We start from the raw sequence: 288,358 nt of genomic DNA on the forward strand, positions 1-288,358 counted from the left end.
AAAAGAATTGCAATTTAGTAGAAAAACAGCGATGTCGCCAGTAAATTTTGGGTACACGGCACGGCAGACCTAGGGTTGTCAGATGTCCCGGTTTTCTGTGAGAACTGTCCCGAAAAAGGCTTTCGGGACGCCTGTTTGTCCCGGTTTTCCTTCAGATTAAAAAAAAATCAATCTGCAAGAACTAGTATGTCTCACCTACTTTTCGGGAGATTTGTGTTGCCAATTAATTATACTAAACAAACAACAGGGAGTTTGAAATCACATATTTTCTCTTGTCCTATGGGTTGTTTAGCTTCCAAAGGGGAAAAAATATTTTAAAAAATATTCAAAAGGGGGCATATTTCAATAGAAAAGAACGTATTTTTCCCTGTGACGGGCTTTAACTACTAGTTATTTTATACTTCAATCGGCAGCGCAGAACTGCTTCATTCTGTGAACTTTAATTAACATTGGTAATAACGCTCTTACTCTCTGTATGGTAACTGCATTTAAACTGCCGTCTTCTTTTGCACATTTTTTTCTGAGAACAATTGTCTTTTATATGTTTTCCCATATGTGGATAAATATTTCTGTACACGCATTTAGTAATTTTGGATTTATATTTTGCCTTTATCTGATAACATTTTCAGTAATTTTCAGGCTGAAATTCCGTAACAATTTACACAAGAAGTGACAGTTACACACATTAGGCCTTATGCAGAATCGTTTTGACATATGATTAGCGTCCTACTGAAGGCCTGACTACTACAGGAAAAATATGTTAGTCGAACTCTTTAGTATTGCACTAATCACGAGTCAGAATGACTGCACAAGGCCCATTAACTCTTTCGTTGCCACCTTGATTTCAGTATCCCAACCCAATGTACCACCTACACTTTTGCAACAAACTAGCTACATCTAGCGAAAACCAAGCACACTAAGAAAATGACCAGGTCAATATTGTGTGCCACCAGAGTATAAAAGCTCTATACTTTCTAGAGGTCTGCACGGGCCGGAATTTTTAGCCCGGCCCGTGAATTTAATTATGTGAGGCCCGATTCGAGTCCGAAATGTGTTTTAGCATTTAGGCCCGAGCTCGACCTGAGGTGTGATAATCAAATGAGCCCGAAATAAGCCCGAATTGCAGAAATTTAATCATTGATGCAAAATTGTATTTATATTTACAGCAATTACAAGTTGAATTTTGGGTTGTGCTTTAAAGTTCTCCAGAAAGAGCGGTCCAATAAATATCGTTGTACAGTATATTTACAAAGTTAAGCCCGAAAAGACCCCGAGAAATATGGTTGTATATTTAAAAATTTACAGCCCGGCCCGGGCCAGAAGTGATGCATGCTTTGTAGGCTCGAGTCCGGCCCGCGGGCCGGATCGGCCTTAGGCCCGAGGGCTAGGACCCAGCCCGTGCAGACCTCTAATACCTGCGTGCCATTTTACAGAGAATGTCTAGCAGTAGCGGCTCGTAGTCAGTACAAGCACCGGTTGCAATGTTGTAATATCAAAGGTATGTAGGTACGCGCAAGTGTTCCCCTCCTCCAGCATTCTTGAGTCATATCCAAGAAATATTCAGGAAATATGAAGAGTAGTCTTTTAAGCTCAATTTGTATATTATTGATTAAATTATTTCTCTAATATTAATTTAATATATAAGCTATTTCCTTTTTTTCAAACAACCACTATCAATGTATGTTTATACACTATTTATATACAAAATCTCTACACTCATGTTATTAAACACGAGATAAATAGAATATATAGTGTGTGCTGTAAGCCATGAATGATGGCGTTAATCCGAAAAGCAGAAAAAAAAGCAAGAAAATTGCATGCACGCAGTTAAACAAAATTATTTAATTATATAAACTATGCATTATTTTAGAATGGAAGGTCTTTCTTCGATCTTTCGGGCTTCAAATTTTTCTATGACCTTATTGAAATCTGAAATGCTGCTCGCCAAGTTTCTCTGAATAGAAAGCATCGCTACCGCAAATATTTTCCGCTTTATTTTCTTTAGGGTCTAGAAACACCTCTCTCCTTCGACAATATGCATTTTGTTAGCATTTTTTTTTTTGTATAAATATACGGAACAAAAAGTCCATTTTCAGGAACCACGTATTTTTTTGTCTGTAAAGAAGCATGAAATCTAAGATGTTTTCCTTTGAAAATGAAAAAAAATAGTTTAAGATTCCAGCAAATTAGGCTAAAGAAGACAGATGAGTATTGGAAGTGAATGATTTGATATTAATTTATGCTCTCCGCCGGAAATCGAACACGGAATCATGTGCACGAAAGACACAGAGCTAGGAATTAGATCAGTAGTAAGACATTTTCTTCTTGAAGACTCAATTGGACCCCCGCCCCCCAGAATAGGATTTTTTTAAAAAAAAATCTTATCCCAAGAATTTTCACCTTTGTATTATAAATGTTAAATAAAATCTATTGACTTCGAACGACCGCCCCCCAAACTTTCAGCCTGGATCCGTCCCTGCTACTACCAGACTTAATATTTGTTCCTTGCGAGTTTATGTTTTGTGAATAACTTATTTCTTCCACGCATCTGTATCTTCCTCACCCTATCAATTGAGTCAAGCGCTGCTAAGCGGAGGAATTCGTAACTATTACAGAAGCTGACCAGTTGCGGCAGAAATTGCAACCGCAAGGGACCAATACGGGAAGATAGGAGCGTTGCAAGAATAAATCCACTTTCCCATGTTAAGAGATAGGAGCTCCCTGCCATATGCTCAATGTTACTGCTTCCAGTGGCAACGTTCGCTGCCACTGGAAAGGTAAATCTCTCTCTTTCTTTCCGTTTTTTTAATTGACTTTTTTCAGACATGCATCAATACTGTTTTGCGTTCAAGAGCAAAGGTTTATTTTTTACTGATACACTACTTTAACACTTAAAAATATCTTTAGTATTAAACAAAATATCCGGTTGCACAACCATGCAACATATAGTACCAGCCGCCACTGATGTCTAGTATGAGAACTACCTCTTGACGCCAAATGGAGTTAATGGCACACAGCAATAGGTATGAATGACGCCATATTGCGTCAAGTGGCAGCGAACGAGTTAAGGTATGTGTCTTGTTTAATTTTGATACTGGATTTTGTTTTCTGATAAACTTTTGGAGAGCCCGGGTTAATCTTTCAAGAGCTCTACTTTTTGGTTATCGCTCTGAATTTAGTATAAATGTATTTTTTCTTGCTAAATGCTAAATTTGTATTTCTATTAGAGTAGATTCTGACTCATGTGATGACGCAACGAAGAAAAAAAGTATCTCTTCAATCATAAATGGGACGGTGTGTCGTAATTGGCGCAATAATTAGAATCTGTTAAACACAACAAATCGGAATTCGGAATAAAAAACCTTTTCACATTCTTTATACATTTCTTGTGGGGCCTCATTTGTGTTAACTATAGAATGAACTGGAAAATTGTGAGTAGTAACCGGGAAAAGACAAGTAATTAACTGACTCTGATCAAATGAGTAGGAATCCTGACCTTACATACGGTCTGAGATTGGTGTCCTGGTTTTTCGTTTATAAAATCTGGCAACCCTAGGCACACCCGTAGTCAGATTATTTAAGACATGAAATAGGGGGACAGATAATTTTTAGGGGGATAGCTTGAGTTCATCTCATATTCATAGTTCCTTATTACTTAACCGATATTATGAAATATGATTTTCCTTAATTAGCTGCGTAGAGAAAAAAATACGGATTTAAAATGCATTCAACAATTAGTAGCCTAATGCAATTTTCAGAGCTTCTGAAATTTGAAAATTGATTACAAAATGAATACGTACTATAATTCCAGTGGCTTATTTGGGATTCTGTTTCGGGGCGGGGAACTATGCACAACACGTGAATAACCACTTATATTCAATGAATATTAATGAAGTTTTTCCTTCAATATTTGTATAATGACATTTCCAGGTAAGAGGAATGAAAACATTGAGTGAGAGTGAGGAGGGGGCAGAAATAACTGAAAGGTAAGATAATACCTCATTTATCAAGAAGAAAATGCGCAAGGGGAGGTATGAAATTCGATTGCGGCACATTTTAGAAAAATAAGTAATTTATCGTTTAAAATTAAATACAGATCCGCGATAAGGAAAAGAAATATGTCATTTAACCCTTTTAGGATTTGTGGTAACTTTTGTTACCATGGCGTAGTATCGTCTTTGACGGCTTATTTAGGTTCTATAACAGGCATTTAAGCCGTTTTTTTTTTTTTTTTTTTTTTTTTTGGTCAAGTCAAGGATAAACCAAAGAACACTCTAGATGAGTTTGGGAATCGGATGGTCAACTTGGCAGCGCCAAGTGGGGATGGGGGCGTAACTTTTTTATTTTTCTTAAGGCAAATTTAAAAAAAAAAATCCACGCCTTTAGTTTTCAAGATATCAGATTGAAACTTTGCGTACAAATTGTGTGTACCATGAGTATTTCTAAATTTTTTTGAGATCCCTACGCGAAACTGGGGCCGGGCCTGAGGGGTGAAAGTGTTTCGAGGGGGTGATTTTTTTTCAGAAAAAATTCTGGTTTTTCCCGATTTCTGCGATTAAGGTCTATGATACGGACATGCAAGTGGTACCGTCCGAAAGGGCTTGTTATACTGAAGAAAATATTTAAATCATGAGGAGACCAAATAGTAATGACACAGTAAATTTTTATAATTGTATATATATATATATATATATATATGGTCTACATTCAGAGTTTTAACAATTTTTCCGCTCATTTTCAAGATACAAGATTGAAATTTGGCACACGTATTATGTATATACATAACAACGTATGTTTTAAAACTTCAGATCCCTACGTAAACCCAGGCCCGGGCCAGAGGAGCAAAGTGTTTTCCGGGAATTTTGAAAAAATTGGGGTTTTCACGAATTTTTCCGGTTCAGGTGTATGATTACGGACATGCGAGTAGTACCGTTAGAAAGGGCTCGTTATACTGAAGAAAATGACGTTTGAACCATGACTCTAGGTCAAATAGTAATGACGCAGTACATTTTTAAAGTATTCTTATATTTATACAGGGTGTTAATGAACTATACTGACAAACTGTAAGAGCTGATTCCTCGTATCAAAATAAGAGAAAAAGTTCAGCTGGACCTATGGCGAAAAGTGCATAGTTTCAGAGATAGGGCTGTCCAAAATCGCGAAAAAGCCAAATTCAACAGGCCCTATTTCGAATTCCAGAAACTATGAATGGTGCTCCTTATCATTATAAAGGAAGCCACGCATACACAAACCAAAAGTGCATACTTCGTAAATTTTTAACAGGTATACAGGGCATTCTCTACAAGGTTTAATTCTCAGATATGCTCTCAATAGAATCTACAGATATACCCTGATTTCAAGGAAGATCGAAAGTAAACAGGAGATAAGCCTTGAAAACAATGGACATCCAATGCTTCCGAGGGAAGTCGGAAGTGTTAGGAACGGGCAGCTCCATGTTCTTTGTGTTCGGAATAACGTGTGATGCGATGTATTTTCTCATTGTATATTTCACGTTTTCATAATTTATAAACGTGAAAGAAAGCATTGCAGCATGCGTTTTCTCGAGTACGAGAGACCGTGCTGCTGCTGATCATTAATACTTCCGACATCATGCAAAAGCATTCCGTGTTCACTGCGATCAAGGCTTATCGTTTGCCTACTTTGGATCAATCATAAAGTCAGAGCACATCTCAAAATTCGGTTGATGGCATTTCTGAAAATTTCGCCCTACAAGGAATACTCTGTAGTATTGAACATTAATGAAATGTGCATTTTTGGACTGCGTATGAATGATTTCCTTTACACTGAAAAGGACCACCATCCACAGTTTTTCGAATTCGAAATAGGCCCTCTTGAAATTTGACTTTTTCCCAATTTTGGACATCCCTAGCTCTGAAACTATGCACTTTTCCCCACAGGTCCATATGAACCTTTTCTCTTATTTTGATGTAAAGAATTACCTCTTACAGCTTGTCGGTATAGTTCATTAACATCCTGTATATATAATATGAAAAAATGGATCACCTTCACACTTTCAAAAACTTCTCCCGCTCTTAGTTTTCAAGATACAAGATTGAAATTTTGCACACGTATTATGTACTTAACGTCGTATTTTTTTTTTTAAATCAGATCCCTGCTTGAACCCAGACCCGGCCCAGAAGGGTGCACAAATTTAGATTTTTTTTTTTCGAAAAATCTCCCGATTTTTCCATTTCTGGTGTATAATACGGTGGTTCCGTACAAGCGAGTGGTTCCGTTAGAAATTTGCTCTATCCTGAAAAAAAAAAAAAAAAAAGGAATGAGGTATGAACCATGATCCTACAATAAATAGTAAGAAAGCTGCAGCTGTTTGAGTGAAAGTCTAAAATTTACGTCAAAAAGTGGAAATTCTAAAAGAGTTAAGGAAAAGACGAAATTTGAGTGAAATAATAATCAAAGTATAAAACAGTTATGAACAATAGAAGGATAATAATGTTATCAGTGGCGGCTGGTACTATATGTTGCATGGTTGTGCAACCAGATATTTTGTTAATACTAAAGATATTTTTAGGTATTAAAGTAGTGTATCGGTAAAAAATAAACCTTTGCTCTTGAGCGCAAGACAGTATTGATGCATATCTAAAAAATTGAATTAAAAAAACTGAAAGAAAGAAAGAGATTTACATTTCCAGTTGCAGCGAGCGTTGCCACTGGAAGCAGTAACTTTGAGCATATAGCGGCGAGCGCCTATCTCTTAACATGGGGTGCCTGTTTGCAGTTGCAACTCGTTCCGCAACTGGTGTATCGTCAGCTTCTGTAATAGTTACAAATTCCTCCGCTTGGCAGCGCTTGACTCAATTGATAGGGTAACATACAGACGCTTGGAAGAAAGAAGTTATTCACAAAACAAACTCGCAAAGAAGAAATACGCGTCTGGTGGTTTCTTTCTTTCTTAATATCGGGGGAGTTTTGCCCTCCCAAAGTTGGGTGGCTGTGGTTCTAAATATTCATTATGATTAAAACAGAGGAATTATCAAGATATAAAATAATTCTGTATTTTAATTTTGTGCTCGTATCGGTGCAGTTTTTAAGAATGTTTACTCCTCAAGAACTGTCCCTATCGGTTCTCTTTCAAGCAAGATGTTTTCCTTTTTCCCGGGGGTGGGGTGGGGGTATTATCATATAACCAGCCATAAAATCAAGAGATTCCAACATGGAACACCAAGAAGTATGTCTAAATATGTCTAATAAAAAACTGGAGTATAAATGTAGTCAACGGGACTTAATACTGTATTTATGATATTTCTTTCCACTCCACCCAGTTAAGTAATTTGTAATTAATTTCTCATCAATACTTTTTGTGGCCATATGCTAAAGAAGATGATGAGAATGAATGAAATGTTGGAATGAAGAAAGTGGGAGGAAACACACGTACACGGTGTTCGCCCAACACGAAGCCCACTTGACGCGACCTGGGATCGAACCAGGGGCCGCAAGTAATTTAGAATATAGGAAATAATTTGTGACACTGAAAGAATAATAATCTTACTATGCACAGAAGTATACATATTATTTTTGTGTTTAAGAGGTTGCTTGATTTTGTTTTCACAAAATTTCTCCAATTTAAAACACCGTTACTTAAGAACTGAAATAAAGAAGACTCAATAGTCAAACATACATCTAATATGATGTACAGAATGAATAGTAAACCAAATTAAATCAAATGAACATTGATAATAGCAGAAATATCTAGTCCTTGCAATCGCAGTTCGTTCTTTTTTTTTTTTCTACTTTGAGGTATATACCTACCATTCCCAAAAGAGAAATTCCTATATTCAAGATATTTTCAACATCAAATTCAGTGATTTCGAATTCACGGTTAATTCCCATCGATTGAAAACTAACAAATCATTCCAAATATTAATATTTAGTAAATCATGTCTCGAAGGAGAAAAAGTCCTACCACTGGTCTAATTCCTAACTCTGTGTCTTTCGTGCACATGATCCCGTTTTCGATTTCCGGCAAAAAGCATAAAAAATAATCTCAAATCATTTACTTTCAATAATCATCTGTCTTCTTTAGCCTAATTTGTGGGAATGTTAAACTATTTTTTATTATTATTTTCGAAGGAAAACATAGATTTCATGCTTCTTTATAGTAGAACAGCAGACAAAAATACGTGGTTACTGAAAATGGACTTTTTGTACCTTATATTCATACAAAGAAATGCTAACAAAATTCATATTGTCTGAGAAGAGACGTGTTTCTGTATCCTAAAGAGAATAAAGCGGAAAATATTTGCGGTAGCGATGCTTTTTATTCAGAAAATTGGCGGACAGCATTTCAGATTTCAATGAAGTCATAGAAAATTTTGAATCTCGAAAAGATCGAAGAAAAACCTTTTATTTTAAAACAATGCATAGTTTATTTAATTAAATAATTTTTGTTTAACTGCTTGCTTGAATATATGCAATTTCCTTGCTTTTTTCTTCTTTTGGGGTTAACGCCATCATTCATGGCTTACAGCACATACTATATATTCGATTTATCTCTTGTTCAATAACACGAGTATAGAAGTTTTGTACCTGGGTATACAAGTAGTTTATGAACGTACATTGATAGTGGTTGTTTCAAATAAAGAAAATAGCTTGCATATTAAATCAATATTAGAGAATACACTTTAATCAATAAATATGCAAATAGAGCTTAAAACGGCGTGACAAACATCTTAGCATTTGGAGGCGGCGCTCCAAGTTCCCTTTAAATGCTGCTAGCAAATGACAGGCCAGCGGTATTGCCACACTTATTTTGTACATAACCACATCTATCCCGTGCCACCTGATCGCGCTGTAGTTTGTCTGCTTAGCCATAGCCACACCCCTTTACCACTTGGCAATGTCGCGCCAGAGCTTGCGTTTTATTCGTTTAGCTGAAATGCCAAGATGTTTGTCACAGGCTTTAGTTAAATTAAGATGGGGAAACTTCTTGTCCACGAGCTTTGACATCGAGAATGGCCTGAAACAAAAGATGCGTTGTCGTCATTATTATTCAACTTTGTTCTGGAGTACGCTATAAAGAATATCATCAAAGATAGTAAACAGGGCCTTGAGCTGGATGGTATTCACCAGGTATGCTAGTGATGTAAATTCTTGAAGATGCGGGAAGGTAAGTGGCAGGCGTCCCCTTCTGGTGGAATCGTCCGCCCCAGACATGTTGAATTATAATATAGGGCAAGTAATATAAAATCATTATTTTCGGCATACCCCCCCCCCAAAAAAAAGCTACTCTCCAAAAATATGTCTGCTCCTCCGCTTACCCCTTCCTGTGCCTCAAAAAAAGTATAGCTGACGTCGTCAAAGTATTACTTGAAGCTTGACAGTATCGTAAATTCCTTGAGATCTTCAATGTTATCAGTAGATTTAGTAGGCCCTGTGTATAATTTAATGATCGGCATAGTTGAAGATCGGTTATCACAAAGTCTATATTGCCCACTCGCACTGCCAACCGTATTTTTGCTTTTCTAGTAAAGATTACGTTGACAATCGAGTTTTTAGGCAATATGGCTAATTGCAACGTAGAGCCATGCTGACAGTTTGCTAGACTACCGTTTCCAATCGCCCTTACTGCTAGGGAAGGTAGACATTACAGGACTCGTATCATCAAGAAAGTAAAGGGCAACAAACCTTACTTTCTTCATTTTTTATAATAATGTCAATGACTTATGGCAATATTTAAGCCTATTGTCTTGCGTGCCTCATTGCTGCGCACAGTTTTTGATTATCACTAACGCATTTAGTTTCTTACAATTGATTTATCCTGTAAAGTTTCATCAAAGATACAATGCAAACAATAGAAACAGTTGTTGAGCAAAATGTCCTTTTTTTGTATCGAATAGTACTTCGAAAGGACACACATCATGCATGCGACTGGCCCAGAAGTCCGTCACGCATAGTACAGATAAGCCAATCAATATATATAACATTTTTCATATGTGGATACATTCTGTCTATGTTTGTTAGAGGAAGTATTCGTATACGTAACATACAAACTGTGTCATATATCGATCGTTTAAGAATTTGTTATAGGAAGTCACGCTTACTCACTATTTGTCTATATTCTTGTAGAAAGAGTCAAAATTTGTACTATGATTATATTTCGTTTATTGTACTTTTCAGAGTACTTGAGCCACTAGGAATTTTATTTTGGGCTACGGTGCTTGAAGAAATAACTTAGGAATATATACTAAATTAAAAGACCTTTTGTTTTACAGATCATTGAAAAAACTGAAAAGAATAGCTATTATATTGCTTACTAGTTTTGTTCCATGTTCATGTGCAGTATGTCATTTGTTGTAAAAGGCATTTGGCACTGATAAATTTAGATTTCTGAACCTACTGTCATGAATAATATGTTTGGTGTTCAGTGATTCTGCTAATCGTATTGCAGGGTTTTGAAATAGGTAACTTAGGATTGGCGAGATCAAAATAAGAAGAAATATAAATAGGATGTTCTAAAGGTCTATACCAGACCACTTAATTGAAAAATTGTAAACAATATGGATTGTTCTGAAGCGAAACTCATTAATATAAGTTGAAAGAAAATATCATGAGCAGTAATTCCACCGAGTTCGGACCTTTCCTTTCAAATTTTCTTACTCTACATACATTTGTACAGTACACGTTTAAAAAACTATATTTCTTTAGCAGAGAAATTATTCATGTAGCCTAAATTAAATGAAATGTTTAAGTTTTACGTCCCACTGTTGTGCCAGGTAGGCTAAAGGAGGCGGTGATGATGAAAAATTGAATGAAATCGTGGAATGAATAAAGTGGGAGGAAACGGGAGAACTCCTAGAAAATCCATTCACACGATGTTTGTCTACCACAAAGCTCACTTGGCCCGAGCTGGGATCGAACCAAGGACCCCATGAACCAGACGTGTACGCTCTACCACGGAACCAGATGTAGCCTAAAGATCTGATCTTACACTTTATCTGTAATCTTTTTTTCTATATAAAAGCGATCTATCATTTTTAACCCTTATCCGGGCAAGCGGGGCCTCCCAGGCCCAGTAGCTTCATATTTTTTTTTGAATTTCTCAATAACCGTAAATATTTCGATGACATAAATTTCTGAATTACTCTATCTTTAGTCGAAGTTAAAGTCATGAACATATCGAGTTGGTGAGGCCCCAGTTGCCGTTTACGTTACAAAAATAGCATGCCCGAACAAGGGTTAAATGAGAATATGGATGGAAGTACTTACCAGTTTCTTATCGTCTTTTCAGGTGCAGAATAAAACTAATTCAATACTACTTAGACGTAGTGTCTTGTAATACGGTCCTACATCATATTGTACCTATGCATCTTTCTAAAATACAAAACCATAAAATATGATATATCAAGTACATAAACATGACCATTTACATCTTAATTAAGATAGCCGTTTGTACCACACCAGGCATGTACTCACGGGTATCTGTTACCAATTCTTTAGTTGATGAATAATTTAGATATTCCTTAAGGAGGCAGACTACTAAATATTTTTGAAAAACTAATAATTTTTCTTTTGCCCATTTTTCGTAAGTGGAAAGAGGTAATAAAATGTAACTTACCACAATAATAAATAATGTTATTCTACACCCGAAAATATGAATCGGAAGAATTTTCAGTGTGGTCATCCATAGAAATTACAGTGTGACCAAAATTTGAATTACTCAAAAATCTAGGTAAAAGCAGCGACTAGAAAAATGAACTCAACGGTAATTGATGACTTGTCATGCTGTCTATGTTCCTTGTTTACTACTTTTTAAATAATGTTTCTATTTATTTTGTAATGACTTATTTATTTTGTAATAATTTGTGTAAGGTTTATAAAATAAATAGAAATATTATTTAAAAAGTAGTAAACAAGGAACATAGACAGCATGACAAGTCATCAATTACCGTTGAGTTCGTTTTTCTAGTCGCTGTCTTAATCTAGATTTTTGAGTAATTCAAATTCTGGTTACACTGTAATTTCTATGGCAACACTGAAAATTCTTCAGATTCGTATTTTCGGGTCTAAAATAACATTATCTATTATTGTGGTAGGTTACATTTTATTACCTCTTTCCACTTACGAAAAACGGGCAAAAGAAAAAATATTAGTTTTTCAAAAATGTTTAATAGTCTGCAGCCTTAATAGTATAATAGCACTTTATAGAAGTAGGTTAAATAACTTCTTACGAAAAACGGAAACATTAGTCATATTTTCAAGTACATAGGAAGTTTATTATACAATATCACACAATTATTATATACGTTTTTGCTTATATTAGCATTTTTTGGTGTATCATAAATATGTCGCTACCTTGTCTTGTATTATGGCTATGAACACTTTTGTTAAAGATAAAAAGATGCCTGTCTTTCACAGTAAAAAGAGTAGATTTATAAATGTTATAAATTGGGAAGTGTTAAAAGTTTTGGTTTTATGGAAACCTTTTTACATGTCTATTTTGTCCGTAATCCAGAAATTATTCTAATCGCTTTCTTTTGTAATCGGAAACTGCTTAAACTATTTTCCCCAGTTCCCCAGTGCATTACGCCGAAACTAATTAATGAATTAAACTTGTAGTAGTAAAAGCTAAAAAGTTCTTCTCTTGACACAGTACCTTGAAGTTTATATAAGGCAAAACACACGCTATTTAGTTTCTTGCTTAAAGTGGAGGTATGAGCAGACCATGAAAGATCGTCACTTATGGTTACACCTAAAAGCTTGGTCATGCAAGAATATTGGAGTAAGTGAGAAGATATTTTTATTCTAGGTGACACCATGGCGGCCGGTGGATTGTGGTTTCGGGTGGTGCAGTACGAGCGATAAGAGACAGAAGATATAAAGTTGACTCATTGACTAATCAGCATAACTTTAGATGCAAATGCTATGTGACATGTGAAATTAAATAAAATTCTGTTTTAAAAAAAAAATGCAGAACATTTTATCCGATTAATCACCTTAATTAATTAGTAAGTTCATTCTCCTCTCTTTGATTGGAGCAAATCTGTCTAATACATGCTGGTTGAACTCTGGTATTCTTATTGTCAGGTCTTTTTCGATGGAAAGCATAACCAATGGCGATAACCTTTCTTGGGACATTCAAATCCTTGAAAGTGTCAATTCTTTCTCATGTGGAAAAAAACTATTCGTCTTTTGCTGACGCTATAGGTACTGTTAATATTAATTTCAAAGCTTTGTAGATTTACTAAATATTTTTCTAGATTATTGCGAACGATTCATTCTAGGAAACTCAGTCCTTGACAGTGATCCGAATTCCTCTTCAGCGTTGACTGAAGAGAGTTCGTAGCGGAGATTAATGTTATAAAAAAAAAAAATGTACATTGAACACACTTTATTCACAGTTTATCCAGGAAAATTTAAAATAAATTGAGGAAATGTATCTGGTGCAAACAACACTACTGCATAAGATATCTGTAAATTTAAACTGGATTTTTTTTTCGAACACTCTCCTGAATTGCCCTTTACTTGTTTTGTCTAAGCCTTAATTGCAAATTTTTCCTCAATTGAAAGCTGGTCAATGTTTTTTGTAAGTTATTTACAGAAGTCATGGTATACAATTCATTCAGAATTTGTAGGTTATTTACAGAATTAAAGCACACACAATAAAATTAAACCTAATAATTAAAAACCAAAACAGCTGATACAAAATGGGCACTGGTATATGAATTCCGAATGTCACATATTCATACATCAACACACACACATGGGCGTAAAAGAAAAAACTACATTCCAAATCATCCGTCTTGCTTGTTACGCAATGCACGATGAACACAATATACTTCCACATGAGGCGAAACAATGCCTACCAATGTGATATGTTCTGGAAAGGAAACCTCGAAACCCGCCAGATGAAGGATCAGCATGTAACAGAAGCCAAAAAAATCAAAGAACATCAAAACAAACATCACTGCCAGTTCTACACCCAGAAATGTTAACTGGGAGGGGTCCAAAGTATTTGAGGGAGGTGCAATACGTCTACATAATATGGAACCTGTCTTACACTGCACCCGAAAAGATGATAAGTAATTCTTTGTTACTGTCACCTATATTTTTAGAAAAAAATGATAGAACGATTATTTTTGTAAGAAAAGAAGAGTACATGATGAGGCGTAAAATAAAATATTTAACCTACATCAATCGTTTCTGTGTTAGAAAAGTATAGTTTATTAAGAAAGTCTACAAATGTTAGTCAAGTTTCGAAATTTTTGGGAGGTCCGGACCCGGTGGACCCCCTCGTGGCTGCGCCCCTGAGCATTGCTAATTAGTCCCAAATTCAATGTGGCGTTCCCCATCATACAGTTTTATGTGGAAATTACCAAGAGTATAAAATATACTTATTTTATAAAAGAAATATGTTTATACTAAAATACTATCCACAGTGGGGGAGGTGATTCTACATACTGACTTATTAATATTTGATTCACAAATTACTGTAGAAGAAGCCTTCATTACACTAGTTAACAAATTTAAACTTTTTGTTTGTTACATGAGAAAAATCACCTGATCTTAAAGGAACTTTTTGCGCTGAATTCGAATATGCACTCGGTTTCTCTCCATCACGTACAGTTTTCCCGTAACAGAGGGATTTTCGGGAAATTCCCTCAAAAATTCCCTTTTTCAGATATTTTATTCCCCTAGCTCCTGTCCCCTTACATATAGTAACATAGAAATTATACCTAAGTATACCTTGATTTATATTTAATAAACCCTAAAAGTTTCGTAAAAATCGTTTTGTTCTTTCTAGAGAAATAAATATATTTGTATGTATACTGTGTGCACTGTTTATTGCACCTGATAGTAATGCTTTCAGATCTCCTGAGTTGGGGTAAAAACGATTTGCTTTATTACTACAAACACAGGCATAAAAATGAATATTTACAATAGTCAACAACACACTTGTATTGCTCTCTGTAAATTAGAAACGTGTATAAAAATAGAATGTACTTCCAACGTATATTTTTTTTAAACGTACAGTATATGTATATCTTAATACATATATATACAATTCTCCAAGTTTTTTCGTTTTGTTCATGAAATGGTTATCAATATTTGTTATCAAATGTAACAGAATGCAAAAGAAAGAAAGAATGGAATACAGACTCATTGTTGACAATAATGAACTAATGCAGTCTAAATTTTCCACTACGGTATCGTTTCCCCCCTCTCCCCGCGCATTTCTTTCTTTCTTGTGTTCTTGACACCTGGTGAGGGAGTTTTGTACATTTTTATATTGACGTGTGGTTTAACACTACTTCACTTTCAAAGTTGTCTTTGCTGCTAAGAGTGCTTTAATGTTTGATCTTAACGGCATTATACCCAACTAAGACCAGAAATTTAGTTTGTGATCAGTACAATGGCGTCAAGAGGACGGCGTTCGTGTGTTAACTCACCAAATAGTTTTTGTTATGTGTGTGGCCAGTTTGTAGCTAAAGGACAGTGTAGATCCATTACGCCATCGGTGAAACTAGCATATTATATATATTTCGGATGTCGTGTGGGAGATCAGGACAAAACTTGGGCACCCAACATAATTTGTGCGTCGTGCTACGTCACTTTACTTGCATGGGCCAAAGGGAAACGAAGGTTCATGAAATTTGCTGTACCAATGGTGTGGAGAGAACCCACCAACCATCTGGATGATTGTTATTTTTGTCTCATAGTAGTTAAGGGACATTCTAAAAAAAGCAAATACACAATACGTTATCCCAACGTTAAATCCGCAATTAGACCTATTCCGCACGGGGATGAACTTCCACTTCCCGAGCCCCCTATCAACTGGGAAGAGATATGGCCAAAAGACTCTGATGATGATCATGACCTTGATGAACCATCGACATCAACATGTACATCCAAGGATCCAACGTTCATCCCTGACTGTGTTCGCAAGCCACATTTCATCCGGCAATGTGAACTTAATGACCTAGTTCGTGATTTGCACCTGACAAAACAAGAGGCGGAACTTCTGGGATCAAGGCTCCAGCAGTGGAACTTATTGGATGCAGAAACGAACATATCAGTGTACAGGAAAAGGCATGTTCAATTTTCAAGCTATTTCTCAATGCAAGATAATGTGTGCGTATGTACGGATATAAATGGGTTGATGGCGGAGCTAGGAATTCCTTACGTTCCAGAAGAATGGAGGTTATTTATCGACGCGTCAAAGGTCAGCCTTAAAGCTGTCCTTTTACATAATGGAAATAAAAAACCTTCTATACCACTTGCGCACTCAGTGAAGATTAAGGAATCCTATGACACCATGTCAACTTTGCTAAATCTTATAAATTACAAGGACCATTGTTGGCAAATATGTTGTGATCTCAAGGTAGTTGGTATTTTATTAGGACTGCAGTGCGGTTACACGAAGTACCAATGTTTTTTATGTTTATGGGATAGCCGAGCTGATGACAAACATTATGAAGTGAAGGAATGGGAACCTAGAGTGAATTACGTACCTGGAGAATGCAACGTCAAATACGCTCCTTTGGTAGATCCTAATAAGATATTACTACCGCCACTTCATATCAAGTTAGGACTTATGAAAAACTTTGTCAAAGCCATGGACACATCTGGTGAAGGTTTCAAGTATTTGCGAGATAAGTTCCCTAACCTGAGTGATGCTAAGATTTCAGCGGGAGTGTTTATTGGTCCCCAAATTAGGAAATTAATGCTTGATGATAGCTTTGACAGCAAGTTAAACAGTGCTGAGCTAGCTGCCTGGACAGCATTTAAGTGTGTTGTGCGCAACTTTCTGGGCAATAACAAAGCTGAGAGTTACACAGAAATCGTACAGGACATGATACAGAAATACAAAGAGTTGGGTTGTAGGATGTCTTTAAAAATGCACTTTTTGCACTCTCACCTCAGCTTCTTTCCTGCTAACCTAGGTGCTCTCAGCGACGAACAGGGGGAAAGATTCCACCAAGATATAATGGCAATGGAGAAAAGGTACCAGGGACGATGGGATCCTTCAATGATGGGGGACTATTGTTGGGGTCTTGTTAGAGAATGCAACATTTCTTACAAAAGAAGGAAGTAGTGTACGTTTTTGTAACCCAATGGAAGTTTCATATATTGTGATAGTTTTGATTGTCTTTTCATGACCTTTTGGTACATTTGTATTATTGTTTATTGTAAATTGTCACACTTGTAAATTATATTGTATTATATTTTATATATGTGTTTGTGGTAATAAAGCAAAACGTTTTACCTCAACTTAAGAGATCTGAAAGTATTACTATAAGGTGCAATAAACAGTACACACAGTATACATACAAACATCTTTATTTCTCTAGAAAGAATAAAGCGATTATTACGAAACTAGGAGGGTTTGTTAAATATGAATCAAAGTATACTTAGGTATAATTTCTATGTTAGTATATGCAAGGGGACAAGATCTTGGGGTGTAAAATAAACGAAAAGGGAAATTTTGAGTGATTTTCCCGAAAATCCCTCTGTTACGGGAAAATCGTACGTGATGGAGAAAAACCGAGTGCATATTCGAATTTAGCGCAAAAAGTTCCTTTAAGAACAGGTATTTCCTTTTATGTAACAAAACCTTTGTTAACTAGTGTTATCAATATAAGCTAAGAATTAACTTGTAAATGTGGGTCTACTTTCATTTGTTTTCTCCTCTACTAGATATTTTCTTTCTTATTTTGTAATTTTGCTATCACTTTTTTAAATTGTCATTATATTGATTTGCTTCAGTATGGTCCCGTAATTTAAAAATATGAATGCATAAAAACATATTCCATTTGTTAATTGCTAGTGAAAGAAAATTCAGAAATCTTATTTAGCGTGAAAAACCTTCTCGTCACTGGAAATCGTGCTGTGTTGCAGAAGCACTGCAACGACCAGTCCCTTAAACTTCTGAGATAGGGGAAAGGAGACTTAACATTTGCTCCAATTCCCGCGCTGAAGGAATCTGGTCGTTGTGTGCTCGCTGCAACACAATGTAAATTAGAGACCCTGTGACGGATTATTTTTCGCTTTTTAAAATGGATTAACGGAACGGACAGTTACAGAAGTAAAAAATATGCTACTTAAAGTGTATATATGCAAGTATTAAAAAGTATTTTTTCTGTTCTTTACTACTATTGATAATAATATTTTTTTCTTGAAATACTTTAGTCGTTGCGCAACGCTGCAACACTAACATTAGCCGCCACTGGGTGACATACGTGGTTTGCCTGGAGAATGAAAATGTAAGAGAATCGATTTATCATGATCTATAATTAATTTGTTCGCTTTTGACCACTTTACTAATTTGACCGTAAAAATGGCAGATTTCCTCTACTTCTATTGATTTTCCTGATATAATCATACTGATGTAATCAGCATATAGAATACTTTTTGCTTGATACAGATATTTTAGCAAGTCATTTATATATATATATTAGGAAGAGAATAGTACCCAAATTGGAACCTTGGGGAACACCTCTAATTGCAGTTGGTAAGGATGAAAATGTTCGAATCCCATCTGCAGCTAATTTTGATATTTGTATGCTTGTTGTCTACTGGATAAATAAGAGAGAGACCAGTTGTGAGCTACACCTCTAATATCATACGCACAGGGGTAAAAGTGCGGGGGAACGCGGGGAGACGCCGTCCTCCCACTCCAAAAAATATGTACGGTATCCCCCAGTTCCTAAAAAATTACAATGGGCAAAGATAGGCAGGGGGTGGCGTGACGTCATACCGCTATCTACCGTCCCTCTGTCCCTCTACCTTTTCAGACGCACTTTTACCCCTGCATAAGCATACAGTACAACTTGCTTAAAAGAACAGCAAGTTCAATGGTATCAAAAGCTTCGGATATATCGATAAATAGGCCAACAACATACTTACTGTTTTTTAATTCAAGAACCATATTAAACATGTAATCAAACAAGGCTGTTTCAATACTTTTCTTATTTTGGAAGCCATGTTGTGATGGTGATAGTAAGTTCAAAAAATCACAGTCGTGACTTCATCACATAGTCAAAAGTTTTTGAAGACGTAGAGAGAATGGAGACTGGACAATAATTTCTTATATCATGCATACTGCCCTTTTTATGGAGAGGAATTACTTCTGCCATTTCTAACGTTGATTGAAAATATCCTTTATCAAGAGATAGATTTACTAAATAACAGAGATGATTCACAATGAAAGGAAAACAAAATTTAATAACAGTTACCGGAACGTTATCAAAACCTGAAGATCCCGAATTAGACATCCTATTCAATATTTTCCACAACTCCTCTACTGTCGCTGAAATTAAAAAGAAAACATGTGAGCGTATTGAAATGTTCATTGAGTTATCACGACTCGTTTGTGTGGTGTTAGGTAATGGCACACTGTCTAGAAAATAATTGCTGAAGACATCTGCAATCCGTTTGGGTTTTTTAATAATTTCGTCCCCAATTTTAACATGCTCAAAATCGCTCTTTTTGTTGGTTATTTCACCATTAAGATTTTCCACATAGTTTTAACTTTATTAATAGGCTTAAGTATAGTGGAACTATTAGATAATAATTTAGCGGTTTTAATTACTCTTCTGTGTGTTTTCCTATACTTAAAAATATAATTGCGAACCCTGTTAGGAAGTGATGTATTTACTTTGAGTATATCTAAATGGGTTACTTTTAGAAATTTTAATACCTTTAGTTAATCACAGTTTAGAGGACGACATTCGAATTTTACGAGTAACTTTGGAAAAGCTATATTAAAATGGTGTAAGAAAGTTTCGAAGAAGTTTATAAACTTATATTCAGTGTTAGACGTGTTATATATGCCATTCCAAGATTCGTGAGAAAGCAAGGAAAAAATTCTCTTCGTAACTGTATATACTTTAGACGTGAGCACAGTGGTATTGTTTAAAGTGATTTTTAAAATAATCCCATCGTGATCAGAGAACCCTAGATCAAGTACTTCGAGGTTATAGACAAATTGGCTTTTTATTATTATTATTATTAATGATGAACTGATCTAGAGCGCTTTAATTATGACGCGTCGGTACATTTACTAGCGCTTGGAGATTGTACACATTCAATAAATCGCATATATAGGATTTTTTTTTTTTTGCTTCCACTAATCAATTTACATTAATATCAACACAGATGACCATGTTTTGAAAGTCTTTTCTTATGAAATCCAAGATACTTTTGAGCTGTTGGACTTTTCGATGCCGAATGGCGACCTATAAACGCATATAATACAAAAATTAACACTTGGCAAATTAATGGCTGCAGCTTCAAAGTCAAATTTACAAGTGATTTTCCTAATATCTATTTCTTTTAAACTATTTTCAACAAAGATGCATATATATATATATATATATATATATATATATATATATATATATATATATACGAGGGTTGGGGCAAAAGTCATGGCAACTATTTTTTTCTTGAAGATACCAGTCCGGTTGGAAACTCTGACATATAGAGACGAAAGGACAACATCTTAACTACGTGTGTGGACAATGAGTACCAGTGACATATCGTAACACACTAAATTATTACGGTAGTATACAGAGCAATATGCCCTTCACGGTGCAAAAGTATGACAACACAGTACGCATACAGTTGACATGACAAATCTGGGCCTAAAGACGCTTAAAGTAGTCCCTTGCTACTTACACCACACGCTGCCAACGATGTGAGAGACGTTGAATACCATCCGCTTCAGCATTTGCCGCACGATGCATGAATCGGGTCACCTGTTCGCGCACAGCATTAGCAATGTCCTCGCTTGTTGCAAACCGCCTACCACGTAGTGGTTCCTTAACCTTTCGAATGAGATCAAAATCATATCGCGATATATCAGGAGAGTACGGTGAGTGCTCCAAATCTTCCCATCCCCAATGTCGCAGCAGCTGCATACACACTCTGCTTTATGTGGTTTTGCATTGTCGCGCAGGATTATTGCACTGTCCACAAGATCCGGACGTTTCTCCCGAATGCCATGTCGTACCTGTCGCACCAGGAAGTCCCTGTAATACTGTGCAGTCACTGTTCTGCCAGGTGGAACAAAGTGACAAACAACGACACCCCTGACGTCAAACGCGATGATCACCATCAATTTGACTGGGGAAGAATTCTGACGGAACTCTCCTTGGTGATCCAGCATGTCACCACTCTGCGGACTGACGTTTCAGTTCTGGTTCGTATGCCACATCCCAAAATTCACCGATGGCGATTATTCGTGACAAGAATTGATCGCCGTCTTGTTGCCAGCGTGAAAAGTGGTCGGAGCATATTGCATAGCAAATCCACCTTTGAACTTTCGTGAGTGCATGCGGTACCCACAGCGATGCGATTTTGCGTAGTTGCAGCTCATTGCGCAACATCCTTTGGATGGTGCGTTTCTTGATGCCACTTGCCTCCGCTAACTCCAGTAACGTCCATCGTCTGTCTTCATCCAGGAGCTGCTCGATGACGGCACGTGCCACGTCGGTCCGCACACTGACAGGTCGTCCCGAACGTTGCTCATCACTGTTTGACACACGTCCTTGCTGAAACTTTGCTACAAAACATGCTACTGTCCAGTATGGTAGGCCATTATTTCCAAGGGCTTCCACTAATTCACTGTGACATTCCATCGCATTTCAGCCTCGGAGAACGGCTATTTTGATGTAAGCGCGATGCTCAACACGGGTTAATTCCATCTCGCACGACACTCACCAACTGACTGATTTCACAGGGCTCGCTGTGCTACTACCAGCTATCACAGAACCATCTGTTGTTCTGCATACACACTATGCCTGCAGAACTTTCACACGACACATAGAAGTTTGTGGTCCGCTCACATATCTGCAAGAAAAAAAAATAGTTGCCATGACTTTTGCCCCAACCCTCGTATATATATATATATATATATATATTAGTGATGAGATTAAAATTTACAAAATTTACCTCCTATCATTTAGCCAATGTTCTTCAAAATAAATAATCATACATTCTTCTAAATCATCAGCTAAAAGTACCGATACATTATAATATTCGAATTTATTCTGGATCTCTTGTACATTCTGATGAAAAATACTTATTGTATTAGCTATCTTGGGTTCAAATTTTTCGTTTCGTGCTAAAAAAAAAAAAAAAATCTATTTTCAACTTTATTTTGTCTGGCTACATGTGATACTGTAACACAGGGTTTCTCATCATGGAGGTCGACCCCTAGGCAGATCGCGAAGGTAAGCGTAAGAGATAAATATGATTAGAATCTAATATCGGAAAAATATTTTTAAATATTTTTTTTGAATAATTAGAAAAGTGTGCATTTATTTCAGTGATTGTTTAATTTTTAAACATTATTTTAAATGTTGTTCTGATAGGGACATTTTTGTTTTTATACATACTACAACACACAATAGTTCTAATTAACGTTTTTAACAGGCGCAAAGTTGTTTAAAAATCAATTTAAATGAACGAGGTACGATATGAAACTAATGAGAACTGCATATTGAAATACCAGAAAAATACAAATGCAACAAACCCTGCATATCGAAATACAATTAAAATTGAAAGCTAATGAGGTACCTGAGCATGGTGATATTTCATTGGTGCGGCAATGACCGGTTCAATCTTTGTGATGCACATTATCAAGTCATTTTCAAATGATATGCGATGTATTGTCTTTGTTTTAATGTTTAGCATGGAAGAAAAAAAAAACTTTCGCACAGGTACGATATAGCAAATGGTAATTATTACTTTTAAAGCAGCAAATACCAGACCAGGTTATTCTTCTCTCCTCTTCAGCCAAAACTTGTCCAAGTCTTCGTTACAGAAAACCACTTGCAAGGACTTGTGGCACGATAATTCTATTAGCTAATCGCTTTACTTTTTACCATATGACCCAAAATTAAGGGAGTCGAATTATGAAGGTTTACAATTATCAAACGGCCTCCATTTTGAAACAGTATGACGGATTGGATTCGATATTTGTAATATGAATGAACTGACCAAATTTGGTTTTAAATCCATTCGCTTTTAGGGAAGTTACTGTATCCACTATATATAAGAAATGGATTCTACTATTATAGAAATAGATGGATATCGTGAGATCTCCGCAATAGGTATATTAAAAATCTCACACAAGCTTATTACAAACCAGAAATTATTGCAGCCAGCTTATTACAGGGGTCGCTGGCAAGGGATATGATAAAATGGGGGTCATGATAGGAATTGGGTTGAGAACCACTGCTGTAACATTTTCATTGTGAGAACATGCGACGGGGAAAATGAGAGAAATGGGATCCCTATTCCTGTTCTGCGCTTTAATCATATTGCTTAAATTTGCACATACACGCTTTCCTAAGTTATTTAAATGCAAACCTTGGCAGATATGAACGTAAACTCATTTGTCTCTATTTTTATTTGAAAAAAGAAAATAGTAAAGGTTAAAATTTAAAATGGTACGGTATAACAATGAATTTGTTCATTTTTAGGAAGAAACAGAAAAACAAACGTCCGTATTGACATTGCACTCTAATGAAAAAGAAAAGAAAAAGAAAAAAAGAAAGAAAGAAATGATTGCACTCACGCTTCAAGTCATATATGTATGTGTAAGTATTCATTGACTTCTGTAATTCTCAAATGTGGTACTTGCACTATGTAATCATATTAAAAGGCTTAGCTACAAATCATTGAAATACTGCAAAAGACCCTCTCGCTCCAGAGCTAGCAATTATCGTACTCTGAACCTAAAGAACTCTTCAACACGAGAAGTAAACTAGTTTACAAGTTGTTACAAACATCAAGCTAACATAAAGGATCGATTTGTCCATAATAGTTGCAGGACGCAGCATTAGATTAGATGTCCTTTGCTATCTTGAAAGGAAAGAGAAAAACATGGACAATTTACGTAACAAACATACAGCTGAGAGTGTTTACCTATTGGACTCCTTGTTGTACTGTATAGTGTGAATTTTCTTTGACAGTTGCTGTGAAGAGAATCATTACGTCATCCAACGTGAGATATTTTTTTAAAAAAAAAAAAAATACAAAATTAAAAACACGTTCTGAAGGTCATGGGGTAAATAAAGACTTGTTGATTCCGGCTTTGTTGATAGTTTTTTTTTTTTTCGTGTAAGAAATACAGACTTTTAAGAAAATGATAATAATATAACAATAAATCAAAAACCAATGTTGTGTGAAAACTAACATAATTTGTTTGAGGAAAAACAGTAAATATTAGGTTTAATAGGATAGAGTACAATAAAGAAACTCTCTTTACCACATCGTTTAATTTCTTGAAATTCATCTCAGTATCAAATGCATATTTATCGGGGAAAACTATTTCTTCCTTTTTAAGAACCTTTTTCCAAATTATGTTAGAAAACTTGAGGAAGGATTGTGAAGAATATGGGGTGAAAATAAATGTTAGAGACAGAAGCCTTGGTGATTGGAACGAGGGGTCGGTATTAGAATGATGGGGGAAAAAATAACAATTGTAGATGTTATTAAGAAGATGGACTGGTTGGGACATTGACTAAGACGGAACTTATAATGAGGACCATGCCAGAGGGTGTGGTGGTAGGAAAGAGAGGGAGTGGGCGAAGCAGACTACAATTAATGGACGATATCCAAACAGAGAAATCGTACGCGATGACTTAGAAGTTAGCGGAAGACCATGAAACAGAAGCTTCCCAGTTGCATCAAGTGACCTGCCATAATGGCAGAATATCTTATCTATGATTGATGATTTTCCAAATAAATTCTGTGAACAGCTTTGCTAGACGCGGGGAAATGTATTTAGCCGTATAGACGTGTCAGTGTGTTATTTACATTAAGTATGATTCGTTCTTTTGTGTATATTTACGGTACACAATGAATTCACAGTGTCAGTACAATTTTCAAGTTAGTTTATTTTTCGTACTACCGAATTCTGTCACTGCGATTTTGTCAATCAAAGAAGATTAATCTCATCGAAAACATGGCCAGTTTAATCTCCAGATCTGAAAACCTTGGCTTCTGTCATTCTGGAGCAGCTTCAAAATTGGATTACCGCGACACCACTATTGATAATCGACTTTTTTTTTTATTCTTTTTCAGCGAGGTTGGGAAGAATAACTACAAATTAGTTATTTAACCAATGAACAATCCCAGTCGCTAGATTCGTAATCAAGATAGATTTAGAACACTCAAACTTCCCTTCAAATACTTGTGAATAAGTAAATATCCGAAGCAAGAGCTTAATTTGGGGAGGACATGGGCAATTACCCCCTCTGCGTTTAAGAAATATATGCGTTTTGATAAATTGTATACTAATATACTAATAAAAATCATGAAACTCGTATGTCGGTGCAGGCACACAACTAGAGGGGGCTAGGGGTGCCTGGCCTCTCCTAAACTTTTCGTGGCCCCCCAGACCTCAATACAAATTTCTAATATTAATTCAAAAAACACAATTTAGATATTTGTAAGATAATTTTTGGCGACTTGCCCCCCCTCCGTAACATATTCATGCCCCTCCAAACCTCTGTGGCTGGTTGCGGACCTGTGTCGGTGTACAATTGCCCTCCCCCCATCCCTTGCAAAATCTGAAATGGCGCTGCTGATTCAAAAGTTCAAATGAAATTATTAAAAACAATATATAACTACACTATCATAAAGTTTAGTATTATTTCTAACGGATGAAAATTCCCGGAAATACCACTTGACAGGGGTCCCGCAAAGTGAATCATGACGCAGAGCACAGCATAGCAAATTTTTGGGAATACAAGGAATAGTATATTGAAAGCAATTGACGATTGACAATTTGTGCTGTACAGAAATCGTCAATTTCCATTAAAAAAAAAAAAAAAAAAAACTACACTTTTATTCTAGAGGGTTGGGTGGGGGGTATTTTAAATCAGAAGCATTGAGAAAGTTAACAAGTACACAGCAAAAAAATGATCGTGTTAAAACAACCCATTCTGCCTACCACTGTTAGGGTATTATCTATTTCAAAACCAAAATTATCTCTTTCTTAGCATTCGAGTAATGTCTAGTACGCGTACACAAATTAACTTCGCGCTGAGCTTAACTATATGCACTGGGAGCAGTGGCGGATCTACCCCGGGGTCGAGAGATGCTAGGCCTCCCAGTTTATTGAGTGACAAAAATAATTTAAGCTATTATTTATATATTTTTGGAAGTTTATAATAAACTCCTGATATACCTATCAGTCTGAGTTCTGGTTGCCCCTCCCCAATTTTTACATTCTGGATCCGCCTCTAACTGAGAGTTGACGAAATCTCGATTTGAGGTGAAGCCATGACGTGTCGGTAGAATAGCACAAGGAAGATACGTAAGTGGTGATGTAAGTACTGTTGTAGGAAAAAAAACTAGAAAATAAGCTTCTCTTTGTTTTAATTCATACTTGTCTAAAATAAATTTTGATTAGAAAAGAAAATAAACTACTTCTAAGAACAAATGACTAGAAATTGGCAATTATGAAACGCAGAATTAGTCAAAATTATAGCTGATTTCTAAACCACATTTTTACTAGCTAATCAGTATATTGAAATGGCTAGATTTAGCCATATTGTATTATTATTTTTTGTTATGAACAAAGCTTTAAGCAGTATATTTGATATGGGTATCAAATAACGGACAACGAAATATTTTTCCTGTAATCCTTTACCAAAATCGTTTCGTGCGTATGAATTTTTTGGCAACATTTAAATGAGTAGAAGTCCTGCCATCTGTTGTTCTGTGCAGCATGTTCCTATTGGTATTTAGAATTTTCATTTAAAGTAATTAGTTAAAGATTTGTTTAATCCATTGGTATATTCATTAGGAAGAGCGGTTCCTCCTGAAGGGAAAATGTAATTTTTTTTTCGTTATTTCAACGTAACGAGACGACAAAAGTATTTATTTTGATTAATATATTATACTAATAATTTGCTATCAATTTATTTTCGGTACAAAGTAGCTCATATTCTCAAGTGTTACAGCAGGTAATGTTTTGCAACTCCTCCAAACTTATCATCCTTTTCTGTAAGAAGAAGGGATATAAATCTTCTGAGACCATTGAAAAAAATATAAGAATTATTCGAGACGATTACCCGTTATTCCTTGCATCAAAATGAATATAAATCTTTACAGACTGGCCAGAGGTACAAACTCGAAAAAATAAAAATAAAAATAAAAAGTGAACTTGAATTATATGGAGGTTTTCAACAAGCTATAGAACATGCCTAAAGAACACTCCCAGCATACAGCTTTTAAAAAAAAAGTTTTCTTAAAGAAAATTTTGAAAAGGGGAAAAATCAAAATGTGAGGGGGCTGAACTGGGACACTAGTTGCTAAATGACATATCCTGCACAGAAGTGGCATGTAATAACAATTTAATTTACCTTACAGATCGTTTAGATTTCGAGATATGGTCATCTTATTTTAATGATTGCAGTCCTGACTCTTTTTTTCATCCTGAATTTTTCTTTCCTTGTAGAGGAAATATCAAAAAAGGTAGAAAGATGTCTTTAATTATTTTAAATGAAAGATCTAAATATCAAATTTTCTTGTCTCTAACTTTGATGAATTTCGAAACATGGTCATCCAACTATAACAACTTATTGTAACCCTACTCTTTTTTCTTCCATTCTAGGGAAAGTATCAAAAAATGGTGAAACATTTATCTAATTATTTTAAATGAAGAGTCCATATATGAAATAACGTCTTATAGATTCAGAGATGTGCACATTTTAAGATAGTAATGGCCACCCTTCTTTTCCCCGTTACCGTCAATTCAAAAATCCTTCCTTAGTCGGATCTTACATTACAAATCGTATGCCCTGTCCAAATTTCAAGTTTCTAGCTTAAGCGGTTTGGCCTGGGCATTGATCAATCAGTTAGCCAATCAGGATGTCTTCTCTATTTATCTATCTATCTGTCTGTCTATCTATTTATGAATCCCAAAGTACAGTCCAAGTAGGAAAATTCTTGTCCACGAGCTTCCACGTTGAGAATGGCCGGAAACCAGGAGATGCGTTGTCGACATTATTATTCAACTTTGTTCTGGAGTACGCTATAAGAATAATCAAAGATAGCAACCAGGGCCTTGAGCTGAATGGTATTTACCAAGTTATGGCGTATGCTTATGATGTAAATTTGGAAGGGGATGATAGAGGAACAATAGGAAGAAATGCAGAGGTCTTATTAAACGCTTGCAGGGATATGAGTAGAAGTAAATGCAGATAAAACTAAATACATGGAAGTTCATTGGGTTCGTAATACTGCAAATTATGGATGTGTTAAAACATCAAATAATATTTTCGATAAAGTGGATACTTCCAGATATGTGGGACCAATATTAATAGACCAAAATCATATCCACGAAAGAAATTAAATGTCGACACGAATATTCTGTCGAGTTATTTGAAACTTAAAATATATAAAACGATAATCATGCCTGTTGTGTTGTATGTTTGCGAAACATGGTCGCTTACTCTGAGGGAAGAACGTAGACTGAAAGTATTTTAGAATAAAATATTGAGAGGAATATTCAGACCCGAGAAGAACGGGACTGGGGAATGGTGGAAACTTTATAACGAGAAATTGCGAAATTTATACCATTTGCCAAACATTGTTAGGGTCATCAAGTGTAGGAGGCTCAGGCGGACAGGTCATATGAACAGAATGGAAGAAAGTAGGAACGGTTTCAAAAGTTTGACTGGAAATCAAATTTGAAAACGTCCATTAGGAAGACCTAGGAGCAGAATTGAGGACAATATTATGATGTTATCTCACAGAAATAGGAATACAAAGTAGAAAATGGATTCAGTTGGCTAAGGATAGAAGTCAGTGAAGAGTTTTTGTGAACGCGGCATTGAACCTTCGGGTTTCATAGGCCATAGAACTTACTGTTATTTTTTCTCTAGCGCTAACGAATACGAGGTTATTACTGTTTAGTGTGAGGGTTATCTGTCATGATTTGTATAGTTTATTAACACCCTCAATTGTATACTCGTGTATATGAAGTATGACTCTCAAACTTTTAGTGACACCATAAAAAAAATCCTAAGTACGCTACTCGATGATGACAGCTACTTGATGTTAATTTAAGTTTCTTCGTAAAAGGTCCTGAAAGCAACAACTACTTCATTTAGTAACATTTTGTGTGTCTTAAGTGACTTACTTCCCAAAATCTCATATCGTTTATTAGAATCACGCTAGTGGTCCTTATAAGATTGTAATGTTATTAGAATTACTCTAGTGAGCCTTATAAGATTGTAATGTTATTAGGATCACGCTTGTAAGCCTTATAAGATTGTAATGTTATTAGAATTACTCTAGTGAGCCTTATAAGATTGTAATGTTATTAGAATCACGCTAGTGGTCCTTATAAGATTGTAATGTTATTAGAATCGCTCTAGTGAGCCTTATAAGATTGTAATGTTATTAGAATCACGCTAGTGGTCCTTATAAGATTGTAATGTTATTAGAATCGCTCTAATGAGCCTTATAAGATTGTAATGTTATTAGAATCACGCTAGTGGTCCTTATAAGATTGTAATGTTATTAGGATTACGCTAGTGGACCTTATAAGATTGTAATGTTATTAGAATCGCTCTAGTGAGCCTTATAAGATTGTAATGTTATTAGAATCACGATAGTGTTCCCTATAAGACTAATGTTACTAGAATCACACTAGTGGTCCTTATAAGATTGTAATGTTATTAGAATTACTCTAGTGAGCCGTATAAGATTGTAATGTTATTAGAATCACGATAGTGTTCCCTATAAGACTAATGTTATTAGAATCACACTAGTGGGCTTTATAAGATTGTAATGTTAGTCCGTCCGTTACTTCACACGATAACTTTTGAAGAAAAGCGATTAGACAGCTAGAGCGATTATCTCGGCCGAATTCGTGAATGGAATAAATTCGTTAACATTTTCACAAGTAACGGTGACTAACGGTGGCTCTCCATATCCCATATATAGAATACTGACCCGGGGACCGCGGTGGCTCTGTGATAGAGCGTTCATCTCTGGTGTGTGGATCCCCTTGTTCAATCCCAGCTCACTCCAAATGTGCTTTTGTAATAGATAAACACTGTGTGCATGGATTTTCTCGGGTTCTCTCGTTTCCTCCCATTTTCTTCATTATACCATTTCATTCCTTTTCACTATCACCGTCTTCTTTAGTCTACTCGGCATAAGCATGGAACATGAAACACGATTTCAATTTTCACTTCAACTGCTTTAACTATAAGCAAAGATTAACTATAAATGTAAGTTTTCGCGTGATCCTTTTCACTGTGTTTTAGCAGAGTTCATTATTGCTTAAATATTTATGAAACCTTAAAAAAAAGCTACAGAGAGCGAATTAACCACCCTAAATAGTAGGGTGGCCATAATTTCAACAGCTAAAACTGGACACCTAAAAACAAAACAAAGAAAAAACAAAAAAGGAGCAAAAGCTTATTTGCAATAGATTAATACAGTAATTTCTCAGTAAAACTAGCTACAGTATTGAAGTGAGGTTTAATACGTGCTGAATCGGGAAATAGCGGTCTCAGTCTCGATCTGGTGTCAAGTAGAATAGGGTTCGTTTCGTTCTCTCTCGTGCCTAAGCGGTTAGTATACGCGCCTTTGACGTGAGAGAGACCCGGTTCGATTCCCAGCTAGAGCTTTTGTGGTTCAGATTCCACTTTTATTTAAGCTGTTGGTCCACGTCCCATATAGCATCGCTGCTGAAAGGGACGCTAAACTCAAAATCAAATCAAACCAAATCGCTTCGATCAATATACATTTGCCTCGATCTCACAAGGAACGGTCATCCGAACCAAACATAGTTCATTCGATAAACATAACAAAGAAACGTTCATGCACAAAAAAAATTTGTGCCATGGAAAAAAGAGTTTGTCTGTAGGGCCTATTAGTCCTGTTAGTATAAACAAAATCGTAGACTTGCAGTGAAATAGCTATTGCATCATCACTGTTCATTGGAAAGTCATGGATTATAGTTCATTCTTCTTCTTCCTTCATTCCACCATTTCACTCATTTCTCATCATCATCGTCTCCTTTAGCTTAGCCGGTATAACCACGGGACGTAAAACTCAAAGATTTCATTTTTCCATTTTTTCTTCAAGTGGTAAAACTTGATTTCAAAATTGCAGTACATAATTTAATTTTTAGTACAAGATAAACCAAACTAATTAGTATTTGATTGCCAAATAATCTGAGAGTAGCATGCTTGACATATTCTTACAGTCTTTATCATAATAACTGCAAATCACAATGTTTTTGGAAATATATCAGGATGTGCATATGTGTAGAATAAATCAACAATCTGTTGCTTTAGAATAAAATATTTAATTACGACAAACAGTCAAGCTGTTGTCTCAAGTATTATACTGGGACACTTTGCAAGCCTCTTCAATCGATGTAACTTAAATGAAAACACAAACAGCTGGAATTGAAATTTAACTTTTCGGGCTCTTTTAGCTGCAAAGGTTTTCACAATGTCCTCAAAGTATAGCTTTGAAGCTAACTTACGCTCTATGGATATGATTCTATGTTTGGTGAGACGTTGTTGTCCTGTTAAGTTTCTGAGGTAATTTTTAAATGATATTTTGTTTGCTAAAACTCCTTCTCTTGCCTTCTAATGAAAATAAATATTTGTCTAATTTTGTGCTCTCCCCAAATCCGGCGTCCGGGGCACAAGCTCCGTTTATTCCCCCCTTAGTTACGTCACTGGTCTGGGTATTATTTGTTGTATACAACAGTTTGGAAATTAGGAAGTTTTCTCCTTTTAGTTTGAAGCCGGAAACAATTTAATTTCTACCAGTGTGATGCCCTTCATTATGATGCAATCAATAAAAATATATTATAGAACGCACATGGATTTAAGAGTGTATAATAGAAGACAACTGCAAGCATACGGCAATATTTTCCTATTAAAAAGTCCAAACTTCTTGTTTTTTTTAGTTTTGTTTTATTTATAAGGAGCTCTAGCGTAATAAACACCGCAAGAACTCGTGGTGTTTTCCTATTGGTTGGGCTGGTCGTTAGTTGCTATAGATACACATTATTAAACGTTATTACCGGGTGGTATAGACTATCACGTGTTACGAAAGATGAAATCGCTTATACGGGACTTCAGTAGCTTTTAGTGCTAGTAAGTAATCTAGCGTTACCTGTAAATAGCAACGCGACTTGGATAGTATAGTCACACCGATGTGTGCTGTTGACGACTCTTTTCCTTCCCGTCGCGTCGGATCCATGTGATTCGATATTTCGCTAATAGATGGCAGAAGGTGCAACCTGTAGCTTGGTGGAAAACAAGCGAGGGAATCCTCTGCAAGTGGTCGTCCCAATACTTGACGTTACCACAGCACAGGGGAACGAAGTAGAGATAGTTATGGCTGGTGGAGTTGTGTAGGAAGGAAAGCATGGCAGAAAGATTGAAGATGTGGAAAGTGTTTATTCTTCTATTTAAATTATTCTGGGGTTCATTTGCTTCTACTCATTGGGTAGTAACAGAAAATGGTCGCATACAGGCACAGGTAAGCCCTTTAATTAAGAAAGTTGCTATGAATGAAACATGCTTTCTTGTAAACATTGTTTATTTTTGCTCTTGTTTACAATATTTTTATTGCGGTCCTTACACACGTACAATCTATATTTAGACACACAACAGAAATTAAACAAACTGTGTAAATAGCAATAATAATACATGTGTATTATCTAAATTAAGATTAAAACAGAATTGAATATTTATTATTCAGCTGTAAATTATTGTACTTGATCAAGTTAGTAATTTATAAACTAGACATAAATATTAGAGCATGGTATTTAAATATGCATTTATATGAGAAATTATGTGCAGTTCCACAGTTAGAAAGATAAACTGTACACTATAAACTCTTGGTACCGTTTAACTGAATGCCGAGAATGTACAGAATAATGTTAATATTTTGTGTAAAATACAATACTACCTCCAGCTATTTTAGTTATGTATTTAAAGAAAATGTAATTAAATTTATAAAAGAGCTGTATACACTCTTATACAAAAAGAAATTGATAGTTAAATTGTGTGACATTACGGCCATGGTTTTAATCCACGATACTTCATAGTTCTGTGATTTTCTTCTGTACCGTATTGAATTATTTTCGAATCTATTCTACATTTAACCAGATATTTAGAGATATTAAGAGAGTTTCATTGCTCAGTTTCAAAATTTTACTTCCTGCTCGCAGAAAAGTAAATTTTCTGTAATCATTGATTACAGAGGTTGCATTTACCACTTTCTTCTTTTTCTTGTTGAATGCATTATTCAGTGCAACCTGGAATTATGACATATTCAACATTAAAAACGCAATGACCAGGATTGTGTTACTCATAAAATATTGGTATTGTTATTAGGATTTAGACTAGCCCAGAGTTGTATTATGTCAGGGATAGTTGTAAGACCTATATACTTGGGGTTCGAAAGAGACATGTTTTGTAGCATACAGTATTTAAGCTATTTCCTTCGATGCTGTGGAAGTCTGTCAGTTTGACTCACTGTTTCATGAAATAAAAACTGAAGTACTACATTATTTGTATTCCGCATAACTTAGTTACCAAATTCCTCCGTGCTGCCACTGGGATATTAGTGTAAAGGTTAGAATAGGGCTACCAGACATTCATGCCGGAATCCAGGACGTACGAAAGAACACATCGAGGATGCCAGAACCAATACTCTAATAAGATTATCAAAACACTTGCATATAATGGTGTACGATGCTGTTATAACGATTACTGCAAAATACCTCCCTTTTTTCCATATGTATAAATATTTGACACCGATGAAATTTAATTTTAATTGTGCGATTTGGTACGAGGTTCTTGGCTTCCCCTATTAAATTGGTGTAGCAGCTGAGCCCCTTTTGGGCTCTCCTTGAATTCAGCCCTGTTATTGTAGGACAGTTAGTATAAGAAGAAAAAGCAATGACGAAACAGCAGAAATGTGATAGTTGAAAAAGAAGAAATAGCCTAGAGTAAATAATTAGGAAAATATTGTTGATTTGTTTTTAAGTCGAAAATGAATTGGTAATCTGAAAGTAAGTAATCTACAATTATATTTGGGAGAAATTATAGTTTATGGCACAAACGATTCAATGTTCCGACTTACTGCTCCGATTACAAGTAGCTAGTTTGAGCAGCGAAGAATCATGTATATAAATCACAGTAATTGGATCAGTAAATGGAAACAGTATCTAATCGACAGTTTACTACTAGCCAATAAATTTATAAAATATATGTATCCTCCAGACTCAGAGTGGATTGATTTTAAATCAAGATTTAAATCACTTGATTTTTTAAATGAGTTGATTTAAATCAAATTTCGAAATAAATTAATTTAAAGAGAAATAGGTAAAATCCCGTTTTTGTTCTGTTATTTCGATTATGGAAAATAATAATCATAATAGGCTACAATGAGACTCAAATGATGTGCAGTACAGTATGAAAACGAGTGTCATGCAGAGAATGACGAGGGAAAATCCCGTTTTAAACGGGTAACGGAGGAATCCTGCTTTCTTCTCTTCGTTACATAGGGTTTTTAAATCGTTAACTATTTCAACGGTGAAATCACCATGGACATTTGACGAAAGTTCTTTTGTGTGCACGTTTATTTGTTCCCAGATAATAGGGGCGTATTTAGAGGGGTCCAATCCCCTCTCCGAAACTTGAATTTTTTTTTTAGATTTTATAACTTTAGGCGAAATTTATTTTTTATATGTATTTCGTGCCGGAAGTTAGTTCAGATTTTTTCTTAAAAAATATGCCTCTGTCAAATATCACTAACTTTTGTGAAAAAAAGTGTCATGTTGTTTAATGTTGATGTACTTTCTCCTTAATGCTTGAGAGACATTGTGTGGGATTGAATTAGGGTAACGACTGGAAATTAATTCAAAATTCAACCGCAGTACTTTCACTTAAATGGCATAATTAACATTTGCATCATAGGAGGAGAAAGATTTGATTTAAATAAAAAATTCAATGAAAATAAAAAATCAACAAAAATTATTTTTTTAAAATCTGATTTTTTGCACTTTCTCCAGAGTGTTTGGCTTTTGGGACAGTATAACCAAACCAAAGAAAGAATAAAAATCTTTAGACAGACCAATATAATTTACAAAAAGCTGATGCAAGTTTGAGCAGTTGTCTGTACTCCCTGTATAGATGACATTTTTCTAAAAACTTGTAGCGACAATTTTTACGGCCTCACAAAGACGACGTTGCCTGGTAAAAGAGGGTGTCTGTTTTTTTCTTTTTATTCATCACATCAGGAATGATGTTCCGAGCCGGATGGAACCTTTCAGTCGCACCGCGTCTGGACCGTGGGGGGTAATTTTCCTATCGCTGATATAGGTTATATGGAAAACAATGTAACCCAATCTAAACCTAAGATTAATATTGAAATCTAATATTCTGAAGTTATTTGTATGCTTATACGATAAGCCATATTGTAAAACAACCTAATTCATCTGAATAAACTTACTCCAACGAGAACAAGGCTATAATAATTCTTTTGCCAATTCAAAATAAAAAAATAAGTATTATATCTTTACCGTACTAAAAATTCGAATTGATCATTTAAAATATTTAATTACGACGCAACTTTAATCTAACAGTTATTATTTATTTCACACGTTGCCGTAGGAACACAATAAAAATTACAATGGTATTTCAGTAAAAAAGAATCTACACAGATATGGGGCAAGTGAGCTCATTAACGAATTATAAAAGAACTTATATGGTAACTAGAACCGGAACTGTTTGAGTCCAAAAAGAACTGCGAGAGAATGTCATTATTTCTGAATTGGTATTCGCAGTTCCGGGGAAGAATCGCCATTAAGTCTTTGAAGGTAGAATCAATAGGTATGAAATTGGTTGGGGATCTAAGTTGTAGAAATAACGGGACCTTACTGAGGTTGAAGTTGTTGCTAGTCAGTGAGCTAGTATTGGATTGACAATTTACCCTAAAGCATAATTATAAGCCCAGAAAATTCTTCCACTTTGAGGTCTACTCAAAGATCTGATTCCCTTTGTATTCCTCCACTTTGAAGTCTACTCAAAGATCTTATTCCTGTTATATTCTTCCACTTCGAAGTTTACTCAAAGATCTCTTTCCTTTCAGAGAAGCTTTCTAGTGAGGCTATATTAGAAATGTATGTGACTTTTCGGATCTGTTTTAGATCTCTCTTTTTCTCTCTCTTTTCTAAATCATGTCTTAAAATCTTGTTTTCGACCAGAGCATTGTCAACAAACGTCCACAATATACGGTATGACAAGGAGATTTATGATTTTATCGACTTTTCCTCTTAACATTCACAAGCCTTACGCAAATAAAACTGAAATCTGACCAAAGTAAAGAAGTTTTAAGAATATTTATTGTAATTTCGGCAATGTATCATTGCCTTCATCAAATGACTTATGTTTGATGAAGGCAGTGATGTGTTGCCGAAACTATAACATGAATTATTAATGTTAGTAATTGCTTGGTCAGATGATGTTTTATTTAAATTGTACGTAGTTCTAAAGCTAGAGGAGTATGAGGAGCATTTACAAGACATCAAGACTCAAGATAAAAACACAGGGAGAGTGTAGTTCAAATATAAATTTGGGATTCACTAATTTAAAGTTTAATTGATGTGCATGAAATGCCAAAAATGTCGTAGTGAAACTACTTCAACTAAAGATTTTCTGACAATTTTCATTTTATCTAGTATCTCACGTCACGATTCTTACGTAAGTCTGGAACACCGACTAAGTTTCACAGGAGATTATGTATAAATCCAGATTCTGAGCATGAGTCAGCGCCAGCGCTCTCGGGCAATTTCTGAAATCACCAGTAACTTTGTGCATTTGAGTGATTCTCTGTTGTCTCACCCGTCTCTTATGTATATACATATTCTGTACCTAGGTATCGTCTTCTTGTTCACCTCAACCATAGGTTGGTGGGCAACATGGAAATTTTAAAACTTTTCTCTCGCTTGGGAGAGCTGTTCTATACTTTGATACTGACTTTTTTGCGTAACTGCATCTAGATATTCTATCCTTGGTCTTCCTCTTCCTGGTTTTCCTTCTGCTTTTCCATCTATCAGCACATTGATCCAATCGGGGTGCCGAATAAGATGGCCAAGCATGCTGTTTCTTCTTTTTCCTATTATCAACATGATCTGTCGTCCTTCATTTGCTTCCTTTAGTACGTCTTCATCCCTCTTCCTTTTGGTCCATGATATGCGCAGCATTATGCGCCAACACTACATTTCAAATGTTTCCAGCTTGGATATTTCAGCTTTTCTCAATGTCAACGTCTCTGATCCGTACAGTACCACGTTCCATACTAGTGTCTTAATAAATCGTTTACAAACGTTCAACGACACGTTTCTTGATGTTATTAGTCCTCTTAGTTTCTTTATTTTGATGACTTTTAAGATAAGTTTCATTCTCATAAACATCGTGTTCATGCTTTCTGCTTTCGACTTCAGGCATGAAATCAAGTTTTAAACTTTAGGATGGAGTGTACCAAACAGTTCATTTATTTTATTATTTTATCCTTCTACCTCATTATTAGACTTTCTTCCCTGGAGGTAGTGGGTCCAGTTATCCACAGAAATATCTTAGTTTTCCAGCCATTATCGTAAAAAATAATTCAAGAAATTTTCTAAATTCTTATTAGCAGGAGCTTCATAGTTGATGAATAACCAGTTTTCATCCTGATTATTCATATTCGGGATTCTTTTGTTTCATTCTTGGTGCTCTCGAAGTCAGTATGAATAATATAAACTTGTGTAAATTGCTTATTGCTGCTTTTAAATGGATTGCAAACCGTTTGACAGTCCTGTTGGTCACTGATTGACAATTTCAAGATGAAGTCATTCAATTTTTTAAGCACAACACAATAAATATTGTGCTCTCTCATATTTTTCTTAGTTATATATAGCAAATAGTCTTTTTACCTTTGTGTGAGTAATTTTCTCACTCAACTCTCTTCGGCTGCTTTCTAGCTTCAATATCAAATATTAACACTAAATTTCATGTACAAACTTATTTTAAGAACGTGGTCGCAATTATCACAGCTCATATTTTTCTAATGATCCTCAAAAAGTGGTAGCCGCATTTTTTTTTTTATTTAAATATATTCGTTTCAGTGGCTTTGAAATTTCTTCTTCTAAGAGGGAAAAGAGCCATTTTCTGTGGAATGGAAATTTCCTTTTATTTCTTTACTAAGTTCCGAATATGACGATTCATTAAGGTGGAGATTGGAAATTCGGTATCTAACTCTTAAATAAAAATATAGGAATATTTATTTCAGCGTCTGGTAATATTCTAAAGAGGGACAATTTCTATAATACGAGGGTGACTAGAAAAGTTTTGAGATACAGCCGAACGGGACACTGAAGTAATAAAATTTTGCTTGCATCCGAATCTCCTCTCCTTTGTAAATGAACTCGCCCAGTCTCGCGAAGATCATACCTATGACTTGGTGAGCAATGTGGCCATGTAGATGGAGTTTGAAAGATGGGATTTTCAAGCCATGATTCTGTACGACTTTGAATGCGGAGTTACTCAAAAAGTTACACGAGCCTTTGGAGTAGGGATGGTACCGAGACCGAGACGGACTTTTATATACCGAGACGAGACCGAGACCGAGACGGACTTTTAAATACCGAGACGAGACCGAGACAGACCTCTATAAATCGAGACGAGACCGAGACGAGACTTAGGTCAGTCTCGAAAGTCTCGGTCTCGTCTCGAATATTGATATTGGTATATACTAAAATTGCCTTCACTCAAAATTTGTTTCGTTGCTGTATTAGGTAATATGCGAACGGTTGACTGATGTACAGTGGCGTATTTAGGGGGTGGTTATCAGGCTTAAACCCCTCCCGAAATAAATTTGTGATCTTTTTTACATTGCACGTAGAACGCAAATGTTTCTTACTTATTCCTCAAGCCTTTCCCGAAACAAAATCCACTGCTGATGCAAATAGAATTCTCTCTCTCTCTCTCCCTATATATATATATATATATATATATATATATATATATATATATATATATATATATATATATATATATATATATATATGGTCTCGGTGCCACCCAGGGCCGCCCTGCATGGGTTCCCGGGGCCCAACTTTAATTTAAATGGAAGCAAGGGTGAGTGGTACCTCGTTCGATATATCTTTAAAAACTAAAAAGCGTTCTGGCAAAAGATCTCTCATATCGGGCATTGTATTCAAAATGGTAGCCAAGACATGTTGCCTCTACCAGATACAGTAAAACGTGCAGTACCACTAATATTGAAACGGTTGAACATAAATGAACCGAACAACAACTCAAGCAGAAAATGTTATGTGGCACATCGATTGATATTGTCGCGGAGGCTCCCAGGACCACCCTTCATGGGGGCCCAGACCGCAACTTGAAAATTGTAAATGGAAACATGGGGTGAGTGATACCTCGTCCGATATATCTTTAAAAACTAAAGAGTGCTGTTGCAAAAGATTATTCATATGGGTCACCGTTTTCAAAATGACCACCAAGACATGGTACCTGCATCAGATAAAACGCAAAGTATCACTAATATGAAAACACCAGAACAAATATTCGAATAGGAAATCACAGAGGGTATTTATCATTCTATATCTCGGGAATGTTGCAACAGTGAAAGGATGATTAGAGTGAAAGTACCATAATGGAAAGGAAGAAATCTAACTCCTAGAAAATTATTGTTCCAACCTCACTCTGTGAGTGAAGCGGAAAGGATCGGTGGAATTGCAGATGAGAGCCTTAGTTTTTGCAAATTGTATCTACGAAACAAAGTTATTTGAAATATGTTTTTATAAGATAAATGTGTCTGTAATGGGATAAAGTATGTAAAATTCTTGTTAAATGATACCTTCCATTTTGATTGCAGGTAATGGTTTGATGCGAAAATGAATCAACTGAAATGCAAAACAAATTTGTAGGACAATGCAATTTTAAAACATATTTACAAACGTTGGTTTTGTTCAACAGTCGTCTGCATGATATTGGTTCGCTTCTTTTCCTTCTGTCTTTTTGCATGTGATAGAATATAAGTTTCACTGAGATGTTGTCCACAGTTACATTCCGAATAACTTGGTAATTTCAGTTGTGATCCTTAGTAACGAAACGGTACATACTGATGCAGATATGTCCCAAAAATCTTGCACGCATTGCGTTAAATTATCAGGGGCGGGCAAAATGTTGTTAAACTTGAATTTTATCTTATTTTTATTCACCTTATTTCACTTTATTTTTATTCATTATAGTACCAGTCATTTGTACACACAAGTGTTTCAGACAAACCATATCTATTGCAAATAAAAGTGAGGTTCTCATTTGAGATTTTACCATTCATTCCCGCTTCACCTACTTACGGACAGAGATCGGAAAGATAATTTTCTATCATTTCATCTTTTGCATCATGTCAATTATACTTTAATAATCTTTTTCTCCGTTGCATTTAACTTGAATGATAAATACCCTTTGTGCTTTCCGATACGGTTTCAAATTTCTAAGTTTGAAAGGCAGCCCTGGGAGCACTGCGAGAACATTAGTAGACGCGCCCCATGCCTTTCTGTTTCAGTTTTTGACTATTCGTTTATCTCCAACTGCTTTCATATTAGTGGTACTGGACGTTTTATCAGATACAGGCACCATGTCTTGCGGCCATCTTGAATACGGTGACCGATATGAAAAATCTTTTGCCCCAACGCTTTTTACTTTTTAAAGATCTATGGAACGAGGTATTACTCGCCCCATGTTTCCATTTAAAATTTTAAAGTTTGGTCCTGAAACCCCATGAAGGGCGGCCCCGCTAGGCACCGCGACAACACCGTTCGGTGTGCCCCATGGCATTTCCTATTTCAGTTTTTGTTCGGATCATTTATGTTCAATCGTTTTCGAGATATCTTCGTGGAAAGATTAAAATGGGCAATCCTCTCTCTCTCTCTCTCTCTCTCTCTCTCTCTCTCTCTCTCTCTCTCTATATATATATATATATATATATATATATATATATATATATATATATATATATATATATATATATTAAAAATGCTGAAATTTTGTACCAAGTTGGAAAATTCTTCTTCTAGATACTCTGCAATACCACTAGATAAACAAGCAAAATAAAGTTGTATTTTCTCAAATTGCGCTACGTAAAGTATTACATATTTCTAATTTAGTTATTTAATAAATTAAGATGGATCTCGCAGAGATAGTAATACAAAGTAGAAACTGGATCCAATTAGCTAAGGATAGAAGTCAGTGGAGAGCTTTTGTGAACGCGGCACTGAACCTCCGGGTTCCATAGGCCATAGAGTTAGTTAGTTAGTTATTTATTTAATAAAACCACAATAGCCCATACATTATTTAGTGTAACAAAGGACAGTATCACTAACATCAACATTTTGGAGATCTCTAATAACTCAAATGGCATGGACGGTGCAATGAGCATCAACTGTATCTTAGCGTCAAATACTATGATCATGGTATAGTATATTTCGAATGAATGAAGGAAAAAAATTTATAAGAAATGGAAAATTTAAATGTTTCTAAAGACTTTACTTCGAAAACGCCCTGATATATCACGTCTCATGATGTAGATGCTTCCAAAAGACTTAAATGCTTATAACGCCATTTACAACAATTGTTATTTCAAATCGTTTCAGAGATACCAAACACATTGGTAGTGATTGTTATACTGCTTAAAATGACGTAATTGTATTAAATTTTTATAATGATTATTGCTTTCCTTTGCTTCTATAACATTACAACAATAGTTTTTGGTGGTTTTAATTACAAGTACCAGTTACATTATTTTAAGCAGCGTTGCCCACTTAAACAAATTGCTAAATATTATTCTAAATGTGTGCAAATAACGTAGATAAACTGCAAAATATTTTTAAATTATTCGTAATTTGTTTTATGCTGCAAGAATGCTTTCAAGAGACGACGTTTTTCATAGTCTTTGGGCTACTTATAATGTTAATGTTTAAGTCTTCGTTCCAGCAATACATGTAAATGCAAATTGTAACTGAAATTAAATGTAACTGATACATTTTCAGTAACACTAGTTGTTCCCCCTAAGCCTTAGGCCTGGTGTACACTTTAGATTAAGACCGTGCTTAATTAAAAGTTCTAATTACACCCTAATTACATTTCACTTGCTATAGTTTGACCACCGACCACCTCAGACTCGATCCATTCCATATAGCTATATGCAATTATTCAAGGACTTACAGTTAGTAATACACAGTGTTCATTTTTGTTTTGTTTTATTTCACTTGAAGTCCCACAGTTATGCTAGGGCGGCTAAAGGAGACGTGGGATATAGTGGAATCCGAACCACTTCGGTCGTTCAACATTACCCCTACCGGAAATCGAACTCGGGACTCAGCGAACCGAAATCAAGCGTGCTATCCGGTAGACCAAATGGGGTAACTCACATTGTGTTGATTTAAATCATTCAGTCATGTTGATTAAAAGTAGCGTGTCTGTACTCCGAAAGTAGCGAATTCGAACTATTTGTAGTCCAAATATGTAGAAATGAATACTGATGGTGCTAATGAAATAATTTAATATGAGCTGGAAAATGTGCTGGACGTATTGCAAGAAGAAATTATGATCGACGGATGAAAACAATCCTAGACTGGATACCACGAGACAAAACCAGCCTAGGAAACCTCCGCATACAAGAAGGTGTGTCGAAATCAAGAACCACTGAGGAGTAACCTGGAAAAGAATTGTCCAAGTTAGATAGTTGTGGAGATGACTTGGAAAGACCTTCATCCAGCAGTGGATGATTATGATGATGGTAATGATTTTATTATATCTGGACGTCAGAAGTAAACTAAATCAAGTCATAATTTAGTAATTTTACAGAAGCGAAAAATCGGTTCCTCAACTAAGACCTAGTACTGTTTTTCAAACTTACCAACTAGTTACAAAGTAGTAGGATGCTTTCAAACTTACGTTATTACACCACTAGAAAGAACATAGTCTATTAAAAAAAAAAAGCATTCTTAACTCAATTTCGACCAAAAAGTTACTTAGCATAGTGTACCTCTAAATATATATATATATATATATATATATATATATATATATGTGTGTGTGTGTGTGTGTGTGTGTGTGTGAACTTTTACTAGGTAAGGTAGGGTAAAAATGGATCCAAGATTTAATGAAAGTCGTAGAGCGAAAATACATTTTTGACTATTCAATCCATCATGTTGCAGCAAAACTACGAAAATTAATACAAAATAAAACTAGAAAGTTAAGAATCACTTGTTTTGGCGAGTGAGAATAAAAATAGATACAGATAACTCGAATTACCTATATACTTATATAATATGTATGTCCATGTTTCGCAAGTAATTTTCAATCAATATAAAATTTCAACGTATTGAACACACGATTAGTTTTCTCGAATAAAGATTGCATGCACCGCTGAGAGCTCAGGAATAAGATTAATCTATGTTACGGCACTGGATATGTGCTTATGTATTGCATTACGGCCTTATGAACTTGTATAAGAAACAGAATGCACTTAAAATGAGACGCGAACTATGCGAAACATCGGACTTTGAATCTAGCTTGTTTTGTGAACCAACTCGAGACCTCACATAGCAAAGATGAGTGTAGTAGCTCCCACCGCAAGGTTCAGGACGCTCGTGTTATAAAGTGTCAATTAAACACGAAGATGTGAAACGGTAATAAAGCATTTCATCAATTTGAAACAAAATACGTATATTGTAGTAATAATTTACCCTATTTGTTAAGATAATGAATATGATATTCTGTTTTGAAAATGACAGTCAAAGCAGAATGTATTGAATAATAGATGAGAAATCGTAAGTTTCAATTTCGGCACGATTAAATACATTCGTGCTGGTATATGTTGCGTTATCCGTTACGAGGTATTGAACAATTCTGATTCAAAGAAGGAAATAAACTACTGTATAGTACTGGAGTTAATTTAATAGAGTTTAATTGTATAGGCAGTACTGAGGCTATATGAGACAAAGTCTATTGCTGAAAGTGAAATATGGGTTACTATTAGGGTTTTAGGGTGATATACCCACTGATCATTGAACCTAGAATACACGCATGGAAAACATTAACACTAGCAAATTAGGTATGAAGAGGTACACCATACCATAATTCTAAGTCATAAATGAAAGGAAAAAATAAGCGGAAACAACAGACTGTACGAGAATAATACTTTCGATATTTTAATATCACACTATTTATTTCGAGACTTTCGAGACGAGACCGAGACTTGGTACTCGAGACCGAGACCGAGATCGAGACAAGCATCTGTTGACCGAGACGAGACCGAGACCGAGACGATGATTTTTTACTCGAGACGAGACCGAGACCGTTATTTATCAACCGAGACGAGACCGAGACTGTACAAAGTCTCGTCTCGTCTCGTCTCGATACCATCCCTACTTTGGAGAGAATGCACCATTGCGTGCAACAGTGTTCCGTTGGCTTTCGGAATTTAAACGGTGTCGAACCTCTTTAGAAGACGAGTGGCACAGTGGAAGGCCAGCAGCAGCAGTGACAGAGGTCCGTGGAGCAGATGATTAGGGACGATCCGCAATTGACATACAGTGACATAGAGTGTGTCATTGGGATTCTTGTGCCAAGTGTTAAACACTTGCATGTGAGAAAGGTTTCATCTCGGTGGGTACTACACAACTTGACTGAAAATCAAAAGCAGACATTAGTGGAATGGTGTCAAGGCATGCCTCAGAAATTTCAAAGTGGGGGCTCTAGGAGGATTTCAGACATTGTGATGGGTGATAAAGCTTGAATTTACCAGTTTGGCTCGGAGACAAAGCCCCAGTCATCTGTGTGGGTGTTTCCTTATGAAACACCACCAATGAAAGTCAAGAGACCACGCACCGTGTAGGGAAGAAAATGGTAACCGCATTCTTTTCAAAAAAATGGACATATGGCTACGATTACTCTAGATCAATGCCAAGTGACACACAAGAATTTGTCTACCCGAAGTGCTCAACAGAATCAGGGAGAAGCGACCAAGGGTTGGTTTGCAAGGAATTCTGTTGAGCCATGACAGTGCTTGAGCTCATTCTACCAACCAAATGGTTGATTTCATTGACCAGACGCGTGTTTAACTTTTATCCCATCCTCCAACAGCCCCGATCTGACACCGTGTGACTTTTTTGTTTTCCCTGTGTTGAAGCATATACTTCGTAGATATCGGTTTTCCAGTCCTAAAGATGCTGTGAATCTGTGAATATCTACAAAGAACAGTTAGCTGTAGTGATTGAAACCCAGTGGCATCAGTGCTTTTAGGATTGGTTTAGGAGGATGAAATGTTGTATTGAATGTCGGAGAGAGTGCTTTGAAAAAATATAATAGTTGAAATAAAGATGTGTATCCAGAGCGGCATATTTCAATTTTTTCTAGTCACCCTCATATTAAGATTTCACACTATTTATTCAGAAAAGTCTTAACGTAAGGATTAGCCTAAGTTGGAGGTATGATATTCGTTTTATAAACTCTTAATTAAGAATAGTTAATTCGAAAATTCTGCTTCTGAAAAGAGAAAGGGGATAATCTGAGCTGTTAAATGAGAGTGAAAGTGATTCATACTCAGGCCGTACTAATATATCTAGAAGCTTCAGATTTGGATAGAAAACTCCTTTTGTTACGAGAACAATTAGTAAGAAAGTATTTTAAAAAATAAATAAAATTATGTTACACAACGTAAAGTGGATCCAAATGTTTAGCCCAGATTAAAGTACAGCAAGAATCCCTTAAGTTTGGGAGGTGAAACTCGATATATGAATTCCTTCATTAAAAGTAAGCGGATAAGTAACCAACGTTTTTGAAAATTCTCGTTTTATTAGAAAAGGGACATTTTCTATATAAATATTCTTTCTCCACATTGACAGCAACGTTATTTATATTACTGGAAAAGGCTGAAAGCTGAAATGAATTTTGGGATATACTTAGTATTTCCCAGGCCGGTAGCCAGCCCATAAATGTAGGGGGGGGGGGCGATCCAATCATATAGTTCATCACCATATTATAGTTCATTGCAAGCCTCCCGTGAAAATTTTAGGGGGACGGCCTCCCTAGACTCCCCTGGATACGGGCCTGGTACTTCCCTCGAGTTAGGTTTTAGTTGTTATTTTGATTAAAAAGCGTATCGGGCGTTAAGTACCCGGCTATTTGAGGCGATCGCAAAGCGTATTTATTGCTCATGCGTACTCTTGGAATACGCTGACCATGTATTTAAATGTAGATGGCTAATCATAAACGCGAAAGCAATAAAGTCGCTGAGAAAACGTCAGCTCGAGCGTATTTGGTGCGGGTCGGAACAATAGACCGCCTGCTGTTTAAGATTTCAAAAGGAAGGAAAAAAAGGAAAGACGTATTGCCAGGCAAAGGGATTGTAACAAGAAACAGCTGATTGGAAGATGGTTTCTGCAAAGTATTGGAACTCTGCTATTACACATCTGGACCTGGCAAAAAGACCCGGAAACCCTGACTGGCTCACAGTATGATTTACACATCTGGTGAAAGTAAAATTACTGAATAGCCACTTACTCAAATAGCCTAAGACTAAGATTCAATGCGAAAAATAGAGTAACTATCGAGCCCCTTAACCATGTCGGTCTAGGCGTCCCCCACGGGGGGCATAAAATATGATGACATTGCTTTACAACTTTAAAATCCGACTGGCAACATTGAAAACTGTTTACAAGGGAAGATCCATCTATGATTATCCCCTGTAAACAGTTTTCAATGTTGCCAGTCTGATTTTAAAGTTGTAAAACAATAATAATGCCATATTTTACATCCCCTGTCGGGGACGCCGGAACCGACATGGTTAAGTTAGGAAGATGGAACGCGATGTATGAACTTATCAGCGAACAGATGATCCAACATTTTTCAAAATTCCAATTTTAAGGGAAGAAAAGTTGTATTTCTTCGGTTTTTTTTTTCCCCTGCCACATTGAAATAGACGTTGACTGTTGTATGTGATCGCATCGTAGAAAACGGTTTACCCATTTGGAATGAATTATGGGACATGGTATACAATGTTTTTTTTTTGTTTTTTTTTATCGTGTCACATTGATTAAAGCACGTGTCCTAAGGAAGATAGAGGAATTCAAAATGTGTCCCCGTTTAGCGTAGTCGCTAACGCTCTCGTCTTTCGTGCGAGGGGTCCCGGATTCGATTCCCGGTGGGAACACTCGGTCGAAACGGTGTAACAGCATTTTCAGGCCAGCCATCATCATTGAGGTTTTTCTGGATTATCCTCATTCACACCAGGCAAATGCTGTCATGGTACCTAACATATAAGTTCCAGGCTGCTTCCTTCCCTTTCCTCGGAGAGTGTGATCGCCGAGGGACATCATCCCTCCCACGTGACGGGCTAACATGGCCGTAGATGCCGAAAGACCAGAAATCTAAATCCTAGCTTAAAATTTAGGCCAAAACTAGAGTACCTTTTAGGTTTTTATAATTACACTTCCATTGAAATGTGTATACTAATAGGGGTAAAGGAGTTCAGCTATTTTCTGTAAACCTACTCTCCCCGTGCGAAGAACGGTCAGCCAGTAAATAAATAGTTAAATAACACTGGGCCAGTAGAACAATCTATGTCACAAATATATTTATCTGATTCTTGTCTTTCTTCCTATAAATGTATCACATTATTATTATTATTATTATTATTATTATTATTATTATTATTATTATTAAGCTAGAGAATAGGTGAGCTCAATTCTATCTGCTTGGCGTGGGAGACCCGGGTTCGATTCCCGGCGGGGGCTCATGTGGTTCGGATTCCACGTTAATCAGTAGGTCCACGTCTCATATAGCCTCGCTGCTGAACGCGACGTTAAACTCAAAATCAACTCAATTCTATCTGCTATTTGCGTATAGGTCACTGATTGTATGTTTTGTTATTATTGTTTTTAAGTATATTAATTTCATTTATTAACACACTTTCTTCTGATTTATGATGTTTCGGGTGGGAAATACGAAAGCTATCAGCAGTAGCAGCACCCACTTATATAACCTGTTTGAAAACTGAAATCTATTATTCTGTATCTTATCTCGCCTTGTCTATTCAATATTCGTAAATTGCCCCGTAGGCGCTGTCGTATTCACGTCCCAAATTCAAGTACTATCAAGGTTTTCATTAATTCCCTTTGGAATTTGGTATTGACCGTGGGCAGACTATAATATGGTAGATAAAAGTCATATCAGATCGCAGGAGAGAAATGATTTGCGTGTGGGAGCGTTGGATGTATTTTTCGCAGCGTGTCACCAATCACCAGAGCGATAAATATACACTATATCATATTTGACCTCAGGTATATTGTTTACGTGATAGGGCAGCTATTGATTGTATATTTTTTTCTGATTAAACATAAATATTTGGTAGAGATCTAATATGCCAATACAAAAAGATTAGCGAAAAGAGTAATAATGGGAATTCTTAAGCGCCTGCCTTACTAAAAATAATACAAAATTTACCATTTTTCTTTTGCTTGTTTATTCATCAGTGAAAGGAGATAATGAAATACAAGTTACCACAATCATAGATAATGCTATTCTACAACAGAAAATATGAATCTGAAGAATGTTCAGTGTTACCATCCATAGAAATTACAGTGTTGCCAGAAAAACAATTTCCCTAAAATCTAAGTTAAGGCAGCGAGTAGAGGAATGAACTCAACTGCATTTGGTTAAGTATCATATTGATTTGGTTTCCTGTGAACTACTTTTTAAATAATAGTTGTATTTAGTTTATAATAAACAAAATGGTTTTAACATACAGTTATTAAAACTAAATAATAATGTTAATTAAAAAGTAGTTCACAAGAAACCAAAACAACATGATACTTAACCAAATGCAGTTGAGTTCATTCCTCTACTCGCTGTTTTAACTTAGATTTTAGGGAAATTGTTTTTCTGGCAACACTGTAATTTCTATGGATTGCAACACTGAACACTCTTCAGGTTCATATTTTCTGTTGTAGAATAGCATTATCTATGATTGTGGTAACTTGCATTTCATTATCTCCTTTTACTGATGAATGAACAAGCAAAAGAAAATGGTAAATTTTGTATTATTTTTAGTAAGGCAGGCTCTTAAGTGAAACGAATTACTGAAGATTGAGTTCCCTCCGTCATTTTCATTTTTTGTAGCTGAGAAACATTTATATAAAGACGTAGATTTAAATTTAAAAGGAATCGGTATTGAAGAGCTTTAATAAAGATTGTTCGAATTTCTACACTAGTTCAAATTTATTAGAGCAGGAAGGATTGGGTTGAGTTCAGTTAATTTTGAGTTTAACAACCCTTTCAGCAGCGAGGCTATCTGAGACGGGACCTACTGATTGACGTGGATTCCGAACCACATGAACTCGCGCCGGGAATCGAACCCAAGTCTTCCATTCCAAAGGCGCGCTTGCTAATCGCTTAGCCACGAAGGAACTCTAGGGAATCTTTTAGAGGCAGAAATTCACCGTACGTCATAATGACTACGTCTATAGCCCTACTATTTGTAAAATTTTGAAAATTGTGTGTGAATCTAGGACTGGGGTGCCCATAGAGATTTTTCTTTTTTGTCTCTCGGTGTTTCCTTCTGACGTAGTGTTAGTAGATTCAGGGAATTTTCCTGATCTAGGGAAATTTTGTATCAAAATTTAGCAAATAGGAGAAAAAGGACATTTTATGAGGTAAAATAATGAAATCAAGGGGAAAAGGAGAAATTTTCATGTCGTTAGTGGGAAATTTATCGAATTAAATACGTAAACTCTTTCTTGTGCTGAGGACTGTTACAGGCAAAGCCGTAATTAATAAGGTTCAGGTCCAAATATAGTGTTGAGAAATTAAGAGGTGTTCCAGTGCTTAAGTGAATCGTTTTCCATTTATAATTGAGACATGGAGAAAAAAAAATATTATTTGTTTGTATCAACATGCGGATATGTACTACAAAAACCAAGGGGAATATAGTCTCGTTGCTTTTTGTTTCATATTACAGTTAAACACCGTTACAGATATTCGAACGAGCCACAAACACATTTTAAAGCCAATTCTGAAATTAGGCGTGTACGAAGAGGAAAAACAATTGAAGAAATTAATTATAAGCATATACCGCCTTATGCAGAGTCGTTTTGACGTATGATTAGCGTCATACTAAAGGCCTGACTACTACAGAAAACGTATGTTATAGTAGTCGAACTCTTTAGTATGATACTAATAACGCTACATAACGATTCTGTATAAGGCCTATTAAGTTTATCATTGCAATCCAGGTTTTGAAGTATATTTTTTTAAGTGGTTTTCACTGTGTTTTTTATGCGTGCTTTACCTCCCCCAAAATGAGTTATTTTTTACTTGAAGAGAATTCCAGCACCCATGCTTTTTTAACGATACCTTTTGAGAGGAGACAGGCTCAACTCTTGCCTTGTATGCCAATCCTAATGTCGCTAGGGGATGATTTTTCGCAAGTTTGTGAGATTCCACCCGGGGCTGGAGTAGTTTTGAAAAGGAAAGGGCTACCATATTCTTGAATGGTTATTGACTGAATGTGAGATAAAAGCAAGGGTAGGCATGGCGAAAGAAGCCTTTAGGAAGTATTTTGTGGGACCGTGAATAATGGGTTGAGAAAAAGACTCGTTAAAATGCTTCGTGTGGAGTATCGTACTGTATAATGAAGAAACATGAACATTACGCAAAAATTATGAAAAGCGATTGGAAGCTTTCGAAGTGTGAGTGTGAAGAAGAAAGGAGAGAATCAACTGAATCGAGCGGAAACAGAATGAGAGGATGTGGGAAATGGTGGAGGAGAGAGAAATAATTTTAGATATTATTAAGAAGAGAAAGATGAAGTGATTGGGATATTGGCTAAGAAGAAACTGTATCGTGAGGGATGTGCTAGAAGGTGTGGTGGCATGTAAAAGAGGGAGGAGCGAAAGAGGCTACAATTATTGAACGATATAAAAGCAGAAGAATGGTATGTAAAGACGAAGAGGTTAGCGGAAGATCGTGGAACATGGAAGCTTCTCAGTTGCAGCAAGTGACCGGCCAATATTGGCAGAATACTGATGATGGTAATATTTATCTAGAAATTAACTGAGTTTCAGGAGGGCTGAAGGTGTTTCCAAGGGGCAGACTCTACTGGCCTGCTTACCATGCATTCATGTTCTCCGTTAAGCTAAGCTAAGCTCGTCACGGTGACGAAGTAACTACCTCCTTACTTTCGAGTAACGGTAGAAGGGAAGAAAGTAAAATATTCGTTTTAAAAAAAGTCTAATTCTAATTTCAACGTGGATACGTTTCATAGCCTTCACATGCCCGAGAAAGTGACTTTTGGATGTCTTTTCGATCTATATCCGCCCCTGGTGTAGTCTTGAATAAAGATTACTTTTAGCAATACTTCTGACCTCAAAGCAATAAAAATAAAAACTCTATCTCACTTTTCCTTTCTCCAGAAATATTTGTCATACCTTTGTAGTTGTTAGTACATGAACACTTTTCCTGTTCCGAAGAGTAATAAAAAGTCGGTGTACATACCATTGATGTTTATTTTACTGTTCACTTTATTGCTTCTTATCAATGAATGCTGTGTCTAGTAATATGTCCTTGTGTGTAGACGTAATGGCATCATTCTTCTTAGCGTTTAGGTGTAATTATTATAAATTAACGAAGCTATTAATTCGATATATTATATACGGACAATGATAATTAGTATCATCTTTTTCATAGATTATTTTCTTATCCAATTACTTGCAATTTCTTATCTAATTCGTATCGGAAAGACAATTACAAACATTTAGTTGTGTAGAACAATTAAGAACTAGCAACAGAAAAGCAGAGGCTGAGGTTGTCATTTGAAAACTAATATTGCTTGGTGAAATTCATGGTTGATAACGGTATCGGAACGTATAGGTTTTCTGGGCTCCGGTTCCGAAACTGGAATCAGCTTTCCCGAAACGAGACCGGACACGGAACCTGGACAGATTTTCTGATAAAACCGGTTTCTCAGTCTATACTGAAATCAAAATTTCAAGGAAATCTTTTGGTACTAGAACCCAAAGCGATATTGAAAGTAGAAGGGAAAATAGAAATAGATTTTGTAACAAAACTGTTGCACTTATAGATGGCTCCTTTGAGTAACTATTTCACAGTTGGTTACAAGGTTTTAAGTTGTAACGATACTTGGAAATGATAGTACCAAAATGTATTTCGGTTATCTTTTGGGAATACACCGAATTAAAACGTGCATTATATCTTTGTTCCTATTTCTTCGAAATTTGTGATATCGTGACTATAGTGTTAGACACTGAAGACTTTGGATGTGCATTGCCCCATGCACCTTTTTGCGTTGTTACTGCAATAGAGACAACCAAAATGTGGATATTTGTGATGCTGGAGCGTCCTTTGTTTGCTAACACCGAATAATAAAAGTGATATTTAAGTTTTCTTTTAATATACACATTTCAAAATGTAATAACTTGACTTAGTGGGATTTGAAAAAGTATAACTTTATGATGGATTGGCAGCACTGTTAATCTGTTGATATCAAGTAGCCAGTGTCCCCCTGCCGATATTTGGATGATACAAAATTTCAGCGTTTTTTGTCCATTAGTTTAAATTTGCAAGGTCGTTTATTGTGTATGTATATATATGACTTGGCCTTCTTCGGAGACGGGGGACGCTGCATGAAACTTCGGTTGGATTCTGGTATAGTAATGGTGGACCCAGGTCTCATCTACTGTTACGAATCGAATGCAAAAGGCATCTGGATTTGTCCGGAAGAGACGGAACATTGTCTCGTGAAATGTTGCGTGTTTTGAGCTTTTGATCAAGTGTCAAAAGTTCTGGCACCTATCTCGTGGAAACCGTGCTCATTCGCAGATGCTGGGTGATAATTCGGTCAACGCTTCCAGTAGATAGATCTACTGTCTCAGCAATCTACCTCGTTCTCCTGAGTTAGTGCTTTCATGGGTCTTCCTGATCAAGTGTTATCTTCATTGGAGGTTTTTCCCTTCTTAAATTCGGCTGCCCAATGCCCATTTCTTCACTGTGGCGTATGAAGGGGCACTATCATGTGAAGTAGCAATAATGTCGTTGCGAATCTCCTTCGGGTTTAAACCTTTCTTGTGGGGATATTCAATAACAACTCTCGCCTTCAGTTTCTCCATTTGGCCACACTTTGCTCACTTTTCTTTCTGAACATGTAACAACAGATTTGAAGTCGATATTAAAACTGAATTTGGTGTGATATCATAGGAAAGTTCAATAAATACGGCCTGAAAACATTACATTTCTAATTCTAATATTTCTTGGTTAGACAGAATTTATGTAAAAATCTGGACCATTTAGCCTTGTCTCATTGTAACTTTTAAACTAATGAATGAGTCACGTAGTTACGTTACTTCCGCTGTCAACCTAAGTGCAAGGATCCAAAGCTCACATTTTCGGTTCCGAAACCATAGGTCAGTGTGTCGCTTTGTTTTCCTCTAAATACGTTCCCTGCCGTTCTTGTCTTTGATTCATTTGTTCTTTAAAGGCTCCTTCTTTCGGAACTTTAAATAAAAATTGCAATTCTCCCTTTCGTTGTAACATTTATAAGTCGATGCAAAACATGACCATTGAACGTTCTATAAGTAGTTCATGTGTTTGGAACCCTCCGGAACCGATGCCGGAAGCACTGACAGAAATACATCATGCTTAACATATCCATATCGTCAGGCGCGAATCCAAGAGGAGGGCTATAGGGGCCATAGCTTCCCCCCCCCTTGACGCTCAGGTATACACAGGATAAAATGGGTTTTAATCTTACTTTCTTTATACTGAATAAGACCCACTATAAGTATGGTTTAGCTTCTTCCTTGATCATATCCTGGATCCGAGGCTGCATATCACTTATTGGCAGATCACTTGCTGCAACTGAGAAGTTTCCACACTTTACAGTCTTCCGCTATCCTCTTTGCCTTCACGTCCGAATTTTCTGTTTCGACATCGTCCATTAATTATAGTATCCTTCGCCCTATTCCTCTCTTTCCTGTTTCCATGCCCTCTAACATGTCCCTGATGATACATAGTCCCTTCTTAACAAATGTATCAGCCACTTTTCTTCCTTTTATTGATAACATTTAAAGTTCTTCTTTTCCCCCTTGCCATTTCTAACACCTTCTCTTTTGTTTTCCGTTTGACCCCAGCTAATTCTCTCCATTCTTCTCCACAACCACATTTCGAAAGCTTCCGGTCGTTCCTCAACATTTTTGAGTAATGTCCATCTTTCTGACCCATACAGTACAATACTCCACACAGAAACACTGAGTCTTTTTCTGAACTCTTTATTCAAGCTCCCACAAAATATTATTTTCTTCCTCCTGAATGCCTCTTTCACCATTCCTATCCTTGGTTTTATTTCACGTTAACACTTCTTATAATCACTAATAATACTACCCAGTTATCGAAGACCAGTCACCTGTTCTATTGTCTCCCCTCCTACTTCTATATGTGATATTGGCCTCCTCGTTCCAATTCCAATATCCATGGCTAGGTAATATATATATATAAGGTAAGAAACAAATATCAACAGAGAAAGGTGAAGTTTTCATTCCGTTGTACGTATGATCATTCCTAATGTGCGATATCATGACCATAGTATTCGACACTAAAAGTACTTTAGATGCAGATTGTCTCAGCCATCTCATTTGCGTTATTAGTGTTCTAGAGGCGTCGGAAGATTGAATGTTAGTGATAATATAACGTCCTTAATTAACAACAGTGAACAGTAAATGTGATGTTTTTGTTTATCGTACGAGAAAGGATAGGAAACTAAGATTACAAGACCGATATTTCTGGAGTTTAATCTGTTATAGAGGAATGAGAAGTATGCCGTAATTTTAATACATGGGGTTGGCAACTGTAGAGAGTTTCAGCCATCCACCACCTATTTCGCGGTAGCTGTAGGTAAATACAAATGGCGACTTGTTTGGAAAACTGGTCTCGCGAAGAAGTCCACTCAGTTATTCGATTTCTGTGGACGAAACATGTAACCGCGGCTAAAATTCACCGGCAGCTGGTAGAAGTTTACAGTGAGACTGCAATGTCTCGTCAGCATGTAGCATTATGGTGTCGAAAGTTTCCGGCTATTAGAGGAAACGCTCGTATACAGCTCAGAGGACCACCACACTGTTTGAAGCAGTTTCGCTGGGATATCGACAACCCTCCCTAGAGCCCTGACTCACTACGATTCAAGCGATTTGAACCAGTTCCTGCTCTTGAAGGAGCACTTATGAGGCAGTCGCTTTGCTTCAGGCGGGGAGGTGAAACACTTGGTGGTGACAACGTGTCTGAACAAGCAAGGACAGGATTTTTACCAGGAGGAAATCTTCAAACTCATCTTACGATGCAACAAGTACGTCAACCGATGTGGGGACTATGTTGGAAAATAGCCTAATGTATGCACTGTCTGTTGGCTGTAATGGTTATATGAAATAATTTACATACTTCACTGCAGGTTGTGTTACCTTACTTTCTGATCATTCCTTGCAATAAATTTGAAATGAGATGATTTTTGGCGTATGTAATTTATAATATATATATATATATATATATATATATATATATATATATATATATAACTTTATGGTTATCAGTATTACCACCAGATGACAGATTTAAAAGGCAGATGGATTAATGGCATCAGTATTAATCTGATGGTAGTGCAGTGTATGCCAATCGATTTTCCCCCTTCTGATTTTTTACTTTGTACAGAATTTATGTATTCTTTATCTATTAGTTTAGAAGTTAGATGGGCACGTCAATATAAATAATCCAACCTATTTATAATGTATTTAAATCAAATCTAGTTAAATTGACATATTATTACTACTCGTAGTCAACCGAAGTGCATTACAGTTCAACCCATCAACTTCACTTGTATTTGCGTAAAGAGAAAATTGGTTTTAGTACGAGTTTCTTTGTTCTTATGGCTGACAGTTATATAAATGGCATTTTGTGTTTACTTTCCTCATATTTAGAAAAAGAAGTTTTTCCTTTTCACTCAGAAAGTTATAAAGAACAAAATAGTTATTTTTCCTCTTACGTCACTTTTATATATAACAGGCTAATCTTTTGAGGGTAACTATGAAAGAATTTAGTTCCTCGAACTTGACCTTCGTTAACTTGATCGAGTCTAAAAATAGATGCTGTGGATTTTTTTTTTTTAAAAATAGTCTTATTGTCTATTATTTATTAACTATGTATAGTGTATTAAAATTATATATACGACCATATTCAAATCATAGATTTCAGTCATAATATTAGGATTTATATACGAATGTATTTGGTCCTTATATACGAAGAGCAGCTAACCTTCTACGCCATTTTGTTTGTAAATTCAAGTTACATCTATAATAGTATAGTCAAATTAGGCATATATGGAGGCAAACTCAGACCTTTAAAATAACAAAACGAAATTCACACGTATATGTTCAACTACTTACGTTGTACTTCTTTTTTTTTTTTTTTTAAATGTTTTTCGACCTGTGACATCAATATGGCTGCCGTCAAAATTCATAATGAAATATTTTAATGCGTGTGACTTTTCACATAATGAAACCAAAAAGTTCGTTTTGATGGTAAAATGAAGATAATAGATCATACATTTTGTAAAATAAATTACAACATGTAAATACGCCTGGATTGTTTCTTTTTAAATATTTCTACAAAAACTGTAAAAAATCACTTTTTTTTTGAAGACGTGATTTAAAAAAGTTTATACGTAAATATAATCTTGACTATAGAGTACCACTAAGTGTTCACTCGTTAATATTATGGACCATTTTAGTAACTTTAAAAGGCAAATACTTTACTTTTCTATCATAAAAGAGAGCTATTTGATTTAATGTTGTGGTGGATACGGTCCACAATGTGTATGTGAAGGATGATATATCGTTCTCTACTGGTTTTGGTTTGAAGATCAACATCCTTTTAACACTTGTTACAACTGTTTCGAATAACGCTGAACATCATTCGAATGTTTCAAATGACATCGAACTGTTTCAAACAGCATCATTTAAATTATTATTATTATTATTATTATTATTATTATTATTATTATTATTATTATTATTATTATTATTTTAGTTTAGCATCCCACGTTAGGCATAGAGGCTAGTGGAGACAGTAATGATGAGATGAATGATAATGGAATGACGAAAGTGGAAGAGGTCGAGAAAACCTCACGCACACGGTGTTTGTTCACCACAAAGCTCACGTGGTGAGAACTGGGGACTCCACGCGCCAGAGGTGAGCGCTCTACCACTGAGCCACCGAGTGCCGACTGAACCGTTTGAAATTGATTTTTGGACAATTTGATCGAGTTAAAATTTTAAAATTTTACTTTAATAGAAATAGTATCCTAACGGAGAGGGGACTCCTTACATACTAAGGTCAGTTAAGCGAGTATATATTATTGATGTAACTTTACAGTTGACTACGCTGTAATAGGGATTTTTTCATTTAAAAAGTAAAGGTAACGGATATTATCAAAATGAGTTTCATAGCATTATAGTAGTGTGGACATTGTTCTTGAGATATTGTTTATTGTCGCCTAATTACTATGTACCACTACGATATCACCATGTTTATGTATTGGAACTAATGAAATCTTTAAGTTTTATGTAACACGGTTATGCCGGCTAGGCTAAAGGAGACAGTGATTATGAGAAATGAAGGAAATGGTGGAAAGAAGAAAGTAGGAGGAAACGGGAGAACCCCGAGGAATCCACGCACACGGTGTTTGTCTACCACAAAGCCCACTTGGTGCGAACTGGGATCGAACCAGAGACCCCCATGCACCACAGATGAACGCTCTACCACTGAACCACCGCGGCCCAATAGAAAGATACATTTTCCGAGGCATTACTTTCATAATACACTTTCGAGACGAGATAGCCTTAATTATTGTCTCATGGGTGGGCACTATTTGCGAATTTGGAAAAGGGAAATTTGAAAGGAATAACTCGTTTGCGATCTGCTTTTTAAGAATAATAGTTACACTGCACTACCATAATTTGACACGAATCTCAATCTGAATAATCTGAAGACGCAGTCATGCTCTATTTTCCCTGGAAAAGAGGCGTATGCTGACGTTTAGTTGGGCGTGTTCATAAAAAGAAGGGTTGTTGTAGCTTGTGGAGGGTGTGTGGTTAGCTACATAGTGGAACTTGAAAAAAAAATGCAATTTTATTTACACAGGGTGTGTAGTAATGAGATTTGTTGCCTGACGTCAAGGAGCATCGATTTACGATAATTACGGTCGTTGACATTGCGATTATGTCTAACTGAAGGAAAATCCGTAAGGTCTTTACTCCAACAGATCTTACCAATTGAGTTTTCATTTATTTATTTACTATTTGTCGTTCTTTATGGGAAGGGACAGGGGAAAAGGAGACATGCATGGCTTCCTGTTAGCCGCTTTCTAAAGGCACAATTTAAGAACACATAATTTATAATAAAAGTACAATATTTCCAAGATAAGACGATAAGAAAGCATACTCCCGTTTCGCTTTACAACACTCGATTTAATGTTGAAGAATATTACATTATGCGAGGGAAATTTGACGACGAAAATATAGGTACAGTCGTCAGCAAAAGTGCACACAACCTCCTTCCGAGTAATGCATTTTTGTCAAAATATAGACAAAATAGAATTTTAATATATAACGTTTAAACGCTCATTGACTCAACTGCTGCGTCGGGGATTTAAATTTCAATAGCTCAGCCCTTAATTAAGATAGAAAGATGATTTTAGTACGAATGTATTCCTGAAGGATGCAGCTTTCCACTGGTGTGGGTTTTGTATGTGTCAGGGGTACCACGGCGGAGTGAAGATTGTAAAGGCCATGTTTTTTGTTTTTCTCAACAGTTTTTAATTTTTGGGGCCCATTTCCATGTGAAGCAATGAAGTAGGCTACTACATGGTAATATCCTGTATTTATACTTCTTGCTTATATGGGGGGAGTAGGGAGGAGGCAAAACTAGCTAATTTTTTGAGTTGTAGTTTTTAACGTAAATTAAATTTTTGTAATTACATGAATTTTGTGTTTCTTCTTCTGCGAATATGGCGGGAATTGCACGAATGTTACGTTGTTGGAATCTATGGTCTATAAGCTTTCCAATGGTGTATGAATCATGACTCCATGATAATTAGGGGGGTCATCAGGGCCCACAACGTAAGAGTCTACGACTTTGTTAAAATCCCTGACAAGCGTCTAAAATTTTATAACTTTTTTTATTCACTGATATGTTTATTTTTGTGTAGAAAAAAATATTCATTATTCGGAATAGCCATGCACTTTCTTCGGTGGCTATACAATTTTCGGCGTTAGTATTACAGTTAATTTTGATGTAGCATTTACTTACATTTCCTCGAGTTATAGAAGGGTAAGTTCGATGTACAGAAAACTTTCTATGTTAATACGAGACTTTTATTCTCTTTACAGTTTGTGCATAAATAAAACAAACTTTTCTCCACAAAGATTGTGACAATGACAAGTTTCTTTCTAATAGTGTAGTAATTGACCGACTCCTTGACAGTTCTCGCGCGGCCACCAAGGGTGCTGATCCTGGTGGGGCCGAGGGGGCCCGGCACCCCCAAAGCTCATGTGGGCCCCCTGTTGTATTTACGAGTATACAATATTTGGCATAATTTGAGCGCAATTTGTCTTAAAATCTTCATATATATATATATATATATATATATATATATATATATATATATATATATATATATATATATATATATATATATATATATATACATACCTTCTGCATCTGAATGCCCCCCCCCCCAAAAAAAAATACAGAGAAATCTGCACCCTTGGCGGCCACTAATGCTCTTCTAAATTTTACTGCTGGTCAGAAAAGTTAGTTTAGTTTCTAATTTCATTATAAACAAATTGTTTCAATATCGAATAAGATTTTCCTTCATTCAATATGTAGTTGTCTCTTTGGTAGTGGTTTATAGGTATCAGGAAATTTTATAAGGATCACGGACAGTTACCAGTATATCTATATTCTACACATAGTATTCAAGGTGTTTATAATTTCTCGCTGGATTTGAAACTCTTATAAATTCCAAACGGAGAATCACAAGACATACCAAAGGAGAGATCTAATTGAGTTGAACGAAGTGGTGGGATGAAAATCTTCATATATATATATATATATATATATATATATATATATATATACACTAGCTTTTGGGATTTCGAGATATGGCTATCCAATTATAACTTACTCTTTTTCTTCCTGCCTTTTCCTCTTCCTATCTAGAGCAAATCTATGTATACAAACATAACTGAAACATGTGTTATTATTTTAAATAAGAAGTGCAAATACCGAAATTTGTCTCCAACCCTAAGAAATTCCGAACAGGGCTGTAACTTGCGGGGGCAAGAGGGGCAACTGCCCCCCAGGAAAGCTCCCTGCCGTTCGAGGGGGGCCCATTTTAAGACTAAATTTTGTTACTCCATATACGATACGAACATGAACTTGTAAATGAATATCAAATAGGTTCACTACATTACATAAACAAGGCAATGCACAAACAATGCAATAAAACAAAAATGAGTCTTGGACCCATTTCAGTAAAATATGTTTACTATTAGGGGCCCTAGAAATAATATTTATTCGTGTGGCTTTGAGATTTGTCAATATTGTCTCTTTAATATAATTTGTAATGTATGAAAAGGGCCCAGGGGCATAACTAAAGGCCTCGCAGACCTTGCCGTACGGGAGAGCCCACAGGCCCTGGGGGCCCATAAAGAGTAAGAGAAAGATGGAAAGAGGCGACCCAAGAATTGAAAAAACAACTTTTCTAGGAGGCCCAAATACGCGTATTAATGCTTCCCCCCCAGAAAAATCTAAGTTACGGAAAATTTATATCCAGTTATAACATGTGGAACCCCACCTTTTTCTTCCTGTCTTTTTTCTCCCTTTCTAGGGTAAATATCGAAATACGGTGAAACACAAGTAATTATTTTAAACGAGAAGTCCGAATACCGAATTTCATGCCTATAATCTTAACAGATTCCGAGTTATGAACATCTTATTATAATAATTGTAATTCCCACCCCTTATTCTTCTCTTCTTGGTTAAATATTATATATATATATATATATAAAAACTGAAAGACCTGTCTAATTATTTTAAATGAGAAGTCTATAAATGAGGAGGCTGGAGTCATGTTTCTAACATTAAGAAGTTCCGAGATAAGGACATTTAAGATAATAATTGCCACCCCTCTCTCCCTCCTTTCCCGACGAATTTCCAAAGATCTTTCTTATGGAATATTACATTACAAATCCTATGCTTTGTCCAAATTTCAAGTTTCTATTCTTAAGAAGTTTGATCTGGGCATTGATCAACCCGTCATTCAGTGAGTCAGGATTTCTTCCTAATACAAATATATTTAAACCTAAAGATTGATGCTATTAAAATAAAACTGACAACAAATTATGGCTCCTTCGAGATATTCATTATGACACTAGCAAGACGACCACAGTATGGTTACAATGTCAAATTATGGTAGTTTGTTCCTCTAGCCGCCTTAAAACGAATTTTCTAAATTTGATCATCCTAATCCAGTATTTTTTTTTTATCTGTTCGTAGAAGATATAAGTTACTTTTATTGTATCCTAGTACTCTTAGACATAGGGACTGTAACCGTCTCACATATACGCATATGTAGTAGCTATGTATACACTTGTGTTGTTCACTACAAGTCTTTCTGAAGCTGGTCTTAAAAGAATATTGTTCCACATTTCGTTCCTTCAGTGGAAGAGCAGATAATCTTTCATAACAGATGATGGACTGAATTATAATTACGTGGGAATTTTACACATCTATATACGTATTCCTGTACAACTTCAACAAAAATAAAAGAGCGAATAATGTTGTATTTGATGCTGTTAATAACTTGTAATTATTTAGTTTTAACACTAAACTAGAATAAAATATTCTTCCAGGAGGTTTTATATATATATATATATATATATATATATATATATATATATATATATATATATATATATATATATATATAATGAATAAAGCTATAAAATAAAAGTTTCATGTGAAAGCGTGCGTGTTAAGAAATAGCAATTCAAATTAAGGCAAAAATAAAAGAAAAAAAGTGGCTTACTATAATTTGTAGCGGTGTACTGGTTTCATCCAAGGTTAACGAGTAGCTATATAGGTGCACACATTGCGCCTGTGTATATATAATGTAATATATCGCGGAAAGATAGACGAACATATGTAGAGCAATGTTTTTAAGGTCTTATACTGATAAAAGGAAAGGGTACAGCATATATGGTTCATTTCATATGTGCAACCGTAGACTCTATTATAATATATAAGTTAATTTCAAATATATATGTGTGTAATATATATTTGATTTACAGGCAAGCGATATAGTTATCGTCTTCTGTACAGTTTGAATACAAGTTTGGTAGGTCTTAAGAAGTCATACTTACTAATATATGTTACACAACATTAGGCTGCGACCTCAATACATATTATACCACAAGCGGACCAAGTTATTTAGTTTTCAATATCATACTGTAATAGGTTACCCAACGGACAATTGAAATTTGATGCCAGTGGTACATGAAATAAATCTTTGCTGAAGTCATTATTACTTACGAAAAAAATCATTTTAAAAATAAAGAATTCTATACAGTTTTTCAAAATAGCGTTTAACGAAAAGAAAAGTCTAAAAGTGAGGCACATTCGAATCAATATATCTTACAGAACTAAGTGAAATGGTATTTTTATTGAGTATTCTGCCTGTTGGCAAGTCCTAGGACATTTTTTTTTTTTAAACTTAATTTTATGGTTTAAGTTTCAAAATGTTTCTTCCACGTTTCTCGATCTTCAGCTTCCTCTTTCAATTCCCAGTATTTTCTTCCATTTTTCAAATTATCGATCAGCTGTGTTCTTCTTCCTATTCCTCGCTTTCCTTCCATCTTTCCTTCGATAGCTGTATGAAGGAGACAATTTCTTCGCAAGATGTGTCAAATCCAATTGGCTTTTCTACGAAAGATGCTGGCTAAAAGTGTCTTCTTCTCTCCTATCCGTTTTAAAACATCTTCGTTTATTACTCTTTCTGTTCATTTTACCTTCTCTATCTTTCCTCCAGCACCACATTTTGAAGTTCTCTATTTTTTCTTTTTTTTGTAACTCCCGTAATGTCCAAATCTCTGAACCATACCGTCCAATAATGATCCATATGTAGCAGTTGACCAACGTCTTTCTTAGACCAATATTAAGCCTACTAGTTAAGAGTGACTTTCCCTCAGAAAAAAAATGTTTCGTGGAGGAAGGGGGGCACAATTAGTATTCAGAGGGGCACATATTTTCACACGATACTATTCAATTTATTATTATTATATTATAGACATATTATTTTGGTCTCCTCCGGGGAACAGGGGAACTCTGAGTTCCAGGAGGCAGTGCGTCCTCAAAAACATGCCAGGAAGGAAGAAACGCTGAAGAGGATCTTTTCTTGTTGAATGCTTCTTTGGCTATGGCAATTCCTGACCTCCTCTTTCGTGCAGTAAGCGTCTCTGTCCAAATGATATGAATGAATGTAAACCTACATACATACTTTTCGAGAAAGTGATAAAACTGAATTTTTTGTAAACCTAAAAATTAACGCGACTAACAAAAGATGAAGCTGATACTGATGTAGACCTATATGTACTCTTACCAAATTTTCCTATTAAGACAGTAGCAAAACAACAGTAAGCAACATGGTCAATGGGATATAACTGAAAATTATGATTAACGCTTACTTTTTTTAAAGAACTCATATTATTGTCGAAAGATATTGTCCATCACTGTTCGAAATGGTTATACGTGTTATAAAGGTGCGTACTGTATGCTTTTTGAACATCTTGTATAACATATTTGATATGGGATGTCCCACGGTTGCTTTGCGTACCAGCTACCATTACCTTTTTATGTACAAACGTTGCAGACTTAATATTGGACTAACGAAGAAGTTCGTCAACTTCTATATATGGATCATCATTGGACTGTATGGTTCAGCGACTTGGACATTAAGGAGGTTAAAGAAGAAATATTTAAAGAGCTTCAAAATGTGGTGTTGGAGGAAGATGGAGAAGATAAAATGGACAGAGAGAGTAACAAATGAAGATGTCTTGAAAGGGATAGGAGAGAAGAGGACGCTTCTAGCCACCATCCTTCGTAGAAAAGCCAATTGGATTGGACACATCTTGCGGAGAAATTGTCTTCTTCATACTGCCATTGAAGGGAAAATGGAAGGAAAGCGTGGAATAGGAAGAAGAACACAAGTTATCGATTATTTATAAAATAGAAGAAAATATTTGGAGAGGAAGCTGAAGATCGAAAAACGTGGAAGAAACATTTCCAGCCCCAAATCTAAGATTAAAAAAAAAAAAAAAGTCCCAGGACCTGCCAAAAGGCAGAATACTTAATAATAGTACCAACTTTGGGCCGAATCCATAAATTTATATTGAGTGTTCTTAAATGCGTTTCCACCAGTATATACATAGCTGGAAAGCAACAGCCAAGTAATTTTAATTCCCTCTTACATTCTTCTCTTATTCTTTGTTGTTTTTGAAGCTGTGGTCCTTCCATTCCATGTCGGCCTTGTTTAGCAGAGAAAGAAAGTTACATAAAAGCTCTTAAAAAAATATGGTTATTAGTATTTATACAAAAGAAAATGCATTATTCATTGTATATTGATGTGCCGTTGTTTGATGCAAATACCTAATCACTTTAATTGACTGTTTTAGCTAATTGATGTACATTTTAAACAGCTGGATGAACAATAATGTGTAATGCTTAGCTGAGCGATTATGCGAGAGCATAATCTAATTAGCATAGTCTTATCGCTTTGATTCCATAGATGTGATTTATATTTGTGATTGAAGTAGTTAATATTTATTTTCTAATTTTGAGTTGTGTTAGCTTTGGCATTGTATGAACTGTGCATGAAGCAGATGTATTAATTGTGTACTTTTGCGGGTGTGGGCCTTAGATTAATTAACATACTTAATTACATTAATAATTATTATTCTGTTAGTAGGATTATTTCTGTTTCGGGACGTATTCTTACAGATGTATTCTTGTATAGCTGAATGATTAGTTCGCATGGCTTCGTTGTGTGTGGTAACTGGTTCGATTGCCTTGCCTCTGGTTTAGTGGCTAGCGCGTGTTTCTTTCCAAACATTAAACGCACCTATATTGATGCCACTTTAAAATGTAAATTTCGTTCTACAAATACATATATAGGCTTAGTGCTGACTAAGAACGTAAATAGAAATCAAACAACTGGGTTCGATTGTCGGTGGGGTATCGGATTTTTTTGGTTTTCCGCTAGTTTCGCGAGACAATTGAAAAACAGCCTCAATTAAAAAAAAAAAAAAAACTAACAAAACCTGTTCTCTAAAACCAAAAGTAATAGCGCTGGAAAGAATGTGCTGACCACAGCATCATCTGGCCAGAGATACCCCCCTAATCCATAAGTTGAGGCGGAAAGAAGTTTGAATTTCGGTTGTGGTAGTTATATGATGACTAAAGGGACTTGGTTTCATTGCAAGGAAATCATTCATCGATCTTTAGTTGACTCAATCGCTGTATATTTCAAATGTGAACTACATACAATAATTTTAAGAAATTATGGCGTAGGAGACCCCTGTTCGATTCACTGAGGGAGTTTGTCATTGAGATTCAGTGTTAAACTGTATGTCCAGATCTCGTATAGTCTCGGTGCTAAAAGGGACTCTAAATTCCAAATCAACCAGCCAGCCGATTTTATTTTAAGAAATAGGAACAAAATTTACGATACGGTGAAATCGAAAGTATGATAAATGAATGTCCACAAACACGTGCTTCTACTACATACAAAATTGTTTACTGTCGCCACTGCTGGGATAGCCCACGAAAAATGAAATTACTTTTATTTTTTTATTTTTACGTCGCATAATTCTGCCGTGTAAGCTAAAGGAGACGGTGATGATGAGAAATGAATGAAATGGTGGAATTAGGATAGTGGCAGGAAACGGGATAACCCGAAAAAACGCTATGCACAAGATGTTTGTCCACCACAAAGCCAGCTGGCGTGAGCTGCGATCGACCAAGGGATAACATGCACGAGAGGTGAACTCTCTACTAGAGAGCCACAGTGGCCACTAGGATAACCAGCGAGACGTAAAGAGACAGATCTCTTCCAATAGAAACAAACTTTCATAAACGAGACATCATTTTCACGATACGGTTTTCGAGACGAGACGGCCTCAACTCTTTGTCTCGTACGCAAGGCTGTTTTTCGATTTTCCGAAACTGGTGGTTGCCCTCCCATCCCAAATCGAGAAATTTTGTATCACCTACTGGCGTTATTTATAACAGTGTTCACAAGTTCTACGTAATTATATAAATGCGTTTATATTGACTTTTCATAATAGATTGGTATGAATGAAATGCCCATTTTGACGTCTAGTGGAAAACTCACCTCATCTCATCTCAGTAGCACAACACAGGGATGGATTAAGGTCATGAGCCTAACGTCGCTAATTATGTATACGTTCGGAAAAAAAAAAAAAAAAAACTAAAACTGCGATATTCAGTCAGGGGTTAGTGGATTGTTGAACAGCGTGGTATGAAATTGTACCAGGAGAACATGTGATTACGAATGATTTTCCTTCGCGAGTTCAAACTGGGACACTGTAGGGGTGGACGGTTCCTGAAAATGTAAACCGCGTTTTCGGTTTGCCACTTAAACCGGTTTGGAACGGTTAACCGAAACCGAACCGAACCGATCCCAAACCGAACCGAACTGATCCCAAACCGAACCGAACCGAACCGATCCCAAACCGAACCGAACTGATCCCAAACCGAACCGAACCGAACCGATCCCAAACCGAACCGAACCGAACCGTTCACAAACCGAACCGAATCGAATCGTACCGTTCAGAACTGTCCGTAGAACTTTGACAAACTAAACTGTCATACGACCATTTAGCAGATTTGTGTATAATAAGAGAATAAAATAGCAAAGAGCCTGAAAGTTCTCATTGCAGTATATATATATATATAATGTTTGTATATCTTTTGTATGTATCTAGATAGATAAAAAATATCACATAGCTAGATACCACGTATGCACAAAAAAATCCTGGCAATACAAGTATTTGATGGATAAATGATCCCAATAAATTCCTTCAAATTAGAAGCATTTCATTTGTCAACGGAACAAAAAACCATCACTGGTAGTGATCAGTCTTTGAAAAAGATGAAATTCGTTGGGTTAAATTATGTTCGACTACTGCGATTCAATATATGGTAGCTGTCTCTCCACTCAAAATACTAGGGCAATTCAGAAAATATAAAATTACTCTTTACGCTTCTCTCTCAATTACAGAAAGTCTTAGCATATTCTGCCGGTACTTAATGAAAACAATATCCTAACCATGTCCCGAAGACGATATCTCCGATACTGTTGTTTACTATACAAAATAAATTTACATAAAACACCACCTTATTTGCATCATAAATTAACATGTAGATCAGAAATTCACCGTTACAGTGCCCGAGGAAGTAATAAACTGAATATGCCCCGGCATTCTTGAAACATAACAGAGAAGGCATTTTCAATTTCGGCAGTAAGAATCTGGAACTCCCTACCACAGTCAATCACTGACAAACCATACAATTCATTTAAATCATCACTCCAAATATTATTATTTAGAGATCAGAGACAAAGCATTGGCACACATGAAAGGTTTACTACAGTATGAAATTGGACTGAAATTGGTACGAAATTGGACTAACAGTATGTTTTTTTTTGTTTTTTTTACATTTACATTTACTGAGTGGTTTGTTTATCCTTAGTATTATTGAATGTACCATGTTATGTTGTTATTTGTATCTTGTATCTTATTTGTGTCTTTGTTTTTTTCTTTCTTTTCTTTGTAATGATGACAAGAGTTAGGTGGCAGAGCTGCCTCCGCCTGAACCTCGCCCGCTGAAATAAAGATCAATTCAATTCAATTCAATTCAAATTGGCAGACATTGATCTGGCATACGGGAAAGCGGACGGTAATGGCCGTGTGGCGCAGCGGTGTACAGACAACTGTTTCCTAATCTTAGAATTCTACACCATGCAACGTTTTCAGGTGTAGATCGAAGATTACAAGAAACGTATTGCTGGAAGCACACATGCCCAATGCTGGACGAAACAGAACCGTATGGACTGTGGCTTTTGAGGAGGAAATTCTTGCTTGAGATCAGAGAAAACCGTCCACCAGCACACGAGTAGCAACTGCTGATATTAACACCCATCATCGGCAGGTTTGGAACATGCTTCACGAAAATCAAATGTACTCTTTCCATGTCCAAAGGGTGCATGCATTACACGCCATCCACGTAGGCGGGAGTTTGTCCAGTGGTTACGCGAACCATGCTAATATATCCCGCTTTATGTCTCGTATTCTCTTCAAAGATAAAGCTATGTTTTCCCATAATGGGGTGATGAACACTCACACTCAACATTTGTGGTCTGAGGCAAACCCATATGGAATGCCAACTCGTGCCCATCAGGAACGGTGTTCTGTGAATGTGTGGGCATGAATCGTTGATAATTCTCATCAGACCGTACCTACAACCACAATGCCTAACCGGGTGGGAGTATTGGATATTTTTTAAAGAGATTCTGTCTGAACTACTAGAGACTCTGCCACTGGCTGTTCATTGAAATATGTGGTTTATGCACAACGGTGCTCCAGCACATTTGCTGTGGAGGTGCGAAATTGTCGCAACGCATCCTTTCCGAACAAATGGACGGCAGAGAAGGGCCGGTATCTTGGCCACCTCGCTCATCCGATCTTAACCACTTAAATTTCTTTTTCTGGAGCCATATGAAACAACTGATCTACGCGACGCCTATGCAATCAGAGGAGGATTTGGTTGCTCGAATTGTTGCTGCAGCGTGGAGCATTCAGGAAACGGCAGGAGTGTTTCAACGCGTTCACAGCGTCTTTCCCTTCGACGCCGCTGTAACCTTTGCATTGAAATGGTGGGTTGAAACTTTGAACACCTTTTGCAGTGTCCGTTCTGACAACCATCCTCTTTCCATGTAAACAAAGACTCCCCTCTGTACCTTGCTCCCTACAACTACCTTCTGTATGCAGTCCCGTTATACGATTTGGATCCAGAAATATCGGCCCCTGTTACAGTACGTACAAATATCGTGAATGGAAGGAATATTGTGTTTCACACCCGCCAGTTTACAACTGATTGAAAAAAACGTACCTTGGTTTAAACCAGCTGTTTTTTTTTCCAAAAAAAAAAAAAAAAACTGGTTTAAACCAAAAAACGAAAAATGTTTGTAAAAGTGTAACTATTCGTAAAATTTTGATGAACACAAATTTTTGGGTTATCACGTTTCACTCCCATATATTATTCGTACTATATTCAGACCTAAATTCCCCATTCTTTACTCAAAGAGATTATATTACAAAAGCAACCTTTTTAATGTAACTTTATGGATGTTTCTTTTGTGATTTTTTTATAGTTTATTATTATTGTTATGGAACCAAAGGAAAATTCTAAACATTGTTTCGTTTTAATAATGTTTACTATTGATAAAATACATCGAAATGCCGTACTTTTTTGGGGAGGGGGGCCATACAAACACCACGAGAGACAATTATTGAAAATAACAAGAATCTTTGGTAACTATTTATGTATAAATGGGTCAGAGCCAAAGTGGACTCAAATAATTCGTATCTTTAATCACTTTTCTTACTGATATGCAAAGTAAGTCGTTATATTTCTTTAAATTGGACTAATAAAAGTCGTAGTGAACTGACTTGGACTAAATTAGTTCTGTACTCTGCAGTACTTTGAAATTTTGCAATTGTTTATCTTTTTGTCCTTCTGTCCTAATAACTCTTGACGATTATATTAACAAATATGTAAAGATCAGTCAACGTATTTTAATCAGGAGTCCTTCGTGAGTGAGTCGGCAGACGTATCGCATTTGTGGCCAATTAGTCTCGGTTTCTAGTTCAAATGGAGGACAATTTCTCTTGGATGTAAGCCGAGAAGCAGTTTGGATTCCGCTTTAAGCTTATGTGACTCCTTTCAGCATAACCCAGTTGTTGCATACTAACACCAAGGCAAAACAAGCTTATTTCTGTCCATATGTGATATAAATACATAGAGCAAATAATTTAAACAAAAAAAAAAAAAAAAAACTGGTTTAAACCAAAAAAAACGAGTTTAAACCAAAAAACCTGTTTTTAAAAATAAAAACCATGGTTTTTGCCAACCCTGCTAAAACAGTTATGTGTATTATTATTATTATTATTATTATTATTATTATATTATTATTATTATTATTATTATTATTATTATTATTATTACGCGTTCTTTATTTGTCTATAGTTCTTGTTCAATTACTGTAGTTGTAAAGGTAGATGCGCTCTCAAAATCGTTGCAATATCATTAATATGAGCAGATCAGCAACTGGAATTTCTTTATTTTCTGTTACCTATCGGCTTGTGCCGTACGTATTTTTACATTCTAGAAACGTAAAGGTTTCCAGTGAGTTCTTGTACAACGACTTTACTAGTACTTTTTGAGGAGGTATGCAACCACACACAGTAATTTTTACTTCCGCCATCTTTTATCTTCGTGTATGAGTACTGACTGCCACGTAGTATTATTTCCAGGCAATGAAATGTCCTTTACATGTTGTTGTACACTCAATTTACGTCATGAAATATCAGGAAATTCCCTGTGCCGCCGTTGCACAAATCTGAAAACTGCAAATTTGGATAGAGCAGGTTAGGATATTTTGTCGATATCATGCCACATCCCGTCTACAATCAGTAGTTTGTGCAATATTTAACTCTAAAGTTTGTTTTCCCACGGTTTCGGCAGCCTATAACACGTAAACGACACGCTTTTCGTCCTATGTGTACTGGAACTTTTTTTTTCTCAGGAATCACCCCTCTGTTTCTGAACAACGAATTTAGCGCCATACTGTGTAGCGTCATCAGAATCAATTTGACTACACTAACTCGACAAAAGTAACTCTCAAAAACAGCATAAATTTTCTTGGTTACCTGATAATATTACACCACGATATATTCCACATACAGGTAAATCATGCCCTCCCCCCTAGTCATTTGAAGACGAATTTAATGTTTCATTCTAAACGTAGCTTCTCCTGGAATAGCATCCACCCTTCAAGTAACTGCCACCCCTACCACGGTATCTCCTAAATCCGCCCCTGCCGTAAAGTTGTCTTCCAACTGATATTAAGGGTTTTATTCCAAAATCCAAAGTATCAGTAAAAGTACCCACACAAGTACGACCCCTAAATTGTTTCAGTAATATCGAAATAATTTTAATCTGAATAAAGTTATACCGAAAAACGTAACATTCAGCATTATTATAATGTCTGGGTGGACGGTTGCTAATAATACAAACTGCATTTCTGTCGATTTCAAATATTGAACTGAAACCGAACAAAACAGTCCTCAAAAAGGGCCCAACAGTTCTCAAAACGAACCGAACCATTGTACAAACCGAACCGAAATCTTTACAAACCGAACCGTTTCCAAACCGAACCATTTCCAAACCGAACCGAACCATACCCAAACCGAACCGAACCTTTCCCAAACCGAACCGAACCGAACCGTTCCCAAACCGAACCGAACCGTTCCCAAACCGTACCGAACCGAACCGGACCGGTTTGAAGTCCAAACCGATTGATTCGGTTTAGACTACAAACCGAACCGAAACCGGTTAACCGGTTCTTTGAACACCCCTAGGACACTGCACGGTAAGAAAGAAAGAAAGAAAGAAAAAAAAAAGCGAATAAACACCATTTGCCGCTGCTTTGTCAAATTTTATTTCGGTGACACAGCGTTGCAAAATGAGCCCCGTGGCACCAACCAGTATATTTGCATGCGTATATTTATCAGAAACACCGTGGAAGCAAACCCTCGGAAAGTTGGTGTCATAGCAGATGATTTAGATATACAACATACCACTGTCATTTAGTAGCTCCGTGCAGTTGTTAAGGTAAAAAAAGTCGAACTTATAGATACCATGTGTAGTTGAAAGCAACTCTCCGTGAGTTGCAGTGTGAAACATTTCCTTACCCACCGTGTTTCCCCAATCTCTCTTCCATTGACTAGCGCCTCTTCCAGCGTCTCCGTCACCTCCTGGAAGGAAGACCTTCCCTGAGTTACAGGACCGCACAGGCCGGAATTTTTAGCCCGGACACGGCCCAGTCCGTGAATTTAAATTGTTAGGCCCGAGCCGATGTGATAATCAAATTAACCCGAAGTAAGCCCAAATTACAAAAACTTAATAAATAACAAAACTGTATTTTTTTATTAACTAATTAGAGAATTTATTTTGCAGTTTAAAATCTTACATTATTTAGAGAGAATGAAATAAAAGTTATCGTTTACACTTACTAACTATATGAATTCTCTGAAGAAAACTGTCATTTTTATAAATTCCATCTCCCTTAGCCTCTGTTCATAATCGTGGGACTTTAAATTAAATATTTAATTTCTTTAAATATAAATTCTCATGAAATGGAAACATGAATACACTAAATATTTAAAACAGAATGTCAATATTTGTAAGTTCTTATGCAAATGGATGTGTACGGAACTCACTCAGATAGTCCTCAAAGCAGGTTTCCCTTTTCCCCATGCTTACCAAATCATCAATTTTCCTTTTTCTTCAACTGTTGAATTGGGAAATAAGTGCAATTGTAGCTATTGAGTTTCGGCAACGTTTGATTCCTCTTTTTAGAATTGAAAATGGGAATGGTATATTTTTTTGTGGAGAATATGTGGAAGAAATGCTTCTCATATCACCAAAAGAAACAAGTAATAATAATGTAAAAAAAAAAAAAAAAAAAAAAAAAAAAAACTAAAGTTAAAATATAAACTGATCATCTTGAAGAAAGAAAACAACCAAGCCAACTTGTTCTGAATGCTTTTGTTCCTTTAATTCATTGTAAGAAACTACTTTCACTCCTAGGAGTCTCAAGTTAAACATTTAGATGTGCTTGTAAAGTTCTCTAGAAGGAATGATCTAATAAACATCGTTGTACAGTTTATTTACAAAGTTAAAGCCCGATAAATATGGTTATATATTTAAATATTTACGACCCGAGCCTATGCAGACCTCTACGCTGAGTATTGGTTGATGTACTGTGTGGTTCGCATCACAGACTCCACATTTCTTTACTCACGGAATCGAATCGTCTGAGCGATGGAAAAATCTGTTGCAGACTATTTTGATTTACCAGGTATTGTAGTTTTCTTTTAATATATATATACATACTTTGAAACGCACCTGAAGCGGATATTTAATTGGTGCCAACCTAATATTTTGCTTTATATTTCACCAAACATATTATTATTGAATCTGATTCCGTATTTGAGATCTTTATATAAGTACGGTAAAAGAAATCTTTAACGTAATCGCATATTTTAGTTCTTTGAACACGCATGCTTTAATTGAGAAACACCCATGGCATTAGTTTTTACATGTTCATATTAAAGTAAAGTAAACAGTTTATAATGAAGATAATAAGTTCCCGCCGAATACACGGAAGGTAATACATAGATTTCACATTATTTTCAATATATTTGTGTGGGATATATTATGGAGTTTTTCTACCTTCTCCATTCTTCCATTTCATTGTTTAATTTGCTATGAACAATTTGTTCAAGACTTTGTTTTGGAACATTCTAAGCCAATGTTCAATGAAGCAAATTAGTCCCTTTTTCTGTGACTTAATTGTGTTTCTGTGTTCTAGCAAGATTGATTTTAAAGCTGTGTTAGAATATATAAATGGCTTAAGGTAGGGTTGTTTTGACTTATATAAAAATTCGGTTACTTCACTGTATTGGGAATTGAACTGTGTTGTAACCGGAAGACACAATAATTTTTGAACGAAGAGAACTATGTTTTTGACTTAACTAGTTCTTGGATGTCAGATTGGAGTACCGTTTGTTGGAATCAAATGGCTCTTAACGATCTACATTCATATTCAAGCATAGACGCCCATAGCGGGGACATGGGAGGGGAAATTGCCCTCTGTTCTTCCCTGGATTTTCGAAAAGATGTTCCGTTCTTTGGATAGTCGCCCACTACCGTATTTTTACTTCAATGACATGCGTATTTTCAAAGGATGTTCAATTCTTCGAAATATATGTCAAAACATGCTTATTTGCTCTCTCCTATAATACTTAATTGAAATACTATAGTACTACAGTCTGTTTACTGTAGTTGATAAAGGTATGTAGTATATGATGGTTTAAGTTCACGCGTTCATCAATGTATATTCGCGACTGTGCTTGTGTTCGGATCTTTTGCCCCCTCTTGAAATCAACCTTTTGCTCTCCCTTGGATAAATTCCTGCCGGCGTCCCTGGTTATATGCAAATTGCGTGAATAATAAATAAATAAATAAGTAAATATTTTACACAAGTATTATGTGCTGGCGACTTCGGTTGTGTGTCTTAGCCCGCTTGGAAAAAGTCATACGAGTATTCAGTTTTCCAAAAAATGTGGTTTAATCACCGTCTACAATCGAGGGAAACAAATTATTCGTTGGTTCCATGCATGCACTTCGCCTTTCTCATATTTACTTACAGACAGATATCATTACACACAACCTTTAGCAGAAATCTAGTGTATAAACTATCTTAAACCCTTGAAGGCCTCTGTCCTTGAATAACTTACTGAAACAGAACTCCCTTAAAAATGCCTGACTGCTTTTAGAATTACCTTTGGAGGCAAGAAAAAAAAATCACGTGTTTTTACAAATTAGCAATTTAGTTTCAACAGTTTTATAATTCGAAAACAGTAGTTAATATGTGATAGTTTTATGAATGTAACGATCTGTAAAGGTTGGTTATTTATCGTTTCTTTTTTTTTTAAATACCAAGTTGATAACAATATTATGGATAAACCTGTTTACCTGGTAGACCGTGCACTATATTTAAGGAAGTGAGGAATTGGAATTGTGCAAGGTCAAATCCATAAGGAATACATTATACCATATGTTAGGAGCTGGTACAACTATATATATATATATAATATAAAAGTGAAAGTTGAAAATATAACGTTCAAAAAACCATATAGGGAATCATTTAATCTGACATTCAGAGAAAGTCATATTCTGTGATATTTAATTTTTCATTTTTTAAAGAAGAAAACAATTATCTTAATGGATGTATTTTACTTATCAATACCTCTGTACGTACATTTAATTTATTTATTTATCAACGCACCAAATACATATACAATTTAATATAATGAATGATAGTAATGGCTATAAAGAATTTTCACCTGCGAGAGTTTATTTGTAAGATTTTCATTCCCCCGGGTAGGAAATTCATCCTTCTTTCAGTTTAACTCCCACGCAGGGGTAAAAGTGGATCTGAAAAGGTGGGGGAACGGTAAGTAGCGGTATGACGGCACGCAGTTCCTCCTGTGTATCTTTGCCCATTGTATTTTTTTAGGAACTGGAGGACGCCGTCTATATATTTTCGAGGTGGGGGGACGGCGTCCTCCAGCGTTCTCCCGCACTTTCACCCCCTGGTCCCACGATTATGTCTCTGAGGTTAAGATAGACGGATGGTTGAGGCAAGTGAATAATGATGGAAGACTTGATGGAATGAGAATGTGAGATTAAACGAGTGTGTCCCGAAAAAAAACACAAACACTATGTTGTCTACCACAAACTTACTTGGCCGCGGATCGAACCAGCGGCACCATACACCACAGGTAATTGCTTTAGCATTGAGCCACCGTTTCTCAGCATTGAAGCTAGAAGTGGTAGTAAAGAGTGCGGCCTAATTTAGCGCCAATTTCATTTCCTCATGAGTTCGCCCGAACGTGATTGCAATCGATAGCTTTCGATGCGTAGAACACGCCTGTAAAGGAACGAGAGTGGTCAGATGTAAAGTTCCTGAGATATCACGTTCCAAAGATGTGGGATGCCAAGAGGTGGCCAGTATTGAGGTTAAGATTGATGCAGCACTTTAGTTTATGAAACTCAGTCAGAAACATCGGAAGCATTTTCAATGTGGAGAGAAGCGTTGGACAATCGATGACTAGGCATAACAAACTCATGGTTGCCGTAAGAGAAGTACGAAATAATGGTGGCCATATGTGAACAACATCCCACTGTACGTACTCCAGACTCGCACGTATAGTAGTAGGCAATCATTGCTGCTCTACCTGCCTTCACCTTGTCTGTCAGCACAAATATGTAGTGCTCGGTTCGATTGCGACAATCAGAATGGGCTCCGCAACATCGAAGTCGCTGGAATCAATATGAACGCCAAACCAGGAAACGAGAAAAGATAGAAACAACGAGGTTGATCAACAAATTTAATACAATATGGGGTTAAATCTGACCACTATAACGTGTTAGCTTCACACTTTATACAAATACCCTCGGGGCGTGAAGAGGCGATCTCGCAGCTGCGTCTCGATACAGGTATCATCTCACGGTATCCCATACCTTTGGAACACGATATCGCAGGAACGGTGCATCTGACCACTCTGGTTCCTTCACAGCTGTGTTCTACGCATCGAAAGCTATCGCTTGTACTCAAGTTCGGGGAAATTCGTGGAGAGATGAAATTGGGGCTGCAGGCTAGTGCTTTGTTGGCCGCACTCTTTCTGCCACTTCCAGTTTAATAGAGAAGTTAGAGTGGAGATGGAATATATATTATTGGGATTCTTAGTTGTTTGCAGGATATGGCTTTTCGCTATCTATTACCGTTTTTAGTGTAGTGATTCAGTTATAGCCGAAAGTGGTTGGTTTCTGCCACTCCCAGTTAGAATAAATTTTAAGAGAGATGGTGTCTCTTTTTAGAGCGGGGGGGGGGGCGGTGGCTCAGTGGTAGAGCGTTCACCTCTGGTGCTTGGGGTCTCGGGTTCGATCCCAGCTCCGCCAAGTAAACTTTGTGGTGGACAAACACCGTGTGCGTGGGTTTTCTCGGGGTTCTGTTTCCCCCCACTTTCTTCATTCCACCATTTCATTCATTACTCATCATCACCGTCTCCTTTAGCCTAACCGGCATGACAGTGGGACCTAAAACTCAAATATTTCATTTCATTTTAGAGCGCTAAATCAAAAAAAAAAGCATTTTTCATTATCTCTGGTCTTTTTTTCTCTATTTATGTCAACATTAAATGAACCGAAGGGTATACTGTTTTTTTTTTTTTTTTTTTGTCACTTCCGGTTTTAGTTGAGAGTAAAGAATGGAGATGAAATGTAATCTTTGGACGCTTCGCGATATCTGTTACCGTTTTTGTTCTATTGTGATCAATAGAGACAGGATTTCCATGCACAAACCAACCTCGAGATATGCATGCAAATATGCGCGAAAAAAATCAAAAATATGCACTAAAGTACGTATTAAACATTCAACATATGCGCTGAAATATACACTAAGAAAATAAAATCTCAGTTTGGTACAAAAATATCTTGATGACATCTGTTGCAATTAACTATGAACGCCATCTGTTTTCTTCTGTAAACCTCTGCGTCTGTCAGTAAGAAACGTTTCGAAGATCGAAAAGTTTCTTTCTACAGCAGCAGAAGTCATCAAATGTCTTCGTGTGTAAGATCCTCCTCCAAATCCTGGGTTTCAAGATTAAATACATTTTCAATGTCACAGATTATTTTCTATCCGGGATTTTTGCCTAATATTTGACGAAGTTTATCTGGTGCTATTTTCGCAATACCGTGAGTTTCACTGGGCAAAGTTTGCGATAATTGGCCCAACAAGGAGAGTGAGTGCTGAAAACGTTGTTACGGAATTCCAACTGCCTGATAATTTCAGGTATTCTCGAGAAGTGGTTGTGTTGCCCTTGTAGAGAAACATTTTTGCGACAATAAATAGGGGCTGTATCATCAGTATTAAGTGAATGTACATCTGTCTTCACCTGATTTAAGTTACTTGCATAATACGACACAGTTTCTAGCCACGAGCCCCGGGTTAAAACTAGTAGCTATGTACGGTAGCGGAAAATTTTTCGCAACTTCGCGAAAGATAGGTACACGCAATGGAGCTTTCACAAATACTTTCTTTACATTTGATACAAGCGCACCTACTTCTGGATATTGGCATCTGATTGTTTCTGCTACGCGATGAAGAGCGTGTGCGACACAAATCAGGTGGACCAATTTAGGATATAACATTTTATTCTACATCTGCGTTTACAAAGATATTCAGTTTACTTTAAATACAACCTACTTTCTTGTGATAGATTCTCAAATATGCTGGTATGCAGCAATAAAATTCGGAAATATGCAGTATTCTGCAAATTTTACGAAATTTGCATGCACATGGAAATTCACTCAAAATATGCACTTATATGCACTATCATGTACGTCTTAAACGAATCACTTTCCATACGTTTCTACATGTTACTATGAACATGCATTTTGCATATAAATCCGGGCTCTAATGATCAACATTAAAACCGGAAATAGTTCATTTCTACCACTTCCGATTTAAATATCAGCTTCTTCAAAGAACTCGATTCATAACTGTAAACCCTCTTTATTTCTGGCCAGTATTAATGGTGATCCATAAAGTAGTGTTTGAGAGTGTTTTTGTCAGGGTTTGAAAAAACCCGGGTATTTTTGAAAAAGCCCAACCCACCTGGACCCATATGGGTTTTTTCGGGTATTTTCGGGTTTAATTGGGTTTTTTGGGGTTTAATTGGGTTTTTTGGGGTTTAATTGGGTTTTTTCGAAATATTTCAATGTCTTTGGGGTAAAAGTGTTAAAATTTTATTTGTATTTCAAGATTGTCATTGTCGCAACTTGCAACAATATTCTGTTCACTACTGTTTTGAAAAACTGGGCGCCATTTTGAAATTTTACGTTGGATGGCCGCCAAAATATATATACAGCTAATTTAGAGTGTCTCGTGCTTCTACTCTGAAAATTTATATTCAAAAGACCCAAAATTGCGCCTTGTAGTGTGGATACCCGCTATTTTGAAAACAAAATTGCCGACATTTTTGAAATTTTACATTGGTATACCGCCAAAATCTATACAGGAAATTTAATGTGTCTCGTGCTTGTACCCTGAAAATTTAAGACCCAAAGTTGTACCCTGTAATGTGTGTGTGTGGTACAGGCAGACAAACGAACAAGTGTAGATCAAGTCATCCCATGAGCCTTAGTAACGTTCGCCAAATATGAATATCAAATATATTAAAACAAAGATATCATTCATGGCAAATATTTTACAGCGTAAAATAAATGGTTTTGTTTTTGAAGTTCACTTTCGATACTTTGCGCGTTTAATTACGGGAATTTCCCTAGTACTAGCAAGACGGTTCTTTCCTGAAAATGAATTTAAACAATTAACACAGAGATAATTCACATTTTATAAAGTAAGTGTTTCAAACTGCCTTAAATGAAATTAAATATCTTCCAGCTTAAAATAAATAGTTTTATTGTTGAAGTATTCAGTTTCGATGCTTTGTGCATTCAGTTGCGGGAATTTCCCGAGCACTTCTTTCACGACGTGTTTTTCCCGTAAATGTAGCTTTCTTTACATCGACACTTCCACTAGTACGGAAGTTTGAATTCAGCACTTGAAATAGTAGGGCTACATTGTCTTCGGAACTCCGAGCATTAAGCTTCATAAATCTGACAAGAATTTTTTACGCTATTGCTGGTGTTGATTCTACAGAATGCTTATTTGAAGAGTAGCAAGTAATGACGGTACTACACTACAGTTGTTGGAAAACAAAATTTTACGTAAGAATACTTGTGTTACCATCAAATGTATGAAATAATACAAATTATTTGCATATTTACTGCTGGTACAGGCACCTATGGCCTTAAACTTGTCAAATGTATGGGGGATAACCTCCCCGGCGCGGCGTCGCCGAGTTGGCAAGCACACTATTCAACGGAAAGTATTTTCTAAAATATAAAATTGCATATTTTACTTCAAGTAGGCTATAAACACAATCCATACATTAATTTGTTCTGTAATTATCTCAAGCTAAAGTAAGATTTTTTTATCCGTTCAATGCATTCAGAACTTTATATAGGTATAACGTTGAATGTTTTTGTATACTTTAACATGAAAGCATCTAATTCGCCTAGTGATGAGCGCAAATGTCTTGGTCTTGCAGTTTTTGCAAGAGTCTTGCATGCAAGACCAAGACCAAGACCAGGAATCCCGATGCAAGACCAAGACCAAGACCACACCTGCAAGACTAAGACTCTTACGCAAGAGTCTTGCACAAGTACTGATACTACTTACTTTTTTAGATAGATGTAAAACGGAAGGTAAAAAATCATTACTTGAATTTTTTGGCTTCAGTAAAAATTTTGCTAGAGTGAATGTGTTCCCAGTAGCAATCCTATCCATGTGAGTAGAGCTGCCCCTGTAGTATATAGGTCCGGTATGTTTTTTTCTGAATTAGTTGTTCCCGTTTTCTGTAGTTATTACTCGTTATCAAACTACACAGGTGTCATTCTAATCAAAGCTTGTTGCACGCAAAGAAATATATCATTGGTGCTCAGTTACGATGCATTCCTGCGTTTAGAAGATGACCGGGAGCATAATATGAATTGTTACAACGTATAAGAACTTCAGTGTCTGATTTACTGTGGTCATCATTTGATTCATTTACGGCAGCCCATGATTGGATTTTGGGAAATCATACGAAGAATAGTTGTGTCCATAAGAAGCGGATAAGCAAAAAGTAAACTAAAAAATGTTATGGCCGCAGCGGGTCAGAGTAGAGCGTTTACAAGAGTAGAGCGTTTGCCTCTTGCGTACGGGGTCCCTTGTTCGATCCCATATTGCGCCATGTCAGCTTTTTGGTGGACAAACACTGTGCACGTGGGTTTTCTCAAGTTCTCCCGTTTCATCCTACTTTCTTCATTCCACCATTTTATTCATTTCTCATAATCACCGTCTCCCTTAGCCTCGGTGCAAAATCGTGGGACTTTAAACTAAACGGCGTGACAAACATCTTGGCATTTGAAGGCGGCGCTCCAAGTTCTCTTTAAATGCTGCTAACAAATGAGAGGCCAGCGGTATTGCCACGTTTATTTCGTACACATCCACGTCTATCCTCTGCCACCTGATCGCGCTGTAGTTCGTCTGCATAGCCATAGCTACACCTCTTAGCACTCGGCAACGTCGAGTCAAAGCTTGCGTTTTGTTCGTTTAGCTGAAATGCCAAGATGTTTGTCACAGGCTTTAGATATATTGTTTCATTTCAAAACACGTTCGTGGTGTTCCTCTTCCAAAACTATAGAGAAATGTAGTATTGAACATCAGTAATTCCGTACAACACAGGTGCCGACTACATGAGTATGGCCTTGGCTCCGAGGCTTAAGCATACGTAGGAAATTTTTAATGTGTGCTCATATCGAATTGTGCTTAATATCGAAATAACATTTTCATGACATTGACAAAAACTTAGTGCATGTGACCACAAGTTTGATTTCATAGTCGGATGCTTATACGTTGAATAATGGTTTATCAGTATAACGTTTAGCCTCCTTAGGTATACGGCACATCGAGGATTGAGCGATATAACATTATACAACAATAAATAACCCATATTCACAAGTGAGAGTGATTTTGTACAATTACTTCAAATAATTTGGAGTTTGATGCCGTTATTTTGTATTTCTAATATAGGTCAAAAGTATTGCTATAAATTGAGTTTACACAAAAGACAGACAGTTGAGTCGTTTTCAGGTCTCACTCAAATTATTCTAAAATATTAAGACGTTTGATTAATAATCATTGTTATTTTAATTTTCTCTCTCTCTTTTTTGGCCAATATTTCTAAAAAATATCATCATCATAGCTATTCTGCCATTATTGGCAGGTTACTTGCTGGAACTGAAAAGCTTCGATGTATGGTGGCATTAAACTAGTCTCTTCGTCTTGATGGTAACAATTTTCTGTTTTACTATCTTTCTCCAAATACAGTCTCCACCTCTCCCTCTTTCCTTCCACCATACATTCTAGCACGTCTCCCATAATACAGTTCCTCCTCAGCAAATGTCCCAACCAGTTCCTTTTCCACCTCTTAATTACAACTAAAATCCTTCTTTTCTCTCCTACTTTTACTATTTCTAATACCTTCTCATTCGTTTTCCCTTCAACCCAGTTAATTCTCTCCTTTTTTCTTCATGTACATGTTTCAAAAACCTCCATAGAGTACATATTAGAATCAATAAAACAATTGGAAATTTGTTCAATACAAAGATTAACTAATCGTGGTTGGAAAGAAAATATCTGACTCCTTTAGAGTATAAAAATAATTTTGCAATTCACGGTATTTCACTAATCTGTTCCGTCTTGATTCTCTTTTATGCGTCTCAGGGGTGGCCTCCCCAGTTTGGGAACCTGTGGAGTGTTTCATCTGTTAAAAAAATATAAAAATATTCGAAACATTGTGATTTGTCTTATAAGTAATGAAGCGTGGGCATCCATTGAAAAAAAGTAAAGGTCGTCACCTATGTTGTACACTGTCATCATACTTACTAGAAGGTAAACTACATTATATTTAGAAACAAACGTTGTATTTCCGTTACTATTGGCACATTATAGAATTTATTATCTCTTATACCCAGAGTATAACTTGCCTTTGAAAAGCATAAGATTTGTTAAAAGCAAGACTTGCAAGACTCTTGCAAGCAAGACCAAGACCAAGACTGGGTGTGCAAGACTAAGACCAAGACCACCCCGGTCTTGGTCTTGCATTTGCTCATCACTAAATTCACCCAAGGAAAGTCCAAGATCTGATAAAAATCAATTTCAATGTGATCCCCTTAGTTGTACCAATAATATACTAACAAAAAGGTCAAAAACCCAGGTGGGTTTTAAAGTGGTTTTTTTCAGGTGGGTCCAACCCGAAAAAACCCGCCGGGTTTTTTCGGGCTGGGCCCACTTGGGCAAACCCTGGTTTTTGTCTCCCATATGAACACACGAACAGAACAGGTTAAATATATAAAAGAGCTTTAAGTCAAGCTCCTTAAAAGTTATCGTAGAGCAATGCTTTAACTCTGCTCGTATTGAACATAAAATATTGAAACGAAAAATGACATTAAGTGACATATGCCAGATTTGATAATGATCTGTTAAAACTTTCAAAAGCCATCGGAAATGGTCTTTGTAAGTCGGAAGTAGTATTTTTCAAGTGAAGAGAGTTGGAAATGTGCTCAAGAGAATAGGTAGTCTTAAGCTAGATTGCCATGCTTCAAGAATCTGGTAGCTGTCATTGAAAAAACCTTGCAACCCTACAATATTTCTTCATGTACACAGTCTTGAAAGGGACATGCAACTTTTTTTTTTTTTTTTCATATTGCAAGCAGTCAACCATATTCAACTTTCTGGGTCGTCTTGCTTGCTACCTACTATCGCCTAAAGAAAAAAGACAGTTTCACTGCTTCCGAAACGACGGATTCTTTTGTACGGAGAGGGGAAGCACGCCAAAATACACTTTTTAGTGAGGAGGTTCACTATTTTTCCACTAGAGGCTGTGCTGCATGGGTGGAAATATCTTTCTTGCTTTTAGAAAGTTGCACTGCGTGCGTAAACAGTAAATAGAAAGATGGGGTGGCAAGATTTTTAAATGACAGCTACAAGATTCTTGCAGCATGGCAACCTAGCTTTAGGGTGACTAACAACAATCTTCTAGTTTAGTGGTCCCGAACCGGTTCTGTTCCACAGTTCTATAAGGTGTATTGTGAAATTGTAGGATTTTTAAAACATGAAGGAGGGGTGTAAATGGAATCATTGCTAGATATAGTCTGATCTGGCTACGTCACGAGAATAGAAGCCCCAAGGGAGGGGACCACAAGGAAATTTTTATAGGCGACGACTAAAGCGCTAACGTTCGATGCAGAACAAACAGTAACCAAACAAAATCAAGACCACTGATTACTACAATATCTGAAATATTCTTTAATGAGTACGTTAAAAAATTTAATATTAGTGATTCAAACTTAATATTACTTCCGGTTTCAATATTGATTTCCATAGAGCAACAACGGTAAGAGATATCGAGATGTGTTCTTTTGCAATTGATTCAGCTTTCCAAGAATAGGTTCCACCTTTTCCATTAGTCCTATATTCAAACCGGAAGTGAAGCTTCTTCGTGACTAAGCGGTCAGTGTACGCGCCTTGGCGTGGGAGATCCGGGTTCAATTCCCGGTGGGAGCTCATGTGGTACGGATTCCGTGTTAATCAGCAGGCCTTGTCCCATATAGCCTTGCTGCTGGAAGAGACGTTAAACGCAAACTCAACTCAAACCGGAAGTGGTTCAAATTAACCATTTTCGGTTACAATTATCGCCATAGAACAAGAATGATAGTAAATAGCGAAAAACTTTTTTTATTTTATTTTATTTATTTATTTATTTTTTTGCAAACGAATTAGTTTTAGTATCTTTATGTAACTCGTATCATGACCATCCGTAACATTCTACCAAAATCGGAAGTGAGAAATATACTACTACTTCCGGTTTCAATGCTGATTTTCATAGAAATGGTAAGAGGTATCGAGATGTGATTTCATGCAATTGATTTAGTGTCCCAACAATAGGATCCAATTTTCCCGTTAACCTTCTATTCGAATTAGAAGTGATTCAAATTACCCATTTAAGATTTCAACATTTATCACCATAGAACAAAAATGATAATAAATAGCGACAAGCTGTTTTCTGCAACGGAACCAGGGTTTCAAGAGTACATACCATCACAACTCGCAACACCCTACCAAAATGAGAAAAAAGTTGAAATTTATTAAAACTTCCGTTTTCAATATTGATCTCCGTAAAACTATAATGGTGAGCTTGCTTTTTGCAATCGATTCAGCTTCCGAAGAGTAGCTTCTGTCTCTTATCGTAACCATCTATTGAATCCGGAATTGGTTCAAGTTAACAATTTCCGGTTTCAGCCTTTATCGGCATAGAACGAAAACGGTATGCCATAGCGGGTAATGTTTTTTTTTTTTGGTACGGATTCAGCATGCGAGGACTAGGTTCTGTCTTCAATCCTATTAATCTGTGAATAGTTATAGATGTACTACTTCAAGTTTGAGTATTGAGTTCCCATAGTTTGTGAAAGTCTAATGTAGTTTTACACTGTGAAACCGAAACTCACTTCTTTAGTTTACCTCGAAAACTACGCATAATATTTTACTCATGCATATAATTTTGTTTAGCTTAATAACTGTCAGTTGGTATATGTCTCATCTTTGGATATTTTTACCCCGATAAACTCTAATACCTATTTACCGAGCGAAGTAGCTAAAGTGGTAGAGTGTTGGCTTCGCATTCGGGAGGTCGTGGGTTCGATTCCTGCTGCCGACCTTGCTGACTGGGGTTTTCTAGGGTTTCCCGCAGTCCTACCAGGCAAATGCCGGGATGGTACCTACTAAAAAACCTGGCCCTGGCCGATACCTTCCCAAATCCTTTCCATTGTTGTTGTTGTTGTTGCTGCTGGATATCCAGTATAAAACGGCCTCTGAGCTTTATCTGGTGATTGTTAAATAAATAAATAATAATATTGTGGACTTTTCTTTAAGTGCTTCCTTTGTAGGGCTGCTTGCGAGTTAAGAATTGAGACCGTTTCATCTCGGAAAGGTTGTGAAAGTGGTATTCCTGTTGAAAGAACTGTGTCTCGTCTCTCGTATCCAGAGATGGAGTGGGTCAGTGCATTGTAGACAGCATTTTCTGCACACTGGTGAATTTGTCTACATTTTAGTTTCAAGGCCTCAATTTTTCTCGCTTTTTCATTCGTTTCTATTTACTTACCTGAGATGAGTATACCTAAATGAAAAAGAACTGCAGACACTTTTAGATATTGATGTTTGTAATTATAATAATAGCAATACAACTTACTACATGGCTTTCGAGGCACAGTCGAAATTTATACTTTTTTCCTTTGGGTTGACCTACTTTACTTTGATGTGAAACTTTCAAATTTCACCCTATTTTGCACTGAAAAGTATCTGTAATTCAACAAAGAAATTATTATATATAATAATTAAGTTGAAATTCATCGTAATATGGTCAATTTACAAACACTTTACCATTTTATATCCTAAAGGTCAGATCCACCGATATTGTAACAGAGTGGTGCTTGAGCGATTGACTGTAGAAATTTAAACTCCAATTAGTGATAATTACACAGCCTTGTTGTATTACAAGTGTAAACTCTTTAGTCAGTGAAGAGGAGGGTGTGGATCGTGGGTCAGAGTTGAAGACCATGGGTTTTGGTGAGTGATGCATCAGAGTGGGTCATGGATGGTGGGTCAGAGTGTGTTACGATGGGTGGTGGGTCAAGTTTTCCTTGACCCACGATATTTCTGCTCGTATCTCGTCACGAATAAAGAATGTACTGGGGCAATGACATTAATACATACACCATTCATTCACTTTTAAAAAGTTTTAGATTTGTGAATTTTCTTAAAATATTAAACACCATGTTAAGTAAGTCCTCACTTCTCTATTAGATGATGAAATTTTCAAAGCTAGTGACTGAGAATTGCAAAATTAACAATGTTAGAAATAGACAGGTTTGTTTTTGATTATACTACTTATATTTTATTGTATTTTAAAATCTACTTTTATCAACATAAGTAAACTTTTCTACTTAAGATACGCGAGGATAGCAAAAATAAGTCTTACAATATGTATTTAGAGATAGCCGAGCCTTTTACAGCTGGTTCTTATCTTCATCCGAGCTGACTCAGGAAAAATCTATGATGTAATTTTAACCACTTCCTTCCTCGATAGAAATCAGAATTCTTGACGTGTATTCATCGTGCATTTTTACTGTTATCTCTTTACCCTTTAATATGAATATGGAAACAAGCATCAGAATCTTTTAAATTAGGACCTCAAGGCCAAAAACAAAGTAGATTTCCAACCATTTTTTTTTCTAATTATGGACTATTTCAAAAATAACTGTAGTACAAAATACGTATATAGGTTTTTTCCAGTAGGAAATGTCTCATTTACCCTCAAGATAATATGAAAAAATGTAAGAAAGAAAAATAAGCAGAATACGTAGGCACCGCCTTTTATGAACCATTTTGAATTCGATGAACGTGAATTTTGTTAATGTGTTAAATTCATGAGATTCTGGATACTCTATTAAATAGTGAAGTTTTCAAAGCCAGTGACCGAACGTTTTGGCTATTAAAAAACAAAAGATGTTAGAAATAGATTTGTTTTCGAACATACAACTCCTATTTTTGTTGTATATGAAATTCCACTGTTATCCACATAAGTAAACATAAGTAATTATTAACAATCGATGGGACACGGTGCAACTTGAGACGTACTGCCAATTATACGGTGTCCAACGTATTTATATGTGCTTAATAGTTGAGAAATTGGGTTAATTTCCCAGTATTTAGGCCTATACTGATCTTATCTGTAGATATCTGTGCTAAGGCCGGCAACGGAATAGAAGATAAGAATAATTTCTGGGGAATGTAGTTCCAGAGATATTACAGAGGAACAACAGATGACACACATCCAGTATCCACAGCTTGGTCGTGTACATGGCAGTGTGGAAGACAGGGGTGTAATGGGCGATCAAACGTGTCAATGAGAAGGCAGCGGTGAACGCTTCTAGCATCGTTTGTGAAGAGTCTGTCACCGTCGCATTTGCGCTGGAGCAAATGTGAGGGTGCATTTTACCTTGGTTGCGCAGATGGCGCGTGGAGTGGTGGTGGGGTTTCTATTTTTTTTTTTTTTTTAATGATAATCAAGATTTTTAAATGTTTCCTATATATTTTACAAAATTGTCTACAGATGACGGATACAGACTATACAGGTACAAAAAGGAAGGTTGAATATTTATCGTGAGATCCAGCCGCCGTTGCACTTCACACATATAGTTTCCATTAAATACTGAATCTAGTGTTCTTGGTGCACTCATTGTTTCACTCTCTTCCATGCGATGCTTCAGCTACTTCTAGCGTGGCCTCCGGTGCGGGTTCTGCTTCTGCTGCTGTTGCCGCTATTGCTGCTGTCCTCGTTGCTCCAACGTGAAGGCGGCGGCTCTCTTCTTGTCTTAAATGTATATAGCCAGTGATGCTAGGTCCTCAAGTTAAAATTTCCCTCAAAAATACTCAAAAATTCCCTTTTTAAGATAAAATTTCCCTAATTTTAGTATAGAGAGTATTACTGCGAATCTATGGATTATTATACTGTGCACACATCTCCATAACATACATTTGTGCTTTCGATCCTCTGTTATTACTTCTGTTAGCACTACTCGACAAGTAATTTGAAATCGCTAGAAGGAGCTCTGCTGGTGATCTCGGAAATTTTGAACATGACTTGCTCGCAGCTAATGCTACAGAATGGCAAATACACTTCATTAACAAAACCTTTTTGAACATACTCTTAATGCTTAGTGAAAAAATATATTTTGTCCCTTTCATTACATTAACTCCATTACTTCTAATGCCTAATATACCACATATTATTCAGAGGAATGTCTTTGGATTTTAGGCATTCTTTGAAGGCTTTGTATAAAACTTCTGCAGAAAAATCAGCTGCGCGTAAAGGGATCAATTCTAAAAGTCCCGTCCTGACGCGTCCATTAAGGGCAGAAACGTATCTCAACAAAACACTCACACATTTTTCTGAACATACGTCCGTACTCTCGTCGGCAAGAATAGAGTATTTAGTGTTTTTAATAATTTGTACCGTTTCGTTTCCTTCTACCTTGACAACATTGTTCAATAACGCGACACATTTCTGCCAAAGAATAAGTTTGTCACTTTGTGTGTGGGATTCTCAAAAGAATGCAACCATCTTTCGTCATATTGCCGCAGTGCTTAGTAACATAACATTTGTTGAAAAGCTAAATTTCCTACATTTTATCTCAGATTCGTAAAACCACCCTTTTTCCCTTAAAAAAATTGCTAAATCTGCCTACGCCGCGCCGCGGGAAATTTTCCTGAAACTAGCATCACTGCCGGACCCTGTGCTGTCACCTGCCGGGGAACTATCCAAAGATGTTGCAGAAAGCATGAGGCGATGTGGTGGCGCTGCCTACCACAAGTCCTACTCGCATTACTCGTCCTGTTTAAATGGGGAGGTCTGGTGGAATAATTGTCGGTACTGTTGTGACAGAAACTCGATCCGAGTAACATAGTTCTGCAAATGGAGTGATATAGTGCGACATATGGGACACTCACACCATTGACTCAGTTTTCATTGATACTACCTTAACAATGCAACAATACCTGACTCTTTGCAGGAACATGTGTTTTCTTCCCTTTTGAACCCAGACGTCAATTATTGACCTTATTTCCAATACGATGGAGCCTCTCCTGACTATGTCGGTGTCATCTGAATGACAGTCAAATTTTGGGATAGTGCATCTGGTCAGATGAGAGAAAAATAAACTTATTTGGCTCAGAGGCATCACAAGAGTGTGGAGAAAAGCCACAGACGTATCATTCAGATACTACTTAGCAAACTCACGTCTAAGAGCACGATTTTATTTGCTAACATATGGCCTTTTCCTTACTCTTCCATCATGGTAGCAGTTTTTCCACAGCACTCTACGGATTGTCTAATTGGGCACTACTTTCCCACGCGCACTTTCTACTGCTGAAAGAAATTGTGGTACACTAATTTTAGGATTTCGTTTCATTTCATTCACAATAATTCACTCATCTCTCTCATTTAGTTTCTTTTCTGACTTCCCGCGCCGTAAATTTCTGGTTGAGCCGTTGTATTTAAATTTGTTCACAATGTACTGAATAGTTGAATTGGATTTGTTCACAATTTTTCCTATATTTCTAGGCGATTTACCTTTTAGGGCAAGGTTTACAATCACTTTCTTCAAATCACTACTTAACTCTTTTCGACGCCCCGTTCTCTTCAAAGCAGATTCACAGCGTAAACTACCGTACACTCGTCTTTCGTAATGCACCCTGTGCCTCTCGAGGGCGACTACGTAGCAAGCTTAAAGAGACCAAGAAAAGGTGTCGCCCTTCTGAAAACGTAGTTGTTGTAAGATAGGGTGACCAACCGTCCCGTAAAAACGGGATTGTCCCGTTTTTCACTACCATTCCCAGTGTCCCGAAAAATTTTCCCGGAACACCAAAATGTCCCGTACTTACGTACATTGGGTACGAAAAACTTTCCAGTCTAAAATTTCTTAATTTATATTATTATTTTCTAAGCTTCGTATTTGATTATATTGGAATAAGTCTAATTACTGAGCAACATCATTACGATGTTTGCGATATTGGATGTGGTGGCTGCGCTGTTTTCCCTCCTAGGCCTCCCACTCCGCAGGCGACAGTGTAAGGGGTTGAAAGAAAGCCTTTATGAAAAACAAACTGTTTTTACTCTCTGTTTCGGGCGGTGGAAGACTGTGGCGCTGTCATCAGTACAGTACAGTATAGTGTTTCCGTGATTTGACTAAGACGTAACGTACTTTCATTTAAGAAAGAAGAAGAAAAGTATAGAATTTTAAAAGTGAAAGTGAAAAGAAAACTAGTTGTAAGTGAAATAATGTTAAAAAAAAAAAAAAAGCAAATAAAGGGAGTTGGAATCCGATGCAGAGAGTAGTTCGTTATAAATTCTGCCGATGGCAGATTTTGTTAATTGACAGACATTGTTGAAAGTTTCATATGTTTTCAAAATTTCAATTTTTGTTAGTTGCTGATAGTTACTTGTTATTTAATTGAATCCACAACCTTTTTAATAGGTTTTAAAGCGAAAAAGTGTAAATTTGCCCTTTTTTGTGAGAGAGAGAGAGAGAGAGAGAGAGAGAGAGAGAGAGAGAGAGAACGAAAGGCAAAACTAAGCCAGAAAGGCAAGGCTAAGGAGATACTTAGGAGAACAACCTATCCAAGAGTAAAAAGTTGTCCCGTTTTTTCTAGTTGACGATTTGGTCACCCTAGTGTACGAACAAGCGTGTTGCACGAGAAAAAAATAGCTTTTTGTTCTTTTCACTATTTTTAGGGTTTGCATGTTACATTTGGTTCGTGGTTTTCATATATTGGTGGTTATGATGTTTCCTTACAACAAACTAAAACAAAGCTAGTACATGAAGTTCACTTTTTGACGGTTACAAAACAATTTTTCCAGTATATTCACACTGTACGAACAAGTGCGTTACATACTGTATAACTGGTTCAAGACTGTATGCTCACCCTGTCAGATATTCACTGCAAAGACCTATCAATGTATTGGATATTTTCACATATTTACAAGTATTTCGAGATTTATGTAATTCAAAAACCATAATAATAAAAATAAACACCTTTATTTATACTTTTATTGGAACGATTTTACTCTGCCATTTATGTTTATTTTATACATTTTAAAAAGAAACAAATTGACCGAAACATTTCGAACAAGAGAAAAAAAAGCAACAAAAGCCACGCACACTTTTGAAGCACATTTCCGCGATAATGCTTCCAGTGACGTGACGAGTAAAGAGCATTGTGTGATCTATCCATTATATATTGATTGCGGATTGAAGTGAAGTTGCCCTTCTAAGTGCGTAATAGTCGCATGGCGGACAACATCAATAATTCACTAGCATTAAGTTATGTGTCAATAAATGAGAAAAAGAAGACTTCTTTTTTAGCATTGAGAAAACTCAACAGCTTAACTTGGCAATAAAAGCAACGAAAACTAACTTTAATTTTTTTCTTATTTACTTTCCTTGTATGTAATTTTCTTATGGAACTTTTGTTTGGTTATAGCTATTTTGTCTCTTGTTATATTTGATTTTTGTTGTTTGTTTAAAATTCTTTTTGAAAGAAGTTATTGAAGATTTGTTCGGTGATAAGTGAAAATTTATTTTCTCTTTTTTTAACCGAAGAAAAGCATGAATGTTTAATGGTATCGTCTTTGAAGACAGAAAGTGCACTAATTTGTTCCCGAAGTTCGTTAAAAGAAGTCGAGATAATTATTAAATTAGTCCTTTATTTCCAACACATTTTAAATACGGTTTGTGTATTAAATACGAGGGGCAGTCAAAAAGTTCACGGAATTCTGTTGTAGTTACTACCACAATATAAGGACACGTTTCCGTAATCACCTTCGAAGTTGGCACCTTCTAAACACACACACATACACAGTTGTTCCACCTTTCCTGCGATTGGTGGAAACATCAACGAAAGGCGCTTTTTTTTTTTTTTTTTTTGGTATCTTCCAAAGTTCAACTGTCGCGTTGATCTTTTCTATGGTGCCGAAACGGGTACCTTTTGAAACCTATTTTTAGCTTGGGGAGACCCAAACACCTGATGGTGCTAAACTGTTTTGAAGGTTATCAAAGTCTCTGAAGCAAATTTTCCCCAATTTACACATGAACTTGATGTTTGCGCGTTGCTCGAACTGCGGCATTGTGCCAACTGTGATCACCACGCACTCCTCAGTTCAGCTACACTACTCGTGTATCCGGACCTTAAAGGCAGAGGGGAGTAAGTCATTTTTTTTCTTTCTGAAAATGAGTTATTGCCAGATTTGAAACGCGTGTTCTGATATCTCTTATTCTTAGAAAGCTTGTAGTTGTATTATGAATACTTTATCAAATAGCAACAGTAAAATTGGATATAAGTCCGAAGGCACTTAAAGGCAAAAAGAAGTAAGTCACTGTTTTCTGTCTCTCCGGAAAATTTAATAAAAATGACTTACTCCCCTCTGCCTTTAAGGTGGATCACCACCCGGAAGTCAGTACATATATTAGCTAATTCCCTTAACTACTACGTAATAAAATGTTACATATTATAAATATTGTACTACAAAATAACGTTATGTTTCAGCTACAATACAAGATACCGATTCATTTGATTGTGTCTTCTGATATCGAAAAAGGTAACAAATAAAAGAAAATATTTGAGTCGTTTTACAATGAGCACACAAGATGGCACTTGCTGTTAGATCTTACTAGAAGTGCTCAGTTTTATGAAATGTTTATTTGTACCAGGGTTTGAAAAAACCCGGGCTTTTTTGAAAAAGCCCAACCCACCTGGGCCCATATGGGTTTTTTCGGGTATTTTCGGGTTTAATTGGTTTTTTTCGGGTTTAATCGGGTTTTTTCGAAATATTTCAATGTCTTTGGGGTAAAAGTGTTAAAATGTGATTTATATTTCAAGATTGTCATTGTCACAACTTGAAACAATTTTCTACTTACTGCTGTTTTGAAAAAAATGGCCGCCATTTTGAAATTTTACATTCGATTGCCGAGAAAATCTATACAGCAAATTTAGCATATCTCGTGCTTCCACAGTCAAAATTTCAACTTAAAAGACTGAAAATTGCGCTTCGTAGCGTGAATACTCGCTGTTCTGAAAAAAATGGCCACCATTTCGATATTTTACATTGATATGCAATCTACTTTCAATATTTTTCGAGCGTTTAGCAATATTTAATTACATGGCTGTATCTGCTAAAATTACGTTCGTCAGTTTAATCTGATGAAAAGTTGATTTTTCTCCTTGTGTCGTGTGTAATTGTCAGGACTAGATTACATTTTTCTTGGACCAAAGCACAATTCTGTGCCCCTAGCCTCTGAAAAAGATTATAATTCTTGTTAGCGTATCTAATGTGTTGCTGAAGAAAAGGTTAGTCATCTTCCCTGTGTTTGTAAATGTAGAAACACTCAAAGCCATCTTTTGTTTGTTTGTTCCGGAGAGTATCCGGTTTCCATCAAGTGCAATGGAAAAAGTAGCATTGCAAATTTCGCTCGCTATTAAGTCGAACAGGGTGCTATTATAACTTCCTCGAAACTGTTACATGCAACAGCGTACTGTTCATTCACTAATTACAGGATTCCCAGCCAATGTCAGAATTTTTTTTGCTTTTCATTTCGAATAAGCTGATATTGATAGGTGAAATGGAACGGAGTTAAAATACGGGACATTTCCCTGTCCCGACTAAATTTACGGGGACGCGGGCCCTTGGGCCCAAAAACGGAGCACTCCCGTTTTTTACGGACGTATGGCAGGCTTAAGCGTAAAATAAATAGTTTTATTGTTGAAGTATTCATTTCCGAACCTTATGCGTTTAATTCGGGAATTTCCCGAGCACTTTTTTCACGGCGTGTACATCAAATTCCACTAGTACGGAAATTTAAACTTAGCACTTGAAATAGTAAGCGTTACATAGTCTTCGGAACCCCGAGCATTAAGCTTCTTAAATTTGACAAGAATTTTTACGCTATTTCTGGTGTTGATTCTACAGAATGCTTATTTGAAGAGTAGCAAACAAATGACTGAATTAAACTATTATTGTTGGAAAACCAAATTTAAGTTGAAGAACCTTGTGTTTTACAGCAAAGATAAGAAATAATACTAATAGTTTTACTAATGTATTTACATATGCACTATTAGTATCGGCACCTATGACCTTAAACCCGTCAAACGTATGAGTGATAATGTCCCTCGATGTCGCCAAGTCAACGAGCATACTATTCACGGAAAATCTATATATATAAAAGAGAACGTACAAATCCTTTGTGAACTCATCACGCTAATACGGCTGAACCGATTTCTTTCATTTTTGGGGGGTTGTTAGGATTTGGACCCTAGATGGTTTTTATCATATCACTTTAATTTTTAATTACCAGTGTCTTGAGATAATGGACCATTCAAGTCTCCATAGTTCATCATAGGTAAAAATAAACGTATGTATATGCAACCCGCATGACCACGTGACTCGGCGGGTTAACATAAATGACAGGCGCTTGCAATTTGAAAGCGAAAAAGTAAAAATTATCTAAGTAACAAAGTTTATTGCGTTCCGGGGTGACCGCAGCGAAGCGGGGTGAACGCTGCTAGTATTTTCTAAAGTACAAAATTGCTTATTTTACTTCAAATAGGCTATAAGCATAATCCATACATTAATTTGTTCTATAACTATCTCAAGCTAAGGTAAGCTTTTTTTTTTTTTTTAAATCCATTTAGTGCATTAAGAACTCTATAAAGGTCTTATGTTAAATGTTGTTGTGTACCTTAACGTGAAAGCCTCTAATTCGCCCAAGGAAAATGTAAAATCTGATAAAAATCACTTACAATGCGATCACCTTAGTTGTATCAATAATATACTAACAAATAGGTCAAAAACCCAGGTGGGTTTTAAAGTGGTTTTTTTCAGGTGGGTCCAACCCGAAAAAACCCACCGGGTTTTTTCGGGCTGGGCCCATTTGGGCAAACCCTGATTTGTACCCGTGTGAAGTATTTTAAAGTAACGGTTTTATTACGAAATAGATATATTGTTTGACCGTTTTTCGTGTTATGTTTCACATTTTATTTAAATATTAATTTACATTTAAGGAAACCAATTTTGAGAAGAAACTTGCGCAGAATGCCACAATGTGTTCTTGCCAAATTTGTACGTTTATTGTGATAGTCACAATAAGAAAATTCCTGGATTCTAGCATCGCAGTTCGAGAAGCGGAACTTAACTGCGATTTACGATAAGGTCGAAAACTAATTTCACCAGTAAATATCCAAGCAGAATTCCATGATTACTTCCTTTATTATCTGTCATCACTAAACACTCGACACTATTTGGCAATGCCGCACAATTCAAGCAGCGTTTAGCATAGCACTGTGATGACATCACAAATTCCAAAACTTCGATAACGTTCGGGGAACTATTTGACTGCTGCTCGTATAAGTGTATACAATGTTGAAAATGATTGTCTGACAACAAAGACGGGATAGGTCTGTTAGCTCTTTGAAACCGACTTCAAGAAAAGGCAGTGGTTCTCAGTTCAGTCTGTTTATATATACAGAGTGGTTCAAAAATGTGTACACTAGTTGTGGATAACTCTCAAATGGATTCACAGAATAGTCTCATTTTTGCTAGTGTTATAGTTTAAATCTTCTGTTATTAGATTGCAATGCGTGATGTAAAATTGATATTAGTTTGTGTGTTCAAAATGTTCGTTAGCTTCAGTATACTGGCGATGTCGCCGAACTGTACCGACTGCACACGAACGTTCAATGGATTTTCATAGGTTATGGAATGTACGCACGAGGCTTTTGTCCACAAATAACTTTCTAGACAGTTCCCCATAAGTAAAAATCAAGATAAGTGAGGTCTGGGGACCATGAGGGATACTTGACAAACACTCTTTGACCTATCCATCGTTCGGGTAAATTTTAATTGAGAAACTGCCTGACAAGATGATTGTAATAGGGTGGGGGTACCATCTTATTTGAGATGAAACTTCTTATCCCCATAGAGGTTTCTCAGGCAGACAATATGGATGTCTCGCATCTGCAGGTACTCCTCGCCGGTGATTGTACCATCGAAGAAGAATGACCCAATCAAACCATGATAAGACATCCCACACTACACATTTACCTCCGGTAAATTCACGGTTTTGTCCACGTGAATTTCCGTGTTTGCAGCGGACCGCGGACGTAGTTGTCGACTTACTGTGCCATTGAGTTTGAATCTGACCTCACCAAACAATACGATCATCTCTGCAAGCGTTTCGTCATTGTCCACCATGTTTTGAAACCACGCGCAGTAATCCAATCTACTATGTGGGTCGTCATCGTTTGTGGCGTGCAGCATTCTTGGAATGTGGACCTTCCACTTCGCAGCCCTCAAAATGCGAACTCATTCCGGTCAAACATTTACGCGACTCATACCGGTTTCACGGGTGTACTGTCTCACAGATTTCTGTAGTGAGCGAGTAAATTGTGCTAAAGTAAGGGAGATAACAGAATTTGTTGCTGTGATAGATCGTCCAGAGCAGTTTTTGTGCACATCTGTAACATAATTGTCGTCTTCAAATTTATCACAATTTTGCCAATTGTTACACGTGTCAGTAGTGGTGTTCCAAGTTCATTCTACTATTATCGTTGCACCTCATTCATAGCTTACTATTTCATGTACTATACCATCTCAAGATCTCATTTTTTCTTCAAATGTCAGACTTTCAGCCAAGTTGTTTCACTCACGCCACCTATACAAAAGAAGAAAATGAAATCTTATCGGGATGTAATGTAATAATAAAACATCGAACATTAAATTACAACACTACCAAAAATGATACTTTTCTGTCAATCAATTTCAGCGTTATTCACAATTATGCACAAACAGTGAATACATTTTTTGTCCCACCCGGTATGTTTTGGGCATGTTAACGCCTAACTTCGACATACAGTAGGTGCATTAGTTTTCATAACTCTTTTTAAATTGGAAGTGTATTCTTTCCCGGTGGTCGCATATATATTTATTTAGGACCTGATAGTAATTTTTGGAGCCAGACTATGAAACATCTACACCAGCGTTTCCCAACCTTTTTCAACTTGCGGCACACTACGGGTGTTACTTGGATTCTCGCGGCACACTTATAGATATTATTATTTGTAAATATAAAACACAGTGGTATTTTTTCTGTTATTGTTGATCTCCTCACAGAGAAGAAAGCTCGATCACTGGTTTTCCCCCGTGGTAAATAATTATGCTTATTTTTCATTCAAATTTAAAAATAGAAAACAAATGCAATGAAAAATTGGACTCAGGTTTTTAGAAATACGCTTTCTTTTTAAAAACTGTATCCAACCTTTTTACTAAGAAGGAAGGTCACTAAATAACGAACAAACAAACAAATATCTCTTATTTTTAAAACACAAATGTAGGTAATTTTTTTGAAAGGATTGAATGATATTTTAAATTTTCAAGTTACGAAATAGTCTGCAACGGCATGATGTAACATCTAAGGCATATATAGCATCTAGGATGTATCTAGGCAGTGCATATATAGCATAAGGATAGCGTATGCCTCGTACTGATTCCTGTAGTAAGCAAGAGGTTTCCGTATATTTGTACAATATATCGCTGTCTGGAGAACGGATTTTTCTCAGTATATGAAACTTAAAATTGTAGATTCATAGTAGAGGTTCATAGTAATGTGAAATACAAATTTACATTTTTCTCTACGTTTTGCAATTTGATTGCTATAAAATTAATAATTTTGTTTCGATTTCTCGCGGCACACCAGCGGCCCATTCACGGCACACCAGTGTGCCGCGGCACACCGGTTGGGAAACGCTGATCTACACGGATAGTGGGTTAATTACGGCAAAGTAACATGCTTATAGGCAACCATGTATTCTTTAGCGTAGTTATGGTTGCATAACCGCACATAAGTTGTACTACAAACTTCCGGGACAGTTCCATATTGCATTATACTGTCCCTGTGTGTAACATTTTAAACAAGTGGGATACGTGTGTGAAGTCGGTTAAGATTTTTTGACAAACGGTTTATAATGTAACATAGTCAATCTGGAGAAGGGGTGGAACTAAAGACACACTAAGACTACCATTCCAAAATTACACAGTTTTCTTCTATAGCACTCAAATAACGTTCCATAGTGTCACCATACAAAGTAATAGACTTGGACCAGCGCCACTGCCACTCAGTAAACACCTTTTCAGACTCATTTTTAGACACACTTAAAAATCACCTTCACAGGAAAACGGCGTCTTTTGAGATCATTTTTGGTCTAGTCATGAAAAGAAGTCACTAGGAGCCATATCTGGCCTATATGGAGGATGCTCGTCTCTCTTGGTGTTATTCTTGGAAGGAGAGGTTACTACTTTGTTCTTGGAAGGAGAGGTTACGCAGCATGAATACTTATTGTCTTGATGCAGTTTCCACTGCCTCATGCGGTCTCTTTTCTTCTTGGGAATGTGATTTCCATCAGCTGCTTCAAAACAAATATATAGTAGTATGCATTTACAGTCTGACCTGCTAGAATCGAGTGGGAGTAAACCATACCGTGATGATCGAGGAAATACGCGTGTTCGTCCTGTGCATCGAAATATATATTGCTTTGCATGGTGTGCATGGTGCATTTTATACTGAACATGATTCAAATTGTACTGAATAAACATGTGTAGTTTTGAAATGGGAACCCTAGAGTCAGTCTTAAACAGTCTTCGTATGTAATAATTCTAAAAAAAAAAAAAAAAAAAAAAAAAAAAAAAAAAAAAAAAACGGTGCAATATTAATAATACGTCGGTAACGTTAATTATCACAGTAGCTTCAATGCTGAATAGCGCGTACTGAACCTTCCTTAAATTAATGTCCAAAAATGGAACACACATAAATCGATAGATCTCAATATGCTGAACAAAATTGCATGTGTTAAATTCTTATGCGTAGTTTTCGAGAAAATCGACAAACTTTTTTCTGTAAATCTAAAAAATCTTATGTCTCTAACCTTAACGCATACCGAGTTATGGACATATTACAATAATTGGAAACCGAATTGTCTCCCCCCCCCCATTCACATTGAATTTCGAGAAATCCTTCCGTAATGGTACATTACCTCAGAGATCGTAAGGTACTGACTCTGTTTAAACAGCTTGGCCTATTTATTGATCAGTTAATCAGTCAGCAATTATTCTTTCATACATACAGATTATAATTGAATTAATTCAGAAGAGTGTATCAGAGCGTATAACCCTTTCTCTTTTCTTCTTGTCGATGAATTTTCTCTGTAACTTAGGTAAATAAATTAAATTAGAGTTGAGTTTTCTATTATGTATCCAGTTCTAAGACAGGTCATATTGTATTATAATTATTGTGAAGACAAATACCCTTTACAAAAGAAAATAAATGCCACCTGCTTATAGTAATAAGAAGTTTGGTTGTGTTGCAAAAGAAAAAAAGGTTGTTGACTACCTTGATTACCCAGTACGTTTGTTTACTGAGTAATCGCACCTGTTGGTTTCAAAACAGAATAAAGTTCTTGGAAGACATATTATTTTGTTCTTTTTTTTTTTTTTTTTAAATTTCGTAACGATGTCAATGTGTTCTATGAGGTTACTTTAGTTGTTTGTTTTGAATTGTATATAGTTTTTCTTTTAATGCCATATTTTACGTATTCCTCTATGTAATAACGATAATACCTATCTGTTATTAGTGTGCGAGGTGGGTCGTTTGGGACGGATGGTCTCTCCTCACCAATGATTAACAAGGGTCGAGATGCAGAATACAAGTTTACACTAAAATAGTGTAAAGTGGTGCAATATCTATATTGGTGACCCCAAAAATACATGTGTATAAAGGATAATAGATTATTGAATAAAGATAAATAATACACATAATTTGTTGGTAGCTTTAATATGTATATGCTACTGTATAATAGAGACAGGAAAGAGGTTCTAGCGAAACCAGGCGCGCACCCAGGGGTCAAAACTTTGGGGGGTCCAATACTGCAAGCCACTATATCTATATAGTATTGAACGTATATTATTCTGTACCCGAAAAGACGATAAATAATTGTAAAATACTTCCATCTATATTTTCAGAAGAAATGATAGAACTAGATTCTTTTCATAAGAGAAAGAGTACAGATGAAGTGCGAGATCAAATATTCATGCTACTCGATCATTTTTCTGTTAAATATATATATATATATATATATATATATATATATATATATATATATATATATATATATATATATATATATATATATATAATATATTAGTTTTATTGCGCGAAAATTATAAATGTATGTTAGGAAGTTTTGGGGGAGTCCGGATCCGGTGGACACCCCGTGGGTGCACCCCTGAGCGAAACTTACATTTATGAATGAATTTATGCTGATAGGGGAAGCAGTGCATATTGCACACCCTTTCATCCCCCAAGTATGTGAAGTTTTAACCTTACTAATATTTTGGGGGTTTAACCCAAAATCTTATATTTGAGGTTAAACTGATGCCAAACAACAATATCCTCTCATACCCAAAATATTTGAAGTTGTAATCTCACCAATATTTTTAGAGGTTTAACCTGGAAATCCTTGAACATCTGGGGTATTAAAATGAAAAACGCTTTTAATCTCAAAGAATATTGTACCTTTTAACATAAAAAAGAAAAAAAAATGTAATCTCAGCACATACAGTACTTCCATGTGTGAAATATGGCAGGGTTGGCCAAACAGTCGATTCCTGAAGGGGTATCGGGTATATCGCGAATTTTTTTTCTTGGTATTATCTGAAAATAAATCACTTTCACTTTTTGAGCGAGTTTCAATTGAAATAAAATGATTTCAAATAATAGATACGGGCTACCGCACTAAACTTTCTCGCTCCAACTCCTTGACTTAAACCATGTTGTGCTGCAGTTATTAGTGAAACATTTTCTTGTGAAATATGAATAATGTTATTATTCGTTTTCAAATCTTTGCCCCCCCGCCAAAAAAAAAAAAATCGCCCGAAAAGTAAACTACACTTTGTGGATATTGTAATATTTTGTGTAGGTAGAGACAATAATGGTCCAGGAATCTAGCCCTTCACCGATTTATTTATAAAAATACAAAATAGTGTTTGTGTTTTACAAAGTTAATATATCAGAATCTCCCTTATGACCAAGGGTGAAGGAAGTAACGTTTCATACGGGGTGTCACCGGGCGTGTCTCATGGCAGCCACCGGAGTCTCTTGTAGCGTCTCCAAGTTATGATCCTAGGAAATCTCCTCGGCTCATGGCAGCCACCGGAGTCTCTTGTAGCGTCTCCAAGTTATGATCCTAGGAAATCTCCTCGGCTCATGGCAGCCTCGTGAGGTATGGTTTGTGTTGAATCCCCTTCGCTTCAAAGAAACCTCCAGGGATGTTAGGATAGGTAGAGCTCCTTAGTCCAGTGCAACCTCCAGAGCTGTTGTGGGTAGGCGATCAGTGATCAATTGATGCTTGCTTCCTCTGTGGTTCCCCTTTTATAGGCCCTCTTCAAGTGGCTCGTCCTCTTTCGGTTCTCATCGTGTTATCTTCGTGTATTCCTGTTCAGTATATCGTCTGAAAGTTTATAAACGTTAGCTCGTGTCGTCTATAAACATGTGCTCATATTGTGATGTGGGGATCCTTACAATATTCTCATGGAAGTGATTTATTTAACAGTTCAGGAATATTAATGAAATATTTATTTTTGAAATAAGAAGAGAATGCCTTGAGTTGTTTATGAAAAATTAGTCTGACTAGAACCTCGCTCCCACGAGTAAACTATCTCTATTGATTTTTTCTCTTGGGAATGGGATGGAGAGAAAGGAAGAAAATAAAGTTTGGATTTATCCCCCTTATCCCTGATTGATTTTGAAACAAGGTAATAAGGCTTATTGATAAGCCTCAATCAAAATATGAGTAATGTTTCTTGAAGATTTCAATAATGTTTACACAAGGCAACGTGAAAAATAAGTTTTGTTGTTGTCACATTATGTAAATAGGTATGCGTTACTTTGTTCGTGTTGAAGTGATTCTCTTAACATTGACCAGTTCAAACCCCAAAAAGTAAGCCTGATTGGGAAACTGCAAGGAGACAAAATAATACGCCAAATGTAATGAAAATCTTAATTTCTTGTTTCCGAATGTTTCGTGGAACTGACACACGTAAATGCAGCCGCCTTTCTTACTCCAGTTATTTAATTTTTTAAGGGGTTTGGTGTACCAGAAACATTTTATATATTTACTCTATTCATGTATTCAGGAAAGACAGAATCTCAAGACCTAGTTTGATTGGTCACGAATTTTGGCTAGGATGTAGTTACGAAGGTCAAAAGTTAAGTCTTCATCCCGGCGAAATTAAAATACCGCTAATTTTACAGTAATTATGTGATATCTTCAAATAGATAAAAGATATTTGAAATATGGAACAAGAGCGCCCTAGACAATATTATTTTGCGTGAGGTACCGTTATCACAACTCACCTAGTGGCTTTTCGTTTTCAGCTGTTTAGAAACGCAAAAATAAATGCCGATTTTCAAAATGGCTTGAAATCGAAAGCAGATAAGTGAGTAGTGATAACGGTTTCTCATGTAAAATAATATTGTCTAGGGCGCTCTTGTTCCACATTTCGATTATCTTTTATCTATTTGAAGATATCACATAATTACTGTAAAATTAGCGGTATTTTAATTTCGCCGAGATGAAGACTCTTTAAGGAATCAAGTTTGTTGATGAAGGTGAAGCATCCTGTTGATCCCAGGATAAGGAAGGACAATCAAAAATTGGTTCCCCTTGTACTCGTATGGGAGTAATTATATATATATATATTACTGTATATAACACTATAATAGTATATGTTGTTATATTGTAGAATTGAAAGTGACAATGTTTGTGACTCTTAATCTCTTGAACCACCCGACCGATCCCAATCAAATTTTCAACATAGATGAGGTTCAAACCTGGGATGGTATTTATCATTTCACTATGTTCGGAAGAGAAGAGGCGAAGATATATAAAAGTAAATAAAACTTGATAACGCTTGAACTATCCGACCGTTCTCGATCAAATTTTCAACATAAATGAGATTGGGGCCTGGGATGGTATTCATCATATCACTTTGACGGTGCAACTTAGGGGGCAGGGGAATGGGAAATATTTAAAAAAATGATCGGAAATGACCAATAACTAACTAACTAACTCTATGGCCTATGGAACCCGGAGGTTCAATGCCGCGTTCACAAAAGCTCCCCACTGACTTCTATCCTTAGCTAATTGGATCCAGTTCCTACTTTGTATTCCTGTCTCTGCGAGATCCATCTTAACATTGTCCTCCCATCTGCGCCTAGGTCTTCCTAATGGTCGTTTTCCGATTGGTCTTCCAGTCAAGACTTTGAAAGCGTTTCTACTTCCATTCTAGCTACATGACCCGCTCACCTAAGCCTCCTAGACTTGACGACCCTAACAATGTTGGGTAAACCATATAAATTATGTAGTTCCTCGTTATGAAGTTTCCGCCATTCCCGTTCCTGTTGGGTCCGAATATTCGTCTCAGGATCTTGTTCTCAAATACTTTCAGTCAACGTTCTTCCTTCAGAGTAAGTGACCATGTTTCGCAGCCATACAGAACAACAGGCATAATTATCGTTTTGTATATTTTAAGCTTCAAATTCGTCGACAGAATTCGCGACAACAAGAGATTTTGAACCGAATAGTAACACGAATTCCCTGCTTTTAGTCGACATTTAATTTCTTCGTGAATATGATGTTTCTCTATTAATATTGATCCTAGATATTTGAAACTATCCACTTTATCAAAAGTATTATTTAATATTTTAACGCATCCATAATTTGCTGTATTCCGGTCCCGACGCACTTCCATGTATTTAGTTTTCTCTGCATTTACTTCTAAACCCATTTCCCTGCAGGCGTTTAATAAGATCTCTGCATTTCTTTCTATTGTTCTCCTATCATACCCTATTAAATTTACATCATCAGCATATGCCATAACCTGGTGAATACCGTTCAACTCAAGGCCCTGGTTGCTATCTTTGATTTTCCTTATAGCGTATTCCAGAACGAAGTTAAATAATAATGGCGACAACGCATCTCCTTGTTTCAGGCCATTTTCGACGTGAAAGCTCGTGGACAAAAATTTTCCTACCCGGACTTTACTTTGGGAGGAAATGACCAATATTAGTGTCAAATCCATAGTTTTCGGCGTCGTTGCGATGAATAGTGATAAACTCCGATGCCGTTTAAATCCAGCCTTCGTTGCCCTTTATGTCCAAAATGAAATGTATTCTCCCCGTGCGATGGACGGGTATTCTGCTAGTAATATAATATAGCCTTCCTTCCTTGATAGAGTATCCGCAGTAGTGTTGACATTGGCGAGTCAGTATAATGCTCAGGATGATCTGTCTAGTGATGAGCGCAAGAGTCTTGGTCTTGCAGTTTTTGCAAGAGTCTTGCGTGCAAGACCAAGACCAAGACCAAGACCAGGAATAGCGGTGCAAGACCAAGACCAAGACCAAGGGGTGCAAGACCAAGACCAAGACCAAGACCATACTTGCAAGACCAAGACCAAGACCAAGACTCTTGCGCAAGAGTCTTGCACAAGTACTGGTAGTACTTGAATTTGTTTATACAATGTAAAAAAGGAGAAAATTCATTACATCTTTTACTTGCATTTTTTGACTTCAGTAAAAATGCCACTGGAGTGAATGTGTTCCCAGTAGTTTCTGCCCCTGTAGCATATAGCTACAGTATATCGTTTCCTGAATTGGTTGTTTGCGTTTTCTCTAGATATTGCTCGTTTTGAAGCCACACAGGTGTCATCTTGCTCCATATAAGCTATTTTGGTGGACAAACATCGTGTGCGTGGGTTTTCTTAGATTTTTTCCGTTTCCTCCTACTTTCTTCATTCCACCATTTCAGTCGTTTTTCATCATCACCGTCTCCCTTAGCGTTGGTGCATTACTGTGGGACGTTAAACTAGATACTTCATTTCATTTCAAAGCATACTAGTGGTGTTCTTCCAAAACTGAAGAGAAATGTAGTATTGAACATAAGTAATTCCGTACACCATACGTGCTGACTACATGAGTCTGGCCTTGGCTATGAGACTCGAGCACCCGTTGTAAATTTTTAGTGTGCACTCATAAAATTAATATCGAAATAACATTTTCATGACATTGACAAAAACTAGTGCATGTGACCACAAGTTTGATTTCATGGGCGGATGCTTATACGTTGAATAATTGTTTATCCATATAACTTTTAGCCTCCTTAGGTATACGGCACATCGGGGATTGAGCGATATAACATTATACTACAACAGTAAATCTATATTATAAAATTGAAAGTGACTATGTTTGTGACTCCTAATCTCTTGAACCTCCCGCTCGAAATCGATCAAATTTTCAATATAGATCAGGTTTGGGCCTGGAATGTTATTTGTCAGTTCACTTTGAAGGAGCAACGTATGGGTGGAGGAGGAGGAGGGGGAGGTATACAAAAAATAAAAGTGACTAAGTTGCGACTTAATAATTCTTGAACCACCAGACCGACCTTAATCAAATTTTTAACATGTATGAGGTGCGGAGGTGGCTCAGTGGTAGAGCGTTCACCTCTGGTGCTTGGGGTCCCGGGTTCGATCCCAGCCCCCGCCAAGTGAACCTTGTGCTGGACAAACACCGCGCTCGTGGGTTTTCTCGGGGTTCTCCCATTTCCTCCCACTTTCTTCATTCCACCATTTCATTCATCACTCATCATCACCGTCTCCTTTAGCCTAACCGGCATAAGCGTGGGACGTAAAACTCAAAGCTTTCATTTAATTTTCTTTTTTCTGCTACTGCTAATATTTCTAACACCTTCTCATTCGTTTTCCGTTCAACACAAATTCTCTCCATTTTTCACCATGCCCAGGTTTCCAAAGTCGGTATTTTTTTCCATCGCTTTTGCGTAATGTCCATGATTATGCCCCATTGGAATCAGTAAAACAACATCTCAATATTTAATTATAAGTTTGTTTAATACAAAAATTAGCTAATGTGGTTGAAAGGAAAGATCTGACGCCTTTAGAGTGTAAAAATAATTTTGCATTTCATGGTATTTCAATTATCTGTACCGTTTTGATTTTCTTTCATTCGTCTCAGGGGTAGCGTCCCCAGTTTCGGAACCTGTGGAGTGTTGGATCTGTTAAAAAATATAAAAAGATTATGAAGCGTCGTGATTTATCTTATAAGTAGCGAAGCGTAATATCTTAAATATCTTAGCGGCACCCAATAAAAAAATAAAGATCATCATTTATGTTGTACACTATTATCATACTTACACGAAGATAAACTATGTTACATTTAGAAACATATATTGTGTTTCCGTTACTATTGGAGCATTGTAGAATTTATTATCCCTTATATCCAGAGTAAAATTTACCTATGAAAAACATAAGATTTCTTTAAAGTAAAACTTGCAAGACTCTTGCAAGCAAGACCAAGACTGGGTATGCAAGACCAAGACCAAGACCAAGACTGGGTGTGCAAGACCAAGACCAAGACCAAGACCGAAGGTTCCAGTGCAAGACCAAGACCAAGACTCGGTGTGCAAGACCAAGACCAAGACCAAGACCACCCCGGTCTTGGTCTTGGTCTTGCATTTGCTCATCACTAGATCTGTCCGTGGAATACAACGCTAAAATAAAACTAAATTATTTTTTAATTTCTATTTTCAAATATTCATTAATCTTAATTAATTCAATTAATTTGAGGTAAAATGCTATGCTTAAATCTAGGGTTGGTAAAATTTAGCTTGTTAAGAAGTTTGGTTTACAAAAAACAAAACCAAACATCTTCATGTGTGACAGTGCTACTTGATTATATTTACTGTAATGTTTGTAGTATCACTTAAGAAAAAGTGGTCATCACTCGGAAGGAAAGGAAATAATAATAATAATAAAAAAACTAACAAAAGTAAGTGTTGGTAAATCCAAACAAGAATAATATACAAACGTATTTCGAAATAAAAGAACACTTGCCGTCCTTTTGTTTGCTCTAGAGAAGTGTTTTTTTTTTTTCGTAGTATCCACCTAACTACGAACTTTATGGGGAATTGATTCCATTTCTTGCATAATAGACACGAACATTTCGTTTATACACGTTGCGACGTGAAGACGCCTTATTATACTCAAACAGCTGTTGGTGGACAATAGTCAATACAAAAGCTATTGCAAAGGTAACGATATTCATCACTCGTTGCCTTGTATATACAGGCAGGGGTGCGCACACGGGGAGAGACAAATGGGGATATAATACTAATATAATAATAATAATAATAATAATAATAATAATAATAATAATAATAATAATAATAATAATAATGTATGGGTAACACATATGTAATCAATATATGGTGAGTTATTGATACTTCTCATTCCAAAACAGGACTTTCGGTTCGCTTTTAGTATGTAAAAGTCCATCTCCCCTGAAAGTTTTGCTCCCAAGAGAAAACTTGCTGGGTTCACACCTGTATAAGGGTGGATCATTTATCTTGAAACGCCGTTGTAACTTCTGAGCAAAAAAACTTGAAATTTTCTACGATTCAAATATTGACAGGGAGAAATTGTTTATCTACTCTGCAATACTATCGGATTAACAGTGTTGCCAAATGCTAACCGAACATAAAGTTGTATGTTTAAATGCCAGTACCTCTAATTATTTCGTATTTCAAATCCACATATTAAACGAAAATCTACAGAACGGTAGAGTATCATAAATATCCAATATTTGGAAGTCTTTACAAGTCGCAAGTGAGGTGGACGGGGCACTTCAACTCCAAAGTACCTTAGTGCCGAGCACTACGACCATATTTCGACGGATTTAGAGTAAAGAAAAGAACGAATTTACAAGCAGTAGAAAATTTGATTTTTTCAAAACGCTGCTGCTTTCAGAAAAAAAGCTGCTTAAGTAGGGCTAAGCATCATAGCCAGGTTCTTCATTCTAATCCCATACACCCGGGTACATTGTGTTTCGAGAAAAAAATCTGCGTCTTTGCCGGAAACTCCTAATTTAGTAATCCTACACTCATTTTTTTCTTGTATTGAAGACATGAACATATGTGCAAAGTTTGTTGCTTCATTCCCAGAACACCCTGTATGAGTCCCCCCCCCCTCTTGAGGTCTAAATTCATACTGGATAATTATAATTTATAGTGTTTGATTGATTGTACTTTACGGTGGATAGAATGACCCATTATGATTATATTTATTTCCTTCGTTTGATCAAATCTGAATTTGGTGTTATATAAAGTGGTGTCCTGCAAAAACTAGTAGAAAATCTTGTTGAGATTAACAAGAAATTTTAATTTGTGTTAGCTCGTTATAGCTTCCTGTACTAGTACTTTCCACAGGAAACAATTTTAGGAAACGGAATAACCAGTTCTAGTAAATTCAAAACAATTCTCTTAGTACAGTTTGAGACAAAAGAAATCATATTTAATAAATTGTGTGCATAAAAAGTACACTATTTTCTTTTGTCGATAAATGTATTAAGCTTAGTAATTTAATTAAAAAATCCAAATGCATAAAATCCATTATGTCTCCTCAGGACAAGAAATATAAAGCTACCATAAATTACGATTTTTGAGGTCCTCTTACCGTTTTCCTTTGATACCCTAAATAAAATGTTTCACTGACTTAATTTGGCAATTTGATTCATCTATAAGACGTTTTAGTGACATAATGTGATGCTATATATACACAGGATCATTTACGAGATTAGGCTTTATAAGGAATCTATCGACTTTCCATTCAGCAAATTCTAATTTGTGTTTTAACAATATGACAGTGTCCGCCATTGTATTGCATAACAAGTACACTTAATGTGTCTGCCGAAATTTGAACGTACACGTAGTGAACCTTATGCAGAGTCGTTCAGACGCGTGATTAGTGCTATACTAAAAAGATCGACTAACATATGTTTCCTGCAGTAGTTAGACCTTTAATATGTCGCTAATCATACGTCAAAACGACTCTGTATAAGGCGGAATGTGTTTTACAAACTTAGACGTATACTTAGTGTCTGCTAAAATTTGGAAATAGGCCTATACTTAGTGAATATTTGGACGTAAACTTAAACGTATCTGCTAAAATTTTAACGAATCTACTCTAGTAGATATATGTATGAGTTCCGGGTTCAATTTCCGGCGGGAGCTCATGCTGGAGGTCCACGTCTCATATAGCCTCGCTGCTGAAAGGGACTCTAAACTAAAAATCAAACCAAGTCAATGCAGTAGATACATACAGGGTGATGTCATTATCAAATACCATAAAGCTGTTTACAATTTTACACACGAGTATACGTCAAAAAAAACATTATCCTCCTTTTTAGCTGCGCCACAATAAGATAAAAAGCTTGTTTTTGCATTTACTTGTTTTTCTGATTACCTCAAGCGAAACTATTTAGTTACTGATAAATACAGAAATGAGTTTCTGATTTATTTAAACTTGTCTTGTTAGAAAGACATTAGTCCAGATAAAACTTGTGATATACTTTATTATTTATGCTTTCACATCAGTATATGTTATTTGTATTTTTACATTACATAAATAATAAACATATATTTAATGTAAGATTTTTCCATTTCCGTTGTTTACGCTATTAAAGTGATGCGCATGAAATACAAGATTATATATATATATATATATATATATATATATATATATATATATATATATATATATATATATATATATATATATATATATATATATATATATATATATATATATATATATATATATTTTAAAAGTCGAGCTGCATCCAAAACTGAAGATTGTGATTAAAGTATTTCCTGCGGTTTGACTGATAACATCAATCTTGTCATTCTACTAATTAGTGAACCTGACAACCAAGCGTTAATTTCTTTTCCTCATAACCTAGTAACATCAACACTGCAGATTTTTTTTTTCTGAATTTTGTGAATCATGTAATTAGTTCCGAGTATACTCTTTTAGCACCAATCGTGTTATAAATTTTTATGCTTGCACATAGCAGATAACATCAAGTATTTCGTAGTGATACTGATGTAACGATCTTATTACATGCTTAAAAAAAAAAAAAAAGAGAGAATGGATGTAAAAATACCACATTTAATGAACTGTATTTCTTTCTGTGCTCGACTGACACATATTGTGTGCGTGGAAAGTGTTCGTAACTGGTGCATCGTAATGCAGTTACAAAATATTTCACTGTTTGCTTTCTGTATAGTAAATGAAAAAAAAATTGATAGCGAAATATACAATTGAAAAGTTTGAAAGAAATACCGGACAGGTGAAGATGACACTTGTAGGGTAATAGCGTGGAGTAATGAGTAATGAATGACCCGTCGGTCCTTTTGGGGGATATTGACATTGACAGAAAAAAATCTTAACAGTGTGGAGTTCCTGCGCCATCTTTGTTTTTAGCTCACTGATTTATTTTCTGTAAAATGATTGGAATTTTAATAGGCGGTTTTCAATCTAAAATGTAGAAGTTTTCTAATAGTACCAGCCGTTTGGGTTCCATACTGCTAAGATGGATTATGTTAAATGAAAAAGCAATGTTTCTGTTCAGCAGGTCGTAAAGCACGCATAAATGACACGGAGAACGTGAAATTTATGTAAGTAAACCTTAGAACACCTCGAATCCAGTTCTCTGTGTTGTTAGTGTGGTGGGGGATCCAAGGGAGCAGCTTGCTGAATTGACACTGTTGCTTTTCCATTTAACGTAGGGCACCTTAACCACTGCGGAGCCTAAATGGCTGGCGCAATTGAAAAACAAACCCCACAATTTTAGATTGAAAACGAGCTATTTCCAACAACTTTCGTTTCAATTTTTCATATCTTGACTGTCCACGAGACTTTTTTTTTTTTTTTTTTTTTTGGTCCGTCCCGATTCTCGTCTTGAAAACGAGGTAAGAAGTGTATTTGGAAGTTCGAGACGAGACCAGAAATGTTACGAGTCTCGTGGGAACATTAGTTCACTCAAGTTTAGATCTGAAACACTGTTTTAATGTTATGCGATTCATAGTATAAAAACCGAAGATGTTAAAAACCGAAGGTGTACGAGTATTTCATACGTATTTACGTATCTTACCCATACGTATCTTATCCAGACGTATCTGCCCATACGTATCTTCATCATATGAACTCAATGAAGTCAGAAAACAACCGAGCATCGTCTGAGCCGGCACGTCTGATTGGCTACTCTCGTTTCCGCCATGATTATTGGCTCGAAACATTGCGATCTTAGTGGCGCGGAGTGGGCATAGTGGGTGTGGCGATGCTGTGACGTATGGCTTCACGATTTTGTTGTATGGGCAGATCCTCTATTTTATAACATCCTTGATAAAAACTACAAATTGATAAAATGATTGTACAATCAGCCAGTGGCGGCGATTGAACGTTAAAGGTGGGGGGGGGGGGAAGACATGATCTGAATATTTATATATCAATGTTAGTTTTCCTGGTTGTTTCTAACACTTCGTTCGACGAAAGGTTGTATAACTAATAGGATACTATATTTTTCAGTTAAAATACCGTATATCGTATTTCATATTATTTTTATTAAGTAAATTGACTAGAGCAACGCAAGTAAGGTACTGGCCCTTTGTACTCTTAAACAACGAAAGTGTAAGAAGAGATTTGTTTCCTTGCTCATGAATATCTTAAAATTCTGTTTGTAAAATTGTGTGATCAGATTATTTAATAACAAATGTGCAAAACAAATGGCTCAAAATTACCACCAAATCTAAAAGTTTAATTTTTGTTAAACAGTAGTTGGGAAAACTTTTCAACTTTTCAGTTTCAAGCAACTTCTACAAAACAAGCCTCATTATTTATTACTATGATTAATGTTATCCTTTCTATTTATATCTCATTAACCATGGCATGAATGTCAATTTTGCTAGTACCATATTGAAGAGCAAAGGGCGTGGTGGCTCAGTGGTAGAGCGTTCACATCCGGTGCTTGGGGTCCTTGGTTCGATCCCAGCTCGCGCCGTGTGGACTTTGTGGTGGACAAACACCGTGCTCGTGGGTTTTCTCGGGGTTCTCCCGTTTCCTCCCACACTCTTCATTCCACCATTTCACTCATTTCTCATTATCATCGTCTCCTTTAGCCTAATCGACATAACCGTGGGACATAAAACTCAACAATTTCATTTTTTCCATATTGAAGAGCTTGATAATATTATACAGGGCAGCTCAAAATAATGATCCTGATTTCAGAATTTATTCTGTGAACTCTATAATAAACACATATTATTGTGAAACATGCGCTTCGAAAGGTTAACTTTCAAAGATTAGTTTGTACGCAGTGTTTGTTTCCACTTTCTACCGCTAAGAGTCAGCAGTGAGCAGTTATGGAAAATGGCGTTGACTGGAGAACAGAGACCCTTCTATATACTTGATTATCATGTAAACAAGTCTGTGATTAGTGTGCAACGCCATTTACGTACCAAATATTAAGCTATCGTACACCATTTTCGTGTTTTTTTCTTTTTTTCTTTAAAAAAAAGAAAAGTACTTGTTATTATCGATTTTGTCCCATGAGGATTCGCACTCGCCCATATGATTCTCAAAATTAAGTGAAATATTTTAGTTTAACGTCCTACGTTTTATGCCTTTCAGGCTAAGGGAGACGATGATTAATGTAAGTGAATGATGGAACAATTGATGGAATGAGAAAGTGCGAGGAAATAGAAGTATCCCGAACAAACCCACGGACACGATGTTGTCCACCACAAACTTATTTGGCCACCAGGGATCGAAGCAGGAACTCCATTCACTAAAGGTAAACGCTCTACCTCTGAGCCACCGCCCCCCCATAAAAGTCTATTTTTGTCGATTTCCTCGGAAACCATGCATTAGAATTCACCTTTAAGCATTTTGTTGTATTTCATTCTGTTAAGCTCAATGTGATGTATCAACTGATGTAAGTCCTATCTTTGGCCAATATTTTAGTTAAATACAAAGTAAAGTTAAGAGTTAATCATTATTTTGGACTATTATCTCATTAACCATACTATTATACAGTGGCGGATCCAGGATATGATCAAGGGTAGGGCCAAACCATAGTGTAAAGCAGGATTTAAACCAATTTTATGTAATGTATATCTGAGCGTCAAGGGGGGGGGGGCTATAGCCCCTATAGCCCGCTCCCTTGGATCCGCGCCTGCTACTATATATACTGTCATGTTACAGTCATAATGGAGAGCTTCAAGAGAGCATTTTTCAGTTTTAGTCTCACCTTAATAGCTAGGGTGCTTTCTGTTCAACATCACTTTTTGAGTTCTTTTTTTTTTTTTTTTTTTTTTTTTTTTTTGAAAACTATGCATAAGATTTTACTTTGATGTTTATCTTGTTGTTCTACTTGCTTTTTCGTAATATTGTACAATTTTTGAACTTTAAAAATCGTGTTATTTTATACAAGTCAGTTCATGCAAAAGGTATTTCTCTTGTCAGCAGACGAATACAGAATCACCATCATTCTGTTGTAATGGCGATCTTACGGTATAATACATTCAATTAGTTATACAGGGTGGTAGGTAACTCCATCGACAAACTTTTGGGAGATGATTCCTTATATGAAATGAAAGAAAAAAGTTCTAACAAACATGGGACGAAAAACGTCTCCTTTCAGAGTTATGAACCGCCGAAAATTCGAAAATTCACGTTTCGAAACGCTCTGCCTTAGAAACTACAGGACCGATCCGAAGCGTTTTAAGGAATTACAAAGGAACTAGTATGCGAACTATCTAAATATCCATGTTTTACCATCCTCCGTTATCGGCGAAACGAGCTGTAAAAAGGAAATTGATGTATAGGGATACTTCTTTAAGTACTAATAACGCGTTCGTTTCGCCGATAACGGAGGATGGTAAAACATGCATATTTAGATAGTTCGCATACTAGTTCCTGTGTAATTCCTTAAACCGCTTGTTATAGGTCCTATAGTTTCTAAGGTGGGTCATTTCGAAACATGATTTTTTCGAATTTTCGGCGGTTCATAACTCTGAAATGAGACGTTTTTCGACCTATGTTTATAAGAACTTTTTTCTTTCATTTCATATAAGGAATCACCTCCCAAAGTTTGTCGGTGAAGTTACCTACCACCCTGTATATAGGGGCCTGCTATTTTGTTCTCTTCAAATTAAGAGGTTCTGATTTTACTCTCTCCTTTTACAAGGTCATGCTAATATTCTTCTATTCTTCAGGTTACAACTACGGATTTATCTTATACATAAATAAATAATACATTTTGGCGCTTGTAGTCTGTGTGGTCATAGATGGACTCCTAACTCCATTTGTTTTTGGCATTGTTAACCCAGAAGTAGGTTAAGGAGATAGGTAGAAAACAAATTACGTTTCTTCAGTCACGTTAAAAGTATTATTACATTGTACGTAAGGGCAGGCGTGTAAAAGACTGCTCTGTAAAGCAGGCTAACGCGAGAAACAGCCAAGGCAGAACACGTGAACAGTGGATAACATCAAGCACCGTGACTTACTCTATGTTGCCAAATATCTTAAGGACATCAATTGGGTTCAATTAATTCTGAGTTTAACGTCCCGTTCAGCAGTGAGGCTATATGAGACGTGGACCTACTGATTAATGTGGAATCCGAACTAGATGAGCTCCCGCCGGGAATCGAACCCGAGTCTCCCACTCCAAAGACACGTACGCTAACCGCTTAGCCAAGAAAGAGCTCTGGACATCAATTAGGGTTGCAGAGCCCATCTAAAAATAACTAAAAATTTTGTTTGGTCGTTCCTCATTCCTGTAAAGTTCATATTTATTTTTTCATCGAATTCATTGGAAAAGCACATGACTGTGTCGATAACATTATTGAGCCGCCCCTAGTGTTTCCAAAGATCATTTCCCAAAAGGCTTTCTAGCAATACGTAGTGACCGCGACGACGCGTGAAGCCTGGGTTATACACAAATCATAGAGCTACTTTTTCCTCATGTGTGATGCATCGGAAGAATTCAGGTGTGATTCGTGGAGGTGCCTTCCGAACGCACTTGAGAAAATGTGAAACAACGGAAGTATACCAACAATGTTGTCGGACTTAGAAGACATGGCAAACGAGCGTTTTTTTTTAAAGCACTTAAATAATTATAACACGAACATTAACAATTATTGGAATTAAATGGTAACACTCGTATTAGCAAATATATAAAACAACAACAACAAAAATAAACAAAATGAAACTTAGTGGCAATCCGACGTGTTCTCAGATGTTCTCTGTCAAATGCGAGAAATGAGACTGGCAACATTTCATGGATAGGGGTTGACATGTGGGACACACCCTGGGGTTCTATTGGATGCTAAAATTGGTAGATCTAGGTCCTTGCGACCACGATAGGAAAAGCACATGTACCCCGATTTGTGTAACTGTTGTGTCCCGCCAATTTTAGATGTCTCGACTTTATTATAGCATTCGATGACCTCTACCTACTATAAAAATCAGTGCTGTATATTTTAAAATTTACTTATTTGATCGTGTATATATATCAGTGGCGCCCCGTGGGTAAATCCAGCATGACTCGCGCGGCGCATAATAAAGTGATCAGTTTGATTGCGTCTTTCAAGAATTTAATTTTCTGATGGACTGTAAACCTAATTGGATATTGTCGTGTCCTATTGGATTGGGTTCCACAAATTTAATGCAGAATTCGAGTTCTTTTACTTTGACATAACTACGGCCATAAAACATGTTACTTGTACTTTTCAGTATCGCTCGAAAGCTTGCGTTCTGCACGATGTACAGTACATTATCGAAAATATATCTGTGCTTTTGTCAATTTTTCAGGCTTGAGACAGTGGGATGCTAAAACACGATTTTCGCAAAATTTACTCCAACGTATCTCAACTCGGTTGCAGAGGGGAACCGTGAATGTGTGAGGTAAATTAAGACAGTATGAGCGAATATACAATGTAATGTCGTTCCAGAAATACTTTAGTGGAATCTCATGCCTAGAAGATGAGAGAGGTCTCGTTCTGTTATTGGCGACTACGAATTGAAGGTGTGTCGCGGAAAATGACACGAGAGGTTACAGAGGAACTCTGCGTTCAGCGTTTTGAATTCTGTTCTACTCTCCTGTTGCTGAAACATCAGAATTAATTAAATAATAGATCAATACTTAATAAAAGTGAATGACACAGCAGATTATTCCTGTCAGCTGAGTATCGATGACTAATAAAAGTGGAATTTTCAACGAACTTAAAAAGTTCGTTACTGAATTCTCTGTCTGTGTGTATATCTGTCTGTCTGTCTGTTATTTGCGATTTTTTTTTTCAATTTTGACCTCTCCATTCGATAGAGCATCAAAAAATATCTGAGAAAGTGATGGAATTTTTCGCGTCACTCTTACCATTCCCGAGATATTGGCCAAAAATGGCCGTTTTACAGAGATTTAAGGAACCACATATTGGGAATCATAAGTTATAGAGAGATGATATTGGTGTTGATCAATACTTAAGAGGATGGTGAATATTTTGGTACCAAATAGTAACCGGTGGTCGCTGTCCAACTGGCTACTGGTTTGGCCAGTGGCCACCAGTTAATATCGGAACCAAAATGTTTACCATCCTCTTAGGTATTGATTAACACCAATATCATCCATGACTTACCGTTCTCGAGATCTTGGCCAAAAAATGGTTCCGATTTCAAGAGATTTAAGGAGCCATATCTCGGGAACCGTAAGTCATAGAGAGATGATATTTTGCGAATTTTTGGGAGAAACAGAAGGTGCGGATGAAGAGATTTATTTTTACATGTAGGAACAATTAGTTATCCTTCCCGCTCCATTTATCCATTTTTTTTTTTTAAAGTTCGTTCTGGCAATGCTCTTGGAGCATTTTCAACTCGTTTAAAAATCGAATGAATGATGTTAATTTATGTTTTAGAGAAAAAAAAATCTTCTCAAATGTCATGTTACAATAAAAATGAAGAATACTTTATGGTCTATATTTTTAAAATCACAACTTTAAGCTTCTCTATATAACAGTGAATAAATATATATATATATATATATATATATATATATATATATATATATATATATATATATATATATATATATATATATATATATATATATATATTCACACTTACTCAGCGCTTGCATCATCTCCTAATGTTAAAACAAATATAGAAATTGACAAAATGCTGATGATGGATCTTGATATCAAAGAATGAATAAAATCAATCAACGGTTCGCGAAAAGTCCATCCAAACGAAAGCTATCTAAATATAATAAATCAAGCTTCATGATACTATTTCGTTTATCTTATCAGTTCTGCCTGGTAGAAAATTAATACTCTTAGAAGTCGTATTAACAGACCGACCTTTTTTTTTTTTTTAAACTAAATATATGTGTATAGATATTTTTATACTTTGTATGTCAGGTCAAAATTGTGGCATACGTCAATACACTTTCTCGACTTCAAATATCTTAAAATGAACTCTAAAAAGCTAAATGTCCTCCGCTGTGAAAATATTGGTGGGACGAGAAAGTAGGAGAGAACGAAAGAACCTCAAGAGAACCCATGAACATAAAATTCGCACTAGAATGAGCGCGCTACTATTTATACACTGTGCATCCATATTAATGGTCCTCAGTTATATACGCAAGAGGAAGTCGGAGTTTAACCCCTTGAACAAGATATCATGGCAAAATAAACATTTAATATATATATATATATATATATATATATATATATATATATATATATATATATATAATTATGGATATATATAATAAGCTTGTCTTGAAAATATGAGATTGAGTTCTTGAACCTCCCCCTAGGTTAAATTCTGTGTATACTACGGATGGTGGTCTCTCTCTCTCTCTCTCTCTCTCTCCCACCCCCCCTGAATCGGTTCCTAAGACACTCTTACGGGGTTGGGTATGTGCACCTTATGTGTTTTTAACCCGCTCATTATATGGAAGTACTCTTCCCTTTTCTTTCAAGTGAACACGGGAATCCTAATATTTTAGTTTTGCGGATTTCTTAAAATCTTTTCTCTTACTTCATGAAAATTACATTGTGATATATATATATATATATAATATATAGGCGCGGATCCAAGGGGAGAGGCTATAGTCACCCCTCCTTGACGCACATATATATACACTGGATAAAATGGGCTTTAATCTTACTTTCTGTACACTGGATAAATCGGCAAACTATGGTTTAGCCTCTCCCTTGATCATATCCTAGATCCGCGGATATATATATATATATATATATATATATATATATATATATATATATATATATATATATATATATATATATATATATATATATATATATGTATGTTAACATTTATATGTGAATTTTCATAGGAGTGATTATTAAATTTAAATACACCGTGTATGAAAAGTCCGAGAAGAGACTAGAAATGAGGTTTTCTAGTAAATTTTGTAGCTGTAGTCTCGTCTCGATTCCCAAAGAATTTTCCCCGTCTCGTATGTTTTGTAAATAACATTTTTTTTCTCGTCTCGTCTAGTTATGTAAATATATGAACCAAACTTTATTCTTTTTTCTTAATTTCATATAGAAGTTTTAAGAATCTTTTCGCGTCAGGAGAGGTCCAAGAATGGTATGACATAACATTTAAATCATATTTATTGTTAAGAGTACATTGTGTAATGATTTACGTACCATTAAACGTTAATAAATGCTCTTCGTTGTGTTTGTACAGTCAGCGACAAAAGTTCTTTCCGTTTGACGAAATCAGTTTCGTAAATAACTTCAGAATGGAAGGACAAATTGAGTACAGTTTTCAGCAAATTAAAAAAGAATGTAATTTTGTGTACGTTCTAGCCGTACCACAATTATTCCCAAAATAGATTTTACCAAACGGAAAGAATTGTTGTCGCTGGTTGCTGGGGCGGCGATTAGGGAGCAAGAGGGGCAGTTTCCCCCCACTCTTTTTAAGTGACCCCTTAATGTATGTAGTTTCATTTTGAAATGTAAAGTTTTTTCTATGTATGTCTGGTTCATAGAAAAAAAATGGTGCCATACAATATTTGCCGTTGCGTGAGAACGTATTGGCTGTCTTCCCATGGAATTAAAAAATAAAAGCTACAGGAATTGAGTTTTAATTACAACGCAAAGCAATTGATATTGCAATTGCGTATTTCTTTAAATGTCGTAGCATATGCTTGTAGTATTTACTGCCTTTTTATTTTCTAAGAGTAATAACATACATTTAATATCATGTGTGGAATTAAAGATATAAGTTGTCCATTAATCCCCTTCCCCAGTTTCAAAACAAAAACCGCCCTAAACTTTCGAGAAAACCGTCCCAAAACAAAATTTTATGGCGCTAGAAAGTATTTCCTTCATTGCCAGTTTTTATTTTGCTGAGCAAATCATATTTTTTTGTTGTTTGTCTTTTCCTAGCGGCTAACCGTTACGCACATACTACTTGAAAGTACAGTACTATAGTAACGACCCACTCGGGAGAGTAATACTCCCGGAAGTATGTTTTTCTGCGCGCTACTCTAGCCAGCTGTTTTACGCGCTATCCTAGCCAGTTGTTTTGTTGGTCACAAAATTTATATCATGAAGTACAAGGGGAACAAAACGAGCCCTATATCATGGAGTACAAGGGCATAAGTACTACAACTAATCTGCACAAAAATAAATAAATAACTTTTTAAAGTATTATTTTCATATTATTTTAATTTAATAAGTGTTATAAAAATGTAAAAAAAAAGTAAAAAAAACTTTCCTCGGGCCGGGTTTGAACTTGTGCCAAAAGTCTTTTATTACTAGCATATAGCGCTAGCCCACTCGGCCACGAAGGCCGACACCAGCAAGCGTTTGATTTCTGCTATTTTAATACAACTTGGCAAGAAGTGGATAACGCCAACAAATCAGAACTGTGTTTCTCGTTTCTACTTCCGGGAGCATTACTCTCCCGAGCTAGTCCTCTATAGTATGACTCAGTTGCCACTTTTGAGGGAAGTCATACCAGTGAAAATTTAATGTTTTTTTTTTTTTAGCTTATGTCATTTTGCTCACCACTAGTATGAATAGGATCTACTGTATAATTACACTTTTTCTTTTTAAATCCAAACGTTTATCATTTCTCATAGATAAAGCTACATAAATTACATGACATGGTGTGGTTTTCAGTACAAGGCTTCAAGTAAACTTGATTTGCAAATCACACGTTTTTCCTTTTTTTTTTTTAAATTTTCTTGCTCTGCCAAACTTAAAAAAAAAAAAAAAAAATGTATAGTGTACTGTACTGTATTAATTAGGCACAAAAATAAACAAACAATGTTGAAGATTTTCAGTACTCCCGTTTCGTTTAATTTTAAAATTTTAGATATAGTTCGGACCCTGTTTTACTTTTTAATTCTCTTCATCTGCTAAACTGCAAAATACAAATGAATTTGTATAGTGTACTGTATTAGGCATACCATGTTGAAAATTTTCAGTGTTCTCGTTTCGTTTATTTTCAGAATTTTAAGTATTAGTTCGGGCATAATTGGTTTGATGCATACTAAGTTTTGTGTTTGTAGGAATATCGTATGCAAATGTTTAATAAAAATATTCACTCCTTTAATAGTTCCACAAGGATCCGTATTAGGGCCGCTATTATTTTTGATATATATTAACGACCTACCAAGTAATATTGCTCCAGCAGAAGCATCCCTTTATGCAGATGACGCTAATATTATAGTAAAGGGTAAAACAAATGAGGTTGTTGAAGGTAGTGCAAACGAAATCCTTTGTAAAATCTCTCACTGGGTTAAAGAAAATAAGCTTAAATTAAATATTGAAAAGACACAGCAATCAATTTTCATCACATGCGCAACAAACATGCACAGCCTAGGAACATTATAATTCAAAATAATGAAATAGAATATGTAAACTCAACTAAGTTCTTAGGAATTTGGATAGATAAAAATCTTTCTTGGGATGTGCAAATAACTAAGCTTAGTAAAAAATTAAACCAAATATATTTCGCAATTAAAGTTCTTAAAAATGTTTTAAGAGAGTCTACTTTAAAAACAATTTACTTTGGATTATTCCAATCGAATTTAACATATGGTATTATATTTTGGGGAAATACACACGAGGCCAAAGTCATCTTTACGATACAAAAACGAATAATAAGATTGATGGCAACTGCTAAACCAAAAGATCATTGCAAACCAATATTTAAAAAACTTCGTATACTTCCAGTACCCTGTTTGTATATTTTAAATCTATTGATATTTGTAAAGAAACACCTACAAGGTATCCTTACGCGAGTAGAACAGCAACATGATCATGACACAAGAAACAAAGAAAACTTTTCTATTGTAGAACACAGAACAATATTATATGAAAAAGGATGTAAATACGCGGGTATCATGCTTTACAATAAACTTCCGAAAGAAATTAAAACTCAGAACTCTGTTGCTAAATTTAAAAAAGAACTCCAGAAATATTTATTACAACATTGCTTTTACTCGGTAGAGGAATACATGAACTGCTAAGTAAATAGAAACGTTACAGGATGTACAGTAAATCAATGTCATTACTTGCTTTTAGCATTACATATTTGTTGGAGGGTTTCTAAATACACTGCAAGTAATAATTGCTAAGTTTATTTTTAACAATGATGTCATGTAAAATGTATAGTGTAATAAGATGTAAGAAGTAAGGCTTAATTACTAACCTAGTGTATGTAATTTTCACTATTATTGTTTCTTTTACTTTTGTATTCATATATAAATGACGTGTCCGCTTCATATGCATTGTATTACAGTGCTAAATGTATGAAAAAAGGACGAAATAAATACAATACAATACAATACAATTATTTGTGTATAAGGAGTGCCTATAATTTTCGACTTTGTCAATTTCTTAAGAAAAACTTCTCTTTATCTTTTCAGATGGATTCTGTGTTCCATATGCGACGACCTTACGATTTAATTGCTTTAATAGAGCAAGAGAAAAGACTGGAAATGATCGATAGTTTATATCAAGAGCTGTTGAAGCAAAGGATGCTAATAGACCAGAAGTGGATTAGTGTAGAAGGAGATACGGATTTAGAATCGCGTCTGTATGCTGAAGACGCAGATTGTATACAAGCAGGACAGCCATTGGCTGACTTAGATCTTTATGTAAGCACAATGATTGTGCTAGCAAGAGATGGTATTAGGTAAGGAAATAGAATATGTTAAATGAATATTTTTTTTTTAAATATATATTTTCTTTAAATTGCGTTTTGTAAGTATCTAGTGAGCGTCTCGCGAGGTTGAAGAAGGCAGGTGCAAATTGGAAAAATTGGCAGAATGACGTACGAGGGTTGTTACACAAGTTGTAAGTCTACCTATGAACGGAACTACAGAAAGTTTATGGATGGTGTTACTTTTCAACATAGTACCCTGACAAGTCAACATATTCTGCTCATCGATGTTCAAATGCATTAATGCGCTGGTAAAGGATGATTATGCTAACTGCGTGTAAAATTTCATCTACGGCATGCATGACGTCATTATTAGTATCATAATGAATACCTTTCAACTTCTTTTTGAGCTTTGGAAAGATGTGAAAGTCAGAAGGTACCAAATTAGGCGAATAAGGTGGGGATCAATCCGTAGCCGAAATCGTGAATTGCTGCAATTGCGGTGACTGACTTGTGGCTAAGGGCTTTGTCTTGATGGAGAACACCACCTGCTGTCAGTTTCCCGTGATGCTTCTGCCGAATATTGTCACGCAGCTACCGTAAAAGACCTGCATAGTAATTCCCAATCACCGTTCTTCCCTTTGAAACATAATCCACCATCACTGTCCCTTCCGAATCCCAGAAAAGTGTATCCATCATTTTTCAAGCTGAGGGCACTGACTTGGCCTTCTTCAGAAGAGAAATGAGGATTGTTTCCACTACTTGGAACTTTGGGTTGACTCTGGTTGATAATGGTGGACCCCGGTCTCATCTGCTTTAATGAATCGAGTGCAAAAGGCATTTGGATTTGTCCGGAAGAGATGGAAGTTCTCCCTTGAAATGTTGTGTCTGGTGAGCTTTTGAACAGGTGTCAAAAGTTTTGGCAACCATCTCGCGGAAACCTTGCTCATTCCCAAATGCTGAGTAATAATTCGGTCAACACTTGCAGTAGATAAGTTCACTGTCTCAGCAATCTGCCTGATGGTCATTCGCCGATCATTCATGATCATTTCATGCACGTTGTCAGTGTTCTCCTGAGTTAGTGCTTTCACGGGCCTTCCTGATCGAGTGTTATCTTCAGTGGAGCTTCCCCCCCCCTTTTACATTCAGCTACCAATTTCTTCACTGTAGCATATGAAGGAGCATTATTACCTAAAGTAGCAACCATGTCGGCGTGGATCTTCTGCGGCTTTAAACCTTTCTTGTTGAGATTCACAATAACAGTTTTCGCCTTCAATTTCTCCATTTGGTCACACGTTGGTCACTCTTCTGTCTTTCTAGACCTGTAAAAACAGAATAAAAGTCGATAGTAATACCAAATTTGGCATGACACCATAGGAAGTTTCAATAAATACGGCCTAAAAGTATTACGTGTCTAGTTTTAATATTTCTTGGTTAAGCTTAGAATTTATGTAACAACCCTCATAAGAGGAGGAAATAAAAAAACTCAGGCCACTATGTCACATGTGTAAATCAGGCTTCCTCAACGTTTTTCATATCACATCCTTTTGCCAGCGATCTTCCCCCCCTCCCCGTAAGTAATTTCTGGTTTGTAATAAGTTTTTGATTATTCCTGCTTATCGCTTATAGTTGTATAGTTCCTATATTTGCCTTATCTAGGAATAAGAATAATAGTTTGACAATAAGTATGAAAATAAAAATGTATATCTAAATAAGAAATTAAAAGTAATCTTTAAAAATATATTTTCCACTTCTGAATCGTACTTTTTCAACTCCTTCGCGTCCCCAGGTTGAGAAACCGCAATCTAACATATTACTCTTTGCTCTAAGCTTTCAGCATTCCAAAGTGATTGGGAATTTTTGAATTAATCACTGCATTTTAAACTTCCACTGGTAACCTTTATAAATTATCATAATTATAAAATATTTCTCTGTCACAGGCATTGTCATTTGCGGTAAAGTGAGAAGCTGTCTTCACTAATGTTATCGTTGTAACAAAGAATTCCCCTTCGTAATATTGTCTCTCAGTTGCCTATTTTCTCTCTTTCTCCTTCCAACATATTTTCAGATTCGCTAGAAAACAAGTTTTAGTCAAGGTCATGTCTGGAAGGCAGTATTGGAAATCAAAACTACTGTGTCAAATGTAAAAACGATATGCTACCTTTTTTTCTCAGGTGGTATCATTTATCTTTTAGAACATGTATCTTGGATACGCTTGACATACCATAAATATTTTTTCTTATGACTAAATAGATATTTATTTCTATCTTTTCGTGTAATACAAGCACTAATCCAGCTTGTCAAAATGGTTTATTTCTTTATCTTTTACGTTGTCGTTACCAAACTCCACAAAAAATGTGTAAAATCTTAAATTCATATGTAGTGAGTGTGTTTATGTAACATCCGTGTGCTTGTTTTTGATTTTTTTTTTAAATAGCAGTTTATTCTAAAATCGCAATGCTTATCCAAATGTTTCCTGTTCCAATCAAAAAATACTAATTTCTTAATAATAAAAATTGTTTTAAAATAAACTTATAATTTAGCCCATTCTGGGTGCATGTTCGCTACACATATTTGATATTTTGAACCATAGAAAAGTAATTGAATTCAGTTATGGTATCCAAAAATGAAGCTTGGAACGTTAGGTTTGCTTTTAGAAATTGAAGATCTTAAATAAGTTAATAAAGGTTTTTGTGTTCAGGTATTTCATAGTCTACCTCTGAAGATTACAATTAGCTACTAAAGAAATGTATGTAACTACTGGGAAAGTGATTTTAAAAAAATCAAAATAGGTGCATGAACATAACCATAACACATACATAAACGGGTTGGATTGAGAACTTTCTCCTATTTTTGAAGTCAATTAAAAATAGGGTCTTCTCAGAAGGACAATATTGCTAAGTACAACATACGAAGTAATGTGATTAAAAAAAAAAAAAAAAAAAATACAGTAGTCCGACATTTTCGCTGATTCGGCGCTCCATTGTGCAAAAATGGGCATGATTGGCGGCGAGAATGTAATATAATATCTGAACTCGACTTTTGTGTATTGTGAATGAGAGTTCGAATTAATCTGTTTTACAAGAGGAGGGGGAAGGAACTTTTCCCTTCGTTGACGAACCAGGGAAATTGCTTGACGAGAGGGAGGGTTCTTCTTCACCCCTTCCCCCGTTTATTCGAACCCTTTTGCAAATCCTTTTTAACATTCTGCTTTTCTAATCTATCCCCTCTGTGTAACATAATTCGTGGAAGTGTAGTTATGCCTATTTTTATACTATAATGATGTTAAAGCTGGTTTGTAACTTATGAAGAAGACCAGAGGCTGAAAGTTTCCGAAACAGTGTTTTAAGAAAAGTGTGGTATAAAGATACACGATCAAACGGGTGAGTGATGGAGATAGATAGAAATTCGGGATTCGGGATATGTATTCATTACAGAGTATCATATGGGTATAAGAATATAAGATCGAGATACCTAAGATCAGCGGGACACATCGCTTCCATGGATAATATCGAGGTACTTCAGAGTTCAGATAGGCGCGACACTTTGATTCCAAGGATACTAAGATCGAGATATCTAAGGCTGGAGGGATACTTTATTTTCAGGAGTAATAAGATTAAGGTATCTAAGATTAACGGTACACTTCATGTCCGTGGATAATAAGATCAAGGTACCTCAGATCGGCGGGATACTTTGTTTCCAAGAATACAATCGAGATCGAAGAGCGGCGGGACAGTGTGTTCCCGTACACGCTGGGAATATAGGGGTCTAGTGTGGATGTCCATAAGAAAGAAACCTTTGGGTAGACCAAGAAGCTGAAAGAATGATACGAGTAATTTAATACGAAAGTCTTATTACTAACCGTTTACGGCCTGACACTAAAATACTACGCCACTGATGATAAGCCGTTCCTTGCATATAGTGCCATCTATGAAAGAAGTAATGTATCAGTTTCAACTGTCTAGCTGCTTCAGTTCGTTCGAGGCAACTTCTGTTACCAAAGCTGCAGTGCTAAGTTGGGCTGTAGGGTGGGTGATGAATCCTCTCGAAGCCACAGTTTCAATCCAGCCTTGGGAATAACAACTGTGTGAACTGGAGCAGTATGAAAACTCCATGCACAATGCCTAATTCAAATTAGTGTCTCGAACGAACTGATACACACAGTTCGTTGAAACTGATACACAGAGTTCGTTGAAACTGATACACAATTTCTTCCATAGGTGGCATTCTGTCATGAACAGGTTATTACCAGTGGCGCAATGTCAGGTCGGAAACTTCTGGGAATACTCTTGTAAGTCATAGTAATTGTAGTGAAGCAGAATAAATAAATAAATAAACTGCAAGACCATAAATCCACTATGTACATTTGAAGATCATAGTGAGGTGCTTTTTGATGTCACCAACAAATGGCATCTGTATACTGAAACTTTTGATAGAGGACAATCAAAAGATACTTAACGTACGAATTGATTGCTTGTTCAGATTTCAATACAAATAAGCACAAAAACACTGTTGCGTGCGTACTAAAGAGGAAACACCTTTTAACCAGTCCACCATGGCGTCCACAAATCTTTTTGCTTACGATAAGAAAGATATTGACAGGTTGTACACATTGACAGATCATGCACACTCCAATTTAGCGCCTTTTCCCTATTGGCAAAGGTGTATGAACGTCGTGAGGGATTATCTGAAGTATGATTGCTGTGTGCTATGTAAGTTTAGTACTTTGTGTACCTTTGTGTTCATTTCTGCCATACTAAAACCTGATCAAGCAATGAATTTGTATGTACGATTCGATTGCTGCCTGCCGTTAGTTTCTGCACACAAGTATTATCTGTTATTAGCATCGGAAAGCACCTCCATGCAGCCTTCGTATTCATAGGTTGCTGAAGTGCGTTTAGTGGCCATGGCAGGTGAAGTTGTCATGGTCATGATTTCTGAAATGACCCTCGTATGAAGCAGGATCTTTCAAAGATGGCTAACAACAAATGTGCCTGAATTGCACTGAACAGGATACGACTGGCAGCGAAGTTTTCTCACATACCGCATGTGCACGAAAAAACATTTGGATGTCCCACAGGTCCCATAACTATCTCAGGACATGAAGACTTCCAGTTGAAACGTGAAGGATAATGGAAATATCCACGGTAGATTTCACTGGGATACTGTTACAGGATAATATTTAGATGCCTAAAAATCGTCCTCTGATTATCCCGCAAAAAACCAAGAGATATGCCGGAAGAATAAATCCTGTTACCGGGATATAAGCGAACATCTGGATATTCACAGGACGTTTACTGCCAGGCGCATGTACCTTAAATGTCCAAGGAACGTCTGTATGCTATCTGGATTTTTTCTGCCTCGATGACCCTTAAAAAAACAGTCATAGAGGCTTAGGTGGATATAACACTGTGTGTGAATGTATTGTAAATCAATACTTTTTTTCAACTTTCTGTACACAAAGAGAGATATTAATTATTTTCTATCTCTGCCTACATATTTATTTCGAATAATGATTATTTCCCATGTAAACACCGTTATATACGCCTAATTACTTCGGAAAGCATGGATACAAAGTGCGTATATAAGAGACGGCGTAAATTATTTTGTAGTTTGTGGACTCATGATTAGTAAGTGTCGTCACTTCTAACAGAACATAGTGTTTGTCCAGCCAGTATATCAAATCGATACTGAAGACTTGTCGTGAGAAATAAAAATCATTAGCAGTTAATGTACAGCTATCAGGCAAGAACCTCATTTCTGAAATGGAACATATATACTTCACAAATGGATTGTGAGAAAAAAACATAATAATGCGAGAATTTCTTATTTTGCCTTGTTTGAATATGTAATTATTTTCTTTCGATTATGATACTTGAGCAGGTTTTCAAGTCATCATATGTACTTATTTTTTTTTTTTCAGTTCTGAAACTTAAAAATAACTTCTATTCGTTTATTTTCTTCAACTTTATTGTCTATCTCTAACATTATACAGAATGTCCGCAAAGTCTTGAGACTTTTAACTCTGTGTGGCGTTATTATTACGGATAGTTCGTATCACCGTTTTTTAAAAGCAGTTTGCGATGCAAAAACTCGGAAATGCGATGCAAATTGAAAAATGTAATAATAGATACAATTTAGTAGTTAACAGTATTATTTTTTATGTGTGCAGGACATCCCACATGTGTGCAATACACCTTTGCATTTTTCACGGAAGCTAAAATGGGAAGGAAGCAAAAAAAAAAAAAAAAAAAAAAAAAAAGATATATATATATATATATATATATATATATATATATATATATATATATTTCAAGAAACTTTTCTTTGAAGAGTCGGTTGCTGCAAGAAAAAATGCCTCGACTGTGGGTACAAAACAGTTTTCCACTCTTTCCGTTTCTTTGTCGGTTTGATGCTAGTAGTGGGTCATCGTCCAGACTTTTTCAGGCTTTGGGTCACCCTAATCCTAGTTTCTCAGTGTGTACTAAGAAAATGTTCCTTAAGAAAGACGCATTTTCAGCAGCAAAAACAAATTCAAACTATATTAGGCCTAGCCGATATATGGTATAGCATGAATGGTGTTGGATATGGTAGTAAAACGCAGAAGTGCGTACAGTTGATCACTGAAAGAGTAACGGTATTCTTTAGTGCCGAAAATATAGAAAAATATACTCTTCTTTCTCTCTTTCTTTCTTTTCGCTGTTCATTTGAAGTACTGATATACCGGATGCTCATTGACGCCTCTTGTAAAACCCAACATACAGTATTTGCAAGATTTCTCTTCGCAAGACACCACGAACCTAACTCAAAAAACATCCCGACCATATATAATAATAATAATAATAATAATAATAATAATAATAATAATAATAATAATAATAATAATAATAATAATAATAATAATAATAGAAACAGATACACAAAAGAAATCCAATAAATACGAAAGTATTTCACAAGTCCGTTTATAATGAGTGGAATTGTGAAGTACTTGCGTGTTTATCGAACTTCCTTTATGAATCTATATTTATTCATTATAGTACATAGGGGGCGCGGTGGCTCAGTGCTAGAGCGTTCACCTCTGGTGCTTGGGGTCCCGGGTTCGATCCCAGCCTCCGCCAAGTGAACTTTGTGGTGGACAAACATCATGCTCGTGGGTTTTCTCGGGGTTCTCCCGTTTCCTCCCACTTTCTTCATTCCACCATTTCACTCATCTCTCATCATCACCGTCTCCTTTAGCCTAACCGACATAACCGTGGGACGTAAAACTTAAAGATTTCATTTCATTTCATTTTTTCATTATAGTACATAAAATGCGATATAAAATTTACAAATTGCAATACAAATTGAAATTTATATTGCAGTTTGCTACACAAAATGTTAAAAAAAAAAAAAAAAAAAAAAAACCACGCTGGTACGTATGTTTGTCACTTTTAGGATTTTGTATGCCACCGTTAGAAGAAATAAAATAACAATAGATACAATCTAGTAGTTAACAGTATTATTTTTATGTGTGCAGTACATAAATAAACAGTTTGTTTCATCAGTTACTATTGACAACGAACAATACACTTTTTAGCCTACGTTTTGGAAGTTAGAGACCGAGATTATAATGGCTGCCAGATGATTTTCAAACTCTTTTTCACAATTTTTAGCTTTTTAACAATTTTACTTTTTGACAGTTTTTAGTGCGAAAAACTTTAAGTGACTTAGAATACTATAAAAAAATGTCTGGCGTCATTAATAAGTGTTATTTACTACAATATTTTAGAGTAAACAGTGCAACATAGAACAGGTTATTCAGTTTAATGGCCGAGACATTTTGGTTACAACTCTTAATGTACCTATTGAATCCATTGTAATTCAAGAACAGTTTCAGCGATATGAAGTCAGCAGTATGAGTCTATAGCCGTGACTCTAATGATGTAATATACGCAAGGTTTGAATCATATCACTTTGTTCAGTGTCATGTCACCTATTGAATGTATGTGTCATCTTATAATTTAGGTCCATATCTTTGTTAAAGTTTAAGAATGAATCATAATTTAGAACCATATCTTTGTTAAAGTTTAAGAATTAATCATAATTTAGGGCCATATCTTTGTTAAAGCTTAAGAATTAATCCTAATTTAGAACCATATCTTTGTTAAAGTTTAAGAATTAATCATAATTTAGAACCATATCTTTGTTTAAGAATTAATCATAATTTAGGGCCATATCTTCGTTAAATTTTAAGAATGAATCATAATTTAGGGCCATATTTCACTAACACTTCCATGTACGTATTGTCTTCTTTGCAAGTCACAATAAAACGCTTGATAAGGCTTTGCTTCAGTATTAGTCCCATTTAATAGGAGGCGTAGAACATCAATGTTTAGGCTCACAAAAATAATAAAAAAAAATTCTGGAGTTTCTCAAAAAAACTACGCACGAATATGTATACTTACTTATCATTTTGTTCAGTTGAATGAGATTTGTCGATTGATATATCTCCATCATTAGTGGACTTTATACGTATATACAATAATTTAGAATTTGTTTTTGATCAAGTCAGGCTCAGGACCATCGTATAAAGTCAGTTTTTTTTTTTAAAAAAAAATCTTGGAGATGCATTCGATTTAAATCGTAAAATCTAATTTTTGCTTCTCAGAAAGCTATAAATTATTTGATGAAAAGCTGTTTGTATTTGTTTGTTCGTGTTAAAAAGAAAAAAAAGTCGTACCAAAATATCGAATCGGAACAAAATTTTGCGTAAGTTTAGCATACAGACTGTGAGTAACCTGCTTCTTTTTTCAACACAAAAAGGACAATGAAACAACATTTTAATCCTTTTTCAGAAACTGACAACACTTCTTTCGTTGCAGTAGTAATAAACTTTGATAGACAATAGAAAAGAATCACGCACTAGAAGTTTCAATTTCGTCTGGTAGGTGTCAGCTGCTGAGATGACCTTTGCTGCCATCTATTTAATAGAAGGGATTGAGATATGAATAGCTACGGTTAAAGTCACCGTTACCCGTGAATATGTTAACAGATTCACTTTATTAACGAGCTCGGTTGTGATAATCGCTGTAGCTGTTTATTACGAAAAAAGAATTTAAAAATTCCGTTTCAGTCAAGAATCGTGTGGAGTAAGTACGTATGTACGTACATCACAATACCGTGATCCTAATAATAGATCTTTGTTACTTTTTAACTCATCCTTACAGCCGTAAATTCTGGTACTTTTTTTACGATTGAAAGTAAAGTTTACAGAAAATATCATACCATGATTCCGAAAACTACGATTTGCGAATACAATTATGAGGTTGAAGTATTCAGCTAGATCTCTGGATGTGTAACCAAAGTCGTAAGTAAATACATTGTTTCTGGGTTTATTTCTACTTTGAGCACTGATTATGAACACTTTTTGGTATATTTTCAGTGTTAAAGATTATGTGTCTCCTGGAACAGAGGACATCGAACCCAAGACACCGGACTGTACTTCTCAAGTGCCATTGGAATATAGCATGGATACGTTTGAACATCTCGAGGTATGTAATTTGTTTCGGTGTAATACAAACCGCATATTGAAAATGTACTGTATATATAGATATGATGCTTATATTATATCGTTTCATTTATTTTGTCGGTGAAGAAACAGCAATAGTGTCTAAATCGTTACGTTTTCTATGCTTTTAATAACATTGTATTGGAGTGGTATATCAGTATAAATACACTGCTTCTGGAATTGTTCCACCATTTTAATATATATATATATATATATATATATATATATATATATATATATTATTGTGCTTTCAGCATAATGAATAAAAGTTCATTCACATAGCACGCAATGTTAATATTGTTTCAGATAGTAGCGTACTTAAAGCGAATTACTTTAACTCCCCTCCCTCCTTGAACAATATATTATGAAAACAAATTGTCATATTAATATATGTATACAAAAAAATCCTGGAACTATATGAACTTGGGAGCTAGACCCCCGAATTACTTTAACTCCCCTCCCTCCTTGAACAATATATTATGAAAACAAATTGTCATATTAATATATGTATACAAAAAAATCCTGGAACTATATGAACTTGGGAGCTAGACCCCCCTCCCACTCCCTCCTTGATGAAATTTCTGCAGTTGTCTGCAGTGGTCTTGAACATATTACTGGTTTCAGATCTTCGTAAGAATAAAATGGAATTAAGTGAATTATTTAATTTGATTATGGTCTGTTATGTTGGATATGAATTATTAATCATGGAAGAATGCCTGAAATAAGAAAATTAGAGGAAACTGGAGAATCCCGGGCAAATGGGTACGATGTTATTCACAAAGAAGTGAGTGCTCTACCACAGAATTACCAGGTCTTGTTGGTATATTTCACCATGGCATTGGCTGGATAACAAAGAAGAAAAAAATCTTTTGAAATATTACCATTGACAATGAATTTTTATACCCAAAGCGTCATCGAGCTTTAGTCCAAGTTTACGGGAAGTGTTTAGGCTAACGGTTAGCATCATCATAATCGGAAGGCTCTGGGCTCGAATCTGGTGGCTGGTCATTCTGCAGTAAAACCACTGCTCCAATTCCAAATCAAAACTGTAATATAATAAAATCAAAAGAATTTATTATTATTATTATTGTTTCTAGACAATGTTCCTAACACATTTTTTAGAACAAATAATACGACAATCGAATAATATTTACTTCACTGTTATTTCAGCTAGTTATTTGCTTGACTAGGCTAGGGCCAGTGAGCGAGTTTGGGAAACAGTTGGTTACAATTTAACCAGTTACAGATCTTGATAAAAGCTGTGTATATATATATACACACAAGGTTTTATATATGTATAGCTGATACAGATAGGATAAAATTCAAATAAAGATTGCATGTATTGACATGTTTGTTTGTATAAATTGTGAAGTATTTTCCCATTTTATCAGGCTAATGAAATTCAAAAAAAAATCAGATATATTTAGTTGATATGAACTGTTAATCGACTTAGTGAAAGTTTATGGACAGAACTTACAAACATATTTTCTTCATTTATTAGAAAACGTATATTTTTCACTGATATGTTGATTTGTGCAGTGAAGTCACATTTAAAAAAGTAAAATAAAATAAATACATATATAGTATTATCAGAAAAAAAACTATGAAGTTAACTTGCACAACATAGATAAAATCAGTTATATTTGACACAATGGTCTAGCTAGTAACCAGTTTTACTATTTATATTTTTTAAAATAAACACACACACACACGCGCACACACAAAGAAAAAAGAAACCTACATACCACTGATAAATTGTTGGATGTATATTCAAACATTAACTCCTTAAATTTTCTCGATTAACTGTAAACAATAGTATTCATTCAATATTCTCAGTAGCTTACAAGTAAACATACGCTCTGCTCTAGGAATTGAATGTAGTTATTTTTATTTGAAAGAAAATAATGCAATCAAGAAAGGAAATGTAATATACACTCACAATATAAGTCTGAATTTATTTTCTTTCTTTCTTTTATAATCTTATATACTGATTTTCAAATTATTTCTCAGTAACAACTCTTGACAGAAATAGCAAACTTCACGAATTTAGTGGCTAGTATAAGAAAACATTGCAAGTAGTATGGGAAACTACGAGTCAAAAGATACATTCGTTATGAATGTGTTTCGTCTATGTTGACTTTAGGGTTTGAGAGTACATATTACTTAATCGTCATTATGCATTAATTATTTCTTACATAAAACTTGCGATTCAAGTAGTAAAATTAAAATAACGTTTCGTGAAATTTAGTCAAAATCATGTGTTTCGTTCCAGGGTTAACAATTTAACTGACGGTATTATAAGAAAACACTACAAGAAATGGTTTATTACAGAAAATTACGTAAAATGAACGCCTCGTTGTTCATACAAAAAAAAAAAAAAAAAAAAAAAAAAGTTAGCTAGTATCAGTGAACGGACGAAATATTTCTAAATTTCAAATTCATTCCCTTTCATTAATTATGGGCTTTATTCATTAAAGAAACGTTTCAGTCACGTTATCCTTCACAGTGGACGGAAGGCAGTATGAGAAATATGCAGTTCAAAATATCTTCCTTTTAGTTTAACATCCCACGATTATTCCCGTTTGGCTAATGGAGACGATGCTTAAGGTAAGTGAATGATGATGGAACAATTGGTGGAATGAGAATGTGGAAATGGAAACGGAAGTACCCAGAAAAAAAACACGGGCATGATGTTGTCCACCACAAACTTACGTGGCCGAGGGTGGAACCAGGGACCTACAGTTCAAAATAGTATTAGTATGGCCCATTACGCAACAGCTTCAGTTTTGACAATTGGTTCTGCAACGTGCGAAAACAGTAGTAATTTACTTAAGCATTCTTATTTATGCATGAAAACATAAAGTGTAATTCAAAACTGGATTCATTTACAAAATTAACCTCCATGTTTCTCAATGCATCGAACTTTGTTTCTTTCTTTTTTTGTCAATAGTCCGACAGAATAGCGACAGATTTTTCCTTAATATTTAACAAACATAATAAATAAAAAGAGCTCACAATAATGACTGATATCAACCTTTTACTTCTTGTAAAAAAAAAAAAAAAAAAAAACTTTTAGATAACGTAAGGTGTTAAGTTGATTTAAGTTTCTGACCCATGCTGCTGAGTTAAGAAAAACGAACTTATCTAAAAATGTGTCATCCTTTTATTTAATCCAATCCAGTAGTTTCAGTGTGTAATCTTCCTCAGTTCGTAAAAGCCTTCTTACTAAATGCTTCTCATATCTCAAATTTGTATTTCAATCAAAGATGTCTCAATCTTGAACAAGTGCAGCAGTACTGTATAAATTTTACTTGTTTTGTAATTTTTCCAACAATGATATCTAAAGAATATTTTTTGTGTTAATTTCGTAGATCATCGTTCTGCCACATTCAGAAGATTTAGAAGCTTTTGTACATTCATATCTTTAATAACATCCATCGATTAAGGTATTTTTGACCTCAAAATCTTGTATCTTCTATCATGCTTTTTACCACCCTTTTTAATATTAGTTGCAATAGTTTTACGATTTTCTGTACTTATCTTTCATCGTACTTTCTGTCAAGTACCTAATAAGGCAATGTCTTTCAAGTAATGTTATCAGCCTTGTATTTACCCATGGGCCACAGGGCGGCAAATTTTCAGGGGCAGTATATTAAAAATTCGAGATTGAAGTATTTTAAGCGGGGAAAAAAAGCGATTGTACCCAAGAGAGAAAAATATATGGAAGATCTGAACTGAAACAATGTTGGTACCACAGCGTAGCCAAATTTTCTCGTTACGATGGTACTGGCGCTAGAAGGAGTTGAAGCTAATTTCTTATTGGTTACCAGCGTAAAATTATAATTTTTAATCTTTTGTCAGTTTTTTTTTTAACACATTACTGAATATGAATAAATACAGGGGCGAAAGCTTTTTGCGGCCCAAGGGGGAAGGATGTTCTAATAGCCTGAGGTAGCGAATATGTTAAAATACTGCTCTGGATGTTCTCTCTCTCTCTCTCTCTCTCTCTCTCTCTCTCTCTCTCTTTTTTTTTTTTTTTTAACATGTCCAGTATTAAGAACTACTAATCTTTTATGTGCTGTAGGTAGGGATGTACCGATACCCCTTTTTTACCGATAGCCGATACCGAACAGGCCGATACTACCGATAACGATACTTTTGGACACATTTCTTATATATTATTCGGAATCTTCAGAGTAATAAAATGATCAACATTGTAATATGGTATGTTAGATATAAGGCCAAAATTCGACATCCAAAGGCAAAAAACAAAGTTTATATTAGGTTCCATACAGAAAATATTTCTTGTAAATGTAATCCAGCTTACATAAAATGAACTAAAAAGCAGCAAATACTTATATAGTGTAAACTTATTTGTAAGAGTGATAATGTACTTTGATAGTTACATTGTATTTACTAGTCTCTATTACATAGACATAATGCAAACGGATACTACTGTTATAAATTTTTATTGTTTACAAAATTATGCGTGCTGAACCAGGTGTTGCTGTGTATATCATAAAAAAAAATAAGAGGGTTATTTAAGCGAAGTCGTAAACGATAAAACTATTAACTTTAGAACGAATTGCTTTTAACCAGTAAGTAGGAGAAAATAATGACAAAGTGAGCGTCTAGTGGTTTTCTTCCATATCATTTTCTTCTGAATCGAAACCTCTATCTTATTTGGGATTCAAATTACGGGGCTGCTATCCTGACCATGGGCGCCAGAAGGGGGAGGGCAGGCTGGTACCCCCGGGCTCACGAAAATGTATACGTAATATAGCAAATCACGTATATTAAATACCAGACGTAATATAGCAACCATGGAATGAGCCCCCTAGAAAATGTTCTTTGGGCGCCCGTGGTCCTGACGGAGGACCTTTGGCTTTTCTTCATCACTATTTTGGCATCGAGAGATTAAAAATATCAGTTGAGTACGAGTACTGCCAATCAAAGGCGTATACATGGATAAAGAAATCGATTTACAATTAATAATAATTTAGATCAACTTTTAAGTCTAAAAGAAACCGATGAAATATAAGTGTCATTGTTAATATCAAAGAAATTGAAAATAGTTCGGAAAATATATCGCTAAATATACCGATATCAATTTGCCGATACCGGTACTCCCAAAGTGGCCGAAGAATCGTAATCGTAATCCAATAATTATTTTTCTGGAATCATTTCGACAACCAATCTTATTGCATTCGATAGTCAAACACTTAGAAAATAAGAAACTTGGGCTTCACAAAGCTTTCTACACATTATATAACTTTGTACCAAATTTCACAAAATTAAATCCCCACGTTAAGCGGGTTTGCATATCCAGGCTCCTAACTATGAAAACAGTTACGCTCAGTCCAACCTCAATCATTTCACGAATTCAACCTGTTTTACGTATGTTATTAGGACATAATATCGATTGTGATTTATTCTAAAAACACTTTTATACATTGCAAGAGCTGTAACGTCCAAATATTTACTGAGAACTCATAGTCGTATCGGAATAAACAAAAGCGAGTATGGAACAGTAAACTGCTTTCACAAAAGGCAAAAGAAAATGTGCAAAGGCATACAAAAACGGTCGAGTGGTTTGGGTCGATACACTACCAATCACATGTTTGTGTGTTCAAACCCGGGAGTAAGTTGTTTCTTTTTTGTCTTCCTATTTTCATCCGGAGGCTGAAAATATTTCTTTGAGTAACTCATTGAAAACTTCTTTTGTTTCAAATTCGATTAGAACGGAACATTATATGAATTACGAATCTTAAATCCATAGCTAAAAAAAAAAAAAAAAAAAAAAAAAGAAGTATACTCACTACTCCATTATCCTCTGATTTGTAACTAAAAATTATTTATAAACAGTGGTGACTTCAGAAAATTATCCTCGGGGGGAATTTCAATATGCGGGTGGAGGGCAAACATTGGTAGTCCAGATTGAGCACGATCGAATATATGGTCCTGAAGGCGGAAATTTCTTAGCTTGAGAGGAGTCTCAAATTCTCCCTCAGATCACGTCCTGAAAGCATCATTGCTTAAAAGCTTTTCGTAACAAATATAATATTACACTTGTTTCTCGTTCTACATTTTGAATTGGTAAAATCATAACTTATAGAGGATTATAATAAAAGCATAAAAATTACAATACCAATCATGTATAAATTATCCTGTAAGTTACCAACTTTGGTTCAGATTAAAACTCAAATATTTGTTTTCGGATTGCACTTAGAAGTAAGTCCTCTCTATATAATCCTGATTGGAAAGCCATGTATAACTCTAATTAATTAATCAATATCCAGGACCAGCAGCCGTCATGTATCCCCAAAAGTGTGCTGATATTCGTCCTGAACAAGAAGTTCTGATAATATTTTGTTCAGCATACCTGGTTCCGCGCGGTCTATACAATATAACTCTGCATTGTTGCTTAGACTTGAAAACCTTCTCGTCGGTCCAGATGACTAAGTCCCAATATGACTGAGGTTGGGTTATGTTATTCTGTGCCCATTCCATTCGTCTGGCCTTGTGAGTTTCAGTCAGGAGAGTCTTCCTAGCGGGTCTTGAACAGTGTAGACCAGCCCCCAATAATCTTCTTCTTATTGTTTCGTGAGAACAATTATATTCTCTGGCTTTGTCCAAGAGGATTGACGTGTGGCGTAGAGGTCTGTTTATTACTTCTGTAACTAAAGCTTGATCTTGAGCTGCAGTTGTCACTTTTGGCCTTCCACTTCTTGACCGAGACCTGAACCATTCACCACCTTCTTCATGTCGCAGAACCCATTTCTTGACCGTTTTCTTGTCACATGCCAGATCTCTAGCAATCTGAGGCACAGTTTGTCCCATTTTTGCTCGGCCTATGATTTCTCCTCTCAGAGAAACAGACAGTTCTCCACAACCTTTAGAGCGAGGCATTTTCAGAACCTGTTAGAAATTTGCGTTCTGGAGTGTATGACAAATGACGGTAAAGTGCATCTTTCTGTTTCTACTGCGCATGCACCAGTCAATTTTCATGAAAGATCATAAATAATCCTAACAATTGTTGTAATATTTATGAACGAATACGTAATAGAACCTATATTCTCAACATCATTCGTCAAAGTAAAGAATACCGTAAACATAAAACAATTTCAACAGTCTATTACATCAGACCAAAATAGACTTAGACTTAAGAGAATACAAAGTAAATTTCATACTGTAACAAAAGATAGAACATGAAACACGCTTACTATATTTTCAACTTGTCACATTAGCCGAGTGGGCTACGGCATTCGGCTAGAGATTCTGAGGCACCATTCAAGAATAGTTCGAATTTTACCACAGTACAATTTGGTTTTACCTCTTCTTGACGTTTCTGTTTGTGATCCTGCCGGATTCTATTAAATATAATTTCGTAATACGCTAAAATATTCGTAGAATAATATTTGAAATTCTTAACCTCCCATTTTTACATTTTTCAAGCTCAGTTGAGAAGAAAGAGGGAAAATGAAAGTACAAAGATTTACAATAATTTCTTAGCATTTACTGTCATTGTAATTATGGATATTTTATTTATGAAAATGTATAATGAACTAAAAATATATTTAGTAGGTCACAAGTCTCCATTTTTCGATTCTAACTTGAAAGTTACAGTTTAGGCGGTGACATATCAAAGACCCAGAGGGTTGAGGGGGTTGTAACCCCTCCCATTGAAACTTTTATATTCTATTGAAATAAAAAGTGTTTCAGTTTATAATTTTGGAAAAGCAACAATCACTGTATGTGGAGGACGGTTTATTTATACTACCATTTATCACTTCCAAATGTGTAGAAGATGTGACTGGATATTGTGCATAATCATTCAAGAAATATAACACAACGAAGGGACTTCGTAAACCCTTCACACCACCCCAGGAGGAGGAAGTGCGTCCCGCCGTCCCTCGGTTGGGAACTACTGTTGCGAGGGAAACATTCTAACAGTGTGTTAGCGTTTCCTTCTTCGCTTTGGGCCGCGGTGGCTCAGTGGTAGAGCGTTCACCTCTGGTGCTTGGGGTCCCGGGTTCGATCCCAGCCCCCCCAAGTGAACTTTGTGGTGGACAAACACCGTGTGCGTGGGTTTTCTCGGGGTACTCCCGTTTCCTCCCACTTTCTTCATTCCACCATTTCATTCATTACTCATCATCACCGTCTCCTTTAGCCTAACCGGCATAAGCGTGGGACGTAAAACTCAAAGATTTCATTTCCTTCTTCGCCTTCCAATTGAACTGTCTGTGTACTGCGCATGCGCCAGTCAATTTCCATGAAAGATCATAAATAACCCTGATACTTTCTATAATATTTACGAAAGAACGTGTAATAAAATCTATATCAACAACATACATCATTCATCAAAGTAAGGAAAACGTGTTCATGAAACAAATTAATAGATATATTATATCAAAGTAAATTAGGTTTAAATTTTAGGCAATAGAAAATGTTATTCTGTAAATGAACTACTACTCGAAGCCTTTCCCACAATCACTAGTTGTTACCATAGCCGAGTGGTCTAAGGCGTTCAGCTTATAAAGCACCATTCGAACTAATTTCGAATCCCCGCCGGATTCAGTACTTTTTTCACCTGTTCTCCAAGTTTCTGTCTGTGTTCTTTTCGGATTCGATTAAATAGAATTTCGAATAGAGACCAATATATATGATAAATATCTAATCATTTATTTGCGAATCTGCACTCGTACAATATATATTTTCGAGATTTTGATTTTGGAAATGAAGTGTATATAATATTGAATAGTAAAAATAGTAAAATAAAAAAATGTATAAATATTGATTAATTAATTAGAGTTATACATGGCTTTCCAATCAGGATTATATAGAGAAGACTTACTTCTAAGTGCAATCCGAAAACAAATATTTGAGTTTTAATCTGAACCAAAGTTGGTAACTTACAGGATAATTTATACATGATTGGTATTGTAATTTTTATGCTTTTATTATAATCCTCTATAAGTTATGATTTTACCAATTCAAAATGTAGAACGAGAAACAAGTGTAATATTATATTTGTTACGAAAAGCTTTTAAGCAATGATGCTTTCAGGACGTGATCTGAGGGAGAATTTGAGACTCCTCTCAAGCTAAGAAATTTCCGCCTTCAGGACCATATATTCGATCGTGCTCAATCTGGACTACCAATGTTTGCCCTCCACCCGCATATTGAAATTCCCCCCGAGGATAATTTTCTGAAGTCACCACTGTTTATAAATAATTTTTAGTTACAAATCAGAGGATAATGGAGTAGTGAGTATACTTTTTTTTTTTTTTTTTTTTTTTTAGCTATGGATTTAAGATTCGTAATTCATATAATGTTCCGTTCTAATCGAATTTGAAACAAAAGAAGTTTTCAATGAGTTACTCAAAGAAATATTTTCAGCCTCCGGATGAAAATAGGAAGACAAAAAAGAAACAACTTACTCCCGGGTTTGAACACACAAACATGTGATTGGTAGTGTATCGACCCAAACCACTCGACCGTTTTTGTATGCCTTTGCACATTTTCTTTTGCCTTTTGTGAAAGCAGTTTACTGTTCCATACTCGCTTTTGTTTATTCCGATACGACTATGAGTTCTCAGTAAATATTTGGACGTTACAGCTCTTGCAATGTATAAAAGTGTTTTTAGAATAAATCACAATCGATATTATGTCCTAATAACATACGTAAAACAGGTTGAATTCGTGAAATGAATGAGGTTGGACTGAGCGTAACTGTTTTCATAGTTAGGAGCCTGGATATGCAAACCCGCTTAACGTGGGGATTTAATTTTGTGAAATTTGGTACTTTTTTCAAAGAAATCCCTAAAATCAGTAATTACTTTGTAAAATATTGATGATTACGACATACTAACTCACAACAGGGAAATACCAATATACATAAATAAAAGCAGTCTAAGAGGTTACTATTTACACCTGCTTTTTATGAATATTTGACTTCAATTCAGTTGCTTACTACTTCTTCTGCTGGTGCTTAAACAGAGGCGGACGTAAGGGAAGAAACCCGGAAAAACTAAAGTATGCATCAATTAGTACATTAGGTAACTTTTCTTCCTTTAGTTGGAACACTGTAACAACCCTCATGAGGCACCCCTGTAAGCCATGGTAAAGAGAAGTGATGTGAAATATGTCTATTGTAAATCATTTTCATCATCATCATCATCATCATCATAGGTATTCTGCCATTATTGTCAGGTCACTTACCGTAACTTTCATGCTCCACAGTCTTCTGCTAAACTCTTCGTTTATGATTTATTTGTGTTTTGATACGTCCATCAACTCTTTCCTGCCATCCATACCCTCTAGCACGTCCCTCATGCTACAGTTCCTTCTTAGCCAATGTCTCAATCTGTTCCTTTTACTCTTTTCCATTAGTCTAAAATTGTTCTTTCCTCTCCACCTTTCTAACACTCTCTCATTCGTTTTCTGCTCAACCATCAAATTCTCTTCATTCTTCTCCACATCCACATTTAAAAATTTAAAAAGCATGTGTAAATAATAGTCTTAAATTGTTTTGTTTATGCACACTGTTAGCGTCAAGTTACGTATATGTGGTGATCATCAACGTTTAAAAAAAGTTATTTTTAATGTTAGTATTTCTTTGGGAGAGAAAAAAAAAAAAGAATAAGTGAAATAACTTCTAAAAATCTCTGTAAAACCGAAACTTTACATTGTAGTGTCTGGCTGTTAAAGGCAACATAATTGGTTGCCGACATCGTACTTGGAAAATAACCATCTGATTTGGATTCCCAGGGCACATAAAAGCTACCTGAACAAAATATGCTAGATTGTAACTATGTCAAGGTATCTATAGTATTATTCTTTCCTAACTTCCACTAATATTTAATCTTACATTAGATGTTCGGTCAATGGAACCATATTTCACCATGCTTCTTTACACCTACATTTCTAACCTTCCAGTATTTTATTCTTTTCTCTTTTGTAATGTCTACACTTCTGCCGTGTGCTGTACAATACTTTACGCAAACTATTTCCGTAACTCTTTATGTAATGACTTATAAAATACGTTCTATATTATTGTTTTGTAATGATTGTTTTACATTTTATGCATATTTCATTTTATTAAAAATATTAACCCAATAGCTGCATTGCGTAGCGACCCAAGGGCAAGGCGAGAATAGTCATTGCTTATATAAAGAATAAATAATTGATTTTAGGATCTATATTGTGCTTTCTAATTGTATCACGCAATAGCTACTATATGACACATATGTACACTGAAAGTAGCACGAACAAAAAGTTCATTGACAAAAGATAACCAATAAAGGAAGGAGGTTAATTCAATAGAAATTGCTGGATTATGTTTCCTTCTTCGTATTGTGAGGTCAATAAGCAACCAAACTTTTTTTTTTTTAATCTACTCTTCGTATGTTACCAAGTAAAAATGGTTAGTGCAAAAAAGCTATCTTGCATAAGATCATTGGCGGCTTTTAAGGGCAATCGTATCATTAAAAATTAAAGGGTTTTTTTTTTTTTTACTACAAACTAAGGGAAGAATATTTACCTAATGTAGTAATTCTTACGTAATATATACGACAATTAGTACAGTGTCCGGCAAAAAAGACCACCCTATTTGGAGAGGGCGCTGTGTGAGTTGTGGGGATACGGCGGCGGAGGGGATATAGATCGATAGCGGTATACGTGCCATTTTCAGTAGTCACAATGGGTGGCGAGATGAGCATCGTGCTTTTATTGTGGTGGAGTATATGCGTAATAGTGGTTCTGTGATTACTGCTCAGCGGGCATTTCGCATTCGATTCTGACTTAGCCGACATGATTCCGTTCCGCATAGAAAAACCATTCAAGTTTGGGTATGAAACTTTGGAGCAACAGGATCTGCACTGAGAAAAAATTGCCTGCCGACCTCGAATCGTAGCAACACCGGAAAATGTGACAGGTGTGAGAGCATCCATCGAGTAATCTCCAAAGCATTCAGCATTTAAACAAATCAGCCAGGCGATTTTTTCTCAGTGCAGAACCTAAATCATGTCGGCCAAATCCGAACCGAATGCAAAATGCCCACTGAGTAGTAATCACAGAACCACAATTACGAATATACTCCTCATAGCGCCACGCCATTGCGACTACTGAAAATGGCACTTATACTGCTATCGATCTATACTCACTTTGCCGTCGTATCTCCACCACAACTCATACAACGCCCTCTCCTAATACGGGAAGTCTTTTGGTCGGACCCTGTATAATTAGATAAGTGTTCTTCCCATAGTTTGAAGCAATAAAAATTTTAATTTTTACCGATGTGATTTCGTTCAGTAGCTGCCACGTTTAAGATGAAGAGAAGATACAAATGAAAAACGTATAGGATGAGAAATTTCAAGTTTATTCAGGGAGTCTACCAGTCAGGGGAAGTCAGGGAAAGTCAGGAAATTTCATTGTATATCAGGGAAAAATCTTTCCCAGGCTGTGAGGGGTGAAGGAATGCCACTAAAATAGTCATAAATTACAGGTAAATGAATTGGTTCGTTTGTACGCTTGTAGAATATTGTATAATCATATAAACAGTGATGAAAACTTACAGTTCACTTTAAATATAAGTTACTTTTCGTGAGTTATACTAAGAAAAAAAGAATGACAGAGTCAGGGAAAATTATAATTTTGTCAGGGAAAGTCAGGGAATTTGATTATGCTTGTTTGGTAGACACCCTGTTATTGTTCTGTAGATTACAATTTATATTTTTGTATATTTGTTAGGGACGATCGCAGCGGAGGTAATTGCTCTTCTTTGGATTTTCGAAAGGGATTTGTTTCTTCGAAATTAGTGTGAAAACACATTAAATTTGCTTACTCGCCCACTACAGTATTTAATATGTTTACTGTAATTAATAGAGTTATGCAATACACGTCAACAGTAATTGTTTTACATAAAGTATTACGTGCATCAATGTGTGTATGTTCGCGTCTTCGCTTGTCTTGTGCCTCGTCTTGAAAAAGATCCTGCGGGTGTTTGTTTGTTGTCATTTTTAGTAATTAATAAAATAAACTAGCTCTAACTAAGAATACATTACGACTTTTCCTATATCATTTTTAAGTGTGGATATATTAATTGTTTTACAGAGTTCCCACCAAGTACGACATTTGAAGCAATATAGCAATCTTTATCAATGTTTTTCGTATCTACGGAATGACACCGTATTTTACGGACTATAAAACGCTACGAATTATAAGGTGCACCTTAATTTTTAAGCAGTTTTTTTTTTCCAAATACAGTAACATTTTTCCAGTTTATCGCAGTTTACGGTATGTATATTCCAGTCTGTGGTTCTGGGTTTGTGATTGCGGGGCGGGAGGGAGATAGTGTTAGCAAGCTTGTGAATCCCCACAACTCATGTTCGTCGCATCGGTGCACTGCTGCTGCCAGCTGAGTCCAATGTTGCCAGATAGAGATAGGTTTTCCGCGGCATCGAATATATGGCCATTTTTAAGACTGGCGGGAATTTTAAATCAAACACTGGACATTTTTATATTAATTTCGAGTATAAGACTCACTTGAATTTTGGAAGCAATTTTTCGAAGAAGAAAAAAAAGTACGTCTTATAGTCCGTAAAATACGGTATGTAACTTTGTTCTTAGTGATTCGAAATACATCGTACTATGCTCATGGTACCCAACAGTAAAGTACTTTTGCATTTGCGTTGCTCCGTCTGTCTCAGTTGTGGTGTTAGTGTGGTAGGACTTCCGACATTTGGATATTAATGCTACTGTAGCGTCCTTAGTTTGCAACACTACTAATGTTGTATTTTAAGTTTGTGTTTAGAATATAGGTTTAAAATATGTAATAATCTGACGTAGTATTATTTGAAAGAAACATAACTTTATGTAAGGTAGTAACACTGTTAATCTGTTAATATTGCGATATATGTCACAGTTTTCTCCTACTTTGTATAAAATTTCAGCGTTTTCTATGTGTTGGTTCACATGGTTATCTCAAGTTTTAAAAAAAATATATATGTGAACTTTATTTTTTCGATAATCTTAACCGCTATGATAAACTTCTATGGTATCGTTAGCTAACAATAACAGTATTGGTAAGTCACTTTCGTCATGTTCAAGATTACATTTATTGGTTTATCGATATTTCTAGTAGTAGCATATACGTCAGAGATTGCATGCTAAAAATGTTAAGGTATTACATGTGTGACAAATCTATCAGTATTGCGCAAAAGTTGAGTTTTCATGTACACTCATGTCCAAAATGATTGTCGCATACCTATAACTGTCTTCTTGTAAGAATATAATTTGTTAATGATTTTGCAGGATACTTTGAATACTGATACTATGTGTATAATCGAGAAATGTATATTTGTGGTAAATTTCATAGGAAAAGAATTATAAACACGAAAATTAGAATAAGAAAAGCAAAATGTTGCTAAATGGATAAGAAAGTTTTATTTTCGTTTTATTGTTCGTATTTACTGCTCTTTTGACATGAAATTTGCCACTTACATGTCTTCGCCGATTATACACATATTAACATTGTAAGAATTACCGGGCGACTTCGTTATCAAATTATATTCCTACAACAACATATTTATAAACATGCGACAATAATTTTGGGCATGAGTGTACATTGTTTATATAATAATAATAATAATAATAAAATTATAAAACTGGAGGTCGAATTATATATAGAAAGAATTGTATACTTGTTGACAATAACAGCAATAATACGTATTTTTCATTTTAGTCTTGAAGTTGTTACGGTGTTGTTCCTTTCATGCCCAATTTCCAAGGGGAAAGAAATTAATAAAATAAAACCTTACAGTGTAAAGTTTACGGATTGAGCATGTAGGAAACCTCTCAATACGGATTGAGCATGTAGGAAACCTCTCAAATATTGTGTAAATCTTGAGCTATTTGAAAGTTAAATCTAGAGTTTTGTAGTCATTCCTTATAATCCAGCAGATAAATCGAATCTCTATAGCAATAATATTTCTGTTAGAAACCCTTAGTTTAAAATATAAATGCAATAATTTAAAAAGTATCGTTTCATCGTTTATCTCTCTCTCTCTCTCTCTCTCTCTCTCTCTCTCTCTCTCTCTCTCTCACACACACACACACACACACACACACACACACACACACACACACACACACACACACACATATATCTATATCTATATATATATATATATATATATATATATATATATATATATATATACACATACGTATGTATGTAATTTTAAATGTTTCTACTATTTATTTTATTGTAATGAAATAGCTGTTCCTTCTCGAGACAGTGCACAGTACACTATCGATTGACATATAAATAATCAATGCAACGTAACTATGTTTTGAAATATTGCAGTGCATAGTTATCAGAGAATAATATCTCTGTTATATCGCCTTTATATCCACAATGTAATTTTGCAACGCAGTAATAGCACTTCATGTGCAATATATAGATTGCTTCTAAGTAATTTTTGATGGAAGTTTTATGGAATATTATAGTAGTTGTTGAATAGAGAATAAGGCAATTGCATGATTATAGCACGGACTGTTATAGCAGTCATATGTAAACTTCTTTTTGGGATTATGTCAGACAAATAAAACTTAATTTTGCTTGGCAACTTGCATAATCTTTAAACATAGATATATTGTTATTACCGTATAAGTCGACCATATTCATAAGTTGGTCAGCCTTAGTTCTGCACAAAATGATCAACTATGAGATGTTTCGCGGGCAGTAGCTCAATTTAGAGATAAATGACAACCATATATTCCAATAAAAGTATAGTTTGCAAAATTTTGACTATGAAAATGAAGTATATTTGTCCGCTATACATCTCCATACGGTTGGGTTGGCACCTTTGTAGGTTAAGCTTTGGAATAGCTCATAAGCTATTTGGAATTAAAATTCGAATCCACACCATTGGCTTGGTACACTTCTAGGTGACTGTAGATAAGAGCCTGTATGCTATACATAATTAGAATTCACACATTGGCTTGACATATTTGTAATTGACTGAGGAAGGAGACCGTAGGGTATTTTGTTGATTTAAAATTTAGCATCTCGTTCAGCACCGAGGTTATATGAGACTTGGATCTATAGCTTAAGTATATTTGTCCGTTATAATGTTTAACGTGCGATCAGAAACATGTGAGCTGCCACTGGGAATCGAACCCGGGTCTCCCATGCATAAGACACGTGCACTAACTCTACGAGGGAGTTCTCGTAGGTTATTTACAATTAGAACTATATATAAACTGAAGTCTCACAGTTGCAATGAAATTACTACTGTACGAAAGAAACAGTTAGCTGTTTAGAATTTTTTTTCCAACCATGTCTTTCTTCCCGGGAAATGCTAGGTACTTTAATCAGTAATTTAAGAACGGGGAGGAAAACGTACTTTTACATATAATAGATTTTTAGAAGTTGGGGGAATATATACATTTTTGATAACAAATTATTTTAGAAATCAATGTGGAAACATATCAATTGTCTGTCACACTATTAGTGATAGTTAGGATATGTCTGCGTTAACTCCCCTTTTTTTTTTTCTTAATCAATAAAGAGTATTTTCATCATCGCTTTGTCTCTCAGTTATCAATAAAGTGATATGACTTATAATATTACTACAAATCCGAAAAGTCACAAATTCAATCTTGGTAGAAGAAAACGATATTTTGTTTATATTTTAGTTCGTAGAATTTAAGGGCTATGATTTTGTTGAAGAAATTCAAGAAAGCATTGTGAATAAAATTCTTAAGTCAGAAGTTGAGGTAGAATTAAAAATGAGTTATTCAGATTCTCACACTCCAGCTTATCGTCCAAAGCATCGGTACGTAATTTGATTTTATGAGTCAATGTAGATGAAAGATATCAATGAATGGGACATATCTTCGATACTGTAGTGTATTATAAATTATTAAATAAAAAGAAGAAGAAAGACAAATAAATGATGTGGCCAGTCGGTGAATCGAACGCGGAAGCTTCCGGCGTGCAAAGCTATGGAATACAGCCTCTGTTGGCGACCCGAACCTATCCCTGGCCGAACATGGCCACCAAATATAACGATCTTTATTTCTTAGATGATGTGGTACTTGCTCACCAGATGTTCAGATCCGGCCAGTGGTTACCGAGAAAGAAAGTACCACATACACAGACATACAACTGGAGTAAAACTTTAAGCTCCTGTATATTTATGCACAGAGCTTGGAGTATCTTGCCTGCAAGTACTAGTCAGACTATTTTGCAGTCACATTGTTTATACAAATAAACAAAAATTACTTTGCGACACTGTAAACATATCAATACTTTTTTTTAAAAAAAAAAATATTTATTGGCATGTCTCTTGCAAATAATTCACACACAGTTCACACAAGTCTTACCAGGAGGGATCTCGTTTCCATAAAGGATATTATGTTGCTGTGGAAAAGGATACGTAGTTGCAAGCTAATGCAGAAGTAGTACTCTGAACAAAATATATTGCGGATCACAATTTTTACGCTTCACTATGTCTATTTACTTATTTTGTTTCACTCAAACGGGACAGCATAGGCATTTTTAAAAGGGCAGTGGCGCACGGGCGAGTATTCATCTGCCGGTAAGATTTTCATTCCAAATATGTAGCACAGGTGAAACGACGTTTGTTCCGAAACCAAACTGGGACAGCACTAACGTTACTTTTTAGCGGGAAACAATAAAAGAAAAAAAAATCGATAAAACTACTTAGTGGTGTACAGAAGCTGAGTTGAATGAAAAGGGTCGTTCACGGTGGTGGTGCATTACAATATTAATTTTTTTTTTATTTGTTGTGTGAAATAAAACACGTTTTTTGATTGATCGAACTTTACTCGCCAAATGTAAAAAGAAAAGAAAAAGAAAAAAAGAAAAGAAAAAAAAGTACTCGAGTAGGCGAGTAGATTTTTCAAGCTCTGCTTATGCAGGAACTTAAACTAGTTTTACGTCCTGAGATTATGCCCTTTAGACTTAATGAAAGTGATGATCGTGAATGAAGTGGGGAATGAGAATGTAGGATGAAACTAGAGAACCTCGAGAAAACCCATGGACGTGATGTTGTCCTCCACAATTTCATGTAATCTGAGATTCTTCGCACAAGGGACCCTCGGATGAGAAGTTAGCACTTTACCCCTGAGTCACCGTGCTCCCAGTACGATTTGTAGTTTTCATATACCGGTATTTAGCTATCAACACTGAACAGATTGTAGAGAATGTCAACAAACAAAATGTACTAGTCTTTCGGATGTAGAAGAGAATTAAAAAAAAGGAAACAAGAATATTAGAATTGAAGTTCTGGTCTTGCGTCATTGTGAGCGTATTAACTGATATGCTTATTTTATGATGGAAGAACATGTTGCTCCTCGAAGTCTCAATAGGTATATTCATGTCACACACAATTTTGAACTGACAACTCATTTATAGCATTCAATATTTCTGTCAGTATCAGAAGTACAAGCTTTTTTTCTTTTTTCTTTTTTTTTTTTCCTTCGAAGACAAGTCTTGAAAGTTAAAATTCTATATTTACTTCTTCTAGTTTTTATCATAAGTTATAAGTATCATGTTAAGAACTTACATTGCGCTTATTTCTGTTGCGTTAGAGATGTGAAGAAGTAGGTAGGAGATAATCTAGATCTATTTCTGTGAAAATAACAATGGTTTACTTTATGCGGATTCGTTACTATAATAATGATTCTTTATCGTTATTTATTAACAGTGAGTTGCGGAAGAAGAGTACAAACTATGTTGCTTTTTTGTTCTCAGTTTTATTATTTAAATAAAAAGTGTCTCTAGGGATGTCATGTGTATATCTGAGTGGAAATTAAGTATATTTATATAAAATAGATAATTGTAGTTATTTTTTCTTCTAACTGAAATTTCAGAAAGGGACGCAATACAAAAGTTTTCGAAATCAAAGTTTGGGGAAGAAGGAAAGGTAGTGTTATAAAAATGAGGAAGAAATGGATGAATAACAAAAGAAACACAATGCACAACGCTTAAGTCCACAGTAGATGTTATCCACATCTTCAGAACATCAATGTACAGAGTACTACCAGAAAAAGTATGTGAGAAAGAAAACGAAGAAGGTTGGGAATAATATAAAGCAATATCCTAGAGAAGAATAACCGCATTCGTAACTTGTTTCGTCTAGTATAGAATCTAATGGAAGGCTTTGTTCTGCAACTTGCAATATGGGTGACTAGATGTTTATGTTTAACAATAAGAAGATATCGAAAGAGAAAAGTAATTATATTCAAGTTCAACGGAAAGATAAACCAATTATTATTTATGATGTCTATATTGTATTCTTCACACACATTGAAGACCGTTGCTGCTTTACTGCTTAGTTTTTTATGGCAGTCTGTAGTGCGTGTCATAGTGCGGTACCGGTAGTGAGCAGCAACATTTCTGGCGAGTAACAATAAGGAAATGCCTAATTTTGTATGGACCAAAGTTGTGTCAAAATTCATATGTAACATATTAAATATTGGAAGACGATGAAGTTAATAAATTACAGTGGAGGTAATAATTACAATAAAAATTAAGATAAGCGAACCTAAACCTTCCTCATTACCGTTGTCGTCCAGTGAAAATGCCTTGGTATGCCAGAAGTAAAACTTGTGCCGAAATTAGACGTTCTACGTAAGGGCTAAATCTTACTCCTTGCGTAATTAAATTTGACCTGTACATATTTAGGTGATTGTCCCAAAATCTTTTCCATTAGATAATGTGAAACCACGCTCAGGAACTCTAACTACTATTCTATTTACAGATTTCTGTAATTTCCGAATTTTCTTTAAACTTCCAAGCTTTCGACTCTCCCCTGGAGTCTTGGTTACGGAGATGAAAAACAGGAAGAAAAGAATAGAAAAATCAAGGAATTAAAATGGAACGGTCTTACCAAGGAAAGAGCTGTGTTATACGGAAACACATTGTCAAGTACGTCAGTAATCAATGGTTGAAGATGATGCAAACTAAAATATGGTGAAGTCAATTTGTGCGCCTTTGTTATTTCTTGTTGGAAGGTTGCCAACTCATGTTATTATTTTTATTGTCATGCCAATGCTGTGAAAATTTTGTAACCCCCGCCCCCTATTCTTCACCCAACCATCCTTTTTTAAAATTTAATTTCTTTTTTTTAATGAATAAATAAATTTTCAAAAAACAGTAGTTCTAAATACAATTTTTGAATCTTCTATCATATGTTGTGTTTCTTTTAAATGGTTCGATAAACACGACCCCGGATTTTCCGCTTTCGAATCTCTAATATGCTTCTTTTCTCGGACTGTTAGATTTCCTTTCGTTTTGTCTATGTAACTCTCTGGTAACTGCATTTTGTTTCATAAATATCCGATTTATTATTGTAAACCCCTTGGTAAGCTCGTTCCATTTTTATTCCTTGATGTTTCTACTCTTTTTCTTCCTGTCTGTATCCTCCGTGACCACGACTCCAGGGAGAGTCGAAAGCTTGGAAATTTAAAGAAAATTCAGAAGTTACAGAAATCTCCATTAGTTTCAGGCTTTTCTCCCAAAATCATTTTCAGTACTTTCAATGGAAAATTGATGTTTGCAATTACTGGTATGCAACTGTATTTGTAATACCATGCTTTTACTGAGTTTTAACTTCACATTTGTCTTGTCATTGTAGGGAATGCGAAGTAGAGTTAATCTTACGATGAGTCCAGAGTTGGAGTTAGTGACATCTGTAGTAGAAGAAATGGATATAGCAGAATTTGGATCGTTGGTTGCTAGTGCTTTAGAATTAAATTCAACGTCATGGGTGTTATACAACTTAGCGACTCTGTATTGGAGAATCCAAGGAGATGCTTTCAATGCCATGGAATGTGCCAGAAGAGCGCTGTATTTTTCACCAAGGTAGGTAGAAATGGTGGGCAGACAAAAAGCTATGAATCTACTCCTTTGACTCAGCTATTTTCAAACAAGAAATAAATTAAAGGCGGAGTAATAGAAACAAACCATTTTACTTAATATTCTTACAGATTTCTTTGATTTTGTTTTTGTTTCATCATAGAATTTTCAGGCACCGTCTCCTTGGTCACAGTGTTTCAAAAGAGCTCTTCCCTCAGTCCTAGTTACTTGCGCGTGCACCTTTGATACACGTTGGTCCTGGGTTCGATACCCGATAGAGAAGCATTGAAATTTAAACGCATTACGGTGGTTCGAATTTTACCTTAAACTGTGGGTCCACATCTCATATAGCCTTGAAGCTGAAAAGGGGATGATAAACTTTAATAAACAACAACTATATCTAAAGATTTCAGTAGATCTGGGAAAATTTCATCTGTGAAAAAATACTCAGTAATCAAATATATTTTCCGCATTAGCTTGGTTGGAAAGAATACTCAAAAATAAAAATAAAAATAAATAAATAAATAAATAAAATTAAAAAATGTTAGATATAAATGATAATAATAATAATAATAATAATAGTCTTGAAATATTCTCAAGAAAGGTACCAAAATCAGTTAAGATAATACAATGAAACCTGTCTATGTTGGACACCATCAGTTCCATTGAAAAGTGCCCAACTTAGACAGGTGGCCAACTTACAGAAAATAAGTGTGATAGGTGTACTTTTAGAATAGGATTTCTAGTGTTACTTGATTGTAACATCTTAATAAGCAATGGCATAACAGCTACTTTTAAATAATGTATATAGAGAAATCATAACAATATATAGTACAGTTATTAATAAATTTATTCATGGTTCATTCCAAACGTATTTCTTTTATTCTTTTCGGCACATATACAGATTCTAATTTTGTAGTTAAGTACTTCTTGTTAATGAGCTACAAGTGTTTCCCTCGTATCAAAAGATGTTTTGAGAAAATCTTAAGGGAATTCATATCTCAAAACCTCTGCTACCTTTCGATAAGCCGTCAGGTGTCAATAATTGACAATTGAGATGTTTAGCTTTAACCTTGAGAATTTTCCGGAATTACTAAAGCTCCCCACTGATGAAAGGGGCCGATATAGTTAATAGTTTTACCAAAACAGACAGGGCAAACAAATACGTACAACCATTCCTGAATTCCTATACGTTATTCACATCTGTTCACCATCCTCAAAGTAGTATTCTGGCCATTGACCTCCAATAACAAATCGTGGGAATCCATGCCTTTTTGTCTTCAGTCACAGAACATCGGCCTCTCATATGGGAATACGAAAGAGTTACAAGAAAAATAACAAAACGGTATTTTGCGTGGCCAAGCTACGCGGGTAAATTTATCATACGGTGACATATTGCTTCAATGCGGCCAACTTTCAAGATAGACAGGTGGCCAACTCACAGAGTAGTAAGTAACGAATGTCTTATGGGGAAAATGCAGGTTCAAGACGAATCAGGCCAAAATGAGCAGGTGGCCAACGTAGAGAGTTGGCCAAGTTGATAGGTTTCACTGTACGTAGATTTCAACGAATTCGACATATGGCCAGCACATAATGAAGAGCACCTTCAAAACATTGATTGTATAGAATTTAAAGATTAAATAACAATGAAGTAAAGTTATAAAAGGTCCCTTTTTTAAGTTTTGGCATGCGGAACGAATAATAAGAAAGTTTTTGTCAATTCCAAAGTGAGATTTTTATTTCTTTTTAAAATACACTTTTGTCTCGAAGATTTTTTTTTTTTTTAAATAACAACCGAGTCAATGTTCAATTAACACGAGAGTATTTCCAATTACAGAGGGAAAGATGATTTATGGGTGTAATTTAACAACTAATAGAAAACTACATTCATAAATACTTAATAAGTATTGGCAACCAAGAGCTCTTTTGCTCCGTATGCGAAAGCAAGATCTTGGAAGTACGGTACAACAATCTTAAGCTGGATTGAATTGGCACAAAATAGGGTCCGCTGATACGCATTTCTTTATGTTGCATTAAACATGTATGCTTCTGAACCCGTTTGATAAATCTAGAATATTTTTTTTTAATATTTACAAAAGCCTTTTCTTTTCATGCTTTCAGGAGACACAAAGACATAGCTCTAGTAAACATTGGAAACATATTACATCAATCTCATCATCCTGCAGAGGCCGCAGTGGTGCTACATGCTGCCATAGATCATGAGAAAAATGAAGTGGTCAGCCATTTTACTCTAGGAAATGTCTATGCAGTGTTCGGAGATTACAACAGGTAACGTTTATATTTTGTTAATTTATTGTGTGTGTATGAATGTCTGATTTGTTTAAATAATCTAAAACCATGAAAAAAGTTTAATGGTAAAGTAATTCCGGGAAAACGTCATACTATTATTGGTACATACACCTTTATTGTTGCTACAAATACCGAAGAAATTTGAACTTAAAAATTTACAGAGTCATAATATGAGAATATTAACGACGTATCCAGCAACATGTCTATTTTTACTTTGTTTTGCATCAGCATATTCTGTATGAGCCCTCCTCTCTAATTCCTCAATGTGATTGGTGATTGGTTCATACATCACGGATACGAGCGAAGTATCAGTTCAAATGTAGTTGAATTGTAAACTAAACCAAATTTTCTTAACAAGGCATTAGCAGCCACACGCTGATATCTCTGTGTTTAATTTTGCCCCCATCACAAACAAGAGGCACTTTTTCGTTGTGCCAAGGAAGCATCAGGGAGACTGAACTGGACTTCCCTTGAATAATGTTACCCTTAGATCTTTACTTCCAAGGGAGAAAAGTTAGTTTTGTTTGTGTGCAAACTATACAGGTACAAACAGTTCTTAGCTCAAGTCATCGTATCCAAACTAACAATAGACACATACATTGTTACTATTCTAGAGGCTTCATATAGCCTGTTCTATTTTGGTTCGTGTTGTCTAAGATTAGATTTCCGGGCGGGCATTTTTATTCTGTTTTGGGAGGGGATGATCACTTAGCATCGTGAGGCTATTGAGATGCTTCCTGAATTAACAGGTAGCGAACTCAAGTATTGAAAGACAGAAATAATGTCGATCACGGGCAATATACATCATGCAACTAAAAGCCCTCAGATTGGCTTCAATCATGTAAGAGAGTTCTGTATGGATCTGAAAACTGGGCATTAACTTGTGTGGAAGTACAGGCTGAAGGCTTCTGGGAACAAAATTTCGGGAGAGGTGTTTAATACAAAAGGAGACTAAGAAGCTGATTAATATAGATAGTTAAAATAACACAGAACTCCACAGTACATAGATACATATCAGCAAGTATCGTAAAGGTAATTTGATCACGACATCTAAAATGGGCATGTCATGTCGCTTACGTGAAAAATACTTGCAGGGGGAATAAAAGTAGTAATAAGCTATAGTACGCAAAGAAGACATTAAATATTTGAAGTCACCTGTAAGTTGTGTTCTGTTTTCAAAATTTATTTTCGAGTATTGTGTTACCCTCGCTTTTATCCTGCAAGGACGGGATAGGAAATTTGAAGTAATACAAAATGTAAAGATAGGTAAATGGATACACTTCTGTAACACCATTATCCATTCTTCTAAGTACTCTGATGAAGGTGCAGAGTTAAAAGAGAAAAATAAATAAGTAAATAAAAATAAATAAATAAAAATAAAAAAAATAAATAAAAATAAAAAAAATAAAAATAAAAGTTGCCATAATTATTATCTAGAAAAGTTGAAAATATTTTAAATTTAGACAGTATATTACCACTCCCAGGAATTTTAAAAGTAATTTTATTTAATGCTGATTCCTAAAAATTCCTTGAACTTCCAAGCTTTCGACTCTCCTCCTGGAGCCTTATTCACGGAGGATAAAAATACGAAATAAAAACATTAAGGAGAGGACTCAAGGAGGTAGAGCAGGGCAGAAACACTTTGTGGATTGCTGCTATTCACACGTCAAATCGTGAGTGCATGCTGTTGTAGTGTGATGTGTGAACGGCAACAATCCACAAAGTGTTTCTCCACTGCTCTACCCCGGTAAGCCTATTACTTTATCTTTTTTATTTCTTCTATTGCTATTTTATCCTCCGTGAATAAGGCTCCAGCAGTGAGTTGAAAGCTTGGAATTACAAGGAATTTTCAGGACTCAGAATTTCAAGTAAGTGAAATGATAAAAGAGTTAAGAGGGTTCATACATATCATTCTAATTGTAGTTGGAAATAATCTTTGTATACTTTTGAGAAAGAGACTTTGTACAGGGTGTTTAAAGAAAGAACTATCCAAAACTCGTCTTCTATTTCCCTTCTCTGCATGTAAAGGCATCAAACTTCACGGATAGCCTTATAAAATGACAGAATTTGAATTCTGCATGCCAAGAGATTACTCCAGCATTCTTAAGGTCAATCAATAACTGGCAAAATACACTTTAGAGCAACGGATTCTGATCGTCCAACAGTACTAAAAGGCAACAACAGCTTGGAAACAATTTGCTGAACATTCTGCAAGCACTATGGGATGAAACAGGAACCAACACTGTGTATGGTCAATACAGTGATTAGGCTGTTGATGGATTTGTAGTACTCTTGGACAATGAAAATCCGTTGCTCCAAAGTGTATGGCACCATCTGTTGGTTGACCTTGAGAATGCCGAAATATTCTCTTTGCATGCACGGCTAAAATTCTAACACTTCGTGCGGTTTCCCGTGAAGTTTGGTACCACCTACAATGAGAAGGCATTGTTTCTGGATAATCCTTTTCTTAACACGCTGTATATCGGAGAAAGTTAGGGAAGTGAGTTTAAATAATAATTGAATTGATTATTCTTTGACTAACAGATGAAAATCATATTCACGAAGAAATTAAATGTCGACTAAAAGCAGGGAATTCGTGTTACTACTCGGTTCAAAATCTCTTGTCGTCGCGAATTCTGTCGAAAAATTTGAAGCTTAAAACATATAAAACGATAATCATGCCTGTTGTTCTGTATGGTTGCGAAACATGGTCACTTACTCAGAGGGAAGAACATAGACTGAAAGTATTTGAGAACAGGATCCTGAGAAGAATATTCGGACCCAAGAGGAACGAGAATGGGGAATGGCGGAAACTTCATAACGAGGAACTACATAGTTTATACGGTTTACCCAACATTGTTAGGTTCGTCAAGTCTAGGAGGCTTAGGTGGGCAGGTCATGTAGCTAGAATGGAAGAAAGTAGAAATGCTTTCAAAGCCTTGACTGGAAGACCCATAGGAAAACGACCATTAGGAAGACCTAGGCGCAGATGGGAGGACAATATTAAGATGGATCTCGCAGAGATAGGAATACAAAGTAGAAACTGGATGCAGTTAGCTAAGGATAGAAGTCAATGGAGAGCTTTTGTGAACGCGGCACTGAACCTGCGGGTTCCATAGGCCATAGAGTGAGTTAGTTAGTTAGTTATTCTTTGACTAATCAGAGCTTACTTTTGACTTATCAGAATGGAATCATGAAGGTACAATAATTGTTTATACTAATTTTTAATTCCAGATCTGTGGCGTGCTATGATAATGCACTGAAAATTAAACCAGATTTTGAAATGGCAATAAAAGGGAAACACGTGATACTATGTCTGAAGAAACTAGAAGAAGCGTTACTAAGTTTACATAAGTAAGTATTAAATGTAGTAATTATTACGTGTTCAAGTAGATAATACAGGAAATAGTTTGTTTGCTTACTTTGTCGTGCGCTTGTCAATATGTTAATCTTAATTAGTTTCTTTTTCATTTCTCATTTCGATTGAAATGTGGTAATGAATTTAGATATTGGCTAATATGGTTTAGGAATTTTGTTCCTTTCTTTATTTGATTTGCTTTTTCTTATTTGATATTAAAATATTATACATTGTGTTATTTCGTCTTTATAGGATTTTAAATGAAGAAATACGAGTATCACCTAATTAGTTGAGCCCGCAACCTCATACATCCCCGGCCAAGTAAGTTTGTGGTGGACAACATCGTGTCCGTGGGTTTTCTCGGGGTACTCCCGTTTCCTCCCACTTTCTCATTCCACCAATTCTTCCGTCATCATTCACTTGCTTTAATCGTCGTCTCCCTTAACCGAAAGGACATAACCGTGGGACGTTAAACTGAAAGATTTCAGTTCCTTAACTTCATACGTTTCCTGACTGAAGAGCATGTAATTTCAGATCTCATGTTTGTCTTTTTAATTTCATAGTCTATCTTGGATCCCGTTGTTCTCTATGGTGACAAGTCGTGAATTTTGTGCACATTTAAGGATTAAGGACTTTTCCTGATCAATCTGTTGAGTTATATTAATTATATTATTATCAGCGGCAACAACAACAACAGCAGCGAAGAGAAGTAATACAGTTTAAACCAATATACTTCAGCTACCCCACAGTTACATTCTTCCTATTTCTGAACTATTCTTAAACATAATATTGCTTGTATGTGAATAGATATATGCTGTCATTGATTTGTTTTAATCGTTAAATATCTTATTATATGTAGCCGTCCCTGTTGGTCTAATGGTTAGCGAGCGCGCGCCTTTGGTGCACGTGATCCTGGGTTCGATTCGAAGTGGGAGAACCTTGAAATTTGAATGCATTTCTGTGATTCGGATTCCACGTTAAACTATAAAACCATATATCAAAGTCTCAGTGATAAAGATAAGACGCTATAAATGTCAATAAATAAACAAATAATTTTATTATATCTGAAGTTGATTAATCTATTTAATACATATTATTAACACATTTCTTTGTGTGTAGTTCTTTGCAGGATATTCTACAACAGTTACAGGATTATAGAACGAAGCAAGAAAGGCTGTTTCAGCTGCAAGAAAAGTTTATTAGAGAGCAAGCACCGCATGAAATAAAGTTTTTTGGCCTCAGTGAAGAACAATGGGGAACTGCTCTTAAGATGGGTAAGGAAGGCATGTCATTTAGTTTGATTCACTTCGATCAGCTCTTCGTTTTTCTTTCTTTCTTCGTCTTTTGCTGTTGTATCCTTGATTTCAGATATAGCAGATTCGTTACTTTTGCCTGCATTTAAGTCTCCGAGGATAGTGAACGGTATATATGTACTATACATTACACTACTTCCTGTTTACGGTACATGATAAAATAGTAATTAAGAATTTATCCTCTATCATCTTGGAAAGACTGTCATTTTGGATGTAGTCGCTTGAGTTTTACGATTTTGAAGAATTAAAGGATTTTCTTTTTATTTAGGATTGTAGTTTGAATTGAAATAATTACTTCTCAATAGATGTTTGTGTCAGAGATAACAATACAAAGGAACAAGTATATTTAGTTCATGTGGAAATGTACACTCATGTCCAAAATTATTGACGCATGTCTATGAATATGTTGTAGGAATATAATTAATAATGAATTCGCCCGGTATTTCTTATAATGTTAGTATGTGTATAATCGGCAAAGACATTTATGTGGCAAATGTCAAGTCAAAAGAACAGTAAATAAGGACAATAAAACGAAAATAAAATTTTCTTGTCCATTTAGCAACATTTTATTTTACTCATTCTAATTTTCGTAATTATAATTCTTTTCCTCTGAAATTTACCACAAATATACATTTCCCGATTATACATACAGGGCCGTGCCGTGGGGGACGAGCGGGGCGACGACCCCGGGCGCCGAAGTAAGAGGGGCGAAAAATTCGGGAGAAAAAAGGAAAAACAGATGATACGAAAAATTATTGCGAATATATGTATGGGGGCGCCGTCGTATACTCTCGCACCGAGCGCTGATTTTCTACGGCACGGCCCTGTATACACATAGTATCAGTATTAAAAGTACCCTGCAAAATCATTATCAAATTATATTCTTACAAGACAGATATGCGACAATCATTTTGGACATGAGTGTACTTTAAATTTTTTCTCCGGTTAAGTGATAATTGAGTATTTTTTATTACCTGTATTGAAGTGTTTAGGTTTATGATGCTTCAGATGCACAGGGAGATAGTGAAAACATGTGCACATTAATTAATTTGGAGAATGTTTTATGATTTTTTCTTTTGAATTAAAAAAATTGCTTCGTGTAAACTAATAAAAAAAAAAAAAAATAAAGGTAAATTTATTTTTATTATTTTCTCAGGTCCAAATTGCATACAGCATCAGCAAGATGAACGTACTCTGTTCAGTTGTGGACGGAATTACAATAAGATTTTGGAAAACAACTTACAGATCGACATCACTTCAAGTCTCCAAATGCTACTAAAAAGCGTTGAAACACAGGTAATTTCGTCTTCTTCTACTATTACTACTATTTTATCCATTACAATTATTATTATTATTATTTTGCAAATATTAGATGTGTGAATATGAATTGCGAGATTTTTTGACAAGTGAAACACGTTGGTTTATTTATTTATTTATTAAACGAAAAAAAATGTTTATTCAAAATATTGTCCTTCGTTAGCTACAACCTTCGTTCATCTTTCAGTTAAATTACGGATTCATCCCTACAAGAATTTCTTATTTTTTGAGGCAAGTCATGCATCAAGCCAGTTTTTCACTTCAAAAGAATTGTTGAGCTGTTCCAAAAGTACATGCGTTTTGGAAGGGACTATGTCTGGTGAGTACGCGGGGCGGGGTAAAGCATCCCAGTCTAGTGCTTCTAGCGTTTCGCGGACAGGCTTAGCAACATGTAGTCAAGCAGTGCCATGAAGGGATACGACTCTATCGTCTCTATTGGCTTATTCTGTACGATTTTCCTTACATGCTCGGTTCACATCTAGTGATTTTCATTGGTAGCGGTCTACAGTAACTGTTTGACCAGGTTTCCACAGCTCGAAGTACAAAACACCTTTCTGATCCCATCACATGCAAAGTAAAGCATATTTTCTGTAGATATTGCGTTTTGTTTTAGATGTTGACGGCTGGTCTGGATCAACCCATTATCTTTTGCGTTTTAGTGTGTCAAAATAAATCCATTTTTTTGTTGCCAGTAACAATTCGATAAAGAAAAGAATTCCCTTTTTCTGCCTGACAATCAAACTTTCGCAAGTTGTTTTCCGTCTTTTCATGGCTCGTTCCGTTAATTGTATGGGATCCATTTTCCTTCGTAAGTCACATGCATGCTTCTGGTATTATATATATAATATAATATAATATAATATAATATAATATAATATAAAGAATCCTATTTATGAAGTGGGGCCGCGGTGGCTCAGTGGTAGAGCGTTCACCTCTGGTGCATGGGGTCCCGGGTTCAAACCCTGCTTCCGCCTTTGTGGTGGAGAAACACCGTGTGCATAGGTTTTCTCGGGTTCTCACGTTTCCTCCCATTTTCTTCATTCCACCATTTTCATTCTTTTCTCATCACCGTCTCCTTTAACCTAGCAGTCATAACCGTGGGACGTAAAACTCAAAAATTTTCATTTCATTTTTCTATTAATGAAATTAGTATTAAACGCACGTATACTCTAATAAAGATAAATCCTGCTTGGATTACAATGCTCGAAATAAGACCAGAATTTTAATTCGTATCTCAGTTTAATAATAGATCATATCTATTGTCAATTTGTATTGCAAAAAGACGTGAAGAGGGCAAATCCAGCTACAATAAATCAAATGATAAGAATTTCATTTTGTATAATAAAAATATTTCTAAAATTAAGGGGGAGAGTTTTCATAATGTTTGAGACAAACTGGACATTCTTATTGTGATATTCTATAAAATCTGACTTATTTTCATCTTGTCTTTTCTTTGACATTAAACGATTTTAGTAACAATGGAAGAATCAGCGTAAGTAGGTCAGGTAAAATAAAGAGCCCTGCTTTGTAGAGCATCCTAATACTTGCCGCTTTAGAAGGTGTCTTCAAACTCGCATTCTCACATAGATTTCAGTGTCGCATTCCACTTGAGAGTAGGTAACAAATGTTATGTTTCTCCTTTAACATTGAATGTTTATTGATCTATTTTGTTTTCTCGTTTTATTATTACATTCAATGGCGTGCCTTTTGTAGTCGAGCACATAGCACGCTTGTCTTCTGGTGAATGATCCAGGCTTAGAATCTAGGTGGGGCACATAATTTGTGATGTTGGCCCCTACTAGTGTGGAGAGCTATTTGAATTCTGAAGTTGAATTTGGATATCAAAAACAAGAAATAACGGTAAAGAGAGCCCATGCAGAAACGCTTTTTTCAACTAAAACTAATCTTGCTGGCTGGCAGGAATCTTTTGTGGGCTGCAGTCTTATGGAGGTAAATTATTTGTGTAAAGATTAATTACTTGAACTGAATATTTTTGGATAGTAAATTCCATCTATAATAATGGCACCTTCGTATCCTTATCATTTCAGTGCTTACTTTTGATGTGCGGGTTCTCAGTTTCAGATCCAGGGGTCGCAGTGGCTCAGTGGTAGATCGTTCACCTCTGGTGCATGGGGTTCTCGGTTCGATCCCAGCTCGTGCCAAGCGAGCTTTGTGGAGGATCAACACCGTGTGCGTGGGTTTACCCGAGATTCTCCCGTTTCCTCCCACTTTCTTCATTCCAACATTTCATCCATTTCTCACCATCACAGTCTCTTTTAGCTAGCTGGCATAATCGTGGGACGTAAAACTTAGTTTCATTTTTCAGTTTCAGATCCTGCTTGGACTACAATGCCTGCATTAAAACCAGAATTTTAATTCGAATCTCAATTCATTAGTAGATATTATCCGTTCCTACTTGGTGTTGTATAAGGAAATGAACAAATCCAGCTACAATAAGCTTAACCAATACAGTAAATGAACTGATAATAATTTGATAGTTGTATGATTCGACAGGGCTCTAATCAAAACATAACTATTCCTTAGGTGGGAAAAGGTATTTACCATATCATCGGAAATGCAGAATATACACCCAATATTTTCTTAAGGTGTGCAATTGGCTTTATGAGCAGCATTAAAAATAAGGTGTTTAAAACTAAAACAAGGCAGTATTTACATTTATTTTGTAATAATCCTTTAACTTAAAAGCTGATCCGTAATACACTTGAAAAAGCTAATTAAATATGTTAATGAAATATTGGATGAATATTTTCCGTTATTTATGTTTTTATTTGGTATTGTTTCTTTACTGCATGTTCTTAATCTTTTGTTTTATTGTTAGGCGAGAAAGATTAGCGAGCAAATGACAAAGAGGAGCAAATCCAACCCAGTGAATCCAAATGTGAGCCACTATCATCAGCCGACTAAACCGCCCAAGTTTCCAGATTTTCCATCCAAGAAAGAAACAATGTATGAGCATGACGAGTGGCCTACTCAGGAAGAATGCCAGACTCACATTTCCAAATTTCCTCAGATGAATGACTTTCCGTCTGTGTTTCTGCCACCAGAGGATAAGGGATATGAGTAAGCCATTTTTTCTGTTTTCTGTTTAAATCGAGTAATGTTAAAAGAAGAACAATAATTTTTGCATTATACAGATGTTAAAGTAATAAATAACTAGCATTGTCAAATATACCCATTATTTTATTTTATGGTTGGTTTAAAGGGACAAGTTTTGCCGATAGATGGTACTATAGTTTTCGTATCTCTCCCATGTATTTTTTACCATTCACAAAAATTCACGATTTCTCTTACAAATTTCAACCTACAGACTTCAAACTTTTAGAAAAGGAACTTCATAATCTATCGAAGGCAATAATCCGTGCCGATTTTTTATTTAGAATTTTCTTCATTGTTGAAATGGCTTGATTGTTGTAATGGATATCCAAACCTTTAACAATGAAACTGTTTCAACAATGAAGAAAATTCTAAATAAAAAACCGGCACGAATTGTTCCTTTTAATAGATTATGAAGTTCCTTCTCTAAAAATGTAAAGTGTCTAGGTGGAAATTTGTAAGAAAAATTGTAAATTTCGTGAAAGGTAAAAAATACATGGGAGAGATACGAAGACTGTAGTACCATCTATCGGCAAAACATGTCCCTTTACACTAACCTTAATATCCTAAGTGTTCTATATGATAGTGGCAGCTGATCAACAGAAATTCTGATTATTCGTTTTTTCATTTATTCGTGCCGTTTTGTCCTCTGATTAACACGGATAACTGGAAGTTTGCAGTGTATTCTCAGCACACTGTCAGGGTAGAATAATTTTAGTATCTAGTGATGTGTGAACTACAGCTAGTTGATACATGTATAATCATATAATCAAAATTTCTGCTTACTATCTATATGATTGTGTTGCAATCGTACACAGCAAAAAACGAGGTGTCGACACAACACAAAATGACTACTACCACTTTAGGGTGTTACTTGTGTGTTAATTGAACGCCAAGGACATCGCCTTCCGAGCACATCAGAAATAACACGTTACTGGCTGTGAGTATTTTTGATTTTTATTGTTTGGTATGAGCAAAGCTTTACGCAGTATGTTTGGCATGTATACTAAGTAACAAATAACGTTCTATGTTTTCTGTAATTCGATCACAATAATAGTTTGCAAACCTTTGAATTGTCTGACAACAGTTCCATGAATAGCATTGCTGCTACCGGTTTTCCTTATGTCTTAGCACATAAGAAGAGAAGATGGCAGAACTGCTACTCATGTAACTGTTGTCAGACAATTCACGGGTTTACAAAATTATTACTGTGCCCGATTACAGAAAACATAGAACGTTATTCGTTACTTGGTATTCATGCCAAATATACTGCGTAAATAAAGCTTTTCTCATACCAGACAATAAAAGCCAATGCAAATTCTTACAACCAGTAACTAGTTATTTCTGATGTGCTCGCAAGGTGATGTCCTTGGTGTTGAATTAACACACAAGTAACACGCTAAAGTGGTAGTCATTTTGTGTTGTTTCAACATCTCATTTTTGCTGTGTACCATCAGGTAAATACTTTTATGTGTTGAGTGAGGTACATGTTCAGTATTACAAGTTAATAACGAATTTAGCATTGGTTTTCTTTCTTTCTTCTACATTAAAAATAAGAATTTGTGGACTAACCTAGGTAAAATTTCAGCATGATTTTATGAAAAATATGAGTTATCTTGTTGATTATACCTCTTGCAATGAACGGTTGCGAGATTTCACTCAGAATATCATAATTACTTCATTTAAAATTATACAATTTGTGTTTAAACAATAAGGATCTTGAGGAAGAAATCAAAATCTTTACTAATGCAAACAATAGGTTAATGAAGTAAATACATCTTGTATGCTTTACAAAATTAAAAACAGACAAAGAAGAGATAAAAATAGATTTATATTTAGCTCCACCTAAATATCAGTATAAGCGGTTAGCGTACGCGCCTTTGACGTGGGAGATCCGGATTCGATTCCCGGTGGGAGCTCATGTGGTTCAGATTCCACGTTAATCAGTAGGTCCATGTCTCATATAGCCTTGCTGCTGAACGGGGCATTAAACTCAAAATTAACTCAACTAAATAGCTCTAACAGACTGAAAAATTGTTTCAAAGAGGTTAACTTAAACGTTACGGCTGTTGTCCTTCCTTCCTTTATCTATAGAAGAGTTTACAGGTTATAAAAATTGTTTTCCGGAACTCCACATTATTATTTAATGTTTTTGAGGCAGTTTGTGAATGCAAAGGTTCATACGTTCAAATAACATGCATTAGTACTGGACTTGTGGAATACATTCAAGATTCAAAGTTAGAGGAATTACCATATCGTAAAAATCTTTAGACTTTATAAACACTTTAGAATTACTATACTAAATCTACACGATTAGGGCTACAAAATTGACAGATTCAGAATTTGAGACTTGACAAATTCTTTTCTCATGTACGCTTTTTCTGCACTTTATTCAATTTTCTTAAAATTGTAACTAGCTTTTTCCTGAAGATGGGACCAGAACGGTTTTGGGATCAGAAAATGTAGCAATTGTTGAACCATGATGTAGATATTAGATTTCTCTATTTCATATAGAGATGCGGATAACTACAGGACTAGAGAATGACAACAAAGGTATAAATTTTGTTTCTATAATCTTATAACATGGTACAGAATAAAGAACCAGATAAAATGAGAAGTAGATTGCTTTACCAAACTTTCAATTCGTAAACAATAAACTAGAGAAGATGTTTAAAAGATTCCGTTTAAATAGGATATAAAACCAGATAAATATTAAAGAAACATGTAGGACTACCATGTGCACAGCCGGCCCTCGGGCCGCCCACTGAGTCCTTTAACCCGGCCCGCTTGACTCGTTATTGAAAATGAATTTCTTACGTAATCTCTTAAACTGAGCTGAAAGTTTTTCTTGGGTAGTTGATGTTCGCTTTGAAAATATGCTCCGCATTGGAACATCCAGTGTAGAGGGTGCCACCAATTATTAGTAAACTGGTTAAGTGTTGCACTGAAATGGTAAAATAAATATATTTTTCTGCTTTTCTTTAGTAAGTATTTTGGTTACCGTTATAACAATTTTTATGTTCCTGTGATAATAGTGTACGACGAACGAGTTTATAAATTGAATATGGCTACTCAATTCTTGTGAAAAATGTTGTACATTGTCTCGTACGGCTCTCGATGCCATGCCTGGTGTAGGAGAATGTGAAAGTTATTTTTCGGAAAAGCTTGTAAATCAATGAATCAAGATTTTGATTCTGTGGAAAAACATGTATAAGGTGCACGAAAAGAAATGTATAAACTAAAGTTAAAGATCATACGGATCACGGAGAAAGGAATATCCGACTTCTTGAATTGTCGCAATATTTGAAATAGAGTATTACATATGACACTAACGAGACGAAAATTTTATATAAACAAAATAATAATAATAATACAGATAGATTGGTAATAAAAAAAAAGTTTTTATTCAAATGAGGGATCCAGGTTGAATTTGGACAGAAGACACCTGGATCAGGGCTGGACCAAGGATCAATTTCTGAATTTGAATTTTGTAGGAGGCGTGCTGTTAACTCTGAAAGCAGACAACATGCCGACACCATATGGGAATTTATTTAATGGAATTACCTACACGTAGGACGGATCAATGCAGGTTTACCTTTTAATTTTGATTTTAATTGTAATTTCTTTTTCTCCCTTATTTGTTCAACAACCTGAAGACGAACCTTGTGTAGATCCAAAACGTCGTTTTTTTTTTTTATTTGTATTTTTTTTTTTTTTTGTACAAGTATACAAATAGTACATGCAAGGATAATTCTATATTTGTTAGGCATCGCTCACAGTAAAACAGGGGCACGGTGGCTCAGTAGTAGAGCTTTCACCTCTGGTGCGTGAGGTCCCTAGTTCGATCCCAGCTCGTGCCAAGTGGGTTTTGTGGTAGACAAACACCGTGTTCGTGGGTTTTCTTGAGGTTCTCCTGTTTCCTCCCACTTAATTCATTCCACCATTGTATTCATTTCTCATCGTCACGGTCTCCTTTAGCCTAGCCGGCATAATAAAACCGAAAAATTTATTTTCATTTTCATTTCATAGCAAAACATATAATACTGGTGTAATAAAATTGGTTTGTACCTTTCATAATTACTGAGAAGAGCAAATGTAGTGTCTATTTATCCATTTCCGTTGTCTACTCTACTAATTATGGCAATCTATTGTTGCCTTATTTCCCGTTCTGATTTCAGCTTGACTTGTGTGACATTTGTAACTCAAATCTAGCTGTTTTATGTCGTACTTTATTAATCTGTGGGTTCCTATTTGCAGAGTGCATATGTATCTAAATGAGCTAATAGGACTGGAATATGGCTCAGAGCATTCTCTGCCATGGTACCCACCCATCTGTGAAAGACTGACAGGAAAGATAGAACCGTATGATGATTACCCGTCATTAAAGGACAGAGAGAAGATTTCCAGTGAGATTCCGGACCCATCCCTGAAGCACCATTTACTGAAATATGTACATGGGGAGAAAATCGTAGAGGCTGAAATTGGTCAGAGAATACTTACAGCTCTGAATAAGGTAGGTATGATTGAGAGACGTGTTTTTGAATATTTTCAGTGTCTTAATTAAGTAAACGTGTCGGCTATGTTAACCAATGCTGTGTTAACGTGTCTTCATTGAAAAATAGTCAACTTACAGAAAATAAATGTATTTTAAATTATGAATCCTCTTAGTAGGTGGAATCATTAGATATTATTTTATACTTTATAAGTAACAAAACCTATGTAGATAAAAAGTTTCAGCAGTATAAAATGCTCCATTTAATAAGTACAGTGAAACCTCTCTAAAGCGGACATCCGTGAGGAATCAAAAATTATCCGCTATATAGAGGTGTCCGCCTTCAAGAGGTTTCAGTATTTTGTTATGTAAATTAGTTAGCAAGGTAATATACAATTAGAAAAAAATATTTTTGCATAAATCACGTATTTACGAATATTACATGCATTATCTGTCATCCAATACTCTATGTTCGAGGCACAACATGGAAATAACATATTATAATTCTCTGCATTTTACACTTATCAGTACTTCCTTCGTTTTCAGTATGGCGCTTTAATTTGTGGGGTAATTGCAGTCCTGAAGTGTCCTTTTTGAGACAATATACATATCTGAGGGGGAAAAAGTACTAAACTTGTCTTCTGGTTGGTTAAAGACTCCAACGGGACAATAGCATAACGTGTCATCCCTAACGACGGGCAACTGTCAATCACTTTTGTGTCTAAAACAGCTTGGGTGGGAGTGGGATGCAAGCAAAGGACATAAGAGTTTTGTTAAACAGAGACGCTTCGTCTGGGTTGCTGAGCAGACAGTTGAGGGGGTAAAATGTTGTCACAATGTTTCCTTGGTGACAGTGTCCGTAATACGGAGGTAAATGATACCTATAAAAGACAAAAAAGACTGTTCGTGTCCGTAATAGAGAGTGTCCGCTTTAGAGAGGTTTGCCAATATGTTTTTTCCTATTCCAGTGTTTGGGGATTACAAAATATGTCCATTAAGGGAGGTGTCCGCTTTATAGAGGTGTCCGTTAGTAGAGGTTTCACTGTATATTGTTTTAGTTTCGCACACGTACACTATCGTTATGATTGTGTAGATTAAATTTCTTTGAAAATGCTGCGGGTACATGATTTATTTCTCATTCGTTTCGCCGAAAAGCAGTAGGTACAAATATATACTTATTAACGTAAACCCATTTCTTATTTGTTAATGATCTACAAATGTTGCCAAGAAGTAAAAATACTTATAAATAAATAAATAAAAATAAAATAAAAAGCAAAGAATATCCATTCAAAGAACATAAATCAGTTCAGCTGTGTTGATTAAATATATTGATAATTGTAGACAAATGGGTCGAAATGCTTTACTGGAAACAGTACATATACTATATTAAAAGCGGCCGACAAAGACATGAAAAGCGAAAAATAATGCTTTTTTTTTTGTTGGACAGTTCGGTCCCAATAGACAAATCTTTTCTCCTCGTGATCTATCTACGCCTTCGACAGGATGACCGGTGGTTTGTTAGCCTGCAACATAACAGTAGTAAAATACATTGTTAAGTTCGAGCAGTCAACATGTGGAGGAAAATTTAACAGATCCAACATAAGAACGAAGTTATGATGGTGTCAAATTTGGATCAATCATCTGAAGTGGTCCAAAGATGGCGAAAGTAGTTGCTGGACCACTCCGAAAATTATAGAAATTGAAGTGTGATGAACCTTGTGTATGAGAAGGTCAATAAGACTATTCATGTTGTCGTATGTACAAGTGTTCCTGAATGACGGCCATCTTTGTTGTTGGTGGAGTGCCATTGTATGCATTTCCAAGCGTGTACGAAACTGTAGTTGCTCAGGACTTACGAATCAGACGAATACGAAACAAAAACGAATGTTTACAGGAGAGACTGGGGTACACGGGAGAATATATACTCTTGCTTCTAAATAAATATGCAGGGTTGCAAACCACTAAGTGAAGTCACCAGGAAAAGTACAGAAAATGACACTTTAAAGGGGCTGTATGTTGGAATGCCATAAAGGGGGTGGGGGTCATAAGTTTTGTGCTGAATACTATTGCATGTAAAGAGTCTGCAGACGTATCCATAGCTATATGATACTACTCATACCGTAGATTTATGGGGCTGAAAATTGGAGTTTGTAATTTTGATTTCATTTTTGGGGCGTAATATTCTTGCTGTACTGTTCTGTGGGGTTACAACCACAGTTATTTGCTCAATTATCAGTTCTTTACTGAAAGAATGTGGGGATAGCACTTCGCATGGCAAGAGAGAAAGTACGTGGGGATCTGAGCAGTACAGCGCTGAAGTAATTAATTGGGGATGAATGAAATGAAATGCATGTTTTCTAATAGAAGAGATCACAGAGATGCAAAGGTTAGGAAAGGAAAGGGTTTTACTGTACCTCAGCCATTTCGATATGATGAGCCTCTTCAATTATTGGGTGAAGCCTTATCCTCCAATCCGTTGAGTGTTTCCGTCTGGTATCGATCCCGGACCTCACGTTCGAGAGTGAAGAACCTCTCGACCTCAGGGCAACAGCTTCCAGATGTCCTGGCCTCTTCGGAATGACACCTCTGTCATGCAGTGGATGGTGAGGGCCCAGGCGTGCCGACCGTCTCTCAATTGCTGCTGCGACGACTCTTCTGAATAGGGGTCCAAGGTGTGTTTCTGGCGGCTCCTGTCACACTTCTCACCACGAGGGTTCCGTGTCCCCTGGTTTTGTTCTACTTCCTAGCTTTCGCTTCTTCCTGGTGCTCCGCACGTGGATGACTAGCTCATCACAATTATCTTGGTCAATAGGGAAGTTTAATTGCTGAAATGGCGTGGCTGAGTTTGTTTTGGTGAAGTTACGGAAACTAGGAAGAGAATGGTAAGCATGAATTTGTATTGGGATGAGGTGACAACATAGGGAAGTCTCTTCTTTATTATTTAATAATTACAATTTCTTGTTTGAAAAACAAAATAACAACATACAGGGAGAATTCAAAATAGGTGCTAAGCCTGATATCCTCTACAATATCTCAGGAGGGCAAAGTGCTACGTAGGCCACAAAGTAATTCTGTATGTGAATAAACTATTGAAAAAAAAAATACTGATATTACATGGAGAAAAAATGAGGACATGGTAAAAACGCAAAGAAAGCACTTGCGTGACGATGGTCATAGCTCGGAAAAATTTTAATGTTTGGATATGCTTCATACTAGATCTCAAAAAACTACGCATGGTTCAGCAGTTAGGCCCGCTTTCGTTTGCGTTTAGTTGTGCAAAAGTTTGCGAGTTTGTTGCGATCTTTCTAGCTCCATGGTCATTGCCACGTCTGTATGGGAGAGAGGGTTAGCTCCCCCTTGCACCCACGACACCCTTCGTCGAACTAGACCGCGGTATTAAGGCACTCAATGTATCGACAGTGTCATTGAAATCCAGAAGTTAATGTGTTCACAAAGTTACATTATAAAGCATAGATAGATGTAACGCATTATATAGCGTAGATAATTTCTTCTGAACACATTAAGTTCCGTAACTGGGATTTGATTTCAATGATAAGGCACACTGATACATTGCGTGCCTTAATACCACGGCCCAGTTCGACGATGGATGTGGTGGGTGCAAGGGGAGAGCTAATTCCCTCTCCCATATATATAGAGTAGCAATGACATGCTTTCTTCGCGTTTTTACCATGTCCTCACTTTTTTCTATGCAATATCAGTCTTGATATTTTATAATAGTTTACTCACATACAGAATTACTTTGTGACCTAAGCAGCAATTTTCAAAACTTTCCCCTCTTGAAATATTACGCCCCAAAAATGGCATCAACTTTAGGATCCTCATAAATCTATGGCACCAGTAGTATCGTGGCTGTGGATATTTTTGGAGTCTCTTTACATGCAATAGTATTCAGCATAAAACCTATGACCCTGTCCTCTTTATATCATTCCGACATACAGCCCCTTTAAAAGTGTAATTTTCTTTACTTTTTCTGGTGATTTCATGCATGCATGTTTGCAACCCTGAATACTGATATTACTTAAAAGCAAGGGTATATATTCTCCCGTGTACCCCAGTCTCTGCTGTAAACATTCGTTTTTGTTTCGTGTTCGTCTGATTCATACGTCCTGAGCAACTATAGTTTTCGTACACGCTTGGAAATGCCTAAAATGGCACTCCACCAACAACAAAGATGGCTGCTATTCAGGAACACTTGTACATACGACAACGTGAATAGTGTTATTGACCTTCTCATACACAAGGTTCATCACTTCATAATTTTCGGAGATGTTCAGAGCAGGTTGCTCTGGACCACTTCGTATGGATTGACCCATTTCAAAGTACAAGACGGCCAACTTGCAGAGTATTAGTACTATGGAGGATAGCAAGTTAGGCGAGAGGTTTCAGTGTGTATGTGTATAGGTGAGTAAATTTAGAGCAGCTTCATTTATCCTCATAATTATTAGGAAGGGGTCCTACCACTGTAAGTTTTAGCAAGTTTTCTAGAAATCTCACTTTCTGTATATTCAGGTCTGTTACGTATATCGTGATCAATATTTCAGACCCGTTTCAGTGAAGAGAGCCTTTACCTTCGGATACTTCACTCGTTGTGGAGAGCCTTTTTTGTCCGAAACCAATCACGGCACTTACTTTAGTGAAAATCGTACCTAGAGTACCTGTGTTCTTCATTAGTATAGAGCAGCGTTTCCCAACCGGTGTGCCGCGAGGAAATCGAAAGAAAATTATTAATTCTATAGTAACCAAATTGCAAGACGTAGGAAAAAATGTATATTTTTGTGTTTCACATTACTATGAATTTCTGCCATGGAAAAATATTACTGTAATTGTAATATATTATTCTACATCTATTACTGTGTAGCAGACAGTATTTCGGCTCGTACACACTTCCACGGTGAGCTGCTATGTTACGCTTCAATTGAGAGTCATACTAACACCGAGAAATGGAAGCACTTGTACGGTACGTGTCAAGTGAACGTTTGCAGAACACTCTTTCGCACGTGAATGACAGAACAACACTTTGTTCAACAGTTGTGTTTTGACTTCGACGCATCGCAAGCTGTGTGATTGCAATAATATGCACCGGTTTTGGTTAAAACAGCAAAGTTAAAAGTACAAGACATTTGTTTGTTCGTTCGTTATTTAGTGATCTTCGTTCTTAGTGAAAGGTTGGATACAGTTTTCGAAAAAGAGAGAGTTTTTAAAAATCTGAGTCCTATATTTCATTGCAATTGTTTTCTATTTTAAAATTAGAATAAAAAATAAGGATAATGAATTAGGATGGGAGAAAACCAATGATCGAGATTTCATCTCTGTGAGAAGATCAGTAGTCACAGAAAAAAAAATAGTATTTTATATTTGCAAATAATAATAATAATATCTATGAGTGTGCCACGAGAATTCAAGCTACACCCGTAGTGTGCCGCAAGTTGAAAAAGGTTGGGAAACGCTGGTATAGAGTCATTGCTCAATCTATTAAAACTGTTCGTATGGAGAAAAGAGACATTTAGTCAGCTGTAAACGTGTGTGCGTGTAGGAGTTAGTTTAGATAGTTGTTAGTGGACATAATCTCTTATAGCAAGCTAGAGGTTTTTTTTTTACGAATGTTTTCTCAAAATATTTTGTACTTACTAGTTGGTATTTTATAAAAGAAAAGGTTTAGGAATTAGATTTCTGGGCTTTCGGCATCTATGGCCATGTCAGCCCGTCACATATAAGGGATGACGTCCCTCGACGATCACACTATCCGAAGAAAGGGGAGGAAGCAAGCGGCCTGGGACCTGTATGTTAAATACTATCCCGGCATTTGCCTCGTATGAATGAGGAAAACCTAGGAATACCTCACTCGGGTGGTTGGCCTGAAAAAGCTTTTATACTTTTTCGACCGAGTGTCCTCACCGGGAATCGAACTGGGGGCCGTATAAAACAAAAACTTAGGTTGTGAGGTTCTGATTTTTTTTTTAAACCTTTACTTATAAACGGTGAGTGGCCTATGGATTTTAAAACTTCTTTTCTTTTTTGCTAACATTGTATTGTTTACGTTCACTCGTAATATATACCATGTAACTTGCTGAGGGGCTAAAATATTTCGTAAATACAAGAATATTTTAAACTAAGCTATATAATATATTATGAATACATTGTTCTTTCTTCCGTTTCAGAAAGTGGGACCAAGTTGGCTTTTGCATACGTTAGCTGGGTTGTACTGGAGAGTTCACGGTAATATGTTGAATGGTATTGAATGCCTACGCCATGCCTTGCATAACGTGCCTCATGATGTAAGGGATGTAGTTCTAGTGAATTTAGGATCTCTTATTTTTAAACTTGGACAGCCAGATGACGCACTGAAGTTTGCCAAAGAAGCGTTACTTGTAAATAATGTGGAGGTAAGTGGTAAATGATTTGTATTGGTGAGAAAAACTATGATATTTTACATGGTATAAAATAATTGATTGAAATATTAGCTAGGAGTATTGTGAATATGTAGTACAATCTGAAATCAAATCGTGAGCCAAGTGCCAGATTGTGGTACTATTGAGCTGCAAAGGACCGGAATTTCGCTTTGTTTTAAGCCTCCACTTCCCTTTGCTCTTGCCACTTATTGTGATCTTGAAGAGCAGACTCTACATACCTCCTTTGTCTTTTAAGTCTCTCTGTACTTTTGTTGAAATTTTTAGTCCATTTCTCTCGCTTCTACTTACGTAGCCCCAATTAGTGGAACGAGTCTGATTTTCATTGGTATAGTACATTTTAATATGCACCATATCCTTTCTTCCACTATTTTTCTGTTTAGTATTTATTTATTCATATATTTACTAATTTATTTTAAATGCCGAGTAAATGGTGGATACCTGTCACTGTCGAAGAAATAACCAATGTTGATATATATAGTGGAATGCTAAGACTATCAACAAATATTTTCACCGCTAGTGAGCGTATTTCTTGTTCTTGAAGTATGTCCACACACTCGTACCCTGTACCAGCAACAGTTTTACATTCATCCTAATATGTAATTCATAATAGTCTTACAGGATAATTCATCACACTTAATTTTCATAACATTTGATTCCTTGAATTATTTTCTTAACTCTTACAATGCCCAGCTCATATAATGTATTGATAAGGTCAGTGCATGTGAATTCAGCAAACGAAAAGACAAGTGAGTCCAAAAGGACAACTATTTACAGCACCCATATCAACATGTGCATTAACTTTTTTGTCACACTATATAGATGTGTAATTTTGTCATGAATAGTGATAAATGACTTATTTTCATCCCTAAGCTTGTTTGAAATAATGCTACTCACAATGTATCAATATTCACAATTCCGTCTTGCCACTTATTTTTCACTTTGGACACACGTAAAAATCCGCAGTAGAATTGTACTGTGTATGTGAAAGCTGGATACCAACAGCAGCGTAGAGAAGAAATCAGACTAAGCGCTTTCAAAATCAGCATTGAGAAAAAAATATTTGGAATCAGCTCTGACTATACCAACACCCTAGCTGCACTGGAGTGCAACTTCTCATTAAAACACGGCTTCCTGTAGTAACTGTATACACCAAAATCATGCTTTTAAGAACAAGTTTTCAGTGTATATACCGCATAAGAAGTAAATATTAATCGTAGACAACAAAGTGAAAACTTATAACATATGTGAATGTATTGAAAAACTGAGCCCGACTTTTTTTTTTAACACGAATACCAGTTCTTATTAAGGTTGTTACAGGAAACTGTATTCAATATCGAGCATTCTGAAGAGTAATAGAACTTGTTTATTAACATTTGTAACCTCACTTGTCAACCTGCAGAACAGTTAAACATTATGATATGTATTTGTGTGATGTGATAAAATTATCCAGTAAGATAATCCAAGGTACTGAGGAATACAGAAGAATCTGTCGAAATCAGTGGAGTACCAGAGTTTTATCAAGGAGGTTCAAGAACCGAAGCTCGCATAATTTTCAGGACATAGTGATTTTTTTGTATAAATATCTTAAATTGTAAATGTTTATTTTTCCATAGTATCTTGTTCAAGGGTAGAGCGGGATACTCTTCTTTTTACCTATGCCACTGATTGAAATAATTCATGGAAGTTATAGCAAGCGGTACAAAGTGTTAAATTCCATCCAATTATTTAATTACATGCGTCAATGTTATTAAAGTATATTGAAAAAAGAATGGTATTTTAAAAAAAATTAAAAAAGTAGTTCTTTTCCATAGTATCTTAGCTCTTTCATTGTAGCTTTTCGGTAGTCTTCATCTTGGGCAACTCTAGTGTGCGAAATATGTTGACTAGTAGTTTTGCATGCTTTTTCGATTGTTGTTGTTTATTGAAGCATAGCGTCCTTCACTGAGATATGTAACATGAGCCTGCAGTTTGTGGAATCCAAACCACCGTAATGGGTTAAAAGGGTTTATCCGGTTGCAACAATGTGAGCAAACTTTGGGGGAGGTAGCTGAAATTCAGCTTAAATGTAGAAGAGACTATGTAGATTCTATATCTGAGAAGAAAATTGTCTTAAAATGGATGGAACATAGTCAAAAAGCACGAGACATCAACGTCAAAGGAAAACAAATAATTCCTCCATTTATCTCAAGAACCAAAAGAGAAAGATTGCTGAAATTCAGCTTAAATATAGAACAGACTATCTAGATTCTACATTCAGAAAAGAAATTGTCCTAAAATGGATGCAACATAGACAAAAGAATCATGAAACATGAACATTAAAGTCAATGAAAGATCAATAAAAAAGATGAAATCGTCCATATATATCTCAAAAACTATAAATAAGAAGATTGCTAATTTAAAGCTTATTGTAAAGACATAATGAGGCCTTAAAAACGATGTATAGCACGTAAGGTAGATATGGATAGAACACTGTCAAAAGTCAAATTGTTTGAGTAAAATCAATAATAATGATAAATTACATGCATCTTCTTCGAATTACCCAGGGCGCCCCACGCGGAGGTTACGTTCTTGAAATATCACACATCTTGATTGGGAATCTCCAGACTCGATTTATCACGCAACGTGACTTTTGACCTGATCACGTGACACAATCTGGTACTTATGGCAAATCGGGTAGACCCTTTCTATATTCTTTCACAAAGAATCTTTTCCAGCCACGTGTTATCTTTTTCGTTCACAGAATAAAAAGTGCTAATATTTACTTGCTGAGAAGTTCCTTTCTTTCTCTCCATTGGAGTTGAAATAATTTTGCATTTCTTTATTGGTTCATAACAAGGTGATGATAATCCATTAGCAGGCGAATATATAAATGATATGCTCTTGTTATGACATGTAATGCTTTTTTCTTTGTTTCTCTTTATAGCCAGCTACTAATTACCTCGTAGCAACTATCCTAGCAGCCAAAGGAAATTACTCAGGTGCAATTCATTACTTTAAGCAAGTACTTCACACGGAGCCAGAGTATCAAGATAGCATGAGCTACATGAGGGCTTTGGCGTGCAAGAGTAAATTTTCTAGTCCTAAAGTGGATCCTGTGAGTGCAAAGGAAGACGAACTTCAAATGTGTTCAAGTACAGTTGCTCAGGAACAGTTTCTTAATTCTGATCCAGCAGAGACGCTGATATGTACGTCAAACGATTGTGAGTCTGCAGGACATGACCAGTTCTCGGAGCACTGCCAAGCAGCTCTGCAGTGTTTCTCAGCAAGGCAGGAGAAAGGTAAGTTCTTAGGCGATAATTATGAAAGAAATGTGATAAGAACGTTAAAGTTTGCTATTCTTATATTTCACTCACTTAACTTCTGTGAGCTTCTTCGGAAGAAGTTACCTTGTGTTTCGAAGGAATCGAGTAGGAATTCACATGTTGGTTATTGATAACTTCTTCACAAATATTTCATTAGAGACAACTTCTCAAAATTGAATACAAAACACTTACTAATTTCAACAGTCAGTTATAAAAATGCACTTAAAGGCATATTAAGAAAAATAACGATGTTTTACTCTCGACATAGTGACTTACTTTTTTCAGATCTTGCCTTATATTAATCTCCTTTGCTTGTCAAGCTGCTTAAATTCATACCGGCTTTTTAACCAACAATCTATGTTCCTTTAGTGCTAGACCACATGGAATATTCCATGTGGTCCATGTATCTCGCCCATCGTAGACATCACACTTTGTAATTCCTCACAATATATTCGGTGTTGTGTACACATTATAGTGTTGCAAGTTGCGTGATCTTCATTCTCTCAGAGAATGAGAAACAAGCATAAGACTATTCTTAATAACTAATATAATAATAGCAATAATTTTACCCATAGAAAGAACATTACCAAAATATAAGTTGATTACGTTCACTGATTATTTTCTTCGTATTTTCAGGAATCGGGTCGTGGGTCTTCCAACCAACCATGTCGAAACTTCTTGCCCTAGCGACCACAGGCGGTCAGTGTGGAATTCCAGAGCTGGCTTCTCTAAAGAAGTCTCTGCTGGGTAGTTTGCATGCAGAGCCTTTAGATTTGGGCAGCGATGATGATGACTGGACTGACGAGGACGGAGACGAAGGAGGTTTGGAAGGTCTTCATGGAGCGAAAAGTGAAGAGGACGAGGAACCAGAAGATAGCTCTGCGTATGAGTCGGAAATACAACCAATGCCAGAAGGACCAGAAATACCAAAGCCAAGGGTGAGAAAACAGCTTAATTCAGGTTCTAGTTAGGTTAACGATTGAATGTAGCAGAACAGAATTTGCCTATACTACTACTATGTTTAAAGATTTCTTTACCTCTTCCGCTCTTTGTTTCCATTTTGTTAAAATGCCTTAAAATTGTAGAACTAGAAACTTGATGCAATTTACAGAATTAATTAAAATGTTTAGCGGAATTACGGAGATATGCTATCTATATATCGAAAACTGTCTATATATGAGAAGAAATTCCTAATATGTGAATAAACAAGAAAATTAGAAAAAATAAAAATGGTTCAAAAGATTGCGATCTTGGCCAGTAATTAGTTTTTATATCAGGGCCACAAAATTTTTGAACGGCCCCTAAATCGAGTTTTCGTATTTTCTACGAAATAAACACATCATACTGAGTTTAAGTGATAGTTTGGGTTTGACTACACTATGTGTAGTTCTTCAGATATAAGGCCTATAACAATTTTTTTAAAAAAAATATATTGGATCTTTTGGGTCAATTGGGTCAGGGGCCACAAAATTTTTGAACGGCCCCTAAATCGAATTTTCGTATTTTCTACGAAATAACCACATCATACTGAGTTAAGTGATAGTTTAGGTTTGGCTACACTATGTGTAGTTCTCCAGATATAAGGCCTGCAAGAAAATTTTTGTTGAAATATATTATATCTTTTGATGAAAAAAAAGAAAAAGTATAAAAATAAAGGTGGTAGCATCTTTTTACTTTAAGAGGCAGAAATGAAGAAAGAGCACAGTGGCTTAGTTGCAGACCTCTTACTACCTGTGTTACCAAAGATTCTTATTTCATCTCATGTCAAGCGAACGTATGGTAAACAATCGTGTCCTTGGATTTTCTCGAAGATTGTTTAAGTTTTCTCTTATCAATTCAATCCATCTATTCCTTTCTAATCATTCACTTGCAAATAGTATCCCTCTTTAGCCTTCGGAGTATAACCCGGGATTAAATGAAGTATTCAATTTATTTCTGGATAATTTTCGGAGACATAAAATATCTCCATCTTAGATTCACATGGTTCCTCCCTCACCCGTAGAAATTTAAGTATAAAATAAAATCTGACTCGCAGACAAAGTGATCAGACCTGTTCGTGAATAAAACATAAAACAACTTTAATTACCAGATAGGATACGTATTGAATATTAAGAATATTGAACCCATCTAAGTATCCCTATTTTTAATTTGGTCTATATACATTTCAGCTATAGCTTTTAATAATCTTTAGTATGAATTCATTAATGAATTTTTACGGTGCTTTGTGGACCCACATTACCGGTAACTAGAAGTGTGTTGATTCTATAGAAGTATAATAATAGTTTTTCTCCGGTGCAGCAATATTATATTGACTTATATCTTATGTACCGTCGTTTCTGAAAAAGGACATTACACTTTGAAAGGTACTAAAGGTAAAAAAAAGGGCACCTCTCATTTGGCACAGACCATATGAAACCGAGACACGTGTTTACAAGCTTCTCACTTTCAAAACTTGGAGGTGATAGGCCAGCAACACGTTTCGGCCGCCATTTCAGTAGTTCCACTCATTTTGCAGAGGCAGAGTGAACTTCTAATTTGAATAAAAACGTGATCTTTGTGGTTAAGTGGTTAGCGTACGCGATTTTAGCGTAGGAGACTCGGGTTCGAGTCCCGACGGTAGCTCATGTGGTTCGGATTCCACGTTAATCAGTAGGTCCCGTTTCATATAACGTCGCTGCTGAAAGGGACGTTAAACTCAAAATCAATTCAACTTAACTCGAATAGGAACGAGGATGATGGAATTACAAAGTGCATATACATACTTCATCGAATACTTTTATGATGATGCGCTAAAGATCTCCCATCTAGTTAAGACATGATGTCGTTTGAGCAATAAAATATTTCGTATATTTAGACAATCTATATTAAACCCATTCTGATAGTGTAATTTTCAAAACATTGGTATATCTCAAAAAGTATACTTTTGTACAAACTGTACTTTTCCTAAACATTTCTTTCTCTAAAGTAAATATCCTCATATTTGAAAGTTACATTAATTTACTTTAGTCCATTGTTTAAATATCGGTAAAAATACAAAGCTCTTCCTTTTTTTCCTAATTTACAGATCTCATTGTTTATGTTAAATAAAATAAAAGCTGTTCACTTGCTCACATAATAACTTTCAAAAGAAACTGCCCGTTTCTTGATTTTTTTCTTTCTATTTTACAGAGCTTAATTTGGGAAGAAAACACAGAGTGAACTAAAATATCAGATTCAGTTCATGTTTACTTGCATTTTGCGTTTCTATGCTTAATGTATATAATACGATAGGAAATTTTCACTCATTCCCTTTCAGGCAAGATCAGATTTTTAATGATCTGATTACCTATTTTCCTGATTTTTACTCACTTTTTTTTCTCCTTTCATGTGAAAAATTTTGATTTTATAAATATTTCGAGAAGCTCCCCTCTGCGAACATCACTACCGCCCTACCTGGGGATTAAATCCCGGCTGGATCGGTAAATAGACGCTTTACGAAGCCACCGAGGCTCTGTTCAAAAACTAACTGACCCAGGGGATATTTGTGTTGATTTAGTTAAGGAGTGCAGCATAGGTGCGAACTTCTAATGCCCCTTATTAATATATATATATATATATATTTTTTTTTTGTATGTACAGTAACCATATTTTACAAATAATAACGTATGCTAAATTAACAATTCACTTTTTATCGTAATTTCTTTCCAGCCTGTGATTCTTCATGTTACTTTGGGAAAGGATGGTTTCATTAGCAAGGCTCAACCTGCAAGTGACTACTATTGTAAGTACTTAATATTTAATGCAGAAGTTATTATTGTTTGATTATGAAAGAGAGAGTAAATATATGAGATTATTATTGTTGTTTTTATTATATTGAGGCTCTTGTGTTCGGGTTTCTTTCAAGCTGTACATATAAAAAGGAAATACTATTGCAAAAAGTTCAGTTCTAATATAAATATTGTAAATAATATCTAAACCACACAAAATTCAATGATAATTGTTGTGGTAGGTGCCGTATTATTATTATTATTATTATTATTATTATTATTATTATTATTATTATTATTATTATTATTATTATTATTATTACTTCTACTTCTTCTTCTTCTTCTTCTTCGGACGCTTTTTGAAATTAATGTTTTTTGTATATTTACTTTTTAAAGAAACACAACACTAGTAAAGAATATTCATGTAAGAACACACACACACACACACACACACACACACACAAAGAACTTGCAATGTCTTTTTTGCTTAAGCGTTCGTCATTGTTAGGACCATCAAGTCTAGGAGGCTCAGGTGGGCAGGTCATATAACCAGAATGGAAGAAAGTAGGAACGCTTTCAAAGTTTTTACTGGAAATCCAATCGGAAAATGTCCACTAGGAAGACCTAGGGGCAGATGGGAGGACAATGCTAAGATCGATTTCGCAGAGATAGGAATACAAAATAGAAACTGGATCCAGCTGAATAAGGACAAATCAGTGGAGAATTTTTGTGAACTCGGCATTGAATCTCCGGGTTTCATAGGCCATAGAGTTAGTTAAGCTTATCTAAGTTGGTTATCGAGGATTCCTTCGATAACTGTCACAGTAAAGAGATGTGTCCAAGATAGATGAATATTTTATCTCTGAGACTTTATTTAGGCTCACAGACTGTGATTGTGTCAAATAACTCTGAATCAACTGAATGGCTTTATATATATATATATATAAGATATATATATATATATATATATATATATATATATATATATATATATATATATATATATATATATATATATATATATATACACCTGAATTTAGAAGAAAGGCGCAATAATTATATAGATTACAAATTTCATTACCTATCTGCGATTATATCAAAACAGAATCACATATTTGACAAAAATGAAACTCGATTAGTTTCTAATATTGTTGTAATAAATAAATAAATTAATTAATTAATTTGTATTTATTTATTTATTTCAGTACCTACAGAGTTTGATGGATCTCATGATGTTTTGTCTAGAATTCGTGGAAAGTCAGGGATTTATCCTATCACGCCAGATGAATGTGAACGCATTAAGAACATCAATTGGAAACAACTGACGTCAACATGGCTTAGCATCTCAGAAAAAAATATTGAGTAAGTAATAATAATATATCAGATGTTCATTGTAAATTAAACTCAATTATAGTGTGGGATTCTTTCACAATTATTTGTATATATTGTAAAATTCTCCCTATGAAGGGATAGGTAGAGCTTGGTAGAACAAAAATTGTAGTCCGGAATCGTTTCTCACTACCGGTTTATTATAAAAATCCACTATAAACAGTATTCCACAAGAATAGTGCAGTGATATAATTTCTTTAATATGAGATAAAAATAGGTATCCCTTCTCGGGAAGGATTCCTCAGTAGCGAACTACTTGAGGAGATGTAGGACACTCGCTGCTCCACTACAAGCAGAAAGAGAGGTAATGTCTCCCACAAGGCTCCACTGCAAGCCAAGGCAGGGGATTTGTCCAGTCGAAACTGATGGCTGTCCATGGACTCCTCTTGGTTATTATAGCGCTCCAGGTGAGGCGGTGGCAGTGTTGTTCCCCTCGTCGTCATGTGACCGTGGTGACGCTGTAGTCCCCGTCATCTGCAATTTGGTGGGATTATCAATTTATTTCAGTGCAGTTTTACAATAAGCCGTCATAAAAATGTTAATTTTACGGTTATAATGAGTGGGTGTATATGAAAGAGGGCTGCATTAGACACTAATTTCTGCGCTAGTGTATTTTTACAGTATAGGGAAACTGTATTTTCTGTTTATAATTGTAAAGTTACCAGTGTAAAACCATTAAAAGTGCTATAGGAACACGTATCACTACGAAAACCATTTTAAAGGAATCTGTAAATACAGCATGCAAACACAACCTACTATCCTACCTACACTAGTAAGTTCTCTAACCGTACTCTACTAACCCAACCTAACATACCCTACCCTAATATACTCTCCTAACTGAACCTACCGTAACCTACCCTAGTCTACTCTCCTAACGCAACCTACCCTATTTTACTGTACTGTTCTAACTGAACCAACCTATCTTATGTACTGTACTATACTCTGTTTTGCTCTTCACTACTGTTCGCTAGCGCACGTTTGTGCGTTTTTTTTTTCTTTTCTTTTTTCATGAACAATTGTTTTCATGGCACATCAGTTTGTACGCGTATTGTCAGTTTATAATGATTTGAACAGGCGCTAGGAAAATCAACAGTGCAGAATGTCTTAAACAATCATTTAAAGCCAGAAAAGTGAAGAAATATACAGATATGTGTATAATATGGCGGTCTATTGTAAAATTACACGTTTTTTTCTTTAATTTTTGTGGATGTTATGTGTGGCATTATTTTCAAGATGTGAAGTAGTAGTGCCTATGTAAGACTCATACATAGTTTATGTTCATAGAAGATTAATCAAATCTTTAGTACTCACATTAAGAAATCTCTGAAAGAATTCTAGAAAAGCAACAAGCTTATCAAGAGGTTCATATGTTCGTAAATTGTAGAATCTTTGAACCTAAAAATCAAGATGTTTTCCTAAAGTGATACGATTTTACAGGTGATTTTACCCATTGAAAATTCTTTCTATTTGCACTTTTTTCTCATTTTGCATTTGTATCATTTTCTCTCAGCTCAACTTTTAAATGAGCAAAATGTGAAATGTATGTAGTTCTCGCTGTGATGTGACTTAATGGTGTGTTTTTATTGGCAGTGTGAAGTCTCATCTTCGTCCAATACCTGAAGGACCACATGAACCAAAGGAACCATTTTGTGATTCTGATCTACCTCCGTCTTTAGTGACATTGGACCACATTGCTGGAGTACGTCTAAGGGATAGGCTTACGTTCACTGCAGAAAGTGGACTCGAAGAAACTCTCCTTACTCTAACAGGCGAGGAAAACCGAAGTGTCAGGGAAGTGGGAACGCAAATTGCTGTAGCAATTCAAGAGGTAAAAATTGTGTTCAGTATCAAACTTGACACATATATAATGTATGAAATTATTGTAATATTAATCGTAGGTTAATTGCCTCATTGTATGGATATTCAGTCAGAAAACAGACAGGTATCACTGAATAAGTTTGATATATAGTAATCATTAGCAATGCTTGTTTCTAACTAAATTGTTATGTTGTCAACAGCTGAAGCCTAATGCCGGGCGTGCGTGTCTAGGTGCACGTAATCTTGGATTGTATCCACATGCTCAAATCTTTCTTTAGGTTTTTCTTCCCAGGGTTATGACATCTAGGCTAAAGGAGACGGTAATAATGAGAAATGAAGGAAATGGAGGAATGAAGAAAGTGGGAGGAAACCGGAGAACACCAAGAAAACCCACGCACACGGTGTTTCGCCACCACAAAGTCCACTTGGCGCGAGCTGTGATCAAACCAAGGACCCACGCATCAGAGGTGAACGCTCTACCATTGAGCCATCGCGGCCCCATACAAAAATTCAGTGCTGATCTTGCGTCTGAGGTTGTTGGGGAGTTGGGAAGGGGTGTGTGTGTTTAAATTAAGAAGTGTAAACGCCAGTATAGAAAAATAGAAATGACAGCAGTGGGAGACGGTGTACTGACTTCATATAACTTAGCTGAAAGCTGCCTGGCTGGCTACCATCCTTCGTGAGGGGAACGACAGAAAAGTTTATTAGGGAATAACAATGCAGTACTCCTCTCTATAATTTTATTTCATTTTATTTTTTTTAGCGTGTTGCAGAAAATTACCATTTCTGTTTTCAATTTATAGAACATCAAAATATAGCAATATAATTTATAGCACTTAAAGAATATCTTTGTGCATTCCGGTGGTTGTAAAATACTATTGTCAGATAGTTTTAAGTATTTTTTCATTGTTCAGTGTCGTTTGTTTGGAGATTAATGCTCTTTTTGGGCCTGGAGGTCGTATGAAATATGGGATATTTTGCGTAATCTAAACCATATGTACAACCACCAGAAATCGAATTAATGTCTCTCACATTGAAGTGGGAACACTTTATCATTTTTTATTCGTCATAAAAAGTGAAGAATTTTATTTTCGCTTAATACATTTTTATATATGGTACAATAATGTAAGAAACATATCTTTGCGGTTTTTTTATAATTGGTTTGAAAACTGGAAGCCAATTTAATTTCTTGAAAATATTTATTTCGATTTTTCAACAATTAAAAAAGAAAGGGGTGAATAAATACAGTTCTGTAGATGTTGTTCGTTTGCGTGTATTGAGATTACATTAATCAGTTTTTGTGGTCATTTTTCTTTGGATATATTTTCTAAGCTAATAAAAAAGAAAAAAGTAACGAATAATGTATGTAATTTATTCAGATGAAACTACTTCTGCCGAGTTCAGGACGGAATTACAGTTTAGGTACAATAAAATTGAAAATTTTGATTTATTGCTCATACGATTTAGTATAATTTATAACTGATCAGTTATCGAACCATGAGATTGCTTGAGTTCAAAGAAGTAAATTAAAACCTTAACTTCCGGGTGAAGGTGGTCATTGTCGCTTAATTCAGTGTGTTTGTCTGTTGCGAAACGTCCCTGGTTCTATCTCAGGTCACATTTTTTTCTTACTTATCAATTCTTTCTTTCTTTCGTTCTTTCTTTTTTCTTTCTTACTTTATTTATTTCGTTAGTTTAAGTGTAGGGCTAATTATTTCATTTCATTCATGTCAAAGTTCAAGTTGCGAAAACAATATGTGATATTTCAAATGTACCATTATCTATTTCTTAAAAATACAGTAATTGACACATTTTTTAGTTCAATTGTTAGAGACAAATGAAACACTTCCTTCGTTGATTACATCTGGAAGAGGATTTTTTTTTTCACCAGGTTAAGTTACTCACTTGAAAGTTGAATTACTTTAAAAGCACATTATGCTCGTCAATCCAATTGTTATAAAATTGAAAAAGAATCTTTAATGTGGATTTCTACTTTGTGGCGGCCCATCATTGAGTGCTTCCTGTAGAGCTAGACAAAGTGTTCAATATCTACTTATGGATTGTCGTAATCATGCTCGGCTCCGAATTGATGCCTTACCAGCAAACTTACTAACACTGCTCGGCGATGGTCATCTAACTATCTCCCAAGCTTTTATGACTGCATTATGATTTTCCTAGTGTTTATATTTAACTCATTTTTATCTTCCTCGTATGCGTTTGCCTCCTGTTTATTGTCAGTGCGTTCTTTGTTTCAAGTTGAAGTAACAATCCCAACATGTATTTGACTTATTTAAAAATTATCTTTCGTGTTAACTCGGGCATTTCTTTACTCTTGCTACGTAGCCCCGGCAAAACAAGATTAATATCCCATTGTATCACTAATTTTACCACTGTGCTTTTGTCACTATGTTTGCATGTTTTCTATATACTATTGTCTTTTGTGGTAGACTGGTTACTAAACTTTACATATTTTAATGGATGCAAAAAGACTTCCACGGTATAATGCACCCAATCTCAGTCTCTTACTGGGGGCCGCGGTGGCTCAGTGGTAAAGAGTTCATCTCTGATGTGGAGGCCCTGGTTCGATCCCAACTCGCGCCAAGTGAACGTTGTGGTGGATAAACACCGTGTGCTTGGGTTTCCTCGTGGTTCGTTTCCTCCTGCTTTCTTCATTCCAACATTTCATTCATTTTTCATCATCAGTCTCCTTTAGCCTACCCGGTATAATCGTAAAACTCAGATTTCATTTCATTTTCCAATCTCTTACTCTTGATAAACTGGTTGTGTTTGTAGATTTTCGCCCGACAATTTTGTTAAGAAATTGGTGCAGACTTAACAGTTTTTCTATATACACTATCAATATGAGAACCTCTTAAGCACTTTTTTCTTGATGCAACTTATACACTTAATTTTAAATATCCGTGCAAAAATTAAACTATTATTGAATATGGAACCATTATACTACAGTGAAACTTAAAATTCGAAGATATTTAACGTTAACACGTTGAATGTAGCCAATGAACTACGTAAAACGTATGAAGTATGTCATAATCATATTTCTTGCAGACTCAAGTCAACGAAGTAAGTGTTCCATTTACCTCTTTAACAGTTAGTGTAACTGAAATAGAGTTGTATATACAGGGTGTTAATGAACTGTACCGACAAACTGTAAGAGGTGATTCCTTACATCTAAATAAGAGAAAAAGTTCACATGGACCTATGGCCAAAAGCGCATAGTTTTAGAGCAAGGTCTGTCCAAAATCGCGAAAAAGCTAAATTTCAACAGGCCCTATTTCGAATTCCAGAAACTGTGGATGGTGGTCCTTATCAGCGTAAAGGAAGACACGCATACACAATCCAAAAGTGCATATTTCATCAATTTTCAATAGGTATACAGAATATTCTCTACAGGGTGTAATTCTCAGATATGCTCTCAATAGAGTTTTCAGATATACCCTATTTCAAGGAGGGTTCAAAGTAGGCAGAAGGTAAGCCTTGACAACAATGGATATCCAATGCTTTGGGGGAAGTCGAAAGTGTTAGGAACCGGTAAGTCAATTTTGTGTGTGTGTGTTCGGAGTAATGTGTGATGCAATGTATTTCGTCACTGTATATTTTACGTTTTCTTCACTTATAAGCGTGAAAGAAAACATTGAAGCACGCGTTTTCCCGAGCACGAAAAATCGTGCTGCTGATGATCCTCAACACTTCCGACATCGCGCCAAAGGATTCTGTGTTCACTGCTATCAAGGTTTATCGTTTGCCTACTTTGGACCAATCATAGTCAGAGCATATCTCAAAATTCGGTTGATGGCATGTCTGGGAATTTCACCCTGTATGGAATACTCTGTACATCCACTGAAAATTAATGAAATATGCATTTTTGGATTGCGTATGCGTGACTTGCTTTACGCTAATAAGGACCACCACCCACAGTTTCTGGAATTCGACATAGGACCTGTTGACATTTGGCTTTCTCGAAATTTTGGACAGCCCTAGCTCTGAAACTGTACTTTCTCCTACAGGTCCATATGAACTTTTTCTCTTATTTTGATGTAAGGAATCGCCTCTTACAGTTTATACCTGTCTGCAAGTTTCTAACTATCTAAGAAATGATATTCTGTATCTTGGATGGATCAGAGTGTACATATATTAACAAGAAAACCGTGACTTGTGCAAAATTTTGTTAGTTATTTGTATTTTTGTTTTTAGAATGCAACATCTTGGGTTCTAGCAACAGTTGCAGCGTTGTATTGGCGAGTTGTTGGCAATGCTGAACAGGCCATTACATGCATCAGACAGGCCTTGCGGTATGCTCCACGTAACGTGAAAGACATTCCATTGATTAGCTTAGCTAACATCTTCCATAGGTAAGTTAACAAATGTGGGTGAAAATTTAACGTTAAATGTCTAATTGGGTATTGTGCTTGTATTTTATTTGTTTATATCCCCGTTTTAATGAAAATTCATTATGTTCAGGCTAATAATGTAATGTAAATGTGATTCTGTGATCCGTGTTCAAATCCTACTCCAGTGTTTTTCACGGTGCAAAACATTACTGCAAGCGAGATATGAATGGAAACAGTGAAGCTAAGTGGGAATAATGTAAAGAAACAGAAATAAATATACTATCATACAACATAAATGCCTGAACGTGTCAACATTGGACTCGAACCAGGCTCACGCACACTGAATTGATTGATTTTGAGCTTAGCGTTTCGTTTATTATCGAGGCTATGTGACACGTGAACCTACAACGTGGACCTAGGATCCGAACCATATAAGTTCCCACCAGAAATCCAAACCAGGTCCCCTGTGTCAAAGGCGCGTGCTCTAACTATGTAACTACAAAGAAGTTCACGCGCATTGGAGGTGTCTCCTAGGTGCTTGGTACGTGAGAAATGCGCATATCATGCACATGTATGTAAACTTGCTTGTATCTTTGTCCAAACATCTACAACATTATGTCTGCTGTCTAGCATAAATTAAACACGTTCACACATTTACATGGTACGTCATGGTTATTTCTTCACACTATTTCCATTTTGTTTCCTTGCTTCCATTTATATTTAGTTTGCAGTGTTTTGCACTGTAAAGAAGGAAAAAAAAAAAAAAGGAACCCTTGGTAAGATTTGAGCACGGATCATCTGGTTACCAGTCACATATGTTACCACTACTCTGTGCCAAACTGTGGCAACTTTTCTCTGTTAGACAGCTATCTTGTGTTTTCTGTGTGTATAAACACTGCGAAGAAAGCAATAAATATTGTTGATGAGTTGTACCGACTGTAATATTGCAACTACGCTGTTTCTAGCATTCCTGAAAACATCATGCTGTAGCTCTTTCATCGTGCAGAAGAGATCAAAATCGCATGAGCAATTGCCTGGCGAATATCGTAGGTGTTCCATTACTTTATAATTTCATTTATGAAAAAAAAAAAAGAAAAAAATGTCTCTGTTAAATGGTAACGGATATTGTATTGACGTGACAGTGGAACAGCTTCAGCGGTGTGAATGGTAGCATTATCATTCTGTAACACCCTGTATGTCCATATTATGCTACTCGCGGTGACTGTGATTGTCGACACAGCCATGGGAGATGCTAGTTGAGTTTCTCCTGTCAGTTGCATCACAGTCGCACATCGGTTCTGAGGGACAATTTGCTTTAATGATCGATGGGGCTGGTCACACGGTTTTCTTTCGACCATTGTTCGTCTTCGCCGATGATTTTGTCGTGTTCCGTAGGCCATCATCTTTGATAGTCTCCCTTGCGAAACACCCAATACATTTTCCACTTTCATCAAGCTCACTACATGACTGAGCGCAAACAATTTGTTCTTTTTGGAAATGAGAGAGATCGTTTATTTTATACTGTCACCATCTCCTCAGTTCACTGCACATTGTCTGTCTACTGCTTCACACGTACTACAGAGTTTGCCCTAACACACCACCAACAGCCCGGCATTACGGTCACCGTCTGTCTGTTGCCATCTGAGATCTCGCACATCAAAAGTGTTTCCAACCCTAGTTGTTTCCATTAACTTGATTAATATTTGTACTTACCCAGTGTGATTTCTTTCCGCTGTCACTCATACCATGATTGATGGTATCAAAAGCGTTTCATAGGATATGGATATTCCAGAGATGACTATATTCGTTGCACAATGTCTGCCATACTGTGGTTCAGACCACCAGAATTTCCTATGTCAGTCTTGGCCAAACATCCCTCAGAGACTGGAAGTGTTCCACACAGATGTTCAGACTCAGGAGCCTTCTCTGGTGGTAGAGTTCAATAATTAGCTCGAAAAAGTGTTAACGACTGCCCTATAAGTTTATAGTAAACCCCATTGAGGATAGCAACCCTGAGTTCTTGGTGAGTACGAACCTGATTGAGATTAATAAGTGCAAGCCTCAGTTGAAGATAGTGAGCCTGAACCCGAGTGAGCCTTAAATGTAAAATGACTATCTGCTCTATGGTGATAATGATAAGGTGCCATCATAGTGTCAAAGCCTTTACAAGCATGTTCAACAGGTTTGATGTTCGGAGAACAAGTGAACACGCCAACGCGTAATATTGTGTTTGACCTGTTCTTATGCTAGATGAGCTTAGAGAGACCAGACACTAGTACCAGTCAGATGGGGCTAGGCATATATGCACCAAAGCAAGGTTTCACGTCATATTCCGAATGAAATCTCTATAGATTACACTCATCACATACTTGAGACACATGATATGTTTAATAGGTAATATCAATTTATCAACTCATAGGCTTAACTTGCTATGATGATCAAATAACTGAATTATAATTAATAAGCAGTCTTTTGTGTGTTTAATCATTTATTGACTTGAACATAACAGAATAATTAACCGTATCAAATATATAATTCTTTTCCATTCTTGTCATAAAATCCATATATTTTATGACATGGATCTTTTAACTAACCATTTTGATTACAAATTCAAGATAACAACCAGTAAACAAATTTCAAAGTCTTCTCTTAATCGCCGTACTTGGCATTAGTTTGTCAACCGTTATTTGCCATTTAGCTCCAATCTTGTAACATGCGATTGTACGCTACAACTAGCATAATTTCTTTCTATACGAGATCTGCGTTATCTCCATAACGATTTCTTACCGTTATTTTGAAACTGGACCTAGTAAGATTCCGAGAATAGTTCTCGAGCCCAATACGAGAAGTATACAAGCCTACTGTTTAGAAGTTCAAGCACAGTGAACTGTTCGCCATGTTAGACTACTAGTATACTATAAAACTCAGGTATGAAACACCCCTTCAAAAACGTTGTTGAACACCTTTTCCCACATGGACTAGCCCAGGCAAAATAATTTAGGTCTTAGAGAATCGTAGATGAAATGTACGTCATGTATGAAGGGGTATTGAACTATATTGTAGCATTATACCATCTGTGTTGCAACTATATATAGATCTCGAAAACCCCTGAACTATAAGCATAGATATACGAATGTACGACAGACAGTGATAATTTAAATTCTCTTACGAAGTGTCTTGACCATTTAAGAAAACAACAGATTTCGCAATAAAATAATAAAAAAAAAAGTTACAATATCGGATTTTTTCTTTTCTTTTTAAAAATGTGTTCTGTCTTAACTTTTCAGGGCAGGGTTGTATAATGATGCGCTGATTGTGACTAATATGGCTTTAGAGATTGCTCCTAAGTTTGTGGTTACCCACTTCACCATGGGGAACATCTACACATCAAAGGTAAGAGAGTTCATTTATCTTCAAATACAGTATACCATTATAATTGACTCTGGCGTAAATTCGCAAATGTTTCGCAAAAGAAGATCGAGCTAATTCCCATATGGGGTGACTGGCGCGAATGCGAGATTCCATTAAGTTACAGATACGTTGTGCGTTCAAACACGTAATACTTATCCGCATAAAATGTAACTTCTGTAAGTAAAATGGGGCTACTCCGTTCGCGAATCTGTATTTTGATGGAATTCAAGTTGACCAACACACACCAAGAAGCAAATAACTTAATAGGGAATCAACAAGATTTATATTATTATTATTATTATTATTATTATTATTATTATTATTATTATTATTATTATTATATTTATTTTAGTATTACTTAGGAATTGGTTTTACTTTTTTATGATATTCTTACAAGATAACCAAAATTGAAATTTTATCACATCTCTCAGATCATCGGTATTTAACTATGTATAGATATTTCTTTGTCCCTGAGTAGATTATCCTGTGATTTCTCCTTCCTCCATCTAGTCCACTGAAGCTTCCTATTTATTTATTTATTTATTTATTATGCTTCTGTAACCTGGTTTCCATGTCATTCTGCGTAAAATATTCCTAGCACCATGACTCGATGGATTCTTTCATATTGTTCTCCATGTAATCCTTTTCCCCCAATTCTTTGGAGTTCTCTCCTGGGTTATTGGACTATTCATCTACGTACGTCTCTTACCGAAAATGTCTGATGGTGACTTAGTTTTGGCTTCCATATTCTGCCCTAGTACCAACATTATCTCATCCGATACCTCCTCCTGCTGATGCATGGAGTAATCAGAAGAAGAAACCCTGGTAACTTACGATTTATTGCCAGCACTAAGCCAACCAGCTCCCATTCGTTTCACCTGTGATTGATCTAGTAGATGCACAAGCATGAGCAATATGATCGCAACTATTGTAGCGGAACAAACCCTGGATAATTCTCGGAATCCACTACGTAGTGATTGTGGTAAGCCTTGCACTTATGTCTTCTGCAAAAGTGTATAACCTGTTTAGCGAAGTCTTCTAGCTGATCTTCCAATTCACAATCACGATTTATGAGTTTTAAAAGTTCCTGTAATTCCAAGTCGTGAAATTAGCATTTCTGTATCGTGGTATGATTCGGATCATAGCTTCCAAATTCAGTGTGGCAGTGTTAATTGAATGGAAATGGTTTTAATGTTAGCACTCTTATAAGCAAACAAGGTAGACTCCTATCTACCCTTAATTAGCTTTTCATATAGACATCAAACCTCACCCATATCAAACATCACGTGTAGGGACCTAGTCCCAATCATTAAATACCTTCCTACAATCAAACCTCTATTCTTGTTCAAAAACTCTTCCTTTCAAAGAATATTTTCTCTCAACCGTAAGCAGAAAATCCTAATACTGTAAAAGTTGAAGTAAAGATTTTAGTTGGATAAAGTAGATCTAAAATTGTTAGATGTAATCCCATCTGTGGTTAAGGATACAGAGCTTTCCAAAGAGAAGTGGGTTGCTAGATTCCTTTTCAACAAGACCACAATGAAGAATATCACAAATTACATAAATCAAAACCTTACAGAACTAACCAACAGCATTCTATTATCTAATCTACTACAGCATACTACAATCTACAATCTATTTCAGACTAACTCTTTTAACTATTACACATTTCTAAACATGTGATACAGCATTACATTACTTTCCACCCACATTGTTAATCCAATCCTTACTTATCTAGGACGCCATTGACTAACAGGCTATGAGATTGAAAACTGCTCCATAAATCAAGGGTGCTGATACAGGGTGTTAGATTATTGGGGATATTATGACAAATAGTTAAATCGATGGTAAAAGCGGCTTTTCCGTACTGGTTCATTAAAGAGTAGTAAAAGCATAAGTAAAATATCGTGCAAAGTTTCTAGCGCAAATAGTATATGATTTTCCGATTTATTCATGACATTCGGTAACTTCTAGCGAAAGTCTCTCTTTAGTTCCAGTCCTGTAACATTTATAAACCAGAAAAACGAAGTGGCTTTCCTTACTATTTAAAACTCATCGAAGCGTGCTTGTTTCTGAAATTTAGTAATATGTATATAAAATTTATTTCTTGAAGTTGAAATATTTGATCAAGAAAGATTCAAAATTATTCATGTAGAATGGCTAGTGTGCGTTGTACTGGGTACGAATTCTGAAGACGGGAACTTGCCGTAGATACACACCTGATAGTGGCTGGGGTCTCACTTGAAGCCTTCGTGTTGTAGGAGATCCCGTCTTGTAACTTCGGTACTCAAAAGGGATGTTAGACCCAAATCAATCAATCAATCATATTCAAAAGAGACGTTAGACCCAATCAATCAATCAATCGTACTCAAAAGGGACGTTACACCCAATCAATCAATCACACTCAAAAGGGATGTTAGACCCAACCAATTAGTCATACTCAAAAGGGGCATTAGATCCAACCAATCAGTCTTACTCAAAAGGGGCGTTAGACCCCAATCAATCAATCAATCATACTCAAAAGGGACCTTAGGCCTCAATCAATCGTACTCAAAAGGGACGTTAGAAACCAATCAATCAGTTACAATTAGTGACAATAGTAGAGTATTGTAATACAGGTAGTAGTATTACAGTTGTTAAGATTGTAATAACAATTTCACCATCCGTAATAAAGTTAGGTGATTTATAAGGAACGAACGAAATGGATTTAGAATGACCGTTTAATAATGATAGAATAAGAAGCATATGATCACCTAAACTAGAAAGTCCTAATTGAAGGAGACGTTCATGGCTTAATAGCAAAAATTTTAAGAAAAACCGGGATCAAGAAAGGTTGTAGCGAAAACGCAATCTTCGAAGTTTGTTTGTTTCAAAGTATAAAAACTTCAGAACTCGTTGTTTTATTTTTTCGTAGAATTCCATTCATTTGTAAAAGGGAACCAAAAAAAAAAAAAAAAAAAAAAAAATCAAATTTCCTTTTGTAAGCACCAAGAGAATAATTGTCATAATGGAAATTGAGTTGACACTTTTTAAAGCACTGATAAATTATGGTCTACTTTTTCAAGTATGGAATAATTTAATCTGCTTTTCAAAGTACGAGATACTGAAGTTGCTTTTTACAGCATGAAATAGTGAAATCTGAAAGAAGTGTTAATTTTTTTTTTTCATACAAGTGTGGGACTTCACTAGTAGTCCCCTGATACAGAATTATTTTTTATAGAAATTAAAACGTCACAAACAAACAATTAATTTCCTTTTAAGAATCTGAACGTGCTTATTTTTGAAGAAAGGAACTGCGAATAAAACTTTCTGATCATTGGATGACAGAGTAACAAAATTTTTCTAATATTCTTGTATATTCTTGGCATATTCACCTATATTATTTTTAAAATTGGGATTTTCTAAGAAAAATTTAAACCTTAATTAAATTTTCCGTTCTTTTTAGCTTTCTTAACATTTTTCTGAACCCAAACTGTATTAACATTACTATTATATTCATGCACAGGAAAGCATTAGAATTAATATAATACGAGGGGGTGTCATAAAGTTTTAATTATCACCAGGAAGTTATTAAGATATGATGATGAAATTTTGTCAATGTTATGTTTGGTTCTTATGTTCATGATGTTAAGGAAATTTATCTCCTAATGATTGTTATTAAAGTGTGCCAAAAGTGACCAAAGTGCAAAATGAATAAGATTAAGGACACCACTCCTCCACCTCATGATGACGTCATCTATGTTGTCAAATGGCGACCGTGCAACGGATTCTTCATTTTGGGGAAACAAGAAAAAGTCATGAGAGCGAAGTCGGGAGAACAAAGCGGATGCTGCAATACCTGGAAGTCACACACGCCCTTGCTTTGTCGACAGCAACTTGAGATGAATGAGCTGGTGGTTCTGAAAAGGTATCAGCAAACGAGGAACCCAGTGCGCAAATACCTTAAACATATGGAGTCCGTCATAGATAATTTTCCACACACTACCATAACTGAGACCAGTCTCATTCATAATTGTTTGGACGTCTGTCTTGGAGAATTAAACACTCCACTTTCTTCACAATGACAGAATTGTCCGTTAGGGCTGATCTTCCAGGTCTTGGATCGTCTGTGAGGGACATATGACCAGTTTGGAATTTCCTTTTCCACTTTATAATGGTGTCATAAGATGGACAATCATCCCCATACACAGCCTTCATCTCGTCATGAATTTGTCTGGCATTATTACCATTCAAATGCAGGAACTTTATCACACTGCGAGCCTCAGTCTTGTCCATTTTGCACTTTGGTCACTTTTAACACACCCTGTAAACAAAGAATAACATTCATTAGGAGCTAATTTCCTTAACATCATGCACATACCCAAACATACCACTGACAAAATTTCATCATCATATCTTAATAACTTCCTGGTGATGATTAAAACTTGACTATACTCACTCGTAGAGTGTACCACCATTTTCGATCCAGTATCTATGGATCTTTCTCATTTTGCACATTAAAAACGAGAAAAGTATAAGTATGGGACAGTATAGAATAAAGAAAAGGAATATGCCATGTAAATTGTTGTTTTAACTTATAAACTATCATCGTGTATTATTATGATTTTCATTTTGAACCCGTCTCCATGTATTGAACAGAATTTTTGCCCAAGAGTGAAAAATAGTTTCTCATGTCTAATCTGTAGTGTTCTAAATTGTTCTTTGTTTTAATTTTTTTTAGGGAGATTTTGAGAAAGCTATCGCCTTTTATCAGTCTTCGCTGGTCCTGCAACCAACGTTTCAACCAGCGAGAGATCGACTTCGGTCCATCTTCTGCACTGTACTGTTTCAAGATGAGCCTCTAGATAGTCCTTGAACTGCTTCAGTCCACAACACAGTGAACGCAGGAGTCCTGTGATAATGTACCTGTTTTCTTCAGAATAATTTGTCTTTTTTAATTTATTTCAAATATTTTTAAGACTTCAATGCTTTGAAAAAAATAATTTCTGAGAACAAAATAGTAATAGTAATAATAATATAATACATAAAATAAAAGAAGCAAGAAGAAATAATTTCTTTTCTAAGACTCGTCGTGGTCTGAAAGAAAATGGCCAGGATGTGTCCCCAGAAAAAAAAAAAATACATAATTTAAAAACAAAAAGAATTGTAATTTATTTTTGTTAATAGAGTGGACCAGACAATAATAGTATCATAACAGTTCTAATGAGAACCGTAGTATTAGCATTTGTTTCCGTTCTAGTTATCTGCTATATTGTTGAATTTCCATGTATAATTCTATACTTCAGTCGTCCAAAGGTTTCACAAGAGATTCAGTAGGATGCTAATTATAGTGTAAAATTCATAAGGTGTTTGAGTGTTGGAGCTATTCAGAATATACGATCATCTAGAGCCTTTCTATGTCAAGTGTATCCCTGTTAGCACTACTGTCGATGTGTGTTCTATATCTCCCCCCAAAGAAAAGGGACAAATTGCTGTGACTGAAATCCTTCAATAGTTGGATGCGAACAGGGTTCTTTCCCAAAAGCAAAGGGAAGGTTTCCTCCTTTAGAGGGCAGTGGGGGTGAGACCGAAGTATGTTTCACATATTTTCCGAGGGCACACTTGAAATAGAAAAATCTCTAACATTCAGTGATTATGTTTCTATTGTACTGTATCTTAACTGGGCTCTTGTGCAAACTTTGAACGATTGAATTATGACTAAGAATAAACTTTTTTTTTAAAAGATCATGGTAAACAAGAAAGATTATTACTTTATAATAGTAAGAAGATATTTTTGTTTTCTACAGTATTTTGTTTTAAAATCGAAAGCAAGTCTATGGATTTTTAATTTAAAACAATATAACTGAAAGTAATTAAACTTCTTTTGTTTTTTTAAGACGTTTTACGCAAAGAAAAGACCATTTTTGTGAAACTTGAAAGAATATTGTTTATTTTTTTAATTTTCTATAGTACCTTTTTTTTTATACTAAATAGATATTAACAGGAAGAACAAACTGAATTATTTTTAGCAATAATAAAAGATGAATATCAAACTTTAAACTTTGTATACGTAAATACAAAAAAGACAACTTTTTAGTTTTTGTTATGTGACTTTTTTTTAAAACGAATATTTATTTCTTTTGACACCGGTCATTTTTATATCTAAAATATACATTTCCTTCAAATGAGTTTTCAGTAAATAAACGCAGGTGTGCAGTTAATAAATAATATGAAAGGAAAATTTTAAGTTTATATTTAACGAAGAAAAAGACTTTTTTTATTTTAGGTAAAAAAGAAATTTTAATATAAGGAGAAAACATATGTCATTTTCAAAGGCGTTAAAGGAAGTTTAAAGTTGATCCTTTCTTTTGACAGTACAGGCCTATCATATGTGATTTAATTATATACAAGTTTGCATTTTATACTTATATTAAAAACAAGTGAAATATATGCTCAAATATGTAGTCTTTGACATTTGTGCGATTATTCTGCTCAGTTTGTTTATTTGTTATAATATTTTTGAACTGCTATTTACATATCTTCATTCAAAAAAAGAATTTTGAACATTCCATTTTTTTTTCATTGTGTGATGATGATGTGTTTTGAAGTGAAGTTTTCTGGTTTTTTAACTAATGAATAATAATTATTATTATTGAAGTTTATAAGTCTGAACAATAGCATTAAATTTTGCATTAATTAAAGTTCTAAGGGTTTTACTAGTACGGTTTGGAGTTGTGTTTCATTTTTGTGTGCAAGTTGATGACAAAGAAATTTTTGCTATAGCTTTCCTTGTGAACGTTTATTTGCATTTCTACAAATGTAAGAAGCTCTAAAACTTTGGTGTTGGCAGGCTTCTTTTCTCTAAAAGGGATTGAATGGCAACAACACAACTAGATTACAAATGGAATAAGATTAATGAAGATCTCCGTTGACTATTCATTACTGGAACGTTACTTAGTTTGTAAAAAAAAAAAAAAAAAAAATTAGTATTTGAAAACTGTTGATATATCGCCAAGAAATTTTAAATAAATAACATTCCTAAGGAGGTTAATATTCAGTTGAACGATTGTGCCTGCAAAATACTCTCTTGTCGGCGAAGATAAAAAATCATTCTCCCTCACCCACTTTTACATTGTTATATCAAAATATAATTCCAAGATTTGTTGTAGGAATATGATTAAATAATAAAATAACTGATGGTTGAGTATTCTGAATATTAATTTATAAGAAAGAGCAAAATAGTCACTAACAATTCTGTGTTAATGGAAGAAAGTATTGAAAATTAAAATACAAATAGAAGTAAGTGTGAAATTAGGAAGTTAATCACATATGCCCAGAATATTACTAATAAGAGAATGAATTAAAATTTGGAATAAATGCGAACCATTTACATCCAAAAATGGACAATTAGTTTTTTTTTTCCTATTTTTTACTATCATGATACTGAACATTTCGTAAATTTTAGTTTTCATATGAATACGAAAGATGATTATTTAAAAAGAATGTACAATAGTGTTTCTTTTTTTAATTGCATGTGTTTTAGTTTTTGTCATATTTCAGTTCCATATACACGATCTTTCTTCATGTTTTATTTCTCTGTCAACTGTTGAAATATTGGTATATACAGGGTAGACATAAAGTCCCTGTCTGATCACAAACATTAATAACAAGAAAACTAAGAATGATAGAAATATGCAGTTTGAGGCAAATAATAGGAAAACTCAAAAAGTTTTTACACGATTTAGAGAATTTCCACATTTGTTCCATTAGTTGCCCTCAAGATATCCATGGGGTATTCAATTTCCATCCATGTGTTACTAAACACTTCAGGAGTCACTGTGTGTATTGCGACCCTTATCCTGTTTTTAAGTGTTGCAATATCACGGATAGGTGTTGCGTAAATCCTGTCTTTAACATAACCCCACAGGAAGAATTGAAGCGGGGTTATGTTTGGGTTAAAGCAATACGAACAACTTCCACACGTTCCGCAATAACACTCGGTCTACTGCGTCTATCACGATCTAAAACATTTTCTGTTGCAATAAACTTGCTATACCATTCCTTTATTCACTTAACATGTGGTGGCCACTGTCCATACTCTCTCGTGAATGTTCGTTGAACTGTGACGGAAGATTTTGTTTCATGATACCATAACACGCGCTGCAGTCAGCTGCAGTAGATGGCAGAATCTTGAAGTGTCATACAAGCGATGTTTTCAGACTGTATGCTACTATCATTCTTTGTTTTCTTATTATTAATGTTTGTTTTCAGGGAGAGACTTTATGTTCACCCTGTATTTTATCTTAAATTTCGTATTCATAATTTGAAGGTTTTCAAAATTGCTTTTATACATGGTACTATTTAGTGAAAAGAAATTGCTCAATTTCATGTTATTTTATTTCTGACAGGTATATTAGATCATTATAACTGTGTCGAATACTGTTATCTTTTTCTGAAATAGTATCTTATCGTAATGTGTCAAAATCAGATCAACGACATAACTTTTGTTACTGAACTTTCGAAGTTTGATATTACTTTATGAATATTGCTCAATTATTGTTATTATTGAAGTTACATCAATATTGCTTCCAAAGTAATATGTGGTATAAGCTATACAAAGACAAGAGAGTTTTGACCTTGTTTTTTTTTTTTTTTATTTTTTTGTTTGTTTCCTACACTTAACGTGAGAAAATCTTGATTATTTTATAAACATAGATTTGCATTTATAATTGATATAAAAGTATTGTATTTATAATTTATATAGGAGTGACAGGCACCAGTCGAAAGCTAAATAATACAAGTACTCTGTGTAAATTCTTTTGTACGTAAATACTGCTTTATAATAAGAATGTGTAGTTTTATCATGCACAGACCAGTGACTGTTTTGTTCTTACGTTTTACAAAAAAAATATTAAGTGATTATTATACTACATTTATTTATTTATTTTTAAAGTACACAAAAGACATTATAATGGCATTAGGAGTGTATAAACTTGACCTATCTTGCATTTCAGTCGTGTAGAAAGTTATTTGCTTAGCACTATCATATATATCACCATGCATCATCCCTACTCAAATTAGCATTAAGAGAAAACAATACTTATTTAATTTTGGTAAATGTGTACTGTACATGATCGTACATTTTTCTTACCTAGTTTTGTTCTATGTGATACATTTTCAGTAAAAGTTAATTCTACGTTTTTAAAAAAGGAAATCATTACTGCTTGGGAAGTCGTCTTGTAAATATGGCTGGAATTTGTGATTTTCTTAAATTTTGCTGGCTGCTTCGGATAACTTTCAGCAAGTGAGAGCTGTCAAATCGCAATTCTGATATTTGTTTATAAGATTTACGACTAAATTTCTTTTCTGAAAGGTGTGAGTAATTAACATTAATTAAAACTAACAAAACTTTGAAGTTTTGCAGGCACAAATTCTCACTACGCTTTTGGTCGTGGTTGAAAACTCAACAATAGAAACCTCACGACAACCATATTATAAGAAATTTTAAAAAATCACAACACACCATCGTACTAAGCTTTCAATATGGATATTGTAATGTAAGTTACATTATACATATATATGCGCGCTACGTAATAATAAACCTTCCCTGTACCTGTATTTGGGATTTCTAGCAAAAAAATAAAAAAAATTCTAATAGTTGAAATAGTGCAGGACTGTGCCAGAAATTAAATCACAAGAAAAAAAGTAGGTTAGCACACCGGCACTACGCCGGAGGCCTGGATTCGCTCTCGACCCAGTCTCAATTTTTTTTTTCACTCTGAATGTTTCGTTGAATTCAAAACTATAAAATATATAAATAAGGAAAAATCAGTTAATTCCTTCCATTTTCTCATATAATTCTTAAGAAATCGTTGTAGCTCTCACGTAAACTAAAGTTTCTTTGTGCTACAACGCACGAAGAGACTCGCACGAAAGAAGTTATGTGTAACACTTAAGTCAAATATAGTTAAGAAGAAAAAATAACTTGAATTTCCAAATTACAAGTATACAGACGAAATAAATAAATAAATAAATAAATAAAAGTGCAAGAAACATATATACGTAAAAATCCTTTCATTCCCAGGGATGATTATATTGAAATTCCAGATTGTGCATCATTCCTGTCCAGAACGCCATTTGCTTCGTTTAAGTATTTCCAACATTGTTTCAGGAGTGGATAATAAATACATTGTATAGAAGATTGTTCTTTTCACAACAAAGGAAGGAAGCTTTTTAAATTCTCGAACTGTTGTTAAATAGGATACACTTACTGTCCATACACTTTACTGTATCACGATTTCTTTATCTTTATGAAATCACTGTAGTTAGTAAGTACTATAATATGATAAATCAAATATCTTCAAGAAACATAATTGTGCGTGGAAGCCTGGCATTTTTTCGTGAAAACTATGCTGAACAATGATCCAAAAGATATTGTGCTTCCCCTCTGTAAATTTAATATTGTTTTCTTCCCCAAAAGTTTGCTCCTGGCGTTGAGCCTGTGGGGAAATGGTACCTTACGTGATGATGTAAAGACTCAGTAATTTATGTGTAATATTGGCTTAAACACCCTTTAATGTTTTTCTGTGGTGGGCTAATCGGAGTTCTTTTTACAGATAACTATCAAATTCACAGACCTCAGACGTGGTAACGAAAAGACAATACACTCACCTCTATGTTTAAGTATTGTTTTCTCTTAAATATGAGAAGCATGTGGAAATAAATGAGAAGCATTGGCGGCTCTTGAGAAGTCGTATCGGTAAAAATTACCGTTTTATCGCAACAAACTAACAAAAGGAAACGTGCCTAATGTCCTAATTCTTGTACAGTAAACGACAAAAGTTCTTTCCATTTGATGAAAAGAATTTCGTAAATAACTTCAGAATGCAAGGGCAATTTGAGTACAGTTTTCAGTAAATTAAAAAGAATGTAATTTTCTGTACGTTACACCCATACCACTGTTATTCTCAAAATAAAATTTTACCAAACGTAAAGAACTTCTATCACTGACTGTACAAGAATTGGTACATCAGATAATATTTTCTTTCCTGTAGCCTGTAGTGACAAAACGGGTAACTTTTACTGATATGACTTCCTCACGAGCCGCTGCTGCTGAAAAAAAAAAATATATATATATATGCACTTTCGTATGATGCACAAATGCATTTCACGTAAATGGTAATTTTTTTATCTTCTGAAAAACACTTAATTTTGATTCTGACTATTTGCATGTGAACTATATTTGTTTTATTTCATTGTTGATTATCATAACAGTTTTGTTGATTGCACTCTGTACATTCCAATGGTGTATCTCGAAATCATTTTTTTTTTTAACAGAGGAAAAAGGCTTGTACTGTTTCTTAAATATTTATTTACACCTGAATTAATTTTATTTTAATATTGGTAATTTTGTATTGTTTAAATTATTATGAATCAAGAATTTTCTTTTTTTTTTAAGTTGAAGCGCACATGGAAGTTCAACAAAATCTCTCTCTCTCATCACTCACTCCTTGTACACAAGTAACTTGTATTATTATGATTATATTACCTTTCTGTTAATTAGTTGAAGGAGAGAAAAATCAAAGTGCAGTTTTAGAGAAAGATAGTTTATTTTCGGAGAAGACTGAAAAAAAAAGTTTTTCGCTGTCATTTTTTAATATGCATTGTAGTGTTATAATCAGAGACAAAAAATATTTTTTAAAGCAAAGAAAAAAGTGGTGTAGAGTGATGTCACTTGTCCTCCCGCTTTGTGCACAAGTACTATTTCATATCTGTGATCAAAAACTTTTTTATCCTTCTGATAGCACAATTTTTCCTGCACTGTGAAAAATGTATATCGTAGTTAAATCAATATGTGTTGCTTAATAAGCTATCTGCTTATTTTCATTAACAATGTGAAACAAATGACTGTCTGTTTCGACACTTATTCTGTCTTTACTTTGTACCTAACGAGTAAACCTTTCGATGTCGAAATCAACTTTCTTGATCAAACTTGGCAGTGAAGTAAGGAATGTCAAGAAACGAACGTAAGCGAAATTTAAAGTGCTTTAGTTCATAACGACGGGCAGAGTGACCAAAAACCTCATTGATCAGAAAAAGCCAGAATAATGTGTTTCAAGACTGAAAAATTTCAGTATATTTGTAAAACGGGTAAAGGGAGGGGAAGTAAGAACATATGAATAGACACCGGGAGGAAGTAGACATCTGTTAAAGAGAATAGGCTTGTCATGGCCGCCATCTTGAAGTCGGCCATTTTGTATCTTGCTCGATTGTTGTTGGCTTGCAAGTTTCTTAACAGCTGTATCTCTTTGAACTAATTTCGAAACCAGCGAACTCATAGCAGTGTGTCATTTCATTGTGTCTTACAAATATAAACGTATGGCAGCAAAGTTTTCACTCTAGCTTAGTTGATATATAAAACAATCGAGCAAGATACAAGATGGCGGTCATGACAAGTCTACCTTCTAACAGATCTACTTCCTCTTAGTGTATATTCATATGTTCTTCTTTTCCATCCCTTTACACGTTTTACCAATATACAGAATTTTTCAGTCTTGAAACACATTGTTCTGGCTTATTTTGATCAATCAGATTTTTGGCTACTCTGTCCGTCAGTTATGGACGGAAGCACTTTAAATTTAACTTGCGCTCATGTCTTGATATTCCCCACTTCACTACCAAGTTTGGTCAACAAAGTCGATTTCAACATCGAAAGGTTTACTGTTAAGAAGTTACGTATATGTCAATTAAGAGCTCAGGATCGGAACTTCTGACCCTATTACATTCACTATTTAGGCATTGTTTGAAAATTACAAAACGTTGTAATGGAATGAAAATAAAACATTGCCACCTTAGTTTCGTTAAAAATCTTACACTGACCAATTATTTTAACCGATATTTCCTCCTTCTTGCAGATATCGTCGTTTCTTTCTTAGTTACTATCTTCTTAAAATTAAGTATCTAAAAATTTTCTTTTATCACGAATTTGTAAGAAAGCTCTTAAAATATTTGATAACCGTCGCTGGCAGTCCATACTTGTATAATTGTGTTGCCTCTATACTGACATCCCCATTAATAATAATATAACTAAAATAATTGTGACTTTACGTTTCACATTCAGACTTAAGATGATGAAATATCGTTTCTATATTAAGCCGAATAGGATTTAAAGCAGCTAAGTTATTTTCATTTCATAATATTAGAAGTTGCGTAAGAAATTAAATCAGTAACAGATAGTATTGACTTTTTTCTTTTGTGTGTGTGCGATATATATATATATATAGCGCGTTGGACCTGTTAAACAAGTTAAAATATTTAATAAACACGATTGTTATTACCAAAAATGACGTTCTTCGTTCTTGGTTGTTCGGCATCTAAACATGAGACGACATCATTGGTTTGAAGACTTATTTTTGACAATAGAGAACATTTCGATAACATAAGCTATTTCACTAACCAGGGAGAGTAGGGAGAATCACATTGAACGGAATGAAACGTTCTAGGTGTCATCCGATATAACCGTTTATGGCCTACTCAGAATTGCTTTGGTTCATGTATCCATTAGTTTCCATTTCAATGTCATATCAGATCTTCTGATTTGCCTTACTTTCCAAATTTCTTCCAAACTGTTTTTAAAGCGACTGTCAGCTACTGGGCAATACCAGTTTGTCGCGAGGAATCCGCCAAAGCAAACTGAAATCAGTTTGAAATAAATTGGAATTTAGCTCTTCGTAAATTCTGTTATTTGTGGCAATATACAAGGTATTACAAAAATGTCACAATATTTTTACGAGCAGATTCCTCTCTTCAAAATAAAAAAAGCGTTCATATGGACCTGTGCTCAAAAATGGATACTTTCGGAGTTATAGGGTGCCGAAAACGTGAAACAAATGAAATTTAAAAAGTTCATAGCTCCACTATTATGGGACTATCGTAGTCGGGTTGAGACATCAGTGAGGAGCTGGTATGTGAACTATCCAAATATCTATGTTGAAGAATGCTCCAGTACTTGCATATCAACTTTTAGAAAGATAAGCGGAGAGTGATCAAGTACTCCCAATTATCTAAAAATGATTGTGTAAGTACCGGTGATTTTGAAAGATGGATATTTGGAAAGTACACATACTAGTTCTTCAGTGATGTCTTAACCCGACTACGATCGGTTCTATAGTTGTGGAACTATGGACCTTTTAAAGTTCATTTTTTTCACGTTTTGGGCACCCTGTAACTACGAAACTATTCATTTCCGACCACAGATCCATATGAACTTTTTTTCGTACTTTTGATGTAAGGAATCTATTCTTAAAATACTGCGACAGATTTTTGCAACACCCTGTATTAGTAACATAAGTTAATCAATTCTGATTCTCGTGGGACGTAAAACTGAAAATCAATTTTGATTCTAAATGATGTGCTCCAAGTATGTCTTTAAAAAAAAATGCCTTTTTTTAAAGTTGCTTCTGAATTGTTTGCCAGTATTCTTACAATTCATGCAATTTCTCTCTGTCGAAAGAAGATTCTAAGGTTTTCTGCCTTCTTATAAGTAATCTTTATACAGACCATTAGTAAGTACGAATTCAAAACTCGCCGCAACACATGTTGATTGACAGTACGATATTTTCTTTGATGCACAGTGTGTATATTTTGTGATGTCTGGTCATATTCTAAATCACTATTCTGCCATTACTAGTTGTTCAAGGAAAAAAAAAAAAAAGCTGAGTTTTAATTTGAAATGAACTTTCTTCGAGGAAAAAAAATGTGCCAGCTTATTGAAAAATAAAAAAAAAAAAAAAAAAATGAATTGATGTTTGAGACAAAACGAGGATAAAATCTAGCACACACATGTCTGCCGTGAGTGCCCTAGTTTATTTTTATTTTTAAATTATTTCGTCAAGTTCTGCTAATTTTTGTGGATTGTAAAAAATATACATATATAAACAATGTAAAAATAATAAAAAATATTTCAAAAATAAATTATTTTGAAAATTATTGGTTGTGTTTTATTTATTAGTAAGAATATACTTTGTATTTGCCACGTTTACGATTTGCAAACTTTTAAATAATATAAATATTGTTTATAAAATCTCTAACTTGTCAGGTGAATTGAAAGAAAGGAACGGAATAAAGATAACTATATGAAAGAATTTACTGCATTCCAGCTTCAAAATTTTGTCTTAAACGTTGAAGTTTCATCTTTTAGGACAGCAATTTTACATATATTGTACTTTTCAGTTAAAGCTGACAAGAATAATCAACAGAACGATATACATGGTGACCCAAAAGTAGGTATACAGTCCGTACTGATCAACTCATTGCTTTTTATATCATTTCTTATTGTTATCCATCTGCTAGACTTAGTTTCATTATTATTTGTTCTTAATGTGTTTTTACTTATATCTTAAGCTCGGAAGAGTCGAGGCAAATAAACTCATAAACTGGAATGTTATACTTGATCAATGCAGGGGTGTATACCTACTTTTGGGCCACCCTGTACTTCGATGTTTTATAGCACAATGCCATAAAATCTCACGAAAAGGAAGGCATTTGCGGAAAGGTTAATAAATCTTTATAAACAATACTTTTTTTTTAATGACACTTAAATTACCTTATTACGCGATTTTAAAACGCACTCCCACCCCCCCCCCCTCCAAAATCAAGGTGCGTCTTAGATTTGAGTTGCACAAATTTTGGCCAGATTAGATGGAGTTTTGCCAAAAATTGTTAATCCCGTTAGTTATGATTCTGTAAAGAATGTGTATTTTGTGTGTACGAACAGAATGCAGAACTAAAATCGTGCATTTTACACGAAATAAAAACCGGTAATTACGCAAGTGTTGTACTGTAATTCCAGCAGTAAGTTCAATGTTTGTTTATTTTCCCATAACATTATTTGTTTTCCCATGTTTGTTAATTATTTTTATTCTTTAAAATCAATGCAGTATAGGTTTTTTCCCCCCATTCATTTTCACCAAGGGTGCGTCTTACATTCGAGGAATTTTTTTTTCACCGATTTTTCCTTCAAAAATTAGGGGTGCGTCTTACATTTGAGGGCGTGTTAGATTCGCACAAATACGGTATATAATTGCTCATATTTCTCTTTCCAAAAATGTTTAATAATTCAAATGGAAATTTTGCTAGATTCAGAGAAGGAAATGGTTTGAAAAGGAAGAGACTTATATTAGAGGTCTAACGTTAAATTATAAAGTTGACGAATGAATACTAACTAATACACTGCTCATTTTCTGTTCTTTGAAATTCGATTGAAAGCCCACTGAAGCTACTAATGAACAATTCACAAATAGTTGTGCGTGGGATCCTTGATTCAATTCTCGGTGGGGGAACCTTGGAGTTTGAACCATTACGGTGGTTCGGACTCCACCTTAAATTGTAAGTTCATGTTGCATATAGTTCCGTGCTGAAGAGGGACGCTAAATCAATCAACCAAACAAATTCATAAATATGACATGTACTATATTTACATACTTTTAGACGAATTCATGCAACCATTAACATATTGTAGTTCCTAGCAAGCTTCTGATACATTTTTTATTCTTTATTTCTGAACTTCCAACTCTAGAACAATTGCTCGAGTCTGCTAGTTCTTAGTAAACTTCTCGGGCACATTATATATATATAATATAATATATTATATAAAGCATATGGCTGTGGTAACGTCATCCAAGATGGTCGCCATTGCAGTATAAATAAACTGTCGTATCTCGATGCTATCTAATTAGTTTTCATTTTTCTATTCTTTGCTAGAGAAATGCCCTCCTCAGCACTTTTTGCGAGAAAACAATATTTTGGTTCCTATTTGGACTTAAGGTTTAAAAAAATCAAATTGTTTCAAACAAATACAGATGTTTTTTTTTAATCTGTTTTTGATGAATATTTATCGATTCATGATGCATATTTATAGAAAATCTATAAATATTCTCGAATTCTGTAACTCATATTGAAGTGTGTGCCTGACAAACCCGACAAATAATTGCTTCCATTAATACACAATATCATCAAGTACTGAGTCACTGGTATCAAGCTTATGGAAAGCGATAAGTTCTGCACTCTATGAAATAAATGATTTCCAGTGTGATAACTTTCCCTTCCCACAGAAAAGAAAGAAAAAAAAAAAAAAAAAAGCTCCCGGTGGAATCAATCTCATAATGTGAGAAATCCAGGCAATGATGAAGCTTTTAGTGGTTCGATTGGTACAAATATGTTTTGTATTGATATTATTTTGCTTGATGATGGCACAAAGAATGTGTGTTCCGAAAGTCTTGGATAACGTCTCACTGGGAAAACAAAAATATTTGTATCTTGAACATATTTTATAGTATATCTGCACCTTTGTCTTTGGAGTTATAATAAGTTTTGTGCCGGTTCCTTGCAGATTACTCTGTAAACAATTCAAAAAGCAATGCGTCGCAGACTCATGCACACAATAATTTTTTTCCGATGATCTTGAAGTTTTGCTGGCGTCTACTATTAATCCAATGTTCTCGGGATTGCTGTCAGAGTGAATGTTGCTGCGCTGAGCTTTCGTTACCATAAAGCGGTAACATCTTCAGAGCTATATTATCACTGTATGGTACGAAATCTCAGCACAGCAACATTCACTCTGGCAGCAATCCCGAGAGCATTGGATTTTTTTCTGCTTTCTTAGCATGACAGCATTTTGTGTGTAAGGTAGGTGGTTAATCTTTGGTTCAAATGTATGTTGCCATAACTCTTTCATATTTATCTTTAAAGTATCAGCGGTATCATATTCTGTACTGTGTTGCTACACCTCCGTGGAGCCTTTTAGATCTAGTAATATTCTTGATTGATTTTTCTAATATTTAAGTACGTGTCAAAAACAATATAAGTTTTATCATTCTGCAGCATTTCCTTTGAAATTTGCAGAGTGAATGCATCAGCAAGATCTTCACAGTTTTTGATTGCGATGATTTTATCAAGAGCTTGCAATTCCCTCATTCGTCCATTTTCAACACAAAATAAGGAAGTTTTTAGAGTGTGTTCTACAACAAATTTCAAGATGTGGATTAGCTTATTTTTAGTTGTGGATTGATGCATTGTTCCATCTTCTGCAAACCTGGATCTAGGTACAATCGACATTTCATACTTCCCTAATATGCGTAGATCCATTTCTCATTGAGAGCGATTTCTCGCTCCCATGCGACAATCAAAAGTTGCGCCAAAAGGGAACGATTTGCATTCAGTTCTGTAGTGGATTTAGCAATCTTTACATTTGTTAGTTATTTATTTTTCTTGGTGGTAGAACATAGTTTTAGTTCGTTCTTTTTTATAGGTACCCAGAGACCGATCCATCAAGAAGTCTCTCTGACTTAAGGTTTCATACAAAACTGTTCCTAATGGTTTAATTCGACTTTCATCTGATACGATTTATTCGCTTCGTTGTTACGTCAATGAACTCGGGTCCTCGAATTTTAAATATAGATTTCCAGTACGCTTGAGTCCACCATAAGAATTCAAACATTTATTATTTATATGGTGTTTTCTAGCTTTCGATTTGAATAAACTACTTGTGTTTCTTTTAGTCGGTGTTTTTTGTGATGCTTTTGCTGTTAAGTAAAAGCGAACGAGAGCACTGTGTTATTCCAACCAGTCCTTCCACAACTTTCATTGCCCTGTTTTTATGTTCTAATGTCTTATCACAAGCTAGAGTACATAGCGGTATATTAGAACTTATTTACTACGTAGCTGCCCTTTTCGAACTCATGCCAAATATTTGGATCTGATTCTTTCAAACTTCTTATATCAATAAGGTACCGAATAGTTTGTAAATAAATATTCTACAAAAACTTCTAGTGAAGAAAGATGCAGATCCCAATTAGCAGTCCTTACAAATCTTAAGAATATTCAAATTCTTTCTCTCCGAACTTACTTCGTTTCCCAAGGGCTTTTAAGATTTTTTGTTTTGTTTGTTTGTTTGTTGAGGATTTCGATTCAGCGACAAGTTATTCATTTTCTTTTTCTTGACATAACACGTAGGGACTCTAGTCAATACTATTACTCCCGTTTCCTCTTTGATGGTGGCATCTGAACTTGTAGTACCTCTTCGATTATTACTGACTACTTTATACGACATATTTCATCCTGAAACAAAACAAATGAAATCAATAAAACTACAAACTCAGATTATACTACCAATGGTAATACTAATAGCACTAATACGATTCTTAAATGTAACATACCAAACATGACCACTGTAACAGGGGAAGTTCGGCAGTGTATGTCCCGGTTTGGGAAGACATTTTTGTAACGGGTACGGGTTCGAATTCTCCGTTCGAGCGCTATTTTCTAATAGGAGAGCATGGATTCTGCTTCTGTTCCAGGTTTGGTTCTATGTCCGGGCAATCATATTCCCTTAACGATAGGAATCTTCAGTCTTATATTTGGAACAATTGATTCGGAATAGGTTGTTAGATTTCAGTTCCTAGCAATCGGAAATCATGTTACCCGTGTTCGTTTCCAGATTGCGTATCATAAAATACATTCGGAACTTTATTTAATATTACCTGATTGGGATTTGAACCAAGCCCACAAATCATTTCATGACCAGCTTCCTCAATTGCGCGAACACACAATGAATCATCATGTGAGTAACTGTACGAAATATCTATTTGATTTTTCGTTCAGTCACTCACATTAAAGCACAAACATCACAACAATAATATACATGAAACTTACAACTAATCATGCACAGAGAGAAGTTAAAATTTGAATTAAACAACACTAATTTTGATTTCATGTATATATTTTCTGGGCTGTCATAGAGACATTACTTTCCTTGCCTCTTTTATACTTACATAAACTTTTACAACAAAATTTATATTAACTCATAGATATTGTAATGTAGTATATCACTTTCACCTTTAGTTTTATGTTTTTCTTAGCCCATATAATGCTTTCAACGCGAAAAGACACGATCAGGTACGCGTGATGACGATCACCAACGCGAATGTGCGCACAATTGATATTCACTTTACATATTTTCTGAAATTGTTCACTGTTTTTCAAACTATATAAACAATCTTTTAAATGTCACTTTGGAATTCATTTTTGAATTTTTCTATTTCAATATAATTTTTGCATCACAGTTGCATGTTTCTCTGTCAGGTAAGAGCAACACCTGGTTGGAATGGATTGAACAAGTCATTGTATGTATTCTTCCGCTACCACTAAAACTGCTCACTCATACTCTTGAGTAAACAAAATATCACTAGTTCGTTAATTAGACATCTTGTTTCAAACTAGAAGAATCAGTATATAAGGAAAGGGCGCTTAATTGTTATATTTTCACAGCTACATCTCGATGTATACAGATTTGATCGCACTACCGTACTTTTCCTAAAGATGCGACTTATAACTACTGAAAATTCAATCCCTCCTTTCTCGTAGGTTCCTTTCCATATTTAGCCATCTTTTGGCACCGGAAGATCTACTCACACTAATACAAGTTTTCACACAAGACAAGGCACAGATTTTTCAAAACAGAGTATCCTGTAATTCACCAAAATATGTCCTCATTTCAGACACGAATGAGATTTAAACATTGTGATTTTTTTTTATTAGTATGACGGGGCTGCACACTTACACCATACAGAGCAAATAAATGTCACACTCAGGTTAAAACAATGACTTTTTTCCGCGTAAACCCAGATATCAATCAAAATATTGTTTTTTTTTCCCCTCGCAATATACGCCAAAAATATTTTCTTTAGCTCTTAAAGATATCTTCCCAACAAGGTTTAAAAAATATAATAAATTTAAGAAAATAAAAATCAGGTAGATAGCAAATGAGATAAGGCAGTTCGTTTATATTTATTTATTTATTTATTTATTTACAACCATAATTCCAGATACAGCTGAACGCCATTTTACACTGGAATATCTAACAAAAGCTGATATAATAATAATAATAATAATAATAATAATAATAATAATAATAATAATAATAATAATAATAAATAACATTTAAGTAATAACAAGAAAGGTTGACAATAGCTGATTGGAATTTATCCATTATAATGACTTCGTAGTGCAGAGTTATATGCAGTTTCAGAATTAAATAAATCTACGGTGTATGTGATATTTTATTGTATAATTTAGGAAGCCTGCAGAACAAAGAGCGTTGAACTAATGACAGTCTAGGTCTTACTAATGAAAAAGATGTTTGTGTGTATTTGTCTGAATGGAATTCATAAATACAATTCTGAGAGTAACGTTTCGGATCTGAACTGGCCATGCGTGAGTTTGTAGAGATATTTGAGATCACTCATTTTATGACGAGTGTCAGGTAGTTGAATATTCAGTGTTTATAACAGTTCGTGTTTTTTCATCGCACGTGTGCGAGGTACTCTGAAACGTACTATTGCCAGGAAGAAGGAGCTGCGGTTGTCTAGATAGGTAAACAATATTCCAATTTAGGAGAACTTATTGCCTTGTAAAAGTTGCTAAGGAAGGGAGGTTCCGTATCTCTGTTAATCTGTACAAAAGTCCTAGAAGACGCAATCGATTGTTTGACTATGTCGAAAATTAAACTATCGGTATATAAAACCTCGAATTATTTTCTTCCATATCAAACGAAGTTAGTTATCAAGCCACTCTCGTAAGCATGATTCGCTAAGAAAATAGAATAATTATGAATAAACCCAAAATACTCACCTACTTCTTTTGCATCCTATTACAGATTAATTCAAGAACAAAAATTATATTAAACATTGAATTTTAATACCTTTTGTCTTTATTTACATGATTGCTATTATTACTGTTGCTATATGTAGATTGAATATAAGATCCGTGCTACGTGCCAAAACGAAAAGATTGAGTAAACAGCCGAGATGTTACTTCAGAACTGATAGAACATATAGGCACGCGCATTCTTCTGAGGATTATTTAAACTACTTCCACAGTGAATACTAGATAGTCAGTTTTTCACTGAGTAGTGTTAGGCATATAGGCCAAATTTTTACATTAAACCGAACTTTTTAATTTTTGGCACTTAGCACAGATTTTATATTCAGTCTACATATGATTACAGCTTACATTACAATGACTCACTTTCCGAAGAGTGATATTAAAAGTTCTTCTGCACCTAATAACGATTACAATAATCGAAACGTCATATTTTATACTTGTATTCCATATATTTTTGTTTGTACATTTAAAAAATGAATAGAGTTTTGTTAAAAGGACATTATTTAAATTTTATAGCACATTCACTTTTTTAAAAACATTTTTACAATTAATTCCTTAGTGCCAGGGAGGTCGAGGTAATATGGCATCGATGTAGGAACAGTAATCTCGAACTCCAGTTTAATTCAATTTTATTTTTAAACAAATGTTTGTTTTTAGTTCTTTTGTAGTGTGAAGTGTGATACAAATTTTTCCTGGTGTGTGGACATTTGTGATGATAATAATATTAATATTTATAATGTTCATGGCTGAAGAACAACTAGTTTAACACGGACGCGCTTTCGGGCAATATGTCTGCGCCATTTTGTTTTACACACTATAATGTATATCAATTTGCTTAATTCAATCTTATACTTTTTCACCATTTATAGTGTAATAGCTAACATGGCTTATGGCTGCAGCATCTAATATTTTCAACCACTATAGTGGTTCAAGAACAAGAACATATTTCCTTAGTGCTACGGAAACGTGTAATAATAATGGCTGTATTAACATAGGTAGGCATTTTGTACATTTGTATTAGCTACCAAAATGATTTTTGTTAAAGGGGCTTTTTCTTATAAGTTTCCAAAGGTCTTATTCTGTAAACCGATGTCATTTTAACAAAACACGATTGAAATAATCATAACTTAATTAAATTAAACATGAATCAAGATTAAAGGACACAAAAACAAAACATGAGAATCCTTAAAATTTTGTCTCTATCGTACTAATAATAAGATACTATTATTATTATAAATACATTTACAATAAAATATTTATAAATAATCATACGTCGTTCGGTAAATTAGATGAAGTGATAGTTTTAAATATTTTTACACATATAATTAATAACATGTATAGAGTTTCTATTATTTTAAATACACGAGAAACTAGTGTTGGATGACATTAATTCGTAAGCTGTAACAACTTAATGAACTAAAATACATTTATATTTTACAATATTTACCATAAATATAAAAAAATAGTAGACAAGCTGTTATATAAACAAAATAAAAATGGTTGAAACATCTAGTTTTAAATTTGCATCTTGAAATCACATAATATGCAGAATGGCAGTATTTACTAGAAGAGAACTAGCAAGTTATCAGAAAGTAACTCATTTTCTGTAGAATTTTTGAAATTTTTAAAAATGGATACTGAATTTATGAATAATAATTATAAAATTACTTACTTAAAATGGAGAGTCATAATCCAAGATAGTTTATCAATTTTCTCATGCAATATGAGCAAAGTACGCACAAGGTGCTCCCAAGATCAAAAAGGAAATTGAAGCAGAATAAAATTTAGCAGCAAAATGCCATGCATTACTTCAATAAAAATATATATATACGTATTTCACGATTCTTCAAATCTGAGTACATACACTGTGTATTTATTTTTTAAAATATACAGGGTTAGCATAAATGATTTACTCGTTTTGAAAAGGCTATATTTTCAAAAGTATTACGTGTATACACATGAAAGAACCAACCTTGGTATATGAAAAGAACCAAAAACTCACCAAGTTTGTACTGTGTGGCAGCACGTATCCATTATCTTCCGATCGGGTGTGTCAATACGAGGTTAGTATCTGTCGAAAATGGAGGGAAAGCAAGAATATATATATATATATATATATATATATATATATATATATATATATATATATATATATATATTGGTACTTGAATATGCCAGAGTCTGTTATAGCTGTGCAACGCACTTTCAGAAGAGAGTATGGAAAATAACCGCCATGTAAACAAAACATTTTGCGGTGGTATCGGCAATTCAAGGACACTGATTGCTTGTGTAAAGAAAAAATGACCTGGCCTCCCAGATCTACTGATTTAACACCCTGCGACTTCTTCCTGTTAAGGACCTTGTTTACGGACCTTAACTACCACAATCCTTACTGGAGCTTAAACAACACATCAGTGCTACACCACAGACAATTAACAGGTCTATGTCGTAAAATGTATGAAATGATCTTGAGTATCGTCTGGACATATGTCGTGTCACCAAAGGGGCACATATTGAGCACTTTTAGAGGGTGTATAAACTTGGTGAGTTTATGGTTCTTTTCATATATCTTTCGTGTGTGTACGTGTAATAATTTTGAAAATATAGCCTTTTCAAAATGAATGAATCATTTATGCTAGCCCTGTATGTATATGTACTTTATATATATAAAAATAAAAAAAGGAAGGTTTAAATAAGATTAGGTGGTAGCAAGAATATTGACAAATTTACATTTTACCAGTTGTGGACCAGATTTGATCAAAAGTAAAAGATCTAAAAATTTACAATTAACGATATTATTTTACTAAATTGACGTATTGAAATAAATTTTATTTGTGGTTGAACTACAATATTAGTTAATATTTTATATCCTTTTTATAAATTCATACAATTCTCTTCATTTAAGGAAATACAGTATTTAAAGTTTCTAAATCGTGGTTTATATAGGCAATTCATTATTAGCAGGAAATATCTCTTATTAACACATTAAAATAAACATGTTGTCTTCTTTATGAAGCATTAACAATTCATTAAAATCTACAGAAATACTGAAGTTTGGAATTTCTGGAATGTGTTCACACTCTTCTTTGAAAATTAAAATCCCATAATGTCACTGTAAATAAGGTAAAAATACAAATTATTAGAACAAAGATTCTTCAATATAAAAATATGCTAAACAAAAAGTATAAAAGAATATTACTTTACGTAAGAATCTCACTATGTAAATGAAATGTAGTAATGGAATTCCTGATTATCTGGAGAACATTTTCAAAAAATAGGAAAAAAACAAAAACAAAGAATAAGTAAACACAAAAACCGACAGAAGTACTCGAACAATATAATACTTTACATTGTATGTATTATTAACAACGTAATATTTATTTAGTAGTGTTGAATTTGTAAACTTATAAACGTGACCGTTGTGTTTCCAAAACAATATTTAAAATATCATAATGCATGTATTAAGCACACAATCTATACTGTATTTATCCTACAGTCCCACTTATAGGAAACAAGTTTTCGAACGTACCCAAACGAGTACAGAGACACATGATTGCACGCATATTTTATGCCCCTACCACAAAGTTGTTGTATTCATACTGTGCGTGTGCCTCGCAACAGCAGCTTGCAGTTGTGGTGTACTCGTAACCAAGCAAAATAGGGCGTAAAAGGTAAGGAGACAACGGTGGAAGAGAGAAATGATGTAAATAATCTGTACAAACAACACAAATCCCTGTCCGAAATTGCCAGTGCAGTTAACAGAAGCAAAACTACGGTGTTCTCCATGATTCAGCGCTTCAAACAGACTAATAGTGTTGTAAATAAGCCGAGATGTGGTGCTCCTTCTAAACTTACTACTAGAGACAGGAGCCAAATAATAAAAATGGTGAAGCAGAATCCAAGAGTGACGGCATCTGAGGTTAGAGGAAGCCTTGAACAATATTCTATAGCATTGTGGTACACACAAGAACAGTTGAACGGGTTTTACATGGTGGCGATTACAATGTCCGTGTTCCTAGGAGGAAACCATATATCAATCGTGTGAATCAAAAAAGCGTCTAGAATTTGCTAACCAGTATATAGGGAGACCAACAGAATTCTGGGATCACGTTCTCTAATCGGACGAGAGCAAATTTTGCTTATACAAGGGTGATGTGTGTGCTACAGTGTGGAGGCTACCAAATTCAGAATGCGAACCTAAGAACGTCGTAGTTATAGTAAAACATGGAGGCAGCTGTGTGATGGTATGGAGCTGTATCGCTTCATCAGATGTTGGGGAACTGGTGTTCATAGATGGAATCATGGACAAGTTTGAATACAAGAGATCCTTGAAAACAATCTGAAGAAGAGTACAGAGAGGCTGGGGTTGGGAAATGATTATTACTTCCAGCAGGACAATGATCCAAAGCATACTGCGGAAATTGTGAGGTTTTGGATCGTGTACAACACTCCCCACACTTTGAAGACACCGCCCTAATCGCCAGATTTAAATCCTATAGGGAATATCTGGAATGAACTCGAAGATCGTGTTAGGAAACTTCACATCAGAAGTAAGGACTACCTGAAAGAACTTCTTCAAACAGGGTGGAGAAATATGGACTCTGCAGTCACTAAAAAGCATGTACAGTCAATGTCCAAAAAACTATTGACAGTAATTCATAGAAAGGGGATGATAACTAAATACTTGCTGTTCTCTGTTCGAATACTTATGTCCAAATGTAAACAAACTATTTCCGTTCTTTCTGATAGTGGAAATAAGTATCAGTTGTTTTTCTTGAGTTAATATATTTAGTAGAACACTCAACTTTATTTTGTACCCGTTGTATTTATGGCTGCTTTCTTTGCATAACTATAGAAATGATAGAAATAGTAAACATGTTACTAATTCGAATATTTATGTCGGTCTCTGTAGGTGTTGTATACGAGCTATCATAACTCGTGAGATTGTGGGTTCGATTCCTGGTGAAGAAGATTGAAATTTTAATGCATTATGGTGATTCGGATTACATCTTAAATTGTTAGTCTACATCCCATATAGACTAGGTGCTGAAGAGGGTTGCTAAATTGTAACAAACAAACAAAGAAACAAATGAGACTATATGATTTTTCTTTGACAACAAACTTTACTTCTTTTTTCCTTTCTTAACACGTTCCCTTCAAGAAAACTACTTAAATACTTTAGAATTTGAGTTACATTTATTTATATAATATCTGTATGAACAAACTTTACAGTTAATCCTTATCATAATAAAAATACTACAGATTCTAATGTACTAGGTATGCAATAATTGCAAATTTAGAGCGAAGCGGTCGACTTTTATTGATTATTCATGAACTTTTCTTAGTGTAACAATTGTTTTCATGAACGAACACGACATGCAAATAGTTGAATTTGCCATATCAGCGAAAAACATAATGGCTTTGAAACATTGTTTTCACAGAACAAAACGAAAAGGGCGTAGCGCTATTGTAATGCTGAAAATTCTATTTTCCGTTGTTTACAAGAAATACTTCTCCAATGTTAAGTCTATGGGCATCCCATTTTTCGGCGATTATTCCTCAATGGTATGTCCAATCGAGACATACGACTTCTTACGATACTCAGCGCGCCCTCTCAACGCGTCAAAATCACTGTCATATTTGGTTAAGTGTGATTCATGCATCTCGGATGAATATCCGGCCAAACGAAAACCTAAGTCGACTAAAGGAGAGCTTCCCTCCAATAATGCAGTAAAAACCGTTTATCATGGAATACAAGAGTTTGTTTGAAAAGTTTTTGCTTTGTTAGTTTTCCTTCTTATAAAATTTAACTATGATTTATGCAATTTAAAGAAATAACGAAGACAACCGACACGTTAATGTTAGAATCTTTATAGTAGCGTGTTTTTAGCAACGGCACATGCAACGGGGTTTAACTCTCCTTGAGCAAGATATTATGCAAAAATAAAAACTTACTATATTAAGATGTAATAAGACCGCCTGAAATGATATAAACTTGGGAACTTGAACCTGCCCTTGACGAAATTTTGCGTACGCCACTGGTTCCTATTATAAGTAAGTTGACACGAACCACCAGCTTAAACCTAAATGTTCTTCTTCATCAGGCAATGAACGTCTCACGGATCATCAAAACAATTCCATTTACCCATTACTGAGGTTTTCTGTTTACTTCATGAATCTTATCTGGTACAAAATCCTAACGTTCTAAGACTTTCCGCATTGAAAGATTTCCCTGTTATAAAATTCCCGAAAAAGACGGTTTTTTGTTATATTTGACTTAAGTATTTTGACGAGTTCTGATATTAGATTATTTCTATATCAAAGGTGATAACATTTTGTTGATGATTATCAATGAATGGGTTAATTAGAGCTAAAAAAAAAGGTGTTGCAAATACATATATAGTTGCAAAGTACTACACTTAAAAACAGTCTCAGTTTACTAAAGTAATACTTTTTTTTTCATACTGTTACAATAAGGACTATCTCCACTGAAATTTTTTAGGTCTTTATGAACCAATTGGACAATTCATCCCTGGAATGAAATTTTTAGTTTTACATTCCACGAGTATGCTCTATAGGCTACAGGAGACGGATGATTACTGCAAGTGAATGATAATGAAATAACTGGTAGAATGAACTCCGAGAAAACTCACGAACACGATGTTGTTCATCACAAACTCACACCCCACGCTGTTGTTCGTAACACCAGAGACCTCTTGCATCAGAGGTGAGCGTTCTACTACTAAATAACTCTTTTCCTCTATAGCTTTTTAAAGTAATGGTTCAGATTAGGGATGGCCAATTCTGGAATTGTTACTTTCGGGAATCCGGAAAGTAAAATTCGTGAAAATTCCGGAATTTTTCCGAAATCCGCAAAGTGAAATTTCCGATCCCAGAAAATACATTTTCCGGAATCCGGATTCTGGAAAATTTTGGCCATCCTTATTTCAGATAGATATAAAAGATTCTAAATCTCTGATCATGCTGTTTGTAACGTAATACCAGTTTGGCGTTATCGTTATAATGTACTCTTCTGAAGGTAGATTTCTAATGATGCTGACTGCCTTATCTTGTGTGTTGAAGCCTCTATGTTGGTGATCACAAGATGTGCCAATTAATTTGAGATGACCCGACTAGGTACAAGTTTCACGATGAAAATTAATTTCTGAAAGCTCTGAAACAATATTATTCGTAACAAAAATTAAATATTCATTCAACAATCCAAATAGGAATCCGAACGCAAATGTTTCAGGGACAAATTTTCATCTTTAATGTATATCCGACAATGGGAACCGATAATGGGAAAGCTGCACAGGTAGAAAATAAATAAATAAATGAAAAATAAAAAATAAAAGCAGTTTTAACAAAAGAGATATTGACCAAAGCTTAAAATCCACTTTATTTTAAATTATAATTTGTAACTGTTTCGGATATCTAGCATATCCTTCTTCAGACACTATTGAAAATAAATGAAAATACAGACATATATATATAAATATTGTTATATTTTGTTAAAATAATCAATCCAAAGCCATGAATAGTCTTACTATAAAAGCAGTGTGTTAATAATCTCTAACAATTATTTCTACAGAGTAGATGTTTATTCTCTTCGATTGACTGTTGATTTAATATTCAACGGCGATGTTAACAGCAAGGTTATTTCCTCTTATTCTTTTCGAGTCTGGATAAAGGTAAGAACAAGATAGCATAGTTTATAAACACAGAAATTTATCAGCAATACTTCAAGAGCCCTCTACGTTCTTTCTATACTTAAGGAGATGGATAATAAAATGTTCTTCAAGCAACATAATTTATTTTTAAAGAATACACACTGAAGATGGCGAAATATTGCCGCTGAAACGTTTGAGTTCGGATCGCTATTTGTATGCTTAGTGAGTATTCAATTCTTGTTGTGATTATTCGACATGCAGCCTACTAGTTCTTTAAGTAATTCTTCTAATAATATATTTTTATATCAGCAATTAGTTAAACATATGTGTCCCAATCCATTAAGCTCACAATCACCTAGGTATATATAAGGATATTTTACTTGAAATTTAAAATTATATTACGAGAAATGTTCTGAAAGTAAGTTTCGTAATTTGTTTTGAACGAGAAAATGGTATACCAGATGAAACAAACAATCGCCATAAGAAACCACACCCGTTGCTGGTTTAACGATGGAAGGAGCATCAGCGGAGGTGGAATGACGCATGCGCAGCGCCGAAGAAGCGAGAGTAGCAGTAGACCGGCGTGCCGAAAGTTATTCGAGTACAAATCACGATGGCAGATAGACGTGTGCTGACAACGTGGTAGTGCGTGCGGTTCTCCAGTATGAAAGGACACGTTGAGTTGATTTTGAGTTTAACGTCCCTTTTAGCAGCGAGGCTATATGAGACGGGACCTACTGATTAACGTGGAATTCGAACCACACGAGTTCTCTCCAGGAATCGAACCCGGATCTCCCACGCCAAGAATGGGCACGTAAGACTAATGGGAACACCTACAGACCGTATATGGTGAAGAGGTCATGTCTCGTCAAATGGTTGGTTGCTGTTGTTGCATGTTCAGTGAAAAAAGGCAGAGTATGGAGGATGAAGGTCGAAGTGGACGTCCCTCCACATCCACGAATGAAAACAACATTGGTAGAGTACAAGACATGGTGTTAGAGGACAGGCACATAACGATGTCAGATGTGGAGTCCACACTGCGTATTGATCGTGCTCAGGCCCATCACATGCTCCATGATGTGTTTGATTATTGAAAAGTGTTTGCAAGATGAGCGCAGAGAAACCTGGCTTTGGATCACAAGAATGCATGAATGTGAATCAGCCTCGATCACTTCATCATCACAGGCGATGAGATATGGGTGCACCACTTTACCCTGAAAACGAAGGCCCTCTCAATGACGTGGAAGCATCCCACTTTACATTGAGGAAAAAATTCAAAGTGTCAGCCTCCTCAGGAAAGGTTCTGGCTACAGTGTTCTGGGACGCGAAAGGTGATTTTGATCCTCAGGAAAGGCTACTGCAACACCATCACGAAACTCAAGTCTGCTATTCGACGAAAGAGACCAGGGCTCTTGAGTGAAGGTGTCGTGCTCTTGGACAACAACGCAAAACCACACAGAGCAAGGTTTACACAAGATCAGATTCATCACTTCGGATGGGAGAGACTGGATCATCCTGTCTACAGCTCCGATCTTTCCCATCGGACTTTCACATGTTCCTTGCATTGAAAGCTGCAGTCTCGGGGTGTCACTTCCAAAATAATGCTAAGGTGGAGCAGGCTGTGCGACAATTCCTTGCATCGCAGGGAACGGAGGTTTACCAGAGTGGTTTCTTCAAACTGATTACACGCTACAATAAGTTTCAATGTCGGTGGCAACGATGTCGAAAAATAGTGCAAGGTGTATAGTTCATAATCCATGGTGTTTTTTGTTTGGTAATAAAGTTTCCGTGTGAAAAAAAAGTGACGAAACTTACTTCCGGAACATCCCTCGTATTTGGAATTTAAAATGGTATAACAATGTGCGACTGGACTAAAGATACCATTTCAATGCATTAACCATTACACTGTCAAGTTCTTTGCTGTAGACAAACAGAACAGTTTTATTCTTGAGAACTGTGTTCCTAGTGAAAATTGGTGTTAGGAAAAAAAAAAAGTTGTTGCTTGAATTTTTCTAATATTTTAGGACGAATTTAATATTATAAAATACTACTAAGAATGAAAGATTTACCTTGCAAGTATCAAGATATATCTTTTTCTCCATTATTCTTCTTTAATCCCATATTCTGAGAACATCTAAAAACTTTACCATAACATCTTCTCCATCGTACTTTGCCTGTTGTTTGAACATGTATTCTGCTAAATAATATACTAAGTCCCTCTGCCTATTGTATTTCGGTAAACTCTCTTTGACATCTCTCCACGTTTGTCCAATGGTATATGTGCATTTTTCATCCTGTTCTTCAATGAATTTCAGCTGAAAATCTATTGCTAAGTGTTCGTAATCCAGAGAGGATATTTCTTTATATCCTTTCCACGAATCAATAACAACTGTCGTCTCTGGTTCAACCCACTGCTCAAGAAGTTCTACTCGGGACTTTGGATCTTTGTCATGTAGCAATGATACAAATGATTTACCAGAGCCTCTTTCAACTCCTGCAAACACCCATTGGTCTTCTGGAGAAGTTCGCACTACTTTATCTTTTCTTTTACGAAAATTACTTTCTTCTATTTCAACTATTTTACCTTTTCCACCAATCTTTGTACTATGTCTCTCGATATGGTCTAACATCACGTCGCGTACAAATTGTGTCCATTCCGATATGGTGGTTTGTGAGAAACTATATTCGTCATAGATTTTAGTATTAGGAGTACTTACTACGATTTCATATGTCAGTAACAGGATTTCTTCAATTCGTAAATGACTTTGTGAGAACCACGATTTGAATCGCACAGTTCGCTTCCCTGTGCATCTTTTCTTTACTTGTTTTTTGTACAAAGTTCCTCCACAGTGCCACACTTTACCGTCAATTAAACGTGCTTTACTCAGAACCATCTTTCGACCACACACTTCACATTGCATTTCGTTTTGTATCAGTCCACTGTCCATACAAAACTTAAACTGAAGTTCTGGATTTACCGACAGCATGATAAAGAATCCCCGAGTAGGAACTCCATCTTTTCCTACAAATTTGTTTATGTTAACTGTTGGAAATTTCGTGATGCTCTTCAATTTTTCCTGGTATTCACTTACAATACGTGTTATTCGCTTTGTCATAATACTAACGTTTTCCTGTATTGTATTTGGAAGTACTTGTTTATCTTAGGAATAAAATAATAATAATAACAATGAGAAGAAACTAAAACTTAACACATCTTGGTTTACAATACTCGAAAGTTGAACGTTGTCCTCGACATTATATTGAAGTTCACTGAAACAGAAAGAAAACAATTGCAGTTAGTCTTTTGAAATCTAAAAATACCCATGTTCATTGTTTCCAATTATTGGTTCACAGGTCTAAGACTCAGGTAAAATTCAGAGACCATTGACAGAACAGATATAGGATTTGACTTTTTTTTTTCACCTTTTGATATCCAGATCCATTATCTTTAACCCATATGTTCCCATGGGGTCGTTTTCGACCCACCTATACATATCTTCCCATGGGATCCGAAACGACCGAGTATTAACCACAATATTCCCAGGGGGTCGATTTCGACTCACTCCCATACAGATGCATTCATTAGAAATGTCAAAATATTTTCACAATATTAGCAATCATTGACACTAACCAATTAATATTTATAAATATCACCGAAATCCGTGACGAGAAATAATTCGGGAATATATGGGTTGTATGAGGCGTTGTTGCTTATATATATATATATATATATATATATATAAAAGATATATGCATCACTGGAAGTCTTCAGAAGTATGTATATTTTACAGTTGTTAGTTCATTTAGAAACTAGGATATCCTTGGAAATGGTCACTTCAAATATAATTTGATAAGATAAACTAGGTATATATAATTAATTAATTGCAACAGAATACTTTAAAATAATTAAGCAGATACTCGTATGTATAAGGCTATGATTACAGACACGTATGTTAAGTTCTGATTACAGAACAGTCAGACACTATATTAAACTTCTTATACTCATACAGAGAGGGGGAGAGCACGGTGACTCATTAGTAAAACATTTACCTCTGGTGCATGGGTTCGCTGGTTTGATCCCCGACCAAGTACTTCAATTTCGTCCGACATTCTCATTCCACCAGCTCTTCCATACTCATTCACTTACCTTAATCATCTGTCTCCCTTAGCCTAAAGAACATAATCGAGGAACCAGTGGCGTATTTAGGATTTTGTTTCGGGGGGGGGGGAGGAATATGCACAACACGTGAACAAGCACTTTTATTTTTCCTTTTATGGGTGCCGACAAATTTTAATGAAGTTTGTGCATATAACACATTTATTTCGGGGGAGGTTTGAACCCGATAGCCACCTTCCTAAATATGCCACTGTGTGGAACATTAAAGTACGACATTTCATTTGATTTTTAAACTCATCCACAATAATAGATATAATCTGTTTTATTTATTTTCAGATTTTGTATATGGAAAACTGTCAATTCATAGTTGTATACAAAAAAAAAAAAAAAAAAACCTTTATCAACAAAGTCCAGGATAATTGAATTATAACATAATGATAAACTAGTAATTTTTAACGATATTTCATTTATTGGTATCTGTCTAAGTGAAATAACTTAGACTAGAAAATGAAAATACAAAGGTTAATTTCAGTAAAACGCTGAATCCGACATGGAATTCATAATAGAAGTACACGTCTTCTATTACAGTCTTGAAAAGATTTTGATAGAATATAAAAAGAAATGTAAACAAAGAAGGAAGTTGATTGGAGTTCATCGCCATCTTTAATACCGAGGATACAAAAACAGGTTTACTTAAAGATTCTGATGAGTCTGTTTTTGGCTTTTCGTCCATGTTTTAATTTTGATAATAACGTTTTTGAAACCGTTAACTGCTTCCATTTTCATAAGGTGATAAACTTGGCTAGGTATAAAAAAATATATACTGGTGAAATACTCACTGATGCTCGTGGTTGTTCCTGCTGAGAAATTGGTGCTAGGGAGAGGGAGCGCTCTACTACTAAATCACTCTTTTCCTCTACAATTTTTTAAAGTAATGGTTCAGATTAGGGATGGCCAATTCTTGAATTTTTACTTTCCGGAATCCGGAAAGTAAAATTCGGAAAAATTCCGGATTTTTTCTGAAATCCGGAAAGTGAAATTTCCGATCCCAGAAAATAAATTTTCCGGAATCCGGATTCTGGAAAATTTTGGCCATCCTTAGTTCAGATAGATATAAAAGATTGTAAATTTCTGATCATGCTGTTTATAATATAATCCTAGTTTGGCGTTATCGTTATAATGCACTGTTCTGAAGGTAGATTTCTAATGATGCTGACTGCCTTATCTTGTGTGTTGAAGCCTCTACGTTGGTGATCACAAGATGTGCCCATTAATTTGAGATGACTCGACTAGGTACAAGTTTCACGATGAAAATTAATTTCTGAAAGCTCTGAAACAATATTATTCGTAACAAAAATTAAATATTCATTCAACAATCCAAATAGGAATCCGAACGCAAATGTTTCAGGGACAAATTTTCATCTTTAATGTATATCCGACAATGGGAACCGATAATGGGAAAGCTGCACAGGTAGAAAATAAATAAATAAATGAAAAATAAAAAATAAAAGCAGTTTTAACAAAAGAGATATTGACCAAAGCTTAAAATCCACTTTATTTTAAATTATAATTTGTAACTGTTTCGGATATCTAGCATATCCTTCTTCAGACACTATTGAAAATAAATGAAAATACAGACATATATATATATATATATAAATATTGTTATCTTTTGTTAAAATAATCAATCCAAAGCCATGAATAGTCTTACTATAAAAGCAGTGTGTTAATAATCTCTAACAATTATTTCTACAGAGTAGATGTTTATTCTCTTCGATTGACTGTTGATTTAATATTCAACGGCGATGTTAACAGCAAGGTTATTTCCTCTTATTCTCTTCGAGTCTGGATAAAGGTAAGAACAAGATAGCATAGTTTATAAACACAGAAATTTAACAGCAATACTTCAAGAACCCTCTACGTTCTTTCTACACTTAAGGAGATGGATAATAAAATGTTCTTCAAGCAACATAATTTATTTTTAAAGAATACACACTGAAGATGGCGAAATATTGTCGCTGAAACGTTTGCGTTCGGATCGCTATTTGGATGCTTAATGAGTATTTAATTCTTGTTGTGATTATTCGACATACAGCTTACTAATCCTTTAAATAATTCTCCTAATAATATATTTTTATATCAGCAATTAGTTAAACATCTGTGTCCTATCTATTAAGCTCACAATCACCTAGGCATATATAAGGATATTTTACTTGAAATTTAAAATTATATTACGAGAAATGTTCTGAAAGTAAGTTTCGTAATTTATTTTGAACGAGATGGCACACCAGATGAAACAAACAATCGCCATAAGAAACCACACCCGTTGCTGGTTCAACGATGGAAGGAGCATCAGCGGAGGTGAAATGACGCATGCGCAGCGCCGAAGAAGATAGAGTAGCAGTAGACCGGCTTGCCCAAGGTTGTTCGAGTACAAATCACGATGGTAGATACGAGGATGGATCAATAAGTCTTCGTCCTAATGCCCTTAGAAATAAGGATACAGCCTCGGAAGTTTAGTATATTGTGTTGTAGTCTTTAGTAGACTTTCACGTAAAATCTCAAGTATCTAGCTCCTTTTGTTTTCTAATTACAGGTATGTGAATGAACCGTTTTGTGACATTTGCTGAAAATGGAGTCTTCTGAGTACCGTGCACTGATAAATTTCCTATTGAAAAAAACAACTAAGCAAATTCACGAGGAATTGGTGAGTACGTTCCATAATTCTTCCCCATCATATTCAACTGTAAAGAGATGATGTCACGAATTCAAGCTTGGCAGAGAATCATGTATGGACGTACCACGTGCCGGTCGCCCATGCACAGTGAAGAATGAAGAATACGTAAACAAGATTCATGGTATCGTTATGGCTGATCAAAGAGTGACTGTACGCAAAATCGTAGAGAAGAATAACGTATCATATATTAGAGTGCAGTCAATATTGGTCGATGTTCTACACATTAAAAAATTATTTTCTCGATGGGTGTCAAGAATGTTGTCCATCGATCAGAAGAGGCAGCGAGTGGTTTGTTTCCAAGGAGTTTTGGCCAGGATAAAGCATAATCCAGGAAAGTTTTACAAGCAATTTGTAACTATGGATGATCTTGGGTCCGTCATTTCGAGCCGGAGAGAAACGGCAATCCATGGAGTGGAAACACCATGGTTCCCCATGCACTCGTAAATTCCGCGTCATACTCAGCGCCGATAAAATAATAGCATCAGACTTCTGGGATGCTAAAGGAATTTGATTCATTGACTATTTGCGACGTAGGCAGACCATCACAGATGACAATTACGCCAACTTAATCCGAAGCTTGCGTGAAACTATCAAGTAAAAACGAAGAGGAAAGTTGTCAGGCAAAGTGCTCTTCCTTCAGGACAATGCTGTACTCCACAAGTCAACAGTTGCAATGGCAGCCATTCATGATGCTGGCTTCGAATTGATCGAGCACCCACCCTATTCACCAGACTTGGCCCCAAGTGATTCCTACCTATTACCGAATTTGAAGGAGCACTGCGATTAGGCAGTGATAACGATGTCATGTGTGAGGTAGAGGAGCATTTTGACAGTCTCGACGGAAGGTTTTTTATTTATTTTATTTTATTTTATTTTATTTATTTATTTATTTATTTTTGAAAATATGCAAATGTTGGAACATACCGTAGATTGGCCAAGTGTATTGAGGTCCAGGAAAACTACGTTGAGAAACAAAAAATCCACAAAGATCGTATATCTTTTCTTTCTACTCTAGGCCGGAGATTTATTGATTCTCCCTCGTAGACGTGTGCTGACAATGTGGTCGCCAATGGAAGTGCGTGCGGTTATCTAGTATGAATGGGCACGTTGAGTTGATTTTGAGTTTAACGTCCCTTTAGGACAGGACCTACCGATTAACATGGAATCCGAACCACACGAGCTCTCTCCAGGAATCGAACCAGGATCTCCCACGGCAAGAATGGGCACGTAAGACTAATGTGAACGCCTACAGACCGTGTATGGTGAAGAGGTGATGTTTCGTCAAATGGTTGGTCGCTGTTGTTGCATGTTCAGTGAAGGAAGGCAGAGTATGGAGGATGAATGTCGAAGTGGACGTCCCTCCACATCCACGAATGAAAACAACATTGCTAGAGTACAGGACATGGTGTTAGAGGACAGGCACTAACGATGTCAGATGTGGAGTCCACACTGCGTATTGATCGTGCTCAGGCCCATCACATGCTCCATGATGTGTTTGATTATCGAAAAGTGTTTGCAAGATGAGCGCCGAGAAACCTGACTTTGGATCACAAGAATGCATGAATGTGAATCAGCCTCGATTACTTCATGCGGTACGCGCGAGAGGAAAATGAGTTCCTGTTCAGAATCATCATAGGCGATGAGGTATGGATGCACCACTTTACACCGGAAACCAAGGTGCTGTCAATGATGTGGAAGCATCCCACTTCATATTGAGGAAAAAATTCAAAGTGTCACCTTCCTCAGGAAAGATTATGGCTACAGTGTTCTGGGACGCGAGAATTGCGATTCTCCTTGATGTTCTCCATGAAGGGACCATCAATGCGACACGCTACTGCGACACCATCACCAAACCTAAGTTTGCTATTCGACGAAATAGACCAGGGCTCTTGAGTAAAGATGTTGTGCTCTTTGACAACAACACGAAACCACACACAGCAAGGTTCACACAAGATCAGATTCGTCACTTCGGATGGGAGAGGTTGGATCATCCTGTCTACAAGTCCGATCTTGCCCGATCGGACTTTCACATGTTCCTTGCATTGAAACTGCACTCTCGGGACGTCACTTCCAAAATAATGCTGAGGTGGAGCACGCTGTACGACAATTCCTTGCATCGCAGCGCACGGAGGTTTACCAGAGTGGTTTATTCAAACTGATTGCACGCTACGATGAGTTTCTATGTCGGTGACGACTATGTCGAAAAATAGTGCAAGGTGTGTAGTTCATAATGCCATGGTGTTTTTTGTGTTTGGTAATAAAGTTTCCGTGTGAAAAAAAGTGACGAAACTTACTTTCGGCACATCCCTCGTATTTGGAATTTAAAATGGTATAACAATGTGCGACTGGACTAAAGATACCATTTCAATGCATTAACCATTACACAGTCAAGTTCTTTGCTTTAGACAAACTGAACATTTTTATTCTTGAGAACTGTGTTCCTAGTGAAAATTGGTGTTTGGAAAAAACAGTTGTTGCCTGAATTTTTTCTAATATTTTACGACGAATTTAATATAAAAGACTACTAAGAATGAAAGATTTACCTTGCAAGTATCAAGATATATTTTTTTCTCCATTATTCTTCTTTAATCCCATATTCTGAGAACATCTAAAAACTTTACCATAACATCTTCTCCATCGTACTTTGCCTGTTGTTTGAACATGTATTCTGCTAAATAATATACTAAGTCTCTCTGCCTATTGTATTTCGGTAAACTCTCTTTGACATCTCTCCACGTTTGTCCAATGGTATATGTGCATTTTTCATCCTGTTCTTCAATGAATTTCAGCTGAAAATCTATTGTTAAGTGTTGGTAATCCAGAGAGGATATTTCTTTATATCCTTTCCACGAATCAATAATAACTGTCGTCTCTGGTTCAACCCACTGCTCAAGAAGTTCTACTCGGGACTTCGGATCTTTGTCATGTAGCAATGATACAAATGATTTGCCAGAGCCTCTTTCAACTCCTGCAAACACCCATTGGTCTTCTGAAGAAGTTCGCACTACTTTGTCTTTTCTTTTACGAAAATTACTTTCTTCTATTTCAACTATTTTACCTTTTCCACCAATCTTTGTACTATGTCTCTCGATATGGTCCAACATTACGTCGCGTACAAATTGTGTCCATTCCGATATGGTGGTTTGTGAGAAACTATATTCGTCATAGATTTTAGTATTAGGAGTACCTACTACTATTTCATATGTCAGTAACAGGATTTCTTCAATTCGTAAATGACTTTGTGAGAACCACGATTTGAATCGTACAGTTCGCTTCCCTGTGCATCTTTTCTTTACTTGTTTTTTGTACAAAGTTCCTCCACAGTGCCACACTTTACCGTCAATTAAATGTGCTTTACTCAGAACCATCTTTCGACCACACACTTCACATTGCATTTCGTTTTGTATCAGTCCACTGTCCATACAAAACTTAAACTGAAGTTCTGGATTTACCGACAGCATGATAAAGAATCCCCGAGTAGGAACTCCATCTTTTCCTACAAATTTGTTTATGTTAACTGTTGAAATTTCGTGATGCTCTTCAATTTTTCCTGGTACTCACTTACAATACGTGTTATTCGCTTTGTCATAGTACTAACGTTTTCCTGTATTGTATTTGGAAGTACTTGTTTATCTTAGGAATAAAATAATAATAATAATAACAATGAGAAGAAACTAAAACTTAACACATCTTGGTTTACAATACTCGAAAGTTGAACGTTGTCCTTGACATTATATTGAAGTTCACTGAAACAGAAAGAAAACAATTGCAGTTAGTCTTTTAAAATCTAAAAATACATACGTTGATTGTTTCCAATTATTAGTTCACAGGTCTAAGACTCAGGTAAAATTCAGAGACCATTGACAGAACAGATATAGAATTTGACTTTTTTTTAACCTTTTGATATCCAGATCCATTATTTTTAACCCATATATTCCCATGGGGTTGTTTTCGACCCACCTATACATATCTTCCCATGGGATCGAAAACAACCGAGTATTAACCACAATATTCCCAGGGGGTCGATTTCGACTCACTCCCATACAGATGCATTCATTAGAAATGTCAAAATATTTTCACCATATTAGCAATCATTGACACTAACCAATTAATATTTATAAATATCACCGAAATCCGTGACGAGAAATAATTCGGGAATATATGGGTTGTATGAGGCGTTGTTGCTTATATATATATATATATATATATATATAAAAGATATATGCATCACTGGTAGTCTTCAGAAGTATGTATATTTTACAGTTGGTTAGTTCATTTAGAAACTAGGATATCCTTGGAGACGGTCACTTCAAATATAATTTGATAAGATAAACTAAGTATATATAATTAATTGCAACAGAATACTTTAAAATAATCAAGCAGATACTCGTATGTTAGGCTATGATTACAGACACGTATGTTAAGTTCTGATTACAGAACAGTCAGACACTATATTAAACTTCTTATACTCATACAGAGAGGGGGAGAGCACGGTGACTCATTAGTAAAACATTTACCTCTGGTGCATGGGTTCGCTGGTTTGATCCCCGACCAAGTACTTCAATTTCGTCCGACATTCTCATTCCACCAGCTCTTCCATACTCATTCACTTACCTTAATCATCTGTCTCCCTTAGCCTAAAGAACATAATCGAGGAACCAGTGGCGTATTTAGGATTTTGTTTCGGGGGGGGGGGAGGAATATGCACAACACGTGAACAAGCACTTTTATTTTTCCTTTTATGTGTGCCGACAAATTTTAATGAAGTTGTGCATATAACACATTTATTTCGGGGGAGGCTTGAGTCCGATACCCACCTTCCTAAATACGCCACTGTGTGGAACATTAAAGTGAGACTTTTTTTTTTATTTTTAAATTCATCCATAATAATAGATATAATCTCTTTTATTTATTTTCAGATTTTGTATATAGAAAACTGTCAATTCATAGTTGTATATATAAAAAAACATCAACAAAGTCCAGGATAATTGAATTATAACATAATGATAAACTAGTAATTTTTAACGAAATTTCATTTATTGGTATCTGTCTAAGTAAAATAACTTAAGACAGACTAGAAAATGAAAATACAAAGGTTAATTTCAGTAAAACCTGAATCCGACATGGAATTCATAATAGAAGTAATAGGGTTCACATTATATCATACAGAGCACGTCTTCTATTACAGTCTTGAAAAGATTTTGATAGAATATAAAAAGAAATGTAAACAAAGAAGGAAGTTGATTGGAGTTCATCGCCATCTTTAATACCGAGGATACAAAAACAGGTTTACTTAAAGATTCTGATGAGTCTGTTTTTGGCTTTTCGTCCATGTTTTAATTTTGATAATAACGTTTTTGAAACCGTTAACTGCTTCCATTTTCATAAGGTGATAAACTTGGCTAGGTATAAAAAATATATACTGGTGAAATACTCACTGATGCTCGTGGTTGTTCCTGCTGAGAAATTGGTGCTAGGGAGACAGTTCAGACTTAATAATAGGAAACATATCCTATGTAAAATGTGAAAGTTTTCAGTACTGATTGTACGCACTTCAATATAACAATATATATATTTTTAAATTTATCTTTTACAATTTATAGGGATAGTCAAAAGAATAAGCCAGATAAAAAAAAAAGATAATAAAACTCCGGAAAATTGGATAGTTTTACTGTTATGATTTAAACTGTCGTACAGATACATTACAGAAGGTAGCACAAATGACGGATTTATACTAGCTTTAGAATCACTCTTGAATTAAGAAAAGCATTTAACTTTCTACAATAGTTAGAAAATTGACGAAAAAAGTCATTTAAGAATTTATTAAAGAAGTTATGAATGTCAACTCACACATATTAGTATAACGAAATTAATGTCACAACTAGAATAAAATAATTTATAAAGGATTCAAAAGATAATGAATAGCCGCTTCAGAATTATCAAAATATCTAATAGAAACCAAGCATACCATTAAAAAGCTAAAATTTCTGCATAAGACTTATTCACCAATTTAAAAATTAATTTACGAACTATGTTTCAATAGAACTAAGGAACCGAAATTAAACAAAGGTAGAGGCACTTTGACCAAACAGAGGATCTTATTGTAAACTATTGAAAAAAAAATGAAATCTTTCAGTTTTACGTCCCACGTTATGCCGGTTAGGCTAAAAGAGACGGTGATGATGATTAATGAATGAAGAAAGTGGGAGGAAACGGGAGAACCCCGAGAAAACCCACGCTCACGGTGTTTGTCCACCACAAAGTTCACTTGGCGGGGGCTGGGGTCGAACCCGGGACCACAAGCACCAGAGGTGAACGCTCTACCACTGAGCCACCGCAGCCTTGTAAACTATTGAATTTTTATTTGATTTCAAGTTTAGCCTCCCTTTCTGCAGCAAGACGTGGACCTACAGCTGGGTCTCCCACGCCACAGATAAATTATTGGATACAAAATAATAAATAATACTTTTTAATACTAAGTTCATTTATTTATAGGTATTTAAATTCACCGCAAGATTCAATATAGTTAGAAAATTGACTATTGACAAAGGCCATTCAAGAATTTATTAAAGTTATGAATGCCAATTCACAGACATTGGTACAACAGAAGTAATGTCGCAACTAAATATATATATATATATATATATAATATTTAAAAAATAATGAATTAGCCGCTTTAGAATTATCAATATATCGAAATAGAAATCAAGCACTTCTCTGCATAATGAAAATAACTAGGAAAACTTGGGAATTGGCAACACTGATAATAAAATGGAAAATCTTTTTGAAATCTGAAAATAGTGCTTACAAATTTAAATATTTTTCTTTCAACTCAATATCGAAAATCTTCTTGAAATCTGAAAATAGTGCTTACAAATTTAAATATTTATCTTTTTATTCAATAAATTCTACAGATTCAGGAATCTTCAATATATCTCTTAAATTCTCTAGATTCAAGATGAAATGTCAGTCTACGAAAAATATTAAAGTAAGTCATAAATATAAGCAGCTACAACGACAACGTTGTATATTGTTTATTTTGATTGTAAGCAGGATAGCCGTGCTCAAGCACTATCTATAGAAGAAGAAGAAGAAAATATTTAGTAGATTGATATAGATATTTTATTTGTGCGTTGCTAGGGTGATGTCTGCGTTGTCAAGATGTTTATAATATATAATTGTGAATGTCGCCATAGTTGTTAGATGTACAATTCTGAATAGTGTGCTAAAATACGTTATTATCGTCAAATATAGAAGTCTGTACATTCTAAACTGGTGTATGTTTATTTAAGCTATCGCTAACATGCGTAATAACTAAAATATATACGAACTGTGGGCAACATATAGGGTAACGTTAAACAGTTTGAGCTTTCCATCCAGAAACAATTAGCCCAAACGAAGACTTCAGGACCATTAGTGTTGAAATATCTTAACTGCAATAAATAAAACGCAATAAGAAGGTAAATAAAATTTTTACTATAGTCTTATGTCCCATGAACTTCTGATTTTCGTGGTATTTTCTCTATTTAAGTTTGAAAGTTGTAGATTTACCTCTGCCGTAAGTTAAGTTTTCGTTTTGTTTTCTGTAGGAAACTAAGCACACCATAAAGAAGGTAAAAAGATCTACATAAGACCTCTTCGTAAATAGAAAGATCATTAGAACTAAGAAACCAAACTTAAATTAGGACAGAGAGACCTTGAATAAGCAATTGAATTATGTCACTAAACACTGGACATTGAAAAATCTTTGACATACATATTTATATAATAGGCATTAAATTTTTTGCAAAACTCAACTTGGGGAATATTTCAACAAGTTCACATATTTACGCGGGAATTTAATAGTGACGTCAGCAACGAGGTTATTTGTAATCGTTACGATGAAGCCAATGGTCAACACATTCTGTACATTAAAATAAATAAAAATTAAAAGTAAAACAATAGGCTAAAGGCTAAAGCAATAAATAATAATATCTATAATATATGACAAGAAATGAAGTCAGAAAAAAAGTAATAATGGTAAAATACAACAGGAAAAATTCAAATAGAAAAAAACTCACTCAGAGTACGTTAAATTCCAATCTCACAAATAAAAGTGAGAGCACTGTTACAGGAGATCTATTATCCTAGTCCTCAACGGTTTCTGATGTCTGAGTACTCTGGATATTTTACAAAAATATCTAATATTCAGTAAGACAGTACAGTCTTACAATATGATCTGATAACCACGCACTAATTAGGAATTACGGACATAAGAGTGTTTCATACGCAAACAATCATTTCATCTCTGTGACTAGTACGCGACAACGTCTGTGAATTCCCCAAAGCAAGTTTCACTAAATGAAGCTCCCATTTTCGTTAGTTTTCTAATCTGCTTGTTAGTGAGAATGCATTCATTGGAAGGAATAAGCTACTATAATCACAGCACGAGAGTGCTCCAATGCAACTTCTTCCAATGTGGCACCTCCGGTGCTTGGGGTCCCTGGTTCGATTCCAGCTCGCGCCGTGTGGACTTTGTGGTGGACAAACACCGTGCTCGTGGGTTTTCTCGGGGTTCTCCCGTTTCCCCCCAATTTCTTCATTCCACCATTTCATTCATTTCTCATAATCACCGTCTTCTTTAGCCTAACCGGCATAATCGTGGGACGTAAAACTCAAAGATTTCATTTTTTCTTCCAATATGGCGTTTTGAGCTGCTAGTGTTGGGCATGGTATTTTACCCGGATGCCAACATGTCTCGGCATCCACCAGACAATGACAATACAGCGCTATTACTGTAACACATGATATCTCACAAGAATGTATTGCATTAGAGAGTGTTTACTAAAGATATTGTAGAGGTTTATAATAACCCTTTCCGAGTCGCATATTTTCGAAATACACTGAACTCTAGCCAGAAGGCATTGTAAACGGGGTTACGCTTGACAACAATGTAGGAAAAATGAATGACGTTTATATCGCGATCACGAGTCATGACCTACATATACCACAAAGTAAACGCCAGCTGGTGTCGGTCTTGGTAGCCGAGTGGGTTAGCGCAACATGCTACTAAGGAAAATCGTTGTTGGCATGGGTTCAAGTCCTGCTTTAAGAAAGTTTTTTTTTACTACTTTAAAAAATTTTTTATAATACTTCTTTCGTTAAAATAAGATTAAAATAATATTGAAAAAGTGATTTAACGATTATTTTTTAAAATTTTCATTAAACTTTTTCCTTAAAATAAGTTTGCCCTTGTACTTATACAGATCCATAGTAAAAGTAGTAGTAGTAGTAGTAGTAGTAGTAGTAGTAGTAGTAGTAGTAGTAATAATAATAATAATAATAATAATAATAATAATAATAATAATACTAATAGTAGTAGTAGTAGTAGGAACTGGTTAGAATGCAATTGAGCATTCGTTTCCGTGCGATGTTGCCAAACCTAATGCCTTCTGGCTAGGGCTGAGTGTATTTCGAAAATATGCTTCCGAGTCAGTACAAATAAGCAATTTATGCAGCGAAAGTTGAAACGCATGATTGAGGACAATGACAATTGCTGTTAATAAAACAATAATAAATAAATAAATAATAATAATAATAAGTTTACGTGCTCTTGCATAGTTTTATTTATTTGGATCCTACTATTTCACTTACTTTTGGTATTGTGAGCTTCTTCGGAGGATCATGTTTTGAAATTTAAATCGAGTAAAAATTCACAGTTTCCTTATGTAATATTTTCCTCTCTAATATTTCACTGAAAACAACTTTTCAAAGCTCCTAAGAATTTCAACACTCAGTTATGAGAAAATCATTTGTAGACTAATCAGAAAAAAATCTCGATTTTTGAACTTGTCATTGTTAAGTCATAGAAGCTAATTCCTACGATTCCTATGTTTAACTTATTTCTTGCACTTATGAAAAACTGCTGAAAAAATCTTCTATTGTAGTATAGCAAATTTTTGAGTACTTTTCAACTTACTTTTTACCTAGCGATTCTTGATCGAGATTTAGATCCGATATCCTAGTTCTAATAAAGTAGGATTTATACGTAATTTTCTATTTGTGAAGAGATCTTATGAACAACTTACCCTATTAATGGTGTGTTTAGAGGCAACCAAATGTTTAGATAATCCTGAAACCGGGAGATTTTGGTCCTTATAGTCTCTTATATGTTAATCCTCGTTGTCACTTTTTTTTAAAAGTCATGTCGATATAAATTTGATTACAATCATACATTACTAAATATGTACTAGAACACCTAAGATATTCCACACAGTAACTTTTGTATCCTGGAAATTATTTTATAGCTTTGTCGGTAATTTAAAAGCTCTATTGAAGCATTTTTTAGTCACTTTTCGCAATTTATATGACACTTTAGGCAACAAAGGGAACGAAATTCACTTCGCATTACTATCTAAAATCTGTACTAAACCTGTGATACCTTGTTTATATTTGTAATGGCTGTGTTTTTCATTTATTACAACTAGATTTGGAATATCACTTAAGTAAGCCTAAATTGTGAATTAGTTTGCATTAATGCTCCAAGTTACCTTCTAAAGAAACTAATCTGTGCGCTCTAAGAAAGAGTTTATTCAAATATTCGCTTTAATGTTGAACGGGATGAGCTGACTTGTTGTGAGTATAGAAATTAGAGGTATTCGGTTTTATAAAAATGTTGAATTAAAATTTGTCCTCCCAAAAATGGTAATGTAAAGTTGTTATCCAGTTCCGTAGTGAATTTAATTTTATGGTATAAATGAAATTAAATCTTTAAGTTTTACGTCCCACGATTATGCTGGTTATGCTAAAGGAGACGGTGATGATGAGAAATGAAGGAAGTGGGAGGAAACGGGAGAACCCCGAGAAAACCCACGCACACGTTAATTTTATTGTGTACTTTCTTTAAATCTTCTAGAGGAATACTCAGATCTATATCTTCTCTGTAGAGGAGTAACATATCGTCCTCATAGCTATTTTATAATATTTCACAGATTTAAGGTCTTACTTCTTACGTATTTTTGTTTCACGGGGAGAAAGGACTGCCCATCGCCAAACCTTTAATTTGACTATACTTGAGCTTTGAGGTAAAATACTTCAGCTATACTAACTAACTAACTACTTCCAATTTGAAGACAGCAAAACATTACGTGATTAATGCAGGTATTTGAACACGATATTCGCACCTTTTAAAGGATAAACTACACTAAGTTTGTCACACTTTAGAGATTGAAACATATAGAATTAAAATCAGTGATGTATTTCTAAAATTTTTGGTAGGTGAACGCTCGACCGTTTCACAAACATAATGTATTACCCAAACATCTTCATATACGGTTGCTTTTCCTTAAATTTAAAGTGAATATAAGCTGGAATATACAAATATTAGGTGAGTGTACACCATATATTCCTGTCTACGCACAATTGCAGTCCTGGTTAAAAGAAGATGTTAAAAATACGTGAAGAAATATCGAAAAAATACCAAGGATTACCGACCTTGGGCAATTCCATCGTTACGGGCGGGACAGTTCAACTACGTTTTTGGTGTTTTCACATCAAATAAAGAATTCCATGTAAGTTACTTTGATGTAGTTTTCATGGTGCACGTAGAAGTAATTTACAAGTATTGATATCAATTGTCAGAAGTTTACGAACAAAACTGAGTGCGGAAATATTTAAAATAAAATGATCTGTTACGGGTGGGACAAAAAAGAGAACATGATTATGCAGCAACAGGAATAGTGACCAAACTCTGCGAATTTAAAATTGATAACGAAATATTGGTTTTGTTTTCGAGTCCAGTAAGAAGTGGCATGTTTTATGCAACGAAGATAGTTATCGAAAAATCATTCTATGATCAAATAAAACGGTCATTTTTACTGTTAAAGCTGGCACATTTTGTTACGGGTGGGACACAGTTCGAATTACACGCAGAAATTTCTATTGTAAACAAGGAAAATAAAAAAAAAAATCAATGTCTTTTCTTTTCTTTATCATCACATATACTACCTCCTAGTAATAAATAATGTATATAGACGTTGTTCCAGTTTTAGAAATACAAACGATTCTCAATTGTAATTTACAAGCAATAAAACAATTCTGTAACTAGTTACATAAAACATCCCTACTTCTATCTGTACATGCTATCAGAGTTGTACAAATAGAAATAACTCTGAACTGAACTCCACAAACACAAATACAAACAGTTCAATAAGAAATATCTTCAAACATCTTTCCGTTCATAGTCTGAAATGAATAACCATATAGCATCTATGGAATTTCACGAACATCTACAGAAGATGGAAATTCGTACAATACCGCTTCCTTTCTGACATCTTGGATGAAAGGTGTCGGTCGAATGCCAAAGACTTGCTGCAGTCGAATGTAACTTAAGTCACTTCTGTCTGTTTAGAGTAGTTTATGACTTTTATCAAAATTTATTAAATACATTACATGGACATCTTTGTTAATATCTGCTTCGCCTTGAGCAATGGCCACATACTTATAGGAGATTATTTTCTTCCTGAATGTTTTGATGAACTCCACTAGTAGAAATGACCCCGGTTGTATGTGAATAGAACTTATCCTTCTTGCAAAAATTTCCAGAATAGGCGCACCATCTTCAAATACTATTTCTACGTTAGTAATAGTACACACAACGATCCGATCACGCATGAAAACATCCTTGAATCGTTAGATTTGTTATTTGATAAAGTGCCAGAAAGTTGTACAATGGCCAAAATGTTACTAAATACCATCATCGCATCAGAAATAGGTCTAAGTTTGTTTTACGATTAACTAAACCAAACTCTACTTAACTTGACTGATATATATATATATATATCATCATCATAGGTATTCTGCCTTTATTGGCAGGTCACTTGCCGCAGCTGAGAAGCTTCCATGCTCCACGGTCCCCCGCTAACCTTTTCGTCTTCGCGTATGATCTTTCTGTTTTAATATCATCCATTAATTGTAGTCTCCTTCTCACCCTCCCTCTCCTTCCCGCCACCATACCCTCTAGGACGTCCCTCATGATACAATCTCTTCTTAGGCAATGTCCCAACCAGTTTCTCTTCCTCTTCCTAATTATATCTAAAAGTGTTCTTTTCTCACCCACCATTTCTAACACTCTCTCATTCGTTTTCCGCTCGACCCAACTAATTCTTTCCATTCTTCTCCACACCCACATTTCGAAGGCTTCCAGTCGATTTTCGTCACCTTTACGTAATGTCCACGTTTCCGCCCCATACAGTACAACACTCCACACGAAACATTTTATGAGTCTTTTTCTCAACTCTTTGTTCAAGGTCCCACAAAACAGACTTTTCTTTCTTTTAAAGGCTTCTTTCGCCATTCCTATCCTTGCTTTTATTTCACGTTCGCATTTCATGTCATTACTAAGAATACTACCCAGGTATAATAATACCAGGTATCGAAAACTATTCACTTGTTCTATTTTCTCCCCTCTTACTTTTATATTTGACACAGACCCCTTCGTTCCAATCACCATGGCTTTTGTCTTTCTAACATTTATTTTCATCCCATATTCTTCAAAGCCCTTTCTCATTTTTTCTAACATTTTATTGATTTTCTTTTCAGATTCTGCAACAAGCGCCATATCGTCTGCAAATCTTACGCATCTATTCATTCTACCTCCTACCGAAATGCCATCATCATCATGTAGGCTCTTTTTCACTATCTCTTCTAGATAGACATTAAATAGTGTTGGCGAGATATATAAGATGGCCAAAAGAAAGGATCTTTCGAAAACAATCATATATACTTGTTAAATTAAAAAAAAAAAAGAAAATGTAAAGTTAAATTATTTTGCTTTAAAAGTTGCAAGATAAACAAACTTATGATTCATTGAAAGGTGTTTAGTAGTCACATAAAATACTAGAATATATGATTCAAGATGTTATAGGCTCGGACGCCTCGTAATTGTTACGGGTGGGACAATTTAAAATAATTTAATATTTCCTAAAAATGTTTTAGCTTTCTCTATTAAAATGTTCACAATGGAAACTTAGTATAATATTGCTTACTTTTACCAGGAATTGCAATTAATCAGAAAATACATGTGTAACCAAGATAAACTCTTAGATATTTTCCGTTACGGATGGGACACAACAGCAAGCAATACATAAACTTGGAGAAAAAGCCCACAAAAAGTTATCTTTTCATAAAAATTTCAGCTGAAGTTAGACTATAGGTCTTGTAGCTTCTTTCACACACACCTATGGTATTCTAACAAAATATCATCGCCAAATCTAGTGTTGACAAGTTAGATACGAATTAATCTTCTTAACAAATCACGTCGTGAGCTATGTTATAGGCACTGTAAAATTAATTTTTGTTTTAAAAAAGAAAATCCTTCTTCCAGGTTCAAATGATTCAAAGTTTTTTCCTACCATTCACATAAGGTAATATTCTATTTAGACAGGTTTCGAAAAATAATGTCAAGGTTTACCTTGTCGTGGAATTGCCCCCAAAACTGAAGGATTGATTGTAACTATGACCAATGTCTGATTTCTAACAGACGATATATGAGATTCGTTCTCCAGATCCTTCATAAATCTGACATTAATATGACGGTCTCATTCACCATTTACATAAAATGTCTTCATACTTTCATCCGTGTTTCGTGAGATTACTATGCATTGCAAAGGTTTGAAAGTTGATCTTTTTTCCTATTTCTAAAAAGGATTTCCTTTTCATGTTTAGATTTAGGATTTTATTTATTGAATTTCTTTTTAAATCCAATTTGACAGACATTTTCTTGGTTGTATGTTTGAGTATATGGGTGTTGAACGTGCTCTATCAGCACAGAGGCTATATGAAACGTGAATTCAGGATTATAGGCGTCTATTAGCATGTAAATCAGGAAGACCGAAGTCAACGCAACACATTGGCAGCTTAAAATTTCCTTTTCCTTTAAATTATGCCGACAAAGCTTCAAAACAAATGGTGCTCAACAAGCTATGTATTAGTCCATCCATTCGATTTCGGCTACAGGCCAGAGCTGGAGCATAGGAAATTTTCTTCTGTTTCATATAATTTCATCTTTTGAAAATGTTTATATTGTCCATGAAAACGAAATATTTCTCCCTCGATTACGCCTCATAGGTAAGGTTACCAGACGTCGTTTTTCCCCAAACATTTAGAACTTTTCATGCAGCTAATGGGGGAGAGGGAGGGAGAAAATGTACCAACGATCCTTTATTCTTAATATTGTAATATAAGCCTTTCAAGAGAAGAGCGAATCATATTTATCTAATTGATAAACGGAAATTGAGACAATTTAAATCACATAGGTTCTATATCATATATAATAAAAAATATGGACAACTCAAATAGCATATGCAAAGGTCTATATGTTACGTAGGGGAGACCGGGGACAATTGTAACGCGGGTCAATTGTAACATTGGCCATTACTTCTAGAAATGAGTTTCGAAATATCGTTTGTATACGTCATTGGAGTCACTCATGCAAGGTGTATGTGGGGAGAAAAAAAAGAGCGTCGTTAGTAAAGTGTGGAAGACTGAACAAGGAGAAACGTGATTTTAACAGAAGTAAGTACATTTTTAACTAACTTGTTTTTATTTTCTCTTGATGGATATGCGTTATGCGTTTACTGTAAACAAATATCCTGTGTGTATGTAATCTATATTCTTTCCTTGACACCGCGGAGATTGTGTTTGATGCTTTGACTCAATGTAATTATGAGAAATCACGGTATTTATCACTAACCATTGAACGGGTACAAATATAACATAGCGATCGGGGACGATTGTAACCTTTCAATCGTCCCAGACAAAGTTGTACTGAACCATTACGAAAATAAACCAGATATGACCAAAGATAATACAATTGATTTGATTAATAAAACAATGTACGTATTAAATATGCTTTTCCGGGACCACTAGTATGTATGGGGGGACCCTGACCCCTAGAAAATCCTTGGCGGCCTTAGTATATAATATATCATTATGGTTACTATAGGGAAAGAAAAAACTTTCACCCCATATTTCATCATGAGGTCTCCCCTAACTTGTTTATACGCCCTCACAAACGTTTGTGGCTGACTGCGGATCACTGCTTTTCGATGTTGTATCCATATAAGCTAATGTTTCAATATGTTCCTTCCTTGTGATGTCTTTAAATAGCCTATAAGTTTTTCAAGAGTCATTTGTCAAATAGGCTCCCTTTCTAAATCATCAGAAATAATCAACAATGTAACTCTTCACTTGTTTTTCTTACTCTCTCTCGCACAGTAGCGCATTCTCTGTTCGCGTCGTTGTGTGAAGGATGTGTATGGCGGTTACAAATGCAATGTAGATGTCTATTAATACAATATTATTAGGACTTGACAGTGGCATAACAATAGGGTACACAGGGTAGGCATTGCCTAGGGGCATATTGGAGGGTATGGGGGCATCACTACGGATTTTGCCTAGGGACGCCAAACGCCATTGTTACGTCACTGACTTGAATTTTTATGTTACGTCAAAAAAAAAAAAAAATCTTGGCTTGCTTGTCAATGTTTAAGTTAGGCCGAAGAAAAGTTATTTTGAGCTAATAAGGCACGGTACCGCTAACAAGTAACTCAGCATTCATGCATCTTATTGACGCGTGGAAATTGTATATTTTTAAATAGGTCTACTTTTAAATTTGAGGATGTAGTCTATACTGTTAGTTTGTTGTCCCATCCGTTGTAAAACCTATCAGTATTACTTGTACTATTAGTACCAGTATTATTTAACCATATACATTGTTTTGCCATGCCATATATATTGTAGTTTTCCTTTAATTGTCCCATTGGTTATAAAACCTATCAGTATTATTATTAGTACCAGTATTATTTAACCATATACATTGTTTTGCCATACCATATGTATTGTAGTTTTCCTTTAAAGCATCATGTTGCAATTGTCCGTAAGACAATTGGGACGTTTGTAACAAGACAGATGCTGTCATAAAATGCTTCGTAACTTTCTATATTAGAAATTGTCATATATATATATATATATATATATATATATATATATATATATATATATATATATATATATATATATATATATATATATATATATAATGAATGGAGCAACAAAACATCACTTAAGATATTGTATAATTTTCCGACTTATTGGAGCATAAACGTGCGAGAGAGAGAGAGAGGAAAAGAATGTAAAATTTGTTACAATTGTTCCCGGTCTCCCCTACTTACCCGTCTGCCTGCCAGTATTGTGAGATTTTCTGTTATAAAGACTCTGCATAATAATGTGCAAATTAAATCCACTAATAATAATAATAATAATAATAATAATAATAATAATAATAATAATAATATAATAATAATAATAATAATAATAATAAGGGTAACCATAAAGCATAAAAACAGTAAAAGCATAAGTACCATATACAAATTTGCTAATCTGATAAGCATAATAAAGCATAAAGCATAAAGCTTAATGCTTTTTATTCCAGAACCTTATGTATGTGTACAATAAAGAAAAATTGTTAATATATTTTGTGCCAAAGAAAAGAATGATCAATAAAAGCTGTTATCAATGCTGGAAACAATGGAAACCAACTGCCAATTACTTTTATGCGTAACAATGGAAAGTTTGAATTCCTCCTCTCTTCGCAACTTCCGCTCAGAAGGATTTTTTGTTTCCTCACTTTGTGTTAAAAGGCATGCAAGACTGGTTGTGCTTATTTCAAGATGGCAAAATGAAGAGTATATGCAGTCTCAGAGAGCAAGAGAGTTCCCAACTGACCATTTCAAAGTAGAAGGCGGTAATCGATTTTGTACTCTTTGTTCTGAATTCCTTAAATATAAGAAATTAAATCTTTGAGTTTTATGTCCCACGATAATGCCGGCTAGGTTAAAGCAGACGGTGATGATGAGAAATGAATGAAATGGTGTAATAAAGAAAGTGGGGGGAAACGAGAGAACCCCGAGAAAACCCACGCACACAGTCCACCACAAAGTTCACTTGGCGCGAGATGGGATCAAACCAGGGACCCCATGCACCAGAGGTGAACGTTCTACCACTAAGCCACCGTGGCTTCGTTAAATATGAGAAGTCTACTGTGCAGGTCCATGTTTCTTCTTCGAAACACCGCTTATGAAAAACTGCACAAAATAAGGTACTGTGTTGGATTGGTGTAATTTTTGTGGGGAAAAAGAATAGTTTCGTATACATTTTTAAGGTTTGTGTAATAAAAACGAGTAAAATAAAACAAATAGGTAACAGAAATGGGTAAAAATGAAGTATAATTCAAGAAATAGCATGTTAAGGCATAATGTAAGGAAAAATAAAGCATATTACAGCTGCTAAATAATAATAATAATAATAATAATAATAATAATAATAATAATAATAATAATAATAATAATAATAATAATAATAATAATAATAATAATAATAATACCAACTTCATCAATAAGCAAAAATATGAAATTAAATGTTATTTTCCAGTTTAACGTTCAACAATTATGCCCTTTAGGCTAAGGAAGACTGACGATTATGACAAAAAAAAAAAAAAAAAAAAAAAAAAGTGGTGATGGAAGAATGAGAATATGGCAGGAAACGAGAGTACCCCGAGATGGGGTACGTGAAAAAAGTTGGTGGATATTTCTATATTCATACATTTCGAAGAAACTTTTAACATTGAAAGAAGATACTAAAGTATAAAAATAGCAATATAAATTATTTTATATTATTTGGTCTAGGAATTAATTCGTGTGGGTGGACAAGAGATGGCGCAACGAACGGAGCGTCCCACAGTTCCGTGTATCCACACATGTGTTGCAAACCCCTGTCATCGCGTATCGTTCGTAGTATAGGGCAGTGGATTAAAGCGTCAACAACACAAGTTTGTAGTTAAGTGAACATGGCGCAATTTGTGCCTGATAAAGTGTTTTTACGGGGTGTCCTGCTGCATTACTTTAACATGCAGAAAAGTGCGACTGAAAGTCATCGTATTTTGGTGGAAGTGTATGGTGACCATGCTCTAGCTGAGCGAACGTGTCAGAAGTGGTTTGCACGGTTTAGAAGTGGTGATTTCGGCTTGGCAGACCAAGAGCGAGCTGGACAGCCAAAAAAATTTCAAGACGAAGAATTGACAGCATTGCTCGAGCAGGATTCGTGTCAAACGCAGGAACAACTTGCAGCAGCATTAGGCGTTGATCAAACAACAGTCTCCAAACGCTTGAAAGCCATGGGAATGATTCAAAAGATGTCACATTGGGTTCCACATGAATTGAAAGACAGAGACGTTGAAAGACGAAAAACCATTTGCGAATTGCTGCTTCAACGACAGAGCAGAAAGGGGTTTCTGCATCGAATTATTACGGGTGATGAGAAGTGGATCCATTACGAGAACCCTAAACGAAAAAAGGCCTGGGTGAAACCAGGTGAACCAGGTCCATCACAACCAAAACGAGATATTCACCAGGTCCATCACAACCAAAACGAGATATTCACTGCGCAAAGGTTATGCTGTGCATATGGTGGGATATGAAAGGTGTGGTGTACTATGAGCTGCTGCAACCAGGTGAAACTATGAATGGAGAACGTTATCGACGACAATTAATGCGTTTGAAGCAAGCTCTGGCCAGAACACGACCAGAATGGGAGAACAGACATGATAAACTTATTGTTCAACATGATAACGCTCGCCCACATGTCGCAAAACCGGTCAAAACCTATTTAGAAAATGTCGGATGGGAAGTTTTACCCCACCCGCCGTATTCACCAGACGTTGCTCCTTCGGACTACTACTTGTTCGATTGCATGAACAACGATTTGATTGGACAGCGGTTTACTTCTTCAGAAGATATCGAAACATGGGTCTCTGACTGGATCGCTTCCAAGGATGAGGACTTCTTTCGCCACGGAATCCGTACATTGCCTGACAGATGGGCGAAAGTGGTGGCTAGCGATGGACAATATTTTTCTTAAGGTATTTATGTATTTTGTGTTTGTACTACAGCTTCAATGTGTGCGTACCAACCGCACGAATTAATTCCTAGACCAAATATATTAACTTTATTTTATATTGTAGGGCTACCGAAAACCAACAAAATACGCCACTGCTGCTAGATGATTTTCAATTAAATTTTGGTTCCACATAAATGTGCTAATATAAATATGTAACCATATTTTAATAGATATGTTGAATAGGGTAGACACGAATATTGATTGGGGCTAGCAAGTTTGAAAATTTACCAGAAAGAAATGAATAATTTGCTCGTTTGTGTGCTTCATATGAAAGATCGGAAATGGTTTATTTTATATAAGCGGTTATAAACATGGAACTATTTGGCAAGCGGAGGGAAGTACTTCGCGCAAGTTACTGCATGCTTGGATTGTGCGAAAGTAACGAGCATTTGTATTCTGAACATGGCTACAGGTGTACAGACACAGTCCATTTAGCATCCTTACGTAGAGACGAGAAATGACACTTAATGTTAACAAAATGGATCCAAACTTCCTAACCGCAAGCTAACCCGACCTCACCCAACCCCATCCTTCTCTATTATATCATTTTAAAGCGGTCTTAAAAATTGATGATTTTTAAACTTTCGGAGCTGTTATTACGCTTTTCGTCGAAAACCATGAGGACGACCAACTTCAGAATAAATGCCGTTGATTGTATGAATAAGTGAATATGTTATGATCAGAACTTAACTTTTACTACTTTAAGGTTTACCGTAATGTTTGTTTTAGGTGGTTTTTAGAGATTGGTTTTCTCTCTAGAAACTATTTATATTCCATTAGAATTATGTTAAAACAGTAATGTTTTCAGTTGCATCGCATTTTCTTGTCTTGTCTTCTTCACTATTAATAGTGTTGGTTTTTTGCATCAGGTTTTTTCACCCCAGTATGCTTCTAATGTTAATTCATGATTATTTTATTTGCAGATGTATTTCGATGTCTATATTGTTGAATCAATTATTGGAGCTATATGAAGTGCCTTTTTTTTTTTGAAACTAAAAAGGTCAATGATATTTATATTTATTCATCTATTTATTTATCTTTTTTTTTTTTAATAATTATTTCAAGTGTACTTGGGTCTTCCTGTATCATATAGCTTCTTGAATATTAATGGAAGCTTTGTATTCAACAGTATATGTAAGTAGCAAGTTAGGTTAATCATTATTAAATGTATATATAAATATTTATTCTGCTCTTTATTGGTGTTGATATGCTGAGTGCGTTGAAGGATTTTCAATCATTATTATTATTTTTTTTTTTTAAAGTTAATTCCAGTATCTATCAGAAATTGAATGATGAGTCTGATTGCATTCCAATTGTTAGTGGCTATTATATATTTGTATGATAAAGGAGTGTAACCATAAGTTTTTATTAGTTGCTTTAGTAATTCCACCCTTAAGTCTTGATATGCATCACATTGGAATAGAATATGGTTGATTGTGCCGACACCTTTGTCGCACCAACAATGATAAGTATCCTTTTTTTTAATTTTATATAATTTATGAGGCGTTAAAGCCGTTCCAAATAGTATCCGATAATAAATTATGACCTCTCTTCTGTTCCAAGTTTTGAGAATTTTTTCTTTTTCTTTTTTGATAGTATGAATATTCCAGTATAATTTGCCTGGCAGGTTTAGTTGATGACTTTTCCAATCTTTTAGATCATTTTGTGATATTTTTACTAGTTCTGGGTAGAAGTTTTTTGGGTACAATTTTATTAAAGTTTTGTTTCCTTCTTTACACGCACTTTTTGCAGCTCTGTCAATAATGTCACTATTTTTAATGTTTACGTGACTTCTCATAAAGCCCAGTATGATTGAGTAATTTAGTTTCGTCATGGTAGCAGATAGATATTTAATGTTAAGTATTAGCCAAGACACTTTGTTGCTCCAATGCGTTGTTGATAAGGCAGTGATCACACTTAAAGAGTCTGTACATATTAATGCTTTTTTAATCTCCCATTTTTTAATGTATAAGAAAGCTTGTCTTATCGCAAAAGCTTCCCCGTCAAAAATAGACAAATTTTTAGGTAATTGATACTTGATAATGTTGTTTGTTTCTTATTCACTAAGTATTGTGTCTTTTCTTTTTAACATTAAATGCGAGTTAGGTTCGCTTATGTTTCTTATAGACGATCAAAGAAAGCTTGAACAAAACCATTCAATACCTCAAATTAATACGTTCAAAGGAGCATTGTTCAAGACATTTGAACAAGAGTCTCGAATGATATTAAAACAACTTTTACAAGATCATATATGTATTGAATACGTTTTATATACTTGTTGATAGGTGGCAGTCCAAAACAAGTGATTGGAACTACGAAAACAAATGAAAGCGAAACTGCGTACTGATTTGTTCAGACCTGTGACTGAATACCTATAATATTAGCATTTCTTTCCTAACTTTCTGCAGGCATTTGTAATTTAAGAGATGATATTAAATAGTTTAGAAAACAGGTGAATTGATTTTGCAGCAATCCCATCGAATTTTCACTAACTATTTTGTTCCTTTTACATTAAATGCGGATTAGGTTAGCTGACGTTAAAAAAAGTAAAGTGCTGCTTAGGTATAAAATCGTTCCCTATACTAAGCTTTTTCAAAAATCTGATTCTTCAAATGGCGTGTTGATGACAACCACACTCAAAAAGAAAAAAAAATCGAACTGTTTCCTAAAATGGTGTGTATCACGAGGCAATGACTGTCTTTTGATGTTATTTATGCTATGGCATCAAAGACTGTTTAAAGTACAGGCTGAAATCACAGAAAACCAAACGAAGCAATGACAATATTTTTTCAGCTACTGGACTTATCGCCAATATCTGCATCAGACTTTCTTCACAAATCTATCCCATATTTGATACTGATTAAGAATAACCCATCAAACGAATAGTAATTTTACTGTTAAAATGTGTAAGTGCGTATGAAGGAGAATTGTCTGAGATACCGTAATAATTCCCACTGTCGGAACGTGCCTGTATAATGTAGGAAACCAGTATTTTATGTCTAAAAGTTTAATGTTACTAGTATCAAATCATTACAAGGGCTACAGTTCAGTTCAAATGAGTGAATACGGTGTCAAGGGTTTGTTGCACTATTCTCATTTATCCATGATTCTTATTCTTATGTTTCTTGCATTATAACCTCCGTCGATGAAGCGCCTGCTCCGTACGGACGTACTCTCCTGTAGACCCCTTCAATGCTCCTGCCTTGACTCTGTTAAATAGCATTCTCGATTTATTTATTCATTTTTGTTATTATTATTTGCACTGTCTTACGGAAAAGCACTGATAAAATTAATCTGCACGCGTGAAAGCAAGCTCTACCTTAAGAAATAACTTCTGAGATACTACGTGTGGATTTCGTGATAAAATAATTAGATTACAATAGGATAACATGTAATTATTTCCAGGATACTTCAGTTTGCTAGCATATTATCAATCTGTACGCAATTATTTGATATTATCAGAGATTAATAACAGTACAAAATGTCTTATTAAATGAAGGTAAGCCAGTTATATATTTTGTTTAACTTAATGGACTTTTTCTTAATCTACACCCGATATTCTTGGATATTAAATTCTCAAATTAATATTTATACTTCTCATTGCCTCAAAATTTAATAAAAGTTATGGGCATGCAAGCATTATAACTATAAATCGTGTATGTTATCAACAAAAAATACTAACAATATCTTCCGAAGCAAATATTAGCTTTTGTTTATTATTATAATGCACACTTGGAATATCAGATAATTATGGAAAAGAGTAACGGAAAAATATTTATTCAACAACTGCAGCTCTGGCTCACGACGCCATCATACTTGTTTTGTATTTTCCTGCACTCAACTCGAATTGAATTGTTTAGAACAGGACCGAAACGAAATTTCTTGAACGAAACTATTGAATTCAAGACAAAAATGATGTTAGTGCTTACGTGTTTTTCATCAAATAGTCTTGAATGGCCTTGAACAAGAGTCTTGTTCAAGCTTTCTTGGATCGTCTACAAGCAGTATTAGAACAGGACCGAAACGTAATCTCTTGAACGAAAAAAAAATCAAAACAAAAATGACGTCAGTCCTGACGTCTTTTTCATCAAATAGTCTGGAATGGTCTTGAACAAGAGTCTTATTTAAGCTTTCTTTGATCGTCTACAAGCAGTGTTAAGCTAGTTTTACACGGAAGCATTTATAGTAACATTTCTCGTAGCAAAAATCATATAATAGATATCTTACCGTGTAAAGTAGCAAATGCTATAGCATTTCACATGGTATGGCATGTCCTATGGCATTTCTTGTCGGTGGAACCTGCTCTATTTCATAACATTTTCCCCAGCATTTCTGGTCCAATTGCAGGACCGTGGTGTGTTAAAGGGAAGCGAAAGATTTTGTGTTAAATATCCATGCTCTTGTTTGATGTGGGAAATTGAATTAAAGAAAAATGAGTTGGAGTAGGGATGCTACTATCATGCTGATTGAAAAACATGAGGAGCATCCTTGTTTCTGCAAAGAACTTTTCTAAGGCTTCATTATCCATACGCAGGAAGTTCTTGAATGCAATAGGATCCTGAGGCTTCTATGGTAGAATGCAGTAGGATGCTACCATAAAAAGAATTGAAATATTATCATCCCTCCGCAACAACCAATTCTTTGCCCACATCAGTGGCGTATTCAAGGGGGGCTTCCGAGCTTAAGTTCCCCCGAAATTGTATTTTCTATATTAAAGTAAATGAAATATATTGCAGAATTTTCACATTTCCAGAAATAAAGTTAGCAAAGCCCCTCCGGAAACAAAATCGTAAATACGCCACTGGCCCACATACTTCTTTGTGGATTTTGTTTTTTAATATAACAGGCGAGAACTGTTGTTACAACTATAGGTTTAGCTACTTCACACTTTAGTTTGGAGCCATAATTGTGCTCTTCTCCAGTGTTTTGTTTGCTACGTCACGACAAGATGCTTATCAAAATGCTACCGTGTAAAAGAACCATATACGTTCAATGCCATAGAATATTAAACGAGATTTTTGGTAGCACATCTGCTACGAAAAATGCTATGATAAATACTTCCGTCTAAAACTATCCTTAAGGAGGCAGTGGATCCTGAGGGTCTCTTCACGCGAAATCCAGGCTTTTCTGTAAATTTTGTCTAATTTGAGGGATTTTTAAAACAGACTTTAATATAATTTATTCATTATTAAATTTGAACAACCCCTTCCCCCAAAAAGCTTTGGATCTCTCTCGAAACAAACTCAAGCGTACTTGTCTGGTTGTTTTGTAATATAGTAACTTCATTAGAAACATTGATGAAAAAGATAGACGATGGCGAAAGAGGGCAGTTGAATCTCCGTCCTCGTCTCACCCTCATTGATGTTTCATATCTTCAGGTGCAGGCCTACCCATTCACCTATGTCACCGAATTTTGTTGTAAATAATTGTTTTGTAATATAGTAATTTTAATGTAAATATTGATGAGAATGATGGATGATGATGAGCAGTAACGGATTTGATTTTCCTATCACTTTTCCCACCAACGGATAATCCAGAACAACGCTTTCATGATTTTAGCACTACCGAGCGTAGTAGCTCAAGTGGTAGAGCTCTGGCTTCGCATTCGGGAGGTTACGGGTTCGATTCCCGCTGCCGACCATCCTAACTGAGGTTTTCCAGGGTTTCCTCAGTCCTACCAGGCAAATGCCGGGATGGTACCTACTAAACAGGCCCTGGCCGATACCTTCCCAAATCCTTTCCATTGTTGTTGTTGTTGTTGTTGTTGTTGTTGTTAGATATCCAGTGTAAAATGGCCATTGAGCTGTATCTGATGATTGTTTAATAAATATATAAATCGAAAATAGTTTATATTTTCTGCCCCAGAACCATACATATCTCTTACATATTCATATTTTCTAATACATTTTATTTCATATTCTTAGTTTATAATCCGATAACACATCTTACATTTCATTAGAGTAAATAGACCACAGCCTCTGTTATAGTTTGAAAACTTTAATGCATTATTAGTATCGAACAAAACGAGTTTAGCGAGCGGAACTTCATTTTGTTTCAAATTGCATTTCGATTTCTCGTCTTATTCTAAACCAGTAGACTGGCCTACCACTACTGACTGGCGTACCACGAAAGTATATTAACTATTAGAAAAACCAATAGAGACTCGCGTACCGCAGGTTGAGAAATCCTGTTCTAAACTGTTCGATTGATCTGAACAAATTTTGCATGACTATCAGTATCATCGATCAGGGACCTCATTTCATAGTGGATTGAGTCAACACAACGGAAAATTTGCGTTTAAGTTTGCGATAATCATCATAACGGTTACAACTGATTCTTGCATTTCTTACGTTGCGTTGTTGTCCACAAATTTTGCGATGTCCAGTACAGAACATAGCCCAAGTTTAGAAAAAAAATAAATAAAAAAAGCCTCGAATAAGACGTATCACAAACTCTAACAGCAGATTTGGAAGGTCGTATGTAGGTTTATGGTCGATATGATTAGTGACTGTAGAAATGTGTTGAAAAATACGTTGCCAATTTGTTTATGTGTGCTTGTAATGGCTTACTTCTTTTGTAAGGGCTATGTTGTCAACTAAGTTGTTCGGCAAATATTCTACAAAGCGGCCAATTACAGCATAGACACTTTATTGGTGGTTGCCTAGGCAATCATTTCCTACTTTCGCGTGCTGCCAAGGAAGGGCCAAAAGTTTTTCTTTCACGCTTAACTGCTTTTTCTTCAACTTTTGGAAATCTACTTAATGTAGGAGTACTTGCTATTTCCTCATCAAAAAATAGTGTCGATACAAATTAAGCCATTATTTGTTTTACATTTTTGACGTGAGTATCTACTCAGCAAAGTCTGCAAGAAGGTCAGTTCAGCAGTGTTAAGAAAAGGAGTCAATATTACCTTAATCAGGATTGAATGACATCAACCATAGTCGTCTTTAGGAAGGCCCTGGCCTTCGGTGTGGCAACGCTGTTCCCCGCACTACTCGACGTCCATCGCGAGCAATACGAGGACAAATCTTTTTCTGTAGGTTGTTTTTCTTTCTTTTTTCACTTCCTTTTGTCAACTTTTTGTTATTGTTTAGTCCAATAAACAAATGGAATATTCTTGTTGAATGTAATAAGCAATAGACTAATATAGCGAAGGCTACCTAAGTTAGTAATAAGTAATCAAAGAGTGATTGACTATTACAATATAATTAGTAAGATACGTTTAAAGTACAAACAAATTGACTAAAATAATATAAAATCCATTCATAAATAAGATTACAAAATATATTGAAAGACGTAAGTCAAAGCAAGAAAGGGTAAACGAACATTAAGATAGGCTTATATAACTAAATTGACAATTAAATTGAAGTTTAGCGTCCTGTTCAGTACTGAGGCTATCTGTATGAGTAACGATGATATATGCATAAATTCCTATTCTAGTGTTATATACGTTTACATAAGTATTCATAAAACATAGGCGCACGAAGGTGGGGGCAGGGAGCCCAGTGCCCCCTGGTTCACGAAAATGTGTATTATAACAACAACTTAAATTTCTTAAGGGACCGCGGTGGCTCAGTGGTAGAGCGTTCATCTCTGGTGTTTGGGGTCCCAGGTTCGATCCCAGCTCTTAAGTATTGTAGATAATACATATACAGTGCATTTACAAATTTGGCAGAATTGTCAGAATTTTAGGTCTATGGAAGGCCGTTCTCATGCTGAAAAGATGTCTTAACTTCATTCTATTCCTTTCTTTTACATCAGATTGCTTCATTAATTTTGAATAGTTATTTAAAAAATTATTGCACAAACAATGTTTCCTACCAATTTTTCACTGTTGTGTTGGCATGGATTTACAATAATATTATACAATCAAGTATGTTATTGTATGTGCTTATCCCTAATACACTTAAGCGATGCAAGACTAATTTCTTATTATTGTTTGAAATTAACTTGTTTTCATATCCTTTAGATATTAACACCTGCATAATTGCAAATACATGTTTGCATACTCTTACAATAAAATCTGACGGTACCGACAATTTGCTTCGATTTATCTTAATGGAATATTCATCTTTTGATTCCTCTTTATGTATCAAAATATCATTACACGCATCACAGTTTGTGTGCTGTCTTGAAACATATATGTACAGCCACGTCTAATGTAACACTGCTCAAATAATCTTTGTTTAGAATATCAAGAAACAAACTATTAATATAATCTTTACTGTTTACAAATTCATAATGATCATCCAATATTTCGCTTGAGAATGGAACGATTTAGAAATCGGAAACTCTTCCATATTCCTCCTCCTTAATTGTTTTAGCGTAATTACGTTGAAACCCAGGCATAATACATTTATCTAGCATTCTATCCTCTTAATTCCCATAAATGTGGCACTTTACAGCATCTAAACACCAACACCTTTTACTGACAGCGTGCGATTGTCACCATTTACCGAAAGGCAAATGTTCAAGCCGATAGGACGTTCGCGCTGCGTTGCAAAGTTCCTATGGCGGGGCCTTCCTAGAGATAGCTATGTCTGAGCTTATACTTTGTAGGAAAAACTACGTTTTATAATATTATAAAAACTTTTGTGCAGCTCACCATCAGATGTTATTATTTTCTACATGCAGGTGACATTTCTGTCTTTGCAATCAGGTCTGTAAAAGGAAATCGCACTTTAGAACGTGCCACACCTCTCACAAACGAAATGTTTGGCACTGTGTATGGAAGCCTGCTGCCCTGCTCTCGCTACTTGACCACGGATGACGTTATCGCAAAATCTTCCTTCCTCTGTTACTCGCTAACGACTGAACGTATCGCGATCAAATACCATTCCTTTTAGAATTTTCAAACTCTACAAATGGAAATAATTTGTAAAAAATGCATTTCTAAGTCGAACTGCTCCTTTAAAATAAAATTTACCGTTTCCCCCGCTTTCCATTAATCTTCTTGTAAGTACAGAGCAAAGTAGTGTTCTTCAAATAGGTCAATTGTTTTTGGTTGTTAAAAATTTGTATTTTACAAGCTCTCCCTTCGAGCTGAAATTTGCAATGCACTCACTTGTTATGCTAATAGAAGTACAAAAGATAAAGAAATGTTATCTGCATGGTTTATTTTCGATTGCCGAAAATGGGTTCTGCTACGTGAAGTTGCTACCGCCCACTTTGTGTTTGATATAAATTGTTTATAAATCCTGAACAAACGAAAATTGTATGAGAACAATCGTGAACAAACGATCTGCATGGTTTAATTTTCAAATTCTGAAAATGGGTTCTGCCAGATTTAAACACATACCGGTACTTTGTTTGACTTCTTTCTTTCACGCTTGGCTTGATGATGATGATGATGTGTGTGTATGTGTATATGAAGGTTATCTCGTATAACAAACGGTTCTGCGAACTCGAAATATTTTTACAACCGGTTCACCCGAACCGGTACGAACCGGCTGAATAGCACCACTGGGCGTAGCCCAATTAGAATATCGTATTTTCTGTAAAATGTTTGCTTTACGCAAATTGTCTAAGTTCACTTTTACTAACTTCATCAAGACGTATGTCATATGGCTTTCGGAAAATTGGAATTACATCATGTTTAGTTGTAATGGAATCGACAACTTGAAACCTTGTCTCATCAATGTTACTGAGAAAAATAGAATTATACTCTTCCATTACTTTTGAGTGAAGGTTGCAACAACATTATTATTTATATTCACAATTACAAGTTTGTTATTTTAATGAAAATATTTCAGACAATACCGTCTCCAATACAGACACCGACTCCAACCAACGCCTTCCTAGAGTCGGTATTATTATATTCTCCATTAAATCTACAATTTAGAAATAAAATAAGATAATAATACCATTATAATCAACAGTTACGTTTATCTGGCTCTCCACTGAAATGGAAGAAGTGTCTGAATTGTTTAATTTATCTTAGTTGTAATAAAACGACACTTATAATAAAACGACAACCCATTTGAGACTAGAAAAAGTCTATATTGAACGAACAACCAATAAGTTAATGCATAATAGTAATTACAGAAACAACAGAAAATCTTTTTAACGGAATTTCGGTATATGATAAACTCTAACATTTTTCATCCACCAATATACCTATACTGCAATTTTGAACGTGCATATTGTTTTTCAAAGTTATCATAAATAGCTAGTAACTCGAATTGATAATTTGTATTGGTTTTCATTTTTTGCTACGAGAAAAGCATTACGTGGTATATTTGATATTTGCATGAAGTTACAAACTACGTATTTTCTGTAATCTTTCACGAAATTAATTTTGTGAATTTGCTGTCAATATTTATATGAGTGCTGCCATCTGTTGTTCCTATGTTCACTATGTTTCTCTTCATCAAGTGTTACTACATTTCGTTCCTCGTAACAACTTATAAATAACTAGCTGAAGTATTAGTTCTTCTCACGGAGAATTTAGGATTTTGGAATTATTTAAACCCTTTTCTCCCCTCTTTTAGGACACGCATTTTAATGAGTCTAATAATACAAACCCGAAAGATATTATTGTTTTGGCATAAATTATAAACCCTTTACGTCCCTTAAGACACATCCTTTAATTAAAATGACATTATAAAATCCTTCCTGAGGTAGATACTAACTATGTTCTAAAATTCATTTCAAACAGATCGTACATTTTCCCGTGATCTGATCACGAGAACCAGACAATGTCGATTTTAATGTGAGGAAATAGTAGAAAATGTTCCCTCCCTCTTAAAAGAGAAATTTTGATAATAACAGGACACACAGCCACTTATTTTTAGTGAAGAAATTATATGCTGAGTTTTGTCTTCCAAACTTGACGGGCTCATTATATACTGTATTTTTGGCATAAATTTCGTATACTTTTACTACTTTAGGATAAAGAAGTAACGTAATAAAAGCTTAGGTCTATATAGGTACTAACCAGGGGTAAAAGTGCAGGGGGACGCCATCTTTCCACTTCCAAAAAATATGTACGGCGTCCTCCCAGTCGTTAAGAAATTACCATGGGCAAAGATAGGCAAGGGAACGACGTGACGTCATGCCGCTACCTACCGTCCCCCTACCTTTCCAAATTCACTTTTACCCCTGGTACTAACCATGTTCAAAAAATTTATTTCAAACTTTTCACCGTTTCTCCTTTACGCAGTCACAAACAACAGGCAACATCACTTTCGATGTGAAGAAAGAATTTATAGAAAATGCTCCCCTCTTGCCTAAAAACAGAAATTTTCGAAAACTCTGAGCCACTTATCTCCTTTTTTAATGAGGAGTTTGTTTACCAAGTTCCATCTTTCTAACTAGACCGGCTCATGAGATACTGCACTTTCAGCATAAATTTTGAATCCGATCTACTCCTTTAGGATAGACGCTTTGATAAAAGTAACTGATAAAAAACTTAGGTCGAAGTAGATATTATGTTCCAAAATTACTTCAAACTGTTTCCTGGTGGTGTGATCACAAACAACAGGCAATCACTTTCAATGTGAAGATAGAAATTATACAAAATGTCCCCTTGTCCACCTTAAGATGAGAATTTACAAAAATGCTAGGAAACAGGTCCGTTTATTTTCAATAAAGAACGTATATACCGAGTTTCACATTCCTAACTTGACTGTTTCGTGAGATACACAATTTTTCAAAAACTCCAAAAAATTCAAAAATTCAATATTCAAAAAATTGAAGACCTGAATTGCATAACTTCCCAAGTCCACACTTTTTCTTCGTATTTTGCTTTTGGTTTTGTTTTTTATGTTAGTATCTATATTTTAAGGGCTATTCACTTGCATAATACGTAAATCCAAATCAAAACTTCTTTAAAAAAAAGTAATTCAAAATAATTTCAGCTAAACAGAATAGCACGCCAAGTATAATCTTGTCTTTCTTCTAAAATCACAAAAGTACTCCGGTGGACTTGGGATGTTCTGCGATTCAGATCTTCAATCATTTCAAACAGGTCATCCGCTTTCTCGTGATTCGATCACAAACAAGATCACTTTATTTTCTTTTTTGTATAAGTTTTATGCCACAGTTTATCCCTCAAAGAGTTTTGTCTGTTTAATAAGAAAGAAAATGTTTTTGTACAAGTAGATATATGGCAACTATATTTAACAAACACCACAGGTATGTTACTAAAATGACTCCTCATTATGTTAGGTAGTTGATTTGGCGACCAGTATTTTAATGTTTACTCCAAAATGCGATGAAGTTAATTGAGTTGAGTTGATTTTAGTTTAGCGTCCCTTTCAGCAGCGAGGCTATATGAGACGTGGACCTACTGATTAACGTGGAATCCGAACCACATGAGCTCCCGCCGGGAATCGAACCCGGGTCTCCCACGCCAAAGGCGCGTACGCTAACCGCTTAGCCACGGAGGAGCTCTACGCGATGAAGTTAAAGTAACACCAGACTTGTGTCAAAATTTAACACAACTCTGGTATCATTGTGTTGAATATTGAATTGACATAGAATGTTGAATTAACACAGCATTAACACATGTTTAGGGTTCTCAAAAGCGGTTGGGTGTTGACGGAGTCCTTGAGTGGGGCTCTTGTCAACATTGTTATTCTATTATATCAAGGATTTTTAACTGAACGGCGTGGAAGAACACCAAGGAAAGAAGACTACTCAATTTTAAAATTTTCAATGTACCCACATATGATGTCACACCTACAATAACATCCTCGAAAAGTACACTGTAAAAAAATCGTTGTGTACTTCAATGACATGCCTATGTGTTAATGCGATTGTATTAAAATATAACACAAACAGGTGGTTAGAACAACTCACTCTCCATTTGGAGTTGTGTGTCAAATGCCGGTAGTTGAAATGACACGCAGCCTGTGTGTTGAATTAACACAAGTGTAGAATCTTCGGTGTTGTTTTCTGCGTGATTGCCAAATATGTTCAGTATCTGAATCTACAGACAAACACAGTAGAAAGAAATACTTAAACAAATCCAGGTATTTACAAAATTTCAACATGCAAACCACGCAATGTTTTCTCAATTGTTTTACATAATGTTTCTGAAGAAATATATCAACAGCGAGAAACAACACCGTGTTACTGTATCATTTCTACACTGCACCAGAGCTCACCAGTTAACACCGGGGACTGTTTCAAAGATGGCGGAAAGCAAGTAGAAACACGATTAATAAGCAATCATATTATAAGGATATAGGTAAGAGTTTCCTATCATTCTTGAACAAGATGTTGGTGAAGGTTGTGTTTCGCATAATCAAGAAATACATAACAATAAATGATGGGGAGGACGATAAAAACATTTATGAAGATTTTCTAAATGAAGCGTTCTGTAGTTTGTTATTCTTATTTTAAAATTAGAATTTGTTTCCTTCCTCGCCCTGTTAGCATTTAAACAACACCCCCCCCCAAAAAAAAGGTGCTTTCGGAAAGACCAGGTGAAATTGATGATGTTCACGAATTAATCTGTTGCAGTTATTTTCGTTAAGTTCGTTCCTGTCTTTATTTCGGAACGCGATGAATTGGTTGTCATGTTAACTACCTAGTATTCAAAGATGGTGAACCACTGTAAGCTTAAGCAGGCATACCACAAGCTTTTCCAACACAGTAAAAGGGTTACATCAACACCACATAGGGAGTTATTTCAACACCGAAATAGGTGTTCTAGTAACACAGAGGTGGAGTTAAACTAACACCAAACACGGTGTTAATCTGGTGGTTTGACCTTGAATTTTTCTGTTTGTGTTTGAATTAACACCAAAACGGTGTTACTTATATGGTCTTGAACTTGAATTATGACAGATGGTGTGTTGAAGTAATAAGAAAATGATGTTGAAATAACACAGGAACTGCGTTATATTGATACTTAACACAAAATAATTATAATATTAACACAAAATAATTAATACACTACACAATATATTACTTTCTTCGTGTTCGTGCAACACCGCCACAAAGTAACACTCAGCACTTTCCCCCACAATACCGACCCTGACATTATGTCGAATCAACACCGAAAATACTAACATAGATCCGAATTTAACAACGTTCAACGTTGGTTGTGTGTTAAAAACGTAACACATTTCCTGTGTTAAACGTCAACACCACAGGGTCTGTGTTGAATTAACACCGCTTAGTGGTAATCACGCTAGAATCACTGACCTGTGTTAAAATTAAGTTGAATTAACACAACTATTTTTTACTGTGTAGAAGCATGGGTTTTGCAGATTTTATAACCGAGAGTGTCAAGTATATACATTATTAAGAAAAGGAAAAAATTGAATTAGTTCAGTAAAAATTGTAAAAAGTTGTCGTGTAGAAAAAAAGGTAAATTTTTGGCGGATTCTTTGTCGATATAAGAGCCTGCTTGATTCTGCATTTATAGGTATTCTACATGCTGTACCCACTGCCTCCCGTCCCGCCATCACTGATTTTGCAGAGCTTCCTATAAAACCATAGTCAACACGCAAGTGTCTCACCTTTCAGTTCACAGAAAAAGTACGTATTTTCCCATATTATTTGTCGCATTTTCCTGTATTCCTTATGCAAGAAGAAAGACAAAATAGATGTTCCCCGTGTTGTTAACTAACAAAAGGCAAGATCTACAGATGTCGACTTTATTTCTATAAAAGGATTAGGTGTTAGTAGCCCCAATGTCACCACCAAAATAATCTCGAACTGAAGCCATATTGGAACGTAAAAGGAAATAAATTGACAAAACTTGTTGTTTGTGTGTCAAGTGAATATTCTAACGGAAACAGGAGCTTAAAAGAAGCTCGCCATTACCATGTGTAACTTTCTACCGAGTTTTTTGGTCATCACATGACCAAAATACACTCACGGCTAACGAGCCGTGTATTTTATGTTTTGAGTGGAGGATCATAGCTTATAGAGTAGAAATAAGGCTATTAGGACAAAGCTTTGAAAAATGTCTAGAAATACTAGAAATGTTGCCATGGAGAAGAATTGAATGAAATATGTAGCTTTATGTCCCACGTTTCTATCCTTTAAGCTAGAGAAGACGGACTATTAATGAAAGTGAATACTATTGGAAGAATTGGTGAAATGGATTGAGTTGATTTTGAGTTTAACGTCCCTTTCAGCAGCGAGGCTATATGGGACGGGACCTACTGATTAACGTGGAATCCGAACCACATGAGCTCCCGCCGGAAATCAAACCCGGCTCTCCAAAAGGGCGTACGCTAACCGCTTAGTCACGGAGAAGCTCTTGGTGAAATGAAACAGTGGGAAGAAATGGAGGAATTCCGTGAAAATCCATGAACTCTATGTTGTCCATCACAAACTCTCAGGGACTAATGTTGCCCAACGCTACGAAAAAATTCTCGTTTCGAAAACAAGATAAGAGGTCGAGATGAGAAGTATTTTTAAATTTGAGACGAGACGACAAAAATTACAATTCTTCTCTTGTTTCTGAGACAAGATGAGAAAAATTACAATTATTGTCTCGTTTTTGAGACGAGACAAGGAAACCTAAAATTCTTGTTTCGTTTTTGAGATGAGACGTGGTTATATAATTCTTGTCTCGTTTTTGAGACGGGATGAGAAAACTTACAATTCTTGTCTCACGAAAAATTTCACGAGTCTCGAGTCACTGAGTCACTAGTTCACCCAAGTCTTAAATCTCAAACACTGTTTTAATATTACGTTATTCAGAGTATAAAAAACTATAAATTGTTAAATGATTTCATGAGCAAAATGAACTATATTTACCAACTTTTAAAGATATCCAAGTCATTGTACAATATACTCCAACAATAAATATAGCTTAAATGTTTATATCGTATTCTTTCTGGGTCTGTCACGACGAAGAAGGATTCTGATAACTTTACTAAAATAATTAAAAAAAAATCAATGTATAAATTATGTGGGCTACATAAATTTACAAAGTATTTGAATCACCGATACTCTCCTCTTACCATACATATTTTCCATTTCCGCCTTCCTCGAGATGAAAAAAAAAAAAAAAAAGAAAAGATCTTCGAGATTCGGAAAAATGAAATGAAGTGAAATCTTTGAGTTTTACGTCCTACGATTATGTCATGTGGGCTAAAGAAGGCGTGATGATCAGAAATCAATGAAATGGTGGAATAAAGGAAGTGGAAGGAAACGGGAGAACCCCGACAAACCCGTACACGGTGTTTCTCCACCACAAAGCCCACTTGGTGCGAGCTAAGATGGAATCAGGGACCCCACGCACTTCTTGAATCGAGACGAGACTTCTACAATATTTGCAAGACGAGGAAATCGTATGTCTCGTCTCATGTTCTCTCATGGGCAACGTTACCATGTACTATTGGCACCAGTTATGAGCGCTCTATCACTGAGTCACCGTACCACTCTGGAGAAGAATTGAAAAAATTAGTTGGAGAAGAAAGTTAAAAAGGGGAAAATAAACTAATCAAGACATAGTTCTATTTTGATTGAGTTAGAAGGGATGCGTAGGAGATATAACAAGAAGATAGAAGAGGACAAAGGAAGTGGAAAGTTCCAGTTTTCTTTAAGCAGCGGGTTTTCGACACGGCGGATCTAGGAGGGCGGCTTAATTTATCACGCATTAATAATTCTTTCACCTACACATTCTCTCTGTCTGCCCTTTCCGTTACGAATAACACTGCCCAGAAAGCCGATGTGGTGTACTCGAGCGGTTTGAGGCATAAAGCTAATGATCATAGTACCAAAATCTGTTGGCCCAACACTGGAAAAACGGTGGCGATGCGACATACCAACGGTGGCCTAACGTCAGATTGGACTACTTTGGCAAGCATTTCCCACCCAAACCATTTGTTACCCATTTCCCAACGAAAATAGCGGTTCCCCGACATTTAGCCAACGCTAGAGTAACGTATTTTTTGGTTGGAAAAACAGTCAATTCTAGTATTGTTGCGTGAAGGTCGGGAGAAAAGTTGGTTGCCCAACCATACATTTCACCAACGTTGTGCCAACGTAAGTTTTTCCGGTATAGGCCCGCACCGACCATCACCAACCGTCTTGACCAAATCTCACTCAATCCTCAACGGTGGGCCAACCATCCTTGCTACTAGGACATAGTGAGGCAAAACCCTCCTGGGCCCAAGTCCCTTTGAAGTGCATGAGCGTCTTTTTTAACTTTTCTCGATGATTCTGTGTTCATGTCCCTGACCCGTCTAGTAGTAATTCGAAGTATAACAGAGTAAATTATAGTAAGAAAGAACAAAATGGTACAGCGCTCACCTTGGTGCGAGATATCCGTGACTAGATTCGCGATATATGAATTTAACGTGAAGAATATCATGCCAGTGAGTTTTTCAGGGTTCTCAACATTCTGATTTCATCATTGTTTTTTTCACTGTCATTCCCTTTTATATATATATATATATATATATATATATATATATATATATATATATATATATATATATTTCCTTCGTGATATTAGACTAACGCTGAAGACGTTCTATCCCCTCTGGAATGGAATGTGGGTCTATGCCCGCAAAAGGCAAGTAATCCTCAGTAGTAATTTTGTTTAACACTAGTTCCATGTCATAAGAAAATCGAGGGTTCATATTGCCGCTAAAATAAAAAAGAAATTCATTGGATCACATATTGTACGAAGTAAATTCGGTTTGTAGGTAGTCGTCCTTGCTCTTGTCGTTGATTGAAATGATTCGCGTATCGCTGATAATACCTGCGTTTCAAATCAAAATCCATAAACTTTTTGTTTTTCTGTGCCCCACTTCACTTTCTGGCAGCACTTTAGAGGTCTGCACGGACCGGAATTTTTTTGCCCGTGAGTTTATAATGTGAGGTCCGACCCGAGTCCGATATATGTTTTAGCATTTAGGCCCGAGACCGGCCCGAGCTCGTGTGATAAACAAATTAGCCCGAAATAAGTCCAGAAACTTAATTTAACCTCTCTGCTACTCCGGACGAAGTCTTGGCTCTCTTGCAATCTCTATCTCTTCGTAGATCACTTTGGAATCAACAATACTGGTTCTCTCTTTCTTAACAAAACTGCTTTAGTTATTGCGGTTCCTCTATCCATCTTATTCAATAGATGCTTCAAGGAAGAGTATTACCTCACCAGTTGGAAACTAGCTCACGTGAGTCCAATATATAAATCTGGCCCTAAAGATCATGTATCCTCTTATAGAACAATATCTATCCTTCCTGTAATACCAATTACTTGTGAAAAAATAATCAATACCAGGTTACTTAAATTCACCTCACCTTACATTCACCTTCTCAGCATGGCTTTCTACCCAAAAGTTAAAGTCTCACAAACTTAATTATTATTCTTCCCTGTGCATTTAAATGTATGAATAACAATACTTAATTAGATGTTATCTACTTTGACCTCTCCAAGGCCTTTGATTCCGTCAGTAACATTCATCTTCTCCACAAGATTTCCGATAGGTTTAATATAAACGGCAAATTTCTCTCTTTAATGACCAGCCACTTAAAAGACCGTAAACAGAGAGTTGTTCTTTCAGGGGCGACTTCTAACCCCAACCCGTGATCTCAGAAGTGCCACAAGGGAGTATACTTGGGCCCCTGCTATTTGTCCTGTATATGGATGGCATCTACTCTCACTTATGAGCTCATCCTAGTGGCCTTAACTACTATTTGCTGAAGATTGTAAGTTAAACAGAGAAATATCGTGTCTCCAAGACACGATTGCCCTACAGAAAGATGTAAATTATCTTATAGGCTGGTGTAAAATGTGGCACTTGAAACTTAGCAGCAAGAAATGTGACAGTATTACCATTACACTGAAAAAGTCTCCTGTTCCCTCCACATACCATATCAACAATTCCCCTATTACACATTCTGCTAGTCATAATGATCTTGGTGTCATCTTTGATTTGAAACTCACTATCTCCTCAATAGTTAAGAAGTCATTGCGCATGTTGGGGCTTCGTTATCGATTTACTGAACTACACTGTTTCATTATTGGCAACTTTTTATAAAACTCTAATAGCACACAAGATCAAATATTACTCTTCAATATGGATCATGGCCGTACCTACACCTCTCTAGACTTGGTTCTATTCTTAATTTCTTTACTGCAATAGTACGCTTTCGTGTTCCTTCACTTCGAATATTACCTAAGGAGGAACAATTGTGATATATTACAACGAGATTGTATATCTAATCTATAAATTACTTCCATTTTCTTGTAGTTATTTTGGGCAACAGCGCTTAAAAGTGCACAATTTGTTAATAATAATAATAAGAAGAAAAATGTAGAATATATGCTGATTTTATATAGATAATCATGTAATGAGAGTTATTGAAAAGAAGATAGGTATTTGTCTGTCGTTGCAATAGCAACAGAATAATATATATATGGTGTTTTCCGCCAAGGACCTTGAGATTTGTTTGAAGAGAAGTAAGCAGTCTCAAAAGACGTCAACACGGAGTATACTTTGTTAAGAAGTAAAAGGAAAGTTTATTGTAACATTAAAATGGATATATCCAGAGTTGGAAGTATTAATGATGAAATTGGTGATATCGAAACACCAGGATCGGATACATCAACAAGTGTAGCTGACCTTATAAAACAGTTAGGTCAATCTTTGTTGCAGCAAAAGCAACAAATGGACACTAAATTTGAACAAAAGTTTCAACAAATAGATACTCAGTTGCAGCAAATGGACACTAGTTTTTAGCAAATAGATGTTAAATTTGAACAAAAGTTTCAGCAAATGGATACTAAGTTTCAGGAAACAGATACTAAACTTGGATAAATTACACAGGCTATGACTCAGTGAATAGATAATAAATTAGATCAAATAACACAGCATATTAACACTAAATTTACAATTGTTCAAAGTGCAGTAGATGTGGTTGAGACGCAAGTTAGTGAAAATAGTAACCAGATTAAAATATTACAGGAGGAAATAGACACTTTAAAGAAAAAGATCACCACCCTAAATGTTAATCTCGATTTAATCAACAATAGGGACCATTTACTCAATGAACCTCGATTAGCAACAGAAGAAAGTGGTGCACCGGAAAGTTCTTCAGAGAGATGAAAGTGTCTGTAACGTTGAGAAGGAAAGGAGACCTCGTTCAATACATCGCAGGAAAGCCAGATGTGTAAAATCTAATTATACGAAACCGTCTCATAGTAATAACTATCATTTCAGATTCAGTGAAATACAGTCTTTAACAAAATTTAGTGGACGGTCGGAGGATATATCTGCTAGCGTATTTTTAGAAAAATTCTAAGAGGAATGTGACTTAATCGGTGTATAGACAAAACTAAGTTTCTCAAAATTTTACCGCATGTTTTACTACCACCCTGCTCTGTTGGGTTCAAAGCAATCAGGAGTAGTGTACGAAATTACTTAGATTTTAAGAACTCTTTGCTTTCCAATTTTGAGAACGATTTCATGTTGGCAAATTGAGACGCCTTGGTTCAAAACAGACGGTTTGATCCCAAAATTGATAAGAATCTAACTGATTTTGTGATTTCTGTGTATAATGAGTTGAAATTAATTAATTTGTACCGACAAGAATCACGAATTATAGCATCGATCCGGATACTATTGCCTTTTAGGTTGCAGCAAATACTGATTTCTGCACAGTGCATTAATTTCAATAATTTGATTATGATAGTGCAAAATTTTGAAAATCAGTCCATGGTGGAAAGTAATAATAACCGAAATCAAACTAATACTAACCGAAGTCAAAGTAATCATATTCCCGTCCGGAATATCAATGTGCGTGAAGAATGTAACCCTAATGTAAGAAGTTATGATAGATCCAACTATACCGGTAATAGAACCGAATCCAATTTTAGGAGAAACAGGAACAATAATCGTAATACATTTAGGAATCAAGCGAACAATAAGCTTAACTTTCCACGAAATGGATAGATTCATAAGTGGCAGAAATTCTCAAAATAGAAATCAGAATACCGTTGAAGTACATAATAGGCAAAACTGTACACAAGATGGTAGCGTGCAATGCAACTTAACTGAATCTTTTGGTAATGCAACCTAAGCTAAAGTTATGGTGTTCGTCAAAAAACATATTCAATTAATTCCTGTTTAGTTTCACTTTGAATACAGTTATGATTTCATTTGTAATTTGTACTTTGTTTGAATTCTACATAGAAATTAATTAATCCTTATCAACGAGAATCATAATTTATTGAAAAAAATCGTAGTATGAATACGAATATTGCCTATCAAAGTTATGATAATTATGCACAAATACACTAAATAAAATATGTTATATTGTATTCTAACTTATATAAGCTTTACTGATTCTTAATATGATAATTTCTTTCTTTTTTATTATTCCGTTATATTGATCAAGTCTTGTTTTGTTTCACTCTGAGTATTGTTATAATTTCTTTATTTGTATTCGCTTCACTTATCAATATTGTACTTTTCAATTCTTTTATAATCATCTTAGTTATGCCCAAATGGAAGAAATAAGTTATGTAATTTTTTAAATGTATTTTCGGTAGGAGGGAAGATAAACGGGCCCTCGGATTTTCGGTTCACAACTGGTCACAACGTCTTCCTTAGATCCCAAATGGGGTTTCCTAAAAATTTCAGACCGCGGAAACTTCAAAAAGGTGCCCAAAATTATTATATAATTTACCAGATATGGGCAGGGAAGATAAACAGGCCCTCGGATTTTAGGTTAAAATTTGATGACAACGTCTTCCTTAGGTCCCAAATAGTGTTCTCTGAAAATTTCAGATCGCGGAAGCTTCAAAAAGGTGCCAAAAATGACCATAGAATTTACCAGATATGGGCAGGAAAGATAAACGGGCCCTCGGATTTTCGGTTCAAAATTGATGACAGCGTGTTCCTTAGGTTTAAAATAGTGTTTTCTGAAAATTTCAGACCGTGGAAACGTCGAAAAGGTGTCCAAAATTAGGATAGAATTTACCATATATGGGCGGGATAGATAAACTAGCCCTCGTATTTTCGGTTCAAAATTGATTACGACGTCATTCTTAGATCCTAAATTGTATCTTCTGAAAATTTCAGACCGCGTAAAATTTTAAAAATGCCCAAAATTAGGATAGAATTTACCATATATGGGCAGGGCAGATAAACAACCCTCGGATTTTCGGTTCTAAATTGATCATAACGTCTTCCTTACGTCCCACATAGTGTTTTCTGAAACCTTTAGACTGAGGAAAGTCCATAAAGGTGCCCAAAATTACTATAGAGTTTACCGCATATGGGCAGAAAAGATAAAGGGGCCCCCGGATTGTTGGTTCAAAATTGACCACAACGTGTTCCTTAGGTCCCAAATAGTGTTTCCTGAAAATTTCAGACCGCGGAAACTTCAAAAACGTTTCCAAAGTCGATAGAATTTTCCATATATGGGCAGGGAAGATAAACGGGCCCTCGGATTCTCGGCTCAAATTTGATCAGAATGTGATCTTGAAGTCCCGCATAGAGTTTACCGCATATGGGCAGAAAAGATAATGGGGCCCCCGGATTGTTGGTTCAAAATTGACCACAACGTGTTCCTTAGGTCCTAAATAGTTTTCCCTGAAAAGTTTTGACCGCGGAAACTTAAAAAAATGGCCAAAATTACGATAGAATTTACCATATATGAGCAGAGTAGATAAACGGGCCATCGGATTTTCGGATCAAAATTGTTCACAACGTATTACTCAGGTCCGAAACAGTGTTTTCTGAAAATTTCAGACTGCTGAAGCTTCAGAAAGCTGCCCAAAGTTACGACAGTATTTACCATGTATGGGCAGGGTAGATAAAACGGTCCTCGGATTTTCGGTTCAACGTTAATGACAATGTAATCTCTAGGTCCAAAATAGTATTTCCAGAAAATTTCAGAGCGCGGAAATTTTAAAAGGTACCAAAATTACTATACAATGTACCCTCTATAACCTCGTATAGACAGGTTAGATAAAAGGGGTCGCAAATTTTGGGTTCAAATTTGATCACAATATGTTCTTGAAGTCCCAAACAGTGTTTCCAGAAAATTTCAGACCACGGAAACCCCATTTGAGACCTAAGGAAGACATTGTTATCAGTTTTAAACCGAAAATCCGAAGGTCCGTTTATCTACCCTGCCCATATATGGTAAATTCTATCGTAATTTTGGTCATTTTTTGAAGTTTCCGCGGTCTGAAATTTTCAGAAAACACTATTTGAGACCTAAGGAAGACATTGTGATCAATTTTGAACCTAAAATCCAAGAGCCCGTTTATCTTCCCTGCCCATATCTGGTAAATTATATAGTAATTTTGGGCACCTTTTTGAAATTTTCGCGGTCTGAAATTTTCAGGAAACACTATTTGAGACCTAAGGAATACGTTGTGATCAATTTTGAACCTAAAATACAAGGGCCCGTTTATCTTCCCTCCTACCGTATTTTCAGTTAATGTGTTAATGAGCTCCGTTAGGACCAAAATAACTAACAAGCTGGTCGTATTTTTGAATAAGTTCTCTTCGACAATAATTTATAGATTTAAAATATAATTGTTTATTAAATAAATGTAATATTATTGTTGAGATAAAATAAAATAAATATATATGTATTATAATTTATATATACAAGGGCTATTCAGAAAGTAAGGTAACCACGTAAGATATGTAACGGTCCAGGATTCTTTCTTAAATTGTAACCAATTTAAGAAGTCCTCGTCAGGAGCCATATACAATGAGATTGTATATCTAATCTATAAATTACTTCCATTTTCTTGTAGTTATTTTGGGCAACGGCGCTTAAAAGTGCACAATTTGTTGATAAGAAGAAGAAGAAGAAAAATGTAGAATATATGTTGATTTTATATAGATAATCATGTAATGTGAGTTATTGAAAAGAAGATAGGTATTTGTCTGTCGTTGCTATAGCAACATAATAATATATATTGATAATAATAAGAATAAAAAGTTAATGGTGTCTAATATTTAATGTGGTTGATTTTCCAGAAATTTAATTTACGAATTAAGGTAACAAGAAGGGTGTTTAAGCGTGTTGACTTTAGTGATTCGAACTGCGGGCATGTGTAACGCCAAAATAGGTAAGAAAGAATAATAATAACGTTACAATCTTAATATCCAGACCCCGGGAGACGCAGAAATAACTCTGACCTGAAATTTCTTCCTAAAATAGTTAATGGAAACTTAAGATCGGAAACATTACTTCAGTAACTATCGTTACGTGTCCCTCCCTGCATAATCTGGAATACCCACCTATTCCATCTTGTTCGCCTTAGATTGGCAGTTATACAGAGGTCTCATTTTTACAGGATACTGAACTGTTATAATCATTGAACAACTGATGTGAACATGTTTTTGAGCTACCCGATGTTTGAAAGAGCAATTAAACGAGTTTTCGCGAAACAATATTACTTTTGCACTATTTGTTGACACTGTTTTTTGTTTCTTTTCTTTTTCCTGTTTGTTGACATTTTCCTGTGTAAAATGGCAAAGTTATGGTATATCTGGGGTAAAATGGCAAAGCTATGGTATATCTGGGAATTTGTTCAATAAATACATAAATTAATTAACGCAAAATTGTATTTTTATTTACACAATTTTGCTGTTGTGCTTTAAATGTTCTTCAGAAAGAATGGTCCAATAAATATCGCTATATACTTTATTTACAAAGTTAAACCCTAAAAGGCCCGAGAAAAATGGTTGTAGGCTCCACATTTAAAAATTTACTTCCCGAGCCTGGTCCGGGCCCGAAGTGCTATATGCTTTGCAGGCCCGAGTCCGTTACAGCACTTGTAACGCAATGTTGCCAATTTTATACTGAACAATTTCTTTTAAATTTATTAAAAGTTGCCTGAGAATAGATTATTCCCAATAGTTTCTAGAGTAAATGTAACGTCGGGCTGTGACTGCTTTCGAAACAAAAGCTAAAGTAAATGATACGTGGAAGCAAACATAAAGATAAATGTAACTTAATTGGATTGAAAGTGGCTTTATACATGAGGCGAGGTTCAGCCGTAGTCTGGTTTACCACCGAACCTAACAAAGTACAATTAGAAATGATACAGAAATGCTACATAGGAATATGTAAAGAGATCTTACACATACTTATATAAAGACAATAAGCATATAGTGTTTAGATGTCTACAAATTAATATATATATGATTAAAACCAATATAAAGTAAGAATTGTAAGAATTGTCCTTTATACTACAATATGCATACAAAATTGGTTTACTAGCTGCCGTCTAAGGTGTAGGTACTCGAGCTAAGTTTTTGTTGATATAAAAAATGATCCTTACCCTGCGTTTGAAGGTCAAGAATCTTTTTTCAAATGGTTATATCGGGAGGTAATGAATTCCAGGCTCTCACAGCTGAAATAGAGAAAGATTTCGGTGCTTTAGTGTATGCCGCGGGATGGCAAGTGTACGGGAACGTTTTGTTTGGTATGGGTGGATTTCATTTCGGAATGTCACCTTACTTTTAAGATAAAGGGGGCCATTATTGTGTATGACTTTATGCATCTGGAAGTACAGATGCAACAAATGCCTCCTTGACATTGTTAGAATATTGTTTTAATTTAGTACGGGCAGTATACGTTAAGATTTTCGCTTGTTGTAGATAAATTTCATGCAGGCATTTTGAGCATTTTGAATTGATATGGCTAAGGGTTTTGTAATGGCTGGTTCATAGAATCAAGTAGTGGAAAAATAAGCGTGTTCACTAAATACAGTTTTATGTTCTGATTTAGAAAATTATTATATTTGTACAATAGTCGGATAATTGAAATTGATTTATTGGATATAGTAGATATATGTCCCTTCCAGTGTAGCTCATCATCTAGTATTAATCCGAGATTTTTTACTGAAGGTGAGTAATCTAATGGCGTGTCTCGAATGGAAATATTAATTTGTTCAGTTTCCAATTTTCTAAGATTTTCTCTTGTTTCCATGACTGTAAATACGCATTTGCTTGTGTTCATTTTCAAGGAATTGGGCAATCACCAATCACTAAATATTTCTATGTCCTCGTTAATGAGGGCAGCACTGTGCAAGGCGTGCTCTGGAGACGTGGAGAGTTGTGTATCGTCCGCATACAGATGTATTCTAGGGTGTAGCTTTGGTACGTCTGCTGTATTTAGGCAAAATAGCAAGGGTCCTAGTATTAATCCCTATGGCACTTCTCTTTGAAGACTGATTCGGTTTGATACTGCAAGTTTAGGATCTCTTAGTACAGCTCTTTGTTGCCTATCTGAAAGATATGACCTGAACCACCGGATCGTGTTGGGGGAAAAGTTATAGCATTTCATTTTTGCTAAGAGTAAGTTGTGATGAACTGAATCAAATGCTTTAGGAAGACCAGGAATGATATCTAGTTGTTATCTAATGCTCGAAAATGCCGTCAGTGATATGAAGTAGGGCTGCAACAGTGCTATGTGAATTGCAAAAGCCTGATTAGTGAAGGGTAAGATATTATTATTAATGACATAATCATTGAGCTTGTTATGCACATTTTTTTTTTCCATGGCTTTGGACAATATTGCTAATAAACTAATAGGCCTAAGGTCGTTTAGAGATGATACATTTTGCTTTTTTGCTAAAGGCATTACAAATGCTTTTTTGCTAAAGGCATTACAATAACATGAAAGTTGCTTATATTACGGAGTTCGAATGGATTCATACTTGAACAGAATTTAGTATTATTATATACGAGATTTTGAACTGCATTCTCGTCATATTTTTATCATTACAAATTTCACCAAAGTGCGCGTTAATCTCATTGCAGTCTACAAGATCATCTGGTAATGCTTGAAAATTGTTTCGACTACTAATACCGAGGGTTCTTAATTTATTCCATACATCCTTGGAGCTCAGATTATTACTAATGAAAAACTGTGTGAAATAAGTCCTTTTCCCTTTTCATATCATAGCTGTAGTATAGTTCCCTAGTTGTTTGTATTCATTCCAAAGAACATCAGTTCTTGTCCTTTATGATATATGCACGATTTTTTAAAAAGTTTTATTAGTTGCTTAACGTTGTCAGTTAACCACGGACTGTTGTTTTTTGTAATTGTCGAAGAATATAGAGGGACATGTTTGTCAAAAATGCTATTTTCTAAGAATTCGACTTTCTTATCTGCGTCAGATAGGCTTCCAATTGGTAGGTAATTAGGATCTAACAACGAAAAGAAACTTATTTTTAAAGATTGTTTTAATAGACATGTTTCTGTTTCCCTACTTATTGTCACATAGAACAAAGATTACTTTAAAAATTAAACAAATAAAGAAACTTTTTTTAAAAATATTTATTTCAATCACTTCTCTTCATAAATCCAACGGAATTATTTATATTTTACAGAAAATAACCAAATTTAAACAAGACATAAAGTTGTTTATACAATAAGTAGACACCTATAACAATGCAAACATAGTCTGTGACATCACACCAATCAGAGGTCCGTTTTCTTTCTGTGACGTAGGCAGCTATTTTCTGCAACATATTTGGCCGCATTTTCTCATTGACTAGCATAGTATACTGAGGGTTTTCCGTATATGATATGCTAAATTGAACACAAGTTCTACTCAATGAATGATGACATTAAAACTTTTTGGTCGGGTAGGAAATCTTCATTGCTATGAACATTATAAGGCATATTAAATACGAGTAATGACGTATGGAAAGGAGGTTTGAGTTTTAATCACCGTTGAACAATATATCATATGCAAAAATAAGTATTAACCATATTAAAATATCTGTACAAACACCTGAAATGATATGAACTTGAATACTTGGAACCCCTCCTTGATGAAACTCTGTGTACGCCACTGTGTACAAGTATCTGAAGAAACGTTTTAATGGATGAACAACGATAAACAGTAGACGTACTTCATGCAAGCTAACGTGTCAGTGGAGTAAAAAAAAAGTTCTGTGTTAGTCAAAGATTATTTTCCGCAGAGTACATACTCTTAAGAGTCTTTTTTTTTAACATGCCGGAAGTGGATTCGGAAAAGGGTTACCTGAAAGGTTAACACCCCATTCAAACACGCGACACTAGAATAATTATACCTGTACAGTCTCATTCTTCGAAACGATGTCTTTGAATCTGAAATAAAAAAAAAATAGCCTTGTAATGTTACTTGGACAACAGATACACATATGTACACGAATCTTCATTGGAAATATTCGAATTACATGTATTATGTATAAAAGGTAAGACGTGAAATTACAGAGTATTTGTTAAGAGCACAAAAAACAAAAGAAAAACGAAACATATAACTATTCTGAATCTCGAATGATTATACGCGATTATAAATTAAATACTTTAGCAGCTAATGTTTGGTTTTAATTGTCCCTTGTACCTCATTTGTTGTGTTCTAAAAAGTCCCCGTTTTGTAAAATGAATATCTTTCGCAATCAAAGAAGAAACGACAGAGAAGTTGAGTTGCGTGTTAAATGCAAATACGTACATTGAAATCTAAAATGTTTCAGATGACCATTTTACCAGACAGGAAGTCTCCAATGATACAAGCAGCTGTGAAACGCTAATCACTTTTTACTACTTCACTGAGGTTAAAGAGGACAATATTCCAGTTTAGAATTTTACGTTTTCTTATTCCACAATTTTGTAAAGTTCTTATTGTATTGTATAGATAAGAAAGTTAGGTGCAAAGGAAAACAAAAGAAAGACTTAGTTTTCGGGAACAAGAAGTTTAAGATATTGAATATGACAAAGAGATACATTTCATAATTCTAGTTCTGTTCTAACGTGTTTTATTATTATTATTATTATTATTATTATTATTATTATTATTATTATTATTATTATTATTATTATTATTATTATTATTATTATTACCCACATTTATGGGTCGACAGTAGGTCCAATAGATTTGCCAATTTATAATTTTAAAAATATCCAAATAAAAGTAATACGTAGCATGTATGCGTGTATAGATGGAAAGTCGAGCCGGGTATCGGCTTTTTATATAATGATGTATGACAATATTAACTACAATTGAAAAATAAGACACGGTGGCTTACTGGTAGAGCACCTGCTTTGGCCGCGATAGGTCTCTGGTTAGGTAGGAACTGATAAATCGTGGTAGGAACTGATAGATCGTGAATGACTGCAATGCCAGGAATCGGTCACGGTACCAGATGTTCACATTATTCATCAATACCTGTATGTCAATTACGTAGCGGATGAATGGCTTGTACAGCCTGAAGAAGTGCACATCTAATGGTTGAATCTTTCCTGTACGTCCTCCAGGAATCAGCCTCTTCTTCAAATCAACATCTGCGGGTTTAAGGTTATTTTCATTTCCTCATTTTTCTTTTTGTTTTCTCTTTTCGATATGCTGCCGAAGGTAAGTGCTATACATGTTCCAGCCAAGTTCATACCCTGGGACAGTTGAGATCACCCTGGGACATGCAGACTGTTGAGACGTGTCTTCGTCCAAAGTGTTACACTTCAGGTTAGCAGAAAGAAACACCAAGAAAATGTCTAGACTTTGTATTTTATTTCCTATGGATTCCTACAGTAACTTTACAGGCCCATTGCTGACTGATGCTGGGAATCCGTCTGGATCTTAAATAAGACTGGTTCTTTCAGGATATGTGTCACATTCCGCCATTTCGGATTCAGAGGAATGAAGTATTACTTGTCAGACAGATCAGCAGCTACGATAGTAACTGTAGCTCTTAAGGTTGCCGGCGTTGTTACTTCGGAAGACGAGGCTTACATAGTAGATAAATCGAAAATTCGTTGAGAGAAGGAAAAACTAAAATATGATGTGGTGAAAGAGAGTGCTGCGAAATATGGACTTCGCGATCTTTTTTTTCGATGGACAGAGAGGAAAAAGTTGGAAAGAAATTCTACAGAAGAGAGATATAAGAAGAGCACTAGACATTAATTTTAGAAACCGGCTCAAAATATCACAGCCATATTTCGCTTTTCAGGACATTGAAACAAACTAGCAAAAAGGATTTTTCAGTTATTTGAACAAAGTAAAACAGACACTTCACTAATACTTGCATTGAGATGTATTAAACTAATGTGAATACGAATAGATTTAGTGGAGCAATATCATGTGTGGAGAAAAATTCAGAAACGAGTTGCAGAGGATTGTGTGTCCACTTCATATGAACTAATTGCCACTCCACTACCTAGTTAAACACCTCAATGGGGCATCTACCATCAATGGGACCTAAAGACACTACTCAGTCCTACTAGAGAAAGATTGACTGCTAATGAAGAATCGCCTCTACTTTCTTACCAACCGATTGAAGTCCGATGGGTCGAAAGAATGACTGATTTCAGTTTTTGAGTACCAATCAATAATATCCACCAGACATTTATGTCGAACTATCTCTAGTAGCACATGTTCGTCAGAGTTATCAAAGAAAGCTCCTGGACGAATTGTACAATCTTCTTGGGTAATAACATAACATAATAACTGAACCGCTTACTGCGAAAGCAAATATGTCCAACATTTACACATTTCCTTTCTTGTGACGATAATAGTTTGTAATAGCTCAACGGATCGTTTAGCACCGAAATGACATTTTTCTGCTCAATAACAATGGGCTTCGCGACGCCTTCAATTTTCATGTTATGGTGGAAATATTGTAAAGATAGTTTTCTTCAGTTTTTGCCTCTCCTGCAAACATTACAAAATATGGAGATGTTTGCTTTCTGCATAAGCGGTTCAACTATATCTTTACGTAAATACCCTTGCACTTGAAGAAACGTGGAGTTGGCTGGTTTAGTAATACGTAGTTCGAGTCTACGGTCCTATGTGCTTTGAGATTAAGTTAAAACCATCGTATGAAAGATCCTGACACTTACGAAAAATCGTTGAATTGGTCTAATTTCTTTCAGAAGACATGAAACAAGTTTTCCACTCACCCGTACGTGTTAAGGGATATTTCTCTCATCCTAAAAATCTCCTTTCATGCATGATAACGTATAAAAGCATCGACTTAGGATATTAGGATGAAGACATTTCAAGAAGTACTGACAACAGAGAAGAAGAGGCTTACGGGAGTTCACTGTTTCGGAAATCAACTTTACATCAGTTGATTATTACGACATTATAACGACGGACTAGGTTGAAAACAATTCAAGACTGCTATAAAGACCCATTTTAACATTACTTCATTTGCATATCATACTCAAGCCATTGATAGAATCGTACGTGTAGTAACGGAGGCTTCGAAAGCAGTTTCTGGACCCGAGAGAAGAGAAAACCGGACAAAACTGGCCTCCCGTCGACATATGCCAGTATTTGAAACGCAACATGATTATGTCATGTGAAACAAATAAGTTTGCTAACAGAAGAATGAATAGCAGTGGGTTAGAGTAGGTGGGAGAAACTCAAGTGCAGTCACCTTCTCGTCGTGATTTTTGGATGATTTCTGAGTATTACAGGGTGAATCCGAAATCAGTTAAGAGCTGCAAGAATGATCTGAATAAGAATCAGTAAACAATTTTGTTTTATGAATTTAGAGATGTATGGAGAAATGATATGCCATCAATAATAATAATAATAATAATAATAATAATAATAATAATAATAATAATAAAGGCTGCTTAAAACGACGTACGACAAAACTCAAAATTATATTTTTACACATTATATTTGAGACTTCATCACTTCGCAACGTAAAAATGAGTGAGAAAAGGTAGAATTTTTTAACGTTAAAAACATTAAAACTTACGAGTCTTACCACGGAAAGTAGTTCTCCCTGTATTAATATACATTAGAAACGCAAATAATGGGAAAAAATGCCTTCTGTGAGGTGCTTGTTGCCTGTGTTCGGCCGCTGAAAACTTTGACCTTCTTAAGACAGGGAAAGAATTTGACCAAAAAATCTGCAATTTTGCATGCAAGCTACTCAACTCAATGACAACTTTTTCCCAACTTACTCAAACGAAATTCGAAAAATTTTATTTTCGACCCACCCTCATGAATAATAAATAATATACTTATATGTTTGTCACCAGGGGTGCCTATCCCCCCCAAAGCTGATGGCGCACTCTCCCCCAAAACTAATAATCTCTTCCTTCCTCAAAACTCAAGTCCTCTAAAAACAATTGCCCAGTGTAGCAGTAGTTTTTATAGTACTAGTAATTGTTATTTTTGTTGTTGTTTTTATTTCCTGTAGTAGTATTATAGAATGCTTGTAGTAGTAGTAGGGGCAGTAGTAATTATAAAAATGGCATTACTTTTATTAGTAGTCTTGGTAGTATATAATACTAAATATGTTCTATAAGGATATTGAAGGGTATAAACACTTCTACACACTGTGTATGGCACAGGTATTCTTTTTTTACAATTAGTAGTATTATTTTTTTCTTTACAAAATATTGATATAATTCCCTTGTACATGAAAAGTAAGACGCAAGTTACAAGTTATTGAGTTTGATACCAAAAGAAAATGTTATCCTCGAAATTAGCCTACAAAAAGAAGTGATATCCAACAAAAAACATTCCTGTAAAAGAGCCAAGTACGAGTGGCCTTAAAAAGAATTGAAATCACAAAAATACGCGCCAAGTTCTGGTGGACAACAGTTACAAACACTCACTGGCTCACTTCAAATTTAGATGTGAAACTTGGCTGTTGTCTGTATGGTTACCACTAGCTCACAATTATGTCAAACTACTTCATAATTTTCAACAGACAACATAGGCAAGTTTTAAATCTAAATTTGAAAGTGATTTCTTGAGTGTTTGTAACTGTTGTTCACCAGAACTTGGCGCCATCCTTTCATATAGCAACTTGCGCAGTTCTAAGCTAGGGGTAGGGGGATTCATTCTCGAGATTAGAAAAAAAAAATCGCATCGTGTTCCAATGTTATTCTGACGACAGCAAAGTTACATATTCGACATTAGAGTAAAATTCTTCCCCAATTTTTTTTCTCGATGGCACAACTTGCGCCATTCATCCCTCCTGTGGGCGGCCCTTCTCTCTTAAAACGAACCAACCTTTCCTTTCATACGGCTACTTGCGCGGTACTTCATTCATCGAGTATCGAAGCAGGGGGTACGGGGGTTCACCCCGGAAAATTTTTGAAAATTAGCTTCTCAAAATCGTGTTTTAATGCTATTCCGACAGTAAAATTGCTAGTTCGGAAGTAGAGTAAAATCCCCCCCCATTTTTTTTCAATGGCGCAGCTTGCGCCATACATCCCCCCTGTGGGCGGCCCTGTTTGTCACAACAACGAAACATCATAAATTACTTGCACTGGCGACCAGGTGATAAGCTTTGAAAACTGTAGGTAATTCTGGAAGTTAACAACAGAAAGGTTTACTAATTACGGTAAAAAAAAGATGTTAACAATGGAAAAAGAAAAAAAATAAGGAAATTAAAATGTTAATTACCTAATTCTAGCCAAACAACTTCTTGCTATTTTGACATTTTCAAATGTTAAAATCCCGTGTCATATTCATATTCGCATGCATAATCAAACTCTGAAATTTCCTGAACAAGATTAGAAAAAATAATGATCCTAGAAAATTTGCCACCTCGAGAAACTTACCGCCCCAAGCCATGTTCCATGTTGGCCTGTACGTAAATATGGCCCTGATAATAGTAGTAATAGTATATGTTGCGCTGATAGCCACATACAAGATAACATGTTTTGAAGATAATTAGGATAAAAGAATTATATTATTTTCCTAGAGAAAAGCAATGGAACATTACCACGAGATTAGAGAAATTCTTGCAACATATACTATTACTTAACATCAGATGTGGAGATGGTTAAACATTTTCAGCTTGATCTATTTAATTTCCTAACGAAGATATTGGACGAACGGGTTCTCCTGTTCTTTCGCCAGAGACGCCCATGCAATAGTAAGTGCAGAAGTTACAATAGGACAACGATACAGAGTCTTTAATTCTGCACTGATCTCCAGCAATTAATGGATAATGAAGATAACCTATTGTCAAAGATAACTTTTAGTCATGAGGCGACATTCCACGAAAAAGGGAAAGTGAATAAGCTCAAGACTAGGATAAGAGGAAGTGTAAGTTTCTTACGCCACACTGGAAAATGAACATGACTCTAGTAAAAGTAATGCGTATCGTGATATCAGAACTGAAAGTTTATTGTCCGTTTATTTTCGATGATGAGATACTGACTGGGTGAAGTTAGTTGGATATGTCACTGACTAGGTGCTGTCACAACTGGTTGATGAGATAGACTAGATTCTTCAACAAGATTTGAAACCACCCACTGGCATTCCGGTGTCCGTAAATTTCTCAATGATAACTTTCCGAACAGATGGATTAGTCGAACTAGATCAAATGACAAAGCGTTCCTCAAGTGGCCGCAGGGGTCACCGGACATTACTCTTTGTAACTTTTTTCTTTGGGGTTACGTCAAAGACGAGTATGTAACATAAAAATTATACCACTGAGTGAATCAGAAGTGAATGTCAATTTGTCTTTTGAACTAGATGTAACGAAGGAATGATTGCTTGAAGAAGAGGATAATACTATTTCGTAAATGAAAGAACTAGGACATCCAGATATAGTAATAAAAAAAGTAGGATTATGAAATTACGTATCAGAAGAAGGCGGTGACTGGAAGGTGTGTTAAGAAAACCAGAATTATTAGTGAAGTTGAAGAAGAGTAAACATGCATACCAGGATAAGCAGATTTTCAAGCAGACAATCGATACAAAAGGAGAAAACCGAATAGAAGGGAGAAAAGGAAGAAAATGTTCGAGAAAGAACTGAAGAACCGAATAGAAAGATTCAAAGAAAGAATAAGTTTTACGAAGAAAGAAGGGAAACTGATAGAAGAGCGTAGGAAGATGAAAACAAGACATCTTAACAAACGAGAAGAAACGAAGAGAATGAAAAGTATCTTATCCATGTGCAGAGGAGAAGGAAAATCTGAAAGAGTGTTTAAGTAAATTAGGATCTCGAAAAAAAGAACGGAGAAAAGTAAAACAGAAGAAAGCACATGGAAAGAGAACAATGTTCGAAAGGAAAAGAAAAAGATACCACTGCAAGAGAAGAAGAATAAAATTAGAAACAAATACCTACAGAGGCTAGAGAAAAAGAGAAGGAAACGAAATGAGATAGAAGAAATAAAATGTCGGATTTAAGTACGGTAAGAAGATTAATGAAAAGGGGTACGGACAAAATCTTGCGGTCGAAACATCGCCTCCCAAAATCTCGCCGAACCGAAACCTCGCCGCCCAATACCTCGCGGGCCAAAATCTCGTCTGTTGTAGAATGTTGATATTTCTTAGGTTTGTATTATATATATATATATATATATATATATATATATATATATATATATATATATATATATATATATATATATATATATATATATATATATATATATATATATATAGATATGTTGGTACATTGTTTCGTAAATTTATTTAGCAATTGTTACAATTTTATTCAAATTATTTTTTTTCACTATCAAATTATATATATATGTATTGTAACAACAAAGCAATTTTTGCCTAATTATTTACATTAAAATTTAACAATGAAATATTGTTAAAACCGACGGCCTCATTCAAATTTGTAACATTCAAAGTTAATTAAAATTAGAAATTAGACAACAATAAGATCCCACTTTGCATTAAGTCCGCTGGCAAAACTACAAAATATTACATTCCTTGAACAGTGCACAATTTACATTTTACAGATTATTAAAATATAATTATTCACTAATACCCGTTATTGTGATAAGCCTCACAACAGCATCTTCAAACCTTCGCCGAGATTACAAACAAAAGATCTCCTCCAGTCCCTTACCAGAGGGTAGCGTTCCCAAAACTGATGCAACGTTCCCTCTTTGTACTGCCATGCTGATGCGTTGCAGTAGAAACGAGGTTGCTCTAGCATCTCCTGACGATAAACGAATGCGATGACCAACTTCTTTTATAAAGTTAAGGCCTTCGGGACCCCATGAACCACCCGATTCGACAGCTATAGCGACAAAATGATATTTGTCGAGTAAATTGCTATATTTCCTGCGCTTTTCTGTTTCCCGGCGAGCAGCCACGTTGCCAGCTTGTACTGAGGAAGAATGTATATTTGAAGGGGCGAAGGTGTCGGAACAAGTAAAATCCCATAGAAGTGCTTTTCCTTTCTTCCACGGTATTAGAGTCATACCATCTGGCCTCTTGCCGTCTGCACGACTGCATCCCAACGGTTCACATATAGAAGGAACTCCTTCTGAAATTAGTGCCCTCATGATAATGTCGTTGACGCTGGAGTGGCGTGAATGTCTGCCCGCACTATTGGCACAGGAGAGTCCATGAAGGCCCTTCTTGTCTACGACACTTCTACAGGCAGGACATCTGTGTTGCTCGCAAACATCTGCTCCCAAACGCAGTGCACTGGCAATTCGAAAACTGTCATTGGGAAGATGTAATCCTAAAGAAGGTGACGGGATAGCATGGAGCCAAGCGCCTGCTTCTGGAGATGATGTAGCTAGAAGTCTGGCCTTATCTTCTGGGTTATCGGATGACTGAAGCAGAGTTGAAAAGTGATGATTTATAAGAGGATCGTCCCAAGAGGATTGTAGTCCTCTCTTATCAAGGTCAGGGGGATCTGATCCCACTATAGATGACCACTTAGCAATGCTATCGTTGACATCCGAATCCGATACTAGGCTAAGATCTTGTTGGAGAATGGTCTCGATCAATGGCTTAGCGCCATAGAATGAAGACAGAAAGGATGAAATAGCCAGATCCATGGCGCGACGAATGCCGAGACCTCCGTGGTTAACAGGAAGGGACGCCTGCAGCCAAGAGTTATTGTTGAGTGAACAATTCAGGATAGATTCTAGACCCGTTTTCAAGGTGTTGTCATAGCATTCCAGTAGATCAGCATCCCGCCAAGAAGGAGCACAGCGAAGAAAGTATAGCAGCCTTGGCATGGACAATGAGGCACGTAGTAGGTAAAAGGCAGAGTGAGCTGAAATCAAGGAAAGACGTGTAAAGAAGAATTCTAATTTAGAAATTTTGTCTTTTAATATTGTTCGTCTTGCCTCATTAGATAATGCTGCTCCTAATAAGCTGGCGTCATCTGTCGAAATTCTTTGAATCCCAGGCGCGGCTTCGTCAAACAGCTTGAAGAGATTATTAGACTGCTCATTGGAAACTCCGAGAAAGCTGACCTCACATTTGGAGAAATTCATTTGCAATCCGATCTCCTTAGCCCGTCTACGGATCATTTCTAATGTCTCTAGTACTGTATCCTTGTCTCCAGCTATAGTCCCGTCATCCAAATACCATATGTTCAGTTCTGTATTGATACTATTAACGATGGATTGTAAAGTTAGTGCGAACAAACCAGGGCCAAGAGGGTCGCCTTGTTGTACGCCACGCTGAGAGAGGATTATTTCATCTCCTAAGTATAAGTTGCTCGGTTGCGAGTAGCACTGATGTACGTATCGATAAATTGATGGAAAATTGTTTTTTACCTGTAAGAGCATAGAATCACGATTCAGCTCGTTGAATGCGTTTCTAAAGTCTATCTTCAGAAACACTTTCTCCTGACGGTGTGGAAAAGAGTAGTACATACGAGCAGCGTGGACTGCTGCTTCTGCTCCATGTGAGACGCAAACTCCCAGTTGGTGTGGGGATAGAAAAAGTGTTAGAGGTTCTCTAATTCTATGGCAAATTATTTTGGCTGACAATCTCCTCCACACATTGCCTACTGCGATGGGACGAATGCCGCCACTTTTCTTCCTCAAAGCTATTAGTGATGCTCCAAAGAAAATAGGTCTAATTTCCATGGGCACATCACCCGAAATAATCAAGTGGAGAAAATCACAGATGGCGTTAGTCAGGTGTTCTTTAGCTTTGCAGTCTTGGGAGAGTAGGAGGTCCTTTAATATTGAAGGACGGAGACTGTCCATACCTCCTGATGACCCGGAAGGAAATGATTTAAGTGCCTTCGTAAACTCGTCAGCTGATACTCTAGGCACTGGGCTCATAGAGATCGGGAGGTTCAAAAGGGTGGCTGTGAGCCGGGTGTTTCTCTTTTAATGCTTCTAATACAGATCCATTCGGAGAAGCTATAGTATCTTCTGAGATGAGAAGCCGTACTGCGTTGCGGACATCACCATCTACTAATTTGTTCTCGACATTCTTAATGTTAAAAGTGGAATTTACTGGTCGTCGAGCTTTGAAGGATTTTTTACTGTGGTTAGGAAGGGCTTCGCAACGAGAATCAGACCAACATCGCACTCTTTGTTTAACCCATGATGTTAAATTATTCACTTTGTCAGCTTTTGATGGCACGCACAGTGTAACGTAAGGAAAAAAGAAGAGATCCATCCAAGCTTCTGAGTCATTTGTACGTACAATCTGTTGCAATACCTCACACAGAGAGTCTGCCACTGTAGCTCTAGCCCCTCGAGGTACCCTGCGCAACATTGGAATAGAAGACTTTAATCTTGCTAGAAGCTTATTGCATTTGGAGATCAAAATTTTTCCTGGGTGATCGACGTTGTCAGTGGATGGTTGCGACTTCCGTGCAAGCGAGCATGATTTGGTTTTATTGATATCATAATGGCACCTGCTATTATGAATTGCTAGGCCTTTTAAACTAACACATAATTTGTTGCAAAGCTTACAGGTAGTCTCGTTAGGCTTGTTTGAAAAATCAATGCTCATGTTTAATGTGGTATCATTTTGGGTTTGATTTCTTTGGTTGAATTTTGATCCTGATGCGTTGCTTACATGCGAGAAATCTGCATTAATGGCCCTGCAGTCTTTATTGATATCATCACTAATACCAGTGAAAGGATTACTGGTATCATTAGAAGAGTCAC

General features: G+C 35.4%; 3 protein-coding genes across 3 annotated transcripts; 1 reads left to right on the top strand and 2 right to left on the bottom strand.

Annotated features, from left to right (window-relative positions):
• Positions 1–21,146: 21,146 nt before the first annotated feature.
• LOC145681817 (histone-lysine N-methyltransferase SETMAR-like) lies at positions 21,147–21,617 on the bottom strand. The gene has a single exon (XM_081753425.1). It carries the CDS (start codon positions 21,615–21,617, stop codon positions 21,147–21,149), a length of 471 nt encoding a protein of 156 aa, XP_081609551.1.
• A 10,564-nt stretch (positions 21,618–32,181) lies between these two features.
• LOC145680457 (tetratricopeptide repeat protein 17) lies at positions 32,182–208,353 on the top strand. The gene is made up of 19 exons (XM_081751008.1): positions 32,182–32,517; positions 122,364–122,632; positions 132,021–132,129; positions 152,816–153,042; positions 155,158–155,325; positions 158,581–158,700; positions 159,824–159,978; positions 161,174–161,313; positions 164,174–164,415; positions 168,706–168,961; positions 175,120–175,344; positions 178,295–178,649; positions 179,310–179,611; positions 182,361–182,433; positions 183,625–183,781; positions 185,399–185,636; positions 189,839–189,996; positions 193,263–193,368; positions 198,107–208,353. The coding sequence occupies exons 1-19, from the start codon at positions 32,404–32,406 to the stop codon at positions 198,239–198,241; spliced, it is 3,549 nt and encodes a 1,182-aa protein (XP_081607134.1). The 5' UTR covers positions 32,182–32,403; the 3' UTR covers positions 198,242–208,353.
• Positions 208,354–224,830: 16,477 nt separating this feature from the next.
• On the bottom strand, positions 224,831–250,424 carry LOC145681445 (uncharacterized). Its single transcript, XM_081753089.1, has 2 exons — positions 250,314–250,424; positions 224,831–226,025 (listed from the first exon to the last, which is right to left on the bottom strand). Exon 2 carries the CDS (start codon positions 225,869–225,871, stop codon positions 224,867–224,869), a length of 1,005 nt encoding a protein of 334 aa, XP_081609215.1. The 5' UTR covers positions 225,872–226,025; positions 250,314–250,424; the 3' UTR covers positions 224,831–224,866.
• Positions 250,425–288,358: the final 37,934 nt, after the last annotated feature.

Source organism: Thermobia domestica, chromosome 3 (genome assembly GCF_964235325.1).
Source record: "Thermobia domestica chromosome 3, izTheDome1.hap1.1, whole genome shotgun sequence".
Taxonomy (NCBI): Eukaryota; Metazoa; Arthropoda; class Insecta; order Zygentoma; family Lepismatidae; genus Thermobia; species Thermobia domestica.

Coding starts and splice junctions, on each gene's coding strand:
- LOC145681817 (XM_081753425.1), bottom strand. CDS start 21,617: ATGGAATGTCACAGTGAATTAGTGGAAGCCCTTGGAAATAATGGCCTA.
- LOC145680457 (XM_081751008.1), top strand. CDS start 32,404: ATGGCAGAAAGATTGAAGATGTGGAAAGTGTTTATTCTTCTATTTAAA. Junction 158,701..159,823: donor GCGTTACTAAGTTTACATAA/GTAAGTATTAAA, acceptor CTTTGTGTGTAG/TTCTTTGCAGGATATTCTAC. Junction 179,612..182,360: donor CAGAAATACCAAAGCCAAGG/GTGAGAAAACAG, acceptor ATTTCTTTCCAG/CCTGTGATTCTTCATGTTAC.
- LOC145681445 (XM_081753089.1), bottom strand. CDS start 225,871: ATGACAAAGCGAATAACACGTATTGTAAGTGAATACCAGGAAAAATTG.